General features: G+C 41.9%; 1 protein-coding gene across 3 annotated transcripts; it reads right to left on the bottom strand.

The window, feature by feature from the left end:
• Window positions 1–59797: 59797 nt before the first annotated feature.
• Window positions 59798–222156, bottom strand: LOC148016250 (uncharacterized). Of its 3 annotated transcripts, none has more exons than XM_087664865.1 (18): window positions 222002–222156; window positions 220764–221255; window positions 198736–199031; window positions 159471–159548; window positions 142765–142985; window positions 122034–122126; window positions 109435–109518; window positions 109055–109171; window positions 108827–108932; window positions 108630–108725; window positions 63639–63692; window positions 63500–63557; window positions 63318–63394; window positions 63099–63169; window positions 62940–63000; window positions 62778–62837; window positions 60435–60497; window positions 59798–60163 (listed from the first exon to the last, which is right to left on the bottom strand). In XM_087664865.1, exons 2-18 carry the CDS (start codon window positions 221032–221034, stop codon window positions 60041–60043), a joined length of 1929 nt encoding a protein of 642 aa, XP_087520991.1. In that variant the 5' UTR covers window positions 221035–221255; window positions 222002–222156; the 3' UTR covers window positions 59798–60040. The 3 variants fall into 3 exon arrangements, 2 of the variants coding, with proteins under 2 accessions (XP_087520991.1, XP_087520992.1); XM_087664866.1 differs by having other exon boundaries at window positions 59800–60163; window positions 108630–108701; XR_015688192.1 differs by lacking the exons at window positions 59798–60163; window positions 60435–60497 and having other exon boundaries at window positions 62940–63004.
• Between the last annotated feature and the right edge of the window lie 66202 nt (window positions 222157–288358).

Here is a 288358-nt window from a genome sequence, read left to right as displayed (position 1 = left end):
ATCATGGCATGCATGAAACTACCCATTGTATCTGCATAAGGGATCTTGGCCATCTCGGCCTTCTACTCATCTCACTAGGGACAATCAACCTAATTGACCTTCACATGGGAAGGTAAAGGATAGCCAATAGGCTTAACATCCTGCATATGGAATCACTTAAGTACCTTTTGTATGTACTCCTATTGTGATAGGTAAAGGAGCCCCTTAGAGTGATCATGTGTGATGCGCATACCAAGAATATGTGAGGCATGTCCCACATCCTTCATCTCTCAAAGCTCTTCTTGAGCTGAGTCTTCAAAGCATCCAACTCTTCAAAAGCTCTCCCATCAATCAACATACCATTGACATAAAGTACCGAGATAATAAGGCTACCATCACAAACCTTCTTCATGTATAAACATGGATCCATATCACTACAATTATATCCCTATGAATGCATGAAAGCATCAAACTTATTGTACCATTCCCTAGGTGCTTACTTAAGGCCATAAAGGCTCCTTCTCAACTTGCACACTAGGTGTTCCATTTCCTTTTCCATAGAACCCTTAGGTTGTTGCATATAGATAACCTCATGCAAGTCCCCATGTAGAAAAATAATTTTCACATTGATTTGATAAAGATGTAGATCTAACTGTGCAATCGAGGCCGAAACCAATTGTATGGTAGTCATATTGACTATAGGAGAAGAAATTTCATCAAATTCAACACCATGCTCCTCCTTAAAACCCTTAATAACCAATCTAGCCTTACATGTTGACTTGGGGCATCCAGGGGTACTCTTCAACTTGTACACCCACTTGCACAACAATGTATGTTTCCCATTTGGTAGAGGAACCAAATACCATGTATGGTTTTTCTGCAGTGAATCAAACTTAGATTGTATGGTCCTCTCCCAGGAGTGACTATCACCTTGGATATGACCTTCCAAGCATAGAAAAATCCCAAGAAAGGGAGATTGTGAGTATGCTCACCAACCTAGAATGCCAATAAATAAATCCTTAAAAGCTCTCTTAAAGCTCTCTTCTTACACTAAAAATTTAGACTATGAACCAGACACACACAAGATTGAAAGAGACATTACATCCTCACTCTCTCCCTCTCTCAAGATCAAACATGAAGTATAGGAGCAAAAAGTGAGAATTGTGCAACGAGAGAGAGAGAGAGAGAGAGAGAGAGAGAGAGAGAGAGAGAGAGAGAGAGAGAGAGAGAGAGAGAGAGAGAGAGAGAGAGAGAGAGAGAGAGAGAGAGAGAGAGAGAGAGAGAGAGAGAGAGAGAGAGAGAGAGAGAGAGAGAGAGAGAGGTGTCTCATGTAATCAGGAAGATAAAGAAGAGAAGAAACCACCTCTTCTAGCCTCCCATTCCATGATCCTTCAAGTCTCCTTTATTATTTCTCTATATAAAAAGAAAATACAAAGCTTTTCTTCTACTAAGGTTCATAGCCTTCAATGTCTCAAATCAAGTATATACGCAATTTACATGCCTAAAAGGCTTGCAATTTCAACTACATTTTACAATGCACAACATTGATTTTTGACAACATTTGCATCAAAAAAAGGGTTCTTCATTCTCCCGCACTAGAGAAGTGAGCTCTTGGGAACCAAGCTTGGTGAAGACCTTGCGTTTCTCCATCATTGGACTTCACCAAAAGGCTTCTTTGACCTTGACATACTCCCACACTAATTCTTCAACCTTCCATTAGAACATAATAGGGATTTCCCATCCACATTTAATCCACAAGAGAACATCTCCCACGATGTAAGAAAATATGATGTTACCATCTTGAAGCACCTTGCAAGAAAGGCCCTATACAATGATCTTGCATTGCAGAGCACCCTCACTTGTGATTTTGTTGATGTAGTTCTCCACCCATGGCTTGTCTTGGACATAAATTTGATTTGTAGCTTAAACTCAACCATTATCATGATTACATTATGTGAAGGAGAAGAGGCTAAGGCTTGCATGTGAGCTAAACTTTAAATGTAAGGTTTGTTTAATCCTTTAGATTTTTTAATGAAGGATTGAGAGAAGATATATGTCAGTTGGTGAATCCATCCTTTTGGCTTTAGTGATATTTGATGGCTAATGTAGATGGAGAAGAGCAATGGCTATGCTCTATCATGGTGTTGGACTTGTTCATTGATGTTTATGGCATACTATATCTCCTCTAGTTGATTGCAGGCCACCCTCTAGTATATGCTACGATCTTGTGCTACACCTAGATCTTGTTGTCATACTGTAGCATGAATCTTGATACACTAGAATACCTTCTTTTCATCTTTCTGTTCATCATTGGTCTTTTGAATGTTGCTAGATTGAATCCACATCCTTAAGCTTATTACCCCTTTTTGTTCTCATCAACATAATTGTAGATCTAATTAACACAAGCATCCTTCTATAAATTAGAGTAGCACAACATGAAGATGCTTTTTTTTGTGCTTGCTTTTGGTCATTGATTTGTTGATGATATCTCGATGGTGTTGTTGCATGAAATCTTTGATCTCTTCACCAATTTTTTTTGTAATTAACATCAGCATAAGTTTGAAAAATGTAATTCCTTATTCTATTAGAGCAAGAGATTTCAACTTAAAGAGTAATGGGATTGAAAAATGAACATATGTATCCCTTTCGCTTAGTCAAGATTTGGACAATAGCCTCTCTCACAAATCCTAGGTCTTGGCTTTTTTGTATGGCATTCCGTGATCACCTCCCTCCCAGTAAACACACCAAATGGACATGGCCTTCCACGCATAGAAAAATCCCAAGAAAGGGAGGCTATGAGTATGCTCACCAACCAAGAATGTCAGCAAAGAAACCCTTAAAAGCTCTCTTCTTACACAAAAAATTTAGACTATGAACTAGATGCACACAAAAGATTGAAAGAGACATTACATCATCACTCTCTCCCTCTCTCACAATTAAACATGAAGTGCAAGAGCAGAAAGTGAGAGTTGTGCAAGAGGAAGAGAGAGAGAACTCTCATATAACTAGGAAGATAAAGAAGAGAAGAAACCACCTCTTCTAAGCTCCCATCCCACAACCCTTCAAGCCTCCTTTATTATTTCTTTATATAAAAGGAAAATACAAAGTTTTTCTTCTTTTAAGGTTCATAGCCTTCAATGTTTCAAATTAAGTACATACACAATTTATATGTCTAAAAGGCTTGCAAATTCCACTACACTTTACAATAGATGACATCGATCTTTAACAAATTTTGCATCAAGAAAAGGGTTCATCATACCTTTGTGCATAGCCTTCTTATAAGTAAGGGGCTCACCAGAATCTGTCACCAGAACATAGTTCACGGAGGGTGCAAATCAATGAGGTTGATGTCTATCTCTAGTAGACCATCTAAAAATAGGGTATGGGGCATGTACATCCTATCCAACATCATGATTATGGGTCACTAGTACATTGGTTATAGGTTGTCTAGCTCATTATATGATAATAGGAGGCTTCTCTTGAGAGATCACCCTCCATACCTCAACTACTTGCTTAGACTTCTTATGCCTCTTCTCCTCATGGAAAACAACATCATGGATGCAAATAATCTTTTGAGCATGCAGATCCCATATGTGATAGCCTGCCTCACCATTGCATCCCCATAACCAAGAAAGATGCATTTCACTGACTCAAGATCCAACTTATTATGTTTTTCCTTGGATACATGGTAGAAAGCCTCACATCCAAAGACTTTAAGATACACATATGAGGGTAATTTTCTAGACCATATACCCCTTTTTCAACCTAACAAGCAATATGATGCATGGATGGTCATGTTCATGTGCTTTGCAATACCGTTTTGGGGTGGGATGTAAGGGGTGGTCAATTGATACATAATACCCCTCTCATCACAAAATTGCTCAAATGCTTCAAAAATTACCCCCACTATTATAGACCTTAGGCATTTCAACCTATACCTATATTTGTTCTTAGCAAGAGTAAGCCAATAGTGAAAGGTAGATAAGACATCTGATTTCTGCTTAATAGGATATGCCCAGACATATGAATAATCATCAATGAACACTACAAAATACTTTGTGTTGCTGATAGGGCATGGGAATACATACATCAAAATGCATAAGAGCTAGAGGCTCACTTACATGTGTAATGCTTCTTATGAGAATAGTGTGTCTGCCTACTATAAAGACAATGGTCATGAGAATCAAAATGTTTGTAATAAAGAGATGGAAGATATTGCAAATAAGTAAGCACTTTCTTTCCCTTTAGGCACATGTGCCCAAGGTGATGATGCCATAAAGATACATGTGGTATACTAGCCACAACCAAAACATAGTCAAGACACCTAGATACAAATAAAGGATAGAGATTACCAACCTTGGTACCTCAAGCAAAGACGAGATTCCCATGGCTAATCTTCCATGCGGAATTAGTAAAATATACATAGTAGTACGCATCATCCAATTGCTCAATATATATAAGGCTTTTAGTCAAAGTTGGTCATGACATACATTATGCAGAGTAAAAGAGCTGCCTAAAGGAAATTGTAGTTGTATATCCCCAATGCCAATAATATCCAATGCCAAGTCATTTCCTAGTCTAACAAAACTTGTTATGCTGTGATAGGACTGATACCAAATTCTATGTTGGGTAACATGAAAGGAAGCCCCAAAATCAAGTAGTCAACATTGAGAATAGGTAGATGGAGAATCAATCAATTGAGAAGAATCAAGAGAAGAGGTTGCCAATATGTACTCATCATCTGACTTAGGATGCACTATATTTATCTCTTTAATCTTTACATTAAACTTACTAGGAATAATACTATGGTTATTAGACTTTTCTTGCACTTTGCTATTGTCTATCTTTTTGTGCTCATCATCATGTATCTTATGGCAATGCGTACAAATATGATTCTACTTTCTATAACAATGGCATGTTAGAGAGGACTTACAACCATGGGACTTATTGTGAGATTGCTTGTTGCGAGACTAAGAAATCTGTGAGTCTTTACGACGGTAGTCATCGCACTCTTACTAGCATGTCTGCCCCTAACAGTCAATGCATGAGAAGTATGGGCTACTATATTCTTTTTGTCATGACTCAAAAAGTGTCACACAAAAAAGCAAGGGGAGGTAAGTTGTCCTCGAACTCAATGCTCTATGAAGTCAACTAGCTAAAAGTCGAATGAAAATCATTCAAATGCATGGACACAATAGTCTCTTCATATGAAGGTCCATAAGCTATTTCAACTAATACATTTGTGATGTAGGACTTTGCTTGTCATAAAGATTGCATATATTTTTCCATAACTGCCATGCCTTATTCTTTGTTGCAAAACAACATTGAAGTAAACCTATTTAGACAATGACAATATAATCCGGCCAATCATCTTGATCCATGCCTTTGGACTTTACACTCTTGGTTTTCAAGAGTCTAACCTACTTCTTTTAAACTAGTACTTGCCATATCCATGTCTTTTGATAGGTAAAATTTGTAGCATCAAGCTTTTCAATATTGAAAATAGCATTATCATTTGAAGAACCAACCATAATGATAGTATACCAATGCAAAATCCAAGAAAATGAGTTGCAGTAAATGACTACAAATTAGCCCCCAAAACTCAACTAAAATAAGGGCAAAATAGGAGGGAATACCAAAGTATAGAGCTTCCACCAAAATTGCAAGTAATAGACTGCCAAAGTATAATGTTTTCTCTCCAAGACAATGATAAAAACTATAATTACAACAATGCTGAAATAAAGACAATAGTATCTATCAATTTAATTGTGGGCAAATAGCCAAGAAAGCAAGCTCCCACTACCAAGGATATCCGAGTAGCAAATGAGATACAAAGAATGCAACTAGTAGTGACTAAGCATAGACCACTGATACCAAAGACCATCACAAACTCAAAGTATTAGTAAATCATACATCTTATAAGCATATATATCACTAACAAACTGCTGACAGAGGTAAGTGCCAATGTCCAAAGCATATGGAATCATTTTAGCCCACAGGCGAAGGTAATTGTGTCCAATAGTAGACAAGAGAGCATATACATGAATCAAGAGTTTGACTATCTCAAAGAATTGGGGCTCTGCCAACAAGTAAGTACAAGTGTCTCCCACTAGACACAAGGGGAAGGGCAAGAAGCGAGCTTTTTGAGCGAGCATTTAAGCGAGCTTTTCTGAGCAACCTCCATTTCTTGTTCCACATATTCCACTTATTCCTCCTATTCTCTTGTGTACATATCAAGCACCACTACCGCCCCTACTGCCACCATCATCTCCACCACCACCACCACCTCTATTGCTGTCTCCACCACTGTTGTCACTACCACCTCCACCACTATCGTCCCCTCCCATGTTTCTCCCCCCATGTTAATTACCTCAAGTATAGGTCTCTCTCTCTCTCTCTCTCTCTCCCCATCCTCTACCAATTATTCTCTCTCTATTTGGTCTTCTCCCCATCTCTCTCTCTCTTAACAACTTCTCGCTTCTCCCTCTCTTACACTCACCTTCTCTCTTGCTTGCTCTTTCTCTCCTTGTGTCGCTCACAAATACATGTATACCCACACACACACACACACACTCTCTCTCTCTCTCTCTCTCCCTCTCTCCTTCCCCCCTTCTCTCTCTCAAATAGAGCAAGTAAATAAAGCAACTAATTAATATTAGAACACATAGCACTAGACCAAATAAGCAACTCCTCTCTTTCTCCCCCTCTTACACACACATACACACACACACACTCTCTCTCCTTGTGCGCTCACAAAGACACACACACACACACACTCTCTCTCTCCCCCTCTATCTCTCTCTCTCTAAATTAGTAACTTCTCTCTCTCTCTCTCTCCCCCCTCTTAATTTTGCAAGGGTCATCCATCTGTTTTTTACAACCCTCTTATTTTTACAAGGGTCAAGGGTTTGCACGAAGTAAATTGTCTTAGACACTTTTAGCTGTTAATATTAGGATGAAAAGAATATCACATTGTTATCCCACATGCATATATACATTCACGTACCTCTCACTTTTATATGCATGATTTGATATTATATCTTGATATATCACTTCCATTTTACACACATAAGCGAAACTACATTGCACATGTTTTCCCTACTTTCAATTGAGCATTATTGTGTGGACTTACTACAAGAGGATAGGGGTATCAAATAGTTTGTTACACTCATTGCAATAACGTGCAATATCTATTGTTTTTCACTTTGTTCGAATAGTTAATATCAAGACACCAATATTACCTCATTGTTACTCAATTTACTGTGCACATATACATTCACATGCATGCATGTTTCTACACTTCACCCTTCCTTAGATATTTTGCACGTGCTCTGTTTACACATCTTGTAGCATTGCAATTGAGCGAATGCCTATATACAATCTCCCTCACTTGCATATTCCTCTCTTTCTCTTCTTTCCTCTCATCCTCATTTCATTGTACTTGTAAATAAACACAATCTAATAATTCTAAAAGTACATATTCATCATGCACATCAAATATCAATCGAGTTCCATTGTGCTGGAGCGTGGAATTGGTGATCCCTAACAAAGTCTAGGAATGAACCATGGAAGCATGCTAGCTTGGTCAAGTAGGGAAGCATGTGCTCCATAAAGATAGTGTCCATGGGGTTTCCCTCAAATGGGGGTGGGCATAAAAAGGCATTGGGTGGGTTCATCTACATCTTCTCCATGGTATCATCCACAAATAGTGTTGTTGGGCTGAAATGCGACCAATCAATGTCGTCAAAACATTTCATGAAAAGGGACTTTGTGTAACTCCTTCTTCTAGCAGAAGTTGTTGTGGGAGTTGCTCTGCACTTGCCTTGTCCATATTATAATACAAAGGTTGGTGCTTGCTTTGATGACTTTATACATTCACTTCTAACCAATTGGAGTAGCTCACTTAATTTGTCTTCCTTCATGGAGCTCCAGATGGCAATGTCAAAGTAGATATTTCCTTCAAAAACCTTGTGAGCCCTCACTGCAAAATCACCCAATACATGCCCACTTCTAAGGGCTTTACTAGTAACGATCTCTTTTGCTTTGGCCAAGTAGAAGCACCCCATTCATATCGAACACGATTAATTTTCAGGTGGTGGGAGGTAACTGTACATGCGCACGTGGAAGGGTGAGCACCCATGTATTGGTATGACAAAAAAGAACACTACATTATAATAAGATATTATACAAGTTTATGTAAACATGTTACCTTTGCTCTTAGATATCTTCCATATTTGGCAAAGCGATACATACATGCAATCTATCTATTGGAATTTAGTGCTACCGATGCAAAGTCACTACATCCCGCATTGCAATCTAAAATGGTGTCCCCTTCTTTTGTGTATATTTGCAAGAACGAGCTCCAAAAATCCCTACAACGTTGCATGCCACCTACAATATTTGGTAGTTATATAACGGATTAGGAATCTACTAAATGTTTACAAAACATCTCTACAGTATTTTAACAACATTGGATCTCATATTGACCTCTCATTAGGGATCCTGATGTATCTCGCACCCACTCATTCATAGTAATGTCATCTTTTGTGAACTTTGGAGGGATGATTCAATTGTAAGAAATATTCGAATGCATGTATACTAGAATATATAGCATATGTACCTACATTTAAAGCTTGAAATACTAATATTAGTAGTTGCATTCACAAAACGGAGCCAACAAGTGTGATACATAAATAGTATCCAGCATGACCATATCATGACTTTAAAACTCTCACCTCTCTACCTCCAATGACACAGACAGGTGCCTCACAATAAAAAAGTTGTGCAATGTGTAAGGCCCAACACTTCTTTCCTAACTCCATTCGTCGGTGTCCATCCTCCATAGCCTGCTAGACAAGCTCTACCATGGAGTGTGTTGTGGCAAGGAAAAGTAACATCGCTATGTCCTTGAGAACACGATTAGCCAAATACATGGCATCGATTGACTCTGCCTCAGTATGGGAGTTCCATGATAGAATTCCATCCCCCAATCCATGCACGACATTATCTTCAAGGAGACAAACCACCATGATATTGCATGATGTGTTTGCAGTTTCTTTGTCAACCTCGACCATCTTGTGTTGGTTGACCTCCTCCAATGCCTCTACCAATCGAGAGAATGCCTCACTTGGCTGATCATTTCACAATGTATCTCCAATCTCAAATGGGTCGCACAAAACAATACGCCACTCAACCTTCACCATCATAGTGGCATGGGAGACAACTTGCAAGGGGTCTTCCATGGGGGTTTCAATGTTGTGGACCTTTGCACATCTACTCCTCGATTAGTAATATATTCTTCTTACTGAATGTTAACGATAGATAATATTCTTCTTACACATTTGTTTACCTGCATGTGTGGTTGGAACATCTTGCACCATTGTAGCTTTGTGGGAGATGATGTCTTGCAAGGGGACTTCCATGTGACTTTCAGTATGGCCCTCTTGCACAATAAATTCATAATTAGCAACATAATTTTTGTTCAAAATGTTATTGTAGATAGTATTATTGAGACATGTTAGTTTATCGGTGTCTCTGGTGTGGCTGGCACATCCTCTAGCATTATAGGTTGAAAATAAAAAATTGTATTCCCCTTTGCAAAAATACAAATAATTCTTATTGGCATTGTATTATGGGAAAAAAAACCACGAGTCAAACTTGTTTACTGGTAGCTACCACCTCCCCTAGCATGGCTAGTCCGTGTTCTTGCACTCTTTCCTTCCCTACACAGGGACACACATCACTATTAACATCATATAATGATAGAATATGTGATAAGAACTCCCACTTGTTAAGGGGAGCAAGCTTGGTGAGGGGAATGTTTGTCGGATTAGACCTTCTACAATCCTTTCATCGCCCTTGAAAAGGGTGACATGATCTTGTCTTTTGAAATTAGATTTGGCCATGAGGGGCTTATGGTTACCTCTTACAGATATATTACTTCCTCAATTTCTTACCAATGAAATACCAATTGAGAGAGAGAGAGAGAGAGGAGGAAGAGGTGACATTGGGATAAGAGAGAGAGAGAGAGAGAGAGAGAGAGAGAGAGAGAGAGAGAGAGAGAGAGAGAGAGAGAGAGAGAGAGAGAGAGAGAGAGAGAGAGAGAGAGAGAGAGAGAGAGAGAGAGAGAGAGAGAGAGAGAGAGAGAGAGAGAGAGAGAGAGAGAGAGAGAGAGAGAGAGAGAGAGAGAGAGAGAGAGAGAGAGAGAGAGAGAGAGAGAGAGAGAGAGAGAGAGAGAGAACGATGCCGAGGGGTAGGGGACAGAAAACACAAACTTGAATTGCAAGGGGAGGGGAGTCCTTTTAAAGACAAAGGAGAGAGAGTGAGGGAGGGATAGAGAGAGAGAGTCACAAACCCAGAGCCGTGGGGGAATTATTCGCGATGTGAAAAGGGGGAATGGGTCCTTTTATAGGTGAAAGAGAGAGAAAATAGGGGGAAGAGAGAGAGAGAGAGAGAGAGCATGTGATATGTGTAATTTTTTCTCACAAAAAAGGGGTCGTTGACATCCCCTTATCAGACTTTTTTTTTTCGATGACCATTCTTGGAGAGAGTAAATTTTGGCCCAACTAGATTTGTGGTTTTTTTTTTCCCAATTAGGGGCTATGGCGGCTCCTTTTTGGCAAAAAAAAAACCACATTTTCAAGAATAGATAACATGGGAAGAAGAGAGAGCAACATAGTTTTTTTTTCATTCAAGAAGGGGTTGTTGGTTTCGCCCAAGAATGGGCTGCCGGCAGCCCCTTCTTGGGCGAAAAAGATCGGCATATCTACCATGAAACACAACACAGAACATGACATGCTCACTTGTTTGTAGAATGACCTATCTTAAGGGCAAAAAGTCATCGCTATAAGATGTACTCCCCTTATTTTCTCAACTAATTAACTACTATTTAATTAATTAACTTTACAAGAGAAAGAGAGAGATATAATTTTCTAAATAGTAGATCTTTACACTCCTAGAAGCATAATATGAGACAATTATACAAAATAGAAGCTTATACACACTCGTTCAAACATTGATTTATTGCTAAAAAAATACACTTGTTCAAACATTGCTTTATTTATGTTCTCTCTCTCTCTCTCTCTCTCTCTCTCTCTCTCTCATCCCTCTCCCATCGCTCTATTACTCTTTCTTCTCCCCATGCATTCTTGGACATGTGAGATTTTTTTTATGTCGAGAAAGGGTCACCGACTGGGCGAAAAAAAAACCCACACTATTGCTCTCTCTTCTTCCCATGTTGTCTATTCTCAGAACCGTGGTTTGTGTTTTCGCCAAAAAGGGGTCACCGATAGCCCTGTAATATTTCAACACAATAAAAGTTAGTTGATTAGTTCGAAAGTTAGTTAGTCAATTAATAAGTTAGTAATATTACTAACTAAAGACTAACTAAGGTAAAAACTAACTAGCATTAATAGCTAATAATTTTCATTCAATTAAAAATATATTAAAAAAATCGAGAGTCATAAATCTGACATTTTTCTCGGATTGATAAGGACCGTAGCCACCCTTCACGAAAAGTACAATGTGAACGGGACTTATGAGCCATATTAATCACTAGTATTAATGTGTATAGTTTGAATGGTCCAAAAATATTATATTGTTGGGAAAAAAAACTATTATATTTTAGACATTATCCTAAAAAGATAGAACTAAAAGTCATTTAAAAAAAAGACAAGTGATATTTTAGTTAGTTTTGGAGATTTTATAAAAAGAGAAATAAAGAAAAGTGACTAGCAAAATTGCGCGCGTCGAGATTGCAGTCTACAAGCCGTAGACAGCACTTCGAACAGAGAAAAGAAGAAGCAATGAACTAAGAGCTTTCTAAGCGAGTGTCTTGGAGTTTTACCCCCCTTCTGGAGCCAATGCAACCATCAGATTTATGATCTGAGCATCAGATCACTGAGTCTTCTAAGAGCCCCTCCACTCTTGTTCTCAGACTTATCTCCTCCTCTCTAATTCATTATAAATATGAGGCATGGGGAGGCACAAGGGAGCATAAGGAGATCCCAAAAGGCTGCAAGAGAGAGGGAAAGAGAGAGTATACCCCTGCAAGAGAGAGAGAGAGAGAGAGAGAGAGAGAGAGAGAGAGAGAGAGAGAGAGAGAGAGAGAGAGAGAGAGAGAGAGAGAGAGAGAGAGAGAGAGAGAGAGAGAGAGAGAGAGAAGAGTTAGCCCAAGAGGCTGCACAATTTCCCTCTATCTCAATCCTCGATTTAACCATCTTCTCTTTTGCTCTCCCATCTTGAATCTATTCCACCTTCTTAATCTCTTGAGTCTACTTGCAGACGATGGCCTCCAAGCGAAGAATGTCGCGTGCGGATGACAATCCTACAACCAACAACAGAGCTTCAGGCGAAGGCATCACCATCAATCCAATTGCAGTACCGGTCATAAGTAATGTATTTTCAAATTGATAGATGCTTGTTTTAATGCTCACAAGAGATGCATTAGGCTCCGTACCTTGTGGTACTAGAATAGGTCATTGAAAAGGATAAATTGCATCTCAAATATTCAAAGATGAAGTTTGTGAAGTGCTTGTATCAAAGGGAGTTAAATTGCACCTAGTTGCTGTGTGATGAATCCATGCATAGCATAAGCAACATATGGGACACTAAAGTATTGAGCATCGATGAGTCTTTGATTAATCTTTACCGAGGATAATATTGTTTAAAGTTCGCAAATGCATATACACGGTACACACATGGGAGAGATTATGTAAACTTTACATCAATGACATGCGACTCCTTGCCTTAGGAGAAAGGAAGATAAAGCCAATAAAAAAATATTGCATAGTAGGAAAATGCTAAAAGATAACTGTCACTTAGAGAAGAGGCATAAATGCACTTGCTAGATTGATTAATTTGCATTGGAATGATAGAACTTATGTCATGTATAGTATTGGAACCTTTAGCATATGCCTTAGGCTAAAGGAGGGAATATTAAGTAAATTCTACTCTTTGGCCCCAAGGTGGAGAGTGAATATGCGATAGAATTATTGTCGTGTCTATTATTGTATTGTTTGGGAAAAATATAATTAGTTTTGTTGGTTGATTGAACAACACCCTAAATGTTTTTCTTTCAATCAAGGGATTGTTGCATTGTGATTTGGATAAATATTCCAAGGCTTGTGTTGATGGCAAATGCATGGCAGGGGTCTGTAATGACAAGTTGCCATGGGAATAAAGGAATGTTTTTTTAGAATATGATATTAGGGCTAATTGCTTTGATTGTGCTTGAATTTTAATTGGATTAATTAAGGAAGGATATTTTGCACACATGGATCATCTCCAAGATCACATCGCGGATTATCCCGAGAGGGCACTACTCGATTCACAGGCCGATGGTCGAGTGGTGAAAAGGCCAACCACATAAATGGCATCTCACTCCTAGATCGCTTGTGGGTCAGGTGGAGCTCTGACACCCCTTTCCTGTCTAGAATGGAGTTGGAGATCCCCGTGAGCCCAATGTCTGGGACGTTGGAAGATCCTATTCTAGATAAAGGATGGAAATTTCGGTGCCATGTGATTTGGACTGGGTACTTTTGTTGGACAGAAGGGATACATAATTCTCCTGTATGGGCAGGAGACAAAGATTAACTTAAAGATAAGTTAAGGAACTTATTTGGTAAAAGGACTGCTTGTTTTGTTTTTGTGTATGTGTTGTAAAATATGTGAACGAACTCTATGCCCTAAAAGGCTTAATTAATGAAGTTGATTTAAATGTCGCACATAAATGTGGTAGGACCTAATTAGACAACTAAAGCTATCGAGGAAAGTGCGGTGGACGTGACTTCGGTCTGTCCTACGAAAGGGTGGTCCCGGTTAGCTGGGAACTTTTCTCAAAAGACGTAATAACGAAACTGTGAAGACCTAGAGTCAATAGAGTTAGAATCTCGATTTATGCTGTTTTAGGGGAGCGGAATGGGACTATGCCTTATGGGCAGAGAGGTTGAGCTTCCATCCCTCTCGTTTCCCATTCTCCATGAACCAAGTGCAGCATAAATCCGCTTCGACTCTATTGTTCCTACACAAAGTGGTTCATCTGGAGCTCGATGCTAGCTACTTCCTAGAGACTTGACTGATAGGAAAGAAACCTTGACTTTAGGTCGGTCCTAAGTGGGAACGGCTGGATACTTCCGCTTCGGGGCAGACTCGGGAAGACCTAGATCGCAAACCTTGTGACATTCCTTGTGAGTGCTAGGTGGCGCTTTCTAGACTCCCCTCCCGATGGGCTGCTGAGACGTGTCCCAGAAGTGGACAAGCAGACACGTTACAAGCCCCTTATTGGGCAAAGAAAAGCCACAAACTCAGTTGGGCAAAAAGTTACCATTGCGGTTAGGAGGTCGTCTATCTCTAGTAGAATGCCTCAATCAAGTCTCTGTTACCTGATTGACATCCTATCTAACATCAGTATGTCTAACATCTGGGCCATGAGCATCAAATGATGCTGCGCGCTGTCTAGCTGGCTGTGGAGCAGGCTGAATGGGAGCAGGTGGCTCCTCTTGAAAGATAACTCTGCGTACCTCAACCACTTTTTTAGGCTGCATATGCATTTTGTCCTCATGAAAGATGACATCATGGTTGCGGATCACTTTCCGCGCCTGCGAATCCCATAAACGGTAACCCATCTCTCCTGCATCTCCATAGCCAATGAAAATGCGTTTGACACTGTTAGGATCCAACTTATTGCATTTGTCCTTGGGCACATGGTAGAATGCCTCACATCCAAAGACACGCAAATGATCATAAGAGGGGGGCTTGCTTGCCCATACCTCCTCCTTTGTAACTTGAAAGTCAATGCCAATGCTAGGCGACCTATTAATGAGATGCACTGCAGTAGTAATTGCCTCAGTCCAAAAGTGGTGCGGTAAGACAGCTTGGCTAAGCATGCTATGGACCCTTTCCTGTATGCTCCTATTCATGCGTTTAGCCATACCATTCTGGGGTGGGTGTAAGGGGCGGTCAACTGACGCTTAATACCCCGCTCATCACAAAACTGCTCAAAAGCACGTGATACATATTCACCCCCATTATCTGACCTTAGGCATTTGAGCCTTTTCCCAGACTGGTTAATGAGATGCACTGCAGTAGTAACTGCCTCAGTCCAAAAGTGCTGCGGTAAACCAGCCTAGCTAAGCATGCTATGGACCCTTTCCTGTATGGTCCTATTCATGCATTCAACCATACCATTCTGGGGTGGGGTGTAAGGGATGGTCAACTGATGCTTAATACCCCGCTCATCACAAAACTGCTCAAAAGCATGTGATACATATTCACCCCCATTATCTGACCTTAGGCATTTGAGCCTTTTTCTAGATTGGTTCTTTGCCAATGCAAGCCAACATTGAAATGTGTCTAAGAGATCGGATTTTCTCTTTATGGGTTAAGCCCAAACCTTACATGAGTAATCATCTATGACAGTAACAAAATACTTTGCCCCACCAAGGGACTGACAGGGCATGGGCCCACATACATCTGAGTGCACAAGAGCCAAGGGCTCACCCATGTGTTTCTTATCAGACTTTTTATGCGTATTTCTAGTCTGCCTGCCATACAAACAATGATCACAAGAATCAAAATGCGAAGAGTCAAAAGGGGGAAGATACTGCAAAGCATGGAGCATTTTCATTCCTTTAAGAGACATATGCCCCAAACAAGCATGCCAAAGGGGTACATGGGGAATAGAACCCACAGATAAAACATGATCCAATGTAGCTCCAGATACAAGTAAGGGATAGAGGCTGCCAGACTTGGCACCTCTTGCAAGTACAAGCCTACCACGAGCAATCTTCCATGTAGAGTCTCCAAAAGACACAAAATACCCTGCATCATCAAGCTGTCTAGCTGACATAAGGCTGCAAGTCAACACAGGAACATGGCGTGTATCATGCAAAATAAAAGAGCTGCCAGAAGGAAACTGCAGCCTAACATCTCCAATGCCCACAATGTCAAGAGACTTGTCATCACCAAGACACATAGAACCAGACATGGTACGATAGGTATGAAACCAATCTCTACAAGGTGGCACATGAAAGGACGCACCCGAATCCAAGAGCCAGCACTGTGCATACATAGAATGTATCTCAGAAGTTTGTAAGGCATCGCATGAAGTAGTTGCAAGTATGTAATCATCATCTGAATCAGTGGCCTGCATGACATTAACCTCTTTTATCTTCACACTGGACTTTGTAGGTATAATACTGCGCTCAGAAGACTTTTCCTACACTTTTTCTTTTCCCTTTTCCTTGCACTTATCATCGCGCATTTTATGGCGATGCGGCCTAATATGTCATGCTTTCCCACAATAATGACAAGTAAGATCAGACTTCCGTCCACAGGACTTACTGTGACCACGGGACTTGGACCTGGACTTTTGAGAGTCCTTGCCCTTATGATCGTTATCATGCATGCCATGTCTGCCATCTTTAACGGTCAATGCATGTGAAGAGTGGGAAGCATCATTGTTTCTCCTGTTGATTTTCTCAATCAGTAAAGCAATCTCAACATCTTTGATTTTCAGCCCATCAAGCTTGTTCGTGCATATGGCAGTACGTAATACATCCCATGATTTAGGCAAGGTGCCAAGCAGAAACAACGAGTGCAAGCTGTCTTTGAACTCAATACCTTGTGACAACAGACTCTTCATGAAAGCACGAAACTGACTGAAATGAGATAAAAGGGAGGTCCCCTCCATGCGAAGGTCCATTAACTACTTCAGCCAATACATTTGTGATGCGGGACTCTGCTGTGCATAGAGCTCCTGAATCTTCTCCCATAAATCCCATGCACTTTGATTTTCTTATTCAACAACATTATGATGGACTTCGTTTGAGAGTGACAAAAATAATGATAGACTTGCATAGCTCATCAACTTCCATCCAAACATCATCATCCATATTCTTAGGTTTAACACCCTTGAAACGTAAGGGTTTAATTTGCAACTTCTGCACCAAAACCTGCCATATTTGGGACTTCCAATACCTATAGTTGGTACAATCCAACTTGGCAATGTTAAAGAGAGCTGTATATTTCAGATGACCAACTATACTGTCCCAAATCAACGCAAAAAAGCAAAATTGCAGGTTGCTGTAATTAGTAGAAAATACACTAAAACCACTGCGAAAACTAGCTGAAAGAGTGGATTTCACCAAGAGAAGCACATGTCCGCCAAATGTGACCAAGATAACATTGAATAGCAAGCATTATCCTCATGGAAGTGCTCAAAATTTGCAGATTTTAGCTTGCTGTAATAAATGACAGTAGTATGTAAAATTGTCCCAAAATGAAGCAATCACTGATACATATGTCACTGCAACTGCTAGGTAGCAAGATACATCCAACAGTGAGTTTCCAGGGGCAAGGAGATACCAAGAATTGTCAAACCAATCACATGTCACGCAAGAGACATCTCATAGGTCTCGAAGTCATGTAGGTAATGGGTCTCGAGGTAAGAGAAGAGACCAAGCACAAGCACAACTGATAGAACAAGAAGCTCAATATATAACCATCCAAGATGCATACAGAACTGACAAACCTGAGGCAGAGATAGGTGCTTGTCCCAATAGGCGTATCAAATCAACCCACTACAGACAAACTGCAGACATAAAGCTCTCAAGAGAGCAAATGCATGTAATTGTCCCACAAGCTCAAGCTCATCTGTAAATAAGACTCTGTGTACATCCAAATATGCCAAGAGGCTCCCACTGGAAGTGAAGTCAGATGCAAAGAGAGCAAGCAACGCTCTAATACATCAAATACATAGCATCAGACATGCCAAATCCCAGGAGGGTACATCCGGAGCATAAATCCCAAGCTATCTCAGACCCATAAAGCATAAGCCTGAAAGCATTCAAAGAGCATGTAACGAAAAACCAAATGTAACACCAGTAGATCCAAAATGCTCAAATATATCTGAAGATGAAGCTCCAAGTAACTGTCAAGCATAGGCAAACCAAGTGGCATCCATATCTGACCAAAGCATAAATGCAAGAGGCCTAAATGTCAAGCAGTGACAATAGGCATAGACCAGTCCAAAGCATGCCAACTGAAGCCAAATGCTAGTGAAGAATGACCAACTTGGAGCTTAATCCAAGCTCAAAAGCATTCTAGAACCAAGAAGAACAATTTGACAATCTCCAAATACATCGGTATAATCATTCAAACCTCCAGTAAGCACCTCGTATCAATGAACCAATGCATACACCAAGTAAATGAGCTTTAGCCCACTATATTACAGCAAGCATTTTACTATTAAATGAAGCTCAAACGTTACTCAAATCTGCTCCAAATCAGTCCCAAAGCATAGACATAGCATCCCATAACATCCGTGCATCACCAGGCATCAAACGGGCAATGCCAAGAAGCATCAAACAGTAAATGTCAAGTGCTGCCTTATTTTGACAGTCCTAGGATTGTGTATACAACAAAGGACTGAAGGGAGAAGCACTCGATTCGATCATCATGAGTCAAGCACTAATGTCGAGGAGTCAATCAATGCTCGAGAGGGTTGCCAAGAGTGCCAAGAAGCCAAGGAGGAGTAGGGAAATGCTGGGGAGAAAATCAGCCTAGCCCCCTAAAAATGTGCTAAAAATTGCGCTAGCTATTCTTAGGGGCTAGGAAATCTTCATCAGCCCTTGGGGTCACTTGGCAATGTCAAGGGGTCTCCAATGCAACCGGGGAAGAAGCTGATGAAGGTCTGGAAGCTCAGGGAGGAGGCAAGAGATCAAAACATACCTGCAAATGAAGGTGCCATGGCTACCATTGAAGCTCGGGTTGAAGCTCTTCAAATTCGGGCTGAAGAGAATGCCGGGCAAGCTCCAATGCCTTTGCTTTGATACCAATTGAAAGGGAAGTAGAACCCATGAGGAAGAAGCTTGGCAGTGAGAGCTATGGCGGATGGAGAGCAAGAGCCAAGAGAGAGAGAGACTCAAAAGTGGGAACTCCAACAACCACAAAGTGTGACCGGGCCTTCCTTTATTCAAACTGTCACTAAAAGAATAAGTGACTGTGACGGGCGCCCGCCACTTGCAGTGTGCAGTGGTGGGTACTGTCAGTGTAGTAATACGCGGGTGGCTAGGCAGAGGTGCCTTTATCCCCAACAATTAGGAATGGGTTGCCAAAAAAAATTTCATCCAATAAGGGACTGTCGACAATCCCTTTGTGGCAAGAAAAAAATTGCACATAACATGTTCTCTCTTTCATCACCCTTTCTCTCTCTCCCTCCATCTTGGGTATCCTTTAAAGGGAAAATTGTAATAGCTCTTTAGGATTAGAGTAAGCTAGTCTTTTTATTTATGCTAGAAGGTCTGGACAATCTATTTGGCTACCATTTTTTCTAATAGTTTGAGTAGGTTGGGTAATCCTAGGCCACCCTTTTGTTTGTTCTATTTAGTCCTCCAAAGCTACCTTGGGAAGTTTTAATGTTTCATTGTTCCATGAACAGAGAAAATTCCTAGCAAGTTGTTATAGTTTATTAAGTTCCGTAGATAAACTCCTTCACTAAGTTTAGTGTATGACCTTTGAGAGGGTAATCGACATGATACATCAATGGATTGTCGTTTCAATTCCAAATTCAGTTGAGTGAGCTCACACACCTCCCAAAGAACCTTTGGCCCTTTGTTAAAACTCTAATAGTCCCTTTCAGGAAGATATTAGGGAAGAGACCAACAAACATGGTCAATTCTTGATGGTTCCACCAAGTATTTGATTAATAAGCTCCCTGACTTTCTTCTCATATCTAATTTCAAGGGGAATCTGATCACAAAAAAACCCCTATCTTACATGAATTTACTTAATGCATACTTCAAATGCATGAAGGTGGGATATTTTGCTAGGGATTGTCTAGATTCCAATAAAAAGAAGACTAAAAGCTAACCTTAATAAAAAAGGCATTATGTTTAAGGGGGAGGCGGCCGGGGGGGGGGGGGGAGGGGGACAAAAAGTGTTTTGGGGGAGGGTTAGGAAATCAAGACATCTACTCAAGTCTCAGTCTTCAAACTAACATAGAGAAAGTAGATTTTTGTACAATTATTCAATAAATTGAAATGTCTTCTAGACTCATGTTCTCCTAGCATATGCTATATGATTTACAATTTGGGTGTATCTATTCATTTTCTAGTAATGGTTCCTTAAAAGACTCTTAAATTTAACAAACCTCAAATGTCAATTATCACATGAAGCAAGAAAGTGACATTGATGTTAGAGTTTGAATAAGGTAATGCCTAACTAAGTTAGATCTCAAACCTAAAGAGTAGTTAAAGTTGACCAATGGCATCCTTGGTATGTAGTTTATATCAATTTGTACTACTTGCAATTTATGGGGGCAAAGAGTGTTTGGGGGGTGGGGGTGGGGGGAGGGGGACAAACCTACCTTGATTTGTCTCTCTATGTGTATGTGCATGCGGATGCATGCCTCCTTGTGTGTGTCTCATTAAGAACTTTTTTGTTTGTACATCTCTCTCTTATTCAAAAACTATTATCACTAAAAATCTTTCTCTCATTAATCTATATACATATATATGTGTGCATGTATTTATGTGTATTTATTGGAAGTCCTAATACGCGCACACACATATGATTAGTTTAAAGAAGTATAACTATATTTTATAGTATGTGAATATTATTAATATTACAACAACATGATGTTAAGCTAGCAAAGACATACTCAATGAGAGATCAAGATGATGGTCACACACACACACACACACACACACACACACATTAAGCATATTGATTGAACATCAAATTTATAATTATTTTCACCAATCAATATCCCTTCTTACCACCACAACAAATAATTCATAAATTTGCAAGATTTAATAATAAGTTTTTATTTTTAAACCAATGTTTAATGAGCTTGCTAGAGCCATGTATAAAGAAAAATGTTTAGTGAGGATTTGAAATGGATGCAAATATAAACATATTCATATACAAATCCATGCTTATCGAAGAGAACTTACATATCGTATTTGGAAAGAGAAAAACATGCTCAATCAATATGTTTAATGAGAGAGAGAGAGAGAGAGAGAGAGAGAGAGAGAGAGAGAGAGAGAGAGAGAGAGAGAGAGAGAGAGAGAGAGAGAGAGAGAGAGAGAGAGAGAGAGAGATCATCTTCTTGATCTCTCATCGTGCATGTCTTTGCTAACTTAACATAATGTTGTTATAATATTAATATTCACATGCCATAACATATAGTTATACTTCTTTGAACTAATCATATGTATGCATGTGTGTGTGAATATTAGGACTTCCAATATACACACATATATATACGTACATATATTAATGAGAGAGAGGGAGAGAAAGAGAGATTTTTACTGATAATACTTTTTGAATAAGAGAGATATATAGAAACAAGTTCTTAATGAGACACACATAGGTGTGCATACATGCACATGCACATACAGATAGAGAGATAAATCAAGGTATTTGAATAGAAGAGAGATATAGAAACAAGTTCTTAAAGAGACACATACGTGAGTGCATGTATGCACATGCATGTACATATAGAGAGACAAATCAAGGTGGTAGGTTTATCTAGTATATATTACAGAACTAAAAATATATTTTTGAAGATTATTACTCATACAAACTCTATTCCACCTTGACTAAGTAATTCATCACTGCTTTGCCTAGTCTTTAAAATAAAAAATACATTCTGGATATTTTGAATGTAAGGAATTTCAATTGGAAGGGTATTAGGGCTCAATGGAGAAGAGAGGGAGGAGAAAGAGATAAAAATAACTTTTGGATGAGAGAGAGAGAGAGAGAGAGAGAGAGAGAGAGAGAGAGAGAGAGAGAGATTAAAACAATTATTAATGAGAGACAAGAAAGATGTATCTTTTTAAAAATCGTTGGAGAGAGTGGTAGAAATTTTTGAAGCTTCAAAAATTTCTATCACTCTCTCTTATAATACTACCTTAGACCCTCTCCTACATTAATAGCCTTGGATCTTTACACACACACACACACACACACACACACTCTCTCTCTCTCTACTACAATATTATATTTAGGCCTTTCTTACACATTAATAGGTTTGATTTTTTATCAAAACACACACTCAATCTCTCTCTCTCTCTCTCTCTATATGGCTTAAAAAAATTCTAGCAACTCTCTCCTATAATATCACAATATTACCTTTGGACTTCTCCTATATGAATAGCTTTGGACCCTTATCAGATACACATACACACATATTCTCTATGTGTATGTGTGTGTGTGGCTTTAAAAAATTCTTTTAACTTTCTTTTACAATACTACATTTGGGCCTTTCTTACACATTAATAGCTTTGGATATTTATTCACACACACACACACACACACACACATCTCTCTCTCTCTCTCTCTCTCTCTCTCTCTCACTCATTCACTCACTCACACACACACACACACACACACACACACTCTCTCTCTCTCTCTATGGCTTAAAACAATTTTAGCAACTCTCTCTTATAATATTACAATACTACCTTTGGGCTTCTCTTACATTAATAACTTTGGACCTTTATCAAAATACACACGCACACATTCTCTCTCTCTCTCTCTCTCTCTCAGGGAGCTATCAATCCATTGAAATTAAAGTTCTAAAAACACCAAGTAGCTACCCAAGCATTCACATTATGAGAGAGAGAGAGAGAGAGAGAGAGAGAGAGAGAGAGAGAGAGAGAGAGAGAGAGAGAGAGAGAGAGAGAGAGAGAGAGGTACATAGAGCGAAGGTAGTGGTGGCAATCATGGAGGTGGTGGGGATAATGGTAGTGGTGGTGGAGGTGGCGATAGTGGTGATGGTGGTAGAGATGGTAAGAGTGGTGATGGAGGTAGTCGTGGTGGTGGTGGCGGTAGTGGCAGCAACAGTGGTGATGGAGGAAGCTGTGGTGGAGGTAAAAAAAATCAAGGGGTGGAATAAGTGGACTATGTGGAACAAGAAATGGAGGTTGCCCACAAAAGCTCCCTCAAAAGCTCACTCAAAAAGGTCGCTTCTTGCACGCACTCTAGACACAAATCTAGGATGCAAAGTGAGCAAGCAAAGCTCAAGACATATATATCAGAGCATTTTGAAAGCTCAAGCTCATCAAAAATACATCTAGGAGTATGTGTCCAATGAGACTTCAATACCTATAAGTAAGTAAGCATAGAAGCTCAAAGCAATCGACCAAAGCCCAAGTACATCAAATGTAGCTCAAATCCAAGTAGTAAAGCATATCATAATCATATTAGAGGTCATACATCAATGCTAGACATCACATTGACATGTAGCATACTAGAAATACCATGTAGGCATAATATCGAAGTTCAAAGCATGAAGTTCATTGTTGTGTGCTTGTTGCCCAAACTAGATTTGTTCTATTCTATGCAAATAAGAGAACTAAAAACTATATATAATCGACTCTATGAATGCTTAAATTTGTAGTTCTCATCACACTCTTTGTTTCTAGATATAAAACACTTGAATTTAACATCATTTGCAAAAGTTATGGCTAAAATACGAAAGTGTTATCAAGCTGCCATAACTATCCACAACTTTTGTAGCATGCTTTGGATCCACTCAAAATCACTCAGCAAGGCTCAATTAAGCCCTAAGAAGCTCCTCGATAAGCTAAGAACAATGGAATAAGTTGAGAGAAGGGAAGACAATGCATGCCTCGGGAGGAAGAAATAATGGCTGCCATGATAATGAGCTTGAATATCAAATAAGCCCTTGGGTAGCTCCTTCTTCATGAGACATAAAAGGTAGATGGAGTTGGTACACATTTAAGGACATTTTACTCGATGAATCTCTTTTAAGTAATGAAGCTATGTAATTTTAGGATAATTGATTAGTGCATATATATTTTGCTAGCTAAGAGAATATTAAAGACATGACTAAAAATCATGTTACTAACTTGGCTAATTCACACAATTAATATGTGACTGCTTGGATTTAAACATCCTTCAATTAAAAAAGGTGTAGAAATTACATGGTGCAGTGGATAGAATTTGAGCAAGGAGTGGAGAATACATAGCAAATATGAGAAGAATAGAAACTGCTTTAATTTCAAATGAACCAATACAAAGATAGCTCTGTCCACCTGTGCACTTCCATTGTAAAGCTTAAATGGCAATTCAGACATATGATAGGCGAAGTTCGTAAGGCTAGCTAAAAGAACTCTGATTGGGTGGAAGATAGATTGAAGATGGCTTTGGAGGGGTATTCCTTTTATAACTCGGGAAGGTAATCTAGTTGGCTTATTTAACCATATTATTATGAACCTTCCCTAGTTGGCTAGGGAATATTCTAAGGAATATTTCCTTTATTGTTGGGTTGGGGGTGCTACCCTTGGACCCCCGTCAAGGGGGACCACTGTCAACTCTGAGACCCCCTAGCTAGGGCCTACTTTTGTGACCCCCAAACCCCAAAATAGGGATAAATGATAACTCCCATACTACACAACTCGATGCATTATGTGTCGAGTTACTACTAGCATAACTACTCTATCTAACCCAAAGGCTAGATCCACAAAGATCACCTCTTTGTTATCCAATCACATAGACCTCATCTAACATACAAATCAAGACCCAACCAATGTCCTGAGCTCACACATGGCTTCTCCTCATAATGGGACCCTTACAACTTAGAGCAACATGGATCATTGGTGAGCATATCTAACAAAAGGAAGCATATGCTTGAATTTAAACATCCTTCAATTACTAAAGGAAGCACATGCTTTAGGAAGTTAGGTTAGTTATGCAACTTTAAGCTAGGCTAATTTGTCATCATTTGAAACGATTGCTTATCTTCAAGATCAAGTCTTGTCAATGTCCATGTAGTTTCTTCATAAGAGCCATCAATCTTTCAACATAAATACTTCTTAGTAATTGATATTTCAAGGCTACCTCCCTTTGCTTCGTTGTCCTTCGCACCTATAAGTAAAGAAGAAAAAGCAACTCTATAAGGAAGAGAGTTAGGGGTAAAATACCAGTCACCCAGGTAGGGTATAAAATATGTAAAGGCACTCATTTAGGGTATTCAAAAAATTAATGAACTAAGTCTCTTGGAGACTAATGTGTGGGAACTCCAATAGTCACAATGTGTCACTATTAGAATAAAGAATAAAGTGACATCGATGGGTGCCCCCACCACTTGCAATGTACAAGTGTATAGGTTTGTATATAATAAATGTAGGTGGCTAGGGACATGTGGCCTTTAACCCCCAATAGGTGAGGAGGCAAGACAAGAATGAGGTGACCCTCCCTTGCTATTAATGACCCTCAAGGGGTGCACAACCAGGCTTGAGGAGGAGCTTTGCATACCCCTCAAGTCTTAGAACCCAAAAGAATTATTTGCAGCTGTATGTACATCCCTTGGGATTGAGGAGGAGCTTTGCACACTCCTCAAGTCTTGGAACCCAAAAGAATTGTTTGCAAGTGAGGTACATCCCTTGGGCTAATTGACAAATTTTGAAAGTTAACATTGAAGGCATGGTACAATTGTATTGCATAAAAGGTTGTATGCATGACAATTGTAGGGCATGTATAGTTATCATAAGATGCATGTAGTAGTATATATATCATGCATTGGGTCCTATAGGGCCTTCAACCCCCCATAAAGAGGTCAAATAGTGAAATTTTGATTCAAGATAGGAAGGAAATTCAAGACAATCATAGAAAACTAAGCACAAAGTTTTCTATATTATTACTATAAGAGAGCTGTATAGGTCTTGTGAAGAGGGCATCATCTCATCCGGTTTGAATCAAAAAGCTCCTCAATCAAAGTTATGGGCTGAAATTATTGTAGTTTTAGGATAGGGAGGTCCTATGACTGCATTAAAAATGACATGTCATAAAGGCGAAGGGAAGGCCCATGAGGAAATTCAAAGGGAAATAAGAGATTCCTAGGCATCTATGAGTGAGCCTAGCTCTGCCCAAGAGTACCATGAAGAGATACATGAAGAGGTACTTGAAATTGACCCCTACAACTTGTTGATTTAGACTCTTTGTTAGCATAAGATTTGTCATGTTGAGAGACATAATGACATGGTAGCCAACCACAACCAAATGTTGTCTAAAAGGATCAAGTGTTTGAATAGATAACCCTCTCCAACTGTCAAACTTGACAAACACTTGAATAACTCACAACTCTTGTCACTCAGTTAGCTACCGCTCAGTGGAAGAGAAAGCGAATGAATCTAAGCTTGAAGCCAAATGGCCTTCCCCATTGGAGCATGTAATAGGTCATAATGAGAGTGATTACATTATGATAGTGATTACATCCACGATAGTGCTATGTGCTCTACATATGTAGAACCTAAGAGAATGTTGCTTGGGCTAATACTGGTGGTGGTTAATGCAGAGATGAAAATCAACCTAATCGAATCACTCAGAGATTTGTGTACTATTAACATGACTCTTTTGTAGTGTTTTCAAGGTTGAGATGTAGTTTAGCCTCTCATATCATTATTAGAATGGTCCTCTCAGTAATGACAATAACATATAGTGGCACTACTCTTCATTCTTGCAATAGAGTTTGTTGCTAGTGAGTGGGCAATGGTAGCTAGCACATCTCCATTGGTCAAGCAGTGGGTGCGAGCTTCATTGGACAAAAAATTGGCATGGTCAATTACAAAGGCATGACTTTATTGGTTAGGCTACTTGAGATAGGCTCCACTAAGACCAAGGAATATGTTGCCTTCATACAACTTCACCTTATATTCATAATGAGGATATTCAAGCTTATGTGGAAATGACTAATTTTATTTGTTAAAGAATATTAACATGAAAAGAAAAATGCTTGCATTAAATGCTACTTGGTGTAGTCATGAGGGTTGAGTTCGGCCATCCTTACATGATGTGAGCATCTTATTGGAGCTTCATGAGAAGGAGCACCTTTAGTCCAAATGTGAAGTGGAGACTCAACAAAAATACAATGATAATACATTTTCTGTTGGGCAGCATAAGCATCACTATGAGTAGTAGCCACTCTATTCTTAGCCATGTAATTAGCATGATCATCATGGATAGTAGCATGTTAAGCAACATTTTAGAGCTATTGTTGAGCTAAATAGTAATGATGAACATGTGGGAAAAATGCTATCTAAAGCTATCAAATGAAGTGTTTAACTAGTGAGATGATAAGGGAACTATATCCTTAGGGGTTATTCTACAAATGTGCCAAGTCGATATCCTTTGATCATAAAAGTAAATGTAGAGTAAAGAATGCCCAAATACTATTTTTCTTTGAATATTATGATGAAAAGGATGATATCTATGGGTCTATGGAAGCACATGATATCATGGATGTTTAGGATACTATAGTGACTTTTTCAGCTTATGTAGCACAACCTACTCCCTAATGCATCTATGAAAAGGCCTATAGTAATCATATGTTGGTCATTACAAAATTACTATATGGGACAATCATCATTTCAACCCCACTTGACATTGACTTTATGGACCATAGCCCAAGGGATGGTAGCGATCTCATGTTTCCTTTTTATCCTGGAGGTTAGAGGATTGCTTTGAAAAGGAAAGGTCTATTTAGACCCATGGTTATACTAGAGTCACTCCCACATTTTCATGGAATCATTTGAAGAATGATGATGTTAGTTTATGAGCTTTGTTTCACTCTAGTCACAAGATAACTCTTTGTTTTGGACCGAAATTCATGTTGATTTAATGACAAAGAAGCACAAGATATATGGCTAAAAGTGCCCAAAAAGAGCTTCATTTGGAGCTAACACACCTTAAGTGGATTAGTATGTCAAAAGATATATTAGATTTAGTACAATAGGATCTATAGTGGACATCACAATCACTACCCATACGAAGAGCTCCTACATGATGACTTGGGGACCAAAGCCTTGAATTTATGGCTTATCTCAGATGTATATACATGGCACTTGGTCCTCAACTTGTCATTATTTGACCCTCATGTACATTCTTGGAGATTAGGGAGTCTTTCACCTGTCTAAGCAGAGTAGTACCTTGCCCCTATCCACCACTCTAGAAACACCATATAATAAGTCGTATCCTTTGTATTTGAGGACAAAAAACAATTACATGGATAGGGTATAAAAGGTGTAAATGGACTCAAATAGGGTATCCAAAAAATTAATGAACTAAGTCTCTTCACCTTCCTCACACCTTCCATGGCTTCCCTTCCTTCTTTCTCTCTCCTCCATGGCTTCCCTTCTTTCTTTCTCCCATCTTTCTCTCTCCTCAATCCTCTTCTTTATAAACTCTTTTGAATAGAGATGTTTTCACAAAGATTTGGCCATCTTTAGAATATAAATGGGATCTAGTAGGCGAACAATTTTCAATTTAGACCAATATGGCAACTATAAAGTATAAAAAAAACTAAAGATAATGCTTTTAAACCATTAGCTTCAAGCTTTATTTCATGCCTATCCGTGCTTGATGTGTTTACTACCATTGTAGTGATTTTCAGTGTTCAATTTCCCAATCTGTAGGTTGCAACATGTGAGTTGGCCCTCTGTTTATTGCTTACCATTGAACTAACCCATCCTTGCTAATCTAAACTCATGATCCATATGTAGGAACCATCTTAATGATGGATTCACAAATTTGTGAAAAGTTTTACTATATTTGCAATCCAAGTCATCACCACATGTATGGCATGTCCTCTTTCCTTTTGTAGATAAATGTGCAAACCTAGTATGTTAGTTGATAACACAAAACCATCCAAGTCTCTATAAATATGAAGTATCCTAAAGTTTAGATATTAAGCTACAAAAATCCTTGTACATAAATTTCACATAGTGCTTTATTGCATTATAATGACAAAGTATATGAATACAATAAACAAGACAGCTATATTAAATTTTACGTTCATCTATGAAACTTACATGGGATCAAGAGATAGATAAGTTTATACATTAAGCTACAAAAATCCTTGTTCATAAATCTCACACAGTGCTTTCTTGCATTATAATGATAAGTATTTGAATACAATAAACAAGGCAACTATATCAAATTTTACATTCATCTATGAGACTTACATGGGATCAAGAGATAGAGAAGTAAGTGTTCCTTCTTAGTAGATAAGTAAGGGGGAATATTCTAATTGATTAGTACAATTTGCCAAGTTGATAATATAGAAGACATTAGGTCATAAGGGTTGACCCATCCACCATTAGGCCAAGTTGTAAGTATCATGGCTTGGAACTTTATAATAAGTTACTAATCACTTCATTGATGAAGTGGGTCTTGTGGCCACTCACCATTTCAATGGTGGCTAGCCAAACCAAGACATGGCTTTCTCCATAAAACCTATGATATTATTTGCATATTGTTCTTCCTTATTACGACTCTTACATTTGCCTATTTGTCAAGTAGTCAATAAATCTACTCCAAATTTCTTTTCCAATTTTTTCTTTTTGAATTGGTACTCTCGTGCATTGACATTCATCATAGTGCTTCACAAATCGAGTTTGTCCTTGAATTGTGTGGGCTACCACAAAAGCTTATAATACCTTTTCAACTATTCTATCACTAATCAAGTATCCTCTAGCTACAATTCCATTTGCTTCTTAGAGCTCATATAACATCTTGTGCTCATAAAGACATATTCTTAAAAGTCCATCCTTCCTTGCATAGTGTCTCGCAATCAGCTAATGCAAAGTTGCATCTTGATAAAATGATAAGTCGATTTAGCCTTCTCTATTGGGAATTTGGGCAGTTCATCTTTAAATATATACACAATATTGTCAACCCAATATGGATTTCGAACCATCTTTAAGAACTTTGTCTCTTATTGGATCTAAAATAATGGGCATCATGTAGATCATTCATCATGCCCTATTTTGTTGGTTCCCTAGTTGTGATTCTTAGTTTGCCACTGAGAAATGTGTCTAGTTTTTGCAAGTTGTTTATTCATAAGTGTCTCTTATTGGATCTAAAATAATGGGCATCATGTAGATCATTCATCATGCCCTATTTTGTCGGTTCCCCAGTTGTGATTCTTAGTTCGCCACTGAGAAATGTGTCTAGTTTTTGCAAGTTGTTTATTCATAAGATGAACAATACTTGATGATCTACAGAGAAAGTGAATGGCATGGCCAAAAGATAGTGTTGAAACCTCTTCATGCTATAAACCGTCCACAATCATTCCCTTTCTAGTGTTGAGCAATCCATTTCCACTCATAGGAATTTCCGTGCTATGTTCACCAAGTTGACACGTATACTAGTCTAGGTGCCATTTTGAATGCATCAATGTGATTATAGAACATCGCAAATCAATTTGGGGCTCGTAACATCGGTGTTGTCATCAAAGCCTTTTTAAAAGTTTCATGTGTGCATTAACATCCCTCACTCCATTTGATGATAATCAATAGCTTATATAGATGTATAGCAATAACAACATGGTTCAAAACAAACAAGTGATATGACCTTGTATGTCTTGGGAAGCATTAACCACCCCTTGCATTAGTTGGTGTGGCAGAAAGTTAACAATAATCTTCACTTTCAAGAAACTAGTGGATGATTCTACTCTTTGATACTTCGTTCCCTAGAATACGTATGTGATTTACAAAAAAAATAGGCACTTTTATGATTCAAAAAGAGAATATATTGCATACATCTATCAAAGACTTGTCTCAGCTTGTCTAGCTATTCATTGTAATTGGAGTTTACATAAAGGTCATCAACAAACAAATAAAAAAACTTCCTCAACACGTCCTTGAATATGGCACACATAAGGTTATCCTTCCTATTGTTTAGGCGGCCTTGGACATGATTATAGCCTCTGAATCCAAAGGTGTATTCCTCCTTGCCTACCATGCATTCAACCATGCTCTTTGTGTGGGGAAGTGAATAATTATCTTAGTAGTGGCATTGAATTTCTTGTAATTGATAGACAGTCTAACCTTCCCATTCTGTTTTAGTACTACAATGGGTCATACCCAACATGTGTGCTCAATTTCATAGGTGAACTTGACTTTTTAGGACCTTATTAGGATCCTTTTTAACTACATGCATGTACCTTGGGTTCATAAGGTATAATCATTGTCATCTAATAGGTTTGGCATTAGAAGTCATTAGAATGGTATGCATGATGAACTCAGGAGCTACTCCTTTGAGATCCTTGTATGGCTAAGCAAACACATCGATGTGTTGTATTAGGAGATCTAACAGTAGGGTTTTTCCTTTCTTGCTAGTAAGACCCTTGATAATAAATATTAGTGTGGGATTTTCACATTGCCTAGCTAAATTTATCTCTTTCATCTTGGTAGAACATTTGGTTGGCTTGTTGGTATCTCATTCATATTTAGCTAGATTAGTCATCTTCATGATGACCAATCTTTTTGCAATGGTTGCATCTAGGTAAGTGCTTTCACATGCATTTTGAACTGATATTGTCTTTTCTCCCATAGTGCTATCACCCATTAGGTTCCTTTGTTGTGTCCCTCTTTGTAAAAAGTAATGTCCTTGCTTGTAGATGACTTAGCTTGCCCTTTGAGTTACTTTTCTTTTAGAAAAAGTGATGGATTACACCCTTAAAGTTTTGGTCATTCAAGAGTAAGGAGTGTATCCTTTAAAGACTCATACTCCTTTGGAAGACTTACAAGAAGCATCACAAATTCATTCTTCTATAGGATAGCCACTTTGATACCTTCAAGCTGGCTTATTATGCTTCTTAATTTGGACACATGTTTTGGAAGTGAATCTTTGTATTCATGATCCAAGCTTTAAAAGTAAAAATTTAAATAGATTTCTTGGTCCTTTGCCTTCACTATGAAAGTTTTGTTTAATTCTTCCTATGCTTCTTTTGTGGTTCTTTTAATTTTTATATGATGGATGAGTCTCAGGGCTAGGTGAAGTCTAATCAAGGCTTGTGCTTGTTCGTATTTTATTTGATCCATCATCAATTAATTGTGATGGAGGATCATATTGAATTATGGTACATAATTTCTAGTTAATGAGCAAGAGTTGAATTTGTATTTCCCATATATGATTTTTTCTCTCCCTTCAAAGTTTTCAATCTCGGGCAAGTTACTAGAAGTTCATGACATGGTATGTTGGAGAGGTATTTCAATCTCGGACAAGTTACTAGAAGTTTTCAATCTCGGACTAGTTACGAGAAGTTCATGACATGGTATGTTGGAGAGGTATTACAAAGCTTATAATGATGCTTGGCAATGTCTGACTCTTGATAGAAGAAGGATATTTTTGGAGATTACAAAGGATTTGATCAAAGGACAATCCTTTTTGGAAATTTTAAATATCAAATTTGGGTGTTGGGCAATGAGAATGCAATCTTTTTATAACTAGTTGAAGACAATAGTGTGAATGCAATTTTATTTAGACTAGTATGGGTAAATCAAATGTGAACATGAGCTAAAAGAAAACCAATTAGATTTGCATTAGCATGAACAAGGCTTAATATTATTAAGATTAGCAACTACCATTTTGATGAATAGCATGAAACAGTATAGGCTTGAAGTATGGTGCTCATTGTGGTCAACTGTGATGAACACATCTTGGATAGTAGAGGTAGCTAGATCTAAAACTTCAAGCTAAAAAACAAAAAAACTCATCTTTCTCTTTTCTTTGTGTCCTCAAATAGGACCCTTAAGCCCCCAACTTGATTGAAGTAGGCCCTTTAAGTAGAAGCCTTACACAACTCCCTTGCTTTTGGCAAATGAAAGCTAGATAGAGTGATGGCTAAATGCAAATGATGCACCTTAATGCTTGCTTGAATGATGGCAACTTCTTTGATTTGCTTGAAGAAATCTCTAGTTCTTTCATCTCCAATGTTTCTCTTATGTAATGGATGCTCTCAACCTCATGGCCACATAGATGGTGACTATGTTAGTACATGTGAGAGATAGAATTCAAGGAGGATCATAAGCAAGAAAAGCCACAAGTTTGATAGAACAAGGAAAATAGACCCTCTTTTTACATAGGGAATGCCTCTTTAAATAAGCACATTAGTACATCAACTACATTGCATTTGGTCTAGTTTGACTTGCCAACTTAGATCCTTATCTATCCCTCTCAAGACTCTCATCTTTTTGCACTCTAAGGTATAGCTCATAGTGTTTTGCACAAAAGGAAGGACTACGCATATGCACATGCATAAAATAAGAGTGGGTAGTTTGAGAAGCTCTAGTCCCTAGGTTCTTCATAGTCTAGGATCTCAAGCAATTCTATCTACTTTTGTTTAGTGTTTATTTCATTTCTTTATTGGATAATGAGTTATCATGCGTAAACTTGAGCCTTTTCTTTTGAAAGGAAAAAGGATGTGGAGATGGGGCAAGTTTCCTCCATGATTATGTGATAGTTGGTTGATATGTTGAGGGACCACACACACACACACACACACACACACACACACACACACACACACACACACACACACACACACACACACACACACACACACACACACACACACACACACACACACACACACACACACACACACACACACACACACACACACACACACACACACACAGAGTGTGTGTGTAGACACCAATAGAGGTCATACATGCAACTCTCTCCCTCTTTCATTTTTTCTATGTCTCTCTCTCTCTCTCTCTCTCTCTCTCTCTCTCTCTCTCTCTCTCTCTCTCTCTCTCTCTCTCTCTCCAACAAGAAAATGTAGATAATGAGAACTTGCAGTACTAACAAAACACACAAAAGGTATAGGAGAATTGAAAGGACTAATTATAGTGATCAAATAATATGAAGCTAGAGAGTATGTTTGAAGATAATACAGTGATGAACCTCATAAGGGGTTCTCAAAGAAAATTTTCTTATATCAACACTTAAAATCTTGAAACCCCTCCAAATGAAATAAAAATTAGAAATAAAACCATTGGATTCACCATTATTTGATATGTAAAATTCCATTTCTTTTGTATATGAATCATCCATATTTCTTCCCCATAAATGGGATTGCCCACCAAAAGCGACTCCTCAAACTGCTTCCTAGGGAATGTGCCCTTGTCTACAAGGACATAGACACATGTGAATAATTTGAGTTTAGCATCCAACTCAGTCAAGCACTCTGTGACACTTCTATGTTCAATGAGGGCTTGCTCGGTTGCTATCTCGTGCAAGGTTATGGGAGTTTCCCTAGGCTTTAGCATAGCTGGGGGCTCAGGCCTAGATGAGTAAGATTGGTCACTGCTAGGATTGCTTATGTCCTCAGGGTTTTCATATTTCTCTTGAGGCTTTGCTATTATTGTGTCATGGTTCTCCTTGGATGTGATTGGTATACTTTTGTCAACCTATTGTGACAGTGTTGTATCCACTCTTGATTGATCAATGCAAGTTTCATTGTTGGTGGATTGAGTGTTGCAAGCAACCCTTGATGGTAATGGTTGCTTTGACTTATTAGAACACACGGGTGTGTCTAAGGTTTCATCATTGGTAGGAGAGATGGCAATGGATTCATTCATGGGTGGACTCGATGCTTCATTCCTCAATTCTTCAACATCCTTGGTTTCAATCTTCTTGGCGTTTATCGCCACTTGCAACTGCCGTTGTTTTCATTGTTTTCTCCTCTTTTTCTTGGGCAATTGAGGTGTATCCTTTAAAGACTTAGGACCCTGAACTAGGTTAGTCATTGATGTGCTTAGTTGGGACTTAGCATTCTCTTTCTCTAGTGTGTCCTCATGGGACATAGCTATAGTCCTTAGATGTGACTGGTATACTTTTGTCAACCTATTGTGTCATGGTTCTCCTTAGATGTGATTGGTATACTTTTGTCAACCTATTGTGACAGTGTTGTATCCACTCTTGATTGATCAATGCAAGTTTCGTTGTTGGTGGATTGAGTGTTGCAAGCAACCCTTGATGGTAATGGTTGCTTTGACTTATCAGAACACACGGGTGTGTCTAAGGTTTCATTGCTGGTAGGAGAGATGGCAATGGATTCATTCATGGGTGGACTCGATGCTTCATTCCTCAATTCTTCAACATCCTTGGTTTCAATCTTCTTGGCGTCTATCGCCACTTGCAACTGCCGTTGTTTTCATTGTTTTCTTCTCTTTTTCTTGGGCAATTGAGGTGTATCCTTTAAAGACTTAGGACCCTGAACTAGGTTAGTCATTGATGTGCTTAGTTGGGCCTTAGCCTTCTCTTTCTCTAGTGTGTCCTCATGGGACATAGTTATAGCCTAGCTGCGGCATGCTGGATAGCCTCGCTAGGTTGTGAGGGTACAACTACCTCTCTTTGTGGATAGTCTAGTTCTTTGGCTAATTCTCTTTCGTTTATCCCCTCATCCTATTGCATTGGCAGTTGCTCTTGGTCGGGGGGCAGTTGCTCTTGGTCGGGGGGCATTTGCTCTAGGCTCTTGCCCTTACCCATTGGATCATGCCTCCATTGCTTCTTATCGGAGCGGGTGTTGTGTTTAGAGCCATTTTTCTCTTGCTCTAGAGGTTTGGGCGACTCTAGTGTAGAATCAGGGGATGGTTTAAGGTTCCTATCATGTAGGCTTGGACAAAACCAGCTGAAAAAGTTAGGGTAGTATTGATGGGAAGCATAGAGATCCAGGATTGGAGGGACTTGAGTGAGGCAGAAGACATATGCACTAACATCAAGTACCATGCTCCCTACTCCTAGCCTGCTAGCCACATGTAGATCTTCTTCTAGAAGCACTTTATCGTACAAGGGATGTTTTTGGACAGTGGGCAGAAAGCTAGACCTGATGGATCATTGCCAACACTCTTAATGAGGTTGGGGCAATGTACGTGGGATCATGTATTGATGTCCAAAGGGCTTTCCTTTGCTCAGCGAGTGTCATTAGTTGGTGGCCAATTTTGGCTTCCAAACTTTGGTTGGAGTACCACTTTTGTACAAAGTCACCTTGTCCTTTCCCTTTTTGTTTGATTGCTTTGAGATTTTCCTTATTTGTCTCTCACATTGAGCAGTATAGAGTGAGGGTATCAAGCACAATTCTCTAGCTGTGGCTTTTGGGATGTCCTTTATGACTTCTTCAGCAACAGCTACATAGTGGGAGCAAACATGTTGTTGCTCATCCCAAGTTAGGGGTTCGACTATGAGCTTTGTGTGCTCCGATGTTGGCCTTCCAATGTCCACATGGATGTACACACGCGTGATGATTGTCAGCTTGTGATCAAGCTTCATCAGGCACTTCATCTCTGGTTCATTGGCCAGATGCGCCATCTCCTTGGCCAAATCTTTGAGAGATTTCTCCCCAAGCCTAGGCTTTAGGTGCTTCAACAGTGCTGGAGGTGTCAAGGATGTGTTGAGAAATAGACAAATGATGTATGCTCCAAGAGGAGCTGTCCTGAATCCCATATGCGCAATGAGGAGAGTGGAACAACTCAAAGCCTATAAAGCATTGTACTTGACTATGAAATGAACACAATATCATGATGCTTGGTACTTTCAGTTAAGTGTCTTGTCATTGTCAATTCTACACAAGATTGTGTTTATGAGTCCAAGCTAATCTATCTTGGAACCTAATTCACTTGTGTAATAGTTTGTCTCTACTTGTCCATGTCATTATGAACTTGGTTTACACCTTTGATCCACCATAGCTTGTGTCATGTCCTAGATCCACATCATTTAACATGGTATCAGAGCCCAGTTGGGCATGGCATAGCTCACACTCTGAATCTCTAGTCTCCCTTCATCTCTGGTGATCTCTAACCAGCCCACATTCAGCTCATATCTTCAGTTTCAACTTCAAATCTCAGTTGGACCTTGTGGCAGCCATAACCAGCAGCACCCTGTCATCTTGAAGCTCCTGTATCTCACTCCACATACCAAATCTCTCTGATCTTCCTTTTGGAAAGTTGTTCTCCACCTCACAAAGCTTCCCTATATCACATCAATCCACGAGATTTGTCTATCTGGACCTCAGCATTGTCACTATTGTCAGTTGCTGCCATAGCCCCAGTTTGTGGCCTGCAAGACATACCTCACTTTGAGCTCTCATATCTCTCAAACCAGGCAATATCTCAGTGTGCTTTCTTCAGGAGGATTGTTCTTCTACTCAAGGAGCTTCTGCCTATCACATCTAAGCCTGACATTGGATACCTACGAGCCTGGCATTGCTGAAATTCGATGTCGCTGCCATATCTGCGCTTGGTTATGTTTCGCTGATCTGCGCGCGGACTGCAATACACGATCTTGACGATTATCATGGGGCTCTTGTAGAGCATGGAGTAAGCTACATTTCCATAAAAAAAGTTTCCAAAATGATCAACTCTAGCTCTAGATATCTGGAAAAAACCAGGCCTGGGTCAAAACCCTAATCCAGGAAGCCATAGCCATCAAGGTGCAAGCTCATTTTTCCTTCAATTTCTCATTCCTTTCAACTGAGGGCACACACTGCCACTTTTATCTGAGTTTGAACTCAGTTCCCAGCAAGATTAACACTTCAAATCAACAAGCAAGAAGAAGATCAAGCACCAACATTCAATACTAAGCTCAAGAATAGTATCTATTGATACTCAACTAGTGTCAGTTGACACTAACCTCCTTGTGACACTTCACAAATCCCCCTTGCTGGTCTTTTCTTAGATTGGAGCTGCTCAACATGGCAGAACTTGAGCAAATAGCAAAATTCAATGGAGAAGGCTTCCATGCCTGGAAGGAAAAGACCATGTATCACCTAATGCGGAAAGACTTGTGGGACCTGTTTGAAGATGATGCAGATAACAAGAAGGAAGATGATGAAGACGGGTTCGTTGAAGAAGAATAGTTCAAATCCAAAGAATGGAAGAAGATGAATAATAAGGCACTAGGCATCATTGCCTGGGGACTAAGTGATGACGTGTTACATCATATATCTGGCATTAGAAATGCTAGAACCGCCTGGGAGGAACTTGATAAAATATTTGGTACTCAAGCAAAGAATTCAAAGGTAAAACTTCTCATGCAGTTTTATAAACTGGATATCAAAGATAGTGCTTCTATGACCATACACATTAATAAGTTTAAGAGTTTAAAAACTCAACTTGCATCTCTTAAAAAGAATATTGAGGAAGATGAAGCAATAGCCGTACTGCTTGCAAGTGTAAACAAGGATCCATATGAAAATCTTGTGTCCACTTTGAGTAATGTTCCAAGCCTCACACTTAAAGATATTGAGCACTCACTACTCGATGAAGAAGGCAAAGTAAAAACCAAGAATGCAAAAGACAATGTCTCATCATCTAGGGAAAATCTTTTGTACACCAAAGGAGCTACTGGACCTAAAGGAAGAGGTCGAGGATTCATCAACAACAATAACAAGGATCGGATTACATGTCACTATTGTGGTAAGACTGGCCATGTAGCCAGTGAATGTGTCCACAAGAAGAGAGCCCAACAATTGCAAAGTGATCATCACCAAAACCAATACATGGAAGAAAGAGAAGAAGAAGAATATGCTTCCACTACCATCAACAACTCTAACAGATTGTTTTGAAGAACTTTCATTGTATCTTTCATATGTTTTTCCCACAGTGGATCTTTCTTTTCCTTAGTGAATTTGATTTGTACAACCCTTGCCAAGATGTAAAGTCTCAAGCTTTAACTTGACTAGGCTGCCTATGAGCTAGTCTTCCGGGCCATGTTATCATGAAGGGGGGGCAAAAGCCAGCAAGTGTAGGGACTCATCATTTGAGGGGGGGTGTTGAGAAATAGACAAATGATGTATGCTCTAAGAGGAGCTGTCCTGAATCCCATATGCGCAATGAGGAGAGTGGAACAACTCAAAGCCTATAAAGCATTGTACTTGACTATGAAATGAACACAATATCATGATGCTTGGTACTTTTAGTTAAGTGTCTTGTCATTGTCAATTCTACACAAGATTGTGTTTATGAGTCCAAGCTAATCTATCTTGGAACCTAATTCACTTGTGTAATAGTTTGTCTCTACTTGTCCATGTCATTATGAACTTGGTTTACACCTTTGATCCACCATAGCTTGTGTCATGTCCTAGATCCACATCATTTAATAGGATGTTGGTTGTAACACCTCTTCCACTGGTGAATTGCTAAGGACACATTTCACAAGAGGCATTGTCACGGCCAAAGGTTGATTGCTGTTATTCCTGATTGGAAGTAGTAGCGGCTAGTTTAGTGGACTGGCCACTATTGGTAGACTGCGTTGTTAAGTCCTTAAGCAGATCAAAAGTAGTCGCATCTTTTGTTGCCCTTTGCACATTCACTCGTGCAGATCGAGCATGGGCTAGTCACAGTGGATTGCACATGCATATCCTTTGGCTAAGAGTTAAGGGCGGTGTCATGTCCCCGATCTTGGACATTTGGAAGCTTAGATGGAGATAGAAATTGGGATTGAGCAATTGCACTTGACGATGACCGTTGTTGTGCTTCTTTTGTCCGTTTAGGGAAAGAGGATGTAGGGGATTTGGGACTCCTAGGTGGACTTGGCAGTGGCTCTAAGATTTGCTTGTGGTTGTTAGACAATTCTGCCCTTTGCTTTGTTGAGCAATTAGCCTTATCATGAGCAACATTGTGCCTGTGGTGCTCATTATCCTCTTGGGAAGTTAAAGGCTCCTTGGACACTAGTGGTATTTGTACACACTCGACTATTATACCTGACATTTGCCTGTTAGGCATGCTAAGCTGAGGATTTACCTTTCGAATAGTCCTATTTGGTTTCTTGATTTCAATCGCGAGGGGCTTAGTCACTCTAATGTTGTTGACTTGAGACTTGGATTTTTGTTTAGATTTCCTATTGTGCTTCTTCGGTTTTGATATGATCTGGCATTCAGCTGGACAAAGGTGGTTTAGCAGGGGTTTTTGGTACCCAAATCCATCAGTTACCTGCATAATACCCTTAAGCATGTAGCAACAGTTTGGATATCCATCACGGCATTGTGCTGGCTCTCCATCGATACCTTCATCTATAAGGCTTAGGCTTCTTTTGTGGTCTTCTATGATATTTGTAAGTCCAAAGCCTATCCTTGGTATTGTCTCCTGACCTTCTTGTTTCAAGCATGGCCTTGCTCACATTGGTTCTCTCCGTTCAACATGTGCTTGTATCAACTCTTTCAACAAGTCCTTGCTCTCATTACTAGGCTTGCCTGGTATATAAGAATGTTCATTGTCTTTCCCCCGAGGTTTGATGAGGTCACCCTTACTAACGGTTGTGATTATCCTCACACCCGATAGTGTCAAGTGTATCCTCTATGCTATATAATCAGCCTCACACTTTGTCGCCATTTTGAAGGGTCTTTCTAGGAGGGTTTCCTTTCCACAATTAGCACTATTTGGAGGAATATGGAATAAGATATGCAAGCTTTCTGTTTCAATAGTTACAAGGATTTTGCACTTCCCTATAAGTGCTTGTGAGTGTCCCATGTAAGGACTAAGAGTTGCATTAGTCGGTGTGAACTCTGGTTGGCCTAGTTGCATCCATAGGTCAAGAATATTGAAATTTGCTCCTTCATCAATGAGAGCATCGATACTATGCTCTATTTTTGCGGTGAGTTTGACCATAAAGTAAGCAGGTGGCACTATGTCTTTATCTTTCAGGTCTTGGCTTATAGATTCAAGCCTTCTGATACATGCCCTTGAGTCCCCAACTACATAGCTAGATTTGGATTCTCTACTGATATCTTGGGTCATCTGTGCAGTGTTGTTCAAGGTGCATCTATCATCAAGACTGTCATGCCTAGTCATCCTCGAAGTTATAGCTTGATGTAGATGTAGTCCGAATGCAACATATACTTGTTTTTATGGTGTGGCCTTTTTGCCCTTGTTGACTAGATTGGCCCATTGAGGTTCTAGGGTCTTTGTTTGGGTATGGGCTTTTAGTTGCTTTTTTGCAAGTGAGAATTTGTGCTTGTGTAGAGCCATTACTACACTAGGATCTAATTTGGAGGACCTATCAAGGCGCGCATTTTCTCCAGTCTACTTGGGGGAGGTGCAAAGGAGGCAGAGCCCCCTCTGCGGGGGTCCGAGGGCGAGGGGTAGCCCCCCCCGTCCCCTACATGGCCGTTACGATAAATACCATGCGTGATTTTTGAAGGACTATTCGTAGCCAAGTTTTGAACTACTTGCTCTAGCTTTTAGCTTAGTGATAGATCTATGATGTGCTTTTGGCTCTTACAGGCTCTAGGTTGGTTTTAGGGCTTAAATGTGTCAAATTTGTATTCTGTTCACCTATCCGTTTTTGATAGTTTTCTATCTGATTCTCAGAGGTCCTATTCTCAGGAGTCTGATTATTAGAATTGGATGTTCAATTATGGGTTGGTTCAATTGATCGATCTAGCGGCGAGTGGTTTGATTTAGGTGGTCCGAGTATGGGCACACCCTTTTGTCTTTTTCCATTTTGTTTATAGATAGTAGCATATACCTTTCAATATATACAGCCTATATCTTTTGCATTCCTTCTTCTTTCTTCCTCTCCTCCACCCAATAGGTAGATAGACATATGTAGATCATGCTTGAATGAAGCCACTAGATAGATAGATAGACGAATGCAGACCATGTTTGAATGTTGAAGATGAGATAGCGGCTTGAAGCCCACATGGCCATGGTGCCCCTTTTCCTTCTTCTCGATGCGCCCTCTCGATCTCTCCTTCACGCAACCGAAAAGAGAAAGAGCTTGTGTGCGATTATGACATTTGTAGTGTGTATGCATGCTGTGCATGAAAGAGAGAGGGAGTGTGTGCAAGTAGGTCGAGAGAACTCACTATTGAAGGAGTTGATACAAAGACTCTAGAGACCCCAATTGGAGACAACGGTCAAGAGGTGCACACACACCCTTTCTTACTGATGTGAGTGGCAAGGTGGAGGATGGAACATGGGAAGGATGAATTGTCACCATGTGATGATAAAACCTTGGTAGACAACCATGCAGGTGTTTGTTGTGGTCGAGGCCATAGATTTCTTTGACAAAGAGGCACGCTGAGCTACTCCACTGCTCAATTTCACTCTCTCGAGTAGCTTGGCATGGGTGCTTCATGCCTTTTTGTCTTTTTCCATTTGTTTATAGAAAGTAGCACATACCTTTCAATATATAATACAGCCTATACCTTTTGCATGCCTTCTTCTTTCTTCCTCTCCTCCACTCGATTAACAGATAGGCAGACATAGACCACGCTTGAATGAAGCCACTAGATAAATAGACAGATGGATGTAGACCATATTCGAATGTTGAAGATGAGACAATGGCTTGAAGCCCACATGGCCATGCTTTCTCAAGGCCCCCTCTTTGTCTCTCCTTCATGCAATCGGAAAAGAGAAAGAGCATGTGTGTGCTTATGACCTTTGTAGTGTGTATGCATGCAATGCATTAAAGAGAGAGCGAGAGAATGCAAGTAGGCATTGCCACGTGCTAGAGCATGCGATCACATGCTCTACCATGTGGTAGTGCCTGCCTAAATACTCTCCTTCTCTCTTTGATCATAATGTTTCTGTTTAGCCATAGCATAAGCATAGATATAGATTTAAAAAGCCAATGAAATTCTCTTTGGCCTTAAATTAGCTCTAATGCATGTGTTGTATTGAAGTCATGATAACCTCTATCAATGAAAACATGCTGGCCATTGATGTCAAATGTTAAATGTTAAACATTTCTATCCATGTGAAATGTTATCTTGCAATACATCTACTTTTTTGTTTATATAAATCTGTTATGTAATTTTTTTTGAGAGAGGTGATTTATGTGTTCCCCTTTATATATATGAAGAGATACACATTATGTGAAAAGACTATAAGAGAGACTTAAAAATAGTGCCTAAACCTAAGACACATATAAAAATGTTTTTTAATATCCAAGGAGGACCCTTCAATGTTGTGGGTGTTCAATGTTGTTTACCTATATAAATCTTATGATGTGCCTTTAGTTTGTAATTTTACTTTGAGATGTGATTTGTGTGTTCCTCTTTGTATGCATACTTTGTGTGTGTTATTTTAGTTGTTTGTGCTCTTGAGAGTCACAAGACTCGACTGCCTCTCTCTCTCTCTCTCTCTCTCTCTCTCTATATATATATATATATATATATATATATATATATATATATATATATATATATATATATATATATATATATATATATATATATATATATAGTTATGTGGATTTTTTAAGCAATGTGCTTGATGAAATGTCAATTGTAGAATGTGTTAAATAATGAGAATAGATAAATTTGTTTTTATCAATGTCAATGTTGATGGGATTACTTTGAATATGATATTTAAAGCCACACAATTTGAATGCTCAACTAGACTCTCTCTCTCTCTCTCTCTCTCTCTCTCTCTCTCTCTCTCTCTCTCTCTCTCTCTCTCTCTCTCTCTCATTTTCATTGTTTGTATGGATGTTTGTTTTTGATATGTGGAAGGTCCTTTGGGGAGAGGACTCTCTTTGAGGGCCAACCATGTGTAGGAGCAGATGCACCTCTCTTTCTCCTAGTTGAGAGAGGATGTGAGCACTTTACGTGATGAGGTTGTTTCCCTAAAAAATTGTATACAGAGGTTCAAGGGATTGTAGTCCTTGATGAGCCGCAAACTATCATGAGAGTAGCCTTGTTGCTTCTTACAATTTGTGGAGTGGAGAGTTCTTAGACTACATTTAGTTGATGTGTGTGCTTTTTTCCTTGGTATTTGTGATGGTGTTGTTTGTAGATCTGACCCCTCTTTTTAAAAGGTGATCTTATGTTATTTTTTGACTATTCTCAATCAATGACCATCCTTTGTTTTGATTAGCTTTTTATAATGGTGACTTGATGGGATGTGTCATTTTTTTAGAGTTGTGGATATTTTGTTGTTTGTAACAGTGTGTGGTTAATTAGAATGTTGTTGTTAATTTCTTTTTTTCAGAATTTTTTAAAAGATGGATTGCATGGACATGGTGGTGATGGAGTCTGGAGATGCCTTTTAGGATGTAGTTTTTAGCACACCTATGGCAAACATGGCCATGCAAACTTGCCACAACTTTGTTGCGTGCAAAATAGTCAGGCTTGCATTGCATGCACCAATATGTGTATCCTCCAAGTCAAAAATAAATATTCAAAAGTCCGGCTTAATATGTGTAGTATCAAATGTAGTGGGCGTGCTTTTTGGGAAAGAGCTATTTTTCACTAAAAAAATTTCTAGATAACTTTATGGGATGTTGGAAGACCTTCTGATTGGAGGAGGTCAATCCAATGTAAGCCTCTAGTCGTGATATTAGAAACAAGTTTTGTGCCTTTTGCAATGATGTGGATAGCGTGATACAAGTTGAGTCCATTGAGAGGTCGCCTCTTCAATGTACTAGTGATTGCTATGGCCCATTTCTCCAATTGATGGAGAATGTGTAACTATTGCAAAGGGAGGTTATAGAGCTCAAGTTATTCTTGGGGCATTTGATGGGTCTATTGGCGATGATGAATATGAAGATACGCATGTCCACTGCTAGATGTTAGGTGATCCTTGTTGGATGGTTTAATTGTTTTATTGCATTCTTTTGCTTGGACTTCTAGGATATTTGTCATCTAGGATTTGATATCCCCTTTCTACATTTCAATTGTTGCATATTCCTATTGTCATTTGCTTGATTTCACACGCATAAACATGGTCCTTTCGTCTTTCCTTTTATTTGACTTGCATACAAATGGTGTCTCTCTTGTTCTCTCTTCTCTCTCCATGTATCTAACACATGCATGCAAGGCATGCATACACATGTATGCAAGTGTGCACATACTTGCATACACGTGTGCTCTCTCTTTCTCTCTTACATATTAAAATAATGTGAGATTAATGTAGTGTCCTCTAACCCTCATTCACACTCTATTCATATCTCTTTGTCCCTCTCTCTTTCTCTCTCATATATTTTTAATGTAATGTGATATTAAAAAAACTCTTCTTATCACACACACACACACACACACACACACACACACACACACACACACACACACACACACACACACACACACACACACACACACACACACACACACACACACACACACACACACACACACACACACACACACACACACACACACACACACACACACACACACACACACACACACACACACACACACACACACACACACACACACACACACACACACACACACACACACACACACACACACACACACACACACACACACACACACACACTCTCTCTCTCTCTCTCTCTCTCTCTCTCTCTCTCTCTCTCTCTCTCTCTCTCTCTCTCTCTCTCTCTCTCTCTCTATCTATCTCTCTCCCATTATTCAAATAATGTGAGATTAATTCAATCTTCTTCTCTATTCCTCATTTTCTTTAATGTAATGTGAGATTAAAACAATCTCTCTCTCTCTCTCTCTCTCTCTCTCTCTCTCTCCCCCCCCCCCAAAATCATGTGAGATTAATGCGGTCTCCTATCCCTCATTCACACTCTGTTCATATCTCTCTCTATCTCTATCTCTCCCTCCCTCTTTGTCTCTCTTGCATATTTTTAATGTAATGAGAGATTAAAACAATGTTTTCTCACCCTCATTTGCGCGCGTGCGTGCACACACACACATTTAATTTAACGTAATGTGAAATTAAAACAATATCTTTCTCCCACCCTCCCCCCTTCTCACTCTCATTTAATGTAATGTGAGATTAAAATCTCTTTCTCTCACCCCTCTCTCTCTCTCTCTCTCTCTCTCACTCTCATGTAACCTGTGAGATTAAAAGAATCTCTTTTTGTCACCCTCATTCTCTCTCTCATATTTTATGTAATGAGATAGATTAAAACAATCTCTTCCTGTCACACTCATTTGCATGCGTGCGTGCACACACACACACACACACACACACACACACTCTCTCTCTCTCTCTCTCTCTCTCATATGTGATGTAATGTGATATTAAATATAAATAAATAAATATCATATTTTATGTAATGTGAGATTAAAACATTATCCTTCTCTCACCCTCATTCACACTCTATCCATCTTTTTGTGTATGTGTGCATGTGTGTGCCTGCATGTGTGTAGGTTTCTCTCCCTGTGTGTATCTAACACGTGTATACATGCTTGCATACATGTGTGTTTTGTGTTTGTATCTCTTTCCCCCCGCCTATCGTGATCATTCAGTTCATAGACCTCTCTCTCTCTCTCTCTCTCCTTTGTAAGGTTTGAGTAATATTATTTCAACATCCATGTGTTGGCATTCATTATTTGGATGTTGGTTTTTAAAATATTTATTTGTGATATATCATTGTTATTGTTATATTATTATTATTATTATTAATACAACTCTCATGACACATAATACTTACAGAACACACCCTTTTATGTTAATTGTATATAGTAACACTTACTTATGGAACACATCCTTTGTGTTGATTGTGTGCATGTTGGTCCTTGATGTTTTGTAAACAATGCCTCAAATTGTGAGGAAAATGCTAAGAGATAACCTACTAGGGATTTATAGAAGGCTTTTGGAAAGCACGCATGAAAGGCATAGGCTTTGTGCAAGAGTAAGAACATACTTCCAAAATATTCAAAGGGGCGTATTGAGTAATGAGCATTTGGGAACATTACTCCCTTTTGAAGCATTTCAAACTTCTGATGTGCATAGTTTTGTGTAGCCCTTACCTTATCACCATGCCTTGATCAATGTTATGCATGGTGATTTGCATGTATCGCAAACACTACAAGTGCCTCACCATTTCTTTGTGGGAAATGCCAATGTGCATCACGATATCTAGGATAATGTAGGCACCCATAATGATTTGCTTCAGCAGTGTCCAACATATCATGATGTTAGAAGTGCTTCTCCATTTTGTGGGACCTATGTTGCCCGCATTGAGTGTGTCACAGTTCCATCAATTGGTTGCCTAAGTGAGTAGTAGTCCAAGGGAGGCTATTGCCATGCTGTGGTGGAAGAACCACAAATGCAGGATGAGAGGCTCCCATTGCTCAATGAAAACGATAGTCATGAGAATCAAATGATTGAATAATACCCTATGGTTTCTTCCAATGAGGTTTTGTAGTTTGAACCCACATTTTTGCTTAGAAAGGATGGCTTTTGCTCCATTTTGCATGACTTGTCAGACTTGGACGGCCATCCCTTGATGCATATATTGGCATTTAGAGAACCCAAAGTGTTTTCCATTGGGAGCCTTGATAGAATGTGCATGCATTGCTTTGCGATGTTTTGGTGTGTTGAGACAATGATTGTAGGTTCCCAAACAATTGGCAAGCATTGTTGAGAAAATGGCAGGGTTAGATTGCCCTCTTTGTGAGAACCACCTCAGGTATTGTAGAATCTACATGCTAGTTGTCATAGATATAGTCATGAGTTCAAAAATAACATTCGAGAATATTATATTGCCCTTTCCTTTGTTTCAATGGGGGCACATGTGGATGAGCTTATGAGTGCAATTGGAAATGGGTATACTTTTTGTGTGCATGGTTTGGTGTATCGTCGCATTGGTCTTATGTTGCTTGGCATCAGGAATGAAACAAGACCTCGATTGCACAACTCTATGTGTATGATATTGAGCATGAATTGGGAAATTGTATGTGATGCTTGCTTGATTTTTGAATTGTTGCAAGAGAGCTTCAAGTGATGATGCATGGTCACAATATCTATGCTTAGGCTTTTTGTTCTGTTGGTGCACGTTGCTAAGGAAATGATGCCATGGAGCTGAGGATGATGATATCCGAAAGTTGATTGATGTCCAGGAAATATGCAGTGCTTGTTAGGAAGAACGAGGTTACTGCAATTATGCTTGGGAATGGTTATGAGGATGAGCTTAACCATTGTGATATCCATATCTACACACGGGAGGGCCGGTGTGTGCAAATGTCAAATTTGCATCGGGTGTATATGCCAATGGTGTAGATAATGTGCCTCTAGACCAATTAACAAATAAGGTTTGCATCACCCAGATGTAGTTCTATGCATACTATGCTCAGGTGGGCGAGGACTCAAGTGCATGTCTTCTAAGAGGAGGAAGGTTGTTGCAACAATACATATGGATGCATATTGTAGTATTGAGCATTGCAAGCTTGCATGGTGTCATAAGAATCAACGAATGTTGTGTGTAGAGATTTACGAGGGTTTGATTGAGATGGTTTGTGGTGCAGACAATGTTGATTGTTGTGTTGTTGGAGCAAATGTTGGTAAGATAGTTTTTCTTCCTTATTCTTTCACTTGTGGTTGACACAATGGGGATTGTGCATGCAAAGGGGAAGCTCGAACTTTTTATAACTTTTATGAACAACCCAAATTGGCTAGAGATTCAACAAGCACTATTGTGGGGATAATCAACCACCTAGACTTTACTGCTTGCGTCTTCTGTGCAAAGCACCTTGATTTGATGGACATGCTTATTAAGAAGAAACTGTTTGGTGGTATAGTTGGATATGTTAGTGTTATAGAGTTTTAGAAGCGAGGATTGCCACACTCTCATATGTTGTTGATTTTGGAAGATCCGTTCAAGCCTTCCACAATGGAGCATAATGATAGAATTATTTGTGTTGAGCTGTCGGACGAAGGAAAATTCCCAGCATTGCATAAGGCAGTAATTAGATGTAATGCACATGGTCCATGCGGTCCATTTAATTTGTGCAATCCATGTATGTGGGAAGGAAAGTGTACAAAGGGTTACCCGAGGAAGTTTGTTTGTAAGACCATTGTCAATGATACTGGTTATTCTATTTATAGGAGACATGATGATGGTAACGATGTGGATCATAGGGGTAGTGTCATTGATAAATCGTTGGATTGTGTCTTACAATCCATACCTTACAAAAAAATATAATGCACACATCAATGTTGAGATATGTTCTGTTGTTGCAACTGTGAAGTATCTTTACAAATACATTTACAAAGGCCATGACAGAGCTACAGTTATAGTCTTGCATCTATGAGAGTTGGAGGTGATTGTGAAAATGCTGCAGTTCAAACAATTGATGAGATTAACAGATACCTTGATGCTCACAATGTTTTTGTCTCCGAGGCATGTTGGTGTACTTTGGATTTTCCATTGCATAATGAGAAGGATGACGTTCAGAGGTTACAAATCCATTTTCTAGGAGAGAACATAATGTTTTTCGAAGATGATGACAATGTGCAAGATGTGGTTGCTAATCATAATGTGAAGGAGATCACTCTTAGGGAGTGGTTTTCATGCAATTAGCAATATTCAAAAGCAAGAGCATTGCTGTTCTAGGATTTTCCTTCCGAATGGGTTTGGAATGTTGGTACAAAGGCTTGGACAAAAAGGGAAAAAGGTAATACCATTGGCCAGATGTATTTTGTGTCTCCAACATGCAGCGAGTGGTATTATTTGTGTATGTTGTTGATGGTTTGCAAGGGGAACGCGACTTTTGAGGACTTGAGAACTATTGGGTCTGTGTTCTACTCCACGTTCAAGGAGGCTTGCACAACTATATGTATATTGGAGAGCAATGATGAGTGGTTTTAGTGTTTGCAGGAAGCCCTGAGTATGCAGCAAGGTGCGCAATTGAGGAATTTGTTTGCAACAATATTGGTGTTTTGTGAATCTATATCCCTAGGAAGGTAATGGAAGACATTTGAAGAGTCATTTACAAAGGATATCGTCATTAGATTTACAATGGTTGGCCTACAAGGAGACCGATTAAGGGTAGAGGCAAGGAATGCTACCTTGAAACATCTAGAATTGCTCTTGAGATAGCATCACCGGACATTGTACGATTTCCCCGAGATGCCTAAAATACAATTGCAAGATGGGGTATTGCAATTCTTGAGGAGCTTGAGTATGTTTGATGTGAAGGGGTAGAGATTATTGAATTGATGAGATCAAATCTCAATGATGGGCAAGGTGCTACATTTCATGCTATTCTTGGTGCCTTGGTGGATGCTGGTGAGGGGCAGCTCTTCTTCTTGGATGGTCTAGAGGGGGATCATACAAGACATTTCTTTATAGGTGTATTCTAGCAACACTATGTGCGTGTGTTTGGTGACTGCATTGTTAGGGATTGCTAGATTGCTATTGCCAAATGGTCGGATAGTGGACTCAATATTTAAGATTCCTTTGCAATTGGAGGGCCACTCTATGTGCAATAAACTGTATAGAGTGATTTGGCAAGCCTCTTGAGAGAGACTTGTCTCATTTTGTGGAATGAGGCTTTGATGATGCATTGATACACTTTTGAGGCCTTGGATAAAAGTTTATGAGATATCATGTCTTGTGATCATCCATTCGTTGGAAAAATCATGTTATTTGGGGGCGATTTTAGACAAATTTTGCCTATTGTGATCAAGGGAGGTCATGAGGATATTGTAAGTGCATCCCTTTGTTACTCTGCTTTATGGTGTCAAGTGAGGATTTTAAAGCTAATGGAAAACATGTGGGTGGGTCACGATACTGGAATTGGGGGTGAATGATTCATTAGGTGGCTTCAATGTATTGGGGATGGTGTGGCCTTAACAGATATTGCTAATAGAGTTGCATTTCTTGCAGGGAGGATGGCTATAGAGAGGGGTTGGTAATGGATCTAATTGCATGTGTTTATAATGACTTCTCCAATGTGCATGATCAAGAAATTTTCTTTGCAAAAAGGGCGATTCTTGCTCCAAGGAACATGGAGGTTGAGCAATTGAATTTAGAGGCCTTACATTTGATGCCAGGAGATATGAGGCAGTATTACAATCTTGATAGTATAGCTTATACATATGAAACGGCATTCCTTACTCTCTGAAGTATTTGAATTCTCTTGATCTCAATGGTGAATTTCCTCTACATTTATTGCTCCTAAAGGCCAATGCACCTATTATTCTAATGCAAAAAATGAATCCCGTAAGAGGACTTTGTAATGAAATGAGGTTGATATGCAAGGCTTTTAGTAACAAGGTTTTGGAAGCTTAAATCATCATAGGTACAAACTTTGGTGACAAAATGTTCATTCCAAGAATAACATTCATTCCCACAACATTGCACTTTCCCTTCTCTATGAGGTGACGTTAGTTTCTCAGGGCGAGTGGCATTTACAATGACAATTAACAAGGCTCAAGGACAGACCTCGACTTTAGTGGGGGTCTATCTTAAAAGCCCCGTCTTCATACATGGACATCTATATGTGGCGTTTTCAAGGGTGAAATCTTCTATTGGCCTCAAATCTTGCTGCTTGACAATGATCGCTATGTGGGATCCATAGTTAATATTGTGTACAAGGAGTATTGCAAAGAGTTTGATTGCATCTTGTTGCTTAGGATGTGAGTCATGCTCTATTGTTTTGAATATTATTGCTTTGCATAGATTCATTTCATGTTTGTTTAATTATTTCACTTTTCTTTTGTAGGGAGATGAGGACCCTAGTATTGGGCACCTCAAACTCAGATGAGATTGCAAGAGAAATTCATGCCTTTGGTAAAAGAACCTTAAATGTGTAGATCCCTTACCCACGTGATTGAGCGCCTTCAGAATCTTCCATTTGTTCAAAGTTATGAGGGCATATTTATTAAGATTATTTATGAGGGATATGTGCAGTGTTATTATGAGGCACCCCATGTTTGCAGCCACATTGTGTCTCGGTCTCACTCTTGGAGGATTCCTCCTTGATGGCAATGATGGGAGTGTCATGACCTTTGTTGCTTGGTTGTGGTGCATTAATTGAATATGGATATCAACCAAGGTATTTCTCTACCTTTGGTGAAGTTGCTTTTGTTGTTTTGTGTGTTTGTATAATATATTCATGCTAATGTTGTTTTGCATTGTTGTAGCACATTGCATGTTTGCTATAGAAATGCAACACGCCTGCACCTAATTAGTACTTACTAGGGCATGCTCTCAATTATGTCCATTCATTGCATGTGGGGCACCTACGACTGCTTGGTTTTTAACTCACCCTTAGTGCTACCCTATTCCCATGGGGGGAGTTAAGGGGAGGGAGGAGGAAGTAAAAGCGGCATGTGAAGTGCACATGTTTCACTGTAGGCACAAGACTCACATCTCACACACCAGGGAGTCCATACACAAATAAGAACACACTTAGACACCCACATTGCATTCATCACCTTAGGATACACCCGTACAATATAGTGCATTCATGTGCAACTGTGCATTCGTTCTGCACACGTGTGCATCTGACTTTACATGCCGCTTGCAATGTCTCAACTATGATTATGTCACCCGTGCATATGCAAATGTGAGGGCACTTGCTATTGTTGAAAGCAATGCTCGCAAAAGAAGATTGTTTGAAGAGTAGAAGATATACTTTGGATGTGCAACTATCTTTTTGATGTCATTGGCTTTTTTCCATGTTGTAAGAGTGCATTTTTTAATCATGTGGACAAAATGGTACTCTATAGGTTTTGAGCTTTTTTAATGATTTTGGATGAGGTGCAAGTTGCCCAGTGTGCACAACATTTTTGTCATGTTTGCAAATGGCCAAAGAAATTGATTTCAAGGCTACATGGTGCTTTGATAATTTGTCTTTTGTAATCTCTATGTGTGTGGACAATCTGACATAAGCTTTCGATGTTTTAGAATGCTCTCTCAAACATACAATGTGCTATTGTGAGATAAAATGAGATAGATAGAAAGAAAGATAAGAGGGGAGTTAAAATAGTGTCATGTCACATGCTCCTTAAGAACCTGGCATTTGTGTGTACTAGCGCGAAGCGCAAGGATGACTGACACTTGTGCTTGCACGGGTACTAGCATGGAGTGCTAGTAGTATGTATTATCAACATATGCATGCTGACTATAAGCATAATCATCAAATATGTGCTCCTGCCTTCGCTCATAACATTGATACCAAAAGGTCATCTTGTTCATAATGTCCATGAGGCTGATAATACTCATTATATTGCTGATGTTGCTGATAATACTCATGGTTATTAACAATCCATGCATGTTGGAAGTCTTGCTCAGTTCTCTATCTCCACCCTCGTAAGAACAATGAATTGATCAACTAGAGCTGCAAGTTTATCAATGCTAGCTTGCGTTTGAAGCCAAGATTGAGGAAGAGAGTTGGAGCTATGAGCCATGATACTTGTCACAATCTGACTTATTGTCAATAGACTTCTGATGGAAGAAATGGGGGTGGTGAAAATAGTAAATAAATTATTACTAGCTATTGCTACTACTGTAGCAACTACTACTACTCTTGCCCCATATTTATCCAATGCTGCTGCCATACTAGCCATGCAATTAAATCACCGTAGGACTGAAATATTTGCCAACATGATCTAAACCATTGCCAAGTTCTTAGAGGCAAGCTTGTAGCTTGGATCTGTAAGTAAAGCCTTGCGGCAGGCTCCGCTGCTTTCAACAGATGTTCCTCTTCTCTATTACTAGGAAGTTTGCACTGCCATTACTGATAAACCATGTCCTTGGCAAAGAATCTCTGACTTTCTGTTGCAGAGATCCGGACCGCAATAGTCACCAATTTACTACAAAAGGCCTCTGCTTCAGATTCTACACTGAAACTGACAAAACTTCAGATTATGTCAAAATTGACAAGCCAATCCACTGAAATCCTGAATGTGTTGTTGCCCGTAGATCATGCCTATGTTGTTTGTAACATGGAGTTTGATCATCTGGATGAGTTGACATTGCAGTAGATATGAAGATTGAAACCTTCAGTTATGAACAGGTTGGGACCTTATTCTGCATCCAACAATGTCAATGAGATATCTTTCAATATGATGGCCACATTGTCATCATACTCTTGCTAGTAGATTCATCACTCCATGCTGTTGTTGGTGTTTACAGCTTGAACTTGAGCCTTGACTTCAGAGCATTGGAAGCAAATTAGCAGTTCTATGGCAACTCTTGCACTAGCTATGTTGATGAGGGCTCCAGCTTTGTTGCAGATCAGAACATTGCCGGTCCAAACTCTGCTCCAGCTCCAATGATTGATCATATACGAGAACACTGCTGGTCCAAACTCTGCTCTAGCGCCAATGATGTAGACTATGATACTGATCACATACCAGGACACCGCTGGTCCAAGCTTTGCTCTAGCTTCAATGATTGACAATTTTAAATTTGAAGATGACTCCTGAGATTTATATTTTCAAGTGTCTGAAGTATGAAGGTGTGGAGCTTTGGCAGGTTAATGCTGGTTCAATTTTTGACAACAAATTAGTGACTAATGATCCCACATATGAAAGTATAGTTGCTGAATATATTGCAGACAAATAAAAATTGTTGTGTCAAGCTCCCCTTGGACAACATTTCCTTACATAAATATCACTTATCTACTTGGATACGGTGAATGTATATATGATTTACAGTGAACTTATATCTAGCAGCATAGCAACAGGGGCTGTATGCTTCATGGACGTCTTCTGTGAAACTTTTAAGGTCTGCAAAGAGGGGGACTTGGAAATTGATGGAGATGTTTGTGAATAAGCCAAAAGGCCAAGAGCTGATCATAAAGAAGTTTCTGACTGTAATCATGGATCCCATACTTGGAGATCATGCCCACAATATTTCTGAAGCATGAGAGTTTGAAGTTTTGTTGGTGTCTCTTTCAAATCCAACAGCAGTGACTTTTGGTTCAGAATTTGCCTGCATGTAGGAGGTGATTAGACTTGGACAACAACAACAATCAACTCGGGCATTTAGCCTTTCTCTGTACAACACACCACCCTGTTTTGGCATCCATCTCTGTGGCCTTGTGTTTGATGATCTATCGGCCAAAGGAGGCCAAGAGGCAGCAAGGAAGCACAAGATGGAGAAGGCTAAGCTTCTGTACGACGTGATTGATGAGAGCAATGGATTCTTCAAGTGCCTTCTCTGTACAACACATTAATTGATCTTGCTCTGCTAAGGTGTAACAGATGCAATGTCAGAACTGATGAGAAGCCATAGATGCAGTTCGGTAGATTCTCTACGTATGCTGTTCCTAAAGATAGTTCCACTTCCATTGTAGAATCTCATTTCTCTAAAGAAAGTAAAGCAAAACACCTATATCCAACAAGTAACAGTGCAAACGATAAACCCGGGAAAGGAAAGAGTGACCAGCAATTTGGATGACGAAGAGGTCCTTGACAAGAAGCCAGGGATGCAATCGGGTAGATTCTCCAAGCACATTGCTCCTCAGCAGAGTTCGCGTTATTGTGTAAAGCCTCACTTTGATGAGATAATAACATTTTGGAAAAATTTCTCTAGTTGCACAGAGGATAGGTGTATACACTGCGAAAGACTATATAGACATTCTAGAGCACTTAGTTAAAAGATGGAATGTGGAGATGCTGCCAGGTCTTTCAAGCCGAGGACAACAGGCCATTTATCCTACAAGCAACAGGCCATTTATCCTACAAGCTTGACCCTTCCATCTTCAAAGAGCCAGCAGTTTCCTCTACTGATGTCATCTCACGAGATGCGTAACTCCACACCTGATGATCCCTGAATGACAGGAGTAAGGGCCAGGAGAGAGAAAGAGGGAAGAGGTGAGAAAAACACTAGGAGAAGAGAGAGAAACATAGGAAAAGGAGGGAGAAGGCAATCATGAAGGTTGGAGGAGAGAGATGGAGGAAAGTTACATCTATACTATTAGTTAACAAGAGGTGAGGGGCAGGTGCCACGCGTCTAGCACCCGCCCCCGCCCGCAAAAATCGCGCTCGCCCCGGCGGCGAGTCTAGGCGCGGACGCCTAGTGTAATATTATTCAATGGTGCAAAATAACAAGTCATATCACCTTTTATACCTGCCCATGTGACAAGTATTATCCCCCTTATTTTCCACTATTTCCTATCCTATGTTCCATCTCTTACACATAATGCCAAGAAGTTCGCCCCTCTCAATAATTCTGCTGTTGAGCCTATGGTTATCTGATTAGAGCTGTAAAATCCTTATTCGTCATAAATTGAACTTTCACATTAAGAAAAAAGAGAGGAGTTCACATATAGTACATTGAACCTAAGCTGTTTTTTCTCTCATCTTGTTAAAATTTTAGAATTTGAGCATGAGTTACCTCGTTATCTCACACACACACACACACACACACACACACACACATGTACAAAAAAAAAGTTAGTTTGTAGTGGTCTTCAATGCCACCATTTTACCTTTGGTCCCCTTTCTTGAGTCAAACTAATAACTTGCTAGCCCCAAAAATAGCTATGTATTTCTAAATATATTTGTTCTCATATGGATACAATGATTCCAACTATTTTTAAATGTTTACAAGTTCTAATATTAGACATTTAAGTAACTTCAAGAAGTGGGATCATAGACACTAGTAAGGTACTACACATATATGTAATAAGAGAGCATAATAATGCTAGGGAGAAACAAGATTTTTGAGGAGGAATAGGATCAAGGGGGGATTGCCAATACCATCACCAACCTTTTTTTTTTGTAACATTGATGTTCTCCTCCTTTGATGAATGGATTTTTGAAAAGCAAAAAAACTTATTAGGAGGGGTATTATGCTTGCCAATACCATTGTCCAAATATGAAGTAATTATATAAAAATTGTCGTACATGAGTTATGCATAGAAGAAAGCTATATTGTGTGAGTAATGCACAATCTTTCTAAAAATAATGCAAAGATTTCTTCTTATTATTAGATATGAGATATCAATAACTACTAGATCCTACTCTTTCTTCATTTCCTCCTTGGCCTAACAATACCCTTTGTGTGAATGAATTTCTAAAAAATACCTTTCTATGAAGGCATTTCTAGAAAGCACACAACTTATTTTGTGGAGTAATATGCTTGCCAACACCACCATCAAGATACTTCACAATGAAACCAAGAATTTCCATACATGAATCAAGCATAGAAGGATCAAAGCCATATTGTGTGTTGAATGCCCAATCTTCCTAAACATAATCCTTCTCAACCACCATATGAGACATCATCATAGAAGGATCATAGCTACATTGCATGATGAATGCCCGATCTTCCTAAATATAACCCTTCTTCTTAACCACAATATGAGACATCATCAGCCTCTAGACCCTACTTTTTCTTCTTTTCTAAATAATATCTTGCCAACACCACCATTAAGATACTTCACAATGAAACCAAGAATTCCCATACATGAGTCAAGCATAGAAGGATCAAAGCCATATTGTGTGTTGAATGCCCAATCTTCCTAAACATAATCCCTCTCAACCACCATATGAGACATCAACCTCTAGACCCTACTTTTTCTTCTATTCTAAATAATATCTTGTGATTCCAATATAAAGGAAAGCTTATCATTTTTTTCTTTAAAATAAACTCTAGCTTATTACATTACTCATAAAACAACAAAGGATTCATGCAAGTTCAATACTACCATTTGGTTTGTGCTTTAACATGTAACCCCAGTTGGTGCTAAATGGCCTTCTTGGTAGGGGACAAATAACATAATAATCAAGTATCAAAGGGGAATTAGCCCAAAAATCACGTAGGGGTCAACATAAATCCATTTTGACAATACCATACTAGATTTATGTAGGTGTAGCAAACTAGTAAATTTCAAATGATTGAAATGTATACGCCAAAGTTTTGAATATAAAATAGTATGTAAATTTGCAATTGCACATGCCACATCTTCTAAACATCTTCACACAAGCTTCATGTTGAGATAACTCGATACCTCTAGAGAGAGTGCACTCTAGCAATCATTACATGTGCAATTGTCCAACACATTAGGAGATCAAAGATATAACGGTGATAGTATGATGTTATCTTATTTTAGTAGTGATGTGTGTGAACACACTTCAAACTATTGAGAAACCTTTTTTCATCTTCAGGAGGGCATTTTCCCCAAGCCTTATATATATACGCCTATTTATTTTAGGGCATATTTAGTCTTCTACATCTTCTCTGTTGATATCTCTCAATACACTTTGAGTTGTGCTCTCTTAAGCTTCTTCTCCAAGTTTGTGTACTTGTATTCCTACAACCCTAAATCCAACAATTGGTCACAGAGTATGCTTCAATCTCTTAAGTAGAGTCATCAACACCCTCCACTTGATTTCCTCAATTTGGGAAGAGATTTGACAGGAGTTGATAGATATTGGGGATAGCCTATAGGAGCTTGGCATAATTAAATTTTCAATTTCAGTTTGTATCGCTCTTCATTTCCACTATTGCCAATACTTCACATTCTATTTTACCCGTATGCTTTGCATGTACCAAAGATCAAGAAGAATTTGTGGTCAATTTTTACACTTTCCCAAGACTAGCTTGATTGTGAAGTTTGTTGATGACAAATGTACTCTTGTGGTGATACAATTATTGCATATGGTTCACTATGTCATATCCTATATAAGCTCAATCATTATGGTAAATGTGCTTTAGGATTGAGGCATTGTAAATCAAACCACACATTAGTCTATGAAAACTAGCACCCTAATTGTCCATTTGTTACTAGCTATTGCAAGGACTTAGAGGCGAGTATGGAATACTTATTGCTAGGGTGTCTTATAGTTGATGTAACATGCACATTGTCTTGAACAAGGCCTTGGCCACAACACATTCAACTCCCACCTTTACATATCCAATGGAATGGGGATGATACATTGCTCTAGATCATATGAGAGATACATTATCAATAAAGGTTGGTCCCATGGCTACGATCCATCATAATACTCCACAATCCCATGTGTAGGCTCTTACCCGTGCATTACCCTCCAATGTACTATCCTCTTCTCTTGTATAACATCTAGTATGCCACCCTCCTCAGGTGCTTTATCTACATGCAATCTCCCTCTCTAGATCAAGGTAGGCCTCATATAGGAGCATTGTAAGAAAGCATGATGGTCACCAAAGTATTAGATAGCCATAAATTTTTCCTCAACTCATGAAATTGTACATGAGCACATCTAGAGATAATTCCTAAGAATAGTACCACATGGTGCTAGTTTGGTGCAAGTGAGCATATAGGCAAATGTATCTCCAACTACAAAGAGGAGAGAGCCAACAAGGTGATATATGATGAATAGAAACATGATGTCTCTCAAGTTTAAGGGTAACGAGGATAACAAGGTATTAGCCCGTCCAGGGGATGTGCAACGGGGCATCTAGTAATCAAGAATGCAAGGTATGCATGGTTTGAGAGGCAACACCAATGGCATGGACAAAGACAAATAAGTCAAGGATGTGTAGTATCAACGTGAGAGCTCCAAGCGCATAATCCATTGTGCTTGCCCTTCTTGTTGACTCGTAAGCAATCGATTTCTCTGCCAAGCACATAATCCGTCGTGCTAGCCTCTTGAGTTGGAAGCAATTGAGTCCCTCCCCCAAGTCTTGTAAGGGCCAAGCCATGAGCCCCCAAGGATAAGAGATACTCTCCCATAGGTCATGCAAGGCATTGTGTATGGATAGTCCAAGCGAGCTCTTCTAGTGAGTCCTCTCTGAACATGAGGTCATCTCACTTAAAGAATGGAATAACCCAAAGAATGGCAATGCAATACAAAGGTATGGTATCTCTTGGCAAAGTTGCAAAAAAAGTTGTGGATCCAAGTAGACATGTTAAGCAACACCTCAAGATGTGTAAAGGTACACTTCACTATTTTGAACTTGCTTATTGTAAATCATTCAATTTCAATGCAATAAAAGTTTACAAGGTTACACTGAACAAGGTACTAGAGAAATGCATGAATGTGGTGCCCTAGTAATGTTATGGTCCCCCATCATTGGGTAGTCTCAATTGATTGGGCAATGTTATTACTTGAGGATGTGAAAATTTCCACGGAGGCAAGTAAGCACTAACTAGTTAGTTCATGTGAAAAATATAATACATATAGACTTGCTTAGCTTATGTCACTCATTTGTGATACTACAAAGCAAGGACTTCTTTTGGATGTAGAAGACATGTCTCATTAGATGCTAGCTCACAAGACCCACTAGTTGTGCATGCATTGCAACATATGTTTCAAAAGTCCAATTTGGGGTTGTGTTTTTGTGTAAAACATACCACTTCCTCTATCCATGAATAAGATTTGAGAAAAGGATCTTTTTTTTTTCATTCTTAACACAACTCGTACACATATGCAACATGATGGAGTGATCCAAAGAAAAAGACGGAACTTTTCCTTTATATTACATGTAAAACAAGAAGCAACATGATGGAGTGATCCAAAGAGAAGGGGGAACTTTTCCTTTTTATTAAGGACAAACATCTATCTAATATATTACAATTTCAATCCCTTTATTCAGGATGAATTATAAACAGAAGAATCAAAGTTATCTTTATTTCCTTTACACAACATTGTCGAAATCAGAGGCTGCTTTCGTCAAACTCATGTGGCATGGAGTCTTCGTTAGTTCTGTAGCTTTTGTCGGGTGAGTAATGGCACAAATTCGTTACATGACTTGTGTACAGACAGGCAAACCGCTCAACCTGCACCACGTTTTCCGAGTCAGTCACCAAACAACCTCAGTGGAAATAATGAAAGATTCTAATATTAAACGCACACGATTTTTCAACTTGATTCCTTCCTTCATTTGCCAGAGAACGGCACAGAACATAGATTTCTATGTGCACGATAGCCACTAGAAAGTTTGGAAACTACATGAAAATGCACTGTAATGTTTATATGTTATTAATCACCATATAAACATTCAATCCTCCAAATTGTTTACTGTAAACAGCACTAAGATCGGTCACCCACCTGGTGTGCAAAACGGGAGTTTTGATATCCTGTCTTCATCAGTTGACCCCATATTTTATGAAACTGCATAGAAAATGCCAGAGGCTCGCTCAGCCCTTTAGTACATTCAACAAACCAAGCAAATAATAAAGCAGTTACCTAAGCCCAAGTAGTACATATTGCATAGACGGAATGAAAAGAGATCCATATTTGTGCAACAACAAACCAACAAAGCGCCTTTGCCAAGTTTCGAAACATTTGAAAAACCAATGAAAGTTCTCAGACTAATTTTACGAGCGCGCTACCAAATCCGGAGTAGCCGATGCTGGTCTTCAAGATGTGTGTTTGAGATGCCTTAAGGGCTGCCAAAAATGGCCAGAATTTTCGGAAAACCCGAGGCAAGGATGTAAGTCCCCAATATTCATCAGCTGCTTGGTTGGCACTAATGGGATATTCAATCACCTAAGCAAGGACAAATATGTGCTGTAATAGCACTAGCACTTGCAGACTAAAAACAGCACAAAATAAAAATTGTTTGTTGTTACTTGCAACCAGCTAACACTGCTTGTTATCATCACAAATCCTACAGTCAGAGCCAGGAACAATCTTCCTATTTAAGAGCTTCTTCTGGAGACAAGTAGAGCCTTCTTCACACACGAGGACTGCACATACAAGCCATGTGGATCTTGCAAGGAGAATGGAGGAGATAAAGGGTTCGTAAGGTGTGTGTGTCATTTTCTGTTCCTACCAGGCTTCTTATGGAGGCTGTCAAGGAGTGTTGCGAGCTCATGTCCAACTGAAGGCAAGTCTTGTGGGAACTGCAGTTCAATGAAACCAAGATAAAGGAAGAAGATTCTACCACTGGCAACATAGGAGAGATTCACTCTCTCAAGAATAAGATGACAGCCATTACTGATGCTTCTATAGAAAGCTGATTGAATATTTTAGCTAAGTTTACCAAATCTTATTCCAGTATTTTCTCAACTATTGCTTTACAAACTCGCAAACCTTCATATGACAAGTTAGTTGCTCTGAACAACATTCTCCAGTTGCCAAAGATTGAAGGTGGATGAACTTAAAAGGAACATTTAAAATTTTAATCAGCTTCTCTATCCTTGTATGATTTGTAGAGCTGCAACAAGGGCGCAATAATAGGTTTGCTTCTCTCATATCGTGTACAGTGCTTTTGTTAACTGATAGGAGGAATTTTCTTTGGGAAAGAATAGGTAAAAGTCATTCAATATCCAAACCATACAGCTTTTACATGCTGTGCATTCAACAAATGGGCATTTTTACCAAGCTCGGAGGTAGCTTCCTAGTATGATGGTTGGGGCTGGTCCTATTTAGCAATTTATGCTCCATATCCTTCATGAAGAAAAACTTGATATGCTCTTTGCCATCATTAATTTAATTTCAGATCTCATGCAATACTTATGGGCTCTAAGAAGTGATGTAATAAGGTCACAACATGCTCTTGTCAAATAACTGTAGGTTGAGCATAGTTGTCCAGAAAGATTTAATGTGTAAAATGATAGGAGCTGTATGCCTGTGAAATATGAAGTGCAATGAGCCATTGAAATGAGGTTAATGATACTAAGCACATGGATTTTCTCACTTAGAAAAAGCTAATAAAAAAGAGATTAACCATTTCTTATTCTCATTTTATTGCTTGAAATAACTATTTAGCATCATGATCCAATGTGTTGCTAAAGCTGCACACCCTTTTAGCCTCTCCTAGTAAAAGCAATCCAGCTATTTTGATGACTAGCTGAAAATAGGCACGAGACAATCTCTCCCCCCTTTATGATGTTTCCTTGATCCTAACCGATGTGCAAGGATCCCAGGAGTATCTACAGAGTGGCAGGAATATTTGGTGCATAAGAATTCATTAAACTTCGCTTTTGTGTCATGAGCTCTACATGAGGTCAAGAAGAAGAAAGAGATCATGAGTTGTCCTCCTCCTTGAGGCCATAATGTCTCCTCATGGCCTTTAGTGATGAAGAATCTTGAAAAGACACTGGGATCCTGAGGCGAAGGAGTCTCAAACATTGTGAATGATTATGTGTAACCCATGTATCTCTTGCATAACCAACCCTCCATGATAGCCATACAATTCTCTTTAGAAGAGTATTGGCTCTGATACCGTGTGAAGATATGCTAGGGTTTGTGCAGAGACAGCATAGAATGTATGAACAGGACTTCAAAAACACTAACTTAGACAAAAGTGCAAACATGCAAAACACAAGCATTTTCCCATCCACTACAAAAAATTGAAGCATAGGAACTTTAAACACGTTTTTCCCACATCCTAATTCTTACATGATCAAAAAAATGAAAACACAAGACACCTTAAACACACTTTACCTTTTGATGACATAATCTTTGAGCTTGACGGTGGGATTCTCGAACCTTATCTCTTTCAATCTATATAAACGATCCATTATATTATAATTTCATCCATCACATTATAATTTGATTATAATTTTCCATGTTAAAAGCCTTGATTTATGATTCAGATAATTGTACCTGTAGTGTTCCTATCTCTGCTTGCAGATTCTTACAATTTTCTTCTGAGAGTAAATCAAACCTGACTTGTGAAACACATGAAGACTTTCATTCCATTGGAATTAACATTTTTAAAAATTTCACTTCAATCTTGAGTTATTTGAAAGCCATCACACCTACCTAAGAAGCCAATCTATACGCTGTATCCTGTCATCAAGTAGTTCACGCTTCTTTCTTAGCATTCTGAACTCCTGCAACATATGCATCATTTTATGACCTGGCATTGACAACACTGTTCTCACCTACATGGTTTTCTCTTTTCTGAGACAACTTTACATTGTATTACCTTTCAACTGCTTACGGTTTGATTGACTAGTTGATTAACTTGGTGTTAATTACCTTTCTAATGCTTACAGTTTGATTGAATAATTGAAGCTCCTTTTCAAGTTCCGGTACAATCAGCATGGTTCTCCAACCTACACAAGATGAGACTGGGTATCAGTCTATTGGGCCTTTTTGCTAAAAGCTTTGTAATTTTCAAGGTTGGTAAATGATCAATCGAAAAACTTGGACAGTAATACCAAGTTCTTTCTTGCTTCTAAGAATGTCACCATATATATGGTCACCCACATAAAGAACCTGGGGAAAAGAAAACTGGTTAGCTAAAAACTGTCGTTTGCCTTTGACAGAGTACCACATCATGATAAAATTACAGAGTACCTGTGAGCCTGCTTCAATTCCCAACAGTCTATGTAGGTGTCCTACATTTCCCCCCTGTCAGAAAAGAATGAGACTGATAATATTAAAAACTAATCAATTGAGTCAACTAAGACATTTCAATGATCACTAATAAAGACATAGAGGGAGAGAGGGGCACAGAAAGAAAGAGGCCAGATTTGCCAACAAAAAACTTTTTCTAGTCAGATGCATCTCATGTCTAGTCCCTATCTAGGATGTTATAGGAGTACCATTGAGTAATCTATAACGTGACTCCATCTAGTGGCCATGGCAAGATGTGGTACGTCTTACATGAGGAGGGGGTAAGAAGGACTCTCCTATGTACTGGCCCTAATGTCTTACACGAGGGAGGGGCCGAGAAGGGATCTCTACACTCTTTCCTCCACAATTCTATGACATCATGCTTGGATCTTACCAATCTCTTTTTGATATAGGAGTGGTGATCTACGTATATGGCAGCCCTAATGCTTCGATCTGACCAATCTGTTTTTGATACAAGAATGATTGTTGATGCCTTTGTTGCTCCATGAGGAAAGGACCAATTAGGGTAGTCTTTCACTTGACTAAGTGGGCCAAAAATCCTCTCTAAGCAAGCCTGCCATAGTATTGATCTCATATACCATTGATCTCATAGTATACAAGACAACTACATATAAGATGCTCCTCTAACTCTACTTCTCATGGCAAAGCCTGCCATCCTGTCATCCCTAGCCAGCAGTTGGTAGGGGAGTTGACCAAGTCTTTGGAGTATGCATATGCATCATTGTTGAGTCCATGCTCAGAGAACCAATGAATTACTGCAGCATGTTAAGCCACAAGACATTGCTACTTAAATAATCATGTTTTTCTGGCTCCTAAAACAGTCCCAAAAATAATTAAATCAGTAACTATGGAAATATAGGGTAGTGTGTAGGACAATTGGGTCAGAAAATTCTGGAGAAGGGAACTCATTGTGCACTGCCACTTACATCCCTCTTTCCACTATGGTGCAACCCTCCAACCTTTCTTTTCTTCATCATCATTGCCAGGATTCTCTCTCCTCTCTCTTTATCATTGTCTTCATCATTACCTTCACCTCTGAACAGTCCAGGCTGCCACCTTGTTGTCCATCATTGAAATGTGTTGTTGCCTGCTGTTTCAGCATCTTCATCAGTGCCGTATTTTCATTCCCAGCCTCTACATCTGCAGTATTTGATTCTAACCACGTTCCCTTACTCCACAGGGTGTTGCCAGGCCGCTGGTTGCTGTGTTTTTCCATCTCAGCCCTCATACTGGCCGCATTTGCATCCAGGCCTGCTGCCATGCTGTCGCCAGCACTCTTGAGTGATCTACATCAGATTTCTGCATCAAGATTGGTTGGGTTTCCTGCACTTGGGATCTGTTCATGGAGCATGACACTCCCAATACTCCCCCAACCGCTCCCACAAGAGACAGTGGCTGTTGCATAGCCTCCACTAGAACCATGTATCCTAGGAAGCTCAAATGTAGGAAATCCATCTTGTGCATATGAAGCCCTTCAAATTTATCAGCTGGCCACAGAGTTTGCTAGCATGACAATGCCTAGTAAGCCACCCTAACATATTCCAGCAATTCCTTCCCTATTTGGTCACAATATTGGAGTGTCTATGATTAGCACCTTGATGCCTCATGGGGTGTCCAATTATGTCTCACCCATTGCACATCCCAACCTCACCCTAATCCCACCCTCTTGCTACAACTAAGAATGCATTCCATGATAAGACTCATTTCAACAGGACGAATGATACAAATTACAATGTAGTCTAACCTAATGCGATGTGTTGGATTCACAGGACTTATGGGACCTTTTTCAAGGACAGCAACTGTTAATGGTATCTTGAGAAGGTTGCAAAAGTGCAAGTGCCGGCTACTGTTTTTGGAAGGATTATAATTTTGTGGAGCTTCAGATATTATTTTTGGCCACCTCATGCCTACTACACTATAGTTTTACCTCTTGAAGGAAGACACCATGAAATTTTTCATACAATATCTTTGGAAGGAAGCTATCTCGATTGGAGAAGATAACCAAATCCATACAAAGGGAGCCTTATAGGTAGGCTGCAACAAGCAACAAAACCACGGATGGTCATTTTCTTCACTCCTACCTCTTTTTGACAAGAAAGAGGAAGTCACCCTCTTTAAAGTGGAATCTGAGAGAGAGAGAGAGAGATCGTGATGTCGGACCTGGCGCCCCCGTGACCTAGCCAGACCTGCCGCCGAACCCTGCCGTCGACCACGGTCGTTGATTCCTGCCGTCGCCTGCTCGCGAACCACCGCCCTGTTGACTCCTGGCCTGCGCCCCCCTCTCCGCTGACGCCTGGTACTGCGCCGTCCACTGTTGCACGCCAGGTCGCCTGGACCTGCGCCGTCGCTTGCTGCACCCCGCTTCCTCATCCGTCTGCTGCGTGCTGTCGGCGGCTGGCTCTGGCCAGGACTGAGCCCGTCAGGCAGTCCTGTCGCCTCTGGTCGTCTGCTGCACACCAGGTCGCTTCGTCAGGCTGCGCCTCCTATCCTGAAACACGGTACGCTCTTGCTGCTGTCACGTCTGCCCTCCGTTCTCGGCCTGTTGCTGGTGGGTAACAGCAAAGACCATCTTGTGGTGACGTGCGCGGGAGGGAGACACATAATTAGGGAGCACGCAACGGAGTCTCGACACAGAGTACAGAACTGACCTGTCCTTGTACAGCGAGCGAGAGAGAGAGTGAGCGAGAGTGAGAAAGCAAGAGAGTGCGAGATAGAGAGAGAGGACAGAAGCATGGCTGGGCTGGATATGACTTTTATCGACCAAACGGTGGCAGCCCTTGGTCCGGATTCTGATATAGAGGAACCGGAGGATATGGTTCCTTGCACAGAGGAGATGCCTCATGGTTCGGACTTTCGCCTGCGGGCAAACGCTCCAAGCATACTTCCGAAGAGACAATGGGTCATCAGGAACGTTCTTATGCTCAGGTTGCCTCTGATTCTGTGGATTTGCAAGAGATTGACTGGGAGTATTTGTTGGAGTTTGCCAATACTCTGCTTGGCGATTATGTTCAGCATAATAAGGAAGCTTTTTCTGACTCCGGAACTGAAGAAGTTCTGGAAGCCACGATGGATCCAAAAACTGTCTTGCGCTCTTTTTCGGTGTTTTATGACCATGCGGTTATACTCTTCTTCACTAGCAGGATTCCAGTGCTTTCTCATATTCGCTAGTGGCTGCACCATTTACTACAAGGGGAGTGTGTTGAGGAGATCTTTGTGGGGCCCCGAGGCTTCTATGAGGTGCTGCTGAAATCGGAGAAGCATAGGGCTGAGCTCCTGTCCAAACTGCCATTGTTCTTTGATCGCCCTTTGGTCCATGTTGTGCCATAGCACCCTATGGCAGACTTTCAGCGCTTGCTTCAGCGTGAATGCCCGGTGTGGGTTGAAGTGGAAAATTGTCCGGCTGTCTATTGGCCGTTGTTAAAGGATGCCATGGCTGTTGTGGGAACAGTGCTGGTCCCCCCAAGCCTGCGGGCAATGAATCGAAACCGTTTGTGTATGTTATGGGACACTGCCAGGAAAAGGCCTGCGTGGCTTCGCCTTAATTGCTCTGGCATGCATCCTTTGCACTTTCGCTTGAAATGGGGCAACTTTGCAGGACACTACTTTTCGTGTGGAAAATTGGGGTATTTTATGGCCGAATGCCCAGAGAGGCAACCGTCTTCAGATGATGCGCATGTTGTGCTGCCTATGGATAGCATGGTGCTTGATGCTCCGTTACAGGAGGCCATCTAGCCACCTAATGTTTTGGATAAAGGTAAACAGCAGGTCTTGGGTTTGGATTCACGTAGCAATGATTGGCTAGAGGCACGTCCTAAAAAAGGTAAAAAGTTGGATGCTGGCTTGTCGGATTCTAGGCCAACTGTTTCATAAGATTCCGTGCGTAATATATGCGCAGGAAAGAAATGTTCTCTTCACAGCAAGTTGCGCGTACTATGGTTCCTTTTGCTCCCCGTAATCAGTCTACGAGGAAAGCATATACAGATGGTCCAAAGGGCCCACCTGCTAAGTTGGCGTTTGATACTAGAGGTAATGTGATTACACCCTTGGATCGTTGTTATCCCCGTTCCACCTCCAAGGCTGTGGATATTCCGTCTACCTCTAAAGCTGGCTATCAGAACTCTTTTGCAGCGTTAGCTGATTTTCTGGATGAGGGTGTCCTTGACATTCTAGCAGAAAAGGTTAAATTGAGGCAAGCGGTGCCTCGTTCTTGATTTTCTTTTTGAAGATATATGAAGATAGCCACGTGGAATGTGTGAGGCATTTGTTCTCGCCATAAGCAACATGCCATGTGGACTGTCTTGCATGAGAATCAGTGGGATGTCTTGTGTGCGGTCGAGCACAAGAGTCACAGTGAAGCAGGGAAAGTTGTGGATTGCCATGGGTTTCGCTTGTTTTATGCAGGGTCACATGCTATGCATTATTTTGGTGTGCTTATGATTGTCCATGAAAAATATCAACCTGTCCTTATTAAAAATGATGTACAAGGCCGCTTTGTGGTAATTGAAGTTTTATTTGAAGGAGAGATCTTATGGTTGCTGGGCCTCTATGCTCTCAATGACCCTTCATTCCGACAGGATCTTTGGAAGACTTTGCAGAGCACCATGTCACTTTTGCAGAAGGGGTTTTTTGATGGGGGACTTCAATATGTGTGTTGACTCTTCACAGTCCACTTCAGGGAATTCGGTGATGGATGCTCCGGAAAGTCGGGTGTGGAATGCTTTTGCTCTTGCGGTACTTAAGCAAGATCTATGGTCTTGGCTCCACCCTTCTTCTACAGGGTTTACTTTTCATTCCGCACAGTATGCAACTACATGGTCGCGGTTGGATCGAATGTATATCATGCATTCTTCCTGAGATGCTAGAAATGAAAGTCTTGCAGCAATATGCCTTGTCGGACCATTTCCCTATCCAGCTTGAGATACTTGCACAACCCATTGCACCTTTTATGCAGTTGCTGGATAGACTCCCTTTATGTTTCAACTCATCTTATTTGAAGCATCCAATCTTTCAGGGCTATATGTAGCAATTGATTGAGAGATTTTTATTAGACTTCGCCTCTAAGGGCACGGCTTCCTTTGAACGACTGCTTTTAATGTGCAGCGGGTTGCTCGGCAGTATGGGATCCATCATGCTTCTCTTTGTCGGCGGTGTTAACACGCAGCGGAGGACGTACTAGCTTTGGTTCGTTCGCTGTTGTTGGACACCCTAGATGATGACTTTCTTCTGTCTTCACTAGTGGTGCGTTTGGCTGATCTTATTAAAGAATTTCAGTTGAAATCTTATCAGCAGGCCAAACTGCACAATTTGATTGACAATTTGCAAGATAGTGCTTGTCAGACTCATAAGTTCTTTCGCGCGCTGCATGTTTCTCCTGCTCGAGAAAATATGACTAGACTCCAGGATTCAGAAGGTCGAATGGTCACTGATCCGCAGACCATTGTCAATATGTGCAGAAATTATTTTCTAGATCTTCTTGCTTCTTCTCCGTCGCCTTCTGACCAGGTTACGCACGCACGCTTAGCCTTCTATGATTTGGTCCACCATCAGATTCCCCTTCAAATGTAAACTACTTTGGAGACAGTTATTTGTGAGGAGGAGGTTATGGATGTTTTGTTACACCTGCCTAAGGATAAAAGTCCGGGTTGGGATGGTCTCACCAATGAATTCTTTGAGAGCTCGGCTACCCAACTGGTGAAACCATTGGTGGCTATGTTTCAGCAGGTTTGGGAAACAGGGGTCATGCCTTCCTCATGGAAAGAAGGCCTTATCAAACTGCTTCCAAAGGTTCCTTCGCCGTCAATGTTGCAACATTGGAGACCAATTTCTTTGATGGGTTCAACGTATAAAATCTTTTCCAAAGTGCTGGCGAATCGGCTTCACAAGCACCTTCCAGCTATTGTGCATCCTCTTCAATATGGTTTCATTAAGGGCCGCAACATTCTGCATAATATCTTAAATGTGCAAATGACTATTGACTATGCAAGGAACTCGAGTCAGGAAGTGGTATTGATTCAATTGGATCTAGAAAAGGCCTTTGACCATTTAGATTGGTCTTTCATTGCAGAACTTATGTCTGCTATGGGTTTTGGTACTCGGATGTCCCGCTTGATCTACACCATTAGTTCTGCGGCTTCTTTGTGAGTTATGCTCAATGGTGGTGTTGCAGAGCCATTTGTCCTTGCACGCTCGGTGAGACAAGGTTGCCCTTTGAGCCCTCTCTTCTTTGCCCTGGCAACTCATTCGGTTCTTTCAATGTGATCTTCAATGGTAGCTTCTACTCAGCTAGCCGGATTGTCTCTTCCTTCGGGACAACACTTCATTAGCCAATCTTTGGCTGATGATAACTTCATGATTTTGCGTGTGGACAAGGACAATATTTGCAAGGCATTAGATGTTTGGTCGCTCTTTGGTCATGCTTTGGGTCTGCGTATCAATGCCTTCAAATCAACCATTCTCAGTTGCACGGAGTCTGATTTAGAGTCATTGGGCTAGCAGGGTCAGGTTGTTCCCCGTGGTTCCATTGTCAGGCATCTTGGGTACCCTTTGGGTGTTGATGTTCGGCCAAGGCAACTACTAGAATGGATTTCATAGAAACTGGCAGCTAAGTTTATGTATTAGAAGTCGCAGGCGTGGCCCTTCCATGTTTACCTCAAAGTGGCTCAGACAATTATGCTACCAATGCTCACTTATTTCTTGCCAATGCTGCCATGGACTCCTACTACTTTGAAGGCTCTCACTCGCCCAATTCGTTTCATGTTATGAAAGAAGGATTCATTGAATGTAGGTATTTCATGGATTTTGTGATCACATACATATACTCCCAAACGCCTGGGTGGTGGAGCTATTTTGGATGTAGAAACTCATATGCAGGCACTTCGTTGGTCTCTTTTTCGCGGCATGTGTGTGGGTCATCACCCGTGGGCCATTATCCTGAATGCAGACGCACGGTTTTCCAGTCCGTCCTCCTCTCTGTTACTTCATTTGGTCGGCTCTTGAAAAGTGGTGCTCCAAAAGGCGCGTTGGCATCCAACGGGGGACCGCTGCATAATAACTCTTTTCAATTGGAATTGTTGGCAGTCTCGAGATTACTTTCTTGGGAGGACAAATATGAGCTCAGAACAAAATTCAACCGCATGGCTCGTTTGGGTGTGACTTCAGTTGCGGATGCCACCCTTGCCAGTCGTAATGTCTTCGCATCGTTTCGTACTGCCAAGAGAATTTTCAAAATCCCGCGTGGATACCGTGATTTATGGGAACAGCTTTTGTTACTGCTTTAGAGCAGGCAACCCTTTCCTGCCCTTGCGGTGGATTGTCCTTGGCAAGACTGGGACCTTGCAAGTCGGTTGAGTTTGGAAAAGGCCTCTACTAATCAGGTGTATCATCTTCTGATTAAAGATCATTAATGGCTGGTCGTTAAAGCTAATACGGCATGGGGATTGCGAAAATCTCATTCATGGTGGAAGGCAATTGTGATGGAGGGCTGGTTGAATAAGACACCCTTCAAATGCAAGGTCTTTCTTTGGCAGGTGATAATTGGTGGTCTTCCGCTTGCCTCGGCCCTTTCCAAGCGTCGAATCTCGAACGGCAATTGTTTTTCTGCACCACTACTGTGGAATCGGCCTGACATCGATTTATTTCTTGCCCGCTCGCTAAGAATATCTGGTCGCTTTTGTCACAGGTTTGGCACGATGTGGTGGGGTTCTCACTAACCCCTTTCGATTGGGTTTTTGTGCGCCCAAAATACCCCACCTTGCGACAGTTGCATATGAAGATCTTATTCCACTTTTTTAGATACTGGGGATGCTCGCACAATTGGACCACTCGGAATGCCTTTCTTTTTGATTCGGCCTCTAATGTACCGGGACACATTGCCACGCTTAAAGGTATCTTGCATTGGCAGATAGATCTCATTCGGCACTCGGACTTGCTCCCTCGGGAGGACTTACTTCCCTGGCATATGGCAATTTCCTCTGCGTCTTTGCCATGACTTGTGTAACTCTTTCGTGGCTTTGTACTGGGATCTTACACACGTTGGCCTAGAGCCCTCGTCTATCTTGTAATCATGTAAACTTGTACCTTTTTTTCGTAATTAATATAATTACCTTTTACGAAAAAAAAAGAGAGAGAGGTATACTAAAGAACAGATCGGCCTATGAGACATGTACAAGAGAATATCCTTATGATATCAGGATAGTAAAAGGTAAAAAATTCTATATAATGGATAATGAGTGTGTGCCTATCATCTAGGCAAGTCATCAGTATATACAAATGTGTATATTTGGAGATGTAGGACTATGTGTGTGAGGTACAACAATGCCATGTGGATCTAACTCCATCCAGTGAGGATGGGGGGTGTAAAATGTGATAGCGGAGGGGGGGGAGGCTCTCTCCCAGAATAAGCTCCTGAGTATCTTTTGGGGCCCAAGAGCTGGAGTGGCAGGCTAAGTACATCTCATGCTACTATCGAAAGTGCAACTCTGATCTCCTGTGCCCTTTGTAGGGATACCCCTCTGAGTCTTAAAGATCTTGTGTCTGTATGTCCCTGAACCAGTGCTGCCCCCTGATAAAACTCTATCATGACAGTCTATTGTACTATGACCAGTGTCTGTGGAGAGAGAGAGAGAGAGAGGGGGAGAGAGAGAGAGGAACAGCTCGCAGCCTGAGCCCTGTCGGCTCCCTGCCTTCCTACACGTGGCTGCCTACCCTCCTGTCTACTTGCCAAGGTCGCCCTACCTGTGGGGGGACGTCGTCCTGTTATCTTTCCTGTCTGTGCAAGCCACTCTGCTCAAGGTTGGGTACTGGTTCTTCTGTGCACACTGTTCTTCATCAGTTGTCCCTAACTGCGTGCTAGAGGAAGTCTTTGAGTCTGCTTTGCCAGTTGCGTGTTGGGGCAAGGCAGCCTGTGAGAGACGGAGGGACAATGACCTGATGGGCCTGCTCTTTCATGGAGGGCTTGCATCTGCCTGCTAGGGACCCATTGCTTGCAGCCCTGGGTCTGAACATGGAAGTAGAAGAAGATGCAGTTGAAGAAGAAGACATGGTAACCAACATCGATGAGGAGGCTTCCCCCCACCTTGATGTCCAGCCATTTGTCAAATGCAACAAGCATCTTCATGGTGAGTTTAATGCTGCTCCTGAGGCCTCTAACATGGGTGATTCTCTGCCTTGCTCGTATGCTCAGGTGGCTTTTGCTTCATAAGATTTGCAAGAGACGGAGTGGAAACAGTTGCTTGAGTTTGTCAACTCCTTTTTGGAAGAATATGTTGAGCATAATCATTGAGCTATCCTTGCTTTTGCAGAGGAGGAGGTTCTGGACACAGAAGTGCTGACTCGTGAGGTTCTTTGCTCCTTTTCAGCTTTTCATCAGTGAGGTGTCATTCTCTTTTTCATGGGTCGAATTCTTGTGCTTGCCAGGATCTGCCATTGGCCGACCTCTATTCTTTAGATTGACGGTGTGCAGGAGATATTCGTTGGTCCATGTGGATTTTATGAGGTTGTCCTTCACTCAGCTTCAGCCCGCGATCTCCTCCTCCAAAAGCAGCTCCTCTTCTTCGAGAAACAATTGGTGCATATTGTCTCATGGCATCCATTGCCATAATTCCACAAGTCTTGTATGGTTGGAAGTGGAGAATTGTGTGGCTGTTTACTAGGTCCTTCTCCAGAATGCAATGGCTGCCAAAGGCCGTGCTTTGGTACCTTCCCAGCCTGAAGGCAGCCAACAGAAATAGATTGTGCATGCTGTCGCATACTCCCACGAATCAGGGCAATTCATTGCACCTCAATTGCATGGGCATGTGGCCTCTTTACTTGTGCCTAGCCGCCCATGTATTAGTTACATTGACAATACCCGCATACCTACACACCTGTACACTACAAGTGGTGGGTGCCTATCATTGTCACTTCATTCTTTATTCTTTTAGTGACATTTGAATAAAGGAAAGGTCAGTCACATTGTGACTATTGGAGTTCCCACATGATGTGTGTCTCTCTCTTACTCTTGCTCCTTCCATGTGTGGAACCGCTGAAATACCATTGTGAGAAGAGATCATCTTGACCCCATAGCTCTTGCTTCCGCTCTATGCTTCCACTTCAGGATCACTTCCTTCAACTGGTATTGGAGCCATTGAACCGGCATTGGGGAGCTCTTCCCCTTCAGTTTACTTCAGCCCGAGAAAACCTTCAGCTTGAAGGTTCCATGGTAGTTCAGTCCTCTTCTTCCCTAGGTATGAATCTTGCTCTCGCTTCTTTCCCAGTTGCTCCCTCCACTTGAGGCTTGTTCCGGAGCTTCAAGACCATTGCTTGAGCCTTAGCAAGTACTCAGTACCAATCATTAGCACAAGCAGGACCAGTAGTAACATTTGTGTGATTTGTGCTTGTTCTAGGATTGGTCTTCCTTGCTTCTCCTCTAGATATTGGCAGCTCTATTGTGGCCCTTGTGACCCTTGGTATTAAGTAGACATTGTTTGCCTCCCTTCCTGGCATTGGTACTCAGTTTGAAGTATTGGTTTGAGCTTGAATGCTTCAGCTATTCACTGTTCCAACAGGGCAGCATGCTGTCATACAACAGGGACAGCCATTACTTCACTGTTTGAGCTTCACTAATGCTCATACACCTATGCATTGATGCTGGGCTACTTGGTACATATCTTGAGATGCTTCTAGGATATGTTTGAGCTTCCTTTGCTTAGTTTGAAGCAAGATTCTTTGCCGAATATACAATGGTCAGTAAGTATTTTACCTGAAAGCTTTATGCATTGAAGACTTATATGCTTCTCGTGCAGACAAATGCTAAAGTACATACTTGGCACTGATGTATGGGATTGGACATGTCTATGGTGACACCTGAGGCTCTGTTTTGAGCCACATTGGATGCTTTGGCAGCTTGATTTTATGCTTCCATTGCTATTACGAGCTTAAAGTGTACATATTGGGTTTTATGCTCTCCGATATATGCTACTTAGATCTTGGATGGATGCCTTCCACATGATGTTTTGAGCTTTGTTTGCTCTTTTGGCATTCCACATTTGTTCTAGTGGGAGCTGCTACTTGACATTTGGATATTACATTGAGCATTTGGTTATGCAGTTGAGCTTGAGGGTCTTACAATGAGACCATGGGAGTTGGTGACATATACAGGCTCTTGTCATGCTTTATGTATACAGTTGATGCTTAGTGGGCTGATCTGGCATTAATTTTAGGTCGGCACCTATCTCTATCACGATGTTGTCAGCAATATATGCATCTTGGTTGGTTATGTACTAAGCTTCCGTTACATTGCTCAATCCGTTGTGCCTTTGCTTGGTCTCTTCTGATACCTATGAGACCCGCTTTGTATGATGGTTATACCTATGGGATGTGTCTCAATCTGACACATTGGTCCTTTGACAGTTCTTGGTGCTAGTTGCATATTCACTCACACTGCTAGTTGAAGCTATTCCTTCGCAGTTGTAGTTTGTCTTATATTAGTGATTGCCCCTTTCTTGCATTGATTTCTTACTAATGTACTTCATTCTCAGCATGCTGTAATTGCAGTCTACTCCACTACTTATGCAAGCAATCACTTTCATTTGACAGTTCTTTGCATTGAGTTTGTGGACAGTTCATTACTTGGTCAGTAACCCTTGTTTTCAGCTTGATTCAGCAGTGGTTTTAGGGTTGTTTACAACAATTACAATAGCCTGCTTTGACAGTTTGTGCACTTGTTTGCCTTCGTTATGGCTGGTGGCTCAAGTGATAGTGCTATCTTTAATATCGACTAGTTGGATGGCACCAACTACAGCTATTGGGAGACCGAAATCTGGTAAGTTTTAGTGTAGAAAATGCAAGTTAGGCCTTTGAAACATAAGGGTGTTAAGCCCAAACTTATTGATGTGGAGGATTGGACTGAATTAGATGAGCTATATAAGTCCACCATCATATTATCCCTCTCTAAGTAGGTATTCTATAATGTTGTCTATGATGGACAGCTCGTATAGAAATTACAGGAAAAGATTTGCAATGTCTATGACAAGCAAAGCCTCGCTTCTTAGATGTATTGGCTGAAGCAATTCATGGACCTTTGCATGAAGAAAGGCACTTCTATGTCAACTTACTTAAATGAGTTTCATTCCATTATCAATCATTTGTCTTCACAAGGGATTGAATTCAAGGGCACTCTTTTTCCCTTATTCCTCTTAGTTACATAGCTTGAATCATGGGGTACCTTTCGTATTGCTATGTGTACCAATATACCTATTGATGGGTTATAGATGCAGGATGTAGAGGGTGCACTCTTGACTGAAAAGGTTAACAAAAAGAATGTTGATTCTTCGCGCACCTCTCATGCTTTGACAGTCAGAGGCAATAATGGTAGGAGTGGTAATGACCGCCGTGGAAGAGACTCTCAACAATCTCGCTCTCAGTCACATGGATAGTCTCACAGTAAGTCCCATGGAAGTCCCATGGCCGTAAGTCCTCATTGACTTGTCATTACTGTGGGAAAGTAGGGCATATTTAGCTACAAAGCCATAAGATGCATGAGGGCAAGTGCAAAGAAAAGGGCAAGGGTAAAGTACAGGATAACAATGATAATCATAGCATTGTCCCATGCAAGTCAGGAGTTAAGATTGAAGAGAGTAATGTTATGTAAACTCATTTTGATGATGATTTCATACTTGCAGCTTCTTTTCTTGATACTTGACAGTTGACTGATGCCTTGTTTGGGTATACTCAATGTTGGCTGATAGTTTCAAGGGCTTCCTTTCATGTGATCCCTCATAGAGAGTGGTTTCACTCCTATTGCAGTATGACTGGATCTGTCCGTTTGGGTAATGACCTGGTATTGTAGATAGTTGGTATTGGTGATGTCCAGCTGCAGTTTGGTTCAGGTTGCACGTTTACTCTTCATGATGTACGTCATGTACCGGCTCTCACAAAGAGCCTTATCTCTATCGGCACTTTGGATGATGCAGGTTATGTAGTTTCTTTTAGTGATTCCTCATGGAAGATTACCTATGGAAATCTTGTCATTGCATGTGGTGCTAAGTCCAATACTCTCTACCGCTTGCTTGTATCTGGGTCAAATGACCATGTTTTGGCAGTGGATGCAATTCTACATGTATCTTTGTGGCATTGCCACCTTGGGCATATATCCCTGAAAGTAATGAAAATGCTTATCCCTTTGCAGTATTTTTCGTTTCTTGACTATAAATGCTTTGAGTCTTGTGATCATTGTTTATATGGTAAGTAGATATACAATACACATAAAAAGTTTGGTATGGCACACACGGGTGAGTCTTTGGCTCTTGTTCATTCGGATGTATGTGGTCCCATGCCCTACTAGTTGTTAGGTGGAGTGGAGTATTTCATTATCTTCATTGATGATGATACATATAAGGTCTGGACATACCCTATTAAGCAAAAATTGGAAGTCTTGGCTACATTTCAGCGTTGGCTTGCTTTGGTTGAGAATCAATTTGGGTGTTGGAGGTGAGTATGTCTCTAAAGCCTTTGAGCACTTGTGTGACAAGAGGGATATTAAGCATCAGTGGACTGCTCCGTACACCCCACCCCAGAATGGTATGACTGAGCGCATGAATAGGACGATTCAAGAGTAAGTTCGCAATATGCTTTAGCCAAGTAGGCTTACCATAACATTTTTGGGTTGAGGCAGTTACTACTACCGTACACTTAATAAATCAGTTTCCATGTACTGCTCTTGACTAGCACATTGCAGAGGATATATGGTCTGGAAAACCTTCCTCATATGCTCATTTGCATGTCTTTGGTTGTGAGGCTTTCTGCCATGTACCTAAGGACAAGCGTAATAAGATGGATCCTAAGTCAGAAATGCATCTTTCTCGGTTACAACAATGTAGGTGAGATGGGCTATCACCTTTGAGATCCGCACGCTCAAATGGCTATTTACAACCATGATGTTTTCTTTGATGAGAAAATGCACAAGTAGCCTCACCATGTCATTGAGGTACGTAGAATGATATTTCAGGAGGAGTCTCCTGCTACTGTACAGCTAGCTAGACAACTTGCAACGCCAATTGATGCCCCAGTGGCCCAGATCCCTGATGCTCCATAGGATGTACAGGTTCCACAGCTAGCTTTGAGGCAACCTACTAGAGATAGATGCTAGCTTGTGCAGTTTGAGCTCTCTATGGATTATGTTATGGTGATAAATGTTGGTAAGCCTCTTACTTATGATGAGGCTATGCATGGAGGTGATGGTCACTCTTCAAAGAGAGCCATGCAATCAAAGTATGACACATTGCAGAAAAATCATACATGGGATTTGGTTCCTTTGCCTAGTGGCAAGTGTCCTTTGCCATGCAAGTAGGTGTGCAAGTTGAAAAGTACCCTTGGATGCCCCAAGTCAGGATACAAGGCCAAATTGGTTGCTAAAGGCTTCAAGCAAGAACATGGTATTGGACTTTGATGAAGTCTTTTCTCTTGTTGGGAAGATGACTACTTGGTATTGGCTTTGGTTGCTCAACTTGACTTGGATCTTTATTAGATGGATGTCAAGATGGCTTTTCTTCGTGGGGACTTGTATGATGAGATTTACATGGAGCAAGCTAAGAACTTTGCAGACCTTAAAAGAAAACACCTAGTGTACAAATTGAGGAAGAGCCTTTGTGGCCTTAAGCAAGTACCTAGGGAATGGTATCATAAGTTTGATGCCTTTATGCATTCACAGGGATATTCTCGTAGTGATTTAACTCCGTGTTTATACAAGAAGAAGACTCGTGATGGCAACCTTATGATTTCGATTCTCTATGTGGATGATATGTTGATTGTTGGACGTATTCATGATGAGTTGGATGCCTTGAACGGTTAACTCTAGAAGAACTTTGAGATTAAGCACATGGGACAGACCTCACATATTTTTGGGATGCGCATTACGTACGATTGCTCTAAGAGGCTCCTTTACTTGTCACAGAAGGAGTACATCCAAAAGCTCCTTGAGCAAATTCATTTGTAGGATGTTAAGTCTATTCACTGTCCTTTACCTTCTCACATGAAGGTTAGTCAAGCTCATTGTTCACAGTCTTGTCCGCAGTCTAATGAGCAAGGTTGAGGTGGCCAGGATCCCTTATTCATCCACAATGGGCAATTTGATGTATGCCATGATAGCCACTCGTCCTAACATAGCATTTGCAGTGGAAATTATGACATACTATATGGCTACACTTGGCAGAAGGCCTTGGGATGCCGTCAAGGGTATCATGAGATACTTGAAGGGCATAATAGCTATGTGTATCTATTATGGTGGCTAAGATACATCAGTCATGGGATACATTGACTTTGATTATGCAGGACATGTAGATAGTAGAAAGTCCACCTCTGGCTTGGATGTCCAGGGTGTAGAAATACACAACCTTCTCTACTACAGAGAGAGAGTATGTTGCAACCACTGAGGCTTGCAAGGAGGCTCTCTGGTTAGGGCTATATGGTGGTTGATTTTGACATTACTAATGTGGTCCCTACGTTGCATTCAGATTCCATGAGTGCTATTCAATTGGCCAAGAATCCGATCTTCCATGCGAAGACGAAGCACATTGAGGTGCGTTGCCACTTTATTTGAGAGGTCATTGAGGACAAGTCCATTGAGCTTGTCAAGATCTCAGCTGACCAAAATCTTGCAGACTTGCTCACTAAAAACCTCTTAGTGGAGTATTTTGTCTCCCTTAGAAAGTTGATGGGTGTTGGATGAGATGATGTCTTTCCTCATCCTGTTGTACTTATGTACATTTGTACTTTATCACTTTTTTCTTATTCTCTTCTCACTAGGAACACATTCGCCTTTAAGTGGGAGGTTGTAGGGGGTAAAGCTGCCTGTGCCTAGCTACCTGTGTATGAGTTACACTGACAGTACTCGCATATCCGCACACCTGTACACTGTAGGTGGCGGGCCCCCATCACTATCACTTCATTCTTTATTCTTTTAGTGACATTTGAATAAAGGGAATGCCTATCACACATTGTGACTGTTGGAGTTCCCACATTATGTGTATGTCTCTCTCTTGCTCTTGCTCCTTTCACCATAGCTCTTGCTTCCGCTCCTTGCTTTTACTTTAGGGCTCACTCCCTTCATCCTGATCATCGCCGCACGTCTATGACTCTCCAACTCAGTTGGCTTTTGATGTTATTGGTAGAGTCATCACTCCATGGGATCGCATGTATCCAGGCTCTTCTTCCCACCTAGCTAATGTGCCCTCTTTCTCATGGGCTAAATACTAGAGGCCCAATCCCTTTGTGGTACTGGGGGATTTCTTTGAAGATGGTGTATTGGAGACATTGGTAGCTAAGGCCTAGGCCCATGCGGCCAAATTCCATCAAAGCTCTTGATTCTTTGTGTCTATCTAGTCCCGGGTTGCCTTTTGCACTCTTGCCTTCTTGCACTTGTTGCTGAATCCATTGTATTTGGTTTATACACGATGGCCTAGAGCAAACCTATACTTTGTAATCTTGATACATTGTATCTTTTTCGTAATTAATATAATTACCCATTAAGAAAAAAAAAAGAGAGAGAGATCATTTTCTTAAGACTTAGACTTTGGGATTGTGGGCACAATGGGGTTACCCGAAATGCTTGTCTTTGGCTTTGCCTCCAAGGTTCAAAGTCATCTTGCTAGGCTGAAAGGTCTTTTTCATTGGCAACTAGATTTTGTTCAACATGCTGGTTTTCTCCCTAAGGAGGATTTAGTTTCTTGGCATCTAGCAATCTCTACCCATTAAGAAAAAAAAAGAGAGGGAGAGATCATTTTAAGACTATTGGCACAATGGGGTCATTCGGAATGCTTTCATCTTTGACTCTCCCTCCAAGGTTCAAGTCATCTTGCTAGGCTAAAAGGTCTTTTTCATTGGCAACTAGATCTTGTTCAACACGTTGATTTTCTCTCTAAGGAGGATTTAGTCCCTTGGCATTTGACAGTCTCTTCTGCTACACTGTTGTGACTTTTGTATTTCTCAAGCTATTAACAATATAATAGCCCATTACGAGAGAGAGAGAGAGAGAGAGAGAGAGAGAGAGAGAGAGAGAGAGAGAGAGTATATTAACGTCTCTAAAAGGCCAATGTGGCCTATGAGACCAAAGCAGTACATACAATGATGGTGTGTTTCTCATCTGGAACGAGAAAAAGATGAAAAACATGCCTATAAGACTGAAAAAGAATGAAATAGTGTCCTATAAAAGGGAAACATGTCAGTGATCTGAAAGTGAGAGTAGAGAAAGGAAAACTCTCCATCAATGATATGTCTGTTCTCTAGGGAGGTGTATCTCTGCATGGCTGAGGCGTCTCGGCATCTGTCTCCTGTGGCGCTCAATGATGGCTTTAATTTCTCTATGGTGTGGATGTCTAGGCCTTCGTCCGGGAGGACGTGGGCGCCTAGACCGGCTAAGTGCCACTGCTCTATCCAAAGGGACACCTACAGAGATGAGGTCCAATGATGATGTACTCCTGTAGGCTGTGTGGCAGTAGTAGTGGTTTCTGCCATACTCTGTCGTGTATCATTGAAAAAGTCAGTGACTGCTCTCTATCTATGTGAGCTGAGCTGTGGGGGCCTCCTACTCCGTAGAATTGTTGCTCTGCGCCTCTGGAGCTCCAAGAGGAAAAATCCCAAGCATCTCTGATCCTCAAACTGCATGATCCGTCTCAGGGGTCCAAAACCCTCTCGAAACAGACAGTGGTATCTACCTCGTATGTCATAATATACAGTGCATCGACAAATGTAGTGTTCCTCTGTCTCTGGCTCTCTGTCGCATAGTGGGCATATGCGTTCTTCTGTCTGTATACCCTCCCATCTGCCTGTCTCAATCCTCAGGTGGTAGAATGAGGTGCAGATCTTACCAATAACTGTGCGTAGTCCATGAGACAGCTGTGTGTCCATGTAATTGGGTCAGGTGATGAAACCATCCTCAGATACCTGAAGGAAGTGGGTCTGGTAGTGTGCCATCCTCGTGCCATGGGGGGAGGGGGGTCGGATCCAGGTCTTCTCCGTATCTAACTTCAATATGTCTGCTCTGATCACATGGTTTAGCTCTGATCGGCTTAGGTCAAGTGTAGGGCAATTCAGGCTATAGTCAAAGGGGGGTAGTCTGTCAATCTGCAGCCCATGTAGACTCATCCATGTACTCATCTGAGCATACCAACAGTGTCTATCACCGTCTGTTGCTAGTTGTCTAGAAGAGGCCAGGGCTAGCCATGGGTATCTATCTTGGGGGAGCTGCCATAGTCTATGTATGAAAGTCACTGCCTGGACCAAGGCCTCAACCACCATGGGTGATGCTTCTAACTTAGCTTTGATAATCTCATGTGGGGTCGAGCTCTTCGCTCGTATCATACGTGAGATCATCATGACCAGTGGTCTTTCCATATGCTCCCATCCGTCATAGTATTCCTTCTTTGGTCCATCCTGGTCTCCCAAAGGCTGTCTCCTCGTGTGAAAGAGACTCGGACCCCAAATAGCTGCCCCATATAGGAGTGTGGGTGTAACCAGGGTGTCAAAAAGCCACAGTTTGGTGTGCGGCTCATGAAATTGTATGTGAGCACATTGCCTCTCCAATGCACCTAAGGCTACATACGCTTTTGCCAAATGAGCCTCTGATGTCTCTCTCCAAGGGAACTGTGGTCCCTTCAATGTGACCCCCAAATAGACATACTGCCTAACCATCTCCACTACCTCTCCTTCAAAAGTAAACTGGTGCTCAGCTTTTGTCACCCAAGCAGTTGAAGTGTTAAATACCATAACTTTAGTTTTCCCAAGGTTCACCTTAAGATCTCTATCTCTGCAAAAAGCTGATAATGCATCCAAGTGTCTATTTAGTCCCTCAGGTGAGTCAGATATAAGTACAATATCATCGGCATAAAGCAGTAATGGTATCAGCACTCCAACTAGGCTGGCTCCGGCCCCACCAGTCCTATCCACATATTCTGAAATTTCATCTATATACAGCCCAAATAGTGTTGGTGAAAGTGGACAGCCTTGTTTCACCCCAATGGTGCTATTGACTGTATCTGATATGCCCTCAGGTGTTCGTACTTTGCCTGTCACTGTCTCATACAAGGCATAGATACTCCACTGTATCTCTACGGGCACATCAATGTTTTGCATTCTTCTCATGAGTCTAGCTCGTGGCACTGTGTCAAAGGCCTTGCGAAAGTCCACAAAACAGCAATAGATCTTTTTTTTTGAATGCCTTGCCTTCTTCGATGATTGCCCTCAATGTAAAGATATGGTCTAGAGTTGTATATCCCCTCCTGAAGCCAGCCTGGCCTTTTGATCTCAGGCCATGCATCTCGGCCCATTCACTCAATGCTTGTTCCACGATAGAGCCATATATCTTGGCCAGCATGTGTCCAATCATGATAGTTCGGTAGTTACTAGGTAGCGCGGGGTCTCCACTCTTAAAGAGCGGCACAATAATATGGTCTGACCAACAGGTTGGAAATCCCTCACAAACTGCCCTATTTAAGATGTGAGCCAGCGTTGGTGCTAGAATATCACAGGCATGTGTGAAGTGTTCAGCCACTAAACCATCATGATCTTGGGCTCTTCCATTTTTCAGTTCCCATATGGCATTCCTCACTTTTTTTTCTGTGAAAAATCTGCAATTTGCTCGTCTTGAGGTTGAGGGGAGTGGCATAGGCTCTTGGCCAGGAATATCATAGAGTGTGCAAGCATATCCATGCCAATCATCCGGTCTAGTAATTTATAGGGGTGGCTGGTTCTCGTGCATCTTTTTCCATGCTCTCTTGCTGTCCTGCCCCAAGAACATGGAATACATTTCTGTTTCTAGTCTGCTCAGGTATTCCCGCTTCTTTTTGTGTACCAACCGTCTGAAGAGTGTTCGAGCATGCTTATGTGTACCAAGTGCCATCTCTCGCTGAAAACATACGTTTGGAAATGGAGAGAACATAATACGAGGGAGAACATAATATGAGGGAGTTTTGAAAGCCGAAGTAACAAAAATGGCAAAAAGGAATTTTGGCTAGATTTGGAAATGGAGAGAGGAGTTTCAAATTGTAGCATTAAATCCATACATACGTACTTCGATATATCAATGCACTTAACACTAGCCTTGTAATTTGCCACAAAAGTGGTTGCTAGTCATTTTAGTGGCTCAAGTTCTATTTCACTATATTTGAAATAACATGTGCATATAAAATCAAAATTGAATGAAAATTTACCAATATTGTAGATAATAGACTAAACTATTTGGAGCAAGTTTCTAGTGAAAATTCATTTTCTAAAAAATTCACTTGGCACAAACAAAGCATCCTGTACGTACTTCGATATATCAATGCACTTAACACTAGCCTTGTAATTTGCCACAAAAGTGGTTGCTAGTCATTTTAGTGGCTCAAGTTCTATTTCACTATATTTGAAATAACATGTGCATATAAAATCAAAATTGAATGAAAATTTACCAATATTGTAGATAATAGACTAAACTATTTGGAGCAAGTTTCTAGTGAAAATTCATTTTCTAAAAAATTCACTTGGCACAAACAAAGCATCCTGTAGGCAAAGAATAGAGTCATCAATGCTTGTGAGCACAATCTCCCCAATACCTCTAACAGGGTATGACGCATTGTTGGCACACTATACAGACTTGCCAACTAAGGCTGCACCAACAGAAGCAAACAAATCTCTGCGAGATGTGATGTGCCTAGAAGCACCAATGTCAAAAAACCACGTGTTTGCATCCTCAATAGGGCTAAATGCTCTATCGGCCCAAGAAGAGTCATAACTGCATGTATAAAAACAATAGTCCCTGTTTACAACAACAAAGGATGTTGACTCAGTAGCAGTGGAAGGAGCATCAAAAACACACATCCCTGACTCCTTTTTCTTCTCCTTGGCTATGCGCTTTCTACACTCAGTAATGTAGTGGCCTGGCTTCTTGCAATAATGGCATTTTCCCTTCTTGGCTTGCATGCCCCCTTGTTTCTTATTACCTTGTGAAGTGCCTGAAGTCCTAGAGCTTTGCAGAGCATTTTTTGCTTGGCTAACCTTGCCCTTTTGTCGTGCCATAAAAGCCTGCTTAGAGGCTATAACATCCACACCACTGTTTCTTCATGTTTGCTCCTTCTCTAAGAGAAAATTGACTAGCTGAAGAAAAGTAAGTGGTTGTGGGGTAATCCTCATGGTGAGGCTTAAGGCCGTATGAAAGGCCAAGTACCAGGGTGGCAATGAGTTTAGTGTAGTAGATATCATTTGTGCATCTGAGTAATACTCATCAACATTCATAAGCTGCTCACACAAGTCCTGAATTTTGTTTAGGTGATCTTGCATAGAATCACCCTCATCTATCTTCAGTGTCTTAAGCTCTTTCTTCAAGAAAGAGATGCAGGTCTCATTCTTACCAGCAAACTTTGCTCCAAGGGCAGCCAGGCTTCTCGTGAAGAAGCTGCAGATCAAATGTGAGGGGCGCTGAACTACCCATGCAATCAACGACAAAGCTTGTGCATCCCATGTATCCCATGCCTTTTGAGTTGCTGATCTTTGGGAAAGTGGCTGAAGTGGAGCACGCTGAGTAGCCCGCTGTCCACATCCTCCTAGAGAAGTAGCAGGAGCCACAACTCCGGGCCTAACTTCTTCTCCACTTACGTAGTCCCAAAGATTCTTTGTAATCAACACATTCTTCTTCATAAAGGACCAGAGTGAATAGTTGTTACCATCCAACCTGTTCTCCTTGGATGCATAGGTAAAAACATCACCTCCTCGATTTGCCATGATAATCAATGCCAAAAAAGAGAGCAAAAGAGCAATGTCCTAGCCGGACCAATCTGGAAATCTCAAAATTTCCAGAAATTACAGCAAATAGTTTGTTGCAATTAGCAAACTAAAGTACACTCTATCAAAATTGTCTATAATGCACACAATCCAAGGTGCATTCAATGCTCAGCAACACTGTAGAAGCAAAAGCCCCAAAATTTCTTGCCCCAAAATGCTCAAAAACAGTCTATGTCAGACTAAAACTGTTGTAGATTTGCCAATCTCTGAGCTGACAACAAAAGCCCCAAAATTTTGACCCAAGATTTCACAAAATCTCTGTGAAATGTGTCCTAGACACTTGCGAAAGCAGAGAGATACTGCCCAGGCACAAGCCCCTTCCAATGAATGAGATTTGAAATAAAAATTGTTAAAAATTTATCTTTACCCTGGTTTTCGAAGCTGGAGGTTTAGATGGACACTCAGGTAGTGAGAGCAGACTTGGCAGGTACTTGATGTGTGGCAGGCAAGGTTGGGCACAGGGCACACAGGATGTGGCGTGACGGGCGCTGTTGGGCGTGGTGGGCATAGGAAATAGGGCAGGGGACGACTCAGGAGATAGGGCAAGGGTGGCATAGGAGCCAAGCTGCTTACGAGCACTGTACAGGGCGTTGCTGCCACCAAGCTGGAAGTTGACGGCATCTGACGCAGGGGGGGTGGATTGGAGTAGTCTGGGCACTTTTGTGAAGGAAACTGCTAGGGTTTGCATTGAGGACACACAAAGTGTACGACCACAACATAAACACAAAGAGACAAACACAAACACAGAGGGCAAAACTCAAACCCTAAACGCAAAACTCAAAACTCAAACATAGAAACTCAAACACAAACAAAAGAAGGGAGAGAGAGAACACAACTCTGAAGTGAATGAATGCTGTAAATGAATGTAAGAGTGTACAATGTGCTCAAGGGCAGAGCAATGTCGGAGTGTGATGTCCACCGAAGACAGATTTCAAGTCTGTGACCACCAGTCGAAGTGTAAGAGTGCTGAATAGTGAATGGCAGCAGGCTGGTCACCAAAACACAGCAGTCTAGAGGTTGGAAATTGGTAAACGTAGTAGTGTATCACCGATCGGAGGCTGGAAACAGTGCACAATCTGCTGTAAACAGTAGGCTGAAATAGTGTCTAAGAGTGTCAAGGCCTGCAATGCTGAAAACACAGGCTGGTTGACCCTGGAGATGATGGACAGCAAGCTGAACAATAGGCTGGGACAGTCTAGAGCAGTCGCCAGCAGCTGAGAGCTGTCGCCTATAGCAATGGACAGGCTGAAGATAATGTGGCTGCAGTCGATGATGGCCGGACAGTAGATGGAGGCACGCTGCAGGCTGTAGGCTGGAAACTAGGCGCCAACAGTAGCAAAGGGTGTGTGGGCTGGTGTAACCTACAAACAAGAATGATATGGCTGAATGGGAACAGCCAGTCTATTTATAGATATGAAAAGGCACCCCAAAAATTAGGGTTTCCACTAAACTCTCTCGAACCGCTCCCTGTTTTAGGGTTTTCACTGAACTCTCTCGAACCGCTCCCTGCTTTAGGGTTTTACTCTAAAAGAGCATTTTTAGTGTGTTTTGGGGCTGTTTAAGAGGCAAATCAACAAGTAATGCATATTTTAGCTCAACACCTGTTTGGTAGTGCTACAGGCTTGGTGATGGAGCGAACTGCTGGTGGCTGACAGGTTGAGCTGAATGCTAAGGAGCTGAAGCGTGGCGGCTCAGCTAGCATTGTCCATGAGCTGGGCTAAGCAGAGGGCTGCTTTGATACCAAATGTGAGAAGGTGGAGAGGATCGAAGCTCAACTGAGAGTGGAGTAGACAATGTGTAGAGTGGAAGCACCACACCCAATGTAATAGACTGAAGTGTAACATGAAAGTACAAGGTACAACCTTTATACCTTGGGTTATAAGAAGTGCAACACAATAAGTGCTTGAAGATGTGTAACACATGCACATAAAATAAAGAGAATAAATTTGGGGGAAAAAACCTCTCGCACGGAGAGTAAAAAGTGCCCCAGTGTCCTACTCAGATCATAGACACTCCTTTGTGAGCGAAGGCGCGAGTGAAACCCAACAAAGATGGATATGAAAATATACACTTCCTATCTTGTTTCGACTCTTTTTACTTATTTTTTCCCAACTACTATGTTGTATTGTTGAGCACATTTCCCTAAAACCATTTCCTCTTTATCTTTCTCCTTGATAAGAAATGGAAATTTTTAGAGGATTCAAACTGCCACAAAAGTGGGTTTTTTACTACAAGACTAGTGTTAATACCACCTACTCAAAATTTACAGAAAATTCCAAGCTTTCATATCACATGAACTTGCCTTCATCGTGTCTCCACCTCTTTTAGTCTTCATCTCTTATATCAAAAGAACTATGACAAGTTGAGGGTTTCAAGCCTTCTTGTTACTATTTAGTAGCTACAAGTTGTTGGCAAGAGTGAAAGTTAGTACTACCTTCTTAGTTATGCAAATCTATGTGACCGCTCCCACCCTCTCACTATAAATAAGATTAATGAAGAGAAATAGGCATGCAAACACATGCAATAAAAGTTTTTTTTGAAGGCTAGAATTAACAACTTATAGTTGCTCTATTTATCAAATCTCTTTTTCTCCTTGTCAAGCTTCTTTGTATGTATGTTAGATATGTGACTCCATACAACCGCTTGCATGTTTAGATGATAGCAATGGCTCTCATTACCTTCTCCCACCTATCAACTATTGAGAGTGTGATGCAGCTGAAGGAGTGAGTAGGTGAGTGACAGCAGCAAAGAGCGAGAGCACACTATGATTTGGGTGTACTAACAATGTGTTGGTACACAAAATAAAATTTATTTATAATTAGGACACGTAAGGGTTCATTCACAACAAGTTCTGCGTTCTATCCTTGCGAATCCTCATGCCCAATATATGCTCTCCATTCCCTAAATCTTTCATGGAGAAAGCTGACTTCAGCTGATCTTTGAGAGCATCCAAGCTAGTCTTTCCTTTTCCAACTAGCAATATATCATCCACATATAAAACAAGTATGATGGGGTTGCCATCTGTATCCTTTTTTAGGTACAAACAATGATCTGCATGACTGCGTGTAAACCCATGAGAGAGTATAAAAGTATCAAACTTTTTATACCATTGCCGTGGTGCTTGCTTCAGCCCATGCAAGCTGCATTTTAGTTTACATGCCAACTGCTCTTTTCCAAGAACTACAAAGCCCTCGGGCTGTTTCATGTAGAGTTTCTCATCAATGTTACCATGCAAAAAAGTTGTTTTCACATCCATTTGGTACAACTCTAAGTCCAATACAGCAATGAGAGTAAGAAGCACACAGAGTGGTCATCTTCACCACACCTGAGAAGACCTCTTGGAAGTCAATCCCTTCCTTCTGTGCATACCCTTTGGCAACCAGTCTTGCCTTGTAATTGGGTTTCCCATCAACTGTCTTTACTTTGTAAACCCATTTGCTTGGAAGAGGCTTTCTTTGTTTGGGCAACGACACAAGATCCCAAGTATTATTAGCATACAGAGATTTAATCTTTTCCAATAGTTAGCTCCAACTTACTACTGAATTTGCATGACTTGGCCTCTTTATATGTAAGAGGCTCACCCTCATCTGTAAGCATCACATAGTGCAAAGAGGGGTCATACTTATGTGGCTGCCTTCTTAAGGCTATAGACCTGTGTACCCAATGATCTACATTCGCAGGAATCAGGTCTACATGAGGAGGTATGTTATTTTCAGCATTTAATGGCTGCTGTAAGCCATTTTCAGCATGCTGTTCATGCTGTATAGCACCTTTATTTTCATTACTAGCACCTGTATTTTCATAATCAACAAGTCTATCTTGCTATCCATGACCTCCTTATGCTTCTATTTGCTGTCCATCATCATCTCACTCAAAAATAACCGGCTGATCATCAATTTCAGCTTGTGGTACAACATCATGAGGCTCATCATTTGAAGTAATAGGTGGTTGCAAATTTTGAAATTTGACATTTTTCATGTCTTCATCAGAGGCTAAAGTACTTTTTAGCAACTTTGCTTCATTATACACAACATTATAGTTGCGAATAATTTTCTTGGACTAAGGTAACCACACTCTATAGCCAAATTCACCCTAATCACCATAGCCCATGAAAATGCCTTTGGTGGATTTCGGATCAAGTTTACTCCTCAGCTCATCTCTAACATGTACAAAAGCATCACAACCGAATATTCGTAAATGGTCATATGAGGCTGATTTGCTAGACCAAAACTCCTAAGGGATACATTATTTGAGGACCTATTTGGAGAGTGGTTGCAAATGTGAACCGTGGTTTTAAGTGCCTCTCCCCAAAGTTCATGAGGGAGATTAGCAATGGATAGCATGCACCGCACTCTTTCACATAAAGTCCTATTGTATCTTTCAGCCACCCCATTTGAAGAAGGGCAACAAGGAGCTATAAGCTCCCTCTTGATTCCATGCAAGTCACAAAAAGACTTAAACTCAATAGATGTGAACTCACCCCCATTATCAGTTCTCAAGCATTTCAGCTTTCTACCTGTCTGAGTGGTCACAAATGCATGAAAAGTTTTAAAAACAGCAAACACTTCACTTTTCTTTTTCAATAGATAAACCCAAATCTTCCTAGAACAATCATCAATAAAAGAGATAAAATATGCAGCACCATCCAATGATTTTACGGGCATACTACATACATCAAAATGCACTAAGTCCAAGACATTGGACTTATGGGAGACACTGGAGTAAAATGATTTTTTCATTTGCTTTCCAAACTGACAGTCATTACAAAATTCAAGTTTAGAGCCTTTTCCATCAACCCTCTTCAAAGAGGTAAGAACATCAAGTCCTTTCTGGCTCATATGGTCTAAACTCTTATGCCACAACTCCAAATGACAACCAATTTCAGCAACTGCAAGAAACTTGCCATTCAAAGCTTTACAATGTAGACAATACGAAGTGCCCTTCTTGGTTCCTTTTGCAATCAGTATGGAACCCTTTTTCAATTTTCACAAATCACCACCAACCAGTGTAGTGTAACCATGCAAGTCAAGCTGTCCAACAGATAGTAAACTCTTCTTGATGCTAGGCACATATCTGACATCTTTCAGCACAAGTTCTTGCCCATTATCCCATCAACACATATCTGACAAGTGTACAGTGCCAATCCCATCAACGCTGCAAGCATGGTTATTTCCAAGATATACTTTTCCATAACTACTTGTGTTGAACATAGCAAAACACTCCAATTAAGGAGTCAACACTCCTTGGATACTCATAACCTATTTCTACCTACCCACCTCTTCCCCCTTCCCCTTATTAAACACCTCCATCACCACCACCACCATCTAATCCTCTACATCCATCTTACCCCACATTCCCAACACCTCATGGTTCTACCTAATCTTCCGCCAAGCATGCATTCAATGACAAGACTCATTTTAATAGGTCAAAATTTATAACTTGATCGAACTTGATAAGACATATCCTTGACTCACAGAGCCTATGGAATCTTGTGCAGATCTTGGAACCCCAACCCGATTCCATGCTTGTTCCATATGCGGTTGTTCACTCATGGAAGGCTAGAAATATCTCTGCTATTGTCGAGCTGATGCAGGGCTTATTGCTTGAGTTTCATTCTCAGCTTCAGCCTTTTGACTTAATGTCAAAGTGATAGGTACACCTAACTAACCATTATGCGACTCGGGATAGGATCCGTCGAATAAATCTTGACCATGAGCTTTAAAACTTTAAAATCTCTGGCCGGGATGACTTAAAAGTCAAGTTGGCTGAGTTCACCTTCCCCGCGCCCCCCCCCCCCCCCCCCCCCCCCCCCCCCCCCCCGCGCACGCTCCCCCACCTTCTCCATCGTGACGTCACATCACCGTTTCAAAACAGAATACCCCATCCCCCTCCTCGCCATTGACTCCCCCCCCAACCTCCAGTTGCTCCCTCCCCCCCTTGGTAGCACAATAGCGTGATAGGTAGGTTCCCAGCATGGACGTGCAATGGAAACATTTGGTTACACGCCCGCGCATTCTGCGAGTGCCCCCCAGTCAAACACCTTGCGCATCCTCCTCTCTGAAAAACAGGTCTTAGCCGTCCTTGCCACAGAGTTGGAGTTGAAAGAAACATCGATCTTTGGTCAAGTTATTGGACATTGCCCATTGAGATCTCAGCTGCAAGATTGGCTCCACTCCACGCTATGCATTGACAAAACACAGATCGTGGAGGCAATTCTCATGGGCCAAGGGATCTTTGTGGTTCGAGTCACCTCTGCGGATGCAACTCGTGAGTTAGTGGAGAGCTTGCCCTATGCCTCCACAAAGGGGATAATTTACATGGTTTCCTGGTATAGCGGCTTCATTGTGGAGTCATTTGCACTCCACAACAGATTTCTCAGACATCCAATCACTTTACTTTCCCTGGACTGGCGGTAGAGTACCGCCAGCTAGTGGAGGACTTTGGACGATTCTTCGGCACAATTCTCCTTGTCTCCTTCGTGGATGTAGTAATAGTTACAGGTGTTCCAAAGGTACAAGTGGCCGTAAAAGACACAATGAGTATACCAAAGTTCTTGGAGATTGAGGCAAGAGGTCACTCCTTTAGGCAGTAGGTCATTGTGATTCGGCAACCAGGGCTATGCTTGCGCTGCCATGACTTTGGGCATCAAGCAGCAGATTGCACGCGTTTTGGAGCCAAGGCTGCTCCACAGATTGGCCCACAGGTGGACGCTGACGGCTTCACATGGATCCAGAGACGATAGAGAGAGAGACGATAGGGGGCCCCACAGCTAGCTCCTCAGACGCAGCCTCAATAGCAGGGAGCAAGAAGGCAAGCTGCCCTCTCGGTAGAGCACTCCGCAGCCCCCTCTTGCCCACTCTACCTGACATGACTGCAGTCCCACAACCACCACCCGTGCCACAAACTACCCCACCTGAGATCCTACAGCCCCCACACCTACCTCCCCATCTACCCCCCCACCTCCCAGGCTCCCTCCACTAACCCTGGCCCACAATCCTCTCCTTCTAGGGCCACCAACCCCCCCCTCCCCCCCCCCCTCTCCAAACCACCCCCCTTGCCGAGTACCCCCCCTGATCCGCACCCGTTTCAAGGGATCCCCCCCAGACCCACCCCTACTCCTCCCGGAGGAGGTGATGAGCCACACACGCCCACATCCTCCTTGCACCAACAGTTTCCCCCTCCCACACAACCACCAACTCATCTGCCCTTGTCGCCTGCCACACTTTCTCGAGTCACGCACAGTTGTTGCCATAGGAGTTCTTCCGCAGTGGCCCATGGTCCTACTTGAGAGTTGCGGAGCGCAAAGAGTTCTCACTACCTCTAGAGGTGGGGATCTTCGTGGTTCGTAAGTCAAGGAGCGGCAAGGTCCAGCTACTAGCACCACTGGATGGACCAACCTATGCTTTTTTTCTTCAGTCCTCTCACTCGGGGCATTGGACGACGACACAGGTAGAGGAGGAGTTGAAGAGTCAAGTGGCAGACCACATCTCCTAGTGGATGGAAGAAGGACTAGCATTGTTTGCACAACAGTGGCCTGGTTGCATGATGGACATTAACTGGGGGGCTCGTGCCGAGGTACCACACTTGAGCATTATCTTTCGAGCCACCCCACAGTGGAGAGCTCCAAGGGATGTGATCCAGTGGCCCCTGGCACAGGCGGCCCGCTTCTACCAATGTATAGAGTCACGCCTCTCAACACAGCTGATAGATGCAGTGATAGTACCACTTGGAGCATCTATCACCCCTATGGTCCAGCTGAGGGCCACCATGGGGGATTGGAGTTCGTCGTCCAGACCTTTGGCAAAGCGTACTTGCTGCCCCATAGTTCTTCCTCCTCATCAATAGCTTCCACACCGAACAGATGCCTGTTTGGTCAGTCGCAGGTTTTCCCATGAGCCTACACCTTGCATCCTGGAATGTCAACAGTCTCCACTACAGTGGGGCACGTGGTTCCGGAAAGTTGATTGTTCGGCAGAAGCTGCAGTCTACCCTTGCTGGACGGATCGTCATATTACTCCTATAGGAGCATAAGCTCACTGCCACCTAGGCCTAGCAGGTAGGGAAGATGCTCCCGAGCAGCTCGCACACCTATTGGGAGCACGCCATAGGTGCCCACCATAGAAGTGGAGGCGTATGCACCTCTATTGGCCCGAGTCTCACTGCCGGTGTACAAGACCATAGGACGATAGTAGCAGGGAGGGTGCTATGGATCAGATTGGATATTGGGGACTCATGCCTTGGAGTCCTCAATGTCTATGCCCTATGGAGGTTAGGGCACGCAGCAGGTTCCGGGTGGAGATCACGGAGGGACTCCTAGAGGTGGATTCCTGGATCATTGAAGGAGACTTCAACAACTTGGAGGCTCTGGAGGACCAGTAGGGCAGAGACAGAAACTACCAGGATATGGTCAGGGAGGAGCAGGAGGCATGGTAGGTCTTTCTATTGGCAGTAGGAGAACACGATACCTGGAGAGACCCCACCTTCCACAAGAGGGAGAGGTTGCAACCAGCCTTCCTTCTCGGATAGGGTGGTTTAACCTGATTAAGCACTTTATTACAGAAACCAATAAATGAACATAAAATGAAATACACACTTTACCATAACTTTCTTGGACAGTAGACACCCTATTGGTCCCAAAATTGGTGTCCCTCGCGGTATTTCTTTAGTTTTCATTCAATTGGAAGGAGTACAACTCGAGATACTTCAATCTCCTCCTATTAACCAATTGCTCTTGCTGTCATAAATGACTAGCAAGCCTTTTGGGTCATTTACCCCTTGATTCACCCAGGACTTCTTCTCCAATTCGACCCTTGGCTAGTCAAATGCTGCCCCAAATCAATTCGGGACGGGCTGGCTCCTGAAATCCCTTGATAATCTTCAATTATCAGCTGCTGATTTCAGTCCCTTGAGCCTTCAATCTCTGGTACGGATCCCAAGGTGGCTGCTAAACCCTAATTTCTGCTGTAAATTAGGGTTTACTGCAGAAATTACAGATCAGCCCACCGAAAATGGCTGAGATCTCCTCCGAATGGCTAAGAATTGCTGAAAATGGCTGAAGGAGATGAGAGAATGCTGTAGAGAGAGAAAATTCTGAGATTTGTCGCGAAGAACTGATCAAAATCTGCTGCTGCCCTGCTATACCAGCCCAAACGGATGCACCAACAACAATAGGAGCATCAGAGACTGTGATCTTCACGAGAAAGTGCATCAGCAGCAATTGCCAGCTTCCCAAGGTCAAGAATATGCAATCTCCATCACCAAGATGGTCTCCAATGGCTGGGAAATGGCCACAAAAGCTGGCAGCCATAGTCCAACACCTCTTCCCAACAGCTCCAAAATGAAAAAACGAGATTTCCCTCTCCCTTTAGCCCTATTTAGCCTTTCCCCCACTTGCATGGGAAAGTTTTGCCAAGTATGAGCTTTCTTAATCCATTTTCAGCAATTTCCAGCCATTTGATTAATTTTTTCAGCCCTTAATCCATGCCCAGAAAATTGACCTTGCCCATTCAAAAATTACTTGGCTAGGCCATTTGCAACCCAAAGTGGTCCCATGCATTAATTGACCCTTGGACATGCATTAATCCATTTATTAATGCCTAGGCCCTAGTGTCACCACAATTGACACCATAGTTCACCTAAGAACCTAACAAGTATAACTTGTTACAACTTTTGCCTTTGACACCCATCTTTTTCACAGGGTCCTTGGGCCTTCAACTGTAAAAAAAAGTAGCTTGCACCTCACATGTGCATCTTTTAATTGCACATTTGATTAATCCTTTAATCAAATGCCAATTAAACATAAGCGAAGCATCAAATTTTCACGTCCTCGTAACAGAGGTTGTTGGACTTCCCTTGGGGATACAAGCGGCTAGGTGGAGCCCTGTTGGAGCGGTTGGACAGGTTCTATGTGGGAGAGTGAGGAGGCTCTTGTGGAGGCCAGATTGGGCAGTTGGCAGGCACCATGTTGTCCGATCACTGCCCGGGGTTCTCCTGACACTAGAGCCCCTAGCATCTGCCCTAGACACGATCGTGTCGGATCTCGGATTCGATCTATAGGAGGGAGGAGGTGACGAGACAAACAGAGCAGATTTGGACCAGGGAGTGGGGCAGGAGGGACTGGATCGCAGAGGAGGTTGCAAAGGTCCTAGCCGAGTCGAGTAGAAGGCAACCATATAGGCCACGCAGCAGAGCTGGGAGGAGGAGAGAGCACTCCGGAGGAACCTTGCAGCCACGCAAAGATTATTACAGGAGGCACCAGGGGATCCCACCCTCCAAGCACAGGAGGTGCGTGTGCGAGCAACCATTGTTGGGCTAGAGGACAGGCGCTCTGAGTTCTCTTGCTGCACCTCAACGGCTTTCTGGGCGCGGAAGGGAGACACGATGTGCAGGGAGTTTTTCCAAGTGCACCAGCCTCGCACCTCAAGAGAGCAAATACGCAACCTTCGAGATTAGTATGGGAGGACTCGTTCTAGCCTAGATGAGGTGATGGAGATTGCCACTGACTACTACAGTCGCCTCTTCTAGTAGGAGACAGCCTCAGCTAGAGGACTATGATGTAGACAGTAGGTCTGGGATCACATCACGTCCCTCGTCTCAGAGGAGATGGGACGCTCCCTCTTAGCCCCCTTCACAGAGAAGGAACTCGAGAAGGCTTTCCATACATAGGACGGGTAAAAATGCCCGTGAGAGGATGGCCTCTCTAAGGCCTTCTTCACTATCTACTGGGAAGTGGTGAAAGACCCCCTACTGATGGCCTTTCAAGAGATTTTTTACAACAGATGCCAAGGAGTCTTTCGGCAGGCCTTATCAGTCCTCCTCCCAAAGGGCGAGACCGGTTGAAGCTTTCCCAGTCGAGACCAATCACCTTATTGTCAGTGGCCTATAAGGCACTGGCAAAGATGATAGGTAGACGTCTACGCCCCGTGCTTTCAGACATCATCCATGATACGCAGACAGGCTTTGTCTAGGATAGGAGCATTTTGGACCATGTCTTCACCTTCTTTGCGGCAACAGAGTGGGCTCAGCACAGTGGATAAAGGCTGGCCGTACTACTCTTGGATTTCGAGGAAGCCTATGACAGAGTAGACTAGGACTTCCTTGAGGGCACTATGGTGAGGTTGGGTTTCCCCAGGCTTGGATTTGCGCGGTCTCAGCACTTTACAGATCGGCCACCAGTAGGGTTCTCATAGGTGGTAGACGTGGGAAGGAGCTCCGGCAAGGTTGCCCTCTTGCCCCGTATATGTTCTTACTCTTTGCATAGGCGATGTCCCACTTCCTCAGGTCACGTGTGAGCGGATTACGCGGCCTCCGACTTCTAGTGAGAGAGGAGACGGAGTTGTTAGACTCAAAGTATGCAAATGACACAACAGTTTACATTGAAGATGATGAGCTGATGCTGGAGAGAGTGAGGCTGGCTCTAGAGGTGTTCTGTTTTGCAACGGGAGCGAAAAATCAACTAGCGAAAGTCGGTTGGCTTCTTCGTAGACCCGGACTCTAGCACGGAGTGGGGCGTCCACCTGGGATTTAGATGGGTAAGCAGACCGTCATCCAGTACCTAGGATTCTAGTTGGGACTCGACATCACTCTTGCCCATCAATTTCTTCTAGTCCTCGATTCTATTCGGAGGAAGCTAACCTGCTGGAGCACGGCTCGCCTCTCACTAGCCAGCTGAGCCCTGGTCGTTAATCATGTCCTCCTAGCAACGGCCTGGTACATCACCTCATGTTGGTGCTTCTCCTCAGCATATGTGGTGCAGCTTCACCACCTAGTTCAAAACTTCCTTTGGTCCGAGTCAAACGGCTGCAGGGATTCCAGGGCCAAGGTGGCATGGACAACTATCATACGGCATCGGTCAGAGGGAGGGCTTGGGATCACCTCACACCGGAAGGGCAGACCTGAAAGGTTCTATTGCAGGAGGGCAGGAGGGTCTTCAGGGTTGTAGATCGAGGCTTGGTGGAGACTGGAGGCCGTCCCTGAGATGGATCTTCATGATAGCACAGATCACCTTTCCTACACAGCTTGCTCCGCGTGTGGCAGGGCCTTTGTAAGGCCCTAATCCACAACCGCCCAGGTTGCCAGAGGAGATAGACCATCGGCCGGTGATCTAGAACCCCTAGGTCAGGGATCGGGAAGGGGCACAAATTGGCTAATACCCCCACATCCAGTGGGCTGGTTGGGAGGCTGGCCCAGCTTGTACCATCAAGATATAGTGGGAGGTGTATAGGAGGGTGGATGAGGAGGTGCTATAGTGAGTATCAGGCTGCCAGAGAGGGGAGGAGGTTCTATTGCAGGAGGGCAGGAGGGTCTTCAAGGTTGTAGATCGAGGCTTGGTGGAGACTGGAGGCCGTCCCTGAGATGGATCTTCATGACAGCACAGATCACCCCCCCCCCCCCCAGATCACCTTTCCTACACAGCTTGCTCCGTGTGTGGCAGGGCCTTCGTAAGGCCCTAATCCACAACCCCCCAGGTTGCTAGAGGAGATAGACCATCGGCCAGTGATCTAGAACCCCTAGGTCAGGGATCGGGAAGGGGCAAAAATTGGCTAATACCCCCACATCCAGTGGGTTGGTTGGGAGGCTGGCCCGGCTCGTACCATCAAGATATAGTGGGAGGTGTATAGGAGGGTGGATGAGGAGGTGCTGTAGTGAGTATCAGGCTGCCAGAGAGGGGTGGAGTTGAGGAGAAGGGAGATAGACGCAACAATACCTCAGGAGTGGCTTGCTCCCCCGATACAAGAGCCGACAGAGCCCCGGGAGGTATGGGCCACCAGGTTTTCACCAGCAGGCATCCCCCTACAAGTGGCAAGTAGAGTGGGCGGCACTCCACCTGGGACCTTCTTCACCATACAGGAGGGGGGGCGTCTAGCTCTTGACAGAGGACAACATGATGAGGGGATGGCTGTCCTTTCATGGAAGAGGATCAGGGTGATTGGCCTTCAGGGGAAGACATGGTGTCTGGACCCTTTTGTCTTTTGGCAGGAGCTCAGGGAGTGGTGCCTCTGGATCTAGGAGAGCAGGCCACTTGACGAGCTGGAGTGGGATCTGAGAGAGTGGCTATGGCCGGCCACTACGGTCGCCAAGAAGCCACTGCAGTTCCTGGAGTACACAGCCAGGATTGACAGACGTATACTAATGCAGAAGGATATGGATTAGACACTGTCATATAGTAGGCACTGGGCGGAGTGTAGCATCACGGAGCCTTTCCGACGGACCTTCTGGCACCGCCTATGGGATAGTTGGAGGCCGACGAGGATATTCTATTTCTTATGGCTGGTGGCACATGGAGGCTTGGCGGTGGGAAGTTGGCTTGCCCAGATGTAGAAGGAGGGAGCTTGTAAGCGATGCACACATCAGCCTCTGGAAACCACAAAGCATTGCCTCTGATCGTATGAGGCGGCGCAGCTCGTATAGAGAGGAGCATGCCGCATCCTTCGCCATATAGCACCCAACCTCAGATGTATCTCATGGGGAGTGTTTTGCTGGCAGGCGGTCAACCAAGGCCGTCACCTTCTGTCTGAGGTCGGAATGCACGACATGATATTCATTGTCGAGGTAGGGTCATGTGCAGTGGTCAATTCAGAGGCTCTACCTATCCACCAAGTGCTCGAGTCCACAGCAAACCGCTTTGAGCTTTGGGAGATCATAGGGAGTCTTACTGGTTGGCATATCTGGAAGGCGTGGTGTCAGGAGGTTTTTGACGGAGAGAGACTTTCAATACAGGCAACCTTAGCAGAGCTCTAGACCTCCATCATCCACTCCCTCTGCGGCTGATGGGATCAGGTGCAAGGCAAGTCTCCAGGGCTTGTCAGGAGCTTCGATGTCATTTCATGCGCATGTGGGGAAACTAGGACCTATTTTTCGTGATGCAGGCAGGCAGCCCGAGATAGGGATACACCCCCCCTCCATGGCTTCTTGCCCCCATCTCCCCCAGACCGCCTTGAGAGGCTTGTATACATGATGTATTTGTGACTTTCATCAACTCTAGCTAGTCTGTTGAGCACGAGTACTCTGTTGTAATCAGTTTTTTTGAGTAATATAATCAACCACATTTTATTTTCTTTAAAAAAAAACCCAAGTCACAGATCCTTGCCCCTCAGCCGGGCAATCCCTATCAGGGGAGGTAGAGTGATGGCAAGGGATAGTGCAAAGGTGAAACCCACATAGCCCCCCGTCAACCATCTCAAACGGCTACGTTCTCAACTCCAAAGGGCTTGTTTGACACGTCTGCAGAGGCCCACATCGTCTCCGTAGAGACATTCCATGCAAGTCTCGCCTGCATTTGTGAGTTGCCTCAAGACGAGGTTGTTGTAGAGGCCCACACGTCATAGCTGAGCACATTAGCACCAGTTTGGATTGTGGACAGTGGAGCTACACATCACATGACTCCTATAGAGGACATCTTCCGTACCTGAGCCCTTGCAACCGTGCTGGTATGCGTAGAAAACAACTCCTTGATCAAGATTCAGGCTCAAGGTTGCATCAGTTTTGCCACTGACAAGGGTCCGGATATGGCTTCGATGGACAATGTACACTATGTTCCCTTAGCTTGGGGTGATCTTATTATCTGTTCAATAGTTTTGCCATTTGAGGAAAGCAATTTTCTTTATAGCAACCATAGTTGAGGTTCTTGACTCTCAAACTGGTTTAGTGATTGCTTGTGGTAAGGCACAGCCTAATGGCCTATACCACATGACCCATTTGCTTACCGAGCGCAACAGTCGAGGGCTTCGTGTTTCATCGCTTATAGGTATTAGCCACATCTCCGGAGCCTATGAACAATGAGCGTCTTTGGCATTTCCGCCTAGGCCATCTTGGCTATGACTCTCTTTATGAGTTGTCTCACGGTGAGATGGTTGAGGGTCTTTGTCACCTGAAGCTAGCTCGAGATGTGTGTAAAGGATGTCAACTCAAGAAGTAGCACCATACCCCATTCCCTTAGTAGTCTACACATACAGCTAAGGCACCTCTTAGATTGATTCACGTTTATTTTTTTGGCCTAACATTCACTGCTGCCTTGAATGGTGCGCTATACTTCTTTTTGATAGTGGATGATCATTTGACATACATGTGGGTATACTTCCTGAAGTATAAATCCGATACTTTCACATATTTCTCTACTTGGGTGCTGCTGGTTCATAATTGGATGGTTCGTTATGTTGGTTGCCTGAGGAGTGATAGCAGTGGTGAGTCCATCTCCCACGAGTTTTCTGAGTTTCTACAACAACATGGCATCTCTCACCAGCTCACCTTTACCAGCTCCCCCTCTCAGAATGGAGTCGTAGAGAGTAGGAACAAGATAGTCATGGAAATGGCACGCTCTATGCTATTTGCAGCATAGCTCCCTGAGCGCCTTTGGGTTGAGGTAGCTAACACTGCAGTTTACATCCTTAACCATTGCCTGATTGCGGCTCTTTCTTAGAAGATTCTGTACAAGGCATTCTTTGGCTCTTGGCCTGTCATATTCCACTTTAGAGTCTTTGGGTGTCATACATACACACATATGCTTGATGATAAAATAGAAAAGCTCACTCCTCGGGTTGATCTCCTTATCTTTGTCCGATACTTCTCCAAAGCGAAAGGCTATTGTTTGTTCAATCCTCGAACAAACAAGGTGATTGTTAGGAGGGACACCATCTTTGACGAGAGGGATATCGTGCAGTTCTCTACACTAGATTCTAATCCAATTTCTCCTTCCACATCATTGGAGATTGTGCCTACTGGCCTGGTCTACTACCCGCTCCTAACCTACTTTTGGATTCTTCAGCTCCTAGGCCCCCTCCGTAAGACCGTTACTTCATTGGTACTAGTAGACCATGCGAGATTCGAGGATCTTACCATCGTATTCCACTCCGGAGTGACCTAAAAGATCTGCCCACCTTGCATCTCAGGCATCATTTGCGTCACTGTTTACAGCTGATTACATAGTGCATTCTGAGCCCGATACATGGCAGGAGGCTCTTCAACACCCTCAATGGAGAGGCTATGGAGAAGGAGCTAAAGAGTATTGACCGCAATGAGACTTGGACATTGGTGGATCATCCAAGCCACAAGAAAGTTATCAGGACGATGAAGTGGACTTTTAGAACCAAGCTAAAGGTTGATGGGACTTTAGACAAGTACAAGGCGTACCTTGTCATGCAAGGGTTTCAACAGAAGCATGGTATTAATTATAAAGAGAACTTCGCATCTACTATGCAGTTGACATCTTTTCGGTTATTACTCGCGCTAGCTGCTCACCATAGTTGGCCGATACATCAAATGGATATCAAGAATGCCTTTAAAAATGGTTATTTGGAGAAGGAAGTCTATGTGGAGCAGCCACTAGGACTTCCTTCTACGAACCCGAGGGATAAGATACTTCGCTTGTTGCAGAGATCTCTTTATGGGCTGAAGCAAGCATTGCGGTCTTGGTCCCATAGGATGGACGAGTACTTACAGACTTACAAATACCATTCTATCCCTTATGACATGAACTTATATGTTCGATGTACTATAGAGCGGGTCAGCTATATCCTTCTGTACATTGGTACATTGATGACTTACTCGTCACAGGCTCAGATTTTGTTGCCATAGTGGAAATCAAGGCAAAGCTTAGTGCTACATTTGAGATGACACACCTCGATTTGTTGTCTTCTTGGGGATGCACGCACTTTGATTTGGGGGTTGTATTTTTGTGTCATAGCAGAAGTATGCACTTCAGCTCGTTGAACAATTCACTATAGATCAAACATGGCCAATGGCCATGCCTCTTGATCCTACTATCCACTTGTCGAAGGATACCCTAGGTCAGCCCTTTGCTACGCATACCTATAGATCTATTGTAGGGAAATTTCTTTGGTTAATTCATATTAGGCCAAACTTAGCTTACTTTGTCAACATTCTTAGTCACTATTTCACAGCACCTAGGATGCGACATTAGATTGCATATCTTCATGTGTTGCGTTATTTACGGTGTACTTATGTTAATGGCCTCACTTATGGTTCTGGTTTATGTTTGCAGGGATATATTGATTCTGATTGGGCACGAGATCCTGACACCCGACACTCCCAAGGCAGCTATCTCTTTACCTTGGGCACGGCTCCCATTTCATGGCCCAGCCGTAAGCAAAAGATGGTGGTGGCTTCCATGGCCAAGGCTGAGTATAGGGCTCTCTTTGATGGCACCACCGAGGCCATCTACCTGAGGAGCTTATTGGTGGCGCTTCACTTTCCTTGTGACTCTTCCCCCATTGTCTACTGCGACAACCAAAGTGCCATTGCCCTTGCAGGCAATCCGATCATCACATCACGGACGCAGCATGTGGGAGTTGCACTTCCACTTTTCCTGAGAGCACATTGAGCTAGGCACTATTCGCCTAGAGTTTACACCTTCATCAGACAATTTTGAAGACATTTTGACCAAAGCGGTCAACTGGCCAGTTCTTCAGTACCTTCTACCCACGATCAGCTTGGGTGTACCCTCCCCTACTTCTTCCAATTGATGGGGAGAGGGTGCTTCCCTCTTGCTTTCCCTTCCAGTTTGAGAGGGGACGGCTACTTCTCTTGATAGTGACAGTAATGATGCTTACAATTTTTAGACATTCATTCATTTATTTATCTTTTGTATTTTACTTATGGACATTTGTACCTTCATCTGCACCGTGAGGATGACATGATTGTAAAAAGGCACTTGGGCAAATGCACAATTCCCCTACGATAAAGGCACTATCCAAGTGGCACCGTTGTATTGCATTTTGCGTAAGCATGATATCTTGCATCTCCCTTTGCATTTTCCCATGCATTGGCATTATGTTCATGTAAACATGCATCTATGCACATTTATCCATTTTCGGTCTTTTGGAGTGGTCGACTCTCGATCCACCATATTTGTGGCATTGCACATAGTAGTCTCCAAGGCAATTCTCCCTAGCTTGCATGCTTGCTATGTTTGTCTTATTTGCTTCATATCTTTGCTATATTTGTATTACCCACACTTTAGCCATTTTCCTTCTTCACTGACACCCAGTAATGGTAGGGATAGTATGCTTGTTTTATAAAGATCTTGAGTCTGACCATTCTTTATCACTCTCTCGTTTGGGGCACGGATACTCAATAGGATGAAAACTGATTTGAAACTCTCACTTAATGTTAAATCTATCAAAACTATAACGCCCTTAAAAAAAAGTCCATGGCTAATTCCATCAACCTTTGCAGGACTTGGTAGGCTATTGGGTAGCCGATGTGCACCCTTTGACCGATGCCTTGGCCTCTCTGGGGTGATCACTTGGGCTCCCTTGGTAAGATAACCATCGCCTCTATAGTTTTAGTAGGCCACTGGCAGCCAATGCGCACCCTTTGTCCGATGCTCCCCTTGCTTTGGGATCGGATGCCTTGGGATAAAAGATAAAGAAAAAAAGTGCTTGGCTGGCCTACTTTTCTTGGCACCATTATTGGGCCTGACAGGGGGTGTTGAGCCAAAAAATGGATTAGCTTCACTTAAACATCCCCAAAATATGCTTAATTAAGGAAGAAACCTTGTTTATTTAAAACAAATGTGCTCCTAGAGAGCATCTATATACCATAAGCACAAACCCACTTGGGAGAGCCCAAACTTTCTATAAATAGGTATGTTACCCTCCATTCAGACTTAATCTCGTTTTTGCAAGTTTCAGGTGTTTTCAACTTGCCCACACTTCATTCGTGAAAAACATCGCAGTCCAAGTTGTCCATTGTAGTCTTCACTCATCTTACGCCTGTTTTCAGTCCTTCATCATCATTTGGCTGCTGTTTCCAACCAGGCGACTACTGTTGACCACCCATCCAGCTCTCGCACAGCCTGCCACATTAGCATACTACTGCGTTTGCAGCCCCATTTGCTGCCCTACCAGTTTTCTCTCTCCTCCTGTCGCCATCATCATCCCAACTTGTATTTGCAGATTTTCTCTCTCCTCAGCCTGTGTTTACATCACACTCTCTCTCTAGACTACTGTCTGCATCAGGTCCAGCCACACAGGCTGTGTTTACTATTGTTTGACACTCCGAGGCTGCCTTGTTGCGATTTGGGATCCGTTCGGAGTACGACACTTTCCAGCTCATTACCCCTGCCCTCATCCTCGAGATACAAGAGTTCAAGGTTTAGTATTCATTCACTGCATAGTGTGTTTGTTGCATGAGCATTGTATATTTAGTAATCATATCACTTCATTCATTCTTTGTGTTCATTGTCTCTGAGTTACCTTAACCTTAACTGTGTTCTTCAATCAATCTGTGCTTTGTCGTACGATGTTATTTGTGTTTCTGTGTTAGGCTATTTCTTCACATCTATGTTGTATAAAAGGCCTAGATCTTGGGTGCCTTTGAGATATTGAAAGACATGTTTCATTGTTTGCCGATGATGTATTGAAGGGCTATGCATGAATCTGCTTGATATGTAGTATCAAAGGATCCTACCATCATCACATGATAATCTAAAACCAAGCTCCAAGGGAGTGAACGAGCTTAGAATTCTTGAATTATTGAAGAAGTTGTCCAACATAATTGGATTGTGTCATGATGATGCCCCCGTCAATGGTGGCAAATTGGATACCCAAATAATAATGAAAATAATAAGTTCTATCATGGCAAAGGTTTGCCATGAATCAGCCTTAAATGCTACAATTTGACCAGCATTAGTTTCAATAATAAGCATGCCATCCACACAATGTATACGAATATGAAAATTAGATGTAGTATGTTGAATGTAAAAAATAGCCTTTGTAGGGATGTTCTTAAAGCCAAGATGCGATAGATGAGAAGGTATATGGACATATCAAGCCCGTGGAACTATACAAAGCTTTCGTTAAGCAATAGATTGTGTTTGGACCTTTGACCTCAAATGCTAGAGGCTGTGAAACATACACCTCTTCATTGAGATACCCATGGAGGAATGCCGTCTTGACGTCCAGTTGATATATCTCCTGATGTAAATTGACAACAAGGGCAATAAAGCTCCTAATGGTAGTGATGCAAAAGATAGGGGGCAAAGGTCTCCTCAAAGTCAATTCCTTGCTATTGGGCATAGCCCTTGGAAACTAGGCAGGCTTTTTACTTGTCATTTGAACCATTGAACTTTCATTTAGTTTCAAAACTTGATTTGGTTCCACTTGCACGCTTGCCAGAAGCAACTAGCATAGCTTCTAAGTGCCATTCTAATGGATGCAAGAGATGCTTTCGTTCTCCACCACAGTAATAAAATTCTTAAAACAAGAGAAAACTTTGGACTTGGATCTTAGCCCATAAACCCAAGTGAATCTTAAATAGTCATTGATCAATGTGACAAATTAGAGAAATCCACCAAGAGATTTGGTCCTCACTGGACCACCAACTTCAATGTGAACTAGATGCGCTTTGGATACAGCATCAACATGTGCCTTTGAAAAAGAAAATGTATGCATCTTACCGAGTAGGCAACCTTTACAAATGTGATTTGATGGTAGCTGGACCTTAGGAGGAACTTGGACCATATCCTTTGATTGATGCTTCATTAAAGCACGGTAGTTGATGTGCTCAAGCCTCTAGTGCCATAAATGTATAGCTTGCAAAGAATCTTTTGCTAACAAGCTATGATCAATAAGAGTTTTAGCAAGCATTGATCATACGAATCAAGGTCAGAGCCTTTTATAAGAAAACTAATCACTACAATGGAAAAAGTAACACCGTTGTCATATATTGTACAACAGGGGTCATTAATGACAACCCAATAGCTAAAAGTAGCAATGGTGAATATAGAGACTAGGTTCTCTTTAGCTTCTAGCACATAGAGAACATCCTGTGACATCATAAGAGTGCCAGAGATTGAAATAATCCCGGCATGATCAACATGTTTAGCTACATAAAGGCATTGTTGGCACACATAACTATGGCCCCCTTACGTACATGAGAAATAGAAGAGAATAATTCTCGACATGAGGTAATTTACTCCGAAGCACCACTGCCAAAGTACTAGGTAGAAATACTAGTAGATATAGGGAAATATTGATCATGAATATAATAATTATATCGATACCAAATGAAGAAAGTACATTCCTTGTGTGAAGTTGACAGTCTTGTTGATGACAGCAAGATCGAATTCTTTCTTCTTCTTCTCTTCCCTCGAAGTGATGTCGTGCCCTGTCCTTCAGCAATAATTGCACCATTTTGGCTTTGAAGATGTACCTTTTTGGGTATTAGAAGAGGATGGCCAAGAATGGGAAGAGGGCTTTGGGGTAGAATGGGTGGAAAAAGAGGTTTGACCAGCATGAGTGTTTACTGGTTTTTTACCATCATACTTCTTTCTTGCTCTTTTCGAGATGCTTGGTGGAAAAGGCCCGTTCAATTGCCATGATAGCCTCGTGGGTGAGACAACTCTGTTTTTCTTGCAACAAAAGAGACACACGTTGGTTGAAAGTATAGGTAGCTTGGTTTCCCTACAGTTACCAATTGCAAAGTAGTTGCATAACCTTGATATGACTCAAGCAGTCTATTAAGAGTACACCACAAACAAGCTGTTTGTCTAGGACTACTTCATCAATGTTAGCTTGGATGACATTGGAAAAATCTTGGTTTCCAAACCTTCTTTGATGCAAGTGACATAAGCGTCCATATTACCCTCTTCGTCCTTACGTACACGTTCTAGTTGCTTACACAAGTAGGAAACTCGAATTTCATTGCACACTTGTTGCAACAAAGCAAGTTGATCCCATGCTTTCTTGGCTGTCTAGCATGATTGGATGCGGGGAATGATGGCTTTCTTCATTGGTAAGGATACTAAAATCTGTACTTGGGTATCACAATTATCCTATCAAATTTTCTTGACTTGGAGCTGAGAGATGAAGATGACTTGTCACTAAGCATCATAAGAGCCACCTCTCGACATGGAGTTAGAAGGTGGTGCCAATGTATGAGAAATCGGCCTTTGCTCATTGCCAAATAGAATATTCCATAAAATCTTAATAACAAGTACATGTCGCACGTCGGGTAATTGGTGCCATCAAGCTTATTGTCAGCACCAAGCATGCCCAATAAATCATTATTATTGCCGTCAAGGAGAGTAGATCAGCAAAATAGTATGTTCCCATGAAGAGAGAGAAAACAAATCCCCAAAATAGAGAGATACCGAACCGTTTGAAAGGATAAGATGTTGGCCACTTGTTTATGGCAAGGGAATATGTTGAAATTTCAAATGAATATAATATTACCCGATAAATGTGGTGAAAAACAATATGCTAGAATTTGTGGTTGAAGGCTGGTGATGCTCTAAAAGTGTGGACACCAATAGAAATAAAACGAAATTGCCCAATCAATGTGCTTAGAATATAAAATTTGTCTTTAATGTCAATGGAAATCACCAAGAAAAGACCCAAAAGTGGAAATTTCACTCGCAGAAATGAAATTATGTGATTTGAGCAAAAGTCCGAAATTTCAGGTGGTGAGGAAGTGGAATTGGGCAAAGCCCCAAAATTTGCAGCTAATTGCAGACGAAATTGCAGAAATTAAGAGGAAATTTTACTTGAATGTCGCCCGATCTCACATGAGAGGTTGAATTGAGCCTCAATAAGATTTGCAAAAGCCTCAAATTGGCCCAAAATTTGAAGCGAAATTTAAAGAATTTTGTGAAATTTTTCATTGAACCGTGCTTGATGTGCCAAACACCAAAAAAATAGGTCTCAATTTGGAAGAATTCGGCCAAGATTGAAAAAAGCACCAGCTGGACTATGACACGTGGACCGTGACACAGCAGGCTAGATGACCAAGGGAGCGACAAGCAGAAGATGGTGCAATGAAGATTAAGTAGCCTACACAACTGGAAATTGTGGCCTTTGCTAGGCAGTGCTCCTAAATGGCAAGAATTGGCACAGCTAAGGATGGTGGCGGCCAATTTGGGCAATGCTAATTGTGGCACTTAGGCATTGCTCCAACAATGATACAGCTGATTGCCAGCAATGAGAGCTTCAGGTGAAGGACCAGTTGTTGGGTTTTGTACGTATGAAGGTGAATGTGTAAAAGAGGGTCTATATTGCCGTGGGAGGGGTGGTTACCACCTATCTGTGATGGTCTGACTTTGATGACTATAAAAAAATAAAAACCAGAAAAAAACTGTTAGTTCTTTTGAAAAATGAGTTTAACATATTAAGTGGATCCAATAACCTGGAAAACTCGGCATGCTTGTTCTGCTTCTGTTGGTACAGGAGGCAACTGGTCCAAGCTTTTTCCACCTATCTGTGATGGTCTGACTTTTGAGTACTATAAAAAAATACAGACTGGAAAAACACAGTTACTTCTTTTAGAAAATGACAGCTCTGTGACAAGTCATCATTAAACTTTTTGTGATGTATAGAACCTACCTGTGCCAACGGACTTCCATTATCAGTATTTTTAAGCATTCCAGATCGGATGTCTACTTCAAATAAAGGAGCTCGATTGCCATCAGCAAAAAAGGCAGGCTTGGCACTGCATTAGCAGAGTGCATACTTTAAAGAGGCTCAGCCATGCTCTATAAAATCCAATGATTGCCAAACAACTACAATATTGATCTTCATTGAACAAGTTTTGATTAAAGCAATGATAAAGACCTGCCAGTCAGAACAAGGTCAAAGAACTGCAGCCATTCAACATCTCGAGCTATACCACCATCGGTTCCACACTTGCCACAAAGAAAGTTCATTACCACATGCGTGTAATCCCACAGACTGTACAAATAGAATAGAGTGAAACAACAAAAGTGTCAAACTTTTCATACAAATTTTATACAACCAAGGGCTGTTACTATGTTTCATGCTTCACAAAAACCAACATGTGAGAAAGTACCAAATCACAAAGACAGCGAGCAATAGTGTACAGTGTTTACAAAAAAGCATGCAAAATGAGTTTGAACTTGAGATTATGTCATGATTCTTTGTCAGAAATTTTGAATTTAAACGGAACTAGGTTCTTTGGCATCGCAGGAGTGCACCTGTTTGTAACCAAAAATGTCATACGACCCGAACATCTGAGCATTCTCAACATAGGTATCAAGTCTTTGTCGTAGTAAATATATCTTCACAGATCAACATTTGCAGAAAGTTAGACACAATTCTGCGATACAAAACAGAGTACATAGGTTAGAAAATTTTGTTTAGCACCAAACTTGCTTTAGAAAAAGAACTAATGGCAACCATTCCAGAAGAAGAGATCAGTGGCTCTCTCTCATATGATAAAAGCAATCACTGTAGGTGCCAATCTTGATGCGGTCCTAAGGAACATTAGATGAAAGCATCCACAATTTCATTGTACTCAGCATAAGCTGTAGATTGGGGGGCGAAAAAGCTATATCATAAATGCAGTTTGTTCACATTAGCTTCAGTGTCTTATAACAAGTATAATAAACTGGGATGGTTGCACCTTTTCCAGGATTTGCCTAAAGGCTGAAACTAACGAAGCTTAGATGATGAGCAAAGCTCAACAAAGGAAGTGTTTTCACAAAAGAGCACAATATAGGATTCATGCAACTTCCCACATTGATAAGCACATTCATCATTTCCTGTGATAATCCTTACACATTGCTTCTGATTGCAATAGATAGATCAGCTTCTGCTAGATTTGCTTTTAATAAGCCCAAGTCCAGTGTTTCTTAGGGTGTCCAACCCTAGGTTCACTGGAACATTCATCTGAAGTTTATTGGTGGTGGATATTGGTATAAATGAGCACAAACACTTTGCCTTGTTTGAAAGTACACCTTGGATGGACTACTTTTTCACCTTGTTCCTCCCAACTGCCTATAGCCACAGTTTGAGTGTCATGATTACCTAAGCTTCATGAGCTATGGGTCCCATCTTGAATTAGTAGCCCAATCCTTCCAAAGTCATGATCACCTAAGCTTCATGGGCTATGGGTCCCATCTTCAATTAGCAGCCCAATCCTACCAAAGTCTTGATTTGTTCATCAAAGCCCTTCAAATAAAGATCGTAGATAGTTGGAATGTCAAATATGATACAACATAGACCTTGGAGATGCTACTAAGAAAATTGAGAGTTCCACCAACCTTACCATACGGCCTTGAAGGTCAAGTTGGATACACAAGACATACAGGGGATGTCCATGCATCTAGATCAAATCACAATTTGAGTGCAACATAAGTGATAATGCCACAACTTTAGCCCATGAATGACCGTCAAGAAATTCTTTTCTTCTATGTATAAAGTTGAAATAATCACTAATGTGCTTTTGATTGTTTTGAAGAACTTCATACAGACAAAAGACAATCTCAAGAAGTTAATATATTCAATAACTTCCAAACCAAATAAGTGAAATAGAGTTTGATTTCATCTTATGAGACAACAAACAATATGCCATTTCGGTACTACTACACCTTTTTGGAACTAACGATGGTGATGTCAATTGAGATTATACAATAATAACACAACTCCATATAAGAAAACTCACATTTGGATTGTTTACATAACCCTTTGCTCATAAGAGTAGATGAGCGCAAAGGAAGTATGCTTTTAGGTACAAAACATACATGAGTACATCATGTGGAAACAAAACAATCCATGTTCTTACACATATGGGAAAAATAAATGATTCGCCAATTGTAGGAAAGTTACATAGCTTTTGGTTAGCCTGAGAATGTAACTAGATATACATTCCATATTGTTGTTAGGTAGGATAGAACAACCTCCATCATAGAATATATGATCCACTTATATGCAATGTTTTGTCATCAAAGTAAACATATAATGTGGAAAATGACATCGATCTAGTCCATATTCTTGATGTAAAGTGCAAGCCAATCTGACTTGGCTGAATTTGAAGATCTAGCTAGTTTGTGTGTTGGTTTTATCAAAATTGAAGCTTGAGCCATCCGTCAAACAGACCAAATACTCATGGTCAGTAGGGCAACTTAGAGCTTCATGCTCAAACTTTCCACATGACAAACCTAACAATCATGGTCTGTGACAATTGTTCTAATCTTTGTATGGTTCTTCAAGAAAAGCCATAGCCAAGTAAAAGTACACTGAAATCAGCAGCTGGAATTGAATAACTCCTAGGGATTTTAGAAGCCAGCCCATCCCAATCAGATTTGGGGCTAGATTTGACCTACCAATGGTCAATTGAAGGTCAAACCCTAGGTGAATCAAAGGAGAAACTGACAAGAAGGCTTGCTAGTCATTTGTGACAGCAAGAGGCATTTGGATTAATAGAGGAGATTGAGGAATCCTAGTTTGCAATTTTAAGTTAAAGAAATACCGCAAGGGGTTCCACGTTTTGGACCCACTTGGGTGTTGAATGTCCAAGATTAAGTGGTAACATTTGCCTTTCAGTTACTATGAATTTATTTGCTTCATGTAATTAAAGTTAACTCGGGTCATTGTCATCCTTTCCCCAAAGAAGGCTGGTTTCAAGTACTCTCAAAAGAAACCCAGGCTTTTTATTGGAGAGCTCGACATCAAAAGCAAGTTCACAAAGGGAAGATGACTCCCAAACCCTCTTTATAGAGACTTGAGCAAGAGTGGCCTTTACAGCTTGCTCCACAAGGATCCAATTCGGGTGAAGAGACATATGACTACCATGAAGTCCCCAAACCTTATGAGGTTATACGAGAAGAGTACGACCTCATCCTTGTGCATCATGCTCAACAACTACTAGGAGGTAAACCTGTTTTATCCCCTTTAGATTCAGCGCATAGATCTACTAATTTTGCAATAAGGACAGTCACTCCACGTCGAACTAGCTATTCCACTGAAAAAAATTGCACAGAGTGCAAACCTATCTCCCCTACCCCTCCATCTACTCCTTGTCAGGTATACCTATTTTTTCTTATATATCTACTATTGTCAATTCACAACAGCTTGAGTCTTGAAGAGGATCGATATATATATATGTAAACAGAAGAAGAGTTGTGTACAAGAAAAGATTCATAATCCCTTCTGTAAGTTTCCCTTCTCTCTTTCCTTGAAGTTTTGATTCTCAAGGTCAATTTGAAGTTTAAACATCTCAGTCTTCTCTTCCATCATCATCCACTTTTCAATTTCAAAGATTAAATTCAGAAAATTAATTTAATCCATTTGCACCCACCTCATCTCCATCACACTTTATATTCCCAGCCAACCCAGCCTCTTCTTTCAAGGCACTTTCATTTCCATTCATACCATTGACTTTCACACACCACCAGTGACATCTCATATCACATCGAGGGGTTCTTCAAACATAGCCTCTAGGACCTTTTCTTTTCCATATATGGGTGGTGTAGATACACCCATGGGGGAGCCTCGACCTCCATCTCACATTTTCGGGTTTGCAACATGGAATACCCTCCCAAGCATTCCCAAGTGTGGACCAGCTGGTATCATAGTTTGCCTCCATGGCCATACCTAAGTGTATCTACTGGTTGTATTCCAATGCCTCAGCCAATAATTGGGCAGGGCTACAAGGTTCCAATGCCTCCTCCATCAGTACCCTTTGGACACTCTCAGCCTATTCCTGCCTAACCATCTCATCCCCCTATTTACCCACCCTACCCCTCTTATCCAACACCTTATAGTTCTTCCTCCTCGCCAATCAAGCATGCATTTATTGTTGATAAGATTCATTTCAATGGGTCTAATTACACTCCTTGGCCAAATCTAATGAGGCATGTCCTAGACTCACAAGACTTGTGGGATATTGTATAGAAGTTGGAATCCCAACCAAATCGTAGCCTTGTTGCATGCGAGGTTGTCCATTCTTGGAAGGCAAAAAATGCCTCCGCCATTCTTGAGTCAATGCATACTCCCAGAGTTTCATTCACAGTTTCAACATTTTAAGCAGTGAGAAAACTTGACTGACTCAAGATAGGACCCATTGCGTAAATCTCAACCATGAACTTGAAGAATTCAGAATCACAAGCTGGGATGACCTTAAGGTCAAGTTGGCTAAATATTAGCAATTACTTGCTAAGAATTCCATCACTGGGGCTTCTAAGTCCCTTCATGACCAGGTCACATTGTTCTTTGATAAGTTTCCAAGAAATACACATTTCCTTCAGCAAGTAATTTCATAGCCGACTATACACACGTTCTATGAGTTTGAGTGTTAGCCACTGCGTTTTACTCGGCTATTCCATCAATTTCATAGCACATCCTCCTTAAAGGGGGCTCTTGTTTCGATCTCTTGAAGGGGGCAGCAAGGGCAAGGCAAGAAGGCACAAAAACACAATCACAATCAAAATGAACACCAAAAACAAAATCAATCAAGTGAATTACAAGGAAACTATCTAGTGTGGGAACAACTCCTAGATCAAGATCCAACTGGAGACCCCTCACATACGGCTCTATTGAAGAGATTCGCCAAGATAGGGACTAGTCCATAACATGCATGTGCAAAATGCTCTGCCACAAGGCCATATTGATCATGTGCTCTCCCATTCTTCAACCTCCAAATGGCATATCTCACTATCTTTTCGGTAAAGAAACCGCACTGCGTTGACCTAGAGTTTGATGGACAGGGTATTTGCTCTTGCGATGGAACATTGTATAGTGCCTTAGCATGTTCATGCCAAACCATAGGTGATGTCAACTAGATTGGGGGTTTTCTCCCGTGAAATTTCCTCCATGCCCTCTTGCTATCCTTGCTCAGAAAGAGCTAATACATCTTTGACTCTAGTTTGGCTAAATAATCTCTCTTCTTTTTTCGCACAAGACGACACAAGACATTCCGTGCCTGCTTATATGTGCATGTCCCTAGTGTAATATCCCTCTGTAGGTGGGTCCTAGTCTGTCTGCACTCATCATCATACCAAGCATTTTGAGGGGCAATACCATTGCGTATTGCAGTAGGGCCCATCTTATATGGGAATGCCTCTGAAGCTGCAGCATGTAAAACCTTCGCTAGAGATCTAGTGGCATCTTCCAATGGTTTATGTTGGTCTAGCTAACTTAAGCCATCTCGTACTGCATCACTAAAGATGTGCGATGTTTGCTCTAGAAATTCATAATGCGGGAATGCGTGTGATTGTGTGCACGTTTCTTGTCTCTGACTACATGCTAGAGTAAATTTTAAGATCGCATGGTTAGCCACTACTGATCAGCTTATCAGATATCTTGAAATCCTTGATTTCTGGAATTAACACTGGAGAGCCCATTACATAGTCCATCACACTGGCCCCTTTTTTGATGTTCCAACAAGTGAAAGTATCCACTCCCGGCCATCTTAATAGGCCATTGAATATAGCCAATCCATGAGCACTTCCCAAAGCTAGCAGATGGGATCCATATGCTGTCAACACCCTATCTTGAGATACCTTGGCAAGCCCTAGTTCATCCAAAGCCAATTCCTTAAACATTTCATATTCAGTATCATAAAAGGAAGATTGCTCATTTCCTATTTGAGCATTAAAGTCTCCTACTAGTAGTATGTCCCCAATACTTGCATATCTCGTAATATCTTCATGTAGTACTTCAAATGGTGATCCCTCCCCAATAGCAAATGTTGAAGAGGCAGGTGGGAAGTAGCATATCGCAACATATAGATCCCTTGGTTGCCCTATCCTTAGCCTTAACCACATGTATCTAGCATGCGCATCTCGTGATACCACGTGAATCATGTCTTGGAGGCTCTCACGACAAAGAATAGCCACCCCTCCTAACCCCTTGGTTCCTCCTGGTCTACAGGGTTGAGGTTTGTATATGCTCTCCCATTTGTATCCCACAACATCCAGTAATCTAGAATTTGTACACTGATGTGTCTCTGTATACATAGCCATATCTATCCCACGAAAGGTGTCCTCAAAATAACCTGCATCAAGTCTCATTGAACCATTACGATTCCAAAGGGGCATCTTCAACGTCTTATAGGCCTTGTACCATCATTGTGACCTCCGTTCTGCTATGATTACTCTGCCATCTCTATACACAGCATACTTGCCTTCTTTACGTGCCTCTAACACTTTTGGCATGCAAGCTCTTTTGTGCTCTAGCTATGCGGGTGTGAGATCCTCCTCGAGGTAAATCTTTTCACCCTTCAAAGCCTTTTTTTTTAATCAGACGACCCTTTTGCTATACTTGTCCCCAAATTTCAGCATGAGGATCTGACCTCCTTGGCCATTTGGATCACCTATCCTCCAAGCATCCATAGCGCATGTCTCGTCTGCACCTATCTTAGCACAAAGTGTTTTAGCGTCCTCTTGGGGGTTTCCTTTTTTTAGTCCACCCCACCACACATACACGCAATGCACGGAGTTTCCTCTTTGCTTCCTCCTCTAGTGTTGCATTCATCATTTCTACTTTGTTCTGAGGCACCCCTTTGTTTATTCTGACTACCTCGATCCATTGTGCATTTTCATTCACTGTTTACTGAATATTTTCTACTTTCTTTTGAGCTCCCTCTACCACATTCACCCATGTGTGCATGTCTTTTTTTTAACTTTCCACCTCTTTCTTTAATTTTGATGCACCTGGCATTGTTGTTTGTGCATTCATCATTGACTTGTATGTCACTAATTCATTCTTACATGACTCTAACTGCCTTTTGAGTTCGGCAATCTCCATGTCCTTGGCTGCTATGCGTGCATTTGTATCAGATTTCAATGCATCCATATCTGCTTTCCAAGCATCCCTTACCTTGTTCAAGTTATCTATCATATCCATTTGCAAGTCAACCTTGATTTCTTTATATCTTGCATCGTCCCAACCATTAAAGCATGATTTCTTGTTTGCTTCTGCAACATCACTTAGTTCTTCCTTGAATGTCTCCTGCAATTTTCCATATCGTCTTTTTGCTTTGTGTCCATATTGTTCATGACTTTTTGTTGCATGTTGCCACACAGCCTCATGCACGCTTTCAAGTTTGCATCCATTTTAGCATTCAATTCCTTTCCCCATGTTTCATGCATCGCATTCATGTCACTTGTCACCTTGTCAAACATTGGCATACATATTGCCGCAATCTCAGCTCTTATGAGGCTTTCATGTCATCCAAACCATTTGTTGCAGTCAGCCTTTGCATCTTTGTCCATCACTTGGCACTCGTGGGAGTGGCATTTTCATGAGCTCTCCTTCTGTTTTGTCTATAGCAAAACTTTTCGTCCTTAGTGGGGGTCTTGTACCGCCCTTCTGATGCAGTCCCTCCTGTGGATGGCCCGATTGGTTGTGTATCAAGTTTGGTCTCATGTCCACTGGTTTCTTTGTCAATAGTCTTTGCCATCTCGCAATTTAGGACAGCCACTTAGTGTGCTTGTATTGACCCTGCAGACCCTTCTTAGATAGCACCCAATACACAACGACTTCCAGGGCAGCTAGAGTCTCCCTATGCAGAGACGTGACTCTGCAGGGTAGTGACTGTTTCTCTGTGTAGGGATGTGCCCCTATTCACAATAGGTCTGCTTCACGCCAGAGAGGTGTCCACTGCCCCGCCAGTCATCAGCACTGTAACATCTGCCTTTGGGTGCCCGCAGCAGTGTGTAGGTAGAGGAGCGTCTCCAAAGTTAGTCATCACGTGTAGAGTCAGTGGCTACGTTCTCGCATCCAGCAGTCGTCGCATCCAAGGTCAGACGTCACAACAGTCAAATGTCACGTGCATAGTCAGTGACTACGTTCTCGTATCCAACAATCGTCACATCAGTGGCTGCATTCTCGCATCCAGCGGTCATCACATCCAAGGTCAGACGTCACATCAGTCACATGTCATGTCTAGAGTCAATGGCTACGTTCTCGCATCTAGCAAACATCACGTCTCTTTGTAGTAGTGTGTACTCTCTCTGTAGCAAAAGTCATGTCATATCACACAAAGAGAGAGAAATGAAATGATATATTAACGTCTACAAAAGGCCAAAATGACCTATGAGACCATGAGTTACAATCATGTGTATGATAATACAACTGTTTGGGCAAAATATGTAGCACAAAGAAAAATAAGAAAGGAAACTAACTATGGCTATGTGTAACACATAGAGCTCTATCTAGTAACAATGAGCTCCAAATGGTACAATCTCATGTGGGTATGGAAGGCCTAGCTCTAGCCCGAGCAATAATCCCCTGTATCCGCCTATGAAGGTGTCGTCGGTGTCTCTGTCAAGGTCTAGGACGTCTAGATCGGCTAAGCTGAACGGCTTGATCAATCAGTACTCCTTGTCTGTGTGTGGACTGTGGCGGTGAGAGAGGCTCTCGTGTGGATTGTGGCTGTAACTGTATTGAAGTCTTCTAAGTCTCCTTTGCAAAGAAGTCTGTGAGCTACCTCTATGGAGGGTCTCGATGTCCTGGAGCAGTTATACTCCTGAGGCGCATGTCACGAAGCCGTCGTATGCTCCTTTGTCTCTAGCTCTAATTGGTGCATCTGGCATATACACTCCTCTAATGGGATGGATCTATATCTACCAGTCTCAATCTCTAGTTGATGTGAGGAGGTGCGCAACTGGCCAATAGTACATCTGATCCCATGAGAAAGGTGGGTGTCAATGTATCTCGGGCGAGCAATAAATCCATCATCTATAGTATGAAGGAAATACTCGCGGTAGAAAGCCATCTTTGTCCCTAGCTCCTGCCCTGGCATCAACCATATCCACCTGAGAGAGAGAGAGAGAGAGAGAGAGAGAGAGAGAGAGAGAGAGAGAGAGAGTATAGAATGCTCAAGACCATAGTTGTATCTGTACATGGTAGTGTGTAGTCTCTCTGTAGCAGACGTCACGTCCCATCAGAGAGAGAGAGAGAGAGAGAGAGAGAGAGAGAGAGAGAGAGAGACTATAGAAAGCTCAAGACCATAGTTGTATCTGTACATGGTATGGACTGGTCTGTAATACAATATTGAGGCATTGTACCATTCATATTCATATGATTTAGTAAGAAAAAACATACCCTCTTTTGCCACACCCTTTTTAATATGAAAATTGCTCCTTTTGTATCATTATTGATGTATAATGTATGATGTATCCACTCCATCTATCTATTTGCCAGTCGTAGTAGTGCATGTTGCGAATGCACCATATGTAATATTGTGGTTTGTTATCCTCATGTATTCATCTTATATACTCTAGTAGCATTGCTATTTTGGCTTTAAACATGTGTTCCATCATCTATAGTCCAAAATAATTAAGCGAAAAGAAAAAAATTGTAGTTATATCATACCGTACCTTATAAAATCTTAAGGCACCATTTAGTATCGTATTTTATTGTACCGTACTGTATCATACCTTTTGTACATGACAACCTTGCAAAAGACTAGCTGAATATTGAAGGCAGAGATATACAAGGGTTGTGTGAGTATGAACAACTTGAAGAACTCTCACTCAACATGAATCTGAAGAATATTACTTGGGAGTAGGGCAATCTAAATAGGCTGAAAAATCATAAAATAATATGATCAGATGGATCCGTAAAAACTAGGTGACTGACATAATAATGGCCAACTACAATGAATCAATAAAACTAATAATGAACTGCTGCAAGAAATGCTGTCTGCCACGTGGCAATCTGATCTGCCTGCCCAAATTGCTGCCCAAACTTGGCGACTGCACAAAAATTCTGTCCGACGTTCTTGTAGATGGTAAAACTGCCTAAACTGCCCTGCACATGCCTATGCCCATCCTGCAGATGACCAAATCTCTAACATTATGTTGCTGCTGGAAGTGCACTTGACTATTGGTCCCTTAATGTTGGATAGAGCTTGAATGGACATGGGGAATGGGTTGGAGATTGTACAAGATTGAGATTCATTGTTGGAGTGATGTGATGGCTCTCAATTCTCAAAAAAATTCTGTACTTGCAAAGTAAAAACCTCATGAGCATTCACTTTCTAAGAGCTTGAATGGACATGGAGAATGGGTTGGAGATTGTACAAGATTGAGATTCGTTGTTGAAGTGACGTGATGGCTCTCAATTCTCAGCAAATTTCCGTATTTGCAAAGTAAAAACCTCATGATCATTCCTTTCTAAGAGGAGCGCTAGTATTCTTTTCTTGTGCACATGACATATCTTGGTGATGGTTTGCGAGATGGGTCAAACTCCAAGCAAGCCTGGAGTGTTGTGCCATACTTGATGACCCAAACTGTGTGTATGTTATGGTGCAAATAATAAGAGAGTGTATGTCCTTATATAAGCTTATACTTGATTTCAAGTCTGCTCCATTGGTTCTTGTTGATGATGGTTGAGGAAGCAAGGGAACTTGATCCGATGAAGATATGAAAAATTATTGTTGTTGCTGAAGGAAGAGAATTCTTGAAGCAGATTCTAGGCAGGCATCAATAGTGGGATGGGAAAAAGTTGGAGTCAAACCCAAGTATACCATTGGTGTCCTTTGAGGAAGGAGATAGGACTGGAAAGGCTATCCATTGCTTGAGCAAGAATGACTTACCTCTTGCATGGCATTGGTATACTGCTTTGAATGGCTTTCCTTGCTAGATTAGAGGAACTCGGTGTGAAGATGAATGGAGAGGTGTCATCCTGCTCCTCATCAGAGATAACACCATCGAGGAGCCCTGCCTTCCTGGGGCACTTTCTCACTTGCCCTCACAATGCACTTCCACCGCTTCAAGTGCAAATACTTACAAAAACACTCTTGGTAGATGTTTGAAATGTCAAGACAGGGTGAACATTTCCCAACTTAAGTGAATTAGAGGCCAAATGATATATTTAAGCCTTCATCCAATACTTGCATTCCCCTTGCAAGTATTGGACTTTTCCTTCACCCACTCAAAGTAGGAGCAATGCAAATTGAAGGCTTTATGGAAAGAGGGTGGCATTACGTAATATGGAGATGGATGGATAGAGATGGAGAAGGTGCCATTATGTAATATGGAGAGATATTACAACCCACTAGAGGTGTTCTTAATTGAATCTCCTTTTGTTGTTTAAAAAAACAGAGAGATCTTGAAAGTTGAGAGTAGAGAGGATGGGGAGCTTGAGGTAGGATAAGGGAGGGCAGAGAAGAGTGTAGTGGTAGAGAGGATGAGGGTAGAGAGAGCAGCCGTAGAGAGATCAAGGTACAGAGGTTGATGATAGAGAGGCTGTGAGTAAACAGCTTGAAAGTTAAGATAGAGATCTTGAGAACTTGAGGATCAGGACTCTCTACTAAAGGAGTGTTAAATACTATAAGACCAAGGGAGGGAGAACTTGAAATTTGAATGAGACAAGAGGGAGGGACAAATAATGTGAAGGGTGTGTGTGAGCATGTATTGAGTTTGGTGGTGTGGTAGGGGGAACCCTTTGTCAGGTCAAAACGCCCCCCAACTGTTAGAAATAGTCCACAACAGTCACTTCCAACCTGCATAAACACCTTTTTGAGTGACAACAATCATTGCCAACCTGCATAGCATTGTACTAGCCATACTAGATTGGATAGGTCTAACAAATTGTCCCCTTCGTTGCATAACATTGAACTAGATGAGAGGCTAGAGTGAGGTCTAGGCTTTGTCTAGAAAAGAGAGTGCATGATAATCAAGGTCAACATCATGATAAGACACAATGACAAGTGAAAGAGAGTAATTGAAGTAGACACACGTAAACACTTCATTGATCTAGGGCCCTTAAATAGGCAAGGAATACATCAGTTAGGGCTTCAAAAGAGAGCCCATGGTCCTTGATCCCCCCCGCCCCCCCCCCCCCCCCCCACCCAAAAGAAGAGGTTGTGCCCCCTTGATTCACTCCATCTCCTTCACCCTTTTGATTCCTAATAGGAGTAGGGCCTGCTTATATGAGTCGCTACAATAAGAATCAAATCTAGCAGCCATGATTTGGGAATAAGGTTTAAAGGAATTGGATGTAGAATCCCTAGTTCTAATAACATTAAACCACCCTTGCTTCTCAAAAATTCATCCATCTCGTTCAATAGCATTCACTCCTCGAGAAACCATTGTGAGCAGTTACATGGTAATGTAGGTGGATAAGGGAAAGCAAGAAACCTTCTTGTGCATTTGGGAACATCAAGCTCTTCTTTCTTTGCAAAACTTAATCTCTCCCTTCGAGAACAAACATGCTTATCGTGCTGTTGTGTTGTTCCTTCTCTTTTTGGAGAAGTTTTCCTATGGGAGGATGCCAAACACGAAAGCCATGCTGGTGATCTCTCCTGAAGTCAATGGATCTTCTCTGCCCTAAAGAGGATATAAAGAAAGACAATGAAAAGATAGCCTCATTTTTGCATTTCTTTAAGTTAGTACCCTTATGCCTCAAACAGACTGGGTGGCCTCATATCTACTAATTAAACACAATGCAATAATCAGATGCTCTTGTTTAAATTAAGGGCATCTGATTATCACAACTAATTATCACATCTGAACTCGACAAGTTCTTGGTTAAGATGCAATAATCAGATGTTAAACTACTACACGCCTCCTTGGTTAATTGTAGATTATGTTGGTCCAACATCAAGATCCTGCATTCACTCCCATGAATTCTTTGCAATGTCGGATGCCTCTACAGGATGGATATTTATGAAGTAAACATTATCTTGCCAATGCTCTATATCTTCTCAAAATGGCTACAGTTCTACCTTTGAGAACAATAAATCATCATGAGTGTATTTCTAACTTTAGCAAATAGTAAATTCCCCTGAGAAACTTGAAAAACAGCTGATTACTCTACACATGCTTTAAAATGAACTGCTTACTTGGATGGATTAAGAGCAACAGCTTGTTTTAATGTGCCATCACGATGGCATAGATCAACAGCAGCACGCACATCTCTATAGATGGGAGAATAACTGTAACATCAACAAATTGATATTAAGTAAAATATTCAAAACACGGTTCCATGGAAAAAAATCAAGAGACGGTGATAAGGGTATACGCATTTGCAAGAGAAGGCAAAAGGAGTCTGCATCTAAATATATCGGTATCACCTTCTAATGCCAGCATGTTCACCAGAATGAAGCTCAGAATAGAAATCCTTTTTAACTAGAGAAGGCAAAAGAACATAGATAGTTAAACTTGCAAGCTATGTGGAGTACAAGGTGCAAAATAAAAAGTCAAGCCAAGCCTTACAAACATGAAATGCAAGCTTCGAAATAAGCCCCTGCAGAAATCTAAAGCCACTTATCTTGCTCAATGTGACTTCTTTGCTCTACTACCATCTCATTCATGCCATGTGGTATGGTCTAATAACTTGAACTTACTACATTGCCTCCCCAACATATCACAATCTCGTGTTTACAATGACAAAAATAGATGATTTATGAACTTATGTATGCATTAGGATTTTGTCCATATGGACTAGGGTTTGCTAAATTTGCTGACTCCAAAACCCTAGTGTGTATAGAGCAAGATGTGATGCATGAAATGTTATGCATTAGGACTCAGGAGGTGGTATATGATGTGTCATATGAAGAGGTTTCTACATGAGACCCATGAGAACGAATCACCTAAATCTCATATGAATGGCATTTTGTTTGGTTTGAAGATCTTCTATTGTTAGAATAGACCCAACAGCCTACAAAGTGCTCCCATCTGCTGAGAGGCCCACAAGCAACAAGACTCCCCATGTGCAAGTACAGAACAAAACCATAAACAACGACCCTCAAGTGGTCAATCTAGAGGTTAGCAATTCATACTTTTTTGTCCTTTGGAGCGTGATTGGGCTATTGGCTGCAGTGGGTGAGTGAGTATAGGGAGAGAAGAGACTCACACTTGTAAATCCCTCCTCCTTTCCTCTATCATATCGCTAGAGTTTTATTCAAGTGACCTTTCTACATGTGCCACAATTCTACTCTACCAATGGTCACCCGTTCTTAGATGATACGCCACTTTGGTGTCAAAAAATATAAACCACCTCCAAGAAGCATCAAGTTTTTGGAGAGATTGATGGCAACGTGGCCTAATCACTAAGGGAGGCCCTAAAGTATGCAATGCTGTAGCTGCTTTCTAAGTGATGCCCATCTATGCTTCCAAATCTTCAAAAAATCATCCTTGAAGCTCTCCGCCCATTTCCTAACCTAGGGTACAATTAAAACAAATTCATCTTCCACATATTTACCTGTAGGTGAGATGCATTTCACACGTGCATCAATTTGCACCTTACCCCGCTTGACAAATGAATTCAATGGTATGCAAATATTAATCTCTCTTAGCATAATATAAACATGTCCAAAGTCAGTTTGAGTTGCTTATGTAACTGTTTCAAGTGGAGGCGAAGTATTTCAACAAGGAAAGATGCTATTTTAGACTACTCTTTACATAAAACAATGGTATAGTTGGTTGTTTTTGATAAAAGATGCTCATGTGACGAATCCTCAGTGTTTGAATTGCTGGTACATTGGTAGCACCACTTCATGCACCAGCACCACTACTTCATGCAATATACGACATTTCCTCTCTTTGGTGTTGAAGCCCTTACCTCTCGCGTATTCTTCACTCCTCAAAGCCCGCTGGGCTCTGATACCATATAGAAAATTACATGGCACAATGGACAGAATGTGAGCAAGGAGTAACTCCTCTTCATGCCCTCTAAGTCACCTTGTAGTCTCTCTTGTCTCCCATGGACATGGGAGAGTGTGAACTATCTTTGTCCGAATCCTTGGTTGCATCTCATGGTTCAAATGAACCAAGCAATAATGCTATCAATCATCTAACATTAGGATTACCCTACAATTAATGTAGATCATTTAAATCTTAAGGGCCTCAACCTCAATGAATTTGCATAAGTAATGCCATCAATTGGCCTTTAAAACATGCACATTCTGTAGTCCAAACAAACAACTTGGTGAACCCCCTAGGACTCAGACTTGGCCTTCTATGTATTCAAACTTGTAGTCACTCATTAGGGAGAAAAGTAGGTGCGGACTAAGGGAGTGAGTACAACAACCACAATCCCAACTTGCCAAGTTTATATAACATATCTTGTTCATTTTTCGTTGCTTCAACAATGCAATGTGTCCCTCTTATATTGAGCTCTCGCATGAAGGTATGGGCTCAAAGTGCACCCTTGGCTAATTTGGAGACAAGTAAGAATACTCATCAAACCATTTCAGCCTATCCCCTACCCAAGCTGGAAGTTGCATAGCGACTCCTAGTTGTTGTGGCCTATCATTAAATGATATCCCTTTGATTCAATATCCAATATTCTTGAAGGTTAAAATTCTTCTTCAATTTCCACACTTTAGTTAGGGTTTCACATTGACAACCCCAAAAAGGGTTGGTGTCCACATTCTAGTCATTTTTATCAATGAACGCCCACACAGTGGTGCACTACCCTAGACAACTTAGGCCTGTAAATAGGCAGTCGCTTCATTCATTCTACACCTCTTTAGTCATTCTCCACCCCTCTTCTTCCGTCACTTGACACTCTTCCCTCTTCACACCACTATTGCCCAAATACCCCTACTGGAGCACATCACAACTCGTGGCCACCCCCCTCTCTTCTCCTTTAGGCACCCTATTCCCTTTCCACTTCAAGCTACATTTGGAGGCACCATCCTTGTTAGCCTCACCATCTCCATCCCTGGCATTATCTTCCTCCCCTTCAAGCACCTTCCACATTTGCATTTGGCTGCTTTGAGACTTTCTCTCATCTTGGCGTTAAGTTTCCCTAGATTTGCATCAGGTTTTCCCACAGTGGCGTCAATCTTCACCTACTAGCTTCATCATCCACATTGCTTTTTGCACATAAGAGGCCTCCACAGTTTGCATTTGTCATCATCAGGTATCACCTCCACATCTAGCAATCTTCCCCCACATAGGCATCAACATCCAGGCTACTACAATTTGCGTTTGCAGTCTTTTGGCCTTTGAGATTTGTGTTCATTACCCAGGACATCTCCGAAACGTTCGAGGAGTGCACTTTGCTCCCTCCACAGTTATCCTACACCTTCTAGTGATTACTTCGATAGCCCACTGTCTGGAGGTCTGCATTTCCTTCCCTTCACTATATAGATTCCCCACAAGTGTTACTGCTTAAGTCACACAAGACAATGCAGCCATCTTTTGAGCTTTGGCTCCACTGTATTAGTTTTTCTTCTCATAGCATATTTTAGTGCATCAACATCCTGTTCTTGTATTTTTGAGTTCCTCTTCTCTCTCAGTGTTTGCTATACACACATTGTGTTTCTCCCTGCAAACCCTACTGTCTCTTTGCATCGTTGCATATCTTGGCATGGCATCAAAGCACAGAAGCTCAAAGACTTAAAGACCCTGTTCATTAAAAGGGCAAAGACAGGTTGCAGGTTTAGCATTATCTACTAAATTTTCCCTTCATTTCCACTACATCATAGGAAGACGGAGATACCCTTCTCTTCCTCTCCATCCCACCCTCCCTTTTACATGTTGTTAATCCAATGCTATGACTTCTCCCAGGCAGATGGACAAACCACCAAGTGCTCCTCTTTTGGCATCACTGGACCTTCCAACGATGCTTGCTAATATGGACCTTTGCTCTCTACACCGTTGTAGCGTAAGTGTTTATTCCTACGTACTCCTTGTGCCACCTCTCCCTTCTGGGCCACAGAGTTTATTCTGTATCGACTTGCAGGTTTTTATGCTCAAGGCAATAAGACGCATCCGATGCGCACTACGTTCTCTTCAGCAAAAGTAGAATTGTCAAGCACCACAGTCTCCTCATGACCACTGCAATGTACTAATGGAGATTGCTTCTATTTTTTCTAGGGTTTCAAGAATGTCACCTCGACAACCAATGGTTCTGCAATCGGCTCCACCGAGAGACAATGATCACTGGATACCATCCCCTCCACAGTCTGCTTCTTCGAGAGACAGTGGCTATTCATCACCTTCCATTACTTCAACTCCACAATCCACTCCATTAAGAGACACCAACTATTGCCCACCCTTGGCTCAACATAAGCCTCATTTTTTCCCACCCTCGACTCCTCGCATTTAAGAGGCCACCTCTGGGCGTTCTTAGATATCTTCAACATCCCAGATACCTTCTTTGGGAGGATGACTGGCACTTTCTTCATCATCAAATGATCTGGGGTCCATAATCCATGAGTTTTGATTCCCTCTCTTCAAGGGAGAGGGATTCAAAGGGGAGTGTACTCTCTTTGCCCTAAAAGGGAACTCCTACCACTCTAGCCTCACAGAGGACCGTGTGAAAAAATACTCTAAGCAAAAAACACAAAACCAATCATATAACAAAGCACAGACTGATAAATACAAAACATAATTAGGCATAGGGTAACTTAGAGACAGTGAACACAATGAATAATAAAGTGAATGAATAAAAAATATACAATGCTCATGTAACAAACACACTATGCAGTGAATATTGAACCCCAAACTCTCATAAGGCAAGGGTTAGGAGCTATAAAGTATGTCGTACTCTGAACAAATGTCGAATCGCAGCAAAGGAAGTCTCCGAGTGTCGCATACCAACAAACACAGCCAAGGAAGGTTGGATCTTATACAAACAGTAGTATAGAAATACTAAAAAAAGCAAGTAGCTAAGGAGAGAAAAATCGGGCAACAATTGTTAGGTGTAAACATAGCCTATGGAGGAGAAAGAAGATCAGGGCGACAACCAAAAACTGTAAATGCTACCTATTCAAGAGAGAGAAGACAAGGCGATAGATCCACACTCCTAGGAACAGCACCAGATGCTAACCTCAATATCAAATACAACACATAGATTGTACGCGACAGCTCCAAGGTACAAGGCGACAACTGCGGACAAGTGGCAAAGACTGGAATCAAAAGCTAGATGGTAGCAGATGGCTAAGAAAAGCTCTAACTGCAATGTCCTCTGTGAACGGTATATGGGTAGCACAGGGCTCTTCAAACCTACAAAAAAGAAATTAGAAGGGGTGGTGGACTGTATGCATATTTATAGAAAGTTTGGAGCATCCAAATTAGGGTTTTGCATGTGGGACATAGTAACTCTCTAGGATCGCGTTTCTTTTTTAAATAAGATTGTTTATTCATTAATCAAGTGTGTTTTGGACATGTTTAAGTCAGGTTAATGCATATTTAGCTCAACACCCCCTCTCAGGCCAAAGACTAAGCCATGAGAAATAAGCCCTTGATATATATTTTGTTTTACCCCAAGGTATCTCACCCCAAAGCAACCAAGGCATTGGACAAAGGGTACATGTCGACTGCCTAGTGACCTACGAAGACTATAGAGACAATGGTTATCTTACCAAGGGAGCCCAAGTGATCACCCCAGAGAGACCAAGGCATAGGACCAAGGGTGTGCATCTACTGCCCAAGGTTCTACCAAGTCCTGCAAAGAGAGATAGAATCGATAATGAACTGTGTCTTCTTCTTTTTTCAGAGCGTTTGGTGTAATTTAGTCAAAAGATTTAGCCTAAAGTAATGGTTTCAAATGAGTTTTCATCCTATTGAGTCACTATACCCCGAACTGTGGAAAAAGAAGGATGAAGAGCTCCACTACTTTCATAAAACAAGCAAAACAATCCTACATACTACTAGGATAAGTGTCTAAGGATTCCCAAGGGTGTGTTTGTGTGCTAATCTTATGGCGAATATATGGAGAGAAAGGCAAGACCAGTAAGTAAGCAAGACAAGGCAAAGCCAACATGCAAGCATAGGAAAATTTTGCCTTTGAAAACTGCCATGTGCAATGTCACAAGCATGGTGGATCTGGAGTCCACCACTCCAAGGGTAACCGAGAAGGAATAAATACGCACAAATACATGTTTACATAAAGAGAATGTCAATACATGGGACAATACAAAGAAAAATGTGTAAATATTTATGCTCAAATAGAATACAATACGACAGTGCTACTTAAATTTCCTCAGATGAAAATTGTTCACTTGCCAAGTGTCCTTTTATAATCATGTCATCATGGCAGAACAGATGAAGTTACAAATATCCATAATATACAATATAAAATAAATAAATGTCTAAAAGTAAAAAACTGTAAATATCATCACTGTCACTTTTAAAGAAAAAACCACCCCCCCTCAAACTGAAAGGAAAAGTAAAAGAGAAGCGCCTTCTCCCCATCAATGTAAAGAAATAGAGGAGAGTATACCAAGCCAATCCGTAGTAGAAGGTAATATAGAACCGAAATTGTCCCTTGACGACATAAACTCTAGGCCAATTGAGTCTAGCTCACTCTACTCTCTGGTGAAGTGGTAATAAACTGCCACGTGCCATGTCCGAGGGGTGATGATATGATTGCTCACAATGGCAATGACACTCTGGTTATCACAATAGACATTTATAGGTGACTTGCAAGAAAATTGAAGTGCGGCCAACAAGGTCCTTATATAGATGGTCTCCATAGTACCATCAAAGAGAGTCTTATACTCTACCTTGGTCGTGAAAGCCGTCACAGTTTCCTGCTTACGGCTAGCCTAAGAGATGGGTGTCGACAATCGTACCCAAGGTATAGAGGTAGCCTCCATGGGAACACCGTATGTCTGAATCTTCTGCCTAGTCAAAATCGGTAATCCCCTGTAAGCATAAACCATGACCATAAGTTAGTCAAAAATTATAGATACACCTTAAATAGCTTAACACGCAAAAACAAGCAGTCCAATGAGACATTCTCGGTGCATTAAAATATTGACTAAGCAAACTAGTTGAGAATGCAAGATCTGACCTAATATGAATCGACTATAGTAATTTTCCTACAAAAAAACGATAGGTATAAGCATTAGAACATTGACTCGAGATATCTTTATGTAGATAGACAATGGCATCTAGAGACATGGTCACTAGTCATGTTTGCTCAATGCAATATTGGTCCACCAATTGTAGCGCGTATTTTTGTTGTGACCGAAAGATGCATTCCTCCAATCTAACAATCTCCATCCCCAAGAAATAAGACAACAAAAATAAGTCGATCATCTCGAAAGTAAAGCAAAGTTGTGCCTTAATTTCTGCTAGAGCTGTAGAATCTGAGCTAGTGAGTAATATGTCATCAACATACAATAGGATATAACTAACCCCCGCACTAGTGGTGTGCACATATAGATTCGGATCATAGAGGGTAGAATGGCATCCATGAGTCCATAAGAACTTGTCAATCCTATGGTATCAAGACCTCGGTACTTGCTTCATCCCATAAAGAGCTTTCCGCAAGCGAAATACCTTGTTAGTCTGGGCAGAGAAAGAAAAGTCAAGAGACTACTCCACATAGACTTCTTTCTCCAAATAACCATTTAGAAAGGCACTTTTGACGTTTATCTAATAGATAGCCAACCGTGATGAGTGGCGAGCGCAACTAACAAATGAAAGGATGTCAACCAAGTGGTCAATGCAAAGGTTTTCTCATAGTTAATGCCGTGCTTTTGCATAAAACCTTGCACTACAAGAGAAGCCTTGTATTAGCCTAAAGTACCATTAGACTTTACCTTAGTCCTAAAAGTCCACTTCGTTCTGATGACCGGCTTGTAACAAGGACAATCCACCAATGTCCAAGTCCCATTTCAATCAATATTATCCAGTTCCTCCTCCATGGCCGCACGCCACAGAGGGTCCTGGAGAGTCTCTTGCCAACTGTCCAGCTCAAAATGTGCAATGTAATCAGCTCTAAACAGCAATGCATATACAACCTAAGAGGCAAGCCGAGCAGACTTTCTAGGGCCCTCTAGAGCGAAATCTAGCACAAGGATCCTGAAATCCTACATCGTTTGCTGGTATCACCAAGGTAATGGGTCTCGCGGAGAAGGCTTGGAAGCGAAAATATCTGCAAGAAAGTTAGGAGCGAGTAGTAGACCAAGCTCAATAGGCACAATCTCAAATTATGAGAGCGAAGTTGAGGACAAAGAGTCCAGTGCAGAGAAATGCACTTTGTCCCTCTCATCGAAGACGACATCCCTCCTAACAATCACCTTGTTCATCCAAGGATCGAACAAATGATACGCTTTTGCTTTGAAAGAATAGCCCACAAAAATCAAGCAATAGCCTAACAGGTTTAGTTGCATGAGTAAGAGACTAGTGAGGAAAGTGTGAACGATGTTGTTTACCTAGCTGATATACTTTAGAAAGCTCTCAAGATAGTTTTATGCATGGAAGACTCTCAACCATCCCTTGAAACGACAACTCATATAGAGAGTTGTAGCCAAGATGTCCTAAGCGAAAAGACCAAAGACGCTCAAAGTCCGTAGGCTCCCGTATGGTACCCAAAGTTTGGAAGCGATGAAACTCCGAATCATTGGTAGTCGGCTCTATAAGGAAGTGTCGTGTGATAAAGGCCATTAGGTTGTACCTTGCCTCAAGCAATCACTAAACCAGTCTGAGAGTCTAGAACCTCGATAATGGTTGCAATAAAGAAACTGCTCGCCCCAACTAGAAAGGCTACTGGACGGACAACAACGTCACTGCAAGCTGGGGGACATGATAGACATCATCCAGCTAAGTGAGATCTGGACCTAGGTTAAGTGGGAAAATTGACGTGACCCTGGACTTGAATCTTGACCGAGAAGTTGTTTCCTACGCGAATACTCTTGGCTGCAAGGGCTCGGGAAATGAAAATGCCTGCTCTAGGAGTCCTGTGATGGGTAGCTTCATTGTTCGTAAGCCAAACAGCTACTGATGTGCTTGGCTGTGACGAGTGGGCTTTGCAAGCACCTCATCAAGAGGCAACTCACAAATGTAAATACGACTCACATCAAATGTTTCTAAAGAGACATTGCGGATCTCTATAGACCAATCAGACAAACGCTCTAGAGTTGTATAGTTCGTCGACTGCGATGATTGACTAGTTGGCAGGTTGTATCTGGCCTTTCTATTGCCCCTGCTGAGGGTTCCCACCACCTTGCTACCACAGTTGGAGATTACCCGACTCTGTCTTTGAAGTTTTGAAGCTCATGATTCAAATTTATGTGACGGATCCTATCCCAAGCTGCATAGCGATCAGTCAAGTGTGCCCAATGCTCGGATGCTAAGTTAAAATATTGAAGCTGAGAGTCAGCCTTGCATAAACGGACTACCTTGTATAAAACAAGGGCAAGATCAGTTTGGGATTCTAACCCCTGCACTAAATCCCATAAGTTTTGAGAGTCTAAGACATGACTCATAATAAAATTTGACCAAGTAGTGTAGTTTAATCTGTTGAAATGAGTCATATCATTAAATGCATGCTTGGCAGATGAGGGGCTAGAACCATGAGGTGTCTATAAAGATGGATAGATGGAATAATATGAAGGATAAGATGGTGATCGTTGTGGTGGATAAGGAGGAGGAGAAGAGGTAAAGGTGGATAGGCAAAAATAGGCTATTGATGTCCAATGAGTACCGATTGCTACGAAGGTACTGAAATGGACATAGATCCACATGATACCATAGCTATAGGTGCAAGCACTAGGACACAATAGCCTTATTCAAATGTAGGCTTGGGCACAACACAATGATTGGATGGTCCACTAGGTAATACCATGGAGGCAACCTACGATACCAAATGATCCACACTCCAGTGCTTCTAAATGTACTCTCAAATAGATAACCCAAAAGTACATGTGTGGGAGGTCAAGTCTCTGTCACAAGTACACCACCTGGAAACCGGCATATAGAGCTTCTGAAGGCTGTGCCTAAATTTACAAAACCCCCCCCCCCTTCCCCTCGGTGAGGTATGTGGCGGATAATGTGGTGCACTTAATGGAACCGGAAATAAAGCTGCAGTGGGAGATGAGGGAGGGATGGGTGGAAGCCCAAATTGATTTGCGATGGATATTATTCTGGAAAACATGGTTGGTTTTTTTAGTCCATTAAATGCATTAGATAAAGATGCACCTGCTCCATATTAACCATGAGAAAGAAAATCATTTGAAGAAAAAGAAAGAGACGAAATACTTACAAGTTCTTTTAGCTTCTTACCTAGTCTTGAGTTCATAAAGAAATACCTATCTTCCTCATAAATCACGAATCAAAATTTGTTTTGAAGAGTTCCTTCTTGACGAGTACCCCCCCATCCAACAAAAATATAGAATCAATTGGCATAGTATCTAAAAAAATAGGGCTTGTATTTGGCATTGGAGAAAAGAAGTAGTATGGAAATGATGTATAATCTGAGCCAACTTCCATTTGCAGATGGCCAATTCGTAGTGGAGATTTTGAAGGTCCTGCAAGATCATTAGTTTTGTGCACCAAATCTAAAGAAGAAAACTCAAGCTTACCTTTAACCTCCTACAGAGCCCTATGCATAAGGATAAGATCATACTCAGTGGAAAAAATTTAATATGGTCTATGGACTCTATGGTAGTCTGATGATTCTCCGCTCATCTCAAATCGTGCAGTAGCAAGCTGAGAGGCCCATTCCTAATCGTTTCTGTCCCTGTTTGGCTATGAAGACTGGAGCAGTGTTGTGAATGTATTCAAAGTCATCAGACTCTTCTCTTTTTCCTACTTTTGCGAATGAGCTTTCCGATCAAAGGCCAAGGTTTCTCGTCAAAAAGTACCTAGCTCTGATACCATGTGAAGAAATACTCTAAACACAAAAAACACAAATCCAATCAAATGACAAAGTACAAACTGATAAACATAGAACATAGTTAGGATTAGGGTAACTCAAAGACAATAAACACCATGAATAATAAAGTGAATTAATAATGAATATGCACTACTCATGCAACAAATGCACTATGCAATGAATATTCAAACTCTCATATCTTTGGGATCAAGGTAGGCATTATGAGCTATACAGTGTGTCGTACTTTGAACGGATCTCGAATCATAGCAAAGGCAGACTCCAACTATCGAACATCAATAAATGCATTCAAGAAAGGCTGGATATGATGCAGATAGTAGTGGAGAAGAGAAAAATACTAAAAACGCAGGTACCTAAGGATAGAAAAACCCGGCAACAATCATTAGGTGTAAACGTAGTCTATGGAGCGGAGAGAAGATCATAGGGACAATCAGAAACTGTAAACGAAGCCTATTGAGGAGAAAGAAGCTTCTCTCACGAGGTAGAGTCTAGTTCTATAGTTCATCCAGTCTATTGTTCTTTACTATAACTTACCTTTTTGGTGGAAATCTTAGATTTCCAATATCCTCCACGTCTTCATCGTATCTCTCTTCACTGCACTTTCATCATCCCTTTTTGGGCTTTGGGGGGGGGGGGGGGGGTGGTTGAAAAACCACTTTTTCAATTTTCACATATTAGTTAGAGTTTCATACTAACAACACCAGAAAGGATTGGTGTATAGGAACAGGAAATGGCCGTCCCGAGGCCCCGGAACGCGGGAACACCATCCCGAACAAATGGGCTGAATGGGGATGCCAAAATGGGATGGGGACATCCCCTATCCCATCCCCAACAGCCATCCCCTACCCCGTCCCCTTGTCACATTCCCTACCCTGCCCTAGCCGCCCCCTACCTCGCCCTAGCCGTCCCCTATCCCATCCCCTTGTCACATCCCCTGTCAAGCAACATTTTTTCCTCTCTTTTTTTTGGCAGTGGATGTCTTTTAGGGGGTGGTTTTTTTGTATTTTCTCTTTAGTAGTATACATTCACTCACACACACGGTAAAATGGGACCGTTTTTTGGGATAGAGATGGGAATAGGGACGAGCCCACAAGGACAAGAATAAACAAATGTCATCTCCTATTACCATGAGAGGGGGCTCTAACATGGGGATGAGACTGGGATGGAAAGCTACAAAATGGGCATCTCCTATTACTATGCCCACACATCCCTCCACCACATCCCATGCATACATTTGCAAATGCTATTTATGTATGTTGTTTCCTCCCGCGTCCCAACCCCCTGTTTCCATTCCTTGCTTTTAGCCGTCCCCCGTCCCCGACCCTATCCCCGTACCCATCTCCGTTCCCGTTCCCTGTTCCATGTTATTATGGGTTGGTGTCCACATTTTCGTCATTTTTATTAGTGAGCACCCACACAATGGTGTCAAAATGACTAAGTGACCAGAGAGATAGTAGGGTTTGCAAGGGAAAACACAAAGTGTTTACAACAAACATTGAGAGAGAAAAGTAACACAGAAGATGACGAAAGATAAATCATGTTGATGAAGTGAATCTAATACAAGGGAACAAGAGTGCCGTAGCACAAGGAAGATGATGAAGACAGCCACGAACCACGACCCGCAATATGCTCTTGAAGGGATGTGAGGGCAATACAGAGGCTGCAAAGAAGAGGTGACAGACTGAATGAATCAGTCATGTAGAATGAGTGACAGAGGCAACCTATAAATAGGCAAGAGACTGTCTAGGATGGCGCCCGGAGGGAGGGTGCCGACTGTCTAGGGTAGCGGCCCATTGTGGGTGCCCAGCTCCTTTTTGGGGCTGTCCACTATGAAACCCTAAAAGCAAAACGCAAATGCAAACTCCATGTGAAGGGTTTCTCAACACCTCCTCTCAGGCCCAAAAAGGGAAACAAGACAAGAGCGAGGTGGAAATGGAATGTTACATGCTGAAGAATGCTCATGCAGCAAGTGTCACTTGGATAATGTCCCTCGTGGAAAAATTGTTCACTTACCCAAGTGCCCTAGTATAAAGATGATGAAAACATGCAATGCAAAGTAGCAATGTCTGACTTGCAAAGAGACAGCAGGGTTTGCGAGGGAAAACACAGTGTGTACGGCAAACACTAAGAGAGAGAAGTAACACAAAAGATAATGAAAGATGAATCATGCTCATAAAGTGAATATGATACAAGGGAACAAGAGTACCGTAGCACAAGAAAGATGATGAAGATAGCCACGAACCGCAAACCGCAATGTCTTCCTGAAGGGGTATGAGGGCAATGGAGAGGTTGGAGAGAAGAGGTGACAGATATAGGCAAGAGACTGTCTAGGGTGGCGCTCAAAGGGAGGGCGCCAGCTGTCTAATGTGGCGCCTCATTGTGGGCGCTCAGCCCCTTTTTGGGGCTATCCACTATGAAACCCTAAACGCAAAAAGCAAAACGCAAACTACACATGAAGGGTTTCTCAACACCCCCTCTCAGGCCCAAAAAGCGAAACAAGAGAAGAGTGAGGTGGAAATGGAATGCTGCATGCTGAAGAATGCTCGTGCAGCAAGTGCCACTTGGACAGTGTCACTCGTGGGGAAATTGCTCACTTGCCCAAGCATCCTAGTACAAAGATGATAAAAACATGCAATGCAAAGGAGAAATGTCGGACTTGCAAAGAGATAGTAGGGTTTGCAAGGGAAAACACAGAGTGTGTACGACAAACACTGAGAGAGAAAAGTAGCATAGAAGATGATGAAAGATCAATCATGCTAATGAAGTGAATCTTATACAAGGGAACAAGGGTGTCGTAGCACAAGGAAGATGATGAAGACAGCTACGAACCACAAACCGCAATGTCCTCCTAAAGGGGTATGAGAGCAATGGAGAGGCTGGAGAGAAGAGGTAACAAATTGAATGAATCAACTGTATAGAATGAGTGATAGAGGCAGCCTATAAATAGGCAAGAGACTATCTAGGGTGGCGCCCGGAGGGAGGGTTCCGGCTGTCTAAGGTCGCGCCCCACTGTGGACGCCCAGCTCGTTTTTGGGGCTATCCACTGTGAAACCCTAAATGCAAAACGCAATAGGCCTATAAATAGGCTGTCACTTCATTCATTCTACATCTCTTTAGTCATTCTCCACCCCTCTTCTTTCATCACTCTGACACTCGTCTCTCTTCACATCATTGCTTCTATACCCCTACTAGAGGACGTCATAGTTCATGGCCACCCCTCTCTCTTCTCCTTCAGACGCCATGTTCCCTTTCTAGTTCAAGCTACATTTGGAGGCACCCTCTTTGTTGGCATCATCATCTCCATTCTTGGCGTCAGCTTCCTCCCCTTCAAGCACCTTCCCACATTCGCATTTGACTGCTTGGAGGCTTTCCTCGACTTGGCAACAAGTTTCTCCAACTTTGTGTCAAGTTTTCGCACACTAGCGTCAGTCTTCACCTACAAACGTCATCATCCATCTTGCGTTTTGTACAAAGGAGATCTCTACAATTTGCATTTGCCATCATCAAGCATCGTCTCAACATTTGGCGACCTTCCCCTACACGTGTGTCAACATCCAAGATACTGCAGATCGTGTTTGCAGCCTTCTGGCTTCTAGGATTTGCATTTGTTGTCCAAGCCATCTCCACCGCATCTGAGAACTACGCTTCCCTCCCTTGACAATTGGTGATCATCTTCATTATCTCCGACAGCATCAAAGGACTGCAGTTCACTCCCTCAACAACTATCCTTCACTTTTTTTCTCATAGCATGATTCCCTGGATCATTAATATGTTCTCATGTTTCTGAGTTTCTCTTCTCTCTATCTTTGTTGTACACACACTGTGTTTCTTCCCACAAACCCTATTGTCTCTCTACATCATCGCATATCTTGACATAAAATACATTAAATCCTTGAAGCATTTATAGGTAATTAAATGTCACAGAAATAAGAATCTCTCTTAAAGGAGAATGTCTAATAGAAGGGGGCTCTAAGTAACCAATCATGGGGTCTACAATGTCACAAGGTGACTGAAGATGGATGTAGGTGCTAGCAACCCAACTATGCAAAGGGCCTCTCCTGCTCATACACTCAGAATCTCAATTTAAGCTTACATGCTATATTTTTTTATTTGATAATTGAATGCTCCCTTTTACCAGTCTCTGAATTGAGCAGTCCCTCTTTTAAACTTTGGTACATATAAGTCTTTAAAATGGTAGTACTACAATCTCAGCAAAACTTAAAAAGAAAATTGCCTTTTGAAGCAATGGTGCAAATGTTTACTGAAGATGCATACAAGAGGGCATACATTTGGCTGGGCCCAAAATTACCAGAGTTAGCTGTTTGAGATGCTAATATAATACAGATACTATGCCATACTAAAACATTTACGTTTTGTATTTTTGCCAATCACTCAAGGATAGCTTCATAGATTGTCTGAGCAGTTATACAAGCCAGAATACCTGGACAAAGGTTCGGAAAGCCACTATGACTAACAGCATGGAAATCAAGATAGCACATATTCTTTGGAGCCCAACTTTTTTAATGTTTGTCTTTCAGGCACTCCTTGCAGAATTTCTTATGATAGCTGCCACTTTCCTACTTTTCAGCCAGGTGTATTTAACTTTTGCCACTGATATATCCTTGCTCATCCTTCTCTTCACAGCAATCCATTTTATACATTAAGCAATTCTAGAAGAGTAGTCTCAGAGACACACATCATCCCCCAATTTTCAAACCCCCCCCCCCAAAAAAAAGAAAAAAAAAGAAAAAGAAAGAAAGAAAGAGAAAAGCCAAAAAATATAAGAATAAATGATAATACATCAGCCGTACTTTAGTTTGTGTTGGCCCAAGGTGGCATTTTTCACTATGATAGCCTTGAGCATTGTACTCTCTTTCAGTCATTAATACATCACCTCTCATTTTGTGATTGAGTATCTTTGTGGATCGATTAATTCATTCATAAGATTAATTGTGCAATTACTCCACACTTGATAAATGAACTAATTGATGCACAAAGATACTGAATCACAACATGGGAGGCAATGTATTAATGACTGAAAGAGAGTACAATGCTCAAGGCGATTGCAATGACAAATGCTGCACTTGGGCCAACACTTTGGAGTATCTTTCATGACTTCACATCAATCGTACTTTAGTTTGGAACATCTTTGATGACTTTCTTTGAGGGTTTCATGTGGCAATCCTTATATAAGGAAGTTGGGAAATGCATCTTGATTGATATGCTATGAACCCAATCCTGTGCTTGTTTCTTTGAAGATCTCCTTCAAGGAATTCGTTTAGTGACATGATTTGAAAAATCCCATAAAATAGATCAAGTCTCATACCCCAACAGCATCTAAAGATTCAAAGAGGACAGAGTAAAAATGTGTTAAGAAAGATAACACTCTCACATCTGAACCTACACGCAAAACAATCTATAAACAAAGATGTGCCGATTGACCTTAGTTGTAACTTGTATGTCCAGCCACCTGCCCTACACGTGCTCTTTCCGCGTTTCTTGTGCCCCTACATCCCGCGTTTCACGCTTTTTCTGCACTGTTGCGCTTTTTGGGGGGGGTGGGAAGCCTTGGATACCTCACCCCACCCCCCTTTTCCAAATTCCAGCCATCATCCATGCAAAACTTAATGCTCCTCTTTGGATTTCTTCCAGGCTCCAGCTTGCAACCCTCTCTTTGGATTCCTTCTCTCTTTAGACTTTGATTGTTTCAACTTTGAACTTTGACCCTTCTCTCATCTACAAAAGGTGCTCCTCTCCTCCATGCTTCCACACCAATTCAACAAAGCACTTATAAGTTACCATTCTCATCTTCCTCTTTCCCGCACCCTATCGAAGCATTTGCCATTCTCAAAGAGTCAAATCTCATCTCCCATCCCTTCTATCCCGCACCCTATCAAAGCATTTGCCATTCTCATCTCCCATTCCCTCTCTCTCACTCTTGCTCTTTCAACTTTATCCCACAACTTTACCTGAACCCTCAGGCCTGTCGAGTCTCCCTCCCTTTCAACTTTCAAGACTCAAGTTTCAAGAGTCGAGTTGAGACTCAAGTATCTCTCTCTCTCTCTCTCTCTCTCTCTCTCTCTCTCTCTCTCGGGCCTCTTTATTCGTCATCGGCACCATGACTCATGAGAAGCACAAGGCCTTCAATTTACATGCAATCCATGTGGAGAGGGACACAAAGAAGTCCAACTCCCACCATTGGACATGCAAGTATTGCGGGAAGTGCTATACAAGTGGTGCAACTCGGCTTCTTCAACATCTTTCCAAGACGGGGGGACAAGTTGCTCCATGCAAGGAAATCCCTCCAAACATTGCGGAGGAGATTCTCGCCAAGATGACAGGGGGATCCACAAGAGGAGGAAGTGGCTTATTGGCACCAACTCCTATGCCTACTAACAAGGAAGTATCCAATGTGGGCGTATCTTCAACCGATGCGGGAGAGGCCTCTACCATTGGTGGTGGGGGCTCCACATCCACAGCTGGCTCCGGTAAAAGACAAAAAGTGGAGGCTCATGTGGTGCCGGAGAGACAATCGTCTCTCTCTCAAGCACTCGGTCATGTGCGTGGATCGGTTGCCTTTCTTAGAGAAAGGCAACGACTTGCGGACATTGAAATTGCAAGCACGGTGATTGAGTGCAATCTTACATTCAATGTCCTAAAGCAAGAGCAATGGAAGAAGATGGTAAAAGCCATTGCCAATGTGGGTCCATATGAAGGATGGACCGGTGTCACATACAATGACATGAGGATGAGAAAGATTGATGAAGAGGAGAGGATTGATAGAGCCCTTGATCCTATTCGGGCTGCATGGATAAAATATGGTTCCTCCATTCTCACCGACGGATGGAGTGATCGTAAGAAATGGGGCATCATCAATATACTCATCTCATGTCCACTCGGCACTTACTTTTTGCGGGCCGTAGATATCAGCAAGAGGGGGAGAAAAACAACGGCCGCATTCATCTACCGCCACATTCGATAAGCTATCATTGAGGTATACATTGCAATTTGCGTTTTAAATTTGTTTCACTTTCTTTCATTATGATAATATCATGATTCATAATTGAAATTTGATTTATACATAACTTGTAATTCGTAAATTGCGGTTGTAGGTGGGCCCCTCGCATTCATCTACCGCCACATTCGATAAGCTATCATTGAGGTATACATTGCAATTTGCGTTTTAAATTTGTTTCACTTTCTTTCATTATGATAATATCATGATTCATAATTGAAATTTGATTTATACATAACTTGTAATTTGTAAATTGCGGTTATAGGTGGGCCCCTCAAATGTAATGCAAGTTGTTACCAACAATGCATCGAATTGTCAGCGCATGGGCTCTTTGCTTGAGGCCGAGTTCCCTACCATTGTGTGGACTCCATGTGCAAGTCATTGTTTGGACTTGCTCATGGAGGACATTGGGAAGCTCAAGTGGGTGAAGAGGGTGGTCCGCAAAGCTACATCAATTGTCACATTCTTCACGGTAAAGGTAAAGGTGCTTGCGATGTATCGTCAGCATAGCACACTTGAGTTGAAGAAGCCTTCTTCAACTCGCTTTGCTTACATGTGGTTATTGTTGGAGCGCCTTTATGAGGTACAGTCCCCCGCCTTGCACTAAACAATGTTGTCCACTCTATGGAATGAGTGGGATGAGCATGAGACAAAGGAGGCCAAAGCCATGCAATGCTTGTGCCTTAATGAGCAGTTTTGGCAAAAAGTCTGTGTCGTTATCATTGTCGTAACTCTCTTTTATAGGGTGTTACGTATGAGTGATTGTGAGGGGTCCACCATGGGCCTTCTCTTTCACTTCTTTAGAGCGGCATTGGCGGAGGCACGTGCTTGTACAGTGATCACAGAGACACGGCATGCACATGTTTTAGAGATAGCAGAGAGGAGATGGGCGTGGATGCATAAGCCCATCCATGGTTTTACCGCATTGGTACATCCAGCCTACAAGTCACCAGCGGTCATGGATGATATAGAGTTCCATTCACACCAGCTTTATTTGACTCATGTAGTCCTTGTTGATGACCACAATGCAGTGCTAGAGAAGCTAGGATGCTATGCAGATCAGAGAGGGCATGTGGCTTTTGCTTCTCCCACTTGTGGAAGGAGAAAGTTACTTGTGAAGCCTTTATTTTGGTGGCAAAACTTTGGATACGCACTAGAGAACCTTCAGTCCTTAGCCATGAGGGTCCTTGCCCAGGATTGCTCTTCGGATACATATGAGAGAAACTGGAGTGCCTATTCTCTCATTTACACAAAGAATTGCAATCGGCTTAGCACACGACAGTTAGAGCGACTAGTCTATTGCCGCACAAACTTACGCATGATGAGGGCTATGATAAGCATGGGTAGTCCGAAGCAGATAAAGTTTAAACACTTAACCATAACATTTAAAATTTGTTGTTTTAACTTTTAAACTTTGAACTTTGAAGTTTAAGCTTTATACTTTACAATTTAGACTTTAGCATTTAGTATTTACAATGAATCATGATCAATCTTACGTGCATCACTACATTGTGTAGGTGAATGTTGATACATTCAAGTTGACGGGCGACACTCTTCCGGGTGTACATAAGGAGATGGATGAGGAGGAGAAGATGATTTTTGCAGAGCTCTATAGAGAGCTTATAGCTGCAGATACTCGTGACACTCGCAGTCAGCGTGCTCGTGGGCGAGGAGTTCGAGTAGGTTGTAGCAGAGGTATGGTCATTCGACGCCCTCCATCATCGAGGAGGGGTGGTTCGAGTGGCTTGCAGACATATGTAAGACGGGGCTCTAGTAGCTCACATCCTATGCCTCATGATGACATCCCCCCCCTTGCCTACACAGCCATCACCTAGGGAGCCATCATTTGATGATGATGGTAACCTCATCAGTGAGGATGAGTATGAGTCTGTCTCATCATCAGATGCCGAGGAGTCATCTTCAGACTCTCTTGATGAGCACTCAAATGGTTCTGATGATGATGATGATGATGATAGTGATGCCTCATCATAGATTCATCATTCATATGACATAGGTCTCTCTTTTTTTTTAGATTAGATATACTAGACTGTAGTTGTATGATGTATCGCATGTTTTGTGTAGCCCATGCAAGTCGCGACCGCGATGGTCACCCTCATGTATTCATCTTATTCTGTAATGAAATGGCTATTTCCACTTTAAACATGTATTCTATGATCTATCATTTAATTATTTATGGTTTTTGTTATTTTAAAAATCATCTTAATTTTTTTTCGTACTAATATCGTACCGTACCTTATAAAATCGTAAGGTGCCAATTAGTACCGTATTTTATCATACCGTACCTGACAACTATGGTTTTGCAAGTTGGTCTCTCTGTCTACTCAGCTATCTCCAATTATTCACGTTGTAGAACATTAGATACTATTTTATGTAGGGCTCTTAGCCGACTCTGCATTCTCTCGTATTTGTGTCAACCACCAGTGAATCAGGGGCTAGCTCTCCGGCCTACTACTTCCTACCGCTCTATTCAAGGTTTGCAGCAACTTTAATGTGGCTCTTCTGCACATCTCCACTATGAAAAAGCCTGAGGTTGGCTAAAAATCATCTCTTGAAAGAAAGTGGAATCTTTCCAGAAATGTCCTTAGTAGACTACACTACATACAACCAATCTGGCCTAAATAAGGCTGGTGCTGTGGTTCTTGTGCATGACTCTACTATGAAAAAGCAGTTGGCTAAAACCTCTCCTTAAAATATAATGGAATTGAACAGACATATTGGAGCAAATCTGGCTTGAACGGACATGTTGTGTCTAGTAGACCATGCTATGTACACGTTAATACAAGCACTAATCTGGCCTAAATTATGTATACTGTGCTTTTCAACATAGCATTCAAGAAAGTGTTTCTATACTTCAGAAAGTAAAGAACTGGAAATAAAGTTAAGTTTACTAACTTTAATATAGCATTCAAGAAGTTGATTTTATACTTCAGAAAGTAAAATTTCGGAAATAAAAACTCACTCTGAGCCTGGAGGAAATCTGTGTGGAGAGCTGTCCTTGAATTCAACAAGCTGAGCGAAAAGATAGGCTTCAGCTAGAGAAAATAGTGTGTCAATAAGAGCAAAATCAGGTTCGTCAAATGATTCTCGTGATAAAGTATTGCAATAGGTTGCCACCCGATCATCACGAGACATCTCACGAAAGCCATGGTATGCAACTTTTACATACTTGTGACGATCCATCTGCACATCAACATTTATGTTGTTTAAAAAGTTGTAAGAACTATGTGACAAGTCTATCCTCAAACAGAAGCTGCAAAACAGTGGTGTGTGTGACAGAAAAATGAACACTTGTTTTCAAAAAGACAACCCTCCCCCAGAAAGGAAAAAGAAAGGGTGCTAAAAGAGATTTCATCAATCCAAAACCTTATTTTCTTTTCACATCATACACTATGCATTTCACAGGCCTTGGGACAAAAAAAGGAAGCCAGAAAGAAAACAAATTCATCCAAATAGATTTTGTATTTGTAAAGCTTGTCAGCTTCATTGGCAACTATGACTTCAATCTGTTTGCAGACATGTAGTTTGGCCATTGTTCAAGTCTTCAAGACAATTGTAACTCCCATTTTGGGCTTCTTCATGATTACATGTCTTGTCTGATTTTGGCAAAATTGTCTCAAATCCATACCTTTTGCCCAAGAGAAGTCCAGAATTTTGTCAATTCAATTTTCATCATCCTATACACACCCTTTTCGGGAGAAAAATTCCTCTTCCTAAATGCCATTAATCTCGTTCACACAAGCCCCCATTCAGATATAAACACATCAAACAAATCTGTTTCAGAATGTGATAGTTCATTCTTTTATAACCGTAGTGGACAGTTACCAAAGGAGCAGCCTCTGAATCATCCCATGTCATCCAAATTCTAAATATACCAAAAGTCAAACTGATCAAGGGAGTGGAAAGTGATGGAATGCTCCTCGTTTAAAACCCCTTAAGGGAACCATACATCAATTATATAATGTGATGCTTTATAAGCCCCATAGAAAAGAACAAAAAAGTTCTTTCAAAATGCCTCAAAGGAAGCTACCAAAAGATCCACACTTTAAGAATTGGCAAATAAGAGCCTAACATAACTGCAGCAATATAAAACTACACTTACGAGCACACATATTACCTACTCTTACATCATCGACCACATGTGTAGCTTATATTAAGGCATTTCCTTGGCACTCCAGGATAACAGTTCATTAAGTTGTGCTCACATTCTGTAAAAGTGCAAACACACCCGAAGAAAGAAACAGCAATCCACATTAACTTAACAAAACACAATAGTAGATAAGGAGAGGAATCCACAATGAGAACCAATAGCACAAGGGAAGAGCACTAGTGCACAGGCTCCCTCTCTCCACACCAACAGTCTGCAAGTATATGACCATAAATGTGGCTGCACACCCTCCTCTATAGGTGTAGGTAGGCCAACAAGGTAATCACTAAATAAGAAGCCTATTATTAGCTAGGCCTTGGATACACATGGACCTATAAATGACAACTTCCAACACCCTCTCAAAGCATTGATGAGCAATGAAAAACAAGAACACCAAGGATGTTTCATGGATGCACATGCAAGATCAAAAGTAGATCTGCATCAGTGATTGCATGCTTAAAATAGAAGCCCTCTAACACCATGCTTCCTCTATAAAAACAAAGTGCAGTGAACCAATTTTCCCAAACCTAAAGTGCCCTAAACTTGTTCCTACTACAAGACTCAATAGCTATCCCTAAAGTTCCCTAAGCACATTTAGACAAGACCCCCACTGAGAATTTGGTAAGTGGTGAATGACAAATGTGGTGGGTGCACATCCATAATGGATGTCAAAGGATATAACACTCTTGGCCCCTCATATAAGGCCAAATGAACGCATTATGTCATACATCCCATCATGAACTTGGAGTGAGACACATCACTCCAAGTTCTTTGTTTGGCAATGAACATACATCACAAAATTTGCTGGCCCATGAGCACTCTTTGCAGTAGGACTCCATAACCTTTGTCAAAAAATGTGAGCAAACATGCTCTCCACCAAAATACAAAAAGGCATCAGCAATACCCTCTCCCTAACCTTGCACTTAGACCAAAAATCATAGTTACCTAGAATGGGGAACGGGAACGGGAACGGCACGTCTTAAGTGCCCCAAATATGCCCTACATGACCCAAGTTGCCCCAAAAAATGTCCCTCTAATTGCCCCGATACCCCTCAATGCTCCAAATTGACCCAAATGTCCCAAAATTGACTCGATTACCCCCATAGCTCCAAATTGCTTTGAATTGCCCCAATTATCCCAATTTCCCTTGAAATTAAATGGATGATTACCTTGGAATTGAGAATAGGCTCAAATTTGATTGTGATTTGCAAGACTTCATAATGCATCAAATTTGAACTTTGCATGGACTCCTCATTGGCTTGTGGATTGTCTTGACACTTTGAATCTTCAATGAGAGAGAGAGAGACAAAGAGAGATTTGTGTGTGTGTGTTTGTGTTTTACGAAAAAAAAAAGAGATTAGTGTGTACACATTAGGCGATGGAGATGAGTGAACATGTGGTAGAAGGAGTGTGATACAAGCAAAAAGAAAAAACTAGAAAAAACGTAATTTTTTTGTCAACGCTAGGGAACGGCCTTGGGAACACTAGGGAACGGTAGGGAATGGCCTTGGGAACGACAGGGAACGTTCCCTAGCTGTTTCACCCCCTCCGAGGGTCTAGAACGCGTTAGGTCATTCCTACAGGCTAGAACGGCCGTTCCCTATTTCTATGCCGGAAATGCTATGTTCACCATCACATCAAGCACACAATACTCATACGAAATTTGTCATTATCATGGAAGTATGTCCGCTCCAAACTAAGCACCATCACATCACAAAGCTTTAACTGATTATAAACCTCACTTACAATCACCTACGACCTATGAGAGTGCACAACGGAAGAGAACCATGGACGTGGAGAGAAGGAGAGAAAGACATACAACAAAAGATGAAGAAAGAAATCTGGACTAACTGAAAAGAATGCTGAATACATAGGAGGGACTGATCAGTCCCTGCACGCAGCCCAAGGCATCAATGAGGGCACCATATCAAGCTGAAATGATGATAGCAGCACTAACCATGACGGAGACCGTGACAATGATGGAGGCGGCGATAGTGACGGAGACGGAGAATATCCAGCCTGCTGTCCACATGGGAGACGGAGGAGACTACAGCAACCAACGGAGCACCTGCCAAGAAATAGAAGAAGATGAATGAGCCAAGTGAGGAGGGTCAGCTATAAATAGCTGAATGCCTCCAAATCTGGCCAACCTGCCAAAATGGCCTCTAAATCTGGCTGACCTGCTGAAAAATATCTTAGGACTGTAATAAATGCATTCCGATTGTTTCCAGAGAAAGATCTGAAAAATGATGACGTAGCATCCTACAATGCAGAGGAAGGCAAGCACTAGTAGGGGCTGGAAATTTACTGGAAATGGAAAAAATGCACACAAAACTCGACGGCAAGAAGAAATGCAAACTCTAGAATGAGCTACCTCCTTCGCCAAAGCACATGACAAACATGTCAAAGCTCCTAATGCCCTTGCCTGACTCAAATTAAGGCTCACAAGCAGGAGATGACTACCACAAAGACGTGAAATTTTTAGATGCTTTAATCTTGCTAGTAACATTTGATTAATTTAATAATCAATAGACAAATGTGATGCACATGGCAGTTATTTCATGGTTGATGGCCAAAGACCCCAAGGAGTCAATGAATATCAAAGGCAAAAGTTGTGACAAGTTACGCCAACTGGGCTTTGATTGTCAATTGGTGTCAATTTTGACCCTAGGACAGTCATTTGACCGTTAAGTATCAGTTGTGACACTAGGCACTGGCATGAATTAATCAATCAATTAATTAATTAATGCCACTCTAAGGATCAATTGAGGTTGGGAACCACTCCAAGTTGCAAATGACCTAGTCAATTTAAATATGAATGGGCACATTTGATTTTGGGCAGGGTCAAAAGGGCTAAAAATAATTTTCAAATTTTATTTAATGACTGAAAATTGCTGGAAAATGGAATTAGAAGGCTGCCACTTGTTGGCAAAATACCTAGGCAACTAAGAAAAACGTTTTGGGGTTGGTGGAGAACCATTCAATGTCAGCAAGCTGACACACAGAGAGAGGAAGGGGGAGACACTGTTGGCTCAATTCTCTACACAAATCAACATTACTGCAAGTGACAACAAATAGAGGGCTCCAAGAGGCAAGGGACAACAGAGGGACTCTCTCGAGGGGCTAGCGACAGTATTGATAATTAGGTGATAGCATTTATGAGGCTTCAGGACAGCAAGCAATTGCATTAATTGCAGATCTGACAAACCGACAATCAATTTTGGACATTTCCTCCTGAAGAATCTCATATTTCCCTCTACTCACATCATTCTCTCATCTTTTCTAGCCTATTCTTTGAAGATATCAGCATCTCTCAGCCATTTGGAGCAGATCTCAACCAAATTTGGTGGACAACAAGGAGAATTCTGCTGTAAATACTACATTTCTGCAGAAATTAGGGTTTAACAGCCATCTTGGGACCCTTGCCATCAATCAAGGGCATCATACACTGAAATCAGCACCTAAAATTCAAGGAATTATCAAGGATTTGAGATGCTGGCTCATCCATGAATTGGGGCAACATTTGGCCAGTTGGGGTTTCGTTAGAGTAAGTCCTAGGTGAAAATCAAGGGGCAATTGGCCCCAATTGCTTGCTAATTATTTGTATAACAAGGGGTTTTTAAACCAACAAATGAGATTGTGAAATCTCTGCTTATAGTGAGATCCATTGGCTATTCAAGTTAAAGAAATACCGAAAGGAGCACTCGTTTTGGGGTCAACAAGGTATCTATTGTCCAAGATTATTAAGATAAAGTGTGCATTTCAATTTATGCTCTTTATTTATTGCTGTAATTAAGCGCTTGATCAATTTACCACCTCTCTGAGAGGGAAGGCTGGTCTCATGGTTCCATTGCCGGGATACCACTCGATCCTTTGATTGGGTGGGCTTGAAGCACCTGATTGCAGGCCAAAGCTTTGTGCTAGTGCCGATTTTTGTGCTCAGCTAAGTAGTTATAGCAAGATCTCTTCATGCAGTGAGATAGAATCAAGTAATGATGATACCTCTCAGTATGGACATTCACATAGGAAAGAAGGAAATGCAATGTCTGATCTTGGATAAGGCCCATATGATGGACAAAATCTGAAAATGTTGTTGTTAGGCACGATGCAGGGCCTTCAAGGCAAAATGAGGCTAATGATCAACAAGAGGAATAGGAATTCAATTACCACTTCAAGGATCAAATGAGAACAGCCGCAAATCTCTTTGCTGAGTTGGCAAAGAATCCTTAGTTTGTTCAATTTTTTAATGCTCCGAAGAAGGACAACAAGTGCAAGAAGAAGAAGTCATCTTCTACACCTTCGAGACAAGAAGGTCCACCTAAGATAGAGCCAAAGCCTCAACTTGAAGCACCCAAGAAACCCATACCTGTAGTAAAAGCTTTCATGGAACCACATCCACTAGCTACCTCTTTCAAAAGCTCATCATGCTTCAAGATGACCAGGGCAAGCTTCTCCTAGAGAAGTCTCATGGGTCCTCCATGTAAGAAGGATGGTATAGAAGACATCGTATTTTGGAGAGGGTAGCTAAGTCAAAAGAATCATAGCCATATCCTCCAAATAGATGATCTTGTTGAGGGAAGAAAGCTCATTTCTCATGCCCTCCAATTTGTTGATGTGATCCTCTAGGGAAGGAGAGTCATTAATAGTGAGCATCCGTAATTTCTTCTCAAGAGTAATCCGGTGTCTCCTAATGTTACAAAGAAGCAAGCTTTGTCCACACTTCCGCTACCTACCACAACCTACCTATATACACTAGGACAGAATCCTATAAGCTCATAAAGAGGAAAGATTGAGCTCTTAAATTGAGCCAATTCCATAAGGCCGTACAGTCCATCGCTAATCCCACTCTAGGATCCTCCACAAGATGGGGAGTAGGGTGGGTGACAAACTCCCAAAGATCGAAGGTGTTAAGAATGCATTCTACCCTACAGGACCAAAGCAAATAATTTGATCTATCCAAACGGTCTTCTTTGGGAAGAGAAGGAAGAAAAAGCACCTATACAAACAGTGCCGTCATAGGCATCCTAGGGCTAGAAGGATGGGCCCTATGGGAGACATGGAGAAAGGGGGGAGGAGAGGGCTGCTCCGATCCGTGTGACCTATCAAGAGAGGGTTCCTGTACAGAACAAGGCTAGGACCTCTGATCATTGGGATAATCACACCGCCTCTCACAAGAGTGATGACAGATCTTGTTGTGAGAGTCATCAAAGCCATTGAGCTAGTGATAAGACATCTTCAATACCTACAAGCACCCACAAAAATCTGTGTTTTGCTGTAGATGGTCCCAAACGGTGCAAATCAGCTACACCTCTGCGATAGGACTAGAGATGGCTCACCTAGGTCGTATGGATCAATAGAATGCAAAATATCTGTGTTTCCAACAAGGGGCAAATGGCTGAAAATCTGTGTTTTCAGCCCAAGGGGTCTCCTCTCAAAGGGGTAACACTGTGTACTCCTTTCAGCAATGACACCATGTGAGTGCCCAATGGAAGGGAACCACGAACATGGTGAGAGAGAGAGAGAGAGAGAGAGAGAGAGAGAGAGCAAAAGATGAAGAAAGAAATCTGCGCTAACTGAAAAGAATCCTAAATACAAAGGAGGGATTGATTATTCCCTGCACACAGCCCAAGGCGTCAAGGAGGGCACTAGATCAGGCTGAAATGATGAACAGCAACACCAATGGTGATGGAGACTGCAACAGAGGCATGGAATATGCAGCTTGCTGTCCATGCCGGAGTTTGAGAAGACTGCAGCAACCAACAAAGCACATCCCAAGGGACTGAAGAAGATGAATGTGCCAAGTGAGGAGAATCAGCTATAAATAGCTGAATGCCTCTGAATCTGGCCAACCTGCCAAAATGGCCTCTAAATCTGGTCAAGCTGCTGAAAATTATATTAGCACTACAATAAATGCAGTCCGACTACACAAAAAATTTTGGAAAATAATGACGCGGTATTCTAAGCAGTTCAAAGGCAAGCCTTGGCAAGGGCTGGAAAGTGACTCGAAATGCAAGAAATACACACAAAACTTGACTGAAATAAGAAATCCAAACTCTAGAATGAGCTGCGTCCTCCGTCAAATCACATGACAAACATGTTAGAGCTCCTAATGTCCCCATTGACTCAGACTTAGGCTCACACGCAGGAGATGACAATGCATGACAAACATGATTGCTAACACAACTTGCCATGCTCACCATAATTATCCAACTTCCCATACCCATGCCTATTTTCCCCATCCCACAACAAATTCTACCCCATGCCTTACCTACCACCAGGCTTATCTACACCCGCTCCTGTTGAGCCACTAAAATTAAGCATGCACTAATAAAAATTACTATGCATTAATTTTTATTTTATTCTCCTTTAAAAAACCTCCAAATACAATTAAATACAAATTCCCATAAATAAAAAGCATTATTTTTTAAGAGAGTTCGCCCAGCTGATTACTGCCATTTCCAGCTTGCATACATATGTGTTTTCAGTCTACAGAGGTCCTATTGCTTTTGCTCATCTACAACCAATGGACTGTTGCTGCTGCATTTCAGGATCTATCTAAAGCATGGCACACTCTTAGAGCTGTTCTTGGCCTATCCAACACCACTCTCAGTTCACCTCATCCCCAATTCTCAAGACATGGATGTTTGAGGCCCCTATTGTATCCTATTCATGCATTCTTCATCTAAGCATTCTACGAGGTCTGTTCCACTATCTCACAGATTTTGTGTTTCTCTTTGTGTGCACAACATTTTTAAACAGTTCTCCTACATCCTCCTATGGCACATACACAACCCTTGCTGCTAACCAGCCCACACTCCAAACCCCTACACCCATGCCATTATATTATTCTTCACATCATGCTATTTTAAGTAGTCTTGCAGAATTTCGAAAACTTTTAAGGACTTGCAGCCCAATGGAGATATTGAAGAGACTTTGTACAATCAAATTCAAGCTAAGAAGTATATAGGTAGGCAAGCTAGGAAGTCAAATAAGTTGAAATCTCTCTAGGTTGCTATCAACAGGATTGCTGAGCAGCCAACTAGAGAAGAAAGCACAAGAATGTCAGTCAAGCTCTCTACGTGTAAGTGGCTGCAGACATGCAAGTGTTCAAGAGTGAAGAAAACACATAAACGGGTGTGATTGATGTAGGGCTGATAAAGCAGGTGTAACCTGTTGTAGACAACATGACTTTGCTGCAAACATGGCCTCCATAAAGTGACAAAAGGCTGGAAACTATCGCTTGGATGCAGCAGGAGTTGGAAATGCGCAATATTTATTAAGATGATGTGTTGTACCAGTCTAGGTAGAAATGATGAAGAACAGGTCCCCAAACCGTGTGGACTCAAAACGCAGCAATCTGGAGTGTTTCCAATTGATGGCAATGTGAAGAAGACCTCCGAAATGAAATTGCTTGCCAGTATGGTGTCATGATCAGCTGGACAACACCATGAATTGAGAAATTCACTTGGATAGGGATGTGGACAGTAGTGGTAGAGGGCTTCGGCTGAAAGTGTGATGGATTGCATGAATGGGGAACAATGAAGAATAAATGAGAGAGTAAGTGTGGATGGATGTGCAGTCAACAATGCCCGTGCCCATTTTAGACACACAAGACACTAGACTGTCTAGGGAGCTGCCTTGCTTGTCTTGAGCAGCATGTAGACACTAATAATTTATACAAAAAAAGCCTTTTTTGGTTGTTTTTCTAACCCCTTGGACACATTAATCTTATTTCTAAAGGCACATTTAATGTCTACAACTAGGACTTTTCACCAAGCATTCACTAGTACTTGTCATCACAACTTTTGCCAATGTCCCTTAGTGCCCAAGATAAGGTTTAAACAATCCCATGCCCAAATTTAACTTGCACTTTTCATGTGCACCTCACATGTGCATAACTTGATTATGCAAAAGCAAGAAGTTAAAACTTCACATCCCCGTGACACAAGCTTAGAAAATCAAACTAACAAAAAGATCAATTCACATGATTCATAGATTTGTTTTTAAATTTTTGCAATATCAGTGAATTTATTCCACATCACCAACTCCTTTTCAAAAAAATGGAGTCCAAACTTTTAGATATGGGATTTTCATGGCTGTGCATGTCAAATTATAATGAGAAAGCTCATACGTTAAATACTATTGTAGACACATTACTCAGTTCATGTGGTGAGCTACTTTGATAGTGGCTACCTTGATCAATGGTATTGAGCAACCAAAGTCATCGAGTGCATTATATTGCATTAATTCCTCAAATACCAAGGCTAATGGGCAATTGCCAATTTATGGGCAAGGCAAAGCAATTTTTTACTTTCCGCAATCTATTATTGTTGGAAATTCATTTCTAGAGACTAAGTCATGCATGGGTAGTTCTACCACTTGGCAAATAGGGAGAGATATTGCCGTGCAAGCTGGCAACCTTTGGGAGGTCTAGCTAGAGAGAGACAAAGACACACACACACACACACACACACACACACACACAGAGACGTTGCTCGCTGCAAGCAACTGCTGTCCTAGGGTTTCTGAAAGTAAAGAATCTTCAACCAGCAACAGTTGACAACATTGTTGATGCTCTAAACAATACATGACAAGACCATAGGCACTCCACACAGCAAGTGATGTCACTAGTATGTGAAATTTTAATGCTTTCCTTAGCGTTTGATCAAGTGTTAATTGAATGTGTAAGTGTGACTTGCATGTTTAACGTGCAACTTAGTTATTTTATAATGTGGAGCCAAGGACCTTGAGATATCACTTGGTCCCAAAGGCATAAGTTGTAAAAAATGGTTATTGATAAATACTAGGTGGTACCTAGTGTCAGTCTGAGCCTATGCATTTATGTAACCCATAACTGTTAGAGTTGACACTAGGAACTAGGCATTATTTTTTTAACTAAATCCAGTTCAAGGGTCAATTCATCCACAAGACCACTTGGGGGTCAAAATGGCCTAGCCAATTATATTGTGGATGGGCACAATTGTTTTTAGGGTCAAGGACAATGGGCTAATTTAATTTTCAGAATTAATAAATTTTCAAAATAAATTAACTTTGAAAATTAATTAAATGACTGAAAATTGCTGAAAATGAACTAGGAAAGCTGCCACTTGGCAAAACTTTCCCATGTAAGAGGTGAAAAGGCTGTTGGTGGCTCATTCCAACCATTCTAAGCTTGGTGGAAACTAGGGGAGAGAGAGAACAGGATGTACTTGTAGTTTGGGGGCTAGAACAGCCATCAAAAGACCCTAGAGCAGTAGCCAACAGCCTTGGAAGACCCTGGGGCAGCAAACAACAGCCCAAAAAGGCTGCCAAAGCAGTAGGCAGCAACAGTTTGGGTTGGCGACAAGCCATTTAGGGCTTCCATGCAGCAGCAAGGAACAGCATGAAATACACATTGGAATAGGACAACTTATTTGATCAATTTCTAGCAATGAAATTCCCAATTTACTCTCTCTACAACATTCTCTCTCATTCTACAACCTTTCCCCAAGATATCTTAGATAATTTCAATCATTCGTAGCAAAAATCAGCCAAAATTGGTGGACAACAGGAGTGTTTACCGCTGTAAACACTGATTTATAGCAGTAGTTACGGTTTAGCAACCACCTTCGAGCCTATGCCAAAAGAGTGAGGGCTTAGTACATTGAAATCAGCAGCTAGGATTCAAGGAATTGAAAGGGATTCAAAAGCTAGTCATCTCAATTGGATTAGGGTCTAGATTTGACCAACCAAGAGTCAATTGAAGGCCAAATCTCGAGAAAACCAAGGGGCAAATAGGTTTAAAGACTTGCTGGTCATCAAGACAGTAAGGGACATTTGGAGAACGAAATGGATTGAAGGAATCTCAGTATACTCCATCCAAATTGCAAAATAAGATAAAGAAATACCGCAAGGGGCGCCAACTTTGGGGCCAACAAGCTCTCCATTGTCCAAGATTCAGTGAAAATGCAACATTTTCAATTTATGTGAATTTTATTCTTGTTGTATTTAGTGTAAGGCAGGTCGTTACATCCTTTCCCTTGAAAGGAGACTAGTTTCATGGATCCATTGCCAAGATACCATCAATTCCATTTATTTGGTGGACCTGTGCCACCTAAGTGGGAGTTAGAAGCATTGCTATAGTTCTAAAATCATCTTCAACTGAGCATTAATTCAAGAATGTCTCCTTACACTGAGATAGAACCAAGTAGTGACGATGTCCCTCAATAGAAAAATACGGGAAATGCAATGTCTAATCTTGGAACAAGCTCACAACATGAACACAACAGGAAATGCACTTTGGAACAGGGAAGCAACTGATTTGATCAATTTCTGGCAACGAAATTCCAAATTCACTCTCTTTGCAGCATTCTCTCTCATTCTTCAACCTTTCCCCAAGATATCTCTACAAATCTCAGTCATTTATAGCGGAAATCAGCCAAATTTGGTGGACAGCAAAAGTATTTACTCTTGTAAACCCTAATTTATAGCAATACTTAAGGTTTAGCAACCACCTTGGAACCCGTGCCAAAAGATTGAGGGCTTAGTACACTGAAATTAGCAATTGCGATTCAAGGAATTGCAGGGGATTTCAAAAGCCCGCCATCCCAATTCAATAATCATCACCTCTATAGCCTTGGTAGGCCACTAGGCAACTGACAAGCACCCTTTTTCCAATGCCCTAGCTGCTTTGGGGTGGGAAGCCTTGAGGTAAACAAAAATTTAGGCTGGTCCACTTGTCTAGCCCAGTTTTGGTCCTGAGAGGGGGTATTGAGCTAAGAAATGTCTTTAGCCACTTAAACAGCCCCAAAACAGCTTATCTTGTGCCTATTTTAGGCTTATTTTACTTAAAACCCTAGAATGGGGCATGGTTCAAAAGGGTTAAGTGGGGGCTCCCAAACTTTCTATAAATAGGCAATCTCCCCTCCACTCTTCCAATCTCGTTTTTGCAAATTTCAAGTCTTTCAACTTTTTGCCCACACCCCGAACACGGAGGGTGTTACGGTCCAAGCTGGCCATTGTTGTCTCCAACAGTTTGGCACCTGTTTCTAGCCTTCCACCCACTATTTGGAGTTTATTTCAGACTGGTGATTGTTGTTGCTGAGTTTCCCTGCTATTGCCACCCTGCCACATCAACAACCAGCCTGTGTTTTGCTATTGCAGCTGCCACTTGCACAGTTTTCTCTCTCATGCAGCTGTCTCCCAGCCCTAACAGACTGCATTGTGCGCTCTCTCTCTCTCTCTCTCTCTGTGTTTACTGCATATTCACTCTTCTCTGTTATCTACATCAGATCCAACACTCACACTGCTACATTTGCTGATATTCAACATCTAGAGGCTGCCTGCTACATTCCGGGATCCGTTCAGAGTACGACATACTCTCCAGCTCATTACCCTTGACCAAATCCTCCAGATAAAGGAGTTTGTGGTACAATATTCATTCTCTACATAGTGTTTTTGCTACATGAGCATTGTATATTCAACAATCATTCACTTCATTATTATTTGTGTTCACTATCTCTCAATTTACCCTAACCCTAACTGTGTTCTGTGTTATCAGTTTGTGCTTTCTCTTACAATTGGTATTGTGTTTTTGAATTTAGAGCATTCATCACAAAATGCAAATATTGATGCTATCTTGAATGTTCATTTGCATTGTATAGAATAATGAATAATGTTTTCTACGTCACAGGAGTTGCATAGTATACATATTTAAAACTTTCATACTGTAGAATGAAAAAGGAACCCCCCCTCTAAAGAAGAAAGATTAACCCCCTCCGAATCCCCCGATGAAGCCCCCCTCTAAGAGAGAGAGGAAATCAAGAAACTCATGGGTCACAGCCTCTGAAACATCTAAAGACCAAGGAAAGACCAATGGCGATGTTGAAGAAGGTATCTAGGGGCTCCAATGGTACAAAAGCTAGATAGCTCCCAAAGATGGCCTATCAAACCTGCGTAGAAGAGGGAGGGGTGGGAGGCGTATCACACAAAATCTCTTCAATGCCTGCATCAGAGTTGGTGTCCATGGAGCAAGACAAGGGAGGTGAGGGAATAAATAGCTCCTGAGGAGCCAAAGGTGGGCAACAATTGCTCTCTCTCAAGGGAGACAACTACACAGCTAAAGGAGAGCAATGAGTCGAACAGCCACTATCTCTCGAAAGAAGCAAACTAACGAGATAGTATCCAACAACCACTGTCTCTTGATGGAGTGAACACTAGAACTGATGGCCGGAAATGCATCTAACTGCCTTGAGCATAAAAACCTAAGAGCCAATGCTAAATAATCTCTACAGCCTAGAAAGGTGAGGTGGCACAACAAGTGACGAGGGGAAGGAACATATACTCCATTGGGGTAGAAAGCAAAGATCGATATCGACAATCTTCAATGGTATGCTTGTTCTTGCCGTAGGAGATGCAACCAATATTTGATTCTTCTACCTGTATAGAGGCCATAGCACTAATGTGTCAAACCTCAAAAGGGAGGGTGCGAGAGTGAAAAAGATAAGGGTATCTCCCAACGATGCATCACAATATAGGGAAAAAAGGTGAAGGTGATGCGGAGTCTTGCATCCTGTCTTTGTCTTCTCCAATGAAGAGTATCTTTAGCTCTCTGAGCACCTTTGCTCTAATATCATATCAAAATTACAAGTATGCTATGATATCATGTCAAAATAGTGTAACGGAACAATATGCACTCATACCATATCAAAGAGAGTATAGGTTTTGCGGAGAGAACACACAGTGTACAACAAACACCGAGAGAAGAAGAAACTCAAAGAAAACATAGAAGAAGAAGATAAATGATGAATCATTGAATCATACTAAATGAATCAAACTTGTACAGCGGAGTCAAAGCTCCGAAGATGACTCCACTATCCTATCTGATCAAGCAGCAATACCTGAAAAAAAATTGCACTGTAGAGAGAGCAAAACACAGTACTCCATGCAATAGGGTATAGAAGGTAATGCTGAAGATGAAGAACAGGTATCAAGGGAGCAGAATGAAATTCTCTAGTGCCATGGGATTCAAGGAAGAAGATCATCAGCTACAAATGAGAACTCAAGACGATGAGGAATCACACGGCAGCCTACCAAATGAACGAATCTAACCCCATATGGACCAGAAACTACAAAATGCAGCCTAGACAAAATAGTAAGTGTCTACCACACGTGGAGCTAATGTCAGGAAGTGCCCAAACAGCAAAATGCAGCCTGGCATGACGGATACTTGATGATGGAGCAACCAAACACAGCAATAAAATGGCAATAGTAAAATGCCGCAATAAAGCAGCAGCAATTAAACACAGCTGTGGAGATGGATGCAAAAGTCACGAACCATAATATCCTCCTCGCAAGGTGTGAACAGTAGTGGAAAGGATGGAGAAAGGAGAGAAGAATATGGAAGCGAGTATCCGATACCTTGGCTTCTCTGGGGTGATCACTTGGGCTCCCTTGGTAAGATAACCATCACCTTTGTAGTCTTGGTAGGCCACTAGGAACCTGACATGCACCCTTTGTCCAATGCCTAGCTACTTTGAGGTGGGACACCTTGGGGTAAAAAATGGGATTGAGCTTTTCTTCAAGTCCCTTCTTGGTTCCAATTTTGGGCTTGAGAGGGGTTGTTGAGCTAAAAATGCATTCCAAACTGGTTAGCTCTCTTTCAAAACATGTAAATTACCAAAAAGGTTCATTGAATGGTGTGCGATCATAGAGAGTTTTTGTGTCCCATAAACAAAACCCTAATTTGGAGGATCCTTCTACATCTATAAATAGACAAGCTGCCCAGCATTCTATCCATCCTTGTCTTGCAAGTGTCGACCATCAGCCCTCTTCCACTAGCTATCCAACCCCCAATAACTATTGTTACATGGTCTACAACTATTACCCAGCCTCCCATTGCTACTAGTGATGAGCTCCCATCATCTTCAAGTCATTACATTGATGTGTTTATCAGTTCCAACCCTAGAGACTATTGTGTTCTAGTTTCTAGCCTACTACCCTTCCATTTCCAACATCATCCTGATTTGCCTTTGCGTCAAGAGCATGTCGTTTTTGTATTTTCAGCACTTTTCTTTATCTGCCTCTACTCCAAGTGGTGGTTATTGCTCATTGGATCTGTCTCCAATGGATGACACACATAGATACCTCCCTCACCCCACTCTCACAAGAGCCACCGGTTGTTGAACACCTCTGCCCTTGATTCATTCACTTTAGAGTTCTCTTTCTTCTCTATTTTGTGTTGGTGTTTTTGTGTTTTTGTTTTTGTGTTTTGCATTTAGGGTTTGTTATTATTGCATTATTGTCTAAGTTATTGTGTTTCAAAAGTGTTTGTACATTCTATGTTTTCTTTGTGCAAACCCTAGCATATCTTCCAATCATCATCATCTAATGAGAGTCAACCCTATAACTTCTCCCATCTCCCATAGAGAGTATGAACAATCTCTATCTAGATGGTAGAGAGTCTAAATGAGAGACATTCTGAAGGTCAATAGTATGGCTACATGTCGCAATGTAAATGAACCAAGCAATGGTGCTATCAATCAGCACCAATCTGTGGCACTAGCCCTGAGCTCATTGTGTTTGCGATGAGTAGCCTAGAATGAAAACCTTGCTCAAGTATTGGCTACAAATGAGAAATGAGTGGCTGCACTGAAAATCCTCGTATCCACATGCTAGCCTCTAGGGCACTAGCTGTGACCCAAGCTACTACCCATCTAGTTGCTACCATAGCCTTAGCTGTTGCTATTAAAGATCATCTTGAGGGCCTCCCTATATTACAATACCTAACATCTCTACCATAGTTTCAGTACCTCTAAGGCCTTGCACTCTCTACCTATGGATCTCTTATGGTAACTCTTGAAAAGCACACCACTCACCCACTAAGAGGGGGACCTACCTGGAGAGTCTCCCCTCTAGAAAGATGCGAACCCTCTATCTAGGGTTTGGCCACACTCTGATCTCGAGTGATGGTGGAAAAGAAGAGGTCGCTTCATCTTCTCTCCAACTATGACCAGTGGTAGCTGATTAAGGCCAAACAAAGCAGGACTTCAAGCTTTGATGATAGCAGCTGCAAATCTAATCTGAAACTCCTCCCTAAATCTCTGGTCCTGGTTTCCTGAAAATTTCTCTTCTTCTTCCTAAAAATCATTCAATGCAATTTGCCATGTAACACAATCTTCTCTACTCCTGCATTCTTCCTGAATCATAGATTTTACAAAATCTTTTCTATTCTCCAATCAAGCAGGCTCATCCTGTTCTCAATCCATCAATTCAGCATGCACATTCTTTTTCCAACGATTGTTGAGGTTAGTGATGTAGCTGCAACCTCTTCCCATAATAAATTATTCACCTTATATGTTTTCCTTCAGCTATAAGACTTCATCCAACTTGAGTAATAAAAGAATCAGAAGCAAGAGTTTATGTAACATAAATTTAGGCACTGATGCATCTGAAAGGAAGAGAGAATAATACAAGCCTTTACATATACATCCTCAAAAATAGAAAATTAACATTAAAATGACAATTTAGTCAAGAGCTCAAACCTTCAAAATGTTACCCCTTCTCTTATCAAGGACTAGGCCTCTAACCATGTAACGCCAATCAAAACTCCATTCCAGTAACTGCATGTCCAGCACCAGCACATCATACAAATAACATGATTCCAAAACCAGCATACCACTACATAAGGTTATAAGAGCCCCAACAACAAAAATTACTGTCCTTCCAGGTCTGCCAGGATAAAACAGCTAAAACATATACACAGCAGAAACTAGGAGAAAATAAGCACAATCAATAGCTAGGGAAAGAGGGCTAAATAGAAGGACACAAAGTTGCACCATAACCTAATGAAGGCTGAAACCAGCCAAACAAAACTTCAAGTAAATCCATGTGCAACATCTGTGCATCATACAACAAACAGCACCTCCAAAACCAGCAGACCACATCCAAACCTTAAACAACACCAAAAACAAAAAACTCTCTTGATTCAGATTGTAATGGACAAAACAGCCAAAGATATGCATAGCACAATGGATTGATAGGAAAAGAGGACTAAAGAGAAGGACACAAACTTGCACTGCACCATAATAAAGGACAAAACCAGAAGTTGAAAATCATCAGGAAAATCATAAGATATGACAACTTCAGCTACCTCAGTTCAAGCCAGGAAAGTGCAGCAGTAGATCAGCCATGACCAGCAAATGTTTTGTTCAGTTTTCAGCAGCAGTACTTATGCGCAAACTAATGCACAACACCATAGGCCACAAATTGCAACAAGGATTCATACACAGGGAATTTAACCTGCAGTTAGAACTTATATCTTTGCAGGAAACACAACCCTTTAAACGCCTGCAAACCAAGAAAGGGGAGTGCTTCACAATGAACAGTAGCGGACCATACAAGGAAGTAAAACAATGGCCTTGTCCCCATAGTACATTTACCCACACCAAAACCTGAGGAGACGACGCATCAATTGCAAAAAACCACACACACACAAATGTAAGCACATGTTTTATCTTGTAAAGCTATGGAGATCTTCACAGGAACAGTAGCACAGCATGCAAAGAAATGAAGCCACGGCCTTAATATCATTATAAATTTTCACACATTAAAAAGTGAGGAGACGAGGCATTAAATGCAGGCAAATCACACATGCACAAAGCATGTTTTTTATTAAAACATTCATCCTTATCTAATTGATATACAAAGAGAGCAGACTTCATTACAAAGTCTCTTTCTTTTCCAAACAAAAAAAGTATTGTTAAAACACATCCCATTTGAGAAGTATGCTAGATGTTCAACATGGCAGCCATCATATAGGGATTGCTGCAGTGTCACACACACTTTCTTTTTGCTACACCATTGTGTGGACTTTTATCCATGTGCAACAACAGCTATGTTCAGTGTGAACAAAAACACTGGAGAGAGAGAGAGAGAGGGAGGTTGCTATAATATCTTTGAGAGAAAGAAGAAAGAAAGAAAGAAAGAAAGTTATATTAACGTCTACAACAGGTACAAAATGATATCTAGACTAGATACAATCTAGAGGTACTCCCAGTGCGGTGTGGAACTGCTCCTGGAGTGTTCATCCTAGGACGTCCTGCATGGGTCGGTCTAACATGGAGAGACTAAAGCGGCGGGGCAGGGCCCTTCGATGGCGGCATAGTATCCCTTGTATCTTCGACATGTGTCTTCTGCGGGGACGGGGGCCGGCGGGGCGTGGGCGCCGGGCTTTGCCTCTCGCTGTGGCTATTTCTAAGGTGGTCCCCCAGGGTCGCAAGGCCGGTTGGGCTGGTGGGGGCTCAGTGGTGGGGAGGGTAGCTCGTATTTGGTAGAATTCGTTGAGTGTGCGTTGGTTGGTGGTTCATTGTCTTTGCTCCGTGGTTCATAGGAGGTGGTCTCTGTGGCGTCGTATTTCCAGTAGAAAGAGCCCCAGGCATCTCTGGTCTTTGAATTCCATCACCTTGGAGAGTGGTCCGAATCCTTCGCTAAATAGGCAGTGGAAGCGTCCCCGGATTTCGTAGTACACTGGGCATCTACAGATATAGTGTTCCTCTGTCTCTGGCTCGAGATGGCAGAGCTGACAGATTCGGTCTTCTGGGGGGAGGGGGTTGGCCTCGTATCTGCCCGCGTTTCAACCCGTAGTTGGTGTGAGAACGTGCGGATCTGTCCGATGGCACTTCTGACCCCGTGAGACAGGTGTGTGTCCATGTAGCTTGGGCGGGTGATGAAGCCATCTGGGGAGATGTGCAAGAAGTGCTCTCGGTAGAAAGCCTTCCTGGTTCCTAGTTCCGACATGGTGATCAAGCCATCCGGGGAGATGTGCAAGAAGTGCTCTCGGTAGAAAGCCTTCCTGGTTCCTAGTTCTGACGTGGGGGTCACCCATGTCCTGGCTGTGTCTGTCTGGATGATATCCATTCTGATGATGCGATTCACCTCCTCTCGGCTGAGCTCCAGATGTGGGCAATCTAGGCTGTATTGTAGTGGGGGGAGGTGGTCCATGTGCACGCCATGGAACCGTAGCCAAGTCTCTGTTCGGGCATACCAGCACTCAGTGTCCCCTTGTGTTGCTAGCTGTTTGGATGACTCCAGGGCGAGTCTGGGGTACCGGTGCCGAGGCAGGTCCCATATTCGGTGCAAGAAGGTCACGGTCTGGAAGAGGGCCTCAGCCACGAGGAGCAGTGCCCACAGCTCTACGCGGATGATCTCGTGTGGTACGGAGGGCTTGCTTCGGATCATCCGTGAGATCATAAGTATTAAGGGTCTCTCCATCTGCTCCCATCCCTCATAGGTGGCCTCCTCCTTAGGCAGTGGCTGGTCCTGTGGGGCCCTCCGCGTGTGGTAGAGACTGGACCCCCATATGGGAGCCCCGTACAAGAGGGCTGGTGTGAGCAAGGTGTCAAAAAGCCAGAGCTTCGTCCGGGGTTCCTGGAACTGTATACGGGCACATTGGTTCTCCATTGACCCGAGGGCTCCATAGCCTCGGGTTAGTCTATCTTCTGCTGCTTTTCTCAGGATAAGTCTCGGTCCAAAGAATGTAGTCCCCAGATAGACGTATCTTTGGACCACGTCCACGGTCTCTCCGCCGTATGTAAAGGGGGGTACCGACCGTCGGAGCCATTGGGTTGACGTGTTGAACACCATGACCTTGGTTTTCCCCAGGTTCACAATTAGGTCTTTGTCTTGGCAGAAGGCCTGTAGTGCGTCCAGTTTTGGCATTGAAGCCCTTCGGGTGTGCTGGAGATGAGGACTATGTCGTCCGCATATAGTAAGATGGGTATCAGTGTCCCTCCCAGGCTCGATCCCTCCTCGCCCAATCTATCTATGTACTCTGAGAGCTCATCAATGTAGAGGCCAAATAGGATGGGTGAGAGTGGGCATCCCTGCTTGACTCCGATGGTGCTGATTATCTCCTTTGACAGCCCTCCTAGTGCCCGAACTCGGCCCGTTACCAATTTGTATAGTGCCAGTATCCCCCATCGCATTTCGGTTGGGACCTCCAGTTTCTGTAGTCTCTGCGTGAGCCTTGCTCGTGGGACTGTGTCGAAGGCCTTGCGGAAGTCCACGAAGCAGCAGTACACCCGTCTTCCATGTGCTCTGCCCTCCTCTATGATGGCTCTCAATGTGAGGATATGGTCAAGGGTGCAGAAACCCCTCCTAAACCCTGCTTGTCCTGCCGCCCAATGTTGGTGCTGCTTTGCCCACTTGCTCAACTCATGGTCCAGTATGGATCCATAGAGCTTGGCTAGTACATGGCCAACCATGACTATTCGGTAGTTCGTGGGAACCATGGGGTCTCCGGTCTTCAGGATAGGTATTATGGTGTTGGCTGACCAGCTGGCAGGGAAGCCTTCGCATAGGGCTCTGTTGAACATGTGTGCTAGGAGAGGTGCCAGTATGTCTCTGGCATGGGTCAAATGCTCTGCTTACCAAGCCTTCGTGGTCTTGGGCACGGCCATTTTGGAGTCTATCAATGGCGTCCCGAACCCGCCCCGTGCTGAAGAATGTGGATGATCCAGGTCTGCTCCCTAGGGGCTGGGGTAGCTAGGGCTGCTTGGGTACTTGGTATAGTGAGGTTGCATATGCGTGCCAAGTGTCCGGGGAGATAATGGGCGTCTGGGCTCGGGGTTCCTAAAACGCCTTCCATGCCTCTTTGTTGTCCTATCCTAAGAATAGCTGGTAGAATTCGTGTTCCACTTTGGAGAGGTAGGCTCGTTTCTTCCGTCGCACTAGACGACGAAAGATCAAACGTGCCTGTTTATGCGTGTGTACTCCCCGTGCTTCGTGTTGTTGAAGACGGAGCCGGGTTTCCCTGCACTCTGCGTCGTACCAACTATTCTGTGGGACATTCTTGTTCAGAGGGGTGGAGTGGGGGGATGTGTGGGGGAAGTATTCGGCAGCCGAGGTGTGTAGTGTGCCCGCCAACTGTGCTGTGACCTCCTCCAGGGGTGCGTGGGGGTCCATTTCCTGCAGGCCCCAGTAGAGATGGTCGGAGTATGCGCTCGCAGTTAGCCTAGTAATGTGGTACCTGGGGAATCTTGGGGGGTTGCTTGCTGGGGGGATTAGGTCATACCTGCAGGTTATGTCAAATTGCAGGTAGGCATGGTCGGCAGCCACTGCAAGTGAGCGAGGTGATATTATAAAGGACTGGATGTCGGGGATAAGTGATAGAGGGCAGAGGATATAGTCCACTGTGCTTGCTCCCAGTTTCTCTGTGGGTGCTCCATGTGCCCCTTGTCCGATGCAATTGGCCGCGTGCTTGTGTGGGAAGCATGTGAGGGCATCCGACCCGCGCCATCTGTTGAGACCGTTGAGGATGGCTAGTCCGTGTGCCCCCCCTAACGCCAGTAGATGTTCACCATATTCGGTGCATTCAGCTGTCCTGTGATGCCCGGTTGAGTCCTATCTCCTCCAGTGCGATCTCTTTGTACATGTGGTCTTCGCTCTGGGTTTGCCTCTGTGTTGTGCGTGCGTTGAAGTCTCCGGCCAACATGACATCCCCCAAGCTGGAGTAGTGCATGATATCCTCGTACAGTGGTAGGTATGGTGACTCGCCCTTCAATGATGCGTATGGGGAGTGTGCTGGTGGGAAATAGCACACCGCCATGTATATGTCTCGGTGGCAATCTGTGTGTATCCGGATCCACATGAACCGAGCTTCCTCATCTTTCCGCATAACTTGCACCATGGGCTGTAACTCCTCCCTGTACAACACAGCCACCCCTCCGAACCCTCGGGTCCCTCCTTTTGTTCGGGCTCTAGGGCGGCATGCCGTTTCCCATCTATATCCCCTCACTTCTGGTAAGTAGGTGCCTGGGCTTTGGTGGGTTTCTGTGTAGAGGACGATGTCCTTGCCGGTGAAGGTCTCCTAGAATAATCCTGCATCTGTTTTCATAGCTCTGTTGCAGTTCCACACTGCAAACCTCAGGTGGGTCTCATAGGCCACGCCCCGTCATTGGCATTTATCTGTGATGATGACACGACCATCTCTGTATACTGCCCATTTTCCCGCTTTGCGAGCCTCCAGGATCTGTGGCATGCATTCTTTACGGTGTGCCACCTGTGCGGGTGTGAGGTCATCCTCCAGGTAGACTTTTTCCCCTTTTAGAGCTGTCCTTTTAGAGAGGAAGGCTCGTCTGGATTCTAAGTTGGCAAATTTGAGGATAAGAGGCCTTCCCTTGGTGAGGTCTTTCCCTGCGCGCCATGCATTCTCCACTATTTGAGGGTCCTCTACTCCCAGCTTTTCACATATCTGCTTGGCGTCTGCCAGGGGGCTATCCCCTTCCTTTCATCCGACCACCCAGATATGGAGCGCTCTAAGCTTTCTCCTTTTCTCCTCCTCCAGTGCTGCATTCACAAACTCCTCCTTCTTTGTTGGTGACTTCTTGGCTACCTCAATCCATTTGGAGTTCTCGGCCACTTTGGCTTGTGCTTGTTTCACTATATTCGCCCATGTGTTGAGCTCCTTTGTTACTTGTGTCTTCAGCTCGTTGATCTCGGTTTGCACCTTGGTGGGCGTTGTTTCGGTGATTTCTCCTTCCTCCTTCTTGAGTAGGTCCAGCTGGTTTCTATATTCATCGAGCTCGTGCCTCAGTTCTTCGATCACCCTATTTCTCTCCTGGAGGGACGTTTCAATGTCCACCTTCCAGGAGGTGAAGTGTGATGTGATCTCGGCATAGATTTCGTTCTTCCAGTCTTGCACTTTCGTGCTTATTTCCTCCTTGATTTGATGTGCAGTTTCCGCGCACATTGCTGCCATGATTTCCTTGATGTTGCTGATGTCTTGGTCATGCACCTTGCATACATCTCGGAGGGCCTCCACGCCTTTCCTTGTGTGGTAGTCTGTCACCTTGTCAATGCTGCTCCAAATCGCTGAGTATTTCTCATTTTTCTCCCCTCTTGTGCAGTTGCCTGGTGACGGGGATGTCTTGCTCGAGCCCATCCCTTCCTCACGGTTCCTGGGCTTGCTCAAGGGATGTGTGCATCTGGCCTCATTGTGGTGGCGGATGCGTGATGGGCGGTGGTGGGAGGTGGCGGAAAAGTCGGGTATTGACAGGGCTAGTGGCAGTGGTGTGAAATGGTTGCCGAGTCCGAACGTGAGGGAGGCCTGTAGCAGGGCGGGGGAGAGGGGGGCAGCTGCTACGAAGAGAGGAGAGATGGCGACTACTCTTGTCGAAAGAGCAAGGAGGGCGATGGTAGGGGCGGGCTGGCGTGTCGAAAGAGCAGGGAGGGCGATGGTAGGGGCGGGCTGGCGTGCGTGGTCCGGTGACTCGAACGGTATTGTCCAGTTGTCAACTCGGACGAGGGAGCGTGGTCACGTGGAGAGGGGGGCGTCCGATTGTGCAGGGACTCAGACGAGGGACGTTCGGGGCAGTGTCCGAGTCGGACGAGGGCGGGAACTCGGACGAGGGACGTCCAATTGTGGGGACTCGGACAAGGGGTTTAGTCCACGTGGCAGTGTCCGAGTCGGACGAGAGGGCGTCCGATTGTGACGGACGGGGCAAGTGACAGACGAACGGGGCCATGACGGATGGGCCAGTGACGAGAGAGGGAGAGAGATGACGGACGACGGTGACAGGCAATAACGGGGGGGACACCTAGGGTTTCCACCCTGCTGGGCTGCCTGTCCCGTGCCTGCAGATTGCTTGTGCCATGTTCCTTTGCTTGTTTGGAAGCTGCCCTGCGAGTCTGCCCTGTCTGTGCAGGGAGCCGCCTCCCTGAACAACTGCCAGCGAAGATCTCCACACCATTGGTCTAAAGAATAGAGGTCACACAAAGACGGATCCTACCAAGCACGGGTATCCAACCCATGACGAAGAGAATGACACTGCATTTGTGAAAAGCTGAAAAGGAGCAAAGAACCTCTTGAGTTGGCACTTCTGTTCCAAAAGCTCCTCTGCACAGGCAAGAGGGAGTTTGCAAACTCATACTATTCCAAGTTCGGTTCCTACAAATCCTACAAAGCGGAAGCCACTTGAGCATACGAGCGGGGTGGAGAATCACCCAGGTCAGGGGCTTCAGAAGCAGCAGTAAATTCATCAGGAAGATGCTTTCTGTATTTGACAGGTGGCTGAACATCAAGGTGGGGCAAAACCATCTTGCTAGTACAGGTTATCATGTCTTCTTCTTTGACTGCATCTTCTTCCACTTCCATGTCTAGACCCAGGGCTGCAAGCGATGGGTCCATAGCAGCCTGATGCAGGCCCTCCATGAAAGAGAAGGCCTGTCAGTTCATTCTCTGTTGGTCTTTCACAGGTGGCGTAGAAGAATCAGCACCCCGCCACGGGCAGGACGGCTTGTGCAAATGAGCGAAGTTGCAGGGTGGCGCCCCACATAGGCAGGGCAGCCTGACGAACAAGGAGGGCAGGTGGCCTCCGTGTGGATTTTATGAGGTCGTCCTTCTCTCAAATACGGCCCACAATTTCCTTCTCCAAGAGCCACCCCTCTGCTTTGAGAAACAATTGGTGCATAGTGTCTCATGGTGTCCATGACCAAAACTTCCAAGATTTACTGAAGTAACAATGTCCAATATGGGTGGAAGTGGAGAATTGCCCAACTATCTACTAGGCCCTTCTCAAGGATGCAATGGCTACCGAAGGCCATGTGTTCATACCACCCAATCTGAAGGCAACCAACAAAAACAAATTGTGCATGCTGTGGAATATTGCCAGAAAGCAACCCAACTGGTTGTGCCACAATTGTTCGAGCATAAAGCCTCTGCAGTTCCGGCTCAAGTGGGTACTTTTGCTGGCCACTGTTTCTCTTGTGGTCAACTAGGTCATTTCATGGGCAAATGTCTAAACCACAAGGGTGCCTTGGTGGATCACCCCATGGACACGGATCAAAACACCTTCCCCCCCCCCCCCGCCACTCTGTCAAGCAACAGATTATTCAGCCTAAGCAGTCCAAAGGCAAGCAGCCTACTCCTTCAGACTTGGAAAGGGGTGGACACAAGCTCAATGCAATAAAGGAAAAGTAACGGAGTTTTCTATCCCCGCAACACCTCGTGACCCTTCTTCTTCAGAGGACCCCCTCCGCATTTATTTGCATCGCCGAGACAAATCCTTGGATGCACCTACCACTCAAGTTCCTACTGTTGCTGAGGACCCACAGCCCCTCAAAGAGCACCAACAACAACAACAATCATCGGTGCATACCAACCACCCACTGGCTTTTGATGCTACTAGTAGAGTCATCACTACATGGGATTGCAGCCAACATGCCTTCTTCCTTATGGACTGAACATCACAAACCCAATCCCTTTGCAGTGCTGGGGGACATCTTCGAAGATGGTGTACTAGAGACATTGGCAGCTAAGGCACAAGAATACGCAGCTAAATCCCATCAAAACTCTTGATCCTTTGTGTCCTGGGGTGCCTCTTACATTCTCAACTTGATGTACTTGCTGAATCCGTTGTATTTGGTTTATACATGATGGCCTAGAGCCAACTTGCACTTTGTAATATTGATATATCGTACTTTTTTTTGGATTCAATATAATTACTCATTACAAGAGAGAGAACTGGACTTGGCCAATATCCTAGAGTCTCTAGAAAACATAAAGCTACCATTGTAGAAACTTTCTATACAAAGTAAAATGGTAATACCCCCAAAGACCAAAAATTCCAAACAGTTCAAAGTATCCCAAACCTGGTCTAACTAAAGAACTGAGTGTATCCCCTCAAAGGAGTGGGGATAGTAACAACATCCAAAAATGTTTGGAAAAATGATGAGAAGAGAATCACACCCTCAAATAACCCAATATCATGTTTACAAGATCATGGACAATAAGAGAGAAATGAAAAAATATAGGCAATCCTTTTAATTGTAGTAACACGTCCACAAACACAACTTGCAATAAGAGACAATACCAGCTGCCAAAACACAAACTAAGTATCTTCATTGAAAAAGCCATGATTTAAGAGGGATATTTCTATATGACCTTCAAACGCGTTCCCCATAGTTTCATAGGCTTGTTCAAGCACCCTAGTGCATCCTTTATCAAGTAGAAAAGATTCAGATGCAAACAAACAAATTAAGCTAAGAAAGACCTGTTGACAGGTGAAATGTGCTACAAAAACTCTAATCAACCAACAAGATGAACCAGCTCTTCGCAATCTTGAAAAGCCAGAGGGATCTCAAGCAATCTAGACCAATGGATACATTCAAAACACCTAGAGTTTGCTTGTTCAGTTTGTCTGCTTATCCATTTTAGATCAGCCAAACTCATTTTCCAGTTCATAATCAACCTGGTTCAAAAAGGAGAGCCATCCATTTACCCTTTATAATAATCCCAAAACATCTCTTTTTCATGAAGATAATCAAATTAAATGGCAATATTTACATCAGACCATCAAGTTAGCTAAGAAAAATAGAACAAACACAAATCAAGCCGAAAGGCCTCGAAGACCAACACACACAAATATCACACAGAAAGGACAGCTGGAGTGGAGCGGACAATATCCAGCCAAGGAGCAGCAATGTCAGGAAGAACCAGGTCAGCTAAAACCATAGAGGAGATCTACCATAACAATAAACCACGAACATGGGCCACATGACCATGGATACCCGAGGCAAAACCAAAAATGAAGGCATTCCAACGAAGGAAATGGAAAAGGCAGGAATGATCTGATTGCAAGGCGGACATAGAAGGCATCCTTCCCATAATCCATGGACGAGCTGATATCCACTGTTGAGTCACTAAGGACCACACCATGGGAAACAAAACTTCAAATGGGCAAGAGACGAAGAGATGAAGCAATGTCTCATCGCATGTAGTCCAAAATACACAATGACCATAGGAGATCTTGCAAGCATACAACACATTCCCAATTGGAAGACCCCCGATAAGCAACCTCCATATGAAAACTTTACCCTAATAAGGAAACTTAAACTTCCAGAGTTGGAGAAATCTTTCTTGCCACTTCTTTTTGCTAACCTGAATATGCCATATTTTATTGGCCTTTCCAATGACCCATCTCTTAACCTTGACCATCTAATGACAAATCTGATTAGCTAACCACTTCTCAAAATCATCCAGGGTAGCACAAACATCCAATCCTGCCAAGGAGACAAGGGCTGTGAAGCAGGCAATGGAGAGTACCTCAGAAGCTGCTCCTATAAGAACGACCAAATGTCATGATATCCACGAGGCACCCGAAAGTACTGACGAATGTGCTGGAAAGAATAAAGTCGGGGCTGCCCGGGAATGATACCATCATGGACTATCTACAGCCCCAAGCAAGCCATCTGATAAAACTTATATTGCTGTAAGTCTTTATCAAGCCAATCCAACCACCTGGGGGTAGCCAACACTTCTCCTTGTAGCAAATTCTCCTCCTTACGAAGATCAAGAGGGCACCAAACTGCGAAACACTAAATCTCTTGCCATGATGCAATCAAATGAGAAAGAAGAAAAAGACTAGGAGACCTTAATAGGCCTCATGGAATTCAGCGCATGCCACTAAGAAACTTGAATAATCGTGCAACCATGAGAGATACCAGACTTTTCAATGAAAATTTTTGCAATATCTCTCCAAGGATGACTTTGCACACATAAAGCCTGCAAAATTGTCAATCTCAAAGCAACAGTATGAAAATTAATATCCAATAAAGCTACTCCCTCCATCCTTTTAGGAGTAGTCACATGCTACCAAGAAATTCACACCTGGCCCAAACGATTCTAGACTAAACCGATTCCAAAAGAGACTTCTTAGTCCAAGGAAGTAAGGGCAAAAAAAAATAATACCATACTGATCATGACGCATTGAGCAACTTCAAGTCTCACGTGAAGAGGCCAGCCTTGAGATTTCCGATATATAAACCAATCATGTATATGGGATGATATCCAATCAAGCAAGGTGCGAGGAGCTATATCCACACCAATAGGATAACCCAAGTGTCGCATAATATCTCCTTTAGAAATCACAACTCCTTGCCAACCCAAATGTTGCAAATCACTCTCCATACAAGAAATCAATGTAGATTTCTGAGCATTAATATGAAGCCCCGAAGCTAAAGCAAATTGATTCCACATAACCATTGCCCGATTCACATTAGTCCGATCAGCCTTGAGAAACATAAAGGAATCATCAACCAAAGATTGACCCAAAAGTTAGGCACCACTAGCAAGAGACAAACCAACACTCTCGCCTTGGTCAGCCTTCAGAAACATAAAGGAATTATCAACCAAAGATTGTTGGGCACCACTGGGAAGAGACAAACCAACAATCTCGCCTTGATCAGCCAACTTATCCAACAAAGAGAGCATTCGGTGAGTGACTAAGGCAAATAGCAAAAGATTGAGAGGGCAGCCTTGCCAAAGAGAACGAGACAAGGCAATTTCATCATTGATCCCCCCATTAAGTACAATACATGCCACAACACCCTGACCAATGGTATCAAACACAAAAGTCATGCAAGGACCAAATCCCATGGTAGACATCAACTGCCACAAGAAAGACCACTTGACATTATCAAATGCCTTTTCAAGATATAGTTGAAGCATAACAACTTGCTGGCCAGAGGCTTTGGCATAATCAATCCCTAGTTGAACATACAAAATCAACCCCAGTTGGCCAAAGGCTTTGGCAAAATCAATCCCCAATTGAACACACAAAATGTCATGCATGGCATTCCGTTCCTTAATGAAACCATATTGACATGGATGAACCAAGTGCAAGAACACTTTCTATAATCTATTGGCAATGATTTTAGAAAAGATTTTATACAAAGAACCCATAACAAAAGCCTGCACTTTCCCAAGAACATCCTCATGACGTGCATCATCACTCACAAGCGTGGACTGTAGCCAAGAGCGAATCCGAGTAATCAAAGAGTCCTACCCATAAAATACAAGATGGCTACCCTCTCATGAAAGGTAGCAATCTGCTATAAAACTAGGTCAGTTCTCATGACAGCAACCACATCATCCCCTTTCAATAAAGAGCTTGCTTTATCCTCACTAGAATGAACATAATCAGACATAAGATTGTTGGCAGTGGCAAGCATGAACTGGAAAGACTCGTCAACTTGTGAGCAAGAAACACGAACACCTTGCTGAGGCAACTCCAGAGCAGGCAAAACTGGTTCATCAACCGTCATCTTACAGCATTTTCCCATCTCATCCCCTTCCATCAATTGACCAAAATCCTCAACCAAAGAGTCACCATCCAACTCAACCAACTCTTTCTCATCCCCATGCCCAATATGCTGGTCAAGAAAAGCCACATCAATACCACTTAATGCTTGCATATTAGGCATAATAAAAGCCCAACCTTTGTGACTGCTGTACAGAATAGCAAAAGTGACGAGCACTATCTAAGATAACAACTGCATGTTGGGAATAAAGAGCCATCGTGCCTTTTATATGTGCACGGGTGTGAACACACCGTTAGCACATTGTACTTTCATACATATATCTATCTAAAAACCTAAAGTGGTACACTCGTCATTGTACCGAAAAAACGTGCTCACTCTCTACTCTGCTCTCTCGCACTCTCTCTGTCTCTCACTGCGCACAACAATTTTCCGCCTCGATCTCCGTGCCTAATAATTCCTACAAACTGGTATCAAAGCGTAAGGTGTTGCAGACAGTCGTCAAGCTGAGGTAGAAGACCACAGCTGGCAAGAGACAACTCAAAGGCGAGCAGGAGAATCGCAGGCAGGCCCATGTGCTGGAGAGACAATCGACTGGTGCATCAGCTAACAACTGCAGGTGACAATTGACCAACGTGGTCCAGCGGGGACGACAGGCAGACAAGCAACAGCGCGGCTCACGGAGAAGACCAACGGGAAGCGACCAGAACAAGGAGCAGGCGTGGTAACAACTGCAGCTGTTGACGACGACTGCAGCAGACCGGACGGGACCAACGGGCGGGCGCTGACGAGTGCGACCAACGGGCGGCGGCAACTTTGCAGGCGACAGCTGCACGAGGACAGCAGTTATCGGCGCATGACCGTCCACAGCATGTGACAAGACCAACAGAGCGAGGACAAGCCGGACGGGTCAACAAACCCGTCATCCAAAAAAAAATTCTTCTTCAAAAAATCCTTTTTTTAAACTCCTCTTCTCCGGGCGTTCGCGGCACAAGCACAGTGTACAGATCTGTGCAAAATTGAGCTAGAAATTTGGAGCTTTTCCCAAATTTGGGAATCTTAACACAGATTTGGACAATCTGACTCAGAAATTGCAAAGTCGGTGCACATTTGCCTGGGAATTTTGGGGCTTTTCGCATTTTAGTGAAATTCTTTCAATTTCACTTAAATTAGTGCACACAGGACTTGGAAAATTTGGGAATTTGTCCAGTTTTGGTGCCAGCAAGATGCAACACTGATATCTGTCTCAGAAATTGCAGGAATTTGTGACATTTTGTCCCCGACATTTGGGGCTTTTAATGTACATGTGCAAATTGGGCCGAAATTAACCCAATTTCTCGACATTGAGGCACATTGGACCCCGTGCAATTTGGGGCTTTTGCAGTTTGGGCAAAATTTGTGCAGAATTTGGTCATTTTATGTACATGCAGGTTGAATTCCGCGCAATTTGGACATCAACACTTGGTAAAATTTGGGGGTTTTGCTGAAATTACTTTATTTTGGCAAAATTGGACAGTCCTATGCATGACAGAGGAAATGCAAATGTGTGTTTGACGCTTTTGAGCACAAAATTTTGGGCCTTTTGACAGTTCGTGTCAAATATTATGCTCATAGGTACATGTACAACAGAAATTGCAGCTGAAATTTTGGGATTTCTCATGTAATGTGATGCACATGCCCTTGGAACAACTGTAATCAGTTGGATAATGCTGTAGCACTTGGTTTAGCGCTTCTGAAAATTCAATGACAGATCTGAAATCTGTACTTCTGTGTGGTCATTTATGGCTGATTGGTACTTGTTTGTACCTTAGTCACTTGGGTGACAGTTTGGGCCTGCATTTGCTGGTTTTTTTTTTTGTCACATTTGGGCTGAAAATCATGGCTAGCAGCAATGACAACAGTAATCTGATGCACATAAAGAAGCTTGAAAGTGCACACAATTTTGCAGTTTGGCAAAAGCAATGCTACAATATCCTGTTACAAAAGAAGCAGGCAAAGCCGATCAAAACTAAAGGGGCAAAGCCCGTGGACATGGATCAAGATGATTGGGATGAGTTGAATGAGCTTGCACACTCAACCATAGAGCTATCGATTTCTGATGCCTTGCTATTCAACATTGAAGGTTTGGATTCTGCATATGCTATATGGACTAGATTGGAAGAACTGTATGCACAGAAGAGTGCTACAAGCAAAGTGTATTGGCTGAAAAAGCTTATGGATTTGCGTATGAAAGAAGGTACAGCAATGTCTACTCACTTGAGTGAGTTTAACTCCATTTTCAGTCAGCTGGTTGCCTTGAAGTTCATGATTGATGAGGAATTTAAGACTACTTTCTTGCTTTGCACTCTACCAAAGAGTTGGGATACATTCAAGATTGCTATGAGCAATTCTAATGTAATCCTTTTGTATGCTGATGTAGAGAGTGCTCTACTTATGGAAGAGATGAATCGGCAAAACAATGCATCCAGTAAGTCTTCTAGTGCTTTGCATACTAGGGGCAATTCACAGCAAAAGGGCAAACATGATGGCAAGGGACGCACTAAATCACGTGGCAAAGATGTTGAATGCCATCATTGTGGAAAGAAGGGTCACTTTAAACGTGACTGCTACAAATGGAATAAAGAGAAGGGAAAAAAGACAAGAAGACAGATGATAGCAAGGAAGAGAAGAAGGACAGTCAGCCTAAGAAGAGTAGTGTAAAAATTGAAGAGGTGAATGTAGTCACTCATGACAATAACACTGGGAGTGATGTACTCTTTGTCTCTTCACACTTTGGTGGACATGCTTTACTTGCAGATACAGATGATGACATGCATACCTGGATTCTTAATTTAGGTGCTTCCTTCAAATGTCACCCCTCATCGTGAGTGGTTTTCCGCCTATACAGGGGGTCGACATGGTGTTGTCCATCTTGGGGAAAACTATGCATGTGAGATTGCAGGTATTGGCAATGTGTAGTTACAGTTTCGGCATGGCTCTTTCTTTACACTTCAGCATGTATGGCATGTATCTCAGCTCAAGAAGAGCTTGATCAACACAGGGCAGCTAGATGATGATGGTTTTCATACCATCTTTGGTGATGGAAAATGGAAGATTTATAAGGGATCTAGGGTTATTACCAAAGGTTCCAAAAGTGATAGTTTGTATCAACTTCATGTATCTAGTGTGTGTGACCATGTTGTTGCCGTGACCGAGCAGTCAAGCGTTTCTTTGCGGCATGGCCGGTTGGGACACATGAGTCAAACAAGAATGAAAGTGCTTTCTCGTTTGGGTTACTTGCCTTGTCTTCGTTATGCTGATTTTGAGCATTGTGATCATTGTATTTATGGCAAACATGCACAGGCGTCACATAAAAAGTCTCTTTCTTTGAAATCTTCTCCTCTAGAGTTAGTGCATTCGGATGTATGTCAAATGCTAGGATTATCTTTAGGGGGAAATAAATATTTTGTCACCTTTGTCGATGATGCTACACGGAAAGTATGGGTTTACCCTATTCGTAGCAAGGATGAAGTGCTTGACAAGTTTAAAAATTTCTTGGCATTGCCTGAAAATCAGACAGATAAGACACTTAAGTGTCTTTGCTCTGACAATGATGGGAAATATGTGTCCAAGGCCTTCCAGGCATTTTGTGATAGCTCACTGCCCCTCATAATCCACCCGAAAATGGAGTTGCAAAGCGTATGAATCGGACCATACAGAATAAGGTCCATACGATGCTGTCTCATGCTGCATTACCCCATGGTTTTTCGACAGAGGCTGTTATGACAGCCGTTCGCTTGATTAATCGGTCACCAAACAAGTCTTTGGGAGGTTGGGGTGGGAGGGGGGGTTGGGTTTTCCCAAGAGGCGTTTGGCTGCAAGCCACCTTTATATGCTCATCTGAAAGTATTTGCCTGTGAGGCTTTTGTGCGCATTCGTAAAGAAAAACACAGCAAACTTGAGCCAAAGTCTTGTCAAATGCATTTTCCTAGGATATGGTGACGAGGGTGAAATGGGTTATAAATTGTGGGATCCCGAGAAAAGGGAAGTAGTACGCAGCAATGACGTTATCTTCCGAGAAGATCGCATGCACAAACAGCCCGAAAAGACTGAGGAGGTCCGTAGGGTTGTTCGAAGAAATACCTTTTAGATAGCAAAATGTGCCCACTATACAACAGCAAATACCTGCTATAAATGAACCTGTGAATGTAGAAAATGATGCTGGAAATTATCAGCCAGCTATTGCCCATGAAAATAAGCCATTAAATGTGCAGGAACAGCCAGGACAGCAAAATGTTAATACTGATTTGTAGGCTGAAAATGCCAGGACAGCATGCTGAAAATGAAAATTTGCAGGAATAGCTGGCAAACAATGATCATTGGGTTAGGAGATCGTCTAGAGCTACGAGACAACCTGATAGATTCATTTCTAGTGCAAACAATGTGGCTGATTATGTTATGTTAACAAACTGTGGTGAACTCTCTTGCTTCAAGGAAGCAATGGACAAACAGGACAGCAAGAAATGGTATAAAGCCATGTTATCAAATATGAAATCTCTTGAGAAAAATGGGACTTGGGACTCGGTGCAGTTGCCTAAAGGGCAAAAAACCCTTCCATGTAAATGGGTTTACAACATGAAGGTCACTTCTGGTTCCTCTCCAAAGTACAAAGCAAGATTGGTTGCAAAGGGATACAAGTAGAAACATGGAGTTGACTTCAATGAGATATTCTCTCCTATAGTCAAGATGACTACATTGAGAACCATTTTGGGCTTGGTTGCAGCTGAAGATATGGAGCTCATATAGATGGATGTAAAGACTGCATTCTTACATGGTGATCTGCATGAAGACATATATATGCAACAGCCTTAAGGGTTTGTAGCAAAAGGGAAAGAGAAGATGATATGTAAACTCAAAAGGAGTTTGTATGGATTGAAACAAGCACCAAGAGAATGGTATCATAAGTTTGATACATTTATGCAGTCTCAAGGTTTTCATAGAAGTCAAGTGGATCACTACTTGTATACCAAGAAGGTCACAGATGGCAGCCTAATTATCTTGGTTCTATACGTTGATGACATGCTAATTGCTGGCAGGAATACTCATGCCTTGGACTCACTAAAGCAAAGTCTTCATGGCAGCTTTGACATCAAGGATCTTCGTGATGCAAATCACATCCTTGGCATGCAAATACTCAAAGATTGGCCGAAAGGATTACTATATCTATCTCAGCAGGAGTATATCTCCAAGGTTTTGTAGCGTTTCAATGTGGAGGGGGGGAAAACAATTAGGATTCCATTGCCTCCATATGTAAAACTCAGTGCAGAGGACAACCCTGCATCTATTGATAAAAAGGCTGAAATGGCCAAGATGCTTCAACTGTTTGATATTTGATGTATGCTATGGTTGCTACACATCCTGACATTGCCTTTGCAGTGGGAGTGGTTAGCAGATACATGGCAAACCCTAGTAAAAAGCATTGGGAAGCAGTGAAAGGTATTATGAGATACCTCAAAGGCACAAAGAATTTATAATCTACTTTGGAAAGCAAAAGGCATCTGTCGTTGGCTTTACGGATGCAGACTATGCTGGTCATGCGGATTGCAGAAAGTCCACTTTTGGGTATGTGTTTACTTTCACAAGAGGAGCAGTCTCTTGGATCTCTAGGCTACAAAAGTGTATTGCATTGTCTACTACAGAGGCAGAGTATGTGGCTGCCACTGAGGCATGCAAGGAGGCTTTATGGCTTTCACGTTTGGTGGGAGAGCTTGGCATTACACGATTACCTGTTCTTCATTCTGATAGTCAGAGTGCTATCATGCTAGCATGAAATCCCGTCTTTCATGCAAAGACGAAGCACATACAGGTGAAGTACTACTTCATTAGAGATGTACTTGACAGCAAGAGCATTGAGCTTGTCAAAGTGCATACAGATGATAATCCTGCAAACCTTCTCACGAAGGGTCTTCCAGCAAAGCAGTTTGCTCATTGCCGACAGATGATGGGAGTTGGATAGATATATTTATTTCAGCTTTATACATACCTAAACTTAGCTGATTCTTTTCTCCTCTTAAGGCACATTGCCTTTAGGTAAGAGGTTGTTGGGAATAAAGGGCCATCGTGCCTTTTATATGTGCACGGGTGTAAACACACCCTTAGCACATTGTACTTTCATACATATATATCTAAAAACCTAAAGTGGTACACTCGTCATTGTACCAAAAAACGTGTTCACTCTCTACTCTGCTCTCTCGCACTCTCTCTGTCTCTCTCACTACGCACAACGACTGTCTGCCTCCATCTCCGTGCCTGATCAATTCCTACACTGCAAATCCGCATTAAGCACAAATCTAAAGGACAAACTATGAGTAACACCTTGTCTAATTAAAAATAGCTATCTTGGTAACCTCACTGCCTACACCAATTGCCCCTGTCCGATAGCAGCTTTGTCAGTGGCAACGCACATGCCCGATAGCTGCCTGTCACTCCCGAATCCGACAACTGCTTAGTCAATCGCAGCAGACCTGTTGTGACACTTGAACCTGTCTGCACAGCACTTTGTAGCCAGTGGACCTATGCAGGGCTACACAGCTTGCAAGTATTCACTTTTCTCTTTAATTCCAATGTGCACTCACAGGGATTCACTGCAGGGGGCGCGGCTGCAAACCTGGACCTCTCTCTCTCTCTCTCTCTCTCTCTCTCTCTCTCTCTCTCTCTCTCTCTCTCTCTCTCTCTCTCTCTCTCTCTCTCTCTCTCTCTCTCTCTCTCTCTCTCTCTCTCTATATATATATATATATATATATATATATATATATATATATAGATGGCTCATAGGTCTGCAAAAGAAGCGCAAGCGGGAGTCAGGGCGGGGCGCAGCTATGAGACTTGGAGTGGATCGAAGCTCATCTGAGAGTGGAGTAGACAGTGTGGAGAGTGGAAACACGACACCCAATGCAATAGACTAAGTGTAAAATGAAAGTACAAGTACAACCCTTAAACCTTAGGGTTGTAAGAGGGTGTTCACAACTGAAGTGTGTGCAACACGATAAGTGCCTAAGAATGTGTAATATAGGCACATAAAATAAAGAGAATAAATCTCAGGAAAAAAACCTCTCTTACGGAGAGTAAAAAGTGCCCCAATGTCCTACTAAGATCACTGACACTCCTCTGTGAGTGTAGGCATGAGTTAAACAAAACAAACCCCCCTAGAGTGAAGAGTAATCAAAATACAAGGGTCATCCGCCACCAAAGGAGCTCAAATTTAAAGCATTGCGAAATGCTTGAAATTTGTCACCAGGAAGAGCTTTGGTGAAGATGTCTGCCACATTACTAGTGGTAGAACAATAGACAAGGCTGATATCTCCAACATGTACCCTCTCTCTAACAAAGTGATAATGGATCTCAATGTGTTTCGTGCATGCATGAAACACTGGGTTCTGTGCCACTACAATGGCACTCTAACTGTCAATAAACAAAGGAGTAGGCTCCATGATAGATACATCCAAATCAGCTAGCAAGCGTCTAAGCCATACACATTCAACTGTGGTAGTGAAAGCTACCTTGTATTCAGCTTCACATGACGATGTGGCAACAATGGACTGTTTCTTGCTAAGCCAAGATATGCAAGATGAGCCGAGAAAGAAACAATAGCCACTAGTGGAGTGACAACAATCATAATCATCAGCCCAATCAAAATCACTATAAGCATATAAGTGCAGTGGACTCCCCTTGGCATAAAGCAATCCAAGAGTCCTAGTACCCTACAAGTAACGGAAAACACACTTGACAACTTGCCAATGTGACATGTGTGGCTGATGCATATATCTGCTCAGGGCTAAAACTACAAATTGTATGTCCGGCCTACGGTTGCATAGGTAGATAAGGCATCCAACTGCTAGAGCATATGTGTGTATATCAAACAAGCCACTATCATCATGCAATGAAAGCTTTAGTCCAAGTTCCATTGGTGTACGGACTGGCTTGCAATCCTGTAAGCCAAACCTCTCAAGGAGTTTACCAATGTATCTTGACTATGTGATAAACCGATACCTCTAGCCACAGAAATAGGGAACGGCCATTCCGGCCTACAGAAATGGCCTAACCCATTTCAAACCCTTGGAGGAGGTGAAACGGCCAAGAAACGTTCCCTACAATTCCCTGCCATTCCCCCTGTCGTTCCATGTTTAGAACGGCCATTCCAGGCATGTTGACCAAAAATTTACGTTTTTTCATGTTTTTTCTTTTTGCTTGTATCACACTCCTACCACATGTTCACCCATCTCCATCGCCTAATGTGCACACACTAACTCTCTCTCTCTCTCTCTCTCTCTCTCTCTCTCTCTCTCTCTCTCACACACACACATACACACACACATTGAATATTCAAAGTATCAAGACAACCCACAAGCCAATCAGAAGTCCATGCAAAGTTCAAATTTGATGCATTATGAACTCTTGCAGATCACAATCAAATTTCAGCCTATTCTCAATTCCAAGGTAATCATCCATTTATATTGTCTAATTTCAAGGAAAACTAGGACAATTGGGGCAATTCAGAGCAATTTGGAGCTATGGGGGTAATCAAGTCAAATTTGGGACATTTGGGTCAATTTGAAGCACTGAGGGGTATTGGGACAATTAGAGAGACATTCTTTGGGGCAACTTGGATTATGCAGAGCATATTTGGGGCACTTAAGACGTGCCGTTCCCCCCGTTCCTGTTCCCCCACCTTGGACATTCCCCCCGTTCCAAGGGGTCCCATTCCTATTCCCCGTTCTAGGTAACTATGCCTCTAGCACATAGTAACATGGAATGGGGAATGCAAACGGAGACGGGGATGGGGTCGAGAACGGGGGATGGCTAAAAGCAAGGAACGAAGATGGGGTGTGGGACACGCAAGAGAACAGCATACATAAATTGCATTTGAAAATGTATGCATGTGATGTTGTGGATGGATGTGTGGGCATAGTAATAGGGGATGCCCATTTTGTAGCTTCCCATCCCCATGTTAGAGCCCCCTTTCATGGTAACAGGGGATGGCAATTTAATATTCGTGTCCCCGTGGGCCCGTCCCTATTCCCATCCCTATTCCCAAAACCGATCCCATGTTACTATGTGCATGGGTGAATGTATACTACCAAAGAAAACACCATGTTACTATGTGCATGGGTGAATGTATACTACCAAAGAAAACATATTAAAAAACCACCCCCTAAAAGACACCCACTCCCAAAAAAAAAAATCAAAAACGTCCCCTAACAGGAAATGTGACAAGGGGACGGGGTAGGGGACGACTGGGACGGGGGGATGGCTATTGGGGACAGGAGAGGGGACGTCCCCATCCCATTTTGGCATCCCCATTCGGCCCATTCGTTCAGGACGGCGTTCCCGCGTTCCGGAGCCTCGGGACAACAATTCCCTGTTACTATGCTCTAACATCATGAATAAACTGAATGCCCAAGTAATAGTGCAAAGACCCCAAGTTTAACATCTCAAAAGTTTGCTGCAAATTGTGTTTAAATGCTGAAATCTTATCAACATGTGTCCCTGTAAGCAAAAGGTCATCAACATATAGACAAATGATTAGCATGGATGTAAAGAGGAGACTCTGATGAGATGTTTATGAACCCTTGGCTGGGTAAAAAAGCATCAATCTTTGCGTACCAAGCTCTAAGAGCTTGCTTCAAGCCATATAAAGCCTTTTTCAGCTTGCAAACCAAGTGTTCAGATCCCTCAACTGCAAAACCAATGGGCTGTTGTACATATACTTCTTCATGAAGTTCTCCATGTAAAAATGGAGTTTTTATATTTAACTGATGTACAGTCCATCCATAATGGGCAGCCAAAGCAACCGTAGACCTAATGGTAGTCATGCAGGAGGTAGGAGCAAATGTCTCCTCATAGTCAATGCCTTTCTTCAGTGCATAGCCCTTGGCTACAAGCCTGGTTTTATATTTGTCTATGGATCCATCTGCATTCCTTTTCAGCTTGTAGACCCATTTTGTTCCAATGGCTTTCTTCCCAATAGGCAAAGACACTAAATCCCGTGTTTGGTTCTTAATGATGGAATCAAACTCAGCTTGAATTGCTGCCATCCAATGCACATTATGTTGTGCATCCTCAAAACATTCGGGCTCCTCATCATCAACTGTATTTGCTGCCACAACAAACTCCATGGTATGTGCAGTATCATACATACGAGCTTACCTTCTGGTACGACCAGCCATGGGAGCATCCAAATGACTATCTTTCATACTCTGTAAAAACCATCTAGGCATTTGTCTCACCTCTTGACTATGCACAAGCTCTTGCTGAATTTCTGTTGGGAATAAAGGGCCCTCGTGCCTTTTATATATACTCGGGTGTGAACACACCCTTAGCACACTTGTACTTTCATATATATATCTAAACACCTAGAGTAGTACACTCGTGATTGTACCCACAAGTCGTGTTCACTCTTCTCACTACTCAGCACTCTCTCTCTCTCCATCTCTCTATTGCTAGCAAGCACTGCGTGTCTCGATTCTCGCGCCTCGGAGCTCAACAAACTGGTATCAGAGCCATCAGGTTTTGCGCGCTTCCCGAGATCTGACGAGACCAGCTGACAGTGCTGACGACCAGCAGACAGTTGGAGTTCTTGGCGACCTGTGCATCGCTCTGAGGCAGAAGACCATGTGCATAGAGGGTGACCAACGTGGTGACAAGACAGCTCACAGGCAAGCAGGAGTCACTGGCCCGCAATAGCTGGCAGATTTAACGGGCTGCAGACGACCAATCCCTGCAAGTGACCAGACCTGGTAATGGGACCATCAGGGAGCTGACATGGCGCACAGCTAATGAACGGTGACCAACGGGAACAGCAGTTGCGTGACGGGCTGGTGGCGGGAAGGCGCAAGCAACGACTAGGCAGTGACCTGTACGGGGTCAACGGACCCTCCCCCCCAGTCACATCTTTAAAAAATCAAGTTTTTTTTTTCTTTAAAAATCTCTTTTATCCTCTTTTCCCTTTGACAGGGTTTCACGCATGGAGGCACAACTTCCAAATTTGTGCAATCTTGACCCGAAAATTTGGGGCTTTTCCCGGATTCGGGGATTGTGATGCAAAGCAATACCATTTGTCTTAGAAATTGCAGGAATTTGTGACATTTTGCCTCCGACATTTGGGGCTTTTCATGTATATGCAAGAATTGGGCTGAAATTTACCCAATTTCTCGACATTGATGCACATTGGACCCTGTGCAATTTGGGGCTTTTGCTGTTTGGGCAAAATTTGTGCACCATTTGATCATTTTATGTACATGCGGGTTTAATTCCATGCAATTTGGACACCTAGCACTTGGAAAATTTTGGGGGATTTGCTGAAATTGCTCTATCTTGGCAAAATTGGCCTGTTCTATGCATATAAGAGACAATGCAGATGTATGGTTGATGCTTTGAGCACAAAAATTTTGGGGGTTTTGACTGTGCGTTCAAATTTTGTGCCTGTGCGTATATGTACGATAGAAATTGCAGCTAAAATTTGGGACTTCTCATGTAATGTCATGTATTTGCCCTTGGAACAGCTCTAATCAGTTGTGAAGTGCTGTAGCACATGGTTTGGTGCTTCTGAAAATTTACTTACAGACCAGAAATTTCTGCTTCTACATAGTTATTTATTGTTGGATGGTACTTGTTTGTACCTTGGTCACTTGTGTGACAGTTTGGGCCTGCATTTGCTGAATTTTTTGGTCACATTTGCGCTGAAAATAATGGCTGGCAGCAGTGACAGCAGTAATCTTGAAACCGGTCTATGACTCACATAAAGCGGTAGTTCCTTCAATTAACACCTGCTTTTCTCACACACACACAAATAGAGACCTCACTCCCTCGCTCAACAACAAATTGGCCCCAAAGACCGGTGCCCCTCTCGGTATTTCTTTATCAATTAAAAGATGGAAAGTTACAAAAATGAAATGTTCCAAAATACATAGCCTATGAACAGTTGGTTTTCATCTTTTCTAAGTATATCCCAGCTGCATATGGACAGTACAGCATGACCGGAACAACATCCCTTTTAGGAAAGCATTTTCTCTGACCATAACTCGATGATTCATGTGCAGAATTGCAGTCTGCAGAACTCCGTATTCATTGTTCTTACTATCCAGCATATCCTGTGACCATAACTCAATAATTCATGTGCAAAATTGCAGTCTGCAAAACTCTAGATTCATTGTTCTTACTATCCACCATATCCACAACAACATCCCTTTTAGGAAAACATTTTCTGTGACCATAACTCAATGATTCATGTGCAGAATTGCAATCTACAGGACTCTGTATTCACTGTTCTTATTGTCCAGCATATCCTGTGACCATAACTCAATGATTCATGTGCATAATTGCAGTTTGCACAACTCTATTTACTGTTTTTACTGTCCAGCATATCCAGAACAACATCCCTTTTACCCTGGCATCATTCCAACAGTAAAACAATCACACAAACAGCACTAAATCAGAGCTGAAAAACCCTGTTCCTATGTGGCATAGTCATCACTTTCTTTAGTTCCTACATTGGAGAAGCCAACAGTTGCTCCTGAACCTGGACACTGAGGCTCTTGCCTCCACAGAAGTGCAAAGAAAACACAGAACTGTACCTTCGATAAAATCAGCCCATCATGCAGAGCATTTCCTCTGAGAATAGAGAGAGAGTTGACCAGAGGGAGCAAGCTCTACCTCCGTACATGAGCCAGAGACAAAGAAGTACCCTCCATAGCTGATGTTCTTGCAGCAATCTGCCCTCAACTCCTCAAAACTTCATTCTCCCCTCTGCCTGTTATGCCTATTACGTTTTTTTTTAAATGCTCTCTCTCTCTCTCTTTTGGGAGTTTGTGCCACATGGCATACATGTAACAATTTTCTTGTTTAAACCTTTCGGTCTAAAATTCTCCATAATCGATGTAAAACTTGACCTCGGCACAAACCAGAGAATTAATCCTCATGCAAAAACAAAGATAATGACGCGAACAGATTTTGGGGTCCAAAAATAGTAACTCCCTAAATTTTAGGGATGGTGACCCCTGCATTCCTCAAGTTCTTCTGAGCAACTTTTATCGTTGCAACCACATCAAAAAGTGTAATGTGGCTCAGTTACTATGACTTTTATTCCGTGAGCATTCTCACATGTCCATCTTCTGTTTTGGCCAAGCTCATTGTCCTACACCATCTCCAATGGCTAAGCACACACTCCCAAACCACTAGAATTCTATTCTTCAGTGCCCATTCAATATGCAACCGGTCCTAAGGCTCAGACAAACCATTAGTCCAATTTTTCCCAATGGCTGCCTCTTTTGGCCATGCAAAGATCCCAGCTTAATCCAAGAGAACTCTGGGGATAAAAAGCAACAGCAATCAACTAAAGAAAAGAAAAATAAAATATTTATATAAGTAAATAAGAAAAGCAAGTGCAAAAAATATCACCACCTGGTAACATATCCCCTTGCACATTAAGAAGCTTGAAGGAGCACATAACTTTGCAGTCTGGCAAAAACAATGCTACAATATCCTGTTACAGAAGAAGCAGGCAAAGCCGATTAAGACCAAAGGGGCAAAGCTTGCAGATATGGAACAGAAAGATTGCGATGAGTTAAACGAGCTTGCATACTCAACCATCGAGCTATTGATTCCTGATACCTTGTTGTTTAACATTGAAGGTTTGGATTTTGCCTATGCTATTTGGACTCGACTGGAAGAACTGTATGCACAGAAGAGTGCCGCAAGCAAAGTATATTGGCTGAAAAAGCTTATGGATTTGCGAATAAAAGAGGGTACAGCCCTATGCATGAAGTGGGGAATCAAAATGAGGCTAGGGAGTTAGGGACGAAGCCAGCCGATTGAAGCCACTGAACGCACCCAACTTGTGAACCCCCAGGTGCAGTGACTGTGATTGATGTGAAGTTAAGTGCTTTTTTTATAAAACGTTTGATTCTCTTTCATTCAGATTTGTTTCTTCCTTTTCTCTCTCTCTTTTTCTTTTCTTTTCCTTTTTTTTTTTTGGATTGTTTCTTTGTTCTGGATCTACATAGTTATGATGAAAGCTAGGCTTCATCCTCAGAGTCATGATGAGGAGGAGGGAGTCTAAGAGATTTATTGAGGAACTACCAACTCTGCAAGTACCCCTTGAGGTTCAGGTGGACTTGCAGAGTGATGGTCGAGAGGAATGGATGATTGCAATGTGTAAAGCGGCTATCACTCATATCCTCTAGAAGTGATAAACAAAATGAGGGGAGAAGAGTGGCACGCAATATTAGTGGAGCCATGGTGCAGCTGTCTATGGCATTGGGATAAAAGAAAAAGGGTGGAAGGTTGCGTTCTTATAGGGTGGGATTTCTGATATAGAGAGTGATCTACTCATGGCAAAAATGAATCGGCAAAACAATGCATCTAGTAAGTCTTCCAATGCTTTGCATACTAGGCACAGATCGCAGCAGAAAGGCAAATCTGATAGCAAGGGACGCAGTAAATCACGTGGCAAGGATGTTGAATGCCATCATTGTAGCAAGAAGGGTCACTTTAAATGTGACTGCTACAAATGGAAGAAAGAGAAAGAAAAGGGCAAGAAAACAAATGATAGAAAGGAAGAGAAGAAAGACAGTCAGCCTAAGAAGAGGAGTGTCAAAATTAAAGAGCAGAATGTAGTCACTCATGATAGTGACAGTGGGAATGACGTATTCCTGGTCTCTTCACACTTTAGTGCACATGCTTTACTTGCAGATATAGATGATGACATGCATACTTGGATTCTCAATTCAAGTGTTTCCTTTCATGTCACCCCTCATCGTGAGTGGTTCTCTGATTATACAGGGGGTCAACATGGTGTTGTCCATCTTGGGGATAACTATGCATGTGACACTGCAGGTATTAGTAGTGTGAGTTGTAGTTTCAGCATGGTTCTATCTTCACACTTCAGCATGTATGGCATGTATCTCAACTCAAGAAGAGCTTGATTAATACAGGGCAGCTAGATAATGATGGATTTCATACCACCTTTGGTGATGGAAAATGAAAGATCTATAAGGGATCTAGAGAGATTGCCAGAGGTTCTAAAAGTGATATCTTGTATCCTCTCCATGTATCTAGTGTGAGTGATCATGTTGTTGCTGTGACCTAGCAGCCAAGTGTTTCTTTGTGGCATGGCCGATTGGGACACATGAGTCAAACTAGAATAAAAATACTTTCTCATTTGGGTTACTTGCCTTGTCTTCGTTATGCTAATTTTGAGCATTGTGATCATTGTGTTTATGGTAAACATGCACAGACGTCTCATAAGAAGTCTCTTTCGCTGAAATCTTCTTCTCTAGAGTTAGTACATTTTGATGTATGTCAAATGCCAAGGTTATCTTTAGGAGGAAAGAAATATTTTGTCACCTTTGTCGATGATGCTACACACAAGGTCTTGGTTTACACTATTTGTAGCAAGGATGAAGTGCTTGACAAGTCTAAAAAATTCTTGGCATTGGTTGAAAATCAGACTGATAAGACACTTAAGTGTCTTCTCTCTAACAATGGTGGGGAATATGTCTCCAAGGCCTTTCAAGCATTTTGTGACAGCAAAGGGATAAAGAGGGAGCTCATTGCCCCTCATAATCCACCCCAAAATGGAGTTGTAGAGCGTATGAATCAGACCACACAAGATAAGGTCAGTACGATGTTGTCTCATACTGCATTACCCCATGGTTTTTGGGCAGAGGCTGTTATGACAGCCGTACACTTGATTAATCAGTCACCAAACACGTCTTTGGGGAGAGGAGTTTCTCAAGAAGCGTGGTTGGGCAAGCCACCTTCGTATACACACTTAAAAGTGTTTGGTTGTGAAGCATTTGTACACATTCGTTAAGAAAAATGCAGCAAACTTGAGCCAAAATCCTGTAAATGCATTTTCCTAGGATATGGTGACAAGGGTGAAATGGGGTATAGATTATGGGATCCCGAGAAAACGAAAGTAGTACGCAGCAGTGATGTTATCTTCCAGGAAGATCGCATGCATAAACAGCCTGAAAAGATTGAGGAGATCCGTAGGGTTGTATTCCGAAAAGAAATACCTTTTGGACAGCAAAATGTGCCCGTTGTACAGAAGCAAATACCTGTTGTAAATGAACCTGCAAATGCAAAAAATAATGCTGCAAATGAACAACCAGCTATTGCCCATAATAATGAACCACTACATGTGCATGAATAGCTAGAACAACAAGCTGTTAATGCTGATTTGTAGGCTGAAATGCCAGGACAACAAGCTGAAAATGCTCAACAGCCCCCAGCAAACAATGATCATTGGATTAGGAGATCGTCTAGAGCTATGAGACAACCTAATAGATTCATTCCTGGTGCAAACAATGTGGCTGATTATGTCATGTTAACAGGCTGTGGTGAACTGTCTTGCTTCAAAGAAGCAATGGACAGACAGGACAACAAGAAATGATATAAAGCCATGTTGTCAAAGATGGAATCTCTTGAGAAAAATGGGACTCGGGACTTGGTGCAGTTGCCTAAAGGGCAGAAAACCCTTCCATGTAGATTGGGTTTACAAGATGAAGGTCACTTCTAGTTCCTCTACAAAGTACAAAGCAAGATTGGTTGCAAAAGGATAGAAGCAAAAGCATGGAGTTGACTTCAATGAGATATTCTCTCCTATAGTCAAGATGACTACATTGAGAACCATTTTGGTCTTGGTTGCAGCTGAAGAAAAGAGCTCATATAGATGGATGCAAAGACTACATTCTTACATGGTGATCTGCATGGAGACATATATATGCAGCAGCCTGAAGGGTTTGTGGCAAAAGGGAAAGAGAAGATGATATGTAAACTCAAAAGGAGTTTATATGGGTTGAAACAAGCACCAAGAGAATGGTATCATAAGTTTGATACATTTATGCAATCTCAAGGTTTTCATAGAAGTCAAGTGGATCACTACTTATATACCAAGAAGGCCACAGATGGCAGCCTAATTATCTTGGTTCTATACGTTGATGACATACTAATTGCTGGCAGGAATACTCATGCCTTGTACTCACTAAAACAAAGTCTTCATAGCAGCTTTGACATGAAGGATCTTCGTGATGCAAATCACATCCTTGGTATGCGAATACTCAAAGATAGGCCGAAAGGATTACTGTATCAATCTCAGCAGGAGTATATCTCCAAGGTTTTATAGCATTTCAATGTGGAGGGGGGGAAATAATAAGGGTTCCATTGCTTCCATATGTAAAACTCAGTGCAGAGGACAATCTTGCATCTATTGATAAAAAGGCTGAAATGGCCAAGACACCATATGCTTCAACAATTGGATGTTTGATGTATACTATGGTTGCTACACGTCCTGACATTGCCTTTGCAGTGGGAGTGGTTAGCAGATATATGGCAAACCCTAGTAAAAAGCATTGGGAAGCAGTGAAAGGTATTATGAGATACCTCAAAGGCACAAAGGATTTGTGCATCTACTTTGGAAAGCAAAAGACATCTGTCGTTGGCTTTACGAACGCAGACTATGCTGGTCATGCGGATTGCAGAAAGTCCAATTTTGGGTATGTGTTTACCTTCATAGGAGAAGCAGTCTCTTGGATCTCCAAGCTATAAAAGTGTATTGCATTGTCTACTACAGAGGCAGAATATGTAGCTGCCATTGAGGCATGCAAGGAGGCTTTATGGCTTTCACGTCTGGTGGGAGAGCTTGGCATTACACGATTACCTGTTCTTCATTGTGATAGTCAGAGTGCTATCATGCTAGCACGAAATCCCGTCTTTCATGCAAAGACGAAGCACATACAGGTGAAGTACCACTTCATTAGAGATGTACTTGACAGCAAGAGCATTGAGCTTGTCAAAGTGCATGCAGATGATAATCCTGCAAACCTTCTTACGAAGAGTCATCCAACAAAGCAGTTTACTCATTGCCGACAGATGATGGGAGTTGGATAGATATATATATTTCAGTTTTGTACATACCTAGACTTAGCTTATTCTTTTCTCCTCTTAAGGCACATTGCCTTTAGGTGGGAGGTTGTTGGAAATAAAGAGCCCTCGTGCCTTTTATATGTGCTCAGGTGTGAACATACCCTGAGCACACTTGTACTTTCATATATATATATATATATATGTATATATATATATATATATATATATATATATATGTATATATATATATATATATATATATATGTATATATATATCTAAAAACCTAGTGTGGTACACTCGTGATTGTACCCACAAGTCGTGTTCACTATTCTCACTACTCTGCACTCTCTCTCTGTCTGTCTCCTTGTTGCTGCAAGCATTGCGTGTCTCAATTCTCGCACCTCAAAGCTCAACAATTTCAGATTCAATACTTTACTGAATATTCAAATCAGTCATTGGCTGATTTTCTGCATTTTCCAATAGAGCAGCTGGCTGAACATTAAGTTCACTTGGTGAAACTCTAGCTGAATCACCAAATGAAATGGGGAACAACCCTTCAAATACATCATTGGCAGCCTGATATGTATCAAAACCAGCAAGGGATAATTCTGATTTTTCATTGAAAAGTACATCCCTATTGACAAATACCTTTTTAGAGACAAGATCATATAGTATGTATCCTTTGCTCTCACTGTTGTACCCCACAAAAATGCATTTGACAGCCTTGTTATCCAACTTTTTTCTGAGTACCTTGGGAATGTGTGCATATGCAAGACACCCAAAAGTACGAAAGTGCCCAACGGAAGGTTTCGGGCTGTTCCAACCCTCAAAATGTGTGATATTCTTTAATGCTTTTGTGGGGCATCTGTTCAAAACATGGCAAGCACACATAACGGCTTCCATCCAAAAACTCTGTGGTAAGCTCTTTGCTTTCAGCATACATCTGGCCATCTCCATGAGTGACCCATTCTTCCTCTCTGCAACTCCATTCTGCTGTGGAGTATAAGCAGTAGTGAACTGATGAAAACAGCGCCCTTCTCCTTCAAAAAAAAATTCAGCATAGAGGACTTGTATTATGACTTTGTCTGCATAGAGCCACATACATCTGAATGCACTAACTGTAACTTGGCTATGGCTCTAAAAGCAACATCACGGCGAAATGAAAACCAATGCATTTTTCCCAAAATACATCCCTCGCATAAGTGCTCAAGAGGTCTCTCCAACAGAGGTAATCCATCAAGCATTTGTGTACGCTGTAAAAGCATTAAGCTACCATAGTTTACATGCCCCATGCGAACATGCCACAACTCTGCCTATAACATAACAAGAGTAAGAGTGGACGCTAAATAGGCCGACTAATCAACTGAAAGAGCACCCAACTCATATAACGCATGACATAGAGTGCCAGTCACGACCAAAGTCATGCGTTCCTTATCTCGCACCATGCATCTATCATCATCAAAGGTGACTTGCAAACCACACCGTGCCAAAGAAAAAATAAATAACAAATTTTTCTTTATACCTGGCGCAAACAAAGCATCCTGTAGGCGAAGAATAGAGCCATCAATGGCTATGAGTACAATCTCCCCAATACCTCTAACAAGGTATGATGCATTGTTGGCACACTGTATAGACTTTCCAACTAAGGCTGCACCAATAGAAGCAAACAAATCTCTGCGAGATGTGATGTGCCTAGAAGCACCACAGTCAAAAAACCATGTGCTTGCATCCTCAATAGAGCTAAATGCTCTATCAACCCAAGAAGAGTCATAATTGCATGTATAAGAACAATCGTCCCTGTCTACAATAAAGAACCCTAACTCAGTACCAATGGAAGGAGCATCAAAAACAGACATCCATGACTCCTTTTTCTTCTCCTTGGCTATGCGCTTTCTACACTCAGTGATGTAGTGGCTTGGCTTCTTGCAATAATGGCATCTATTCTTCTTGGCTGGCGTGCCCCTTGTTTCTTACTGCCCTATGAAGTGCCTAAAGTCCCAGAGCTCTGCAGAGCATTCTTTGCTTGGCTGCCCTTGCCCTTCTGTCGTGCCATAAAAGCCGGCTAAGAGGCTATAACATCCACACCATTGTTTCTTCTTGTCTACTCCTCTAAGAGCAAACTAACCAGCTGAAGAAAAGTAAGTGGCTGTGGGGCAATCCTCATAGTCAGATTCAAGGCCACATGAAAGGCCAAGTACGAGGGCGGCAATGAGTTCAATGTAGTAGATACCATCTGTGCATCTGACTAATACTCATCAACATTCATAAGCTGCTCACGCAAGTCCTGAATTTTATTTAGGTGATCCTGCATAGAATCACCCTCATCTATCTTCAGTGTCTCAAGCTCTTTCTTCAAGAAAGAGATGCAGGTCTCATTCTTACTAGCAAACATCTGCTTCAAGGTCAATCATGCTTCTCGTGAAGAAGCTGCAAACAAAATGTGAGGGATAATAGATCGCTGAACTGTCAATGCAATCAACGACAAAGCCTGTGCATCTCGTGTATCCCATGCCTTTTGTGCTACTAATCTTTGGAAAGTGGCTGAAGTGGAGCACGCTGAACAAGCTGAGTTGCTCGTTGTCCACGTCCTCCTAGAGGAGGAGTAGCTGGAGCCACAACGCCGGGTTTGACTTCTTCACCACTGACATAGTCCCAAAGATTCTTCACAATTAGCACATTATTCATCATGAAGGACAAGACTGAATAATTGTTACCATCCAACCTGTCCTCCTTGGATACATAGGTAAATACATCACCTCCCTGATTTGTCATAATAAACAATGCCAAAAAAGGAGCAAAAGAGCAATGTGCTTGCAGGACCAACCTGGAAATCATAAAAAAGGGGAGTTGGAGTGGATCGAAGCTCAATTGAGAGTGGAATAGACAGTGTGGAGAGTGGAAGCACAACACCCAATAGGTTGAAAGTGTAAAATGAAAGTACAAGGTACAACCCTTAAACCTTAGGGTTGTAAGAGGGTGTTCACACACAAAGTGTGTGCAACATGATAAGTGCCCGAAAATGTGTAACATAGGCACATAAAATAAAGAGAATAAATCCGGGGAAAAAAACCTCTCGTACTGAGAGTAAAAAGTGTCCTAGTATCCTACTGAGATCACCAACACTCCTCTGTGAGCGTAGGCGTGAATGAAACCCAACAACAACAACAAGCATGTAGGTCTGCAGAAGAAAAAGGTTGGCAATTGGCGAGGCAAGGTACAGGGTAAATACACAGAACATGGCTCAGCACTGAGCCTCACACATCCTCTATGTGTGTGTGTGTGTGTGTGTGTGTGAAGGGACCTTGCTAGTTGGTCAGCTAATACTATGGTACCAATCCTGAAAGCAAGAGACCCCATGGTTGCTACAAACTATAGGGTAGTCATGATTCGCCACATGCTAGCCAAACTTTATGGATTGATACTAGAGCATGAGCTGAGAAAATGGGCAGAGAAGCACCACCATCAAGCATGTGGACATACAAGGTTTAGGAGGTGCTACTCTACTCTTGATCATATCCCTATACTTCGAGCCATCATCGAGAAGAGCAAGGTATTAGGGAGACTGGAGCATAATGCTGCTTTGTGGATTTTCATGAGGCCTTTGACACAGTACCATATGCTAGGCACATGCAAAGACTGCAAGAGCTAGAGGTCCCAATGGAGATGAGATGGGGGATACTAGCACTATACGCATCTGTTACAGGACAAGTACAAGCACCGAGAGGGCTATCGAAGGAGATCACCAACACCATTGGGGTGAAACAGTGGTGGCGCGCGATTTGATACCCATAGTATTGTATGTTGATGACATTATCCTCATCTCCAACACACCAAAGGGACTGCAACACCACCTAGATGCACTACAGAATTGTCAAGATAGGGATCTCACAATGAATCTTGGGGAAACCAATGTTATGGTGTTTAACACTTTCTCCTAGTGGATTCGACGGATGAGTACCCAATTTCACATATGGAGAGGAGATAGTGGAGGTGGTCCAAAGGCATGTTTACTTGGAGATTACATTTCAAGGCCAAGATTCACTTTGAGGAGGCAACAAAGGATAGATTGACACAAGGCTATGCGGCTTTCGGGTCGATGTAGAGCCAATGCACATGCATATAATGTCAAGAGCCTTGGACAAAGGGCATTTCTGTTTCTATTGAAATTTCTCAAATTTCTTAACCAAAATTCGGGGGTTTTCAACTATGTTCAAAATTCTTAAATTTTCCTTCATAAAATTTGGGGCTTTTCAAAACTAAGCCTCCTTTCTTGGCATCTAACATTGAAATGTCAAGATATGGCATCACAATTGAAAGATTCTCGAGTGTCGAGTTCTCTATCTAGAAGACAAAGATTCAGCTCATACTTATGCGACAAGGTGTATGGAGGATCGTATCCACTAACGAGCTAGAGCACGTTCGAGGCAACCCACAACTTCATCAAAAATGGCTCAAGAAGAATGAGAGTGCCCTCATCATCATCATGCTCAATCTTTCTAACAACCTTCTTCATCACCTTGATCTCACAAAGATAGCAAAAGAGGTATGGGATGGCCTTCAAGTCACATTTGGGGAGATATTAATAATTCCAATGTATTTTTGAAGATACAATTGTTTAGTGTCTCCTACAATCATAAGGAGACTCTTAAGCAGCATCTCAATCATTTAAGTCTCCTTTATCAACAATTAACCACTCTCAATAGTCATCTAGATGATGACGATATAAAGGTTGTACTTCTTAATATCTTGATGAGAGAAGCACAATTCCATAAAACTGTGATTGCTATCAAGGTGGCTTATGAAATGAAATACAAGAAGATGGTTGCCACTCTTTGGGATGACAAAAGGCATAGCAAAGATGCTAACACAACACCAGCAACCTTCTACACCAAGAAACAACCACCCAAGTGTCCATAATGCAAGTATATTGGCCACACTGTTGACCAATGCTACAAGAAGAAAGACAAGCAATACACCCAATTTACTACTACTAATACTTCAACAAGGCCATTAATGTATCCACTCAATCATTGTCCCTTGGCAATAATGAACCCTATTAGTATGCGTTTTGAATAAGATAATAAATAACTAAATAAATCAATCAATAATGTGTTATGAAATTAGACAATGACTATTCCAATGCATACGCTAAGACCTTTCCAAACACATCCATTTACTGTGTAGGACACTACCTGGATTTTTATCCAAAACGATTTGTACTTTTCCTTTAAGATTCTATTAGGAGCTATATTTCCCAGGGGGGGAACTACTTCCCACATGACCTCTAAGTTGATCCTGAAAGCTATATCCATGTATTTGACCTCTAGTCATGTGCCTAGTGCCTCTAAGCCACGTTGGCTTTTAATCAACCTCTGAGCCATACACACACACCTCAGAACCATGTCTTACTTTGGGTTCTTGAGCTTCTCGATAGACCATGTCATGCCCATCCTCACATTGCATCTCTCTCACTTTTCTAGAATCATTGTATGGGATTAGGCACTACCTCTTCAATGACAACCTTCCCTTTTCCTTCTTCATATAGTTCATGTCACAGGTTTAGTCACCCGTGGCTCGAAAGTGAGTTTGTTAGATTTATTATCCTCATGTGTGAACGCATATTATTGTGTGTAACAGTGAGTCTTTAGATGTGAACACTTTTACACAACTTAGCATTAAATAAAGGTCAAAGGGTGAGTTACGCATGTTAGCCTATATATTCAGGCCCTATCACTTGTACTTGCATCCCACATATCACATCTATCATTATCAATCTATCTTTCAGTTTGGGTACATGCAAGAGTTCTCTCTCTCTCTCTCTCTCTCTCTCTCTCTCTCTCTCTCTCTCTCTCTCTCTCCTGGAGTTCCATCCACCATAGCCTACTAATCACACACAACTCCCATACCCAACAGCCCATGCAGCTGAGGAAAGGCTGGCTAGAGGCTAGGAGAGGGAGTAGAGAGCATACTCAAGTGCATGAGCTAGAGAAGAGGCTGAACAACAATGATTTTTACTACTAAAGCCCTAATTTACAGCAGCAATTTGTGAGAGTGCATGATGGAAGAGAATCACGCATATGTAGAGAAAAGAAAAGAAAGAGACAATGAAAGAGAAGAGAATGAAGTGATAAATCTATACTACAATGGCACAACCCGATCAATTCCTACACGCAACTTAAGGTGTCAATGAGGGCACCAAATCAGGCTGATGACAAATGGCAGCACCAGAGATGGAGGAGGGCTGAAGATTAGACTATGCTCAACCTGCAACAAATGATAAATCTACTATAGTTGGCTAGTAAAATACTAGCCAACCAGCTGTCATAAATGTGAAAAATAGCTGATGCAAAATAATATGCAGCCACCCCTAACTCTGGCCACTAAAAAAGAAATGTAACATGGTTGGAACCAGTGTGAACACACCATAAACATACTTAGAAAGAGATGCACAAAAACAGAATGGACTGAAACAAAGCTCCTATGTCTCTATCAAGCTCTAATGGAGCTCACAACCAAGAGGTGGCAAACTGACAAAATTCAAAGTAACACCCCTTCTCAAATCCTAAGAAGAGTCAAGACCTCATGTGATGAAACACAAAAGCTTGAGATAATGGCTTGATAAAGAGGTCCCCTCCATTGTCCTCCATGGGACAATAGGCCACCACTAACGGCACTCTACCTTCAAAGAAGATAAAGCCATGGTAGGCTGCTTTTTATTGCTCCGTGAGGTAGCTCCCGATCCAAAGGAGAAAGCAAAACATATAGTGGAGCGTCTAGACTCCATGTCTCCTACCCAATCTGAGTCACTCTGTCTAGCAAGAGTAGCCCCCTCTCCATACATGATCCCATAGGATCAAGTCTCTTCTAGATAGCAGCACATGTGCACAACAGCTCTCCAATAAGCCTAAGAAGGTGTCTTCATGAAAGAAAACAGCAATGCTACCAACCAAGTATGGATAAGTCAAATCAAAGAGCCAGTAAGGCACCTATACTAAGTAGCATCTGGTAGGGGATCTTCGATAGTGACCAACTTGAACTCAAGGTCCATGGGGCATAAAAAAGGCTTACACTCAGTCATACTAAACTCCGAAAGCAACTCGAAGATATACTTGTGTTGGGAAATAAAAATGTTGTGTGTCATCTGAAAAATCTCAAGACCGAGCAAGAACTAGAGTCCAAGGTTTGTCATGTCAAAAACCTGTCACTAAATCTCTCAAGCCCAATCCACCAGAGAAAGAGTCACTCCCTATCCTAGTTGCCCAAAACAAAAACAAAAACAAAAATAATCCAAAATATTTCCTATCCGAAATGTGTTTCAAGATGCGCATTTCAAGACAGGTAGGGGAAAAACCCGAATTTCGGGTTGTTTTGATCATTCTACCTCCTTGCGTGCAATTTTTACATGTTTTCCTCTACTCTCCACCCTCTTTTAATACTGCTCACTCTCCTTAGCTGCCACTATTGTTCGCTTCCCCCCTTGTAGATCTCCTGCTATTTACAGCCCTAAACCCTAAATCCCTCATCCTTCAACTGCCTAATCGTTTTCCTTTCTTGTCCACACTATTTGTAGCTATTTTCCCTCGAATTTACAATTGTTTTTCCTCAAATTTGAATGATACATGGACTCTTTAAATCATAAATGATAGTAGATATATCATTATTCATACTAGATAGATCTGAGAATTGAGATTGTGATCATTTTGGCACTACATTCTACACTATACTTTGTAGACTGATTGATCATGTGCACGGATCATTGGCATTTGGATGATGTTGCATGTATTTATTTTTTGTGTCATTATTAAATGAGTACTCTCCCTTTTGAGTCTATATGACATAAATGATAATATAAGTGTATGACTATTCATTGTTGACATCATTAGTCATGGCCTATTGCAAACTTTTATATTGAGTTTTGAATCCTAATGTTGAAAGTCTCTGAAACTCATGGATTTTGATTTTGCAAACTTTGGTAGAATCGTGTATACTCATCAACTCTTCTAATGCTACATGTATACTCTATATTCTTAAGGAATTCAAGTATTTTGGCGTAATTAAAATATCCCTAGAAATAGACATAAAATCCATTTTCCCATTTTGTTATTTCAAGCTTGAGCCAAAACTTCATTTTGCAGCTCCGAAGTGCATTTCTATTTCTTAGTTTCCAAAACTCCAAGCAACTATGCTCCTTGTGATAAGCAAGCCATTCACATACAAGATAGCCAAAGCACACCTGTCACTCTCAACCTTGTAATAAAGATTGAGGTCATGATCTAAGCAATAGAAGTCACTCTGTAGAAAGAATCGATCAATCCGCTCATACCAAGCCCTAGGAGCTTGCTTCAAGCCATAGAGGGCCTTTTGCAATCTATAAACATAATCCTCCTTCCCTTGCACAAGAAAACCAGGAGGCTCAGCAACCTAAATCTCCTCCTCTAAATGCCATTCAAGAAGGCATACTCCACATCCATCTAGTAAACCGGCCATCCGTGATGAGCTGCAAGAGCCAAGATAGCCCAAATAGTAGATATATAGGCTGTAGCTGCAAATGTCTCTGAATAATCCAAGTCTGCCCTTTGTGATGACAACCAATAGCAAGATAACAAAACCATGATATTCATTACCCTCTAAAAGTGAGGGATACACAAACAATCCTTATCTAAGGACCAAGGTCGCTTTATCACAACATTATAAGAACCAGTTGGTTTTGGCAAATGGCAGATCAAAAAGTAAAAACTACTTTTTCTGGAAACAAAATGTGTATACAACCAGCCAACTAACTCTAGAAAGTAGAGCTAGAAAAAGACCTCATGAGGGTATCCAAGATCAAAAACGAGTTTCTTGACAGTTTGATAATATGCAAGAGACTCAAATGTATCAGGCCGATATTGTGCAAGAGTGTAGTCCATATCAAAACCCACTGCTACAATGCTTCTCATGTTCAATGATCTATTGCAGAAGATTTTCCTTTGCATGCCAATATCAGAAATCCAATCCTTCGACATAAGCCTCTCAGATTGCTGCATTGAGAAAGGTGCAGAGAAAGGAACATAAAAATCTCTCTTTTCCTCTTCTGAATGCTGGTTCATCTTCGAGTGTAGCCCTGCAGAAGAAGAAGTCTAACATTCAGATTATTATGCATGCCTTTCACCCACTCAGTTCATAGCAATATCACATCCAGATCCCACATGAAAGGAGCAGCATAACTTCTATCAGCCAACTAAAGAATCAACATGCAAACATTTACTAATTATTTTCAATAGTTATGAATTTTTAATCAATCTTGGCGATAGGTAATCAAACCCACAAACACAGATTATAAGGGAGAAAAAGAAAGAAAGGGGGAAGGGAAAGAGAGGGGAGATGCAAGGAAGCAGGGAACTGGGGAAGCGGGTGGTGTGGGTGTGAGGGTACACAATGGAAGATACGCACGAACACTGACAGAGAAGGGAAGAGAGAAACTGAAAAGAACACAGAGAATAGAAGGAATGGACTGAACTAATCTGAAAATGAATGTTGAATGCAAGGCTAGACTGATCGGTCCCTGCTCACGGCTGATATACATCAGTGAGCGCACCAGATCGGGCTGATGGAGGAGAATGATGCAGGCTGAACAGAGAGAGAGAGTGCTGGCAGAAGATTGAATGGAGAACAGCAACTAGGGGGGCTGCTATTTACAGCAGATCCACCCCAAAACTGGCCAACCTGATCCAGGCAACTGCACTTCATACAGCCAACCTAATTCAGGCAGCTGGACTTAATGTAGCCGACCTGTGAGAAACTGCCAGCCCAACATAAATGCTGCAGCACCAGTGTGAATGCAGCCTGGAAGGCCAAGACTGAAATGCACTGAAACAGATCATTGTACACAGTGCAGACACTCAAACAGAAATGACAGGCAGCAAAATGAAATGGAAGGGCTGTCAAAGCTCCAATGTCTTCATCAGACTGCCAAAGCTCCCAACCAAGAGATGACCAGCATAAAAGACAGGTAATGCTAGCACCCCCTCTCAGATCATGGGGAGTGGCTGAAGGCCTAACAATCTTGTGTGATGGAGCAAGCTTGAGACAAAGGCTTCGTGAATAGGTCCGATGCATTGTCCTCCATGTGACAGTAAAACACCGCTAGCATGGACTCCCTATCCATTCCCGCACATGATAGTTGTAGGTACCCACAACCAAGAGATGGCCAGCATAAAAGATATGCAGTTCTAACACCCCCTCTCAGATTCTTGGGAGTGACTAAAGGCCTAACAATCTCATTTGCTGCAACATAGAAGCTTGAGACAAAAGCTTCATGAATATCCAATGCCTTGTCCCACCGGCTTGGACTCCCTATCCATTCTCGCACATGATGGTACTAGACCTCAATGAGTTCCATGTGGGCATGAAACACCAAGTTCAAGAGCTCTCTAGTTGTTGGCTTGTAGCAATATAGGGCCTGTCTGTGGAAAACCAATCTCCACCAACATGCAATGGAGCCATACCATCTCCTCTGTGGTGAGCAGAGTGCACAATATTCTGCCTCCATTGATAATAGGGCCACAGTAGGCTGCTTCTTGCTCCCCAAGTGATAGCTCCCAATCCAAGGGGGAGAGCAAATCCTGTATTAGAATATCGAGAGTCAACATCTCCAGCCTAATCAATCACTCCAACCTTCAAAAGTGGCTCCCTCTCCATGCATGATCCTGTAAAATTGACCCCCTGTAAATAGTGCAAAACATGTAGAGTAGCTCTTTAGTGACCCTACAATAAGTCTGCATAGAAAAACACAATAAAGCCACCACATAAGAGATATCCAACCTCGTAAAAATGAGCCAAATAAGGGAACCAACAATGCACTTCTTGTGAAGATATGCTAGGGATTGCACTGAGAAAACAATGCATGTACAACCAAGACTAAAACACAAAGACTCAAACAAAGACAAGCAAAACTCAAACCCTAAACGCAAAATGCAAAACGCAAAAACTCAAAACTCAAACACAAAGACAAACACAGAGAGAAGAAAATCTGAAGTGAATGAATGCTGTAAATGAATGTAAGAGTGTATAGAATGCCCAAGGGCAAAGCAATGCAGTGTCAAAGAGGGACATCCACTGGAGATGGATCCCAAGTGCAGTAACCACTAGTCTAAGATGAGAGAGTGCTGAATAATGAAGGGCAACGAGCTGGTCGCCAAAACACAACAGTCAGAGACTAAAATCTAGTAAATACAGTAGTGTACCACCAGAGGAAGGCTGAAAACTAATCACCCGAAGCAAAAAATTGTCAGGCAACAATAGGAGAGGTGTTTGCTAATGTAGACAGCTTGTTGGACAGCAAAAACCCAGGTACTGTAACAGTCGCCCAATGGGAGAGGTGGCAATAGTCCTAGCACCAAACGCTGAAAACGTTGGCTTATCAAGTGCTATGATAACATAGCAAATGGAGACATCCAAATAGCACGGCGATGGCTGAAAACAGGCCGCCTAGGACTGGATAGTGATGGGTTACAATCGGTGATGGCTGGATAGTAGATAGTAGGTATCTAATGGCTAAAATCTACATAGTAGAGTGAGAAACCTACACAAAAGGATGAGGTTGAATGGTGGGCAGCTTGTCTATTTATAGATGTTGAAGGGTGCCCCAAAAATTAGGGTTTTGGGGGACCACTAAAACTCTCTCGAACCACACACTAGATTTGTGTTTTTCATTAATTAAACGTGTTTAGGGACTGTTTAAACATGCTAATCAACTGTAAAGCATGTTTTAGCTCAAAACTTCTCATGGATAGCATCAAATAGGGAATCATCTCCAATAGAAAGCTTGGACTCAAGGTCCATGGGCTCAAAGGATATCCCATTCGATCTATTAAACCCTTAGCGCAAATGTGCCGCATATGGTTCATCTGCTCTGTGTGGCTACCCATCAAAATAAAGTCATCCACATAGGAGATGACTAAGACGCACTCTAGACCATCCAATTGATGGTAGAAGTTGGGGTTGTGGTTTGACCGTCGCAAAAGCTACTCTGAAGAAAGAACTCATCAATATCTTGGTAACAAGCCTTGGAGCTTGCTTCGAGCCATAAAGAGCCTTCCACAAGCAATAGATATGATCCTCCTTTCTAGGCATACTAAAACCTAGAGGCTAATCTACATAAATCTCCCCCTGAAGAATGTCGTTCAAGAAGGTAGACTTCATGTCCATCTAGTAAAGGGGCCAATGACGATGGGCAACAAGAGCCAAAACAGCCTGAATGGTAGACATATGAGCTGTCCGAGTGAAAGTCTTTGAATAATCTAATCTTGCCCTCTATGCAAATCCCTTGGCCAAAAGCCTCACCTTGAGCTTGTTCAAGGTGCAATCACCCAAGTATTTGCTCTAGATCCACTTCACACCAATCACCTTCCACTTGGTTGGACATAGAACTAATGCCCAAGTCTCATGATGCTCAATAGAATCGAGCTCATCCTCCATAGATGGCACCAAACATCCTATGCTAGAGCCTCCTCAACAGTAGAACATAGGAGCTGTTTTAATGCAAGGTGGCTCAGTTGTGGTATATGAGAGTTCTCCATGGTGCAAACAAGAATTTGCACGTTTATGAGAAAGAGTTGCTTGTTGTAAGTCATGCACTTTCGTTATGAAAACACCATCTCTTAAGGGCTGATTTCACAATGCAAAACAAACCATCAAACATTGCACTATTTTTTGACTCCAACTAAGTTGTCTAAGAAGCACATGAGATGGGCCAACTTCTTATCTATGTTTCACTTTCAAAGGGTGCACATAGATGGGAAAAAGAATTTGGTGGTTGATTCATTGTCATGTAAGCCTCAGATTCCAGTTGTCATTATGGTATATCACCCTCAATTGGATGCCATGAAAGATTAGTATGCTACTAATGCGGATTTTGCAAATGTATATGATCAACTTTGCAATGGCCAAAGCCATCAGTACTTCATGCTTAGAGATGGTTTTCTGATAATGCATGAGTAATTTTATGTCTTATGTGGTATTTGTTGCTTCTAACTTTTTTTATCAAGTTGTCCCTAATCCTTGCATCGTTTAGCTGTCCTTACCTTGGTTGTCCTTCCTTGACAAGGCTTCATACTCTCAACCAACATGAAGTCTTCTCCTCCCAAGGCCCAGTTCTTACCTTCCTTGAGGTGACCTTGGAAGCCATTTGTTTCATAGGCTTCCAGCTAGATATGCATCTCACTCTTCCTCTTTGGGTACTTCTCATTCACCCCATCTGCGATTGAGCTAAGAAATGCACTTAGCCACTTAAACAACCCCAAAACAGCTTATTTTATGCATATTTTAGGCCTATTTTAGTTAAAACCCTAAAATGGGACATGAATCAAGAGAGTTAAGTGGATATTCCCAATATTTCTATAAATAGACAGCCTACCATCCACTCTATTTACCTTGTTTTTGCAATTTTCAGGTCTCTCAGCTTGCAGCCCACCCCCTTGGATGCGGAGGACATTGCAGTCCAAGCTGGCCATTGCTGTCTACATCAGTAAGGTGCTTGCTTTCCACCTTTTCCACACTAATCAAAGCTGATTATAGCCAGGCGACTACTGCTGACGTCAACCTTCCACATCATCATCCTTGCTGGCAACTGTTGTTTTGCTGCTGTATGGACAGTTTTCTCTCTCCTCCAGCTATCGCCCTGCTGCGTTTGGCAATTTCTCACCTCAGCCAACTGTCGCCCAGCCTGCACACACTGTGTTTTGCTGTTTTTTCTCTCCTCAGCTTGTGTTCGCTACTGCACACTAGCGTCTACATCAGATCCAGCACACCTGCTGCTGCATTTGCTGGTGTTCGACATCCGGAGGCTGCCTCGCTATGCTTCAAGATCCGTTCAGAGTGCGACACTCTCCAACTCATTACTCCTATCCTAATCCTCGAGATACAAGAGTTTGTGGTACAATATTCACTCTCTGCATAGTGTGTTTGCTGCATGAGCATTGTATATTCAGCAATCATTCATTTCATTATTGTCTCTAAGTTACCCTAGTCCTAACTATGTTCTATGTTATCAATTTGTGCTTTTTCGTACGATTGGTATTCTGTTTTTTGTGTTTAGAGCCTCACTTCACATGGTATCAAAGCTAAGTTCTCCTTGAGAAACCTTGGACTTGATCGGAGAGCTCATCCGCAAAAGCAAGAACAACAAAAGATTCAAATGACTTCGAGCACCGACACACCACTCCAGACTCCATAGCCAAGTATGTCAAGAAACAAGTAGGAGTGGACCTCCAAGCTTGCCCTTGCAAGATCAAGCATGGGTAAAGAGACATAGGACTACCATGGAGTCCATTGACCGTACAAGATTTCAGTCGATGAGTACAATCTCATCCTTATGCATAGGGCTCAACAGTAGATAGAAGGCAAGCCTATGTTTCCTCCTTTAGATTCGGTGCACAAAACTATTGACCATGCAAGTACAATGAAATCTCTACTACAGACTGGCCATCCTCAAGTGGAACCTGGCACAAATTACACACCACTTCCATCTTACTTCCTTTCTCCAATGCTAGGTATGAATAATCTTGTTTCTAATTCTATGCAATTTGATTCTTCTAATCCTCATGGGGTGGGAGATCCTCTTGAAGAAGGGGTAATACATAAGATTTTTTGGTTTGGAAGTAATGAGGAAGATAGATATTTCTTTGAAAAACTCCAGACAAGGTAAGCAAAAGAAGCAAGAACTTGTAGGTATCCCTTCCCTTCCTTTTCCTTCAAAGGATTTTCTTTCTCATGGTCATACTGGAGTAGGTACATCTCATTTTTTTGCATTTAATGGACAAAAGAAACCAATGATGTTTCCCGCATCTTCACCCATCATAAATCCATTTGGGCTCCCACCCATCCCTCCCTCATCGTCCGCTGCACATTCCTTTCAACCTCTATTAAGTACACCTATGTTTCCACCACACATCACACTGGGGGGTCCTCTATTAGGCACATCCTTTAGGACTTCTTTCTCTTATTCGGGTGGTGTCCCTGGATGGGAGCTCATCCTCCCATACACACACTTTGGAGTTTCCCCTTCCATGGCATTCTTGGAATGTGGATCATTTGGTAGCACAGTTTGCCTCTATAGTTTTACTTAGTGGACACATTCATCATTTTGTTGTACCCCAACCAACTCTTAGATACAGCTACCATGGCCCAATGCCTCCACCTTTACCTTTGGCATCTTATGGAAACACTTTTGTTCTAGTGCCTCCGTAGCAATCGGCACTCATTGGATATCAACAGCCTATTTCTGCCTACCCTACTTCTTATCCCCCTCCTTATCCTCCTCCATCTTATCCACCACCACCTCCACCGATACCTCATGGTTCTAGCTCTTCATCATCGGCCAAAAATTCATCAATGGCAAGACTCGTTTTAACAGGTCTAACTACACCAGTTGGTCTAATTTGATGAGGCATGTCTTAGACTCCCAAAACCTATGGAGTCTTATGCAGAGGTTAAAACCCCAACTCAATCCCACACTTGTTCCATATGAGGTCATCCGCTTATGGAAGGCTCATGATGCCTCCGCTATAGCTGAGCTGATGCAAGGTTTACTACCTGAATTTCATTTTCAGCTTCAACATATTGACTTAGTGTCAAAGCATTGGGCACACTTGATTGACCGCAATGCGGCTTGATTGACCTATCAAATTAATCTTGACCATGAGCTTCAAATTTTCACCATCGATGATAATGATAACCTTAAGGTCAAGTTGTTTAAGTATCCATGACTCCTCGCTGACTTCTCTACGACGGGGCTCCTAAAGTCCCCTGATGACCAAGTCACGTTGTTCCTACAAAAGCTACCAAGGAAATATTTTAACTTTGTGCAGCAAGTCATCTCATAACCCTCTATGCCCACACTATGAATTTAAGTGTTAGTTCTTGCGTTACGCTAGGCTATTTAATCAATTTCATGGGTCATCTCCTATAGCAAGGGCTCTTGTTGCCACTTCCCAGAACGGGCAGCAAGGGATGGGTAAGAAATCTCAAAATTGCACTCTAACCTCATCTAGTAAGACCTAAGGCAACAATCAATCCTCTCTCAAACCAAGGTGGCATAATGTACTTAAGAAGAATAGGTATTGTCAACATTGTCAAAAAGCTAGCCAGTTTGACAACGAGTGTCAATCAAAGGTAGAAGGCACACAGCCAAAACCCCAAGTCTAAGACCCTCACATCCTAGCAAGGTAACCCCCCGCAGGGGAAGCAAGGTGGTGGCAACCAATCTCAGGGACAATGGAAAGCTCAGACTCACGCTACCACTAGTCAGCCATCACAGTCAACAATGTTCTCAACTCCAGAGAGCTTGTCCGATTGGTCTACAGAGGCCCACATCATCTCCTTAGAGGCATTAAATACAAGTCTCATCCACATTTGTGAGCTGTTTTTTGGGAAGACAGACGCAAAGACCCACTTGTCACAGTCGAGTACTTCTGCTCCTACTTGGATTGTGGACAGTGGAGCTACTCATCACATGACCCCTATAGATGACATTTTTCTCACCACACATCTGATAGCTAGGAGAGTCAGAGTAGGGAACAACTCCTCAATCAAGAACCAAGCTTGTGGTCGCATCAATTTTGCCACTGATGAGGGCCAAGATTACGCTACGCTAGACATATATCATGTCCCCCAACTTGGGGTGAGCTTATTGTTTGTTCAACAACTTTGCCAATTGGGGTGAGCAGCCTTCTTTACATCGACCACAGTCAAAGTTGTCGATGACAAGACTGGTTTAGTCATTGCTCGTGGCAAGGCACAACCTAGTGGCCTATATCACATGATGCACTTTCTTGCCTCGCTACTAGCTGAGAACTGAAAGTTCCATCACTTTTAAGCTTTGGCTACTACATGGGAGCCTTCAAGCACTGAGCGTCTCTAGGATTACCACTTAGGATATCTTAGATACGACTCTCATTATGAGTTGTCGCATTGCCAAATGGTTGATGGCATTCTCGAATAGAAGCTATCTCGAGAGGTCTATAAAGCTGTTGAGATATCGAGCTCCACTCGTGATACGCCAGGGTGACCGTTGTGTATTTATGTCACCGACGTGTCGGTTGCAGATGCGGTTGGTACACCGCCCATGAATAATAGCTACATGATAGCTATCCTTATCTATTCTAGTTCGTGGCTCAGTTAGTATGCCACCTTAGTTAGTTGAGTTTGGTTTGAGACCCATATAGAGGGTTCTTCTATTTCTTTGTACTTGAGTTCTTTTGGCTTACACAACTAAGAAGAGGAAAACTGTTTTCAGCCTCCACCCTTGTGTGTCTTCCCCCATTGTGCAAGCAAGAAAGCTTCAAGCGAGACTCCTTCCTTCTCTCCCACAATCTTGACATGGTATCAGAGCCTTGTTCGTGGTAAGGAGCTCAAGAAAGCAAGCCAAGCTCGCGGTGGTCTGGTAAGAGGAGCAGTGTTGCTTTCATTTCCTGTTTTGGGAGCAGATCTCTGCAGGTAGCACAGCCGGAAATTGCAGGAGTGCATTGTCTCAGGTTGAGACGCCCTTCGCGGTGAAGCAAGAGGACAGTATATGCTGCGGGCGAGGGCTTTAGCCCTCGGCGACCTTGTTTTTTTGATTTGAGGCCATTTCGGGGCCTGTTTTGCAGACGGAAGTTTTCTGCACGCACTTAAGAAAAGGCTCAGTTTTATGCTGTGCGACCACTGTTCTACAGGTCGGTGAAAAGTTACTGTAGAAATTGCATCGTATGCTTGTGCGCGGAGACATTGGGAGTTTCAGAATCATCCTTGGTTCCTGTTTATGCAAAATCGTCACTAGGAAGTGACTGTGTGGTCAAATACCACTTTCGCCAGTTTTGCAGATTTGCCCTTGTGAGGGTGAAGCTGTGTTTTTTGCAGTGACAGAATTTCTTGCAGTATTCTGTAATGGCGTCTGATTCTCTTTCACAGATTGTCACTGAAAAGCTTGACAAGAACAACTTCCAGGCATGGAAGTTTAGAATGACGAATTTCCTTATGGGAAAAGGATATTGGGAATTTGTTGCAGGAAATGAAGAAGAACCAGTTCTTCCTGATGTTCCCAATCAACAACAAATGCAGGCATTTAAAACATGGCATGAGAGAGCCAGGAAAGTTATGTATTGGCTGTCTATCAGTATTTCAGACTCTATGATTGTGCATATTCAGGATGCAAGTACGCCAAAGGAGGCATGGGATACTTTGTCAAAAATGTATAGCACAAATACGCAAGCCAGGAAAATGCAGCTCAAGCAAGAGTTGCATAATGTGCAAAGAGAAAGTATGAGCATCAACGACTACCACATGAAGGTGAAGAAGATTGCAGATGCACTTGCTTCCATTGGGTCGCCAGTGGAAGATGATGATTTAGTTTCCGTGACCTTGAATGGTCTAGGAAAGGATTATGCACAGTTTCGGACATCCATTTCAGTTCGTGAAAGATTTCCTGATTTTGAGGAGTTGATTGCTCTTCTAATTTCTGAGGAACAGAGAAATGGTGGTGCATCTTCTTCAGGAGGAACTTCAAAAGAAGCTGTCTTCTACTCAAATGCTGGAAGAGGTAGAGGCAGAGGTAGAGGAGGCCGGTTTGGAGGCCGTGGCAGAAATCAGAATATGCAGCAAACTCAAGAAAACCAGTCCTATGGAGAAGGACGTGGTAACTCTAGAGGCAGGGGGAGCCAAAGAGGTCGTGGTGGATGGCAAAGAGGCCAAAATGCAAACAGTAATGTTGAATGCTACTACTGTGGTAAAATGGGTCATATGGCTAAAGACTGCTATAAAAAGCAGAATGACATCATGAATGGAAAACTGCAACAAGGGAATTATGCATCTTCTAGTAGACAGGGTGATGACAGAAATGAGCATTTGTTCATGGTACAGCACATGAACAATTCTATGACAAGTGCAGAAGAAAGCAATGATGTATGGTATGTTGACTCAGGTGCATCAAACCACATGACAGGTCATGCAGAATGGATGGAGGATGCAAGGAAAATGGAAAAACCAGGATTTGTGGAGACTGGTGATGATACTGCACATCCTATTGTGCAGATTGGAAAAATTCCCTTGTCTATGCAGGGTGGGAAAAAGAAATACCTGTCCGATGTATTTCATGTCCCGAATATCACCAAGAATCTGGTTTCAGTTGGTCAAATGGTTGAACAGGGCTTGCAGGTCAGATTTAATCCTCATGGATGCTTTGTTGAGGATATGAAAAATAAAGGTCGCTTGATAGCAAAAGGAAAGAAGAAGGGCAGAATGTTTACATTGGATGCAGACATGTCTGAATTGAGTGCAGCAATGTTTGCACATGGGACCGGTGTAGTTGCAGATATTGATATCTGGCATAAACGCATTGGTCATGTTAATGTACAGCGACTTAAATCAATGCAGGCCCAAAATATTGTTGCAGGATTGCCCAAATTCAAGGTTGCAGAAATGCATAAGGTATGTGAAGCCTGTCAGTTTGGAAAACATGCAAGGAAACCATTTCCTAGACATGTTCAAGAGAGTGAGAAGCCATTGGAATTAATTCACTCTGATGTGTGGACAACTAAAGCTGCATCTCTTGGAGGCTGTCATTATTTTGTCAGTTTTATTGATGACTATAGCAGAAAAGTTTGGGTGTATTTTATGAAAAAGAAAAGTGAAGTTTTTGGGCATTTCAAAACTCTTAAAGCTATGGTTGAAAAAGAAACAAGCTTGCAGATAAAATGCCTAAGGTCAGATGGAGGGGGAGAGTACCTCTCAAATGAGTTTGCAAGGTTCCTGCAGGAGCATGGCATAAAGCAGCAATATTCATGCAGTCATACCCCACAGCAAAATGGAATTGCAGAAAGAAAAAACAGGCATATTGGAGAGGTATCTCGTGCCATGCTTAATGAAAAAGATCTGCCAGATTTTTATTGGGCTGAAGCAGTTGCTACAGCAGTCTACATAATGAACAGGACTCCCACTGCAGCAATACATGGAATGACTCCAGAGGAGAGGTATACTAGTAGGAAACCAGATATTTCTCATTTGAAAATTTTTGGTTGTATTGCCTATGTACATGTGCCAGATGAGCTAAGATCCAAGTTGGATCCAAAAGCTGAGAAGTGCATCTTTATTGGTTACTCTCTGCAGCAAAAAGGGTATAGATGCTATAACCCTTCTACTCGTAAGTTTACAGTGAGCAGAGATGTTGTTTTTTATGAGATGAGTAGCTGGTATAAACCAGTAAATGTGATTGATGATGAAGATGCACAAAATGGTAATGCTACACAGAATTCACAGCAGCAGTCACAAAATATTAGTGGACCTGGAGCGTCCTCTAGCAGTGGTTCACATTCTTCGCCATGGACAGGCAGATTGAGATCAGGAGAATCTTCTCAAAGCAATGCAGATAGTGGTATGCAGTTATCACGAAAAGGAAAAGAGAAGGTTGATCAGCCCATGTTTGATGTGAATGCAGGTCACTCTTATGTGGATGGTGAATCCAGTGGCTCAGAACAGAGCATTGATGATGAGTTGGGTATTCCTTCTATTGTTACACCTGGAGTAAGGAAGACCAGGGATGTTTTGAGAGCACCTGGCAGTGAACCTACTTTGCGCAGGTCTACAAGAGCTAGGTATCCTGTGGATAGGTTGAAATATGATGGATTTACAGCCATTCACTATGCATATATGGTCAAAGTGATACAGGAACCAGAACCCACTTCTTTTGAGCAAGCCATGGGAAAAGAAAAATGGGAGAAAGCCATGGATGAAGAAATGGATGCTTTGGAAGCAAATACTACATGGGAATTGGTACCTTTGCCTAAAGGTAAAAATGCAATTGGCTGTAAGTGGGTTTATAAGGTGAAGCACAATGCTGATGGTTCTGTGAACAGATACAAGGCAAGATTAGTAGTCAAGGGGTATGCACAAACATATGGCATTGACTATGAAGAAACATTTAGTCCGGTTGCAAGGATGGCAACCGTAAGAGCAGTCATTGCTATGGCTGCATCAAAGGGATGGTCTTTACATCAGATGGATGTAAAGAATGCCTTCTTGCATGGTGATTTGCAAGAAGAGGTCTATATGGAGCAGCCACCAGGTTATGTGCATGCTGTTCATCCTGAGTTTGTTTGCAGGTTGAAGAAAGCCTTGTATGGCTTGAAGCAAGCACCTAGAGCATGGTCTGACAAGATAGGACAGTATCTTGTCACTATTGGCTTTCAGATTTCCAAGGCAGATTTCTCACTTTATGTGAGAAAAACAGAGAAAGGTATTATGCTGCTTGTCATTTATGTTGATGATTTGATTATGACAGGTGACAGTGATGAAGATATCCTTCATGTGAAAATGCTATTGAAGCAGAAGTTTGAGATGAAGGATTTGGGAGAGCTGCGTTATTTCTTGGGCATTGAGGTGATTAGATCACCAAGTGGGATACAGCTCTTGCAGAGGCAGTATGGATTGGACATGCTGTCCAAATATGGGATGACAGGCTGTAAGCCTATTTCAGTTCCTTTGGAGCAGAATGTGAAGCTGAGCACAGATGCAGGTGAGCTTCTAGAAGACCCTACTATGTACAGACGCATAGTAGGAAGTTTGATTTATATGACTATTACCAGGCCAGATTTGAGTTATGCTGTTGGATTGGTAAGTCAGTTTATGCAGGCTCCAAGGAAACCACATTTGGATGCGGCTAGACGCATACTCAGGTATGTGAAGTCCACATTGCAGTATGGACTATTTTATGAGACTGGGGTTCAGATACAGTTGCATGGATACACTGATGCTGATTGGGCTGGTAGTATCTATGATAGACGATCTACCAGTGGATATGTGTTCTCTTTTGGGAGTGCTGCAGTCACTTGGAGCAGCAAGAAACAGCCTACAGTTGCCTTGTCGAGCACAGAGGCTGAGTACAGGGGTGCAGCAATGGCTGCATGTGAGGTAGCTTGGTTGCATAAGCTACTTTATGATATGCATCAGTCTACAGATGGACCAGTTGTCATTTATTGTGACAACATGAGTAGTATACACTTGGCAAATAACCCAGTCTATCATGCTAGAACAAAGCACATTGAGGTGCATTATCACTATGTGCGAGAGAGGGTTTTACTAGGTCTTATTGATCTAGTTTATGTCAGCACAGAGGATCAGGTAGCTGACATATTTACGAAGGCATTGGGCACAGAGAAGCTGCGCAAGTTCAGAGACCTGCTTGGTGTGCAGGAATTGGGATTGAGCTCGAGGGGGAGTGTTGAGATATCGAGCTCCACTCGTGATACGCCAGGGTGACCGTTGTGTATTTATGTCACCGACGTGTCGGTTGCAGATGCGGTTGGTACACCGCCCATGAATAATAGCTACATGATAGCTATCCTTATCTATTCTAGTTCGTGGCTCAGTTAGTATGCCACCTTAGTTAGTTGAGTTTGGTTTGAGACCCATATAGAGGGTTCTTCTATTTCTTTGTACTTGAGTTCTTTTGGCTTACACAACTAAGAAGAGGAAAACTGTTTTCAGCCTCCACCCTTGTGTGTCTTCCCCCATTGTGCAAGCAAGAAAGCTTCAAGCGAGACTCCTTCCTTCTCTCCCACAATCTTGACAAAAGCATGTTAGCTAGGTAAGCAACACTGTACCCCATTCCCTCAATAGTCCATTCATCGAGCTGAGGCTCCATTGAGATTGATAAATGTTGATCTTTGTGGCCCAACGCCCACTGCCCATTGTTGCATTAAATGGCGCACTTTACTTCTTCTTCATGTGGGTGTACTTTTTCAAGTACAAGTCTGATACTTTCACCTACTTTAGTGCTTGGGTGTTGCTGGTTCATAACCAGACTAGACGTTGTGTAGGTACCATGAGGAGTGATAGCAGTAGCAAGTTTATCTCCCACGAGTTTTCCAAGTTCCTACAAGAGCCTGGCATCGCTCGCCAGCTCACCTCTACCGACTACCCTTCCGCAATGGAGTCGTACAACGTAGGAACCGGATAGTTTTGAACATGGCATGCTCTATGTTGTTCACAGCAGAGCTCCTTGATCATCTATGGGTTGAGACTATTGGCACTACAATCTACATCCTCAACCGATGCCTAACCACGGCAATCCCACAACGGAATCCCTACAAGGCATTCTTTGGCCAAAGGCCTATTATTTCCCACTTCAGAGTCTTCAAGAGTCGTACATACATGCATATCCCTGGCGAAAAGATAGAAAATATCACTCCACAAGCTGATCTATTGATCTTTGTGGGTTATTCTTATGAAGCGAAAGCCTATCGTTTGTTTGATCCTCAAACAAACGAGGTGATCATTGGGAGGAATGTCATCTTTGATAAGAGGGATAGTGTGCAGTCTTATGGACTAGACTCTGAGCCCTTACCTCAGCCCACATCATCCGACATTATGCCTTCTGAGCTGGGTCTACTACCCCCACTCTTGGCCTTCCTGCAAATTCTTCAGCTCTTAGGTCCCCCTCTACGAGACCCATTACCTTGCTGGTACCAACAAAACATGCGGCATTCAAGGATCCTTCCACCAAATTACACTCCAAAGAGCCCTAGAAGATTTGCTCGGCTTGCCTCTCAGGCTTCATATGCTTTAGTCTTTACGGTTGACTACATTGCACATTCTGACCCAGACAATTGAGCATGGATTAGACACGGCCTATGGCCACCCCTCTTCATCCCACTATCCATCTATCAAAGAATACTCTGGGTCAAGCCCTTCGATGCACACACCTATCGGTCTGTTGTAGAGAAGCTTCTTTGGTTAATACATACTAGGCTAGATTTAGCATACTTAAGGAGTGTACTTAGTCAATATTTTTCAATACCTAGGATGTCCCACTAGATTGCTTGTCTTCATGTGTTGAGATATTTGTGGTGTACTTTTCATTATGGCCTGACTTATGGGCATGGTTTATGCTTACAAAATTACACCCATTTTAACTAGACGGGAGATCTTGACACCCGGTGTTCCCATGGCGGTTACCTCTTTTCCTTGGACACGACTCTCTTTTCTTAGTCAAGCCATAAGCAGGAGACGGTGGCAACTTCCACAACCGAGGTTGAGTATAGGGCTTTCTTTGATGGTACCACTAAGGCCATCTATCTGAGGAGCTTGCTAGTTGTGCTTCAGTTTCCTTGTGATTCTCATACAGTTATTTGCTGCGACAACCAGAGTGTCATTGCCCTTACAGACAACCTGATCATCACACCTCACAGCATGTGGGAGTCTACTTTCACTTCACTAGAGAGCAAGTTGAGCTAGGTACTATTTACCTAGAGTTTATGCCTTCAAGTGACAATTTTGCAAACATTTAGACAAAAGCAGTCATGTCATGAGGATATGTATTTTTGAAACCTCCCTTAATATGTGGATTAATTTTTAATCACATGATTAAGCAAATGTTTCACATGTGAGGTGCAACTGGGGTTATGGTAAATTTACGAGCTCGGGACCCAAGAAAATCACAGAATGTCAAAGGCAAAAGTTGCTATAAGTTATGTTGCACAGGTACTTGGTGATATATGGTGTCAATTGTTGGCCTAGGTCATTTATTTGGCCATAAGTGTCAGTTGGTGACACTAGAGATGTGGCATTTAATGGTACCTAGCACCGATCTAATGGTCAAAGATGGCACAGAGAGACTCAGGAGTAGAAGATATGCCTAGCCAATTTAATTATTGGCCAGTCAAATTATTTTTATGGGCACCGAAATAATTATTAGATTGATTTTCAGTAACTAAAGGCTGAAAATTAATATTTAATGATGGATAATGTTGGAAAAATCATTTGGGAAGGCTGCCACTTGGCAAACTTACCCATACATGTTGGTAAAAGGCTGAAGAATAGGAAAAACGAAATCAATGTGGAAGAGCTGTGAGCAGCCATGGCCAGCTTATTTTTAGCCATTGCAACCAGCCACAAGTGAGTTTTGAGGAGGCGATTGCAGATTCAGACCCTCCACAACTGGGCGATTGCATCCAAGTACAAGGTGACAACTGATTTGGATGTCTCAAATGTAGGCGACAACATCAATCATTCTTCGCAACAAAACTCCGAATTTTCTCTCTCTACAGCTTTCTCTCTCATCTCCCAGCAGCCATTTCATAGCCTTGCTCCGAAGATCTCAGTATTTGGACCCTTGGAGACGGAGAAATTGCAAATTTCTTTGTGTAATTAGGGATTTACCACCCATCTACGGAATGAAGGCTAGTTTCATGGTTCCATCGTCGGGATACCATCGAATGCTTTGAATTCGTGGGCCCGTGGTACTTGATTGCAACTTGGAACTATTGCACTATTGCTGAAATTGTTCTCAGCCAATGAATTACAGCAAGCATGTCTTCACATGGCGATATGGGATCAACTAGAGAGGATGCATCACTCCTTGGCCAATCACGTGGTGAAGGGGAAAATGCAATGACTGATGTTGGGCATGGTTCATTCAAAGAAAAGAAATAAGCTTACCACTACTCAATTAGAGAGATTGGCCTTTTGCCATTGCAACCTCCAACTGCTTGAGAGAAACGCTATTCATCCTAAGCCAATGCATGTGAATGTATTTATATTTTCCTAATAGCTTATGGTATTTGACTCTTGAAAGTCGATTCTAAATATAACAAAAAAAAAAATCTCTATGTCAAATAAAACAAAAATAAATATTAACAAGATCAATATAGAGCAAGCAAAGTTTATTCCAAACATCAGACCAAAGAAGCACGACATATATACCATGCTCTACGAGGAGATGATAGCCCCAAGCCGTGCCACGCACAGCAAGACTACTTCATAGCATTAGAGAGCCATAGATGGAGCTAGCATATTAAATCACAAGGGCAACCTAGTAGTGCACTGTCTTGTTTCCAACATAAAAAAGATAGAAACCATGACAATCCAAAATACTATCAACATCATCGTGACTTTTGTGCTCAATAGCATACAACACATCCCAATTGTTCTCATGCAAAATACACCACATGTCATGTTGCTTACCGTGGAAATAGATCCCGTGAACATTCCAAGTGGCAATCCGCATATTTATGACCAAAATCAAGGGCGAGGCTGCCCATGCCTCACTTGAACTTTCTTTGCCAATGCCTCAAGAATCCCATCATCTAGGAAATCCATCAAAACTACAAAAGCACTTTGCCCTAGACAAGCTGACTTCAAAGAGAAAGGGTTGATTCCATTTGTCGAGGTCAAATGAGGGTATCTACAATCCAACGGGGTGATCGTCTTGCCTTAAAAATAGAGCGTACCAATGGGTCCCCAAGACGATCAATAGACAAAATAGCAGCTCTTGCTTTCATCAAAGCAAGGGGGAGAATCCAAAAGAATGCTATCAAAAGGAGACGCACCCTTTCTTTACACATGTGCATAAGAAATCTTGGGGTCTCGAGAGTTGAGTTGGGGACAATCGAGCCTCACACATTTTACTCTTTTTCGAACGATCCTCTATCCAAGCAAGTACTAGCTAATCACGTGAGTGCATGGGTTGTTTACTCTTATCCATAGCCCTCTGCAGAGGGGTTTCAGCTCCTCACTAACATGTTTGCATCCACCGCAAGTGTAGCATTCCTATCTACTTTATCAAGACACTCAGACATAAAGTGACCCAACTGCCCACAAGAAAAGCAATAGCATACAAAGGTGCCCCATTTGAGCTGAAAAAGCAATGGACACATGCCAAGGCAATTTATACCCAACCAATTAGGCCTCTTGTCAGTAGTGTCCCACAACATACATAACAGTAGTGTCCCACAACATACATAATCTATTCCGATTGGCAGCACACAATGTAGGTGGCACTAAAACAGTGCCAATGGCAGCCACACCATCCTTCAACCAAGGCCAATACTGTGAGAGTGCGCAACAAAAAGAGGAAAGTGAACACAAAGAGAAGGAGACAAAGAGAATGCAGGAGAGACAAGGAACAATGTGACTACAATGGCTAAAGGTACAAAGCTGCAACAATCAGCCCCAACACACAGCTCTACGCATCAATGGGGGCGCCAGATGGTAGCAGGGGGATGAGAGAATGAGGAGGGTTGGCTGATCACGAAGGATCAATGATGGATAATGGATTATGAAAGTGGAAGGGCAAGCTGCCTATATATAGGATAAAAAGAGGGAAAATCCTAAATGTGGTCAAACCCTAAAAAGATAGCCAAAAAGTGCCCAAAAAGAAATGCACTAATGTGCTCTCCATCTAAAGTGTCTAAAACACATAAAATGGCACACAAATACAATGTCTAAGCTCCTAATGTCCTCATCTGACTCAGACTGAGACTCACAGGCAAGAGATGACCATAGGAGACACGTGACTGCTAGCAAATGCACCACTGGGCAACTTTCAACTTCCACCCAGATGGGACATTCACGCTGAAACATACATTGGGAATCTATTAGAGGCCTCAACAGCACAAGATGAACCAAACGATGATCAAGAAACAAAAGGCAACTTTGCCAATAAAGCATCCCGCATCTAAGGAGAATGTAACAATACTTCGTAAAGCCTCGAGGGCCTACAAAGATTTCATCAATGTGGTTTGCCTATATCGAGGAAGACAACCATCAACAAATTCTAGCAAGCATCGAGATTCTACCCGTGAAAAACAAGATGACACCCTTCTCATAAAATCCAAAAAATGAACACAACATTGCCTTGGTATCCCCACATTAGTTTCCGTGACATCCTCCTCAAAGTTGTTAGAAGCGCATGAAAGATTTTGGTGAACATAATCACCCAACAATCCGTTCACAAATTCAAGCAACTGCTCCCAATCCAATACTTGGGATTCATCAAAAATAGTGGCCGCTTGTGCAAAAGAGCACACAGGAGTATGCTCTAGAGTAGGAGCCTCCATGCAAACCATAGCCTCTTCCAAAGCATACTTCAGACCCTTGTTGGCTGGCTGGTTATCAAAACAAGGCACCATCTCTTCCATCAAAGAATCATTTCCTCTTCTTCATTAACCTCAAAGTCTCGTCCAAGGGCTACCACCATTTGGTTGATGAATGCAGTATCAAGGCCAGCCATTTTTGTTAACCCCATTCAACCAAGTCAACAATGCAAATTTACTGTAGGTCACAGCAGGTCCAAAGATGCAATAGAACTAGTCGCACTCCAAGCAGGATAGACCATGAACACAGGGCTGCAGCTTCAAGCAGTGCACACAAGGGTATAGGCACCGCGAGCAAGGCTGCAGACTCCACGAGCAAGTACACCCCGAAACAAGGCAGCCTCTCTCTCTCTCTCTCTCTCGCAAGGGTATGCAGATCATGCAAAGTTGACTGCACACAATACAAGACTACGCACATCACGCAGGGATGGCCAACTGCAATTGCAGAGAGTGCAGGGTCACGAATCCAGCAAGCACGCAAGCCTTCTCTCTCTTTTTGTTTCCCGTGAAGAAATTTAATCAAGTAGAAGCCTTCTCTCTCTCTCTCTCTCTCTCTCTCTCTCTCTCTCTCTCTCTCTCTCTCAACACACAAGGCCATAAGGAAAGATCAACCTCGCTGTTTCCTCCTGTCATAGCAAACAGAGAATTCCAAACGTATCATGTTGTTATCAAGATCATCGGGCTGCATGGGAGAAGTATCTACCATTGGTCGAGCATGCTATCGATTATACAATCCACACCTCTACGAAGCAGACCCCATTTGAGATAGTTTATGCACAAGCTGTCAGTACCACCTTCAACTTCAATTGTGCATTGAAGTCCTCTACCAAAAACTATGTAGCGGATCAACTGTTTGTGGGTATGGATCAGCTGTTCAAGCAAGTTCAAGGAATATTCAAGGGGCACAACAATAGCAAAAAAGGAAGGCTACCAAAAGTCAAACATGAGTCAATCTTCTGAGAAGATCAATGTCACTACCTCAACATCTAGAAGGAGCATTTGAAGCAGTTTAGGAGGTTTTCCCCTAGGCTAGAACCCCAAAAGAGGGGCCTTTCCACAATGTGAAGAACCAAAGTGATGTGACTTATCAATTGGAGCTACCATCTAATCAGAAGATACATCATGTGTTTCATGTGACTAATAGGAGGAGCCAAAGTTAGCGGATGCTGACGGGCTTGAAGAAATATCGGTGCCAAAACAAGTGTTTCTTCATACATATAAGAAGGGTACACAAAGGAAAGGAGCTCCGATATTTGCTCAAGTTTCAAGGACCTCATGCATGAGGCAATATGGTCGGATGAGTCTCAGTTTGGTGATGGTTCTTTGCCTTTGCTTTGGATCTACCAAAAGGCTATGTACCAGGAGGCTATGTGGCTGGGGACAGCCATAGTTTTAGTGGGCGAGAACGTAATGCACCTCAGCACTGCCCACATAATACACATCCTCATATGCCAGGCATTGCAATGGGACTGGTGGAGGTGGATGACATGCCAAGGGAGCATGTGTGAGAAGTATCACTTTTTGGGAGGCGAGACACACCACATGGAAGGCAAAAGGTAAGAGAGGCATGGTGTGCAGCAAATCATGGACAGCACGGTCACATGATCAATGATCATGAAGACAGGTCAAGATATTGGGTCATCAACATTAATTCTTAAGTTGGGCTATTAGTCGACCAATTAAAGACTACAGTCTAAATTAATGATGATGTGGCAAATTAATAAAACATTTAGTCAGCTGTTTTATTGATGAAAAAGGGCAACAAACATAATGAGCCAGCTGCACAAATTCCAAAGCGTGGATAAAAACAGGCTGATAGCAACCTATGGCGATATCATGCATTCATCCTGATAGCAATCAGCAATTACATCTTCTGTTCGTGCCAAGTGCAAGGAGCAGAAAAAGAGAATCTACACGCATGCTAGAGTGTACACGAGATCAAGGCAAGCCAGAGTGTTCATTGCCTGATCGACCTGTAGACTGTTTGAAGAGGATCAAGACAAAGCGAAGAGCTCTCATGGAATTAGGCGACTTCATGGATTTGAAGTGCTGGTTGGAGCTTGGTCTCTCAGAGCCAATACTTGTAGAAATCTCTATTTAACTGCCGTAATAAAGATTGGAGGATCCCTTCTGCCTTTCTTGGATTCTCTTATCTTCTGTTGAGTTGTGCATAAGATTGTGAATTCTTAGAGTACCTCCTGCAACAAGACAGAAGACTCAATTGCACAACTCTCTGACATTCTCAGCCTCAACTATAACGCACAGCTCAAGATAGAACTATCCACTCAGCTAATTGCTGTGCGCACAGCATACATCAATCACAACTAGGCCAAGAAGAGTAAACTTGGAATTTTTACAAGAATGAGGAACCCCAACAGACCAAAAACAGTTGATGTGACCAGAGTGACCTAGTATTCCAGCATAGCTAGTGAGTGAACTCGGCAATGGACCACATCATCAATCGCACCAATCCATCTTCATCTGTCTGTCTGTCATCAACCTGTCGTTGGTGAGCTGTTGCACTCTCCTAACTAAACTGCTGCTGCAACCTCCCCATAAAGATTGAGCAAAACTGGACAGTCATGAAGCAATCATGCATTCATCAAGCCACAGAGCCTTGAACCCCAACAGGCAGTCTCCAAAATTGTGTGAACACAAAGAAAGCAAAGACAACAGTTTCAGTACAGCCTCAAAATTATAAGAGGTTGATTGTGCATAAAATGTCTCACCAATCCAAATAGAAACTGCTGCGCCAATAAGCCTTCATTACATACAAAACAAACAGAGACATGATAAAAACAAGTTCACAGCTAGCCATACTGATTTGTTCACCAGAAATGGATGGACTAACAACATGAGAAAGTGCTCCAATTCAAAACAATAATTTATCATCTTCCTTTGCAATGACCTTAGAGACTCAAACTTTTAAGCAGACATGAACAAAGTTTTACCATCACGTGATGGTCCAGCAAGAGACTTTTCTGGACTTATTACATTTTCTGTTGAACCTGTTCTGCCAAGCTCATCATAAATTGCCTTGCAGTTATGGTTAAAAAGACCTGCCAACGACACTGTTGACAGTGACAAACGGCAGGTTAAGGCCCTTTGAAAATGTTGAGGCCCAAGAACAGAGGCAGGTAAGAAGGCTGCAGCATTTGCAAAATTGATAAGAAGTGACTTCTGTAGATGATGCACACATGGTGTGGAGGCAAAATTCCGCATTGCTAACGACTTCAGACCACCAACAAACTGGCTTTGGAGCAGTACATTCTATCACCTCAAGGAGTATAGCCCTTTTTTACTCGCATGCTTTTCTGGCATGCTTCTGATTACTGTAAGAACATTGCAGACACTTTTACCGGTGGAAACAAAGTTTTGATTACTTCTCCACATCGAAGCAAAATCCCTTTCCTTACTCCACAACCACTTCATAAGCTACCAACCTGCAAAATAATTGTCCATTTATTTAATATAAAAAGAATGACAACGAGATTTCACAAGCTCAGCAACCAAAAAGCAAATTCTCCAGATTGACAAACTCAAAGAGTTACTAAAGAGCGTGGAGCAGTATGTGTGACGCCACTTCTCCAACAGAATACATTATACATTTAAAGACGTATTAACAAAGAGCAGTGAATGTCTGAGATAGCCATTAGGCATTCAAAAGAAGATGTATCAACAGAGAGCGGTGAATGTTTGAGATAGCCATTAGGCATCAATACGAACGTTAAGGTCAAGCTTCAATGGATTAGCCTGTCTGACTTGACACACGACCAAACGTCTTGAGATCCTTCTAACTACAGTAAGTAAATTGGAAACGAGGCCTGTGCAAAAGACACGGAATCGGTTGCAAACGTCCATCAACAAAAGTTAGCAACTGTGCTGGCACAGATAACCGAGCCATTTCCTGCCGGAAAAAAATGATTTCAGGAGGGAAAAGCAAGCGAGGGCATTAGACCGAACGTCCTTCAGGATGAAAGTCCTTTGCAAAAGACACGGAATCGGTTGCAAACGTCGATCAACAAGTTAACAACTGTGCTGGTTCTGATAATAGGGCCATTCCCTGCAGAGAATGATTTCAGAAGACATAGAAAAGCCAGAAACCAAGTCCCATGCTTTGCTACTCGAAACAAGACGCAGTCTTGCAGGTCGCCATGCGGAAAGAAGAAAGTCTGTTGTCAAGACGGACCTTCAGACAACTCTGAAAATGGAAGATAAGCTCGGCCTCCATGCTCTTAAGAAAATCACAGTCCAGGCGAGCCAGCAGAATACGTCTAGTCGATGCAAAATCGGCTTCGAAATTGCGAACAATCGTACAAGAAGTCTATAATCTCGATAATAACAATAATAATAATAACAATAATAATAATAATACTAACTACTATAACTATACTATTCATTTCTCTCTGTTTCTTTTGCCTTCGCTTTTGATGTGCACCATATGCCAAAAAGAATGCATCGATCGTCCAATTGGAAAGCATTGTCTATTTTTTTGTTTCGTCCAAAACTTAAGCTTTATCCACATCTACTCAAGTACTACTACACCATGTCCCGTGTTCCTCGCACAAACAAAACGCATAGCCAAGAAATGCACGTGTAAATTTTACCTATACGAGTCTATGTAGTCAAGTCCAAAGACGTGTGGAGTGCTAATTTGACCACCATTAGCCTATTTGACAAAACTTTTGAAACTTCATGGAGTACCCTCAAAAATGACAGTTCTACATGAACTCATAGGAGTTAAAAGGACCTAGCACTACTAGATTGGTAGTTTTTCATGGCATAAGCTACAAATGATAGGGGTTAGAGAGACTCCCCAGCATGTGGATGCCTCAACCCAAAGTCCACATAACAAATGTGCAAGTTCATTTACTTGCGAATGACAAGGGCCTCCTCAATCATACTTGTTAAGTAGTACATTTGCAAAAGGTAATTCTTGGGTCATGTAATAGTTTAAGCTATTAAAATTACACATTTTCTTATATCAATATGCACACACACTCCCTCTCCCTCTCCCTCTCCCTCTCCCTCTCCCTCTCCCTCTCCCTCTCCCTCTCTCTCTCTCTCTCTCTCTCTCTCTCTCTCTCTCTCTCTCTCTCTCTCTCTCTCTCTCTCTCTCGTGACCCTAGTGGTAAGTCATTTATTTTATTAACCCATTGGCCTTAGTTCAAATCCCCCTTTTTCTAAGTGACCGTGTAGAATATAGGAGTTAAACTCAAGACCTTTGGTCATTATTAATTCGACTTAACCAATTGAGATACATCCATTTCATGTGTGTGTGTGTGTGTGTGTGTGTACAAATTTCATGTCTAAGAGTATTGTAATAATAGGTCTATTAAAAACTCTCATGCAGAACCCATGAGCCTTGTTACAACCCAAGTAACCTACGTCATGCTCTCCTCCCTATATCACTTGCAACTTTGGTGCACCACTTGTAGTAAAAGGAGAAATGGATATTAAAAGAGTATTGGATATTTACATAATTTGAATATGTTTGAGATGGGGCCATGGTTACAACTACTCCATAACTACAAGGAAAGAGTAGAGCTCAAGCACAATATAGAATGTGCAAATTTGTGCAATAATGAGATCAAATAAATAACACAATGTGAGAAAATGTAAGTTTATACATGCTTGGAGAAGAATTTGATTACTAATAAGGAGTCCCCTTGTAAACTCAGATTATAGGTTGCAAAAGTACCATCTAGAATTACATGAAGTAATCTCGAGAAAGAAGATACATATCATACTTTAAGTCGCAAGGAATTGAAGGGAGGACCTTTACTTCAGCATTCAATAAGTTATTCTCATGTGAGAAACTCTACATATCTCAAATCTTTATTCATGGGGACCTAGATATTATACTAAAAGTGTGCCAATGTGAATGTATACATAAGTATTAGCTCTCCATGCTAGGACCCCTTCAAGCACGAGACAATAGGGCACCTCTAAAGCGATGGTATTTAAAACCTCTCTCTCTCTCTCTCTCTCTCTCTCTCTCTCTCTCTCTCTCTCTCTCTCTCTCTCTCTCTCTCTCTCTCTCTCTCTCTCTCTCTCTCTCTCTCTCTCTCAACAACATTCCCATTAGCTACACCTAGACTAAGATTACTTCCAGTACTATCTATACTATCTCTAATGTTTGTGCAATAGCAAATGCAACACCTCATCCTCATTTATTATTTTGACATGACAATACAATAATGCATGTTTGCGAGAGGGAAAAGTCACAATATGTTAATGTAGATTGCCTATATGTAAGACTAATACAAATCAATCTTTCAAAGTATCATTGAGTCTACAAATGGTTTTCTTTTGCAAGACTTGCTATAGCAAGTGTTTTCATTTCCACATGCAAGGGCGATGAAGGTCCTGCTGAAGCACTACATGTGGACTTTATTCTTCACAAAACATGTCACGTGCTATAACAACACAACACAACATTAGCAATATAGCATTTTATGAACAGACCAAAGATTTGAATTAATTATAGTGAATATCCATATTCAATTGATGTAGCACAACCAACCAACATAGATCATGACAGCCCCGTCATTGCTGTTGATGAGGAATCCTCATTAAGTGTGGCCAAGACACAATGTGGTCGTAAATAAGGGGTGCCACATAGTAGTATTGCACATATCCCTTGTAAATAATCTCAATATATAGGCCTTCAAACCTCTAAACAAATGGAACTCTTAAGGTGCTCAATCATGCGCACAAGAGATCTACTCATTTTAGGTTCTTGTGCTAAAGGTAGGAATTTCTCTTACAATCTCATATGAGCCCAAGATGCACAACAGTAACCAAACAAGTGGGTCTTCATTTCCCTACAAAAAATAAGTGAAAAAATATGAGTCTAAAGAGAGCAATAATATTTGAAATAATCAAGCATGACACACATTGCAAGAAGTAGGATATGGTCACACTCTTTGCAAGACTTCTTTCTACACAATATTAACATGGGAACTCACATAACTATCATTGTCCTACAACAAGATTTTTAGCCTAGCAAAGGTTTTCACTCGTGAAAATGCCACATATAGCTACCCACATGTGAAGATCGAGCTTTTCAAAAAGAGCCCGACTAAAGTTAAAATGTCTACCCTCAAGTCTTATTAATAATCATTGTGAATGCTAGCCGCATAAGAAACTATCATCGTTTTATAGAGAAGGGAAAGCACATGGTTGTGGGAATGAATTCGATTCTTGAATGAATATTATAATACTAATGTTTGTACATATAATTATCTCAGCTTCCAAAACTTTGCTACTAAAAGCCTTGCATATTGACCCCCTTCCATTACATAATCCTCTCGCAGGATTCAAGTTTCAAAGCAAAATAATAGGTGCATTGATCTTCAAGAGCAATGCATGCAGCAAAAATCCATCCCCGAGATCAAGAGAATTTAAATATTCTATAGAATAGAGATACATATTATCATCTATATTAACTATACTATCAGCACTATAGTATTGCCTCCTATCCATTGGCATCAATGCAATGCTTCTAAATGCAAGTGTTCCACCTTTTCATTCCTTAGAGCAAGTATCACCCTCTCAGCAAACAAAGAAAGTTGCTTGATTAGACACATCAGAAAAGTCATCATATACACATGCAGTGAGATCTTCAACTGATCCCCTCTATATCACCATACTCACTATAAATGCACCTCTATTAGTATCATTTGTTAAGTTGATACCATCTCCAATCCCTTAAAGCCAACCAATGAACTCTGCCCCATAGAGTCAGCATCAGGATACACTCACATGTTTTGCATCAACATCAACATTTTTACATGTTGCCATAGAGCTGAGCGACAAAGGGATGCACTCACAACACGACCTCCCTTGATCACAACATGTAAGATTTATCTAAAATCACCCCCAAACAACACAATTTTTCCATCGAAAGATCAAGTACAAGTCAACATAATAATGCATCATTGGTGCCTCGTCCCATAAAATTAGATAGGTCTCCCTTAATAATCATGTTAGATCACTTTGCACATGTATGCTACATGTAAATTGGCCACTGGCCCTCCAATTGCAATGGGATCTTGAACCTTAAGTGTATTGTGCGACCATTTGGCAATATCAATGCAGCAATCCTTGATGATGCAATCGCCAAAGCTAGATAACATGCACAGAGAGAGAGAGAGAGAGAGAGAGAGAGAGAAGAGAGAGAGAGAGAGAGAGAGAGAGAGAGAGAGATGTCCCTCACCAATATGCAAGGTGCCAATAATATCATAGAATGCAGTGGCTTGACCTTCATCGAGTTGTGATTTCATCAATTCAACAGTACATGCCTCCTCGCATCAATCATGTTCAAACTCCTCAAGAATAAGAGCATTTTCTTGTGACACTCCACTTTGCAAAATTGGATTTTTGGCAATCGCCCTGTTTCTAGAAATCAATCAATTTGTGCAATGCCCACGATGCTCGCTCCAATAGGATGGAATAGATCAAGAGATAAAATAGAAATCAAAATATAGAAAATGATCTTATCGAATGAATAATTAGCCAATAATTTTTTTCTATTTTGTAATATTCAAGATGCATTTTAGGGAAATCAAACAAAGTCTAGCCATGCTATCTCAGGAGTGATTGTAAGTGTTACAAGGAGTCATTTCTTGCCTCCTCTATCTCTACAATAGCCCATCACCCTGCATGCCAACCATTTTGACTATGCACATGATATCCTCTATAAGTTGCACTTCAAATCTCTCCCACAACTGACCTAGTGAGATAATGTACTTACCCTAGCTAATAGACAAGGCCATATAATTTTTCACCCTAGGCATCTAAGAAACATCACCTCTAGCAAAGGTGAAGACATAGCTAGAGGTAAACTTCCTATTGTTTGCATGTCCTACATAATCAAAGCCTTTGTAGCCCCTGACTCTAGTATCCCTGGCCACCATCACAAATGCACATATTCAATGCCATTACAAGGTAGACATCTTGACTTTAGGGAAGAATATCTCATCAAAGCTGTTTAAAATCTTTTGCAACTAAACAAGCCTTGTATGTTGGCTTAGGGTGACTAGGGCTGCTCTTCAACTTATATACCCACTTGCATGGCAATGCATATTCACTATCTGGCAAGGACACCAAGTCTCGTATATGATTTTTCTACATTGAATTAAACTTAGACTACATGGCCCTCTCCCAAGAGTGACAATCACCCTTGTGCATAACCTTCTCATAAGTGAGGATTTCATTAGAATCTATCACTGAGACATAAGGCATAGATGGGTTGAAATGATCATGAGAATGTAGGGCTCTAGCTAAGTATCTCAAAACCAAATATGGGGTCTATACTATCTATCCTCTCTATCTAACATCATCATCTTGCACAATAGGTGGATCTTAGGATATTATATCATCATCAGCAGGAGTTATGTAAACCATCTAATTGTATCTACTTATATTGTAACAAGAGGCTCCTCTTGAAAGATCACCCTATGGACGTCAACTACTTGGTCTAGTCTCATATGTATCTTATCCTTGTGAAATACAACATCATGGCTGCAAATAACCTTTTGAGCCTGCAGATCCCAAAGTGATAGCCCATCTCACCTACATCACCATATCTAAGAAAGATGCATTTGATAGACTTTGGATTTGACTTGTTGCATTTGTATTTGGGAATATGATAGAAAGCCTCACACCCAAAGACTCATAGGTATGTGTATGAGTGAGGTTTACTAGGCCATGTATCCTTTATAACTCTACCGCTAAGAGCAGTACATAGGGATCTATTAATCAAATGAGATGTAGTAGTAGCTACCTCAGCCCAAAATTGATGTGGTAATTCTACTTAACTAAGCATAATGTTGACTCTTTCCTAAATAGTGTAATGAAGGACAATAGAGAATAGAGGAGTCCATTATTAATTTTTAAAGGAGACAATAATTGGATAAGAGAGTGTAAATAGGGAGTATCATTTTAGGAGTATAAAAGGGGGCCTTAGGGCCATTGTAAATATTTTTTTCTCATTTTTCAGAAATCATCAAGAACATTCAACTTAGCATTAGTTACTTCTTTGTATTTACTACAATAATCATGGCTTTGTGCTTGGATTATTAGAAGAATTTCTCCACGGCATGGCCATGTTCAACATTTACTAATTGTTTGAGGCATGTGAAATCTCTTGAAAAAAACTATAAGTTATTGGTTAAGGACTATGGAACTTTGAATGCTTATGTGGAGACAATATTTAATATGTGGTCTTTTGAAGTCAAGTGAGAGGTGAAGAGCATATGGGCTGCTACTATCGAAGCAAATCAGTTTGGGCATATCATCTTCAATGATATGTGAAAGGTGGTTTAGGTGGAGAAATCTTCTTGAGGGCCCACCATGTGTAGGACTGGGTGCATCTCTCCTTTCACCAACTTAAGAGAGGATGTAAGCACATTGCATAAGGAAGTTGCGTCCTTGAAATTTTATATGTAGAGATTCAAGGGCTTGTAATCCTTGATGAGCCATAGATTGTCTTAAATGTATCTTGCTTGCTACATAGAATACGTAGTAAGGAGTGTTTTGGTTTTTGAACTATTTTTAGTTGGTATCAATGTTTTTTTTGTGCCCATTTGTCATTATAATTTCAGAAATGATATTCTTTTTCATTTAATTGTGAATATTTTATTATTTTCCTTGGTGTATAGTTCATTCTTTCATTATTGTCGGTTTTGTTTTTCTAGAAGTCTTGTTGCAATGGATTACAATACCATTGAAACAATCAAGAATGGAAACGCCTTTTCAAATATAGGTTGAGCACACATGTGGCAAAGCATGGCATTGTGGAGATGCCACAATGACCAGCTAGCCACAAGCGCCTTTACCCCCAATAACCTCCCACTTCAAGGTGAATATTCCCCTAGCGAGGAGAGAACAAGTAAAAAGGGACAAAGTACAAATGTACACAAGTACAACAGGATGAGGAAAGACATCATCTCATCCAATGCCCATCAACTTCCTAAGAAAGGAAAAACGCTCCACTAAGGGACTTTTAGTGAGTAGATCTATAGGATTTTGGTCAGTTGAGTTCTTGACAAGCTCAATGGACTTTTCATCAACAACCACTTTAATAAAGTGGTAATGCACCTCAATGTGCTTCGTCTTCATATGGAAGACCGAATTCTTAGCCAACTAAATAGCACTCATAGAATATGAATACAGTGTCGGGACCACATCAGTAATGCAAAGGTCTACCACTAGACGGCCTAACCATAAAGCCTCCTTGCAAGCCTTAGTGGCTACAATATACTCTACTTCTGTAGTAGATAGGGTGGTGCATTTTTGCACCCTAGACATCCAAGAAATGACACCTCTAGCAAAGGTGAAGACATAGCCAGAGGTGGACTTCCTACATTTGCACGTCCTGCATAATCAGAGGTAGTGTACTCGATGACTCTTGTATCCAAGCTACTATAACAAATCCACATAGCTGTTGTCCCTTTCAGGTATCTCATGATACCCTTGATGGCATCCCAATGCCGTCGACCAGGTATAGTCATATAGCATGCCACAACTACCACTGCAAATGCTATATCAGGATGAATGGCTATCACAGCATACATCAAATTGCCCACTGCGGATACATAAGGGATCTTGGCCATCTCAGCCTTCTGATTATCAAATTGCAGACAATCGGCCTGGCCAACCTTCATGTGAGAAGGTAAAGGACAACCAATAGACTTAACATCCTGCACATAAAATCGCTCAAGGATCTTTTGAATGTACTCCTTTTGTGATAAGTAAAGAAATCCCTTAGAGTGATCGTTTGTAATGCGTATCCCAAGAGTATGTGATGCTTGTCCTATGTTCTTTTTCTCAAAACTCTTCTTGAGCTGACCTTTCAAGGCCGCTGGCTCATCGTAAGCACTCCAACAATCAACATATCATCCACATAGAGGATCAAAATCATAAGGCTGCCGTCACAAGCCTTTTTTGTGTATAAACAATGATCCATATCACTATGGGAATATCCATATGAATGCATAAAAGCATCAAGCTTATGGTACCATTCCCTAGGTGCATGCTTAAGGCCATAAAGGCTCTTTCTCAATTAGCACACTAGGTGTTCCCTACCATGTTCTACAAAGACCTTAGGCTGCTCCATGTAAATCTCATCATGTAAATCCCCATGAAGAAAAGCCATCTTGACATCCATTTGATAAAGATCCAAGTCAAGCTGAGCAATCAAAGCTAGTACCAAGACTAGGGTAGTCATCTTCACAATAGGAGAAAAGACTTCGTCAAAGTCTACACCATGTTCCTGCTTGAAGTCCTTAGCGACTCATTTGGCCTTGTATCCTAGCTTGGGGTGTCCAAGGGTACTTTTTTTATGTGTACACCCACTTGCATGGCAAGCACGCTTGCCATTAGGCAAAGGAACCAAATCCCACATATGATTTTTTTGTAGTGATTCATCCTCTGATTGCATGGCCCTCTCTCAAGAGTGACTATCACCTTTGTGTATAACCTCATCATAGGTAAGAGACTCACCAGCATCTATCACCATAACATAATCTAGAGGGCTCAAATAGTGTAGGTTGTCGTCTATCTCTAGTGGACTACCTCAAAGTTGGCTGTGGGACTTGTATATCCTATGGAGCATCAAGGACCTAGGTCATTGGGGCATCAGCTGTGCTGTTGCTACTACAGGTTGTCTAGCTGGCTGTACAGTAGTAGGAGGAGGTTCCTCCTGAAATGTCACCTTGCGTATCTCAATGACATGCTCAGGCTCCTTATGCATTTTCTCATGGAAAACAACATCATGACTATGGATAACCTTTTGAGCCTACGGATCACATAGGTAATAGCCCATCTTACTTATGTCTTCGTAACCAAGAAAGATGCATTTCCTAGACTTAGGATCCAACTTATTGCACTTATCCTTGGGAAGATGTGAGAAAACCGCATAACCAAAGACATATAAATGAGCATATGAGGGAGATTTTTCAGACCATACCTCCTCGTCAATCTGATAGTCAATAGTAGTACATGGGGACCGATTTATCAAGTGTACAATAGTAGTAACTGCCTTAGTCCAAAAATGTTGCGATAAGCTTGCCTACCTAAACATACTGCGAACTCACTCCTGAATTATCCTATTCATACGCTCATCCATACCATTCTTGGGTGGGGTGTACGGGTGGTCAATTGATGCTTAATACCCCTCTCATCAACAAAATTGCTTAAAGGCTTTAGAAACATACTCACCTATTATCTGACCTTAAGCATTTCAACCTTTACCCAGACTGGCTCTCAACTAAAGCAAGCCAACACTGAAATGTATCCAAGGCATCTGATTTCTACTTTATGGGAAATGCCCATACCCTATGCATATAGTCATCAATGAAAGTAACAAAATACTTCACGCTACCTAATGACTTGCAAGGCATGGGACCACATACATCCAAATGAATAAGAGTCAATGGCTCACCTGTGTGTGTGATACCAGACTTTTTATGTGCATTATATGTTTGCTTGCCATATAAACAATGATCACAAGACTCCAAGCACTTATAGTCAATCAATGGGTGGAAGATACTGCCAATGGCTCACCCATGTGTATCATATCAGACTGTTTATGCGTATCACATGTTTGCCTACCATATAAACAATGATCACAAGAGTCAAAGCACTTATAGTCAAGAAGCGGAAGATACTGCAAACAAGTAAGCATTTTCATTCCTTTTAAGGACATATGCGCAAGGCCATGATTCCACAAAGATACATGTAGAACTGCATGCACTGCCAAAATATGGTCAATTGACCTAGATACAAGCAAGGGGTAGAGAGTATTGGACTTAAAACCATGTGCAATGACAATATTCCTATGAGTAATCTTCCATGAGGAATCACCAAAAGAAACTACATAACCTACATCATCCAAAGTGCTAGTAGAGATAAGGCTCTTCGTGAGAGTTGGTACATAGCATACATCATGAAGAGTAAACATGCAACCTGAACCAAACTATAGTTGGGACATCACCAATACCAACTATTTGCAATGCCAAGTAATTACCCAAATGGATAGATCCGTTCATATTGCGATAGGAGTGAAACCGCTCTTATGAGGGGTCGCATAAAAGGAAGCCCCTAAATCTATTAGCCAACACTAAGTATACCCATACAAAGCATCAGCCAGCTGTGAAGTATTAAGAGAAGAAGCTGCAAGTATGAAATCATCATCAAAATTAGTCTACATAACATTAATCTCTTCAATCTTAACTCCTGACTTGCTCGGGACAATGTTATAATCATCATTTTTGTCATGTACTTTACTCTTGCACTTTTTTTTGCAATTGTTCTCGTGTATCTTATGGCACAATGGTTGAATATGCCCTACTTTTCCACACCTGCTTTTCCACAGTAATCGTAAGTCGATGAGAACTTACGGTCACGGGACTTATTGGGAGACTATCCATGTGACTGAGAGTGAGACTATTGAGAGTCTCTCCTATGGCAGTCATTACCACAGGACTTACTATGAGACTATCCACATGACCGAGAGCAAGATTGTTGAGAGTCTCTCCCATGGCAGTCATTACCGCTCCTACCATTATTGCCTCTAATTGTCAAAGCATGAGAGGTGCAGGAAGCATCGACATTCTTTTTGTTAATCTCTTGAGTCAAGAGTGCACCCTCTATATCTTGCAATTGTAACCCATTAGTCGGTATGTTGGCACACATAGTAGTATGAAAGGTATCCCATGATTCAGGTAGTGTAACTAAGAGAAAGAAGGGAAGAAGAGTGTCCTTGAATTCAATCCCCTGTGAAGACAAATAATTGATAATGTAATGGAATGAAACTCATTTAAGTGAGCTAGTATAGAAGTGCCCTCCTTCATTCAAAGGTCAATGGGTTGCTTCAACCAATATATTTGAGAAGCGGGGCTTTGCTTGTCATAGACATTGCGAATCTTTCTCCATTTTTCCCTATGCGGATTGCCCATCAGAGACAACATTATAGAACACTTGCTTAGAGAGGGATAATATGATGGTGGACTTACATAGCTCATCTAATTTAGCTCAATCCTCTACATCAATAACTTGAAGTTTGACATGGACTTACATAGCTCATCTAATTTAGCTCAATCCTCTACATCAATAACTTGAAGTTTGACATCCTTATGTTTCAAAGGCCCAACCTACATTTTATGCACTAAAACTTTCCATATTTGGGCCTTTCAACGGCTATAGTTGGTGCCATCCAACTTGTTAATATTAAAGATAGAACTATCACTCAAGCCATTAGCCATAATGAAGGCAAACAAGTATACAAATTGTCAAAGCAGGTTGCTGCAATTACTGTAAACACCCCTAAAACCACTACTAGATTAAGCTGAAAACAAGGGGCACTGAGCAAATAATGAACTATCCACAAACTCAATGCAAAGAACTATCAGCTAAAGGTGACTACTCGCATAAACAATGCAGTAAATTGCAATTACAACATGCAAAGAACTATTAGCTAAAGGTGACTATTCGCATAAATAGTGCAGTAAATTGCAATTACAACATGCTGAAAATGAAGTATAATAGTAAGAAATCAATGCCTAAGGTGGGCAATCATTGATATAAGACAAACGGAAACTGCGAGTAGCTCCAACTAGTAGTTGGTGAATATGCAATTGGCACCGAGAACTATCAAAGGATTAGTGTGTCAAACTAAGAAACATCCCATAGGCATAATCATCATGCATAGAGTGGGTCTCACAGGTAACAGAAGAGACCAATTAAAGGCACAATGGATTGAGCAATGTAATGGAAGCTCAAAACATAACCAACCAAGATGCATGCATCACTAACAACATCATGTCAAAGATATGTGCTGGCCCAAAAGTAATATCAAATCAGCCCACTAAGCATCAATTGCGTACATAGATCATGACAAGAGCATGTATATGCCACCAAGTCCCACAGTCTCATTGTAAGACCCTCAAGCTCAACTATGTAACCAAATGCTCAATGTATCATCCAAGTGTTAAGTAGCAGCTCCCACTTGAATAAAATTTGAATGCCAGATTAGCAAGCAAAGCTCAAAATATCATGTGGAAGGCATCCATACATCCAAGATCCAAGTAGCATATATCAAGGAGCATAAAGCCCAATAGATAATCTTCAAGCCCATAATAGTAATGGAAGCATAAAAAATCAAGGTGCCAAAAAAGCATCCAATGTGGCTCAAAATGGAGCCTCAAAGATCACCACATAGACATGTCCAATCCCATACATCAATGTCAAGTTTGTACTCGAGAAGCATATAAGTCTTCAATGCATAAAGCTTTCAAGTAAAGTACTTGCTATCCACTATATATTCAGCAAAGTACCTTGCTTCAAATTGAGCAAAGAAACCTCAAATCTATCCAAGAAGCATCTCAAGATATGTAGCAAGCATCCCAGCATCAAGGCATAGGTATATGAGCATCAATGAAGTTCAAAGAGTAAAGTAATGACTACCCCTATTGTATGATAGCATGTTGCCCTATTGAGATAGTGAATGATTGAAGCATTTAAGCTCAAACCAATACTCCAAACTGAGTGCCAATGCCGCAGAGGAAGGCAAACAATGTTTACTTAATGCCAAGTGTCACAAGAGCCAGGATAAAGATGCCAATGCCTACAGGAGAAGCATGGAAGACCACTCCATGAACATGCACAAATCATGCTAATGTTGTTGCTAGTCCTGTTGATGGTAATGATTGCCACTAAGTAGTTTGTGAGGCTCACGCAATGGTCTTGAAGCTTTGGAACAAGCCTCAAGTGGAGGGAGCAACTCGCAAAGAAGCAAGAGCAAGATTTATACCTCGTGAAGAAGAGGGCTAAATTGCCATGGAACTTTTGAGCTCAGAGCTGAAGTAAATTGAAGGGGAAGAGCTCCTCAATGCCAGTGCAATGGCTGTGATACCAATTGAAGGGAGTTAGCCTTGAAGTGGAAGCACGGAGTGGAAGTAAGAGCTAGGTGGAAGGAGGAAGAATAAGAGTGAGAAACACACACAATGTGGAAACTCCAACATTCAGAATGTGTGATTGGCCTTCTCTTTATTCAAATGTCATCGAAGGAATAAAGAATGAAGTGACAGTGATGGGCACCCACCACCTGCAGTGTATATGTGTGCAGGTATTGTTAGTGTAACTAATACACGGGTAGCTAGGCATAGGTTCCTTTACCTCCAATAGCCATTGACCTACTTTTTAGGATAGATGTGTTGTATACTATTTGGGCAATAACCATTTGATTGGTTACTACTTTATTGATGCTTATGGGGCAAGTTTGTTATGCCCGGATAATGCTTGCAAAAGGCTTTTGGATTTGTTAGAGCTTAAATAGCTCTGTCATTGAGTGTTGTTTGTTATTATACCCTATGGACAACAAGTTTATAGGTTGAATGCTTAAGCATTGAATACCTATAGGCACTTTGGGGATGTTACACATATGTATTGATGCTTAGCGTTGATCATTATGTCCAAATATACTTCTGTTGAGCTCCAAGCCTTGTATTTGAGCTCCATTGGATAGATATTTGCAGTGGCTATTTTCTTTAGTGGTTTTCCATTTACGGGCTTGAATGTCTATTATTGGTATATGCTCCTCGATATATTGGTTTATGTCTTTGGGCACCCAGATGTTATGAGACACATGTATTGAGCTTTGCTTTGCTCTTGGACATTCTGGATTTGCTTCCATTAGATCACTTTGATATTTTTCATTGCAAAACTTGGTTTATTCTAGACAATGGAAGTCTCTTTCCTATCTTTATATCCTCAGTTGGTTTTGATATGTAGTGTCCTTTGCAGACATTGATGATTATGGATTGATTTAGCTTTGGTTTATACACTTGATACTTCCACTTATCAAACAAGTTTGCCAACTTTTGATGCACTCTTGGCTATGTACTCGAGCTTTACTATTCACATGCAATCAATTAGTTGTAAATTGGTGGATCTCTATTGCTCTTGGAGATCTCTTATGCATAGTTGGCTTATGTACATGCTACTCTTTTGCTTGGGATTGCATCTATGTATCTGACATCTTTGGGTCTCTAATAGCATTTAGTATATAGTATATGCATTTTCTTACACTACTAGTTACATTGTATATCCTAACTGCTACTCGAATATCCTTAGTAGTGGAAGCTTTATACTTTGGTCTTTTGCCTACAATTATACACTCATTTATTGTAGTTTTATAAATAGGCATGCTAAAATTCAGTTTTGAGCAGTTTCTATGAGAGGAGACACTTATATTTAGCACTCTATTGCTTCTCGCTTGTGGATAGCAATGTATTGGCTCAGTCTTTCTCCTATTGTATGCTTTTTGGCTCAATTTGAAAGGGATGCAGGAGACGCGAGAGAGAAGAGCACACACAATGTTGGTGCTGTCAACAATGTTATGATAGCCTTATTGCACTTTCATATATATATGAATAAAGAATATGGGCAGTCACTATACACAGGCAAGCCCAAGGGCCTTTTTGTTGAGATATCGAGCTCCACTCGTGATACGCCAGGGTGACCGTTGTGTATTTATGTCACCGACTTGTCAGTTGCGGTTGGTACACCGCCCATGAATAATAGCTACATGACATCTATCCTTATCTACTCTAGTTCGTGGCTCAGTTAGTATGCCACCTTAGTTAGTTGAGTTTGGTTTGAGACCCATATATAGGGTTCTTCTATTTCTTTGTACTAGAGTTCTTTTGGCTTACACAACTAAGAAGAGGAAAAACTGTTTTCAGCCTCCACCCTTGTGTGTATTCCCCCATTGTGCAAGCAAGAAAGCTTCAAGTGAGACTCCTTCCTTCTCTCCCACAATCTTGACATGGTATCAGAGCCTTGTTCGTGGTAAGGAGCTCAAGAAAGCAAGCCAAGCTCGCGGTGTTCTGGTAAGAGGAGCAGTGTTGCTTTCATTTTCTGTTTTGGGAGCAGATCTCTACAGGTAGCACAGCCGGAAACTGCAAGAGTGCATTGTCTCAGGTTGAGACGCCCTTCGCGGTGAAGCAAGAGGGCCATTTCGGGGTCTGTTTTGGAGGCCATTTTGGGGCCTGTTTTGGAGGCGGAAGTTTTCTGCACGCACTCAGGAAAAGGCCCAGTTTTATGCTGTGCAGCCACTCTTCTACAGGTCGGTGAAAAGTTACTATAGAAATTGCATCGTATGCTTGTGCGCAGAGACATTGGGAGTTACAGAATCATCCTTGGTTCCTGTTTATGCAAAATCGTCACTAGGAAGTGACTGTGTGGTCAAATACCACTTTCGCCAGTTTTGCAGATTTGCCCTTGTGAGGGTGAAGCTGTGTTTTTTGTAGTGACAGAATTTTTTGCAGTGTTCTATAATGGCGTCTGATTCTCTTTCACAGATTGTCACTGAAAAGCTTGACAAGAACAACTTCCAAGCATGGAAGTTTAGAATGACGAATTTTCTCATGGGAAAAGGATATTGGGAATTTGTTGCAGGAAATGAAGAAGAACCAGTTCTTCCTGATGTTCCCAATCAACAGCAAATGCAGGCATTTAAAGCATGGCATGAGAGAGCCAGGAAAGTTATGTATTGGCTGTCTATCAGCATTTCAGACTCTATGATTGTGCATATTCAGGATGCAAGTACGCCAAAGGAGGCATGGGATACTTTGTCAAAAATGTATAGCACAAATACGCAAGCCAGGAAAATGCAGCTCAAGCAAGAGTTGCATAATGTGCAAAGAGAAAATATGAGCATCAATGACTACCACATGAAGGTGAAGAAGATTGCAGATGCACTTGCTTCCATTGGGTCACCAGTGGAAGATGATGATTTAGTTTCTGTGACCTTGAATGGTCTAGGAAAGGATTATCCACAGTTTCGGACATCCATTTCAGTTCGTGAAAGATTTCCTGATTTTGAGAAGCTGATTGCTCTTCTAATTTCTGAGGAGCAAAGAAATGGTGGTGCATCTTCTTCAGGAGGAACTTTAAAAGAAGATGTCTTCTACTCAAATGCTGGAAGAGGTAGAGGCAGAGGTAGAGGAGGCCATGGTAGAAATCAGAATATGCAGCAAACTCAAGAAAACCAGTCCTATGGAGGAGGACGTGGTAACTCTAGAGGCAGGGGGAGCCAAAGAGGTCGTGGTGGATGGCAAAGAGGCCAAAATGCAAACAGTAATGTTGAATGCTACTATTGTGGTAAAATGGGTCATATGGCTAAAGACTGCTATAAAAAGCAGAATGACATCATGAATGGAAAACTGCAACAAGGAAATTATGCATCCTCTAGTAGACAGGGTGATGACATAAATGAGCATCTGTTTATGGTGCAGCACATGAACAATTCTATGACAAGTGCAGAAGAAAGCAACGATGTATGGTATGTTGACTCAGGTGCATCAAACCACATGACAGGTCATGCAGAATGGATGGAGGATGCAAGGAAAATGGAAAAACCAGGATTTGTGGAGACTGGTGATGATACTGCACATCCTATTGTGCAGATTGGAAAAATTCCTTTGTCTATGCAGGATGGGAAAAAGAAATACATGTCCGATGTATTTCATGTCCCGAATATCACCAAGAATCTGGTTTCTGTTGGTCAAATGGTTGAGCAGGGCTTGTAGGTCAGATTTAATCCTCATGGATGCTTTGTTGAGGATATGAAAAATAAAGGTCACTTGATAGCAAAAGGAAAGAAGAAGGGCAGAATGTTTACATTGGATGCAGATATGTCTGAATTGAGTGCAGCAATGTTTGCACATGGGACTGGTGTAGTTGCAGATATTGATATCTGGCATAAATGCATTGGTCATGTTAATGTACAGTGACTTAAATCAATGCAGGCCCAAAATATTGTTGCAGGTTTGCCTAAATTCAAGGTTGTAGAAATGCATAAGGTATGTGAAGCTTGTCAGTTTGGAAAACAGGCAAGGAAACCATTTCCTAGACATGTTCAAGAGAGTGAAAAGCCATTGGAATTAATCCACTCTGATGTGTGGACTACTAAAGCTGCATCTCTTGGAGGTTGTCATTATTTTGTCACTTTTATTGACGACTATAGCAGAAAAGTTTGGGTGTATTTTATGAAAAAGAAAAGTGAAGTTTTTGGGCATTTCAAAACTCTTAAAGCTATGGTTGAAAAAGAAACAGGCCTGCAGATAAAATGCCTAAGGTCAGATGGAGGGGGAGAGTACCTCTCAAATGAGTTTGCAAGGTTCCTGCAGGAGCATGGCATAAAGCAGCAATATTCATGCAGTCATACCCCACAACAAAATGGAATTGCAGAAAGGAAAAATAGGCATATTGGAGAGGTATCTCGTGCTATGCTCAATGAAAAAGACTTGCCAGATTTTTATTGAGCTGAAGCAGTTGCTACAGCAGTCTACATAATGAACAGGACTCCCACTGCAGCAATACATGGAATGACTCCAGAGGAGAGGTATACTGGTAGGAAACCAGATATTTCTCATTTGAAAATTTTTGGTTGCATTGCCTATGTACATGTGCCAGATGAGTTGAGATCCAAGTTGGATCCAAAAGCTGAGAAGTGCATCTTTATTGGTTACTCTCTGCAGCAAAAAGGGTATAGATGCTATAACCCTTCTACTTGTAAGTTTACAGTGAGCAGAGATGTTGTTTTAGATGAGATGAGTAGCTGGTATAAACCAGTAAATGTGATTGATGATGTAGATGCACAAAATGGTAATGCTGCACATAATTCATAGCAGCAGTCACAAAATATTAGTGGACTTGGAGCGTCCTCTAGCAGTGGTTCACATTCTTCGCCATGGACAGGCAGATTGAGATCAGGAGAATCTTCTCAAAGCAATGCAGATAGTGGTATGCAGGTATCACGAAAAGGAAAAGAGAAGGTTGATCAGCCCATGTTTGATGTGAATGCAGGTCACTCTTATGTGGATGGTGAATCCAGTGGCTCAGAACAGAGCATTGATGATGAGTTGGGTATTCCTTCTATTGTTACACCTGGAGTAAGGAAGACCAGGGATGTTTTGAGAGCACCTGGGAGTGAACCTACTTTACGCAGGTCTACGAGAGCTAGGTATCCTGTGGATAGGTTGAAATATGATGGATTTACAGCCATTCACTATGCATATATGGTCAAAGTGATACAGGAACCAGAACCCACTTCTTTTGAGCAAGCCATGGGAAAAGAAAAATGGGAGAAAGCCATGGATGAAGAAATGGATGCCTTGGAAGCAAATGCTACATGGGAATTGGTACCTTTGCCTAAAGGTAAAAATGCAATTGGCTGTAAGTGGGTTTATAAGGTGAAGCACAATGCAGATGGTTCTGTGAACAGATATAAGGCAAGATTAGTAGGCTAGGGGTATGCACAAACATATGGCATTGACTATGAAGAAACATTCAGTCCGATTGCAAGGATGGCAACGTAAGAGCAGTCATTGCTATGGCTGTATCAAAGGGATGGTCTTTACATCAGATGGATGTAAAGAATGCCTTCTTGCATGGTGATTTGCAAGAAGAGGTCTATATGGAGCAGCCACCAGGTTATGTGCATGGTGTTCATCCTGAGTTTGTTTGCAGGTTGAAGAAAGCCTTGTATGGCTTGAAGCAAGCACCTAGAGCATGGTCTGACAAGATAGGACAGTATCTTGTCACTATTGGCTTTCAGATTTCCAAGGCAGATTTCTCACTTTATGTGAGAAAAACAGAGAAAGGTATTATGCTACTTGTCATTTATGTTGATGATTTGATTATGACAGGTGACAGTGATGAAGATATCCTTCATGTGAAAATGCTATTGAAGCAGAAGTTTGAGATGAAGGATTTGGGAGAGCTGCGTTATTTCTTGGGCATTGAGGTGATTAGATCACCAAGTGGGATACAGCTCTTGTAGAGACAGTATGGATTGGATATGCTGTCCAAATATGGGATGACAGGCTGTAAGCCTATTTCAGTTCCTTTGGAGCAGAATGTGAAGCTGAGCACAGATGCAGGTGAGCTTCTAGAAGACCCTACTATGTACAGACGCATAGTAGGAAGTTTGATTTATATGACTATTACCAGGCCAGATTTGAGCTATGCTGTTGGATTGGTAAGTCAGTTTATGCAGACTCCAAGGAAACCACATTTGGATGCGGCTAGATGCATACTCAGGTATGTGAAGTCCACATTGCAGTATGGACTATTTTATGAGACTGGGGTTCAGATACAGTTGCATGGATACACTGATGCTGATTGGGTTGGTAGTACTTCTGATAGACGATCTACCAGTGGATATGTGTTCTCTTTTGGGAGTGCTGCAGTCACTTGGAGCAGCAAGAAACAGCCTACAGTTGCCTTGTCGAGCATAGAGGCTGAGTACAGGGGTGCGGCAATGGCTGCATGTGAGTTAGCTTGGTTGCATAAGCTACTTTATGATATGCATCAGTCTACAGATGGGCCAGTTGTCATTTATTGTGACAACATGAGTAGTATACACTTGGCGAATAACCCAGTCTATCATGCTAGAACAAAGCACATTGAGGTGCATTATCACTATGTGCGAGAGAGGGTTTTACTAGGTCTTATTGATCTAGTTTATGTTAGCACAGAGGATCAGGTAGCTGACATATTCACGAAGGCATTGGGCGCAGAGAAGCTGTGCAAGTTCAGAGACCTGCTTGGTGTGCAGGAATTGGGATTGAGCTCGAGGGGGAGTGTTGAGATATCGAGCTCCACTCGTGATACGCCAGGGTGACTGTTGTGTATTTATGTCACCGACTTGTCAGTTGCAGACGCGGTTGGTACACTGCCCATGAATAATAGCTACATGACAGCTATCCTTATCTACTCTAGTTCGTGGCTCAGTTAGTATGCCACCTTAGTTAGTTGAGTTTGGTTTGAGACCCATATATAGGGTTCTTCTATTTCTTTGTACTAGAGTTCTTTTGGCTTACACAACTAAGAAGAGGAAAAACTGTTTTCAGCCTCCACCCTTGTGTGTATTCCCCCATTGTGTAAGCAAGAAAGCTTCAAGTGAGACTCCTTCCTTCTCTCCCACAATCTTGACACTTTTACCCCAACAACCTCCCATTAAAAGGCCAATGGGCCAGGGAGTGAAAAAAACAAAACAAAACAAAAGAGACATGGTGAGGAATCATGACATCTCACCCAATGCCCAATCGAAAAGCGAGCTATGCAATAAGTGACGGGAACCTCCTCACAAGAAGAGTCAAGCATCCCTAAGTCCATGACATGTAGGAGATAAGCGATCCCATAGCTCTAGACAATAGAGCAATCCATGAAGCAAGCAACAGAACTCATAAGTGCACGGTTATAAAGCATAAGAGTGGCACATAGCATCAACGTAGCACATAAAAGACAATGGAGAGCATACGGAATCTCCAAGGTCAATCATCGAAAGAGGGCCAACATCCCGGACACAAGTCAAACGGGGTCTCAAGACAGTATGCGGTCTCAACAAAGTGGAAGACTCACATACGGCTGTAGAATCATCCATAAAGCGCACTGAACACGCATCAAGAGGGCTGAGAGGTGTCTGCATCTCATAAAAGACAGCATGACGGCTGCATAAAACCTGCTGGGCATCTAAATCCCAAAACTTGTAAGTTGTAAAGTCACCATCTCCATAACAACCAAGGAGTATGCATCTGCGTGACATAGGCTCATGTGGCATATTGACAGATACCTGGCAGCCAAACATCCTCAAGTGATCATAGGAGGGTCTCATGCCACTCCATGCCTCATGTGGAGTAATAACATCCAAAGAGAAACATGACGTCTGATTAACCAAGTAGACTGTCGTTATAAGGGCCTCAATCCAAAAGCCATAAGACAACCTAGCTGTGGTAAGCATAGAAGCAACCTTTGCCTGTAAAGTCAAGCACATGCCATGAGCAATCCCATAATACCATGGGCATAAGAAATCAATGCCATATTTCTGACAAGAGATCCGTAAGCTGGGAGAGATAGCATGACTCTCATAATCCATCTGCAAGCATCTAGGCCTGCTACCAGCAGAATCCATAAACCTGTCAAGCATAGTAACAATATCCTCAATCCGTACCAAAGGGTAAGCCCAAACATGGTGGATAGCATGATCCATGAAGGTCACAAAATATGATGCTCCATCGCGAGTGACTGGGAAGGCATAGGTCCATATACTACAACATGGACTAGATCTAGAGAAGCATACCTCACACGATCTCCATAAGCCAAAGAGGCTTTGCACGGACCGTGAGTACAATGAGGGCAAGTAGCATGGGGAAGAGCAGGCAATAAGCCCATATCACATAAAGCATCCATCTCAGTGTGTCATACATGGCCTAGGCGACAATGCCATAACAATGCATGTGGTATCTGTGTAACTGCAACCATAGAATCTCCCACATGAGAGACATGCACTACATAATCACTGCGATATCTAGCACCTCTGGCCAATACTAAGCAACCGCGACGGATTTTCCATGAAGTATCCCCAAGAGAGACATAATATCTTGCACCATGCAATTGACTGACAGAGATCAAACTCTTACTTAGCATAGGTATATGCAAGATATCACGGAGCATAAGAGATATAATTTTGGCAAAGCCAAGTGTATATCCCCTGTACCAATAACATGACAATCCTGCTCAAGGCCCAAAGAAATACATCCATCAACCTCCCTGTAAGAAGAGAACCAAGCTCTATGTGGAGTAACATGACAAGATGCCATATTGTCTAAAAGCCAATCAAAGGTATAGGCCATATCATTGAGCAAGTAATCTGTAGCGTAACACGATGCCAGGAGTCTAGGCTCAGCTGCATCATCATGGGTGACTACATGTACCATACCACTATCAACAGTGATCTCACCTACTGTATCATTGACTCTGCTCTCATGTCTAGTGCGGTGCAATCTTTTCTGCTCTCTAATCCACTTGAAGCATTTACGCTTCACATGCCCTATCTTTCCACAATGAAAGTAAACAAAACCTATAAAACCTGTAGAAGAGGACAACTGCTCTGTAATAGCATGAATAGGGCTATCCAATACATCCAAGGAGCTCAAAGAATCAAGGGAACTCTCATCAAAGAGAACAGGCTCATCAAGAGGAATGTCTGCATGACTAGAAGAGTTGGAAGTCGTCATAGCATACTGCAAAGGGGACTCATCCAAACCAGAAGGGGAGAAGACAAATGCATCAACCACGGATGCAAAAGCTCCCACATGGACAATCCTAGTAGACAAAAGCACGACATATCCAACCACTGTAGCTCATAGCCATAAAAGCATAAGCATGCCTCGGAGTCATAAATGCATAAGCATCCCCGAAACATAGGAGTATACATAACTTTGGAGTGTCTCATACCACGTACTGACATACATATCTACCCAAGAACAACAAGTGGCAAATAAACATGTAAGAATCAAGCTCCAATAAAAGCCCAAATATTTGTGTAAAAGCATACAGGTAAGAGGCACTACAAAATACATAGTAGCAGACCAAGTGCATACACGGGTGGCCATAAAGATTAAGTGCTCCCTAACATACACGGGCAATAGCAGCCCAAATAGCATAGATGCCATACAACAGAGAAGCAAGATAGCCATAACTGTAAATCCCAATCACTATCCAAGTCCACTAATCAGTAAATATCCCGCATATCAAATGTAAATGAGCAATCATAGCTCAATAGGCAACTGCCAAAACAAGGGAGCAGTCACTGCTCAATACCTGTAAGTGCATCCAAGTAATAGCCAAGATCCATAATCGGAGCATCAAATCCCATATAGCATCCAAGGTCGTAACGGAAAAAGGTAAGTCGTAACGGAAAAAGCTGAGAGTCAATGTCCAATTGCTCAAGGGGATACTCAAACGAGTGTCGAGATGAGGCTCAAACAACTGCCATCCACAACCAACCAAAAGCATTCACCAAGACATCATAACCTGCATTAGGTAGCCTAGGCATAAACCATGTCATGACAGTGAAATGCCTGTTGCAAGGAAGTGACAGTGAACCATAAAATCGAGCTCTAATCTTAGCTCAAAACAATTTCGAAGCATAGAAGAACCATGTGGCATCATCCAAATGCGTGAATACATCAACCCAAGTAGCCAGGAGCACCCCGTACGCAATAGGCATAACCTGGAAAATCATTAAATAGCTTCAGCCCTGAAGTTTCCAAAAGCATATAACCTCTATAAACTGAGAAAATCAATTCTCAATCCAAGCTCAAATCCATAGGCAAACCATAGGCATACATTCCCGTATGTATAGGCACTAACCGGGCATAATCGGGCATCAAATGCCAAGACCTGTAAGCATAAAATTGAAGTAACAGGTAGCTGCCCTATTTTGGAAAGATCTAGGACTATTCAAAATAGTCAATGGCTGAGCTAAATCAGCTCCAAATGCGTCTCACATAAGAGGCATAACATCCACAAGTGATCCGATATCAATATACATCAGTAGAAGCATCACATAAGCCTAGGCATACAAATACATGCAGTCTCAGACCTGAAATCTGTTGTAGAATAGTATCTCATCAGAATTTGGTAAATCCAACATCACCATTGCATTTGGGTCATGCCAAAATCCCAACTTAGACTCTTACCTTGCATGAATTGGGTTTCGAATGCTCGAGATATGACAAAAAGAGTGATTTTTGAGCCATTTTTGCAAACATGCACAAATAAAATGTGAGCATGCTGTTGTACTTGAGGGGCCAAATCACGGTGGGTAGGGGATAAGCAAGAGCCCAATGAAGGCCTACAATAGGCCTACACAAGCCTAGGACAAGTCCAAGCAAGAGGTGAAGAGAACAAGCTTCAATGATGGAAGCTATGGTTGCCTCTTCATGAAACCTTGCTGTTCATGTCAAAGAATGGCTGAGAACTGAGTGAGAAGCAAGCTCTCATACCTCGTGTAGATGCCGGGGAAGGCCAGGAGGCGCTTGCTAAGGACATGCTCTGATACCAGTTGAAAGGGATGTAGTAGATGCGGGAGAGAAGAGCACACACAATGTTGGTGCTGTCAACAATGTTATGACAGCCTTATTGCACTTTCATATATATATGAATAAAGAATATGGGCGTTCATTGTACACGCGCAAGCCCAAGGGCCTTCTACCCCAACACAATTTTAGGATTAATTTACTATTATTATTGCAGCTCATACTCTCTTTGGTTGGTAGAATGGCAAGTGTTTCAAATGCTTCCAACAATCGTGCTATTTTTAATATAAAGAAGTTGGATGGCAATAACTTCTAGCATTAGGAGACCTAGATATAGTAGGTATTGATGCAAAAGAAACAAGCTAGCCCATTGGAAACCAAGGAAATAAAGCCGAAAGATTAGAATAGATATGATTGGGATGAGCTTGATAAGCTATGCAAGTCCACCATTATATTGTCTTTGTTTAAGCAGGTTTGATTCAATGTTATTGCAACTAAATGTGGTGCTTATGATTTAGGAAAAAAGATATGTGATCTCTATGGCAAGAAAGTCCTATTTTACAGTTTGTACTAGCTGAAGAAGCTTGTGGATCTTTGTATGGAGGGCACTCCTATGTCCATTGACTTGAATGAGTTTCACTCCATTTTCAACCTGCTTATCTCATGAGGCATTTGGTTTGAGGGGAATATTAAGTGTTTTTTGTTGCTTCTCACACTACCTAAGTCTTGGGATACATTATGTATTGTTATGAATACTAATCAACCTAAAGATGGCTTTAAATGCTCAAATATAGAGGGAGCCTTGCTTACAGAAAAAGTGAACACGAAGAATATTGATGCAACCCATACTTCTCATGCACTTACAGTTAGAGGCAAACATGTGAGAAGCATATCTAACTTGACACAATAGTGCTTTTTAATAGCCACTTCATTGTAGACTTTTAAAATCCTGTATGCATTTTTGCCTACTTGCTCAAAGCATGCAAGCTCCGTTGTTATTTCAGTAACATATTTAGCACCAAAACATCTAACATTTTCCATTCCCTACATATGCACACAAAAAAAACAATAAGTATGTGAATATAACAAAAACATAAAAGAAATGAAAGACTTTTGAGTCTATCTCTCTTTATCCTTTGATGATAAAACACAATATGCAAATAAATCAGGAAGAAAATTTGAGGCCATAATACACTCCACAACATCTTTTACTACATCTTCTGAGGAATATAAGTCTATCCCAATACATTGATTTTACTAACTTTTCACTCTCACCTTCTTAAAAAACTAGACAACAAAGGTATTGATATGCATTTAAAAACAAAAAACACATAATAAGTCCTAATGTGCATGTAGTAAGATAAGTAACTATGTTTAAACCATAAAATCTCCTAAAGTATGTAATGATGACTTTTGATTGTAAAGTTGTATTTTAATCATGACTTAGAACCTTTACCTAATTCCTTAGTTACAATCAATCCATCTAATAAAGTTGGCTAAACTAGCCTAGCCTTAAATTACATATGATCAACTAAATGATTTTTTAATACTCCCTCACCTTGGCAAGCATGTATAAAGCTAGCACAAGCATAAATAGGATTGGATTCCACCCATTGTTTACAAGGAGAGGGTTGTACTTATAAAACAATGAAGAAGTTATGAATTGACCCCATCCTTAAGATAGAGTAATAACATCTATATCCCTTCTGCTCAAGAGAAAATCCAACAAATATACATTTTTTTGCTTTGAGATCCAATTTACTATACAACTCATCATGAATATTCACATAAGCAATACATCCAAATACTTTCAGATGGAATAGATTTGGCTTTCTACTTGTAAATTTATCTTTGGGTATCATACCATGCACAACAATAGTGGGTTTCTTGTTCATAATGTATATAGTAGTAGCAATCAGCCCAATAATGAGGCAAGTTTCTTTGTTACATCAATGAAAAAGGCACCTTTGCAATATACCTCTTTTTTCACTCAATAACTCCATTTTGCTATAGCGTATATCTACATGTATAGAGTCTATATATACCCTTTTTTTGCAAAAAATAAAAAAACTCGAGAGATATTCTCCCCCTCCATCCGACCTTAGGCATTTAATATGCAACCTTACCTTCTTCTCAACCAAAATCTTAAAACTTTTAAAGTGAGTGAGCACCTCACTTTTCTTATGCATAAAGCAAATCCATTCTTTGCGAGTATGATCATCAATGAAGGAAACATAATACTTACAACCACTCAAAGTTGTAGTCTTTGGAGGACCTCACACATTAGAACGTATCAATTCAATTGGCTTCTTGCATACATGCTTTTCATGTGGAAATCCATGCCTTACTTGCTTTTCAAATTGACATGTTTCACATACTTTATACATCCCATCAACTCTAAACTTAGACAAGCTATCCACAATCCATTTTGACTACATGTCTTTCAGCTAATGCACATTCACATGACTGATTTGTTTATACCAAAATTTAGTATCAACTACAATACTTGAACCTTGTGTAAACATGGTAGCATTCGTTTTAGGCAAGCTTATATCAAGAGTAAACAATCTACCAGCACATTTTCCTTTTGCAATCAACCCATAATTATTTTTGAGATATTCTATATAACAACCATCACATGTGAATTGAACCTGCAATCCCTATTCTACCATCTGACCAATAGAAATCAAATTTTATGTAATATTTGGTGCATGTAGCACATAACCAAGTACTTGGTTTTGCTATACTACATACTCAAAGGAGCATTTCCAACATGAGTAATGGGATGAGTTGTATCATCTCATGTCTCCACATAGCCTAGAGACTCTAGACTATGCATCTCTGTAACCCACTCTCCATGAGAAGTCATGTGGTTAGAGGCACTTGAGTCTACATACCATACATCATTCTTTGATAAACCATTGGCAATCATAGTATATATAAAATGTTGCATAGCAAACAACTGTTCACTTCTATCATCATTGTTTCTACTGCTGGATGCATAATTATCTTACTGTTTTTTTCATCTCTAATTTCAGTCTTATTTTTGAAGCAATTTTTAGAAATGACCACAATGCTAGCACTCTCTGCTATCACCAAAATTCGGCTACCTATTAGAATTTGCAACTTCCCTCTTTGACTCCCCTTTCCTTAGGATTGTCCTCCTCTATTTTAATATGCATCATAACCTTGACCACGACCAACACCTTGGCCTCTGCTATGATCTCTATCTCTGCTAGTAGAGTAAAACACCTATTCAAACTTATTCTTACTCTGAGAAGAAGAGGAATCCAAGTTCACTCGTAGGTCCAAAATAGAGGCCACAATGACCTGATATGCAAAAAATCATTGTAGTAAGCCCTAAAAAACATATCCATAGTATGTACACTATTCTACATTGTTCTTCCTACTCACGAGTTTCAGTATAAATCAAAGATACTAGCCTGCCAACCTTCGGAGCCTCCTGCGGCTATAACCTAAGGAAAATCGAGCAAGGTGGAAGAGCTTCTTACCCATTGCTTACTTGCTTGCTTTTGTTCTTCAAGGCTTTCATCTTAGCCTTCAATTGATCTCCACGCAATCGTGGGATGGCTTTAATACCATGAAAACATACAAGAGAGGAGAGAGGCGAAGAATCCAAGAGGACACACAAAAGTAATGGAGACTCAAGAATACAGAGAGATAGGGCTGAAATCTTCTTCTTCTTCTTTCTTCTTCTTCTACACAAAAGAACCGAGTCTACAACATTATAAAAGGCTAATATGAAAAGTACCACATCATATGTATACACAGTAACTAAGTGTGAACCTGCTAAGGAAAGAAGAGGTGGCATGATAAGTGTGCCATAACCAAGGATGGACTATATAGGTGTAGTCTAGCCATAGAATCACTAGTGTATCCTCATATCAGTCACCTAACGTGCTAGTGAGTGATATTCTGCCACATCACCAAGGCATGTAGTGGATGCCAGCTCATGTAGAACTTAACATCTTAATACAAGGGCCTACCAATATTTGATAATGAGTAATTATATTAATCACACAAGAAATACAAGAGCCATAGGAATACAATAGGCAACCTTCCCAAAAGATAATCTTGGTGCTTCCAATTTTAGCATGACCTCATAGAAACCTCGAGGACCCACAAACATCACTTCTACACAATTCCCCTACAAGAGGAATATCATCAACTAGCGAATCCAAGAAACCATGGGAATTTGGCCAATGAAAAAGAGAGTGACAAATCTAGCCTCTCTTTTGAAATTACTATGCTTGTGCATCCCTCTTGAATACATGCAAAGTAACACTCTAAACTATATGCAAGATCTTTAATTAAAAAACTCTTTTTAGTGCAAAGTCTACATATTTAATCATACTAGCTCATTGACTCAACATTTGACCTAGTAATTGACCTTCCTAATAATATCTTAGTACTTGCTCACTTGATATTACAAAATGCTACGAATCCATCCTCACGATGGATCTGAAGATTTAAAGAACACTCTATGTACTTTAATCTCTTGGTCTGTTCAATATTCGAACTCATCCTATATTTCATTCCAAAGATTTCCAATGGAGTGACACTTATGGGTCTTGGTACAATACTAGAAAATATTTTCCCTTTAGTCTACATGATAAATAAGAACTAGTTGATCAATCATACTTATATATAACTAAAAGAAAAAATTAACAAGCAAATTAGTGGAATTTCTATGGGCTTCTCTTGTTTACCTTTACGATGCAACCTACACTTATTTTACTTTGAATACAAATTTTGCAAAAGACTAGCAAAACATCAAATATGGGACATCCTAAAATGGTTCTCTCATAGTTTTGTTTCTCCTTATTAATGCCCTAAACATCTTGATCTTCTTGAACATGACAATAAAAAGCATACAATCAGTATTTTACATGTATCCAAAGGACTTCATTGACCTTGATTACTTTGATAACAAGTTCGTGTTGATAAACGATCATCATTAAATCTAAGTCCATACAACATTCCTCAATATGGAAATAATGATCTCCAGGGATGCGGACCTATTGAGAAGATTTAGTAAGAAAGTTCATCTCCCATTTAAACCTCCAAGGTTCATTCGTGGAAGCAGTAATAGACCCTAAAATTGGGTGCATAAGATCATTCTTTTGCAAATCCACTCTAGTCTATATACAACTAATTCAATACGGGAAGTTACATCTTCAATCAAGACAACAATAAAGCACTTTCTCAATAATGGATTTAAAAAGGCAAAAACATGGAGATTAGTGACATTCTATATAAGAAAGCACTTTCCCACAACATATTCAAGCTAAGGACTCTCCTCTAAGGTGCACATAGAGGGAACCTAGATAGTGGGTAGGTCCCTCTATGTGGCACCTACCCACTCCTAGTCTCCCTCAATTTGAAAGTTAGGGTGGGTACTTTCTAGCCTCTCTCTCTTTATCCTTCAATGGAAAAACATGATATGCAAATATATTGGGAAGGAATGATCACAAGATTCGATGTCATAAGACACTCCACGATATCTTTTATTACATCATGTGAGGAATATAAGTCCATCCAAATACAGTTAGTTTACTAACTTTTCACTCTAACCTTCTTTAAAATTTCAACAACAAAAGTATTGATATGCAATATACAAAAAATAATAACACATAATAAGTCCTAGAGTGTATGCACTAAGATGAGCAACTATGTTTATATCCTAAGATCTCGTAAACTATGCAATGACGACTTTTGATTTGCAAAGTTTATTTTGATCTTGACAAAGATTACTTGGATCCCTAGTTATAATCAATCCATCTAGTAAAGTTACCTAAAATAACCTAGCCTTAAATTGCATATGAGCAACAACTAAATGATTTCTTTAATACTCCCTCACCTAAGCAAGCATATGTGAAGCTAGCACAAGCATAAATGGGATTAGATTCCCTCCATTGTCTACAAGGAGAGGGTATACTTATAGAACCATGAAGAAGTTATGAATTGATCCCCATTCTTACGAGTGCCAATTCCATGACCTCATCCCTCTCATACAAACTAAAATAACAAAAAGGAAAGATATTGTAATCTAGAGGTAGGATCATCAAAGTATTGATGTAGCTAAGGTTTCTATAACACACACACACACACACACACACACACACACACACACACACACACACACACACACACACACACACACACACACACACACACACACACACACACACACACTCTCTCTCTCTCTCTCTCTCTCTCTCTCTCTCTCTCTCTCTCTCTCTCTCTCTCTCTCTCTCTCTCTCTCTCTCTCCCCCTCTCTTCTCTCACCTCTCCTCTCACTCTCACTCACATGAACATGCACACGCACACGCACACGCACGCGCACGCACACGCACACGCACGCTCACGCGCACGCATGCGCGCGCGCGCACACACACACACACACACACACACACACACACACACACACACACACACACACACACACACACACACACACACACACACACACACACACACACACACACACACACACACACACACACACACACACACACACACACACACACACACACATGCACACAATGTAAGATAGTCAAACCTTAGTACACTATGGCTTCATTACAAATGGGTCATAAAAATTAACACAAAACCTTACTCCCTAGACGATACAATGACTATCTATTGGCTCACGTTAGCCATGATGGACTCCATAGACCCTTAGAAGAATATTTGAAGTTGAGATTTTGCGACTCTCATTTATGATGATATGAATTAAACTGTAGGTAATAGATTCTGTCCTCTGAACGATTGTCTATGTATAACGGATTAATATGAGCACGACTAGTGCTCTTCGAGAGCAAGGAGATCACAACTTATAAGAGAAGAACTTGAAAGAGAAATTAAGCTTGAACTTCATTGTGAGATAACTTGATTACAAGAGGATGCTCACAAGAGCATGGCTTGATTACAAGACAAGACTACTAGAATAAGAAAAGAATCAAAAGAGGACTTACTGCGCAAGAGCCTCACAACTGGTGTTGGCAAGACTGAAGGGCTTGTAGCCCAAGGCCACTATTTATACTAGAATTGAGGATTAAGAAGAAGCTTCTAGATGATGATATCATTGATGACATAAGCATCATTGCCATAAGTGATGATGTAAGCAATGTCGATGTAAGCATTGATGTAAACCTCTAGAACTTTCCAAATAATTATTTAGAACCTTCTTAGAATTGTGTAGTACCTTCTTGAATCTTCTAGAATATTTTAGAATGCTCTAGAAACTTCATGAGACTACGGGCTACACTAGCTTGCATACAAACCAAGGGCTGTCCTTGCTTGAGAGTCCATTACATTACCCCCTTCTAGCATCGAGTTCCACAAGGGGCAATAGTGTGCTTTTGAATAGGCCTTGGCTTGGTTGGGTGTTGAAGAGGAAATTTACAAACCTTGATATGAGCTCTTTGAAGATGTGAAGCTAATTTCCACATTTGTTCACTTGCATCATAGCCCTTCGAATGGACAAGATAGTATAATCAGCCTCTTGAAATCCTTGAATCCAAGATTTTGTCTACTTCATATTCTTGGTGATCTTCAATTATGATTGGAGATGATGTCTTTGGTATTCTTCTAGGGATACTGGATATATGACATGGCTCTAAGATTGAAACATGGAATATAGGATGGATTTTCATGGATAAGGGAAGTTAGAGATGACATGTGACTGGATTTACTTGGCTAAGAATCTTGAAGGGCCCAAGTTGTTGATAATCCAATTTTTGGGAGGGGCAAGAAGAATGTAGATCATGTTAGAGAAGCCAAACTTGATGTCCAATTTTGTATGACGTGTGTTGCATGGAAACTTATGTTAATTTCTCTTGAGTTTGTTTGATATGTGATTGCAACTCTTTATGAATATCGAAGAGGTGTTGAGCTAAGCTTGTAGTACATGTATTCTTCTCTTGGATCTTACATGATTGTCTATTTTTGGGTGTTGACCATACTAGCAAAGAATGGTATGAATTAACTAGAGGCATGGGAGAAATTATTGTATGCAAACTCAATAAGGGGTAATAGATCCACCCAATTGTCTATGATAGTTGATTGTGCATCTAAGGTATTGCTCCAAGACTTGATTCACTCTTTCTATTCTTCCATCACTCCATGGATGACTGGTTAAAGAAAGATTCACTTATACTACTAGAAGTTTAAAGAGGCTTCTCTAAAACCTAGATATAAATTGGGGGTTGTGATTATAGACAATATCATTAGGTAACATGTGGTGCCGATATACGTGTTCCAAGAAGAGCCTTGTTGTCCCTTCCCCATTCATACTCTTGGTTGTTGCGATAAAGTGTGAAATTTTTGTGAAGTGACCAACCACCACCAAGATGGAATCGTACCCTCTGGAAGGAGGTAGCTCAACAATGAAGTCCATGGATAAATATGACTATGGCTTACTTGGAATAGGTAATGAATGGAGAAGGCGATGAGTTTGATAATGGGGGACTTTAGCTGATTGCACATGTCACAAGAATAGACAAAGTCCTTGACTAGTTTCTACATTTGTGGCCACAAAAAATACCTTAAAACCAGCTCTATTGCCCTACTAAAAAGATAACATGTCTCTTTTTGAGTATATCCACTTGCAAAGGACCAAGAAGAATATAGAGGAATCCTTTATAATAGAGTAGCCCATCAATATCGTGAAAATCCCTTTGAATTTATTATTGGCCTTGATGTAATTACCTCACACTGTCCTCGGCGAATGAGTCTTCTATAATTTCCTTCTTGACCTTTGATAAGAATCCAAAATCTTCTAGGGCTTTGGTGATTAACTACCCTTAACTTCAGTTACTCAAGTTTCAAGATTATTGAATTCTGTTGGTCATATGCTTCATCACCTTCTTTTGGTGCCAACTAAGATCTTTGAGATAAAGCATCTAGCTTCCCTTGTTGGTAGCTAGGACTATAGGTAATGTCAAAGTCAAATGTGGATTGGAAACCACTCCATCTTGCTTGGTTATGATTCAAGACACAAGAAGTTATAAATATTCCATCCGTATAGATAGTGATCATATGAGGGTCTCTTTTATGTGTCACTAGGTCTCCAAGGAGCCCACAATAGCTAGAAGTTCTTTATCATGAATTTCATAATTGATTTCTACAAAGAATTTTCTGGAGGGGAAAGCTAATGGATAAACTGGATTGTCATCACCAATCTGGGATTTAATAGATCCAAATACAAAATCTAAGGCATCTATCTCCATGATAAAGAGCTTCAATGGATCTCCATGGATGAGAATGGGTGTTGAGGTGAAGGCTTGCTTCAATCGTTGATTCAACATTTTGATCCCATACAAACTTGTTCTTTCTAGTTAGGTTGGTTAGAGGGGTAGCAATATCAAAGTAGTCCTTAATAAAGATTTGATAAAAAATTGCAAATCCCAAAAATCATTTAACATCTCACATAGATGAAGGAGTCTTCCATTCTAGAATAGTTTGTACCTTCTTAGGGTCCATAGAAATTCCCTTCTAAAAAATGACATACCCCAAAAACTCAACTTCAATTTGATGAAAATAGCACTTTTCTAGCTCTGCATATAAGCCTACTTCTTCCAATTTATCTAAGACTATTTTGATGTAATGCTCATCCTCCTCTTGGTTCTTGTAAAAGATCAAGATGTCATCCAAATAGATCACAATAAAGTCGTCCAAGTATTCTTGAAAGATATCATTCATCATATGTTGGAAAACTAGTGGAGCATTCATGAAGCTGAATGGCATGACAATATATTCAAAATGTCCATACCTTGTGCAAAAAGTTGTCTTTCATTCATCACCTTTCGTTATCCTAACAAGATTGTAAGTGCTACAGAGATCTATCTTGGTGGCTTTCCCAAGTTGTTCAAGGAGTTTTGGAATCAAGGGAGGAGGGTAGCAATTCTTGATAGTAATCCTATTGAGTTTGTTATAATCCACACATATACGGAGGGATCTTTTTTCTTAATGAATAGAATTGGAGCACCCATTGGAGATTTTGAATTGGAGCACCTGCTAGACCTTATGATTGTGCTAATTAATATTGAGATAGCTTATAGATGGGGCTAGCTCCTTCTTGTAAATCTATTGCACAATCATAAGGTTGGTGTGCCGGTAGCATATTTGCATTCTTCTTTTTATCCACATCCTTAAATTTTGCATATCGAGCTAGGAGTGTGTTTGGGCTTTCATCCTTTGGCTTCTCCATTGGAATCGCATAAATAAAAAAGGATGGATTCTTCTTTGCCTTTATGCATGAACACCTTTGCCCGGTCAAGAATTCTTCATATTTTATTTTGCATTGGCCTTGGTTAAAACTTTTTGGACCTCCAATTGATGTCAAGTTTATGTAAGTCTAGCTAGGGTAGGCCAATAGCAACATGACTATTTGGACAATGAATGATGTTGAAGGCTATATCTAATACAAGACTCCTTAAGACAACTTTTATGGGTTCAATCTTATAGTTGCAAAGCAACAAGTCGGCCATCAATTACTTTTGCACATACTGACTTTGCTTTCCTTAGAATTTGTATACCATGTTGCTCTACATATTTCTCATTCATGAAGCATGGAAAGGCTTTAGAGTTTAACAAAACTTGTCCATCTATCTGTCTTTGCTTTGGGTGAATCTTTATTAGTTGAGTTGAATGTTGGATCTACAGATGGAAGGATACCGTCTTTTGGGTTTCTTGAAGCCTTATCTAGCTACATGGCCTATGTTGAGGCTCGACGCCAATGTTTCTCGATAGTGATGGAGTAATGGTGTCATGAAGTGTCATGCTTCCTTTATTAGGACAATATTTAGTTATGTGTCTTGTGATTGGCCACAATACATGTATAATCCATTAATGTATCTCCTTTGTTTTTCTTGAGTTGTCAATGGCTTGAACTGTGTCATATCAATTTGGCTCTACCTCAGATACTTGGTCTTCTTGGGTGGTTAGATATTCAAAATTATTCATCATTCTTGAATTGAAAGTGGTCCTCAACATCTTTCTTGTCTTCTCTCAAATAGGCGGTTGTCACATTCAATTGCTTGAGTGATAAATTCACTAAGTATATGCACCTTTGGCATGATGAGCAAAATATATTTAACATGATCTTTCAATCCCCAATAGGATTGACTGATAAAATAATCCTCATGCCATGTTAAGTCACATGTGAGTTGCCAAAATTTTGATGCATAAACCGAGGCTAGTCTCGACCCTTGGTGTAGATTTCTAATCTTTGTTCTATCTACCTTTGTTTTGTCTATTTCTCCAAATGTGGCAAAGAACTCTTGTACAAAGGCCTCAAAATTATATAGCAATGGGGATTCCTTCTCAATGGGCAAACAAAGGAAGAGCTATACTTGAGAGGAGAGTTCCTTTGAAGTTGGCCTGCGAAGAATCATTTGGGTAACAATCTAGTTGCATGCATATAAATAATCGCACACGTTGGAGGAAACCTCTAAATTTTGACCTTGTGCTTTCAAAATTCTCTAGAAGAATGACATTTGGTTCTTTTCTCTATTGACAATGAATATTTTCAATAGTAGGCTAATGAACATCTAGCTTGATGTAGGCTTGTATCTTGAATTTCTTGAAGTTGTCATTGTAGGTCTTGTTCAGTTAAGCCCAAATATTGTGGTTGCTCTACTTGTAGCTTTGCATTACTTTCTTAAAGCTTGTGGATTTTTTGCTAGATGTTTTGTAAAGAAGCAACAATACCTTCCATCATAGACTCCATTACGATTAGGCAAGATCATGGTAGGAGAGTCTTGCCAAACTATTATTAGCACGACAAGTGTTCTTTGAGAGCCAAGAGATTGCTGTCACAACTTATAAGAGAATAACTTGAAAGATAAATTGAACTAGAACTTCATTGTGAGATAACTTGATTACAAGACAACTCAATTACAAGAGGATGATCACAAGAGCATGGCTTGATTATGAGACAAGACTCGATACAAGACAATGGTTGAACAAGACAAGAATTAGAAGAGGAACTACCTTGCAAGAGCCTCACAACTGGTGTTAGGAAGACTGAAGGGCTCGTAGCACGACCCCTATTTATACTAGAATTGAGGAGGTTAAGAGGAAGCTTCTAGATGATGACATCATTGATGACATAAGCATCATTGACATAAGTCATGATATAAGAAATGTTAATGTAAGCATTGATGCAAGCATCTTCTAGAACTTTTCAAAGAATTATCTAGAACCTTCCTAGAATCGACTAGTACTTTCTTGAATCTTCTAGAATGTTGTAAAATTTTCTAGGATCTTCTAGAAACTTCATGAGACCAAGGGCTACACACCTTGCATACAAACCAAGGGTTGCCCTTGCTCGAGCATTTGTTACACTGATCACTATAAATGATCCATAACCATTGCCACTCCTTTTTTGGCTATATAAAGCCACTCATCTCCCTTTGCATCCCATTCTCCTTCATTTTTCTCAATTACACAATCTCACAAGTTCTAGCTTCTCCTTTCCTCAATGCAACTTGCTGATTACCTCTCTGTGCGCACCTCTCCACACTTAGAGCTTCAACCAGGTGCATCGAAATAAGGAATATTTTATCCTACAACACAAATGGTAATATCACTTGTTTTTTCTCATATCTTTTCTATGCAAATTAATTGAACATAAAGACTACGTTTGAAGATTAATTTACAAGATTAAAAAGACTAGTTAATAAGTTTCTAGACTATAAATTAAGGTATGTATAAATGATTTTCTTTTTTGTTCTATTTCTAAATGCTTTTCTTTCTTTTTCCTATCCTTCTTTAGCTTTTTGTAACTTAGCTGGACTTGGAGGCCCCCTTTGGTGCATTTGGCTTTGGAAGATTAGGGAATTTCCATATTACTATCTAAATCGATCTCAGATCCAAAGCTAAATTTGCATCCTATTCTAGACAAGGGTGTTTCACTTAGGGGTCTTAGCTCAAATTTAAACATCCATGGAAGTAGAGTTGTTGAAGCTTTTAAAAGCCGAATTCATTTATCCAATAGCCCCCACAATGAATGGGTTTCACCTATCATGGTTGTACCCAAGAAGAACATGAAGTTGGGCATAAGTGCTGTGAACTTTTGAAAGCTGAATTCTAAGACAAAAAAGGATCATTTTCCTATCCCTTTCACAAACCAACTATTGGATATAGTGGGAGGACACGAGTTGTAAATATTTGCATACATATAAAATTGGTGAACTATTCTAAATTGTGAAAATTTTATATTTAATTGGAATGAAACATAATAAACATTTTAAATAATTCTCATTGAGAAACTATTCTTAAATTATTTGGTTTCTCTAACAATGTCCAAATTAAATATCTTATTTATACTAAGATTGTTTGTGTATTAACTTTTTTAAATAGTATTATATTTAATTAGTTGATTCATAATTATAAATATTATTAGATAAATATAAATAGAGGAAAAAATTTCTCCATTTAGTATATTTAATATTCAAATTAAGGTCCCATTCTTATTATAATTATCAACTACCATTTATAAAGCACATTATTACATTTGTTTATCGTGTGAGGATGTTTAGCTAACTCAATATATATAAATATCATGTGGCTATATACTTTATGATACTATATTTAATTTTAAAAATTAAGGGCTCATTCTTATACAAAAGAGAATAACTCACATAAATATCATTAAAAACACATTTGATTAATTGCGGTGTTATGATGCTGAAGGTGAAACTAGACTAGAGATCACTTGTGTATTACAGATGACATGCATCTCACATTTGTTTGTGGAGGAGGATCCCACTACTTCAGCCCCCATCAAACCAAAGGAAGGAGGGAGGGTTAAAGCTCGAAAAGGAGGATAGAAAGTGGAAGCTTGGTGTTGAGTCTATAATACGATGCCTTGTTGATATAGCCCTTTCTTGCACTTAGCTGACAATTCCTCTTTTCGTCTCTAAAGCTTTATCTCTCTTGATATTTAATCTCTCTCTCTCTCTCTCTCTCTCTCTCTCTCTCTCAGCCTTAGGGCCCCCTATATATTTTTATTTTGGAGGGGGGTTTTATGTATAGGTTTAAGGGAGTAGGGAAGTCCTTTTATCTATTATGTAAGGGAAAGGAAAATAACAAATTGGCAAGAGGGGGAGGGGGAATATTTTTTTTTACTGAAAAATCAATTTGGAGGGGGGGTATTTTTGATGGTGCATCGTGAGAAGGGGGGGATACGACCGTGGAAGGGGGGTTTTCACATGCATGCAACAAAGCATAGAAGAAACATTGTAGTGAAAAAGGTGGGTACGTTATATTCTCCTCCCCTTAGAGAAATCTAGATGTCATCATCTTGAGAGAAACTCAGAGTGATCCCTTTGGAGGAGGATTTCCTCAATCCAAGCTATATCTTCTTCTCGGAAATCTTTCAATTGGATTAGATACCTCAGGGGCTTTTTCCTAGCTTCTAGAAATCTTTTTGGTTGAATGCCTCTGATACTATGGGTTGGAATTACAATTCGATTGTCATCAAGGACATGATTTGGATTGGCAGCATAAGATCTTAGTGGGATTACATGAAATACATCATAAATCTTCAGGTTAAGAGGTAGGGCTACCTTGTATGTATTTTTGTTAGATCTTGTAAGGTCCAAAATATCTCGAGTTGAGCTTCTTAAACTTCACAAGAGATAGTGAACTTTTTTTGGATCGGACCCTTAGGAAGACATGATCCCCTTCTTTGAAAATTTGATTGGTCCTCTTAGGATCCACATCAATCATGGGTTGCTTTTATGTCTTGACAAATGGCTTTGACTTGCTTTTGCATATCCTCCAACATTTTTTTAGAAAATTTGACTCTTAGGGTTAGATAAGAAAAATTGAGGGGAGATAGGCATTCCTGCCTATATAACACTTGGAAGGGGGTCATTCTAATACTTTGTTGATAGGATCCATGGTAAGCAAACTCAACCAAGAAAAGGTATTTAATCCATCTTCTTGGCTCTCTATTGCAGTAGATGCTCAAAATGTCATCCGTTTCTATTTGCCCATAGTTTGTGGGTGATAGAATGTAGTGAAGTACAATTAAGTACTAATAGCTTGGAAGAGAGAAGTCCAAAATTTGGAGGTGAAGAGATGATCCTAATCATTAAGGATTCTCTATGTGGCAATCCATGAAGCTTGAAGATCTTCTTGACAAATAACCTTACTATATCAAATGCCTTAAACGTACTTTTGATGGAAACAACATGTGCTATCATAGTTAGCACATCAACGATTACTAAAATGGAATCATGTCCTCCTTGGATAGTGGGGAGGACAGCTGAAAAATCCATACTAGTATATTCCCATTTCATTTGGGGAATATCAAGAGGGTGCAATTCACTATGTAGCTTGACTCATTCTACTTTCACTTTTTGATACCTTAAGGATTGAGTCACATATTGAGTGTGTGTGCTTTCATTCTAGGCTGATAATAGTTACTTCTTATGGCATTCAAGGACTTTGCATAGCTAGGATGTCTAACTACTATGGGGCAATCATGTACATCCCATAGGATACGTTTCTTGAGCTCCAAATTCTTAGGAATGCATAGAATTTATAACTAATATAGGAGCTGTCTTTGAAGATATTAATCCTTAGACTTGGCCTCTTCCTATAAGGTTTTTTTTCTCTATTTGGATAATTATCTTAATCCCTAAACACTTTGGATCATTAAGAATTCATGTGGCTACATTGTCAAGGATAGGATTGCTTGACATGTAGATAAGAATGGCAAGAGATTTTTGGTTAGAAGATTCTTCCATCATTAGGGCATTTAGGAAAGTCTTGTGGCTAAGAGTGGCAATTACTAGATTTTCATTTCTTGGGGATGATATTTTATCTTGAAGTTACACTCTTGAGGGACTTCAATCCACCACCTTTGTCCCATGTTGCATCTACAAACACATAAATGTATAAGAAAATCCAATCGGCATTGGGCTAGAGGATGGACCTACACAAGGTGTGGGTGGGGGGAGCTCGCACAACACGGGAGGCGGGGGTTTTCCAAAATCTCAAGGTTCCCCCTCACATTGTGTGGGTCACCCCCTATGACCAACACAATGCCTGAGGGGAGGGGAGGTGTGAAATCTTGACCCTCACATTGTGCAGGTCACCTCAAAGAACTTGCACAATGTAAGGGGGGGAGGGGGATGCAAAATCTCGAGCCCCCCCTTGCATTGTGTAGGTCACCTCTGGAACTCACACAATGAAAGGGGGGACCCACAAAATGTGAGAGGGTCCCCTTTGAAAATTCAGAAGGACCCTCACTTGCATTGTGTGGCTCCTTGGGAGGTGACCCACACAATGTGATGGGAGGCCCTCAAGATTTTTGGAGGGCACCCCCTTGCATCATGTAGGTCCAAGATCCCCTTACAATGAGAATTGACAAAGAAATGACTTAGGTCGAGGGCCACAACTTACAAGAGAATGAGGACCTTTGAGAGAGAGAGAGAGAGAGAGAGAGAGAGAGAGAGAGAGAGAGAATGGGGCCTTTATAGCCTTGGGTATTGCACATATGGTGCCCCTTAAATCTTTATAAAAGAGTGCCAAGCTCTCTCTTGTGCAATTTGTAAAGAGTAGACAGGCATGGGTGAAGCCACAATGTAAATAGAATGGAATAGGAAAAGAGGACCTAGGCTAAAATGACCGATCATGTAAAAAAGGGGTGGTTGTCCAAAAGGATTAAGACATGTTTTAAAGACAAAAAGTGAATAGAGAAGCTCATTCTTGTGTGTGGAAAAACTAGCTCTCCTCTTCTCTTCTTTTTCTTGTTCTTGCTTGCTTGAGCTTGTGCTTGAGAGAGGGAGTGAGTGTGTGAGGGTAAGAAACCATGGTGGAGAAGCTCTCTATCGTCTCCTCTCTTCTTCTTTTTCTCTTCTCTTCTCTTCTCTTGTGCACGTGGAAATGGAGCATGGAGGTTGAGGATTGAGCTCGCTTGAAGCTTACTTAGATTGTGGAGCTACTAGAGTGCTTGAGGGAGGAGGCAACTTGATCAGCATGGAGGTAATCTCACTACACTCGTAGGTGTGAGAGTGTGTACAACTATGTGAGAGGTAGCCATTGCACTTGTCTTGAAACACTTGAAGCAATAAGTCGTATGTGGGTCTTGGTGGTTGAATGTGAGCTTCCACATTTTGGTTTCATTGCCAAGACAAATTGATTCAAGTTTTGAGTACTTGTACACTCCAGATGCCACCGGTTTGTGGAAATCCCTACTTCTATGCTTGATTTGGAGTGTATAAGTACTCAAAGCTTGAATCAATTTGTCATGGCAAGGGAACCAAAATGTGGGAGCTTTGAATACTTGTACACTCCAAATCAAGCATTGAAGTAGGGATTCCCACAAACCGGTGGGAAGCAAGGGAGTTTGGTGAGGTATTTGATCTCCTTAGTAAGTTTTTTTATTTTTAGATCTAGATGAGTAGCTTGGATTAACGTAGGAATTTGGTTGTGATTTGAATGAATTAGGATCAAGAAAAAACTTGAAAAATAAGGTTATGCACAATAGGATTTTTGCTGTTGTAAACATGCGAAACAAGGAAAAAGGGAGAAAAAGAGCTTTAATGTGTAATGCATCAGAAGGAAGAAAGGGGGAAGACCAAAATTGAGTAGGGAAGGGCTTTAATAGGTGAGGAACAGGTGGGAGAGCTCATTTGCTCAGTTGAGAGAGAGAGAGAGAGAGAGAGAGAGAGAGAGAGAGAGAGAGAGAGAGAGAGAGAGAGAGAGAGAGAGAGAGAGAGAGAGAGAGAGAGAGAGAGAGAGAGAGAGAGAGAGAGAGAGAGAGAGAGAGAGAGAGAGAGAGAGAGAGAGCGCTACAGGCAAAGAGGATAGATTGTGCATCATGGTCTTCATCAGGTGCATTTTGACCCTGTAGGTATGTTCTTGATATTGCTTTATGCTTATTGATTAATGTTGACTCCTTGGTGCAATCATTAGTAATGTGTGAGTAGGGTTTTTAAAGATTTTTCGTTGTTCGGTAACTTGCTATCGCACTGAGACACTCACCACACGGTTTGATTACCCTAATCTAACCGTCTGAAATTTGTCCACTCGAACACACCTTTCCTCGTCTGAGTCACTAGACTCGGACACTCAGATGTGAACCACTCAGACCACTTGTCCACTTGAACACACTCATTCGTCCGACTTGGACCACATAGTTTGGATAGTCGGACTCGAGCGCAATCTGACTCGAATGCAGCTCGACTCGGACACCCAAAATCGGGCACTCGGACTATCTAACTAAACCCCCTTGGACTCTGATAGTTTGAGTTGACCACTTGAACAAGAACTAGAATATTGGAGAGTCCAATTTTGGGAATCGGATGCCTGATACTCAAACATTAAAACCAAAACTTGGAAGTTGACAAACTAGCATAGACAAAGCCCAAGCCAGAGTTGAGCAACACCCCCATAGACATCAATACATGTCGAAAGGTTCATAGAGCCTCCATACTCCAAAATTGGTGAACAAAACCTCTCAAACCACATATTCGAAATGTCTTAAAGGACCCACACAAACTTGTTAGAATGACCATCACCTATAGGGGCAAACTAGAAAAGTGTATGTTGCACCACATTGTTTTTATCACAGTCACACAACACTGCATAAATAATCACTTGAAGTGCACCTAGAAAGATGAAAGCCTGATTTCACACTGCACACAAAGGGAAGCACCCCACGAGTACTTGAGTACACTTAAAATTGAGAATTGTCTGAAATAACAAGGAACTCACATGCAAGATAAGAAAGACCAAATGAATCCACTAATAGGAGAAGACCCTCAGATCTTGAATGCGCATCCAAGGATGCTAAGCCTCAGAGCAAGCCGCTTGGAGAGTGAAAGGAGGTGACATGATTAGGGATTTAATCTTACCCAAGTTAATCAACTTGATCGACACCCTAGTAGTCCAAGAGATTGATAAAATGTCAAGATCCAAAATTAATCCCAAAAATGGTGAGCTCAACTTGGGGGACTGTCAAGGCAACATCTAGTAGATGATAAATTGATACGACTTGCAGACCAAAATGGAGCACCACAGAAGACCAGTCGAGGACATCATATAGGACCTCGAGGAAGAGCGGAGGCTAGCAAACCAAGCACTTCAAGGCATAGCTATCTATAATCAGGAGCATCAAAATTAGATGTTGAGGCAGGAGATAAAAATACGAGAGGTCTTGTGAGTTTTAGTGCTTGCCAACAGAAACAGGACAGGACCCAATGCTATGAGGAAGAGAGCACTTGAAGTCGACCTTACATTGAGCGAGCTTCTCAAAAAGCAACTCATAAATAACACAGTTGCGAGAAGAGTAGAGAAACCCTAGAAACTTTGTTGCTAGCAGGACTAGGTATCACTCTGAGCTTCAAAAGCCAAATGAAGATACCCATAGTTGCCAAGTAACTCAACAAGTATTAGCTCGACAACTATCCATATAGTTTTGTAGAGTAGTTTGAGTAGGTATGCAAGGCAAATGGCCTAATGGACCCTGCTCAACATGCACATGCTTTTGGTCTTTGCCTTGGGGATAAAGGACGGACACGGTACACTAGTTTAGACAGTATCGAATGGAATAATTTCAACAACCTCAAGAGTCTCTTCATCAAGAGGTTCTCTGAGGCAAAGTACTCAGATAACTTTATTGTTGGATTGATGAACATCAGTCAAAAGGACAAAGAGGACATTCGAGACTACATCACCCACATGTGGAGTCTCTTCAAGAGAATCCCAACCGCCAAAGAGCGACTAGTGAATGAGCAGTCTCCAATGTGTTCATAAGTGGAATTTGAAAAGCGAAGAGTTTTAGAAGGCCTTGGTGGGAAATTTGAACATGCAAAGGGATGTACTAACTAGGGTATTTGAAGAAGCCATATGAGTGGATGACCTGCTCAAAGAGAGAAGCTCAAGGACCACAAGCCAAGATCATGCAACCTCAAGAACCTCAAAGAGAGCCACAACCACTAGCGAGAGATCAAACCACAGTGCCTAGGAGAAAGGGAAGAATATCCATTAGAGCCAAGAGTTGGCGAACATGAAGCTAGAGTTTGCTAAGCCTCAAGAGATGATGAGAAGGTCTACAAGACCTCATGTGCAATGTGTGCATTGCGGAGAAAACCACCTTCCAGTTGAGTTCATGGATCCTAGATCCAGAACCTGTGCCAATTGTGGTAGGTTTGGCCATGATGCAATGCATTGTCGATTACTGAGGCGGTTGCCATACCTATAACGATATAATCAACCTTACTACCTAGGAAATAGACCACCACCTTACAAAAGGGGAGCTCCATTAGCTCTTCAACACCTAATGATTCAAGGCCAACTATCCCTATGATGGACATCAACCCCACAGGGATACCTAGACCACTTGGACCCTTCATAACTCATCCGTCAAGGGATGCCCTAGTGCATTATGTCGAGGAGCCAAGTGAGGAAGAGGCATACATAAACCCTTAGGTCTCCCTATGATAAAGAGAGTAATCCCATTCTAATAGATTTTAGACCAGTACTATGTATCGGTGATGGCATTAGGTTGGGGAATGGGTAGAGGCCTAGGAGGTCAAAACCAAGAGCCTATACTAGACTTGCGGCCACCCAGGTCACATCTCCTCTCAATGCCATGAACGAGAGCAAGCTAATTGAGAAAAGGCCGACTTGAGATGCCCTGAGTGTGGAATCACACATTTGTATGTTGAGTGCCCTAGGCAAAAAGCGTCCATTAGTTCAGTCTATTGTGCCACCTGTGCCTTTGGGGCTATTTGGAGTCAAGATGCTTGATGGTGAGGCCACTCCCATCTCATTGAATGTCATGACCAGGGCATAGACAAGGCAAGCCAATATCACCTAGACCTAGCAACCTTGACATAGCCTCCATAGGAAAGAGGAGTTGTAGGAGGAGAAGGAAGAGAGTTGAGACAAAAGTCACACTCAAAATTGATAGTGCCACTACATTATCAAAGGGTAAGCAAGTCACAGATGTAGAAGCAAAAACATCTGCCCCTAACATAGTGGAGAAGGGGAGTGCCAAGGTTGGGGAATATCCTGATCCAAGGCACCAATTAGAGGTGGTTGATAAGGTCAAGGAGTGGGTGAGAGAAGCCCAAGTACACCTAAAAGATGCGGAACCCATCATAGAAGACAAGATCAATGAGCTCTCTAGTGTGCGCACTCCTATCTTGCCTACTCACATAGAATCTAGAGAAGCATCCATACCGCATGTAGCATGAGAAATACAAAGCCTAGGTGCCACAAGTAGATTGTTGGGGTAAAGGCACCTCCGCCTAGCCTCCTGTGTATTACTGCATTGGTAGTACCCGCACCTGCACACTACAGGTGGCAGGAGCCCATCACTGCCACTTCATTTTTTATTCTTTCAGTGACATTTGAATAAAGGGATGGCCGGTCACACATTATGACTGTTGTTGGAGTTCCCACATTTGGAGTCTCTCTCTTTATTGCTCTTGCTCCATCCACCATAGCTCTCACCTCCGTGCTCTCTTGCTTGATCCTTCACACTTTTCAACTGGTATTAGAGCTTGGCTCTTCGAGGTCTTGAACATGTTTGGGCACTCCTTTAGCATTCATTCCAATACCTACACTCTTGTCTTCACTCTTGGCATCCATAGCCACACCTTTCGAGCTTCTAGTTGGTATTGGGCCTTCTTGGGCAACCTCAGGCATTCATCTATAGGTATTGGAGCTCTCATTCCACTCTTTATTTTAGTCCACAGGGTTTGAAGAATAGGGTAGCCATGGCTTAGCCCATGAAGGTTTGGAATTGAGCTCTCTCTCTTCTATGCCTATTGAGGCCTCTTGGGAAGCTTCTTTGGGAGCCATAGAAGCTCCCTAACCATCAAGTAGTGCCCAGCTCCCTTAGCAACATCAAAAACATGATTTTAGCAAGTTACTCCATTTTCTCAGCCTGTAAAAAACGCGGTCTTCATCACCAGCACCTCTTCGGGCGATTGGCACTACACAAAGGTCTCATTTGAGGCATAGGAGCATGCTTCAACCATGGCATTGAAGGCTTGAGCTTGTTGCATTGACATTTGGGCCTAGTATACTTCACTCCAAGACTATCATAATAGCCCATAAGCAGCCTCAAATAGTGCTACATTAGCATTTGATGTTTATGCTTGCTTGGTACTAGCTATTGATGCCATTTGGTACTCGACTCATGCTCGGATGTTATGGGAAGCTAGGCATATGATATGCCATTGATTTGGTGCCTATTTTGGCCCTATTTATGCTTAATTTGATATTGAATTTACTGCTATAATAGAGCACGATTGAAGCTATTTAACTCAGGTTATGTTATGCCTATTGGTTTCGGGTGCTTCCCAGATGCTTGTTATGACTATTTGGATGCAAATGGAGGTTGGAAAATGTATTGGATGGTTCCAAAATATATTTTGAGCCTTGTTTGAGCTTTGTATTAGTTGGCACTTACTTGACATTGGTCTACACTTGCATACTTGGTGATAGAGGTTATACCTATAGTCTATGCATGACCTATTGGTACATGCTTTGAAGCATATGTCAGTGATGCATGCTACCTACATTGTTTGAGCTTCTTTGCAACTTAGAGCTTTAGTTGGGCTTGCGCTTCGATACTTTGGAACCTTTTTTGGATGTTTCTTGGCTTGTCAAAGATTGACTTGGGTTCGTACATGATGTACTTCAGATGCTTGACCGCTTACATGCTCTTGGTGCTCTCATGATGTACGGTCTTGGCTATGAGATATCTTATGCATTTACATGCTATCTCTGAGCTTGGTTGCACATTTGCCATCGAATTTTGCACCAATAGGAGCTTTATGCTTATGGTCTTGGATTTACCCAGAGCTTGCAGGTTATGCATTTGAGCTATTACTTGAGATTTGAGACTGAGATCTCTTACACATCCTTGACTATGATATTTGCTTGGTAGATGCTTCCATGTCTACTCTTGGATGCTTATGAGCTAATTTGATCCGTCTTCATTGAGCATGCACTGAGGTCTTTCCAGTGGTGTGTACATCTTGCTTATTACTCAGGGGATGTATCAGTTGTACTGACGGACTCTCTTTACACATTTGGGTGTTTGGCTCATGTTCATTAGCTCTATCATAGTGCCTTTTGTTAGAAATGCAGGATCTAGAGCATGACATAACTGGAAGCTATGGAGGATGGAAGGAGAAGTGTAGACTCATGATGGAATGGACACTGTTTGTTACACAAGTGAATTAGGTTCCAAGATTGAGACTTGGACTCATAAACACAATCTTGTGTATGTGGACAATGACATTGACACTTTACTGAAATGAAAAGAGTACTATCATTGCATTAAGAAAGGAAGCAAGTACAATGCTTTATAGGAAAGTAGGAAACTGCAGTAGGCACCATTGTGCATATGGGATAAGTTAGCCTGCACGTCCTTGACCCTGAGACTCCATACAAAGAGGCTGTTTGAGTGTGATTGCTGATTCTCAACACCCCTCCTCAATCACAACTAGGAAAGGCACAAAGTGTGTAGAGGCTGTAATGAGAACCACCTGCAAAGTGTGGGCATACCACAGACATGGCAGAACACCAGAGGCTGTTGCAGAAAAAGCTAAGTGTGGGTACCATAAACATGGTGGACATCCAGAGGCTGTAACAGGGTCCTCACAAAGTGTACAGGGACTGTAATGCCAAGTTACATAAGGAGTTTACAAAGCTTATGGCAGGAAACATTAGGGCAAGGAAAATACAAGGCTATTAAAACAGTCTATCAGAATTATGAGAGTACAAGGACTGATGAGTCTTGTCCTTCCGATCCTGGTGGTCTTCATCTTCATCTTCCTTTGCTTCATTTTCTTCTTCTTCTTTGACTGCGACTAGATAGGCCTTTTGGGATCTCTTTCTTGCGTGGCAGAACTTCTCGGTGTGTCCGGTCCTTTTGCAGAAGTCACAAAAGAGCTGATCTTTCTTGCCTTTGTACCTGTTGCCAACATATAATGCATGCTCATCTCTAGAGGTACTTGGTTCTTCTTTAGTTTTTAGCTTCTTTTCTTCTTCTAACAGTGATGCCTGGATATCAACAAGTTCAGGATTTGGCATGTTGATTAAAGTTGTTGATACGTTATTATATTTAGGAGGCAAGCTCTTGAGTAGAACACTGATGCAAACATCTTCATCCATTTTAATGTTGATTCCTGCAAGTTGGGTTAGGAGTCCTTCCATGTAATTAATATGTGTGGCAAGTGATGTGCTGGACTTCATTTCAAGCCTGAAGAATTCAATTAGGAGACCATACTTTGATGATTTAGATTGTGCACCGAACAGGGTGTCAAGTCTTTTCCATGTATCCTGTGAGGTCTCACAGTTATCCACATGATGGATATGACTGTCATCTAGCTCTAATTTGATAATGGCCTGGGCTCTGTCATCATTCTTTTGCCAAGTAGTTGCAAGGTCCGCGTCCCGAGGTTTCTTCTCTTTGCCATTTGTGATGGCCCAGAGACCCTTCTTCATCAGGATGAGCTTGATGCGGGTTTGCCAAGTGTGGAATCCGACTCCTTTGAATCGAGCATTTGGCGAGTCTTTGCCCATGTTAGATTTACGGGAACAGTAGCAAATCAACTTCAGACTTTATTAGATTTGAGCAACAGAAGAATTGATTGAGAGACACAAGTGCTAAAAAGCACTAACTGAGTGTCAATGAATACCAAATCTGCAAAAGTCTTTTACTCCAAGTGATCTTTCCCTTCTTGATTTGATGCTGATGTCATCAGATCTGAGTGACAGTACTTTAACGAACTTCAGAGAGTATTGCTCAGTGATTAAAATCACTGTTGATAACTTTAGTGAGAGAAACAGTGAAAAATGTCAAGATTTTGAAGCTTTTGGCTATGGTGGATTTAGGGTTTCTGAGACAGGGGCCTGGTTTTTTGCTTATTGCAGGAGCTACAGTGCATCATTTTTAAAACTTTTTACATATCTAGGAAGCTTATGTCATGGGCTACCAAAGCCCCATGAAGATTGTGCAGATCGTGGTCAGTATAAGGCGCGCAGGTGCCGCGAACAGATTCGGCGCAGATCTGGACAGCGTGGTCGAATTTCTGCAATGCTGGAGCCAGGGAGCATCAATGTCATTGATTGTTGTGCCAAGATGAAACGCCTTGAGCAGAGGAACAACTCTCCAGAAGAAATCGTGGGCTGAAATGGCCTGGTTGAAGAGTTATGGAAGCTCCAAGCAAGGTAGGTCCTGTCTGGCTATGGCAGACACAGAACAGAGATTTGGGATTTTCACAATGCTGAGCTCCAGATGGTCCAATGTCCTGGATTGATGTGATACGGAGAAGCTTTATGAGTTGGGGAATACTTTTCCAGAAGGAAGCTGTAAGAGATTTGACTTGTGGAGTGAGATATAAGCAGTTCAATCTGATAGGGTGTTGCTGGCTATGGCTGCCATGGAAGCTTCAGTGAGAGTAGAGTTGGGAGATGAAGTCATGAGCTGACATTGAGCTGGATGGAGGTTCAGAAGAATCAAGAGAGGCTAGAGAAGCAATGCCATGCCCAACTGGGCTCTGATACCATGTTAGAAATGCGGGATCTAGAGCATGACATAACCGGAAGCTATGGAGGATGGAAGGAGAAGTGTAGACTCATGATGGAATGGACACTGTTTGTTACACAAGTGAATTAGGTTCCAAGATTGAGACTTGGACTCATAAACACAATCTTGTGTATGTGGACAATGACATTGACACTTTACTGAAATGAAAAGAGTACTATCATTGCATTAAGAAAGGAAGCAAGTACAATGCTTTATAGGAAAGTAGGAAACTGCAGTAGGCACCATTGTGCATATGGGATAAGTTAGCCTGCACGTCCTTGACCCTGAGACTCCATACAAAGAGGCTGTTTGAGTGTGATTGCTGATTCTCAACACCTTTGTTATGCCCGCTTGATGCAGGATTGGACTTGGCAGTCAATGTTGTCATTGGATCTCTATTAGCTCACTGTTTGCTATCATTTACTCACTACTATCATTTATTACAACAAGTTGTTTTATGTGGACTGTGATGTATTTACTGAGCTTAATCACATCCTTTTGATGTACTTTTGGTACTATTTGGTGGACAACTGGTCAATCTATCGGTTTCTCTTATTTTCAACTTATTTTGGCTGTGGTTTTGGTATGTTAACTTCTAATTACAATAGGTTGTTTTCTGCATAGTTTGCCTTTATTTGACTTATTATGGATGGTCATCTCAAAGATATGGCTTTGTTTAACATTATCAAGCTGGATGGCACCAACTGTGGCTACTGGAAATCTCAAATATGGTAGGTATTGGTACAAAAATTGCAGATTAGCCACTAATAAACAAAGGTATTAAAGTCGAGGATATGGATGATGATGATTGGTGGGCTGATTTAGATGCATTATGCATGTCCACTATCATTTTATCACTCTCTGAAGAGGTCCATAATAATGTTATTGAAGATGAAGATCAGAGTACATGAAATATATGGGACAATATTCATGAACTTTATGCAAAGTAGAGCCCTGCTTCACAGATATATTGGCTTAAACAATTGATGGATCCCCACATGAAGGAGGGGACCCCATTGTTTTCTCACTTTAGCCAATTTCATTATATCATGAAGAATCTACTTCAATAGGGCATTGAGTTTCAGGATAATCTGCATCCTTTGTTTCTGCTTGGCACTTTACCTAAGTCTTGGGATGTATTTTGCATTGCAATTTGTACCAACAAAATTGATGGGCTGAAATTGCAAGATCTAGATTGTGCTCTTTTGACTGAAGAAATTAACAGGAAAAACAATGATGCTTCCTGTAGTTCACATGCTTTATCTGTTAGAGGTAGCAAAAGTGGTAAGAAAGATAATGATCGTCATGGGAAGGACTCTCAAAAGTCACGGTCTAAGTCATGTGGATGTAGCAAGTCCCATGGACGTAAGTCTAATCTTAAATGCCATTATTGTGGGAAAGCATGACACATATGGTTGCAATGCCATAAGATGCATGATGACAAGCGCAAAGAAAAGGGGAAAGAAAAAGTGTAGGAGAAATCCAATGATCACAGCATTATACCTGCAAAGTATAGCATAAAGATTGAGGAGATAAATGTCATGCAACTTGAGGAGTCCAATGGTGACTACATCTTAGCAGTCTCTTCATGTGATGCCTCTCAGCTAACTGAGGCTCAGTCTATTCATGCACAGTGTTGGCTCTTGGATTCGGGTGCATCTTTTCATGTGCCCCCTACTATGAGTGGTTTCATACCTATCGCAATGTATCTGATACTATGTGCTTAGGTGATGATCGGGGTCTCTTGCTATTGTTAACATTGGTGATGTCACTCTACAGTTTCCCTTTGGTAGCACTTTTATTTTCCATAATGTACGTCATGTACTTGCACCGAGACTAAAAGCCTTATGTCTACCATGCAGCTTGATGATGCAAGTTATCATATATGCTTTGGTGATTTTGTATGGAAGATAACTTGTGACAAGCTTGTTTTTGCAAGAGGTGCCAAGTCTGACAGCCTCTACCTCTTGGTTGTAAACTGGTACTATTGACCATGTTTTGTCAGTGGGTTCTATCCCACATGTATCTCTCTTGCATGCTCGTCTTGGGCATATGTCACTTAAGGGAATGAAAATGCTTAGTGCTTTGCAGTATCTTTTGCCTTTTGACTACTCACATTTTGAGTCGTGTGATCATTGTTTATATGGCAAGCAGACTATAAATTCACATAAAAAGTTTGGTATTCCACGCATGGGTGAGCCTTTGGCTCTTGTGCATTTAGATGTATGTGGACCCATGCTCTGTTAGTCATTAGGAGGTGCAAAGTACTTTGTCACATTTATTGACGATTATTCAATTAAGGTTTGGGCTTATCCCATAAAGCAAAAATCTAATTTCTTGACTGTCTTTCAGCATTGGCTTTCTTTAGTAGAGAATCAATCTGGGCATAGGTTGACATGCCTAAGGACTGATCATGGGGGTGAGTACATCTCATGTGCCTTTGAGCGATTTTGTGACGACGGGGTATTAAGCGTCAGTTGACTGTCCCTTACACCCCTCCCTAAAATGGTATGACTGAGCGTATGAATAGGACTATCCAGGAGAGGGTCCATAGTATCCTTAGCCAAGCAAGCTTACCACAATATTTATCGGGTTGAGGTAGTCTCTACTACTGTGCATCTCATTAATAGGTCACCTTGCAGTGGTAGTGACTTCTACGTGTTGCAGAGGAGGAATGGATAGGAAAGCCTCCCTCATATGCTCATTTGCTTATCTTTGGATGTGAGGCCTTTTGCCATGTGCCCAAGGATAAATGTAATAAGATGGATCCTAGAAATGTGAAATGCATTTTCCTTGGCTATGGAGATGTAGGTGAGATGGGCTATTGTCTTTGGGATTCGTAGGCATGGAAAGTGATTTGCAACCATGATGTTGCGTTCCATGAGGACAAAATGCATATACAGCCTGAGAAAGTTGTTGAGATACACAAGGCTATCTTTCAAGAGGAGCCCCCTACTCCTGCACAGCTAGCTAGATAGCTTGCACTAGTAGTTGATCCTCATGGCCAAGATGTTAGATAGGATGTTAGACAGGATATTGAATAGGAAGCACAACCTGCATTGAGGTGTTCTACTAGAGATAGATGACCTCCTAACCGCTATGAGCCCTTCATAAATTATGTTTTGGTTACAGATGTAGGAGAGTCTCTCACCTATGATGAGTCTATGAGCAGGGGTGATAGTCACTCTTGGGAGAGGGCTATGCAGTTTGAGATTGAGTTTGGTTTCCTTGCCTAGTGGCAAGAGGGCTTTGCCTTGAAAGTGGGTGTACAAGTTGAAAAGTATCCCTAGTGGGATTTGGTTTCCTTGCCTAGTGGCAAGAGGGCTCTGCCTTGCAAGTGGGTGTACAAGTTGAAAAGTACCCCTAGACACCCCAGGCTTGCATACAAATCCAGATTGGTAGCAAAGGGTTTTAAGCAGGAGCATGGTGTTGACTTTGATGAGTTCTTCTCTCCTGGGGTTAAGATGACCACCCTATGCTTAGTCTTAGCTTTGGTTGTGTAGCTTGACTTGGACTTGTATCAATTGGATGTCAAGACAACTTTCTTACATGGGAACTTGCATAATGAGATTCACATGGAGTAGCCTAAGGGCTTTGCAGAGCATGACAGGGAACACCTAGTGTGTAGATTGAGGAAAATGATGTATGGCTTGAAGCAAGCACCTAGGGAATGGTATCATAAGTTTGATGCATTTTATGCAGTCACACAGGGCTACAAACGTAGTGCTATGGATTTGTGCCTGTACACGAAGAAAGCCTGTGATGGATCTTTATTGATTTTGGTGCTCTATGTGGATGATATGCTTTTGGAATGAAAAGCTCATGATGAGCTAGATGCTCTTAAGGCTCAGCTTAAGAAGAGCTTTGAGATCAAAGATTTGGGACATGCCTCTCATATTCTTGGTATGTGCATTACGTGTGATAGGCATCAAGGACTACTTTATCTATCACAGAGAGAGTACATTCATAAAGTCCTTGAGCACTTTTGTATGCAGGATGTAAATTCTATTGGCTATCCATTGCCTTGTCATGTGAAGGTATCAAAAGCCGATTGTCTGCAGACAGATAAGCAAAGGGCTGAGATGGCCAAGATTCCCTATGCATTGACTGTGGGTAGTCTTATGTATGGCATGATAGTCACCTGTCTAGATATTGCTTTTGCAGTTGGTGTTGTGGCACACTATATGGCTACACCTGGTAAGAGGCATTGGGATGCCATGAAGGGTATCATGAGGTACCTAAAAGGCACTGCTGATATGTGCATATGTTATGGTAGCCAGGATACAGGAGCCATGGGATACATTGACTTTGACTATGTAGGACATGCAAATAGTAGGAAGTCCACCTCTGGCTATGTGTTCACTTTTTTTGGAGGTGCTATTTCATGGATGTCCAGGGTGTAGAAATGCACGGCCTTTTCTACTACAGAGGCCGAGTATGTTGCAGCCATTGGGGCTTGCAAGGAGGCCATTTGGTTGCTGACCTTGGCATTGCAGATGCTATCCCTACACTGCATTCGGACTCTATGAGTGCTATCTAGTTAGCCAAGAATCTTGTCTTCCATGCGAATACAAAACACATTGAGGTGAGGTATCACTTCATTTGTGGGGTCGTTGAGGACAAGTCTGTTGACCTTGTTAAGCTTTCAACTGACCACAATCTTGCAAACTTGCTTACAGAAACCCTCTCTATAGAGCACTTTGCCTTCCTTAAGAAGTTGATGGGCATTGGATGAGATGCTGTCTTTCCTCATCCTCTTGTGTCTATGTACATGTTGTGCTGTTTTTTTTCTTCTCACTCCTCATTGAGGCAGATTTGCCTTTAAGTGGGAGATTGTTGGGGGACAGTACCCGCACCTGCACACTACAAGGGCAGTGGGCACCCATCAATGTCACTTCATTCTTCATTCTTTCAGTGGCATTTGAATAAAGGGAAGGCTAGTCACACATTGTGACTGTTGGTGTGTCCACATTTGGAGTCTCTCTCTTTCTTACTCTTGCTCCATCCGCCATAGCTCTCTAACCTTTGGTGATGTCTTGCTTGATCCTTCACAACTTTCATAGATAGATTGCTCAAGAGCAGTGGCAAAAGAGTGTAGAGCATAATGAAAGGCAAGCAACTAGTGGTTTTCTTACAATGTTGATATCAGCCTTGGTGACTTTGCCAATGGGGGATCTACTTAGGCAAAGTTTCTCATTATGGTGAGAGTTAAACTAGTGGGTAGAGGGGTCTAACAAGCGAGGAGTAGATTATTTGCATGACCATGACACAACCACGTAGATACTGAGCCTAATGTTGAGTTTGATGCCTAATTCTTTGCATGTAAATGCTTTTTGAAAGGGCACAAAGATGCATACTATCCTATTGGTGGTAGTATTAGGAGACGTCATGAGGAAGGGGATTGTAGACACATGAGTGGGAGTCAGTATGCTTAGTCATGCAGTCCTACAATCATGGGGTAACCTGTCAGTGGAGACCACAAAGTTTAATGTCACACTGGATAATGGCATGAAAGTTAGGCCATTCGGAGTGCTAAAGGGCTGACCCTTGAAAAAGCGGGTGTCCAGTTCTCAATGAACTTCATAGTTATGAAGGAGTAGACTATGACATTCTACTAGGCCGCCAACCTTGGATGCCAAATGCACGAGTAATCAAAGATTGGGATAACCATCTCATATTTCTAGGTAATAGGTATGAGGCAGTAAGAGTCAAGATGGACACCTAGAAGACCACACCGTTGACTTGGATGTGCCATCTTCCTTATCTTGAAGGGGGATTCATAGGCTAGGAATTCATACGGGCCATTAACGAAGTATGTTCTGTATCTTGAAGACGAGGAGATTGGATGCATGTGCTAGCCACCATTGACCTGCCATTTTTAGATGAAGAAACGGATTACAAGTAAGCAACAAGGACAATAGGTGAGTCTTGTAAAGCCACCACATCCCAGCTACCAAAGGGTGAGACCCCACCTTCAGTGCCACTTTGCATGTTTTCCAGAAGTCCTAGTAGACGACAAATTCTTGTGCCTTTCCATATTCTTTCTAATAGACTTGAGCTCCAAAGGATTCTTGAGTACTTGATGAGGGAGCTAGCCAATAATCCAACCGCCAATCTCAAGCCACTCCAAGTCCTCATCATGAATGAGCCGAAAGGGCAATGGACTAAGGTGCACAACCTAAACCTCATGTACAATTGGGCATTGATCATGGATGAAAAGAGGTTTGAGAATAGGGACCTAGACAACAACGAGCAGTAAAAATGTAGCAATTCGGATGAGAAGTATGAGGATTGCCACTCGTCGAATGAGGAAAGTGAAGAAGATATTGAGATAATAGAGTACAACATTGACGACTGACTAATTGAATAAATAAGAGTAGACTCAAAGCCATGGAGAGTTGACACTTTTAGAATCAAAAGAGGAGTTTTCAAAAGAACTGAATGTGATCACACTTGGTTGGATCACTTAAACGTGATGGACTATGAGCAAGTAGGACTGGTAGAGCCTAGTGTCGCACTTCTTTTTAGAACGAAATCAGCCTTGGAGTTGTGACTGCTAGGGGAGACTCCTCCTCTAGCGAGGGTTGTGAGTTTAACTCGGAATTGGAAGCAAGCTCTGGGAGTGATCTAGAGATATCCCAACTACCTATATCCAAACACACCAAGGGGGACTTTTCGGTCCACCTAAGGTGTAGATGGTTGAAGGAGGAAAAGAGAGGACAACCAAAGGAATCAGAGGCCGAACAACAAAATAAGCCCTAGGACCTACCAAAGAGCTTCATTGAATTCAAGAAGGGAGATAGGGTAGTGATCTTCTTGGGAGCAAAGAGGTAGGGATAGGCAAGTAAATAGTAGTCGATGACTTGATTGAGTAAGAGGATGCTGATTTCATTGCTCTCTTGCGAGAGTACATAGATGTGTTTGCCTGGTCCTTAGAAGAACTAAAAGGAGTTGATCCGAGAGTCATGACACATAACATTCTAATGAGTCTCGACGCAACACAAGTAAAGCAACGACCTTACCCGATAGCATGCTCACACCATCAAGGGGGAGATCAATAAATTATTGAAGGCCAGATTCATCTATGAGATTGAGCACATGGACTAGGTATCACCCATTCCGATTGTCTTGAAAAAGAAGAGAAAAATTTGAGTGTGCGTAAACTATTAAAAAGTCAATGCTGCAACTAAGAGAGACAATTACCCATTGCCCTGTACGGAGCACATACTCAAGAGAGTAGTGGGAAAAGAAGCCTACGATTTCTTGGATGGCTTCTCAAGCTATAATCAAGCATAGGTGCACCCTAATGATAGACACAAGATGGCTTTTTCCATAGAATGGGGTGTATTTGCTTACATGGTCATGCCATTTGGACTGACTAATGCACCTGTCACTTTCCAACGTCTAATGTGTGCCATCTTCAAGGACATGCTTAGGTGAGAACTAGTGGCATTCGTTGATGATCTATGCATACACTCTAGTTGGGCAAAATACCTACATAAGCTTTGTGTAGTCTTTGAATGGTGTTGATTGTATACTCTCTCTTTAAACCCCCTAAAGTGCCACTTCTGGGTAAAGAAAATATGTATCCTAGGGCACATGGTGTGCAAGAACAACATTGCCACACACTGACTTCTTCAAAATCAGGGTTATTGTCGACTTGTTGCCACCAACGAATTATAAGGGAGTTCAGTGCTTCTTAGGACACATAGGGTACTATCGATGCTTTATCTTGAACTATGCATTGATTGCTAGACCACTTTACAAGTTATTGATTGTATTTGTGTCCAATGAAAAGGATCTGTTCAAGCTAGACTTAATGCCTGTTAACCCCAACACGAAGAAAGCAAAATGAAATAAAAAAGACGCAGGGCAAAGGCGGAAAAAAGGTAGCCCGACTGAAGATAGAAGAGGAGAAAAGGCCAAAAGCACAGGGGCAACCTTAAAAAGTCCAAGGCAAATGAAAAAGGGGAAAGGTGCATTTTAAAATACAAAGGCGCACCCTGAAATCTTATAAAAGTGTGCCAGGTGGTGGAAAATCCGAAAAGCTAAAACAGAAGACAAAGACAAAGGCCAAGGCAAGGAGAAACGAAAGACAAAGGTGCACAAGGAAAAGCGCAAGTCAAAACTTTTGTAAAAGAGCGCAAGTGCATCATGGTTTAATTCAAGGAGCGCCGGGCTCTCACCCGTGCAATTTGTAAATGTAGACGGGCGGTGGAAAGGAAGCTAGGAAGATAGAAGGACAATGGGAAAAAGGGCCTAGGCTACGGCCGGCCATGTAAAAAAGGGGATGACTGCCCAAAAGGGATTTAGGGTTTTATACATAAAGTTGAAAAGTGAATGAGAAGCTTATTTTTGTGTGTGGCAAAAAGTGGCTCTCCTCTTCTTTTTCTTCTTCTTGTTCTTGCTTGCTTGAGCTTGTGCTTAGGAGAGGGAGTGTGAGAGTGTGAGGGTGTGAGGGAGTGAGTGTGTGAGGGTGAGGGACCGTGGGGTGGAGAAGCTCTCCATCTTCTCCTCTCTTCTTCTCTTCTCTTCTCTTGCTCGTGGTGATGGAGCTTGGAGCATGGGGCTTGAGGATGGAGCTTGCTTGAAGCTTGCACTTGGATCGTGGAGCTACCGGAGTGTGCGGGAGAGGAGGTAACTCGAACGGCACGGAGGTAAGCTCACTACACTCGTAGATATGGAGGGTGCGTTGGCTATGTGAGAGGTAGCCATTAGTGCTCAGCTTGAAATGCTTGAAACAATAAGCGGTCTGTGGGTCTTGGAGGTTGAGCGAAAGCTCCCACATTTTGGTTCTGTTGTCGGGACCTACAGATTCAAGCCTTGAGCACTTGCACGCTTCGAATCGAGCATCGAAGTAAGGGCTTTCCCCGAACCGGTGCTTGAGAGATAGGTAGGAAGTGAGGGGGTTGAAGATGGTATTCGATCTCCTTGGCAAGTAGGTTTTTTGGCTTTTTTGAGATTTATGTTGTGAGATGGAGTAGTGTAGGTATTTACTTTGTGAATTGGATGCATTAGAGTAGGAGAAAACAAAGAGAATAAGCATTAGGGTTTACTATTGCAAAACAAGGTAAAATAGGGTAAAAAGTGTACAAAAAATGGTAAAAAGCTCGCTTGTGATGCCTAAGGTAGGCAAGTGAGTGATTGGGGGCATCAACACCATACCCGGGAAGGGGCATAAGAGCCAAGAGGCCAAGGGAGAGCTCATTTGTGACCATTTGAGAGAGAGAGAGAGAGAGAGAGAGAGAGAGAGAGAGAGAGAGAGAGAGAGAGAGAGAGTCATCGCATGATTCACTCTGATCCTGCCATCAACGAGCCTATTGCTCTACTCAGGTATATGAATCCCTTCCCCTATCCCCCTAGATAGGATCTAGAGGTTTATGCTTGCTACGATAGGATAAATCACACGAAACGAGCAAGATTGACATCTCGTTGTCATCGTCGCGCCGCGTTCGGCCCGTTCGAGCAACTGCTTCTGGGTTGAGTCCCTCGGTCCAGACCCACTCGGCCCGTCCGAGTTGACCATTCGGACCATCGACCAATTCGGCCCTCTGCCATGTGTCAAATTCAGCCCTCGACCCAAGTGTCTCACCCCGTCCGAATCACCTTTTCCAAGTGACCCTGTCTGAGTGACCTCATCCGAGTGACCCCGTCCGAGCCAAACCGTCGGAGCTATAGAATTCGGCCCTCGGCCCATGTACCTCGGCCCGTCCGAGTGACCCACTCGAACCCTGCAATTCGGACCAGCTGGGCTGAGCGTAAATTGCTATCAACTTCTCAGAAATTTGACTTGACCCAACTAGAGATCAGCAGCGCAAATTGTCGAAAGTCCTTCTGACGCTCAGAACTCGATTTCGGCACTTGGAATGGATGGAATTGTAGGGAGTAGCTGCTTGGCAGCTTGAAGTAGGCAGCAACGAGACCTAGAGACCTAGACACAAAACGCTAAGCAGCTAAAATTTGATTTGTAAAAAACAAATGAGGCAATATATTAGAAAAACCCTGAACCTCGAAATTGACCCCAAAGGCTACCTAGAGCTAAAGGCACATCATAGACACATCACCGGGCTGAAACTTAGACCATTAGTTCAAAATTTGGCTAAACGGTCCTCCAAATTGCGCATGGTGTTTTCAGTAATGGCTCCCCCAAATTAGACCGTAGTGTAGTAATGGCTCTACACGAACGTGGATCCTCATTGACAAAAGAGCAACCAAAATCCCATACTCAAACTGAGAGAAACATAGACCCTAGAACCTCAATGGGCCAATCTAGCCAACAAGGGCAAGAAGGCCACATTGCAAAAACACATATGTCTTGCACTCGGACTACATCTAGTTAAAGCGGAAGGCAACAACCGCATGCTATAGTAGTGAGAATGACTAGATATGACAGTCCTAACAATAGATGCTCCTTGGATAGCCTTGCACTAACGAGCCAAGACATCAGTGGAGAATCCACATCTAGTCGTGCAGTTGGGGACTCAAGGGCATTTGTCAGAATGCTTAAATTTAGAAGCCAAGACCCGGAAGATGAAGACATAGTACAACCTGCTTATCTTAGGGTCAAACTCACCACGAAAAGAGAGCATACTGTCGATGCTCTAATTGATGAAGGAGCAGATTTTAATGTCTTGACCTATGAGGCATGGACCCTACTAGGCCAACCAAAGCTGACACTGAGTAATGCAACTCTTAGCCCTTATGGGAGACCTCCATAAGCACTCATAGGGAAGTGCAATATCCTTGCAACAATTGAAACTGAAAGCTTGCCCATCTTATTTCATGTTCCTCCAAATAGTGCTAAATATGGTAAGGAAACCCTCCTGGGAAGACCCTTCAAAAGGGCGACCAAATGTGAGGTTGACTATGTATCACAGAGGATACACCTGACACTACCGAGTGTGAGGATAGTCACAATCTTTAGCAAGGGTGACCTCATCAAACCTCGAGGGAAAGGCAAGGAAGGTGCTGACGTAATAGTCAAGCCTACTAATGAGAGCAAGGACTTGTTGGAAGAGTTGATATAAGCACAAGTAGAACAACGAGAACCAGTGGGTGAGGCCATGCTTGAAACAAGAAGGTCAAGAGACAATGCCAAGGACGAGCTTGGGACTTACCAATATTGTAGAAGACCCCAAAAGAAGCCTAAGCCTTATAGACGACAGCATCGATGGAGGGTCAGCATAACACCGCGATGGATATCCAAAGCGTTGCTACGTGCTCAAGGGTATTACGCAGGTAACCGATGGATTTGGATACCAAAATCCCTTGCCAAACCATCTCTATCAGTTGAAGGCAAGATTACATCAAAAGCAACGAAGCACAGGAGGAAATCTAAGAGAAACTCTAGGTCTCGAGGCAAGAAACCAGACAAGAGTGTTCGAAAGAAAGAGCCTCAGCCTAGCATGCTTAATAAGCAGATGTCATACGTAGCCATTGAGTGTGCACAAAAGCCATTAGTGCCGAAAGAGCCTTTGATTTTCCAAGAGGATAACATGCATCATAGGCACAACATTGCTCATGGCAAGGCTGATCGCTCAACAAAGCAAATGGCACAATCGTCTAAAAGCCTCGAGCAAATCATTCAGCCAGTGCCAAGTCCACCTAAGAGTCCTAGATCTCCTACATCCTCTTTTTCCAACCAGACATAGGAAGCACAACAATAGTCGTCAATGGCAGCTGCTCACTCCCAATCTCTATCTCCATCAAAGCTTCCGAATATTCAAGAGAGGGGACATGACACTAGCTGTAGCTCTCGCCCTAAGGATACACCTGTGCGACCCAATGTGACCAGATCGATCTACATAGATGAATGCTCAAAGGACAATGAAAGACGCGACCACCTCCGATCGCCCTAGAGACTTGACACAGCAATCCACCGAGAGTAGCCAGTCCACTGGACTAGCCGCTAAACTACTGCTTCCAATCAGGGATCACAATAGTCATAGCCCTTGGCTGTGACAATGCCCCTTGCAAAACGTGTCCTTAGTAGTTTACTTGTGAAGGAGGTGTCGCAACCAACTTCCTTGACAACTCCAGCACTTCCAAAGTGCCTAAAGCCTAGGATCAAGGAGTTAAACACATGGGAATTGGCTGAAGAGCTAGACTCTTCCAAAAGGGAGACAGTTGTACCATCACAACCTGGTGAGGCTAATTAGCAAGCCACGGCTATGTCCCATGAGGACACACTAGAGAAAGGAAATGCTAAGGCCCAACCAAGCACAACAACGGTTGACCTAGTCCCTAGGGTCCTGAGTCATTGAGAGATGCACCTTCACTGACCAAGAAAACGAGGAGAAAACAACAGAAATAACAACAGTTGCAGGTGGTTGTGGACCCCAAGAACATTGAGACGAAGAGCGCTGGAGAGCTGATGAATAAAGCATCGAGTCCACCCACCAATGAACCCATTGATGCCTCTCCTAATAGCGGTGAAACCTCAGACACATCCGTGTGCTCTGAAAAATCAAAGTAGTCGTTACCATCAATGACTGCTTGCAATGCTCAATCTACCGACAATAGAACTTGCATTGACCAATCAAGAGTGGACATAACGCTGTCACAACAGGGTGACAAGCCTATACCAGTCACATCCACGGAGAACCATGATGCAATAATGAAGCCTCAGGAGACACATGGGGACCCCAAGAGCATAAGAAATCCTTGCATTGGCCAAACTTGCACATCTAGGCCGGAGCTCCTAGCTATGCTAAATCCAGGCAAACTCCTAGAACCTTGCATGAGATAGCAACCAAGCAAGCCCTTGTTGAACATAGAAGTGTCACCGAATGCTTAACTGAGTTGGATGCTAAGCTCAAAGTGTTCGCACGTGTCTATGTCTTGGCAAACATGCGCACATTCCCTAAAGAGCAGCTCGAAGAATACTTGCCATTTTTCTTATCTTGGGAAGAGCAAGAACATCTTGACGAGCACTATAATAGGCTCCTATATGAACGCATGTGACTCATCTCTAGCGAGGAAGCCGACGTATTGCGCTTAATTGTCACATTCAATGATGCGCTCTACCGACCAAATCTCTTAAAGATAGAGCAACTAAAGTAACTATCAAATGACCGAAGTCAATTTGAACAGCATTGGTGTAAAAACCGCGTTGCAATGGCCAAACTAGGAACCCAGATCATGACAGTCTTAGAGGAGCGATTGGCCAAATGGCGGTCTCAAAGAGACCCAACCTATGTGGTACCATTTTCCCTTCGAGTGCTGACTGCCATTCGGGGTACAGACTTAGCTGAACCTAGCCAAGAGACCTCGCTATTTGATAAGGTTCTCACTGAGGAGGAGTTACATGTTGCCAGTAGACTCGGACAAGGTTCCATGCTACTCGATGTTGCAAAATATCTATTGGTATTGAGTAAGCTGCCACGAGTACTGGATGCGTGTGCCACGCTCTAGTACAATTCGGAGTTCTATAATTGGTTTTTATCCTCATGAAGCGACATGGATTCATGGATGTGTATATAAATAAACAATGATTTTTGTGACTCTGTATAGACACTATCAATATACATAAGCAATAATAGTCAAGCGCAAGCATAAGAGTTGGGATCAATAGGCTAAGCTCTTCAGGTCCTCCTCTCACCACACATTTAGAAGTTGTGTGACCATTTCTACCTCCAGGGGACGGCATGCAACCCTCATCACCACCATAGGAAGCTCTGGCCAATACCTTTGAAGGTGGGGACAGGGTACCATCCCTTGCTATACACCCTTCCCCTTATGGTCTATCCCTCTGGGGATGAGCCCTGGCCCGCTCCCTAACAACCGACCTACACAACTTAGCATAAGCCAGGATTTGCTAATGGATGGAGGCCAAATGAACATCAGCATGGGGGCCATCCCTCTACAACAAGCACTACACGTCTCACCCCTCACCTTCTTGTCATATGCACTTGATAACCCACACTATAATCCCTCCCATGTGAATGATTTTATTCCGTATTAAGGCCTAACCCTTGGTTCGCATCTTGCAGGTCCCCCTATGAGAAAAACATGGAGAGTCTAGGGCAGCTGGCTTGCAAAGACGCCCTCTGCGGATGACGGAACATGCAGCACACGCCCCTCCGCCGGTGAGCTACGTGCCCACCCTCAAAAGGTGTGCAAAGAAACGAGATCCCAAGCGACACCGCCCCGGATGAAGGCCGAAGAATCCCTAGGCCAAGGGAGTCAAAGCTCAAAGAAGCACACAAGATGTGGCAACACCAGTTGCACAAACCCCCAACGGACACTCGGGCACCAGGTGCTCAAGGGCAGAAAGGGCAGCTCAGGACAGGGAAGAATTCAATGAATTGTTCAAAGGCATTTTGGAAACGGTGGTGGCTAGAGATTACACCATTCATGTCCCGGTCGACATGTTCCCTGCCCAACCTCACAGGAGCCTCGCACCAATAGAGCCTCAGTCACCTGACCACCCGGACTCACCCCGCCTTGTGCAAATCGAGTAGCCCCTATGATGTACAAGCAACTTGACAAGTTATCATGCCATAACTTTTTGTCTTTTGATGAGTAAAGGGGCAAGCTTCCCACTTGTACACACTTCCTTTACCTATCGTTAATGTATGCCACGTCTTTAACAAGCAATGGAATATGCATTGCAATTAACATCATAGCATTTTGAAAAGTTATGTCCTAACATGATTGTATTTGTTCGATGTACTTAACACAAGAAAGCATATACTCTCATGAAGTGACAAGTGGATGTAGGATGACACATGTCTTTGTGCAAACGTGTTCAACGCCCTGGTCATCACGAGACCACCAACCGCACAAAGAACCGCAACAAAGCCATGTTGCTGAATGCGAAAAATCACCCTTGCGAGTGCCCACATCGCACGAACCAAAGCATAGTCATGGGCTAGACTCTCTTCTTGGGTCAAGCTCTACAGTGAGCTCATGACGGGTGTTACCTCAATCGTGCCAATATCGCAACAATGGCTCCTCTAACAATGAGGCTAGGGCACAATCATCACTGTCATATCCATTTCTTAAGCCTTTGAAGCTTGACATTTCCCAACCCATTGAAAGGCTCATAGCCTCAACATATTGCAATGGTTGTACTTAGGCCAAAAAAAGAAGAAGAAGAAGAAGAAAAAGAAAAGAAAAGAAAAGAAAAGAAAAGAAAAGATAAGAAGCACCCACGATCACAGCATCGCACCTAGGGGTCTTCAAATTAGGTGTGTCCAGTGACCTTGGTCGGCTAGCTCCGTCGCTAGTCCCCCAGTCCCCCAGCCCCCTAGCACCCCCCACAATAGTTCAGGGCACATCAAGGGCAGGACAGACCTAAGGAGCTTGTCTCACCTATGGTTAGACCTGTCACCCTGCCCATTCACACAATTCCCTCTTGCACTCTGCCTTAATACCATTGCAATCAATTGTGGTAAGCACTGCACGAATGGCCATGAACAGTACACCGTCCTCATTGCACAGGCCCAATGTCTACCAACTACCGATAGTGCAGTATCCCTGTGTTTCATTCTGTTATGTTATGCAATCACAATGCACAGAATGTCGCATACACCTTCATGTGTACTTCGTTTCACCATGGATGACTTTGCTTCATCCACGTCTTTATAAGAAACCAGCCTGCGGTCTTCTATCTATGTAATATCTAAGTATGTACGAGCACTCACATAATATCTGCACCAAAATATATACATAGTTTGGGTCCTCAAGTGCAGGATAATACTCTCAGCTTGCTTAGAGTTTGACCTGTCTCCCAAACTAATTCAACTATGTCTTGTACACGATAAAGAAGACTAGCACTTCCCCTAGGGAGAAATCACCTATGAGAGGTTTTCAATTGCAGGTAGAGAAGACTCCAACGAGGGGATCGTTCGCTCTTCATCAACACTCCACTTTGAATTCCTATCTGTATCACCTTGTAAACTACCATTATACTCCATCAGTGCAACCCCCCCAAAGCACAGCCCTACCACCTACCACCTACCACTTAACCCACAAATGTGCCCCCAACAACCTTCCTCCCCACCACAATCAACACTCAGCCATGGCAACCACAGACGTCCTTGCCACCCACGTCTTCGGTGCATGCTAAACGCCTGCTACCTACGATGGTGAGTGCCAAGGGACTGGCACTCCTCTAGGAGGGGGGTAATGTTAACCCCAACACGAAAAAGCAAAATGAAATAAAAAAGATGCAGGGCAAAGGCGGAAAAAAGGTAGCCCAACTGAAGATAGAAGAGGAGAAAATGCCAAAAGCGCAGGGCAACCTTAAAAAGTCCAAGGCAAATGCAAAAGGGGAAAGGTGCATTTTAAAATACAAAGGTGCACCCTGAAATCTTGTAAAAGTGTGCCAGGCGGTGGAAAATCCGAAAACCTAAAACCAGAAGACAAAGACAATGGCCAAGGCAAGGAGAAATGGAAGACAAAGGTGCACAAGGAAAAGCGCAAGTCAAAACTTTTGTAAAAGAGCACAAGTGCATCATGGTTTAATTCAAGGAGCGCCGGGCTCTCACCCGTGCAATTTGTAAATGTAGATGGGTGGTGGAAAGGAAGCTAGGAAGATAGAAGAACAATGGGAAAAAGGGCCGGCCATGTAAAAAAGGGGATGACCGCCCAAAAGGGATTTAGGGTTTTGTACATAAAGTTGAAAAGTGAATGAGAGGCTCATTCTTGTGTGTGGGAAAAAGTGGCTCTCCTCTTCTTCTTCTTCTTCTTCTTGTTCTTGCTTGCTGAAGCTTGTGCTTGAGAGAGGGAGTGTGAGAGTGTGAGGGAGTGAGTGTGTGAGGGTGAGGGACCGTGGGGTGGAAAAGCTCTCCATCTTCTTCTCTCTTCTTCTATTCTCTTCTCTTCTCTTCTCTTGCTCGCGGTGATGGAGCTTGGAGCATGGGGCTTGAGGATGGAGCTTGCTTGAAGCTTGCACTTGGATCGTGGAGCTACCGGAGTGTGCAGGATAGGAGGTAACTTGAACGGCATGGAGGTAAGCTCACTACACTCGTAGATATGGAGGGCGCGTCGGCTATGTGAGAGGTAGCCATTAGTGCTCGGCTTGGAACTCTTGAAACAATAAGTA

This window comes from Lygodium microphyllum, chromosome 23 (genome assembly GCF_053477565.2).
Source record: "Lygodium microphyllum isolate KBCC chromosome 23, Lygodium_microphyllum_v1.1.10, whole genome shotgun sequence".
Lineage (NCBI taxonomy): Eukaryota > Viridiplantae > Streptophyta > Polypodiopsida > Schizaeales > Lygodiaceae > Lygodium > Lygodium microphyllum.
Note: the sequence above shows the minus strand (reverse complement) of the source record. Positions and strands in the feature narration are given on the sequence as shown.

Coding starts and splice junctions, on each gene's coding strand:
- LOC148016250 (XM_087664865.1), bottom strand. CDS start 221,034: ATGCGGAATTTTGCCTCCACACCATGTGTGCATCATCTACAGAAGTCA. Junction 199,032..220,763: donor TGCTGGACCATCACGTGATG/GTAAAACTTTGT, acceptor CTTCTTCTGCAG/GGCTACACTCGAAGATGAAC. Junction 109,519..122,033: donor GTTGCTCTTAATCCATCCAA/GTAAGCAGTTCA, acceptor TGATCTGTGAAG/ATATATTTACTACGACAAAG.